The following is a 288,358-nucleotide window of genomic DNA, read 5'->3' as shown; positions in this document are numbered from 1 at the left end:
TTAACCTACAACACTGTAGTAAACACCTTTACCAATCAGTGTTGGGTACAGTTCCTTTCACTTGGATCTTGGACTCCACTCATTTTTTAATTTACCTGTGTCAGCATGGTATTTCTCCAAGTTTTTTGGTGAGGGATTTTGTATATTTATAATACATTAGAAGGATTTTTCTATATTCTGTGTTTAAGAACTTCTATTATAATGATATTTCAAATTTGAATTGGTCATAGCTGGTATAGTATATAGAAAAACAGTTTAACTTTTGTACATTAACTTTTTTTCTGGAAATTTTCAGCCTTGAGTTTGTCAATTGTCTGGCATTTTCTACACAGGCAATTATGGCATCTGCAAATAAAACAGTTTTATTTTCTATTTTCCAGTCTACTAGTTTCATCTCCATTTTTTAAATATTGAGCTAGCTATGGTGTCCAGAATTAGTTCTAATAGGAGCAATGAGAAATGATGTCCTTATCTTTCTTATTCTTGACTTTAAGAGGGAAGTTTTCACTTTGTCACCATTAACTATGATATTACTTACATATTATATATATATATATATATATATATATATATATATATATATATATATATAGTTAGTGGTGGAGCTTTGAACTCTAGGCCTGGGTCCCTTAGATCTTCAGCTTAAGGCTAGCGCACTACCACATGAGCCACGGCACCACTTCCAGTTTTCTGAGTGGTTTATTAGCAATGAGTCTCACAGACTTTCCTGCCTGGGCTGGTTTTGAAGTGTGATCCTCAGATCTTAGCTTCCTGAGTAGCTAGGATTATAGGCATGACCACCAGCACCCAGCACTTACATATTTTTGAAGATGTTCTTTATCAAACTTTAGAACTTTCTAGATTGGTGTTTTGAATTGGTGTTGAATAGTGTTGAATACTTTGTCTGCATCAGGTGATACAGTCATATGATTTCTTTAATTTTTCAGTCTGTTTATGTGAATTATATTGATTGCTTTTCAATTGTTAAACCACCCTTCCTTAATTTTGAGTTCATTATTGGATTTGCCTTATCAATATTCATTGAAGATTTTTATATCTTATTTTCAGGAGAGCAACTGATTTCTACTTTTCTTTTCTTATCTTCTTGCCTTGTTGAGGATAAAACTCAGGGCTGTACATGCTAGGAAAATTTCTACCACTGAGCTATATCCCCAGCTCCTGTAATATAATCCTTAGCTCTTGTAATTTAATTTGGGAATTAGGGTGATGCTGGCCTCATAGAATGCATCTGCCAGTGTTTGTTTATCTGCTTCTAGTTTATGGACTAGTTCGTGGAAAACTGACACTATTTCTTCTTTAAATGTTTGATAAGAATATATATGCTGGTAAAATCTTATAGTGTCTATATTTCAAAGATTTTAATTAGCAAGTTAATGTATTTAACAAATGCAAGGCTATTTAGGTTATTTCTCTTTGTATGAGTTTTGATCATGTGTCTTTCAAGGAACTGACCCATTTCATTTACATTCGTTTATAGCATTCCTTCATTATTTTCTTACCTACATGGGCTCAGTAGAGAGAGGTACCCTCACTTTCACTTCTGATATTGTTAATTTGTGCCCTTTCTTTTCTGGCTGGCAAGAAATGGGTCAATTTGATTTGACTTGTTAAAGAACCGTCTTTTGGTTTCATTGACTTCCTGTATTGTTTTTCTGTTCTCAATTTCATTCATTTATTCTCTAAATTTTTTATTCTTCTGCTTGCTCCAGGCTTAAACAACTCTTCTGTGTCTAGTTTCCAAAAGAAATGCTTAGATTATTGATTTTAGATCTACTTTCCTCATATATGCATTTAAGCTAGGAAAGAGTCTGTCAACACTGTTTTTACTACATCCTGTACAAGTGATATGTTATATCTTCATTTAACATTATTTTATTTTATTTTATTTGTTTGGAGCTTGAACCCTGAGCCTGGGGCTGTCCCTGAGCTTCTTTTGCTCAAGGCTAATGTTCTACCATTAGAGCTACAACACCATTTCCAGCATTTTCTGAGTAGTTTATTGGAGATATGAGTCACACAGATTCTTTTTCTGCCTGGGCTGACTTCAAACTCCAATCCTTAGATCTCAGCCTCCTGAGTAGCTTGGATTACAGGCATGTGCCTCAGGTGCCCAGCTAAAATGTTTTTAATTCAAATATTTTTACATTTCTCTTGAAAATCATTCTTTGATTCATGTGCCATTTAGACTTATGTTTTCCATTATTGACTTTTAGTTTAATTATATTGCTGGCATATTTCTATGATTTCTATTATTCATGTTTTATGGTTTTTGTGGACTAGACCCTGGTGTCCCCTTAGTACATATTCTGAGAGTTTGGGGGGAAAAGTGGTGTTCTTCTATTGGATGGAGTGTTAAAAATCAGAACAAGGGTCAGTTAGAACAAGTTGATTTATCGTGTTCTTTAGCTCAACTATATCCTTATTGATTTTCTGCCTAGTTTTATCTACTACTGATTTGGGGAGGAATTGAATTTGACAATTCTAATAATTACTTTGGGTTTTTTTTCAGTTCTGTCAGTTTTTCCTTCACACTTTTGACACTTTGTTAGAAGTACTGATGGGCCAGGAGCTGGTGGCTCACACCTGTAATTCCAGCTACTCAGCAGGCTGAGATCTGAGTATAGAAGTTCAAAGCCAGTCCAGGCAGGAAAGTCTATGAGACTTATCTCCAATTAACCACCAGAAAACTGGAAGTGATGCTGTGGCTCAAAGTGGTAGAGCCCCAGCCTTGAGCAAAAGCTCAGGAACAGCATCCAAGCCCAGAGTGCAATCTCTAGCACCGGCAAACACAGAGAGGAAAGATAAGAGAGGTTTATTTTCTCTAAAAGTAGTTTGCTTGCTTTTTGCTAATCTTGTGAAAATTGTTTTTCTAAAAAGTTTCCAAAGCTGGCTATTGTTAATTATACTTCAGTTATATCCTTTTCCTGCTGCCCTTTAATTAAAACATCCTATTAGAAGCTCCTTCTATGAATTAAGTCATATCCTTTTGCCGTTTGTGAACCAACTCAGCCAATCTGAGGCAGAGGGGCCGGGCCTGCTAGATTAGGTATAAAAAGGGAGCAGCCTGCATGTTTTGTGTGCTTGCTTCCCAAATTTTTGGCTGATGGCATTCCCTTTTGCAGTAGTAAACTCTACCTATATGACACTCCAACTTCCCAACACACACACACACACACACACACACACACACGAATTACTTTCACTTAATCCTTTAACTCCTTTTCTAATACTCTTCTATTCTTTACATAGATATGGTCACGAACCTGTATTGTTTTCTTTCTACCTAAGACATTTTTAACAGTTTTCAAAGAAGATTTCAGAAGTTTATTAATGCTACAAGCTATCAATTTTTGTTTGTTTGAGAAAATATTTTTCCTCACTATCAAAATATAGCATTGTCAGATAGAAAATTTTAGGCTGGTAATTTCTTTCAACATTTTAAGTATTTCGCTTCACTCCACTCTTCTTTACATGGTTTGGATCAAGCATTCTGCTGCAATTCTTATTCTTGTTTCTCAGAAGATAAACTGTTTTTTCCTGTATTTTCTTTCATGTCCTTTTTATCTTTGATTTTTTTGCAGCTTCAGTATTACATACCTATGTATAGTTTTCAGTATTTATCTGCTTCATTCTGGATGTGTGATTTGGTATCACTTATTTTGAAAAGTTTTCAGCCAGTATTATTTCAAATATCTCTTTTTTCTCTATTCTCTTTTCTTTTTCTGGCTTTCCAATTAAGAATATGTTAATTGTTTTGCAATTGTTTCACAGTACCTAGATATCCTGTTCTGTTTTTAGGGTGGTATTTTTGGTAGTGGAGTTTGAACTCAGTGACTGGGCACTGTCCCTGAGCTTTTTTTGCTCAAGGCAAGCACTCTACCACTTTGAGCCACAGCACCACGTTCAGTTTTCTGGTGCTTAATTGGAGATAACAGTCTCATGGACTTTCCTGCCCAGGCTGGTTTTGAACTGCTGAATAGCTAGAATTACAGGTGTGAGCCATCATGGCCTGGAATTTTTTTTTTTAATTCTTGAATTTCATTTTGAGAAATTTCTTTTTTTTGGGGGGGAGGGGTCCAGTCATGGAGCCTGAACTATGGGCCTGGGCGCTGTCCCTCAGCTCTTCAGCTCAAGGCTAGCACTCTACCTCTTGAGCCACCGCGCCACTTCCGGCTTTTTTTATTTTTGCTTATGTGGTGCTGAGGAATAGAACCCAGGGCTTCAGGCATGCAAGGCAAGCGCTCTACCACTGAGCCACCTTCCCAGCCCATCATTTTAAGAAATTTCAATTGATAGATCCTCTTGATTTCTTTTATACCACCCCCCCCCCAACTTGGTTGTGCTTAGTCTATGGATCATCAAGGCATTCCTCATTTTCACTTCAGCTTTTCTTTTCCTTTCTTTCTTTCTTTTTTTTTTTTTTTTTTTTACTATTTCCTTTTCTTCTCTCAGCTACATAAGCTATTTTTTCATGTTGTCTACTATTTCCATTACTGAAAATTTCCTTTACATATTAAACACAGTTATTTTAAATTCTCCAGTGGTCAAAATTTTTTATCTTATCTCAGAATGGTTCTAATATTTCCTTATCATACCATTTAGTCATCTTTTGGTTTGTCTTGCACCTTTTTTTCTTAGCATAGATGGGCATAGATGGCTCACTCCTGTAATCCTATTCACTCAGCCAGCCCAGGCATGAAAGTCCATAAGATTCTTATCTCCAAGTAACCATCAAAAAGCCAGAAGTAGAACTGCGGCTCAAATGATAGAGTACTATCCTTCTAAGCAAAAAAGCTCAGGGACAGTGTCCAGGCCCTGAGTTCAAGCCCCAGGACCAGCACAAACACACACACACACACACACACACACCTAAAATTTCAAGGCCAGCTTGGAGCAACTTTGCGAGATGATCTTGAAAGAAAGAAAGGGAGAGAGGGAAGAAGGAAGGAAGGAAGGAAGGAAGGAAAGGAGGAAGTGAGGGAAGGAGGAAGGGAAGCAGAGAGCAAAGGAAGGGAGGGAGGAAGGGAGGGAAGGAAAGGAGGAAAGGGAGGGAGGAAGGGAGGGAAGAGAGGGAAGAAGGGAAAGGAAGGGAGGGAGGGCAGCTCAATGGTAGAGCACTTGCTTAGCATGTAAGAAGTCCTGGTTTCAATCTCCTCCTGGACCAAGTAAAAGAATACTTAATAAATACTAATTGTGTTTCAGCTTTTACATGATTTATTTTACTGAGAATTTATATATATGTATATAGTTCATTTTCAACGTATTTACTGAGAACCACTACTGCATTTTCTCACTCTTTGTCCCTCTATTTCTGTATGTTTGTTTTCTATTTCATCAATTCCTGGTCTTATATTTATGTCTCCTTATTCCTAATTTTATTTGGTTTACTTTTTGGTCTTCTTCCATATTCTGAAACTAGCTGCCTCAATCATTACTTTTCAGTACTCCTTTTCTTCTAATATGCATATTTCATGTTATAAATATCCCTCTATATGTAATACAGCCGCACCGTGTTTTACTCCCCTCAATTGATATGCAATGTTCCAATTATCATTAAGTGCAAATATTTTCTCATTTCCATTGAATTGCAAAATTATTACTTAAGATAAAAATATTTTTGTAACTTGAACTCAAGACCTCTTGCTCTCCATTAGATTTTTCACTCAGGCTGAGGCTCTACCACTTGAGCCACAGCTCTACTTCAGACTTTTTGGTGGTTCATTGGAGAAAAGAGTCTCATAGACTTTCATGCCTGATCTTGCTTCAAATCACAATCCTCAGATCTCAGTCTCATGTGTAGCTAGGATTAAAGGCATTAACCACCAGCACTCAGCTATAATTACTGAATTTTTGCCTAATTGCTTTATTTCTAGTCTAAAAAAAATCTTTATCTTCTAATTGCTGCATGTAGACTATACTAACATAACTATTAATAACTTAACCATTGGATAAATTTCCTTCTCTTTGTGCCACTAAACCCAACTTTCTCTTCATTTTTCTCTTTCTTCCCTTATTAATGTGGACATTTTACAGTCTTCTGTTGTTTCTTGTTACCCAGCAATTATCACCTAGTCCTTCCAATAAAAGGCTAATACTAATGTATACTTTTACACATACCTTACATACTGCAAATGCTTGAAATATTTTACTTTGGCCCTCTTAATTTATGTTGTATGTATTAGACAATATTATTGTTTATCAGGTACTGACAATTTTATATACATTTATACAAACATTTGTTCCTTTTAATTGCTGCTTTTCCATTTCCAGTTTTCCATTTCAGATAATTTTCCTTTTATGTGAGAAATACTCTCTACTATTTCCTTTATGTTTCATACTTCCATTCTTAGAAGAAGGCAGCAATACATTTAACTTGTATCTTTTGAAACATAACCTTTCTTCTGGCTACTTTAAAATTTTCTCTTTTCCTTTGAGTTTCCCCCAAGCCCTTCTATGTAGGATATGTTGTGAGATCCACAATGACTGAATGAGTGACTGAAACTTGATAGTACTAAATCCTATAATTTAATGCTTTTCTCTATAATTTAACTAACACCTTACCATGTTCTGTGGCCATAGATTTGTAGTTTGAGGTCAAATAGCAATGTTAGCATGAACTTTTTTCTTTTCTCAAAATTGCATGGATAAAAGATTAATTCTTACTATAGGTATTAGCAAACTAATAGCATGATTGTTTTATTTTTTAAGAACTAATACAATTTTGCTTTTTTTTTTAAAAAAAAAAAAAAGAGGATACTGTAAATGGGGCACTGGTGACTCACACCTGTAATCCTAGCCACTCAGGAGGCTGAGATCTGTAGATCACAGTTCAAAGCCAGCCCAGGCAGGAAAGTCTATGAGACTCTTATCTCCACCAGAAAACTGGAAGTGGCACTGTGGCTCAAAGTGGTAGAGAACAAGCCTTGAGCGAAAAATCTCAGGGTCAGTGCGTAGGCCCTAATTTCAAGTCCCATGACTGAGAAAACAAAGACATACAGTAGTATGTCTTTTCTGTAACATATCTTAATTGCCAGCTTCAGACCTTTGTGATTTGGGGATTACTATTAAATAAAATAATAATTACTTGAACACAAATACTACAATACCACAACAAGCTTATAATTAATCAAAACTAAATGACCAACAGGTAGGTAGCACATATAGTGCAGATATGTTACATAAGAGGATGAATAGGACAACATAAGTTTTCATCATGTTACTCTGAACGGCATGTGATTTCTATTATTATTATTATTATTATTATTATTATTATTATTATTATTATTATTATTATTATTATTATTATTATTATTTGTGCCAGTCCTGGGGCTTGAACTCAGAGATTGGGTGCTGTCCTTGAGCACTTTTTCCTCAGGGCTAGTGCTCTACTACTTAAGCTACAATTCTACTTCTTGCTTTTGGGGTGGTTAATTGGAGATGAGTCTCTTGGACTCTCTTGCCCCAGCTGGCTTCAAACCACCATCCTCAGATCTTAGTCTCTTGAATAACAGGATTACAGATGCAAGTCAAAATTGCCTGGCACAAATATGAATTATTCATGAAATTTTCCCTTTCAATATTTCTGGACTATATTTGTCCACGAGTAACTGAAAATACAAAATATGAAACTATGGATAAAGAAGACTGGTGTATTATAAATATTGGTGTAAGTTTGTTTTTATAGATTCTGTTTGTGGTTTGTTGGAATTCTTGTATCTATGGATCAGTGCCTTTCATCAGTTATAAAATATCTTCAGTCATTACATTTTCAGAGATTGCTTCTGAACAATTGTATTTATCTTCTGAAAGTGCAAATAAACATGGTAGAACTTGTCACTTTTTCTATTGTATCTTACATCCTCCCTTATATATTTTTCATCTTTTTTACACCTTATGGAGACTTACACTTTCATCTGAGCATAAGTTTTAGTCCTTCTTTTAATTCTCTTTCAAGCTTTTTAAAAGCCATCTATTTAGCTAAATTACTATTTACCTAAATTACTTTCTAGTTCACTTAATAAAACAGCTTCCATTTGATTTTTTTCATGTTTCTTGTTTCTATTTCCCTGTTGGAATCTTCAAGATTATTTTATTTACCTGAATACACTAATCATAATGGTTTAACAGTCTGTATCAGTAATTCAAATCATTTAAATCTGGCAAGTCTGTCCACGTTTCCTATTATCTATTACTACTTTGTACTCATGCCATCTTTCTTTCTTGTGCTTCTCCTATCTCCGTGGATACCAAACTTAAGCAATTGTTTATTGGAATAATTTGAGATCTAGGATGATTGAATCTTACTCCAGAGATTCTGTTTGCTTTGGCTGTTTTTATAATGGTATTTCCTGCCTGGAAAGCATAAATTAGGAAGGCTAACAGTTTCAGGTATATGAACTTACTATATCCTCTATAATTCAAACTAGTGTGTGAAGAGTAAACACATCAAGGACAAAGAATGGAAATCCCAGAAAGTTTCCCAAGTACATACAGAAAGTTAGTATGTAATAAAGGTGGAATCTCACATGACTGAGACAAAGATGGGCTTTTTAACAAATAATACTGGAGCAATGCAAAGACAATTGGGGGAGAAAAATCTAGCTTCTTACACTGAGATCCATACTTCACATTATACACAAGTATAAACTTGAAATGTAGACAAGTAAAACCAATGTCTACTAGAAGAAAATATGGGTGAATTATTTGGCCACAAGTATGAAAGGGTGTCTTTATTATTAATCAAAACCCAGAGGCAGCAAAAGTTTGATAAATTTGGCATTTTTAATACATGGCAGAAAATTGTCATAAAGTAAAAAAAATGGCAAAACTGCAAGAAAAGATTTGCAATATATTCTAAGTAGATAAAGGCTTAATAAAGTTCACCTATGAAGAACATTTAAAACCCTCACTAGAAAAATGTGCAAAAGACACAATCAATTCCCAAAATAAAATAAAATCCTACATCTACAGAAAGCAAAACAAAACATCATTTACATATGACCTCCCAACTTATCATGTTAGTGAAAATTTAAAAGTATGTTGTATGTTATGTTGGAAAGAATTAGGGAGCACTCACCTGTTATTACTGGTGGGAAAACAAAAGGGGTCTGAGATTTGGGGAACGAGTAGCCTGGGGATGCAGTGTGAGGAGTCATTCAGGTTAAGAGGCAAAAGAATGCTATTTACAGGGGAGTCAGAACTTATGAACTGAGAAAGTCCATAACATAATCTTGTAGAATACTACCTTTCAGGTAAGCAGCTCCTTTCCCTGATAGGCACTCCCATCAACCTCTGTAGTAAGGCTGAACTTGGTTTGCTGTGTTTCAGGTTTTTTTTTTTTTTTTTTTTTAGATAGGATCTTGCTAAAAGGCCCAAGCTGAACTCGAACTACCCATTCTTCTATCTGACCTCCCAAATTGCTGGGATTACAGGCCTGAGACACATTGCTCAGAGTTGGTTTTAAAAGTTGGTTGTGCGTTTTGGGAAAGTTGGGTACCCGCTCTGATCGGATGTCACACCTGTAATGGGCACCTAAGAGGGTTGCACAGTTTCTGTGAGCCATGCCAGATAAAGCACCTGGGGTCAGAAAGCCCCAATTCTCTGTAACTCTTGGCTTCAACACACACGCGCGTGCACGCGTGCGCACACACACACACACACACACACACACACACACACACACATACACCACATCACACCACACCACACCACATCACACCTACAGCCTGTGTCTTCTTGGTCCTTTGGGGATGGGGTTGAGATGGGTCAGGAGTGGGGGGGGAGGCGATCGAGGGTGACGCGACACTCACGTGACCGGCCAGGCGCCGACGTGGGCACCAGCCCCGCGACCGCCCTACTGTCCAGTCCTGGTGCCCGCGCTCAACCAGCTAGCTCACTGAGCAGCTTGGGCTGCAGGCAAGCGGCGAGCGGGCTTCTGCGAGCCCGCGGAGACGCAGGCCTGTCCTGAGTCCCCTCAGGTTAGTGTGGAGGTGGACGCTGCCAGCTGACCCAGGTCAGGGGTGGAGGTGGATGGCAGATGGATGCAGGAGCAGCAGCTGCTGCAACCGGGTGGGGAAGGAATCAGCCAGACTGGTGAGGAGAGGGGCACTGAGCCGGCAGGGTAGCTGGGGAGGGGTGACAGGCGGGAAGGCGAACCCTGCGGAAGCTCAGCTGCCTTGCCCACCCCCACCCCTCCATCCATTTTAGAGTAGGCAATGGGGTGGGGGTGCGCCCCGCAGTGCGACGGTGAAAACGTAGACGCGTTCTGGAAACAACCCCCCTCCCCTCGCGCTCTGCGCCTGCCCAAGAAGACAAATTGATCCCAACCCAAAGGCAGTGGGGGCGGGGCAAGGCGCCTCTGGGGAGGGAGGGGACACAGATCCAGAGGTAGTTTGGAAAGCATCCTGGTTTGGAGCCCAGGGCCTGAGAAGAAATGGCGGCTGGGGTGCGCGGGTGGGGGCTGAGGATGGATGGAGGGGAGCAGAGGGAAAGCTCGGTGAGCAGGGTCCGGGTTCTGGAGAGGAACCTGGACCAAATGTCCCGTCTATCTGTCCGCAGGTCTGCGCGTCTGCTGTTTCCAGCGCTGTGCAAGGCCTGAAAAGGAGGCACAACCTGTTCTGATCTCTGCAGGTCAGTGGAAGGTGGCAGCATGGACAGGGACTCGGGAGGGCTGAGAGTACGGAGGGCCTGGCCAGGGCAGGATGTGGGTTTCGCTGCTCGTCCCCGACCCCCACCTGTAATGCACACACCTAGCTGTACTGAGGGAGCAAGGAGAGGGCAGCAGGGCCAGACAGCCTGGGAATGGTTGGCTCGTGTGGGGGAAAATGTGGGTTAGGGGCAGGGAGGAGGGCACTTGGAGACCCCCATAGGGACGAGATACACAGATTACCTGAACCCCTTTCCACGCTGGAGGAGCCCACACTCTTCGTGTCTCCTCTTCCCTCACCCCTACCCTCTAGGTCAGGAAAAGGAGGCGCCATCGCGACATGGAGAAACTCTCTAGCGAAAACGAGGGCAAGCTGGACAAGGAGGGAAAGTCAAACGATGAAGTAGAACCTGAGGCTGAAGAGAAGTCGGAGGAAGAAGGGAATCAAGAAGAGGAGGGGAAGGCAGCACGCGAGGGCCAGCTGGAGGGTGAGGGAGGGCCAGAGGAGGAGGGCCACCCCCGGGATGAGGACAAGTCAGGGAAGCAGGGAAAGTCATCAGAAGATGAGGGCCAGCCACCAGGTGAGGGCAAGGCAGAGCCCCAGGCCAAGGCAGCCAGCGAGTCGCGCGCCGCCGCAGAAAAGCGTCCAGCTGAAGATTACGTGCCCCGGAAAGCAAAAAGAAAAACCGACCGCGGGACCACGGATGACTCTCCCAAGAACTCTCGGGAGGACTTACAGGACAGGCATCTGAGTAGTGAGGAGATGATGAGAGAGTGTGCTGATATGTCCAGGGCTCAGGAAGAGCTAAGGAAAAAACAGAAAATGGGAGGATGTCACTGGATGCAAAGAGATGCTCAGGATGCATTCGCCCCAAGGGGCCAACGGGGTGTCAGGGGAGTGAGAGGCGGAGGAAGAGGCCAAAGAGGTTTACACGATATCCCCTACCTTTAACGCCCTTGGCCTTAGATTCTGATTTCTCTGATGAGAACTTTGCACACCCTGCTTTTCCTGGTAGATAAGCTCCAGGTCCTGTGCTTTTAACCTTAAGCTGATACTTTGCATTAGGTGTCGCTGTCCTTACCAGCAGCCTTTTGACTCAAATACAGTGCTCTCTCTTTTAGTACTGGATTTTCACCCATGCATGTACATTGTAAAATAACAATAAAAAAACAGTTCACCAAACTGCATATATTGTATCAGCCTATTTTTATCAAAATGTAACTATGTTTGCACAATGCATTTGTACATAGAGAAAACAAATTGTATGAAACCTCAGCAATGGTCATTCCTACTCCATGACCAAAAATAGATCTCTCCTGTACTGAAAAGTAAGTCTGACAACCTGACAGAATCGTTGTTCTATACCATTCTCCTGTTGTGTGCCCATCCAGAGCTTCCCTGGGTGTGACCTGATCAGTAGGCATTGCTACCATTTCTTTTGAATCTGTTACTGCCCAGTGCCTCATCTGTGTCACATTTTTGGCTTTCCCTCTCTGTCTGTCTGTCAGCGGTGAACCTTGAACTCAGGGGGTCAGGGTGAGGTCCCTGAGCTCTTTTGATCAAGGGTAGTGCTCTACCACTTTGAGCCACAGCACCACTTCTGGTTTTTGAGTGGTTAATTGGAGATAAGAGTCTCATGGGGACTTTTCTGCCCAGATAGCTTCATACTGCAATCCTCAGATCTCAGCCTCTTGAGTAGCTAGGATTACAGGCATGAGTCACCAGCACTGGTTTTTTTTTTCCTTTCTCTCTCCTGTCCCCACTTTTTCCGGAACAATATGGATTATGTTTGCCATAATAAAAATTTTTCAAAACTAAAACCAGAAAATAATACATAATAAGCAATTGCTCAGTTAAATGTTCTTAGGAGAGCTGAAAACATTTCTATTGTCAGAATGTGCCATAAGTAAAATTCACATTACCTTTGGGACCTATAGCTGACAAAGTTAACTTAGTACTTAACCACTGTTTTGAGGGTCAGTCTTATTATCTATAAAATGGGAATAATAATAAACTCATAGGACTGCCTGGTGTGTCAGATAACATGCCAACAATGTGATATGTACTAAGGTGGCTCCCTGGCAGTAGCAAAACCCTGGCTAGTCAGAAACACCTGGTTGGGGGTGGGGGCGGGATTGAAGGTAGTTCTCACATGTGCCCAGATGTAAGTTTACGGAAGCGGTGTCACTCTACTCCAGATGCTACCACATCTGGTGAACATTCCTGTCCTACTGTACCCTCTACTTACACTCCCTGTTAACAACCCCTCTTCTATTGGAGTCCTCTTGGTGATGAGACCCTCTACTTCTATATAGTCCACAAAAGGCCAAAGACCCTATACATAAAGCTTTTCTCCTTGCTGCAGATTGGGTGACATTTTGGATTTCAGAACATATGTATTCAATGGCTAAAAACTATGCAAACCATGCAAAATTCAAAAGAACTCTGAAACATTTCTGATTCTAATTTTCTCACAAATAAAATACAAAGTTCTCTGCCTGTGCTCACCTTACAAAAGAGCTGAGTGAGTTTTTTGTTCTAATTTTTTAAAAGATTATCTCAATTAATTTTCCAAAAGAGACTCACCCTTCCAATGTAAGAGAAGAAAAGTTTAAGAGTGCAGTGTCCAGGAAGGAGAAATCTCTGTTACTCAGTTTTCCCATACTCTCAGAAGCATTGTCTGTCAGCAGGGGCTTACTCTGAAGAGGGAGTATGAGAGCGATCAGTCCCATCCTTCACTGTTCAAACATCAGCTCACAGAATGTATTTGAAGAAACAGGGATGCAGAGCTCCCTCAGGATGGATGCTGTAACCAAGATTCTGTCTGTTTTTATCAATTGGAAAGCTCTTGAGATCTAAAGGCATATCATATCATTTGCTCCCTAAATAGTTCATATCTGTTAATTCATGTAATGAATATACCCATGAAGGGCATCTACTATAGAGGAAACTTTCAATAATTAGGAATTCAAAGTGAACATCTTTGCAGATATCATTCACCCTCTCCCTAATCCCTCTGTATCCCTGTGTTTTCTCAAATACAAAAATGGCTGTGAAATTGATCAACACTTTTGACTTCCTTTACCTCTCTATCAGATGACAATTGAGTTGATAATCTGCCAATAGCCTGGGCCAGAGATGAGTCCCTAATGTGGTACCATGTCCAGAGGGAAGGTAGATTATAATGGTTTTCTTTGAGTAAGGAGAAGTAATACTTTGACCTTAAATGGAAACAGTTCAACTTTCAAAAGTATCAGTCTGATATCTAATTCATCTATTACAAAAATGTACACTCTTAAAGTATATAGCTCATTGTATTCAGTATCTTCAAAGTTAGTCATCCGTAGTGGACATCTAATTTTAAAACATTCATCATCCAATAAAGAAGCACTGTATGTAGCTGCAGATTGTGCACTTACCTCTAATACCCCCAGCCCTCTTAGTTGTTAGCAATCACTAATCTACTTTGTCTCCATGTGCTTGAATATTATTGACATTTCATATAATCATAAATATATGCTTTTGAGAATAGCTTCTTTCAGCATATATTGTTGCAGCACGTAGTAGTACTCCATTTCTTTTCACTGTCTAATATTCTTCCATTAAGTGATAAGCCACATTTTAAAAAATCTATTCATCCACCTGGGCACTGATAGATCCCACCTGTAATCGTAGGAGGCTGAGATCTGGGAATTTGGGTTTTAAGCCAGTTCTGACAGGAAAGTACATGAAACTCTTTATGTTCAATTAAGTACCAAAAAAGCCTTAAGTAGAGCTGTGTCTCAAGGGGTAGTGTGCTAGCCTTGAATGAAACAAACAAAAAGTTGAGGGACAACCTCAAGCCCCAGGACCAGAACAAAAAATCCATTCACCAGCTTGTGTATATTTGGTTTCTTTCCATCTTTGGCTATTCTGAACAGTACTGCTATGAATATTTGTTCAAAAGTATATTTTGAACACTTGTTTCAATCCTTTGGCCCCTAATACAAAAACAGTAAAAGCAAAAACGAGGTAAGGATTAATGGATCTAGTGCCTGCCTTTCAAGTGTAAAGGTCTAAGCTTAGACCCTAGTACCTCCCCTTAAACAGTTGATGGTTAACATGGTAGTGCTGTTTTAACATTTGGAGAAACTGCCAAATTATTTTCTGACGTGAAATTGCCATATCATATTCACACCAATGGTATATGAACGTCCCTATTTTTGCATATCTCACCAGGCTTCTTATTGTTTTTCCTTTCAGTTTTATCTATCTGAATTGGTCTGAAGTGCTATCCTCTTGTAGAATGATGTACATTCCTATAATTGCTAATGATTTGAAAATATTTCACTGGGATAGTCACAAGGGCTATGTCTTCTTTGGCAAATTTTCTATTCAAAATATTTGCCTATATTTAAATTGGTTTCTTGTTATTTTATTGTTCACTAGTAAGAGACTTGTTTGCTCTAGATTCAATTCCCATATCAGCTACATGATTTACAAGTATTTTGAATCCTTCAGTGAATAGTCTTTTTAATATTTTTGATGGTGTCATTTGGGACACAAAAGTTTTCTTTACATTTTTAAGCCCAGTTTATTTTTTATCATTCTGCATATATACTTTTGATGCCATGGCTAAGAAAACATCTAAAATGATTATGAATATATATTACTTTTCTCTAAGGTTTACAGTTTTATGTCTCACATTTAGTAGGTCTATGATTCATTTTGAGTTTTAATACAATGTGGAATAGGGGTCTAAATTCATTCTTATGCATGTAGATAACCAGTTGCCTCAGTACTATTTCTTGGGGGGAAAAAACTATTCTTTTTTTCATTAAATAGCCTGGAACACTTCTTAAACTTATTAATCATGAGTGTTAGGGTTTAATTCTATATTCTTACTTCTGTCTCATTGATCTATATGTCTATGCTTAAAACCAGTGCCATACTGCTTTGATTACTACAGTTTTAAAGGAAGTTTGAAAATCGGGAAATTTGGGTCACTAAATTTCTTCTCTTTTTTTTCAGTATTGTTTTGGCTATTCTGGGTACTTGAATGTCAACATGAACTTTGGGCCAAATCATAATTTTCTGCAAAGATGTCAGTTTAAAATTTGATAGGGATGAAAGTAAATCTGTAGGCTCATTTGCAGAGTGATACCACCCAAACAATATCATTTTCCAGTTCAGAAACCCAGTGTGCCTTTATGTTTAATTTTTCTTTAGTTTCTTAATTTTTCTTTTCATTTTTGACACACAATTCTTATATTCCTTTAGTTAAATTTATTACTTTTTTCTCTTTTTTTCTTTTCTTTTTTTTGTGGTGCTTGGGATCAAGTCCTAGCACTTGCTGTGCAAGTGCTATTCCACTGAACTATTTACCTTACCTTTTCTTCGTGTGTGTGTGTGTGTGTGTGTGTGTGTGTGTGTGTGTGTGTGTGTGTGTGTGTGTGTGTGTGTGTGTGTGTGTGTATTAGTCCTGAGGCTTGAACTAAGGATCTAAGTGCTGTCCCTGAGCTTCTTTTGCTCAAAGCTAACACCCTACCACTTGAGCCACAGTTCCACTTCTGGATTTTTGTGGCTAGAGATAAGAGTCTCAGGAAAGTGGTCCAGGCTGGCTTCTAATTCAGATTCTCATATCTCAGCCTCCTGAGTAGCTAGGATTACAGACATGAGACATCAGTGCCTGGCCATTTGACACTTTTTGATTATATGTAAATGGAATCATTTTCTTTTTTTTTTCTTTTTTTTGGGTGGGGGGTCCGGTTGTGGGGCCTGAACTCTGGGCTTGGGCGCTGTCCCTCAGCTCTTCAGCTCAAGGCTAGTGCTCTACCACTTGAGCCACAGCGCCACTTCCAGCTTTTTTCTTTTTGCTTATGTGGTGCTGAGGAATCGAACCCAGGGCCTCATGCATTGCAAGGCAAGCACTCTACCACTGAGCCACCTTCCCAGCCCCAATGGAATCATTTTCTTAATTTTATTTTTGGATAATTCATTGCTACTTCATAGAAATGCAATTCATTTTGATATTGTATTCTGTAACCTTCCTGAATGTAGTTATTAGTTCTCAAAGCTTTTGAAGTGTGGATACATGAGAAATACTATAGACAAAATCATTTTAACTGTGAATAAAGGTAAATTTTCTTTTGTTGTTGTTGTTCATGGTGGTGGTCATCATAGGGCTTGAACTCAGAGCCTGGGCATTGTCCCTGAGTTTTTTTTTTTTTTTGCTAGCATTCTACCACACTAAGCCATAGTGCCACTTCCAACCTTCTGGTGGTTACTTGGAGATAATAGTCTCATGGACTTTCCTGCCTGGGCTGGCTTCAAACTATGATCCTCAGCTCAACAACCTGAGTAGCTAGGATTACAGGCATCAGCCACTTGGTACCCGACTTAGATTTACTACTTTATTCCAATTTGAACATCTTTTATTTCTTCTTTTTGTTTAATTGTCCTATTTAGAATCTCTAGTACAACATTAAATAAAATTCAAGAAACAAAATATCCTTACTTTGCTAATGATGCTAATGATCTAAGCAAAAAGCATTTAGTTTTTCACTTTAACTGTAATCTATACATTATATCTGTGTATATTCTTAACTTTTCTAGTTAACCAGCAAAAAGCTGCTGGATTGGAGGAATGGCTCAAGTGGTATAGTGCTAGCCATAAGCAAGCAAGCTGAATGAGGGCATAAGGCCTGAATTCAAGCCCTAGTACCAGAAAAAAAAATGTCTATTTCATCTAGGTTATCTAATTTGTTGCTAAATTAAAACAAAAACTACTGTGTGGCCAATCAGCAAAGATGCCAGGATATAAAATGAAATTCAAATTTGCACTTGACCAGGCAGAAGTGTGGGTTGCCATAAGCATTCTATTTACAGCTGACATCTGAAGGGTGGGGAGTCTTGGGAAACTGAACTTTTAACCTTTGTGCTCTGTCCTAACTCTGAGGTGTTGATGTTGAAAACCTGCACTGGCCTACTGCCCAATTTGCACAAAACCAGGACTATGACACTAGGTTTATGCTAAAATAAAAACCTTTGCATGGTCCACCAACAAGAGCTAAAATAAAGTTCCAATTTCTCTTCTTTGGTCACTTGGTACTGGGGGAATTTATAGGAAGGGAGAGGGGAAAATTTGTTAACTAAATGCTGAAAAGAGAGAATTCTAGAGTATATTTGAGCAGGCATAGACAGATTGTCATGCAGTTACCATCTTCTGCCCCAGGGAATTTGGGGCTTCTGACATCAGATGAGATAGTTGCTTTTCCACATATTGATTCTTTCAAAGCCTGTTCCAAACCATCCTTAAATGGATACTGGAGACATTTCCTGAAAGACAACTGAAGATTATTATGTAAGGAATTTACATTCAAATGTACCCAGGCCCTAACCAATTATCAGAATTGAAGAGAATTATAGCAATCTAGAGAATTGATTAGTGTTGCAAAACACTATTAGGTGTCAGAAGTAGTGCCAGAAAATGCCACACATGTTGAAAGGTAATTGAGAAGACATGAGAGACATCAGAGATACAGGCTAAGCAATAGTTCTGTTAGATTTGCCACAGGCCACTTTAGTAAGCTTGGAGAACATCTCCTGGAATCAGAACAGATCTCCAGCTGTGGAACAATTTATGCTCCAAGGCATAGTTAAAAACAATAGAGCCGGGTGCCTGTGGCTCATGCTGGTAATCCTAGCTACTCAGGAGCCTGAGATCTGAGGCTAGCAGTTCAAAGCCACCCCAGGCAGGAAAGTCGGTGAGACTCTTATCTCCAATTAACCACCAGAAAACTGGAAGTAGTGCTGTGGCTCTCCTTGAGCTGAAGAGCTGAGGGACAGTGCCCAAGCCCAGAGTTCAAGCCCCACGACCGACCTACAAAAACACAAAACACAAAACAAACGAATAAAAACAGTGGAGAATCGGCATCGGAGGCTCACTCCTGTAATCCTAGCTATTCAAGTGGCTGAAATCTGAGGATTGTAGTTCAAAGCCAGCATGGGCAGTAAAATCCATGAGACTTTTCCCCCTAGTTAACCACCCCAAAATCCAAAAGTAGAGCTGTGGCTGAAGTGGTAGAGTGTTAGCCATGAGCAAAAATAAAGCTCAGGGACAGCATCAGGACCTAAGTTCAAGCCCCATAACCAGCACATTCTCTCTCTCTCTGTCTCTCTCTCTCTGTCTCTCTCTCTGTGTCTCTGTCTCTGTCTCTGTCTCTGTCTCTGTCTCTCTCTCTCTCTCTCTCTCTCTCTCTCTCTCTCACACACACACACACACACACACACACAATGGAGAAATTAGGAGGCATTAGTGGCGTTAAACATCTGAATATCTTCAAGTAAAGTGAAAAAGACAGCTCTGCCCAAAGGGTTTTCTATCCTTCAGAGACTGAGGGTATAGTCAAGACTGCTTCTTCAGGAATAACCTAAGAGATTTCAAACTGGTGTGGGCATATATTTTACTAAAATAATCCAGCTAATCACCAAATAGATATGAAAATAACAATAACAAGATCTAAATGGGCAAGGAAAACCTGCACCCAGAGCTTCTATTATATATTTTTTCCTTTGTTGGTCCTGGGGCTTGAACTCAGGGACTACATTCTGTCCCTGAGATTCTGTGCTCAAGGCTCGGGCTCTACCACTTGAGCCACAGCACCACTTCCAGCTTTTCCTATTTTTACAGTACTGAAAATCCAACCCAGGGTACTCTACAACTAAGCCACATTCCCAGCCCCTATTATATATTATTTAGAATAGTTTCTTAGCCAGATGGGATATTGCATGCCTATAATCCTTGCACTTGAGAGACTGTGGCTGGAGGGTGCAGAGTTCTAGTACAGCCTAGTCTACATAGCAAGGCCTTATCTCAAAAATGTCCAGTTTCCAACAAAAAAAATCTTAAAGTTTGAGCTGGATGTTCATAGTTCACACCTGTAATCCTAGCTACTCAGAAGCTGAGATATAAGAATCACAATTTGAAGCCACTTGGGGTAGGGGAGTCTGTGAGATTCTTATCTCTGATAAACTACTCAGAAAAAGCTGGAAGTGGCACTGTGACACAGTGGTAGACCGCTAGCCTTGAAAAAAAGAATCTCAGGGACAGCACTCAGGTCTTGAGTTCAAGCCCCAGGACTGGTACAATATAGATAGATAAATAGTTAGACAGGTAGATGATAGATAGATAGATAGATAGATAGATAGATAGATAGATAGATAGATAGATAGATAGATAGACAGACAGATAGTTTTCAAATAAATAGGAAATTCAAATGATCTATATACCAGAAAAAAAGACAAGCAGAAAACAGAAAACAGTCTCCTATGAGAGTTAGATCAGTTGGCTGACTTAATAATTTTAAGCTCCCTATAGTTGCTGGCATGGCAGGGATGCACCACCTTGTTCAGGTTCTCTCAATAGGAATGGAATCTCTGACTTTTTTGTGCCATTCTTGGATCTTGAACTGAGGGCCTGGCTGTTGTCCCTGAGCTTTTGTGCTCAAGGTTAGCACCTTACCACTTGAGCCATAGCTCTACTTCGGATTGTTTTGGTGGTTAATTAATTGGAAATAAGAATTTTACGGACTTTCCTGCCCAGGATGATTCAAATTGAAATCCTCAGATCTCAACATCCTGAGTATTAGGATTAGAGGCCTGAGCCAATAACGCCTGCCTTGGACTTTTCCTTATACTAGAATCATGGTAAAAAATTTTAAAAAGCCTAATATGGGCACAAAAATAGACATTAGACCAATGGAATAGAAGATCAGAAATTAGGCCACATAGATACAGGTATCTGATGTTTAACAAAGAAGCCAAAAACATACATTAAAGAGAAGGCAACCTCTTCAACAAATGGTACTGAAAAAAACTGGTTATCTAAATGTACAAGACTGAAACTGGGCACTTATTTTTTACTCTGTGCAAAATTAATCAACAACCTTAATATAAGATGGGTACTGGTTGCTCACACCTATAATCCTAGCTACTCAGGAAGTTGAAATCTAAGGATCACAGTTTGAAGCCAGCCCTTCAAGGAAAGCCCATGAGACTCTTAGTTCCAACTAACTACCAAAAATCTGGAAGTAGAGCTGCGCCTCAAGTAGTAGAGCACTAGACTTGAAGAAAACAAACAAAAAAAAAAACCCCACAAAAATAAAAAACCAAAATACCCCTCAGAGACACCCAGGCCCTGATTTCAACATGACCCACATACATAAATTATATATATATATATATATATATATATATATATATATACATATATATATAAACTGAAGCTCTGAAACTACCATAGAAAAGCATAGGGAAAACATTTCAAGGTATAGGCAAAGGTAATAACTTTCTAAATAAGTCATCAGTAGTTCAAGAAAGAGAAGCAGGAATTAAAATATGGGCCAGATGCCAGTGGCTCACACTCAGGAGTCTGAGATCTCAGAATCATTGTTCGAAGCCAGCTCAGGCAGGAAAGCCCATGAGACTCTTAACTCCAATAAGCCACTCAGAAAAAGCTGTGAGTGGATCTGTGGCTCAAGTGGTAGAGTGCTAGCCTTGAGCAAAAGAAGCTCAGGGACAGTGCCAGGACCCTGAGTTCAAGCTCCAGGACTGGCAAAAAAAAAAACCCAGAAACAATTAGCTGGACATCAGTGGTTCATGACCATAATCCTAGCTACTCAGAAGGCTAAGATCTGGGGGCTGGGAAGGTTGCTCAGTGGTAGAGTACTTGTCTTGAATGCAGGAGACCCTGGGTTCGATTCCTCAGCACCACATAAGCAGAAAAAGCCCCAAGTGGTGCTTTGGCTCAAGTGGTAGAGCACTAGCCTTGAGCTGAAGAACTGAGGGACAGTGCCCAGGTCCAGAGTTATGGCCCATGACCAACAATAAATAAATATATAAATAAGGCTAAGATCTGGAGGACTGCAGTTTAAAGCCAGTCATAGCAGAGGCCCAGACATGAACAAGAAAGCCAAGTAAGAATGTGAGGCCAAATTCAAGCCTCAATACTGGTATAAATAAATAAATAAGTAAATAAAAATAAATAAAATACATTGATTCCCATGGTGTAAATCATGGCCAATTCCAAGCTATTTCATGCCATCATTGTATATGGATTTCATAATGCACCTTCATTAGCTAATACACTTCAGCACCAACACACAATTATCCATATATTTAAGAGAAAATTATTTTTAAAAATCTTCCAAGAAAACTCCAGGCCCATTTGTCTTCACTAAAGAATTCATTCAAGGATGAAAATACTAGTTTTTTGTTTTCTTTTGTTGTGTGTGTGTGTGTGTGTGTGTGTGTGTGTGAGAGAGAGAGAGAGAGAGAGAGAGAGAGAGAGAGAGAGAGAGAGAAAGAGAGAGAGAGAGAGAGAGAGAGAGAGAGAGAGAGAGAGAGAGAGAGAGTGTGTTTACAGCACTGCTTCCAGCCATTGGTAAAGATGGAATTTCATGAAATTTTTTAGCCATACTGGCCTGAACCTTGATCCTTTAATCTCCAAGTATCTGGTATTAGAGGTTTGAGCCATGGTACCCAGTTCTAAATAATACATGTTTCAAACAAATTCTTTCAAAAGGTCTTAGAGGAAAAGCTTTCCTCCATACATAATGAAGACAGAATTACCTTGATACCAATATAAAGAAAAGTACAGACCTCAAGAATACATATGCAAAAATTCTCAACAAAATGTTGGGAAGTTGAATATAGGAAAATGTAAAATGTATGTATGTTCATGTGAGGTTTATTCCAGGAATGTGAAATTTATTAAATATTTGAAAGTCAGTATAACTTAATATTTTAATATAACAAAAAATACTACGCTAAAAATAAACTATGTAACTTGTGGGTGGGTAGACTGGAGAAAAAAACTGGGAGAGACCAAAGGAAGTGGTGACATTATCCAAAAAGAAATGTACTCTTTACCTGACTTATTTAACTATAACCCCTGTTGTACATCATCTTTATATATAATAACCATTTAATAGTTATATATTATTTATATAATATATACTTTATATATAATAACAATTAAAAATAATATATATAACCATCTCAATAGATGACAGAAAAAGCATTTGATAAAAAGTTCAATTCTCCATTCCCCTCCACAAATTATACCAACATCAAATACAGTGAAAACAGAGGTTATACCTCGGTGGAGGGACATACAAGTCAACAAAGAAATATCTTATAAATATGTTAGAAACAATGACAAGAAAGAAAAAAAAACATTTGAGTCCTTATCTTGGGGTTCATTTCACCTAACATCAACTTATCTGACCATTTCTGCTTGTCTCAGACATATCCTAGTTATTGTATAAAGGGAAACCATGGGACCTATGTTTCTTTGGGCCTAGCTTACTTCACTGTTTAAATAGGGATACAGGTGGACCCATTGCAACAATGAGATGTACAAGACGTTATGTCGAAAAACGAACTTTACAACTTTGGCAGGGGGGGGGGGAGGGGGCGGGGAGGAATGGGAAGGGATGGGAAGGGGAAACATAGGAGGAGGCAACAATGCTTGATAAGAAATCTACTCATAGGGCTGGGAAGTTGGCTCAGTGGTAGAGTGCTTGTCTTGCATGTATAAGGCCCTGGGTTCGATTCCTCAGCATCACATAAGCAGAAAAAGCCGGAAGTGGCACTGTGGCTCAAGTGGTAGAGCGCTATCCTTGAGCTGAAGAGCTGAGGGACAGCCCAGACCCAGATTTCAGGCCTCATGACCGACCAAAAAAAGAAAAGAAAAGAAAGAAATCTAATCATTACCTTGTTCATGTAATTGTAATCCTTCTGTACGGTATTTTCACAATTAAAAAACAAAAAGTTCAATTCTCATTTATGATCAAATGTCTCAGGGAAGGCAAGTATGTCCCACGAACAGAGTGTTTATGTAGCATGTATTTAATCCCCAGAACTGCAAGTAAGAAAAAACGTTTAATATTTTTTATTGTAAAGATATTATACAGAGGGGTTACAGTTACATGAGTAAGGTAATGAGTACATTTCCTATGGAACATTGTTACACCCCCTCCTTCCCCTACTATCCACTCCCTCCCCACCTCCCCAACTCCTCCCCTCCAAAAGTTGTAAAGTTCATTTTCAATATAGTGTCTTGTATGTCTCTTTGTTACAGTGGGCCAATATGTATCCTTGTTTCGGCATTGTGTTATTTCCCTTCCCCTCCCCAAATTAGAAAATTGTATATAAAAGATGCAGGGCACTGGAATCAAATAGAGTGACAACAGGGGTTATACCATGGGGGGAGAACATACACAAGAAACAAAAAAATCACATAGTACATTAAAAACAACAGTGACAAAGAAAAAAACCTTTTGTGTCCATATCTTGGGGTCCATTTCACTTAGCATCATCTTATATGGTCATATGTATGTACATAGCTTTTGACCTTTTCTGCTTGTCTGGTTAAGATTATCCTAGATGTATACTATTTATTGCTAATAAGGGAAACCATGGAACTTATGTTTCTTTAGGTCTGGCTTACTTCACTTAATATATTTTTTCCAAGTCTTTCTGCAAGTAAGCTTTTTTTTTAATTTAGGAAAATATAGATAGAAATAAAACTGCTCAGGTTGAGATATGACATCTATAAGAAAACATCACAAAGTGAATTTAGCACCAGAGGAAAGGGACACAAATTTACTGAAATGAGAAATCTTATACATGAATTCTGTTCAGAAATTTACTAAGCAGTCTAGATTTAGAAAAACAAAAGTCTTAATAGTTCTGCTGGCCACTTATCCTGATAATATAAAATAAAAGAGACATAGTCTGTTCTCTGGAAGAAAGGGTATCTTCATGAGAAAGTAGCATCCAGGCATTTTGAATAAATAAGATATAGGCATGACCTCGGTGCTGGTGGTTCATATCCTTAATCAATCCTAACTATTCAGGAGGCTGAAATCTGAGGATTAAAGCCAGACCAGGCAGAATTGTTCCTCAGACTCTTATCATCAATTAATCACGCCAAATCCAGAAGTGGAGCTGTGGTTCAAGTGGTAGAACCCTGGCCTTGAGCACAAAAACGCAGGGACAGCACCCAGGCCCTGAGTTGAAGTGGCACACATACGCGTGCACATACACACATACGCACACACACACACACACACACACACACACACACACAGAGATGTAGACATCAATTTAAAAAATATAAAACAAAAAACACAGTTAGTTTTAAAAATAGGTATATATGCATATTTTTAATCCTGCTACTCAGTTTGTAGTCAACAGAACTATTGCATAATTTAATAGCAAATATCTTCTCTGCTCTATATCTACCTTTTGGGGTCCAACAGCCCCAGGAGCAAATAATTGATTTAATGTATTTAATGCTTTCTCAATTGAATCAGAAGCATTAAGAGGGCTTGGAGTCCTGTAAAATATTTTTATTCCTGCTATGAATAACTTGATATATATATATTTATTTAGAGAGAGAGAGAGAGAGAAGAGAATGCGGTGCATTAACAGCAAGAATGCTCCTATTTCAGGCAATAAATACATTTTCTGGATTGTACTTAGAAGGAAACGTGTATATTTTGATCTATGAAAATCCAAGTATTTTTAGTTTTACTTTATATTCTTAATAGACGTCTAGAAGTGAATGCTTACCAATTTAGAATATTTGTAAGAGAAATGTGGGACTCAAAAAACCCAAAATAGTGATATGAAGATTGTTAGACAAATGACGAGATGAAAACATCGCTTGTTGAGAAAAGAACTTGTTATAAATTCGTGAAGGTAAAACGGTCCAATTTCAATATTGTATCTGAAGGGCTGGGGGGAAATGTGTGTGTGTGTGTGTGTGTGTGTGTGTGTGGCCTTGGTAACTGAGGGAAGGTGGGGGGAGGGACGTGGTATTCAGCAGACAGGAAGAGGCAGGGAACAGATGCTAATTTTCCCCACCAGAAAAAGGATATAAACCAAAAGAGGTGAGTGACAATGTCCGCTGTGTCTAGGATCAGGATGCTGGCAGGCTTCTAGGGAATGGTCGCTGGACAAAGTGGTAACTAGGGATCGGATCTCGGCAGTGACGTGCAGCCCTCACGTGACTCTGAGCCTATGTCTGCCCAAGTCCTTCTCGTCCTGGTTCTTTTTTGCCTGTCCAGACACCATCTCCCTATTAGCCCTGGGTCGAGAGGGAAAGCAGAAGGAAGTAAGTTCCCTAAATCCTCTGAACTCGTGTGATTGGCAGTGCAGTGCTATCCTGTAACCTCTGGGATCAAATAGGGATGGACTGTCCAGGCTTTTCCGTAGGCTCCAGCCCCGCCCCCTGAGTCAACAACTTCAGTACAGAAAATGGTGGTCTTGAGGGTGGGATGGGATGGGAAGGTGAATGAAGCCCCTCTGGCAGGGGGAGGTACAGAGAATAGGCAATAACTTTAAAAATGACCTTTGCCGGGTGGGGAAGCCCGAGTACAAAGGACAAGGCTTTATTTTGGCTGGGCGGGGGGGGGGGGGGAGAGGAAAGAGGGCGTGTCTGAGAAGCGAGGTAAACTCCAAAGGGGCTTTCATGGGGGTGGCTGGTGGTATCCAGAAAAATGGGTGTACGTCAGCCTGTCTCCGCCTCTCTCCCTGCCCCCATACCCTGTCAGGCGTCTTTCTGCAGATCTGCACTTCTCAACTCGGCACCCGAGGAGGGGACGACTAGGTGCACTCCCGCAGGAGGACCAGGTGGCAAAAAGGCTTGAGCAGTGGTCCAGGACTGGGATTCAGTCCTGGAGACCGCTTAATGGAATGGAGTCCTGGGTCCCACTATCCCCCCCGCTGTCACAGCGGGAGAGGCCTGTGGCAAGGCCTGTTGGGGAAATGGTGGGATTTTTGGGAGGGGGGCGACGGAGCCACTGTTTAAAGAACTGGGCCCCGTAACAGGGAAAGACAGGCATTGGAACCCGTGACGAAGTTATTGGTCCAGCCTGCCAAGGATTGTGACTTTACGCTGCCTTTTCTTGTCTCTTAAGACTAACCGTGCTTGGAGAAGAAAATCCTCACCATGGAAAAATCATGCCAAGAAAAGAAAGAAGAACCCCAGAGCGCTCCAAAGGCAGATGAGGGGCAGCCTCCGATGGAGCAGCCTCCCGAAAAGCAAAGTTCGGACGAGGATCAGAACTCGGAGGACTGCTCCTCCTCTGAGGAGGAGGAGGAAGAGGAAGAAGAAGAGGAGGAGGAAGATGAAGAGGAGGAAGAGGAGGAGGAGGAGTTCTTCCCTGAGGAGCTGCTGCCTGAGCTGCTGCCAGAGCTGCTGATGTCACAGGAGCGCCCCCAGCGGCAGTGCCTCTCGGTCAAGGCCCTGCTGGAGGAGCGACCTCCCATGGAGCAGCCTCCGTGCGGCGTGGGCAAACACAAGCTGGAAGAGGGAAGTTTCAAAGAGAGACTGGCTCGTTCTCGCCCACAATTTAGAGGGGACATACATGGCAGAAATTTAAGCAATGAGGAAATGATACAGGCAGCCGATGACATGGAAGAGATGAAAAGAGTAAGAAACAAATTGATGATAATGCACTGGAAGGCAAAGCGGAGCCGTCCATACCCCATTTAATGGGAGCTACTTTCACATGCTGCTTTGTCTAAGAGAATGGCCACCTGGACTCGCTTTGCATTTTCTTCCATGGCTTTTCCCGTTTTCTTACTTTTAACATCTTGTGAAACTTCATTTTAGATGTTTGACTTGTAAGGGACATAAAATTCTTTTATAATCTTCTAAAATCAGAATAGTGTCCATTTGCATGGAAAGATGTACATTATATATTGTGAAGTGAAAAAAGCAATTTTTAAAAGGTATATATAGTATCTCATTTTTGTAAAAACACATATTTATATGTTAATATGAAAAGAAAAAAACTAAAAGTATATACTTCAAAAGCTTAACACTGGCTATCTGTGTATTAAGAAATTAGATGAATCTTATTTTTACTTTCTGCTTTATCTGAATTCTCATTTTTCCACACAAAATATACTGAAAAATGTGAAACAATGTTGAAAAAAACCTGTTAATTAGCCTATATAGATGTGACCGGTAATAAATATTTCTCAATCCTTAAAAAAAAGAAATGTGAATCCCTGTTCCTTCTGAATGGCATATGTAGAGATAAAAACCACACATTTATTATAATGAAGTCATATTTTCTCATTTAAGTAAGAATACAACTTGCCTCACAACGGTGCTGTGGAACCAAAGGAGATAAAGATAGTGTGAACTGTGTGTTTTAAATTTCTCCATCTGCTCATATAGGACACCATTTCCTACAGATTTCCTTCAAATACACAAGATAGTACATAAAGGGAGTCTAACTATCCATGTCAATAGTTCCTGTGAGATTCTAGATGAGTACCACACTATTCCAGCCTTACTGTACTCTGGGATACTCCAATAGCTGTCAGGCACAGCTCCCTCTTCATCAAAGGCTTCCTCCTTCCACTGGCCCCCAGTGCTGCTGATATCCTCAAGGTAAAAAACCTCACTGATTCCTTTGTAGTCTCTGATGAGCCATAGCTGCACTGTGACTGTTCCAGGTATGTGGAGGATGCCCCTCTTCAAGCTTTAGTATTATGCATATCCAGGTGTATAACATCCCAGTGATGCTTGGACCTTTGATGTCTTCAAAAAATGCTTACCAAAATAGGCCCTTTCTATTGCTCTTCACATAAAGCCTCTCCTTTTTAAATCATCATGAACCCCAAGATTCTGCTTGCCTATGTTAGAGTCAGTATGAACTATGCTTTGAAATTCTAGAAGGAACCCAGTGGGAGAAGGAGTGTTTCCTCGTGTTCAACATTAAAATTATTTAAATAGTTTATGTATCAGTGTTTCTCTTGTAAAAATGTAGAAAACTAGGCTGTACCCCTAAGTCAACTCTTCCTCAAGCGCATTTATGTTGGCTTTAGAGAACACATTTCCTCAGGGCTGGTAAAGTGGCTCAGCGGCAGAGTGCTTGCTTTGCATGCATGAGTCCCTGGGTTTGATTCCTCAGCACCACATAAGCAGAAAAAGCAAGAAGTGGTGCTGTGGCTCAAGAGCTGAGGGACAGTGCCCAGGCTTAGAGTACAGGCGAGAGAAAGAGAGAGAGAGAGAGAGAGAGAGAGAGAGAGAGAGAGAGAGAGAGAGAGAGAGAGAGAGAGAGAGAGAGAGAGAGAGAGAGAGAGAGAGAGAGCACAAGAGTGAGCTTGAACTCAGGGCCTTTTATTCTCTTTTTTATTTGCATATGTGCTATGACATTTGTCTGCATGGGTATTTCATGAGCATACCCTTTGAAGGTGATGCTAATAATAGAAACTATCATTGCCAGAAGGTAGGTGTCTCTGATGTGAAGAGCATCTGGGAGTTTGCTAGTGCCCCACAGGAAAGTCCAACCTATGGAGAGTCTGTGCTTTGGGCTTGTCTGGGTTTCAGAAAAGGTGGCAGCAGCCACAACCTGAAGGATGTCCCTACACAGGCCAAATAGTGTTCCTGTTCAGCATAAAAGGATCAGTCTTCTCACCACAAGTCAGAAGCCATTTAATAAGAAGGCATGTGGGTGACAGAGAAAGAACTTTTATCAGAATAAGCTATCTCACTGGAAAATGGCTTGTCATCCTCAATTCTATGTTAGGAAAAGACTTTTACAGGAAGTTTAAGAGAGTGGATTTTTAGCCACAGATGGAAGAGTGCTAGAATAATCATTAATCCTACCTCCGTATGCAAATATAAAAATTTTCTTTAGAGATTCTTTTTTTAAATTTTTTTTTAAATTTAATTTTATTTTAAAATTTTTAAATTTTATTTTATTTTAAAGATGCTGTACAAAGGGGTTACAGTTACATGAGTAAGGTAATGAGTACATTTCTTGTTGAGCATTGTTACCCCCTCCTTTGTTGTTCTTCCACTATCCCTTTCCTCCCTCACCTCCCTCACTCCTCCCCCGCCAAAGTTGTAAAGTTCATTTCCAATATAATGTGTTGTGGGTATCATTGTTGCAATGATCCTGTGTCATTGTTTCAGCATTTTGTTATTCCTCTTCCTCTCCCCAAATTAGACAAATGTATATACAAGATGCAGGGTAGCGAAATCAAGTACAGTGACAAAAACTATATACCATAGGGGGAAGAACATACAAAAGAAACAAAAAAATTACAAAGTACATTAAAAACAACAATAATAAAGAAAGACCTCTTGTGTCCATAATTTGGGGTTCATTTCACTTAGCATCATGCTGTATGGTCATATGTACATAGCTTTTGAGATTTTCTGCTCATCTGATAAAATTATACTAGACTTATACTAATTATTGCAAATGAGGGAAACCATGGGACCTATGTTTCTTTGGGTCTGGCTTACTTCACTTAATAAGATTTTTTTCCCAAGTCTTTCCATTTCCTAACAAGTGGGGCAGTGTCATTCTTTTTGATAGAAGCATAGAATTCCATTGTATGTGTGTGTGTGTGTGTGTGTGTGTGTGTGTGTGTGTGTGTGTGTCTATATTTATATCTATCTATCTATCTATATATATATATATATATCACATTTTCTTAATCCATTCATCTATTGAGGGACATCTGGATTGGTTCCATATCCAAGCTATGGTGAATAATGCTGTGATAAACATAGTTGTGCTGGTAGCTTTAGTATGGCCTTGTTTGTGATCATTTGGGAAAATGCCCAGAAGTGGGATTGCCAGGTCATAGGGGAGCTCTACGTGGGGTCTTTTGAGGAACCTCCATACTTCTTTCCAGAGTGGTTGAACAAGTTTACACTCCCACTAACAGTGCAGTAAGGTTCCCTTTTGGCCACATCCCTGCCAACATCTGTTATTAGATTTCTTGATTCTAGCCATTCTAACTGGGATGAGGTGGAATCTCAATTTTGTTGTTTGATTTGCATTTCTTTTCTTTCTTTCTCTTTCTTTCTTTCTCTTTCTTTCTTTCTCTTTCTTTCTCTTTCTTTCTTTCTTTCTTTCTTTCTTTCTTTCTTTCTTTCTTTCTTTCTTTCTTTCTTTCTTTCTTTCTTTCTTTCTTTCTTTCTTTCTTTCTTTCTTTCTGCCAGTCATGGGGCTTGAACTCCGTGCCTGGGCACTGTTCCCTCAGCTTTTCAGCTCAAGGCTAGCACTCTACCACTTGAGCCACAGCACCACTTCCGGTTTTCTGGTTCTTTATTGGAGATGAGTTTCAAGGACTTTCCTTCCCTGGCTGGCTTTGAACCGCAATCCTCAGATCTCACCCTCCTGAGTAGCTAGTACTACAGGCATGAGCCACCAGGGTCAGGCTTGATTTGCATTTCTTTTATGGCCAGAGAAGTTGAGCATTTCTTCGTTTATCTGTCATTCTTATTTCTTCTTCAGAGAAGTCTCTAAGTCTTTAGCCCACTTACTAATGGGGTGGTTGTTTCTTTGAGGATTTGTTTTTGGAGGATTTAATTTTTGAGTTCTAAGTATATTTTAGATCTGAGGCCCTTGATTGTTGTATGGCTAGTGAACATCTTCTCAAAATTCATGTATGTACATTTTGGTGTTGTCTGAAGGACCCCAGATATTCTGGTTTCTGAAAATCTAAAGGAAGGTTATGAAGTAGTAGGTCTTATGAGTAATGTTTCTCTTTTTTTTCTTTTTCTTGGAATAGCAGATGCTAGCAGATAATATATTAATTATCTAGGTGCAGCTTTTTATTTTAAAATATTAAGGAATGGTAAAGAAAAAAATTTGCAAAGTCAAGTTAACCCACTGGGCAGGTTCATTCTTAAAAGAAGGTTTCCTCAGCATCGTGGACAGTGTGGAATCAGAGCATCCTACAGCTGGAAGGAATCTCTTTCATCGTCCTACTACAGCCCCATCTACCTTTCAGGTACCTAAGCAAGGACAAGAGGAGGGACAGGAGGCTCCTGGGGCTCCAGAGCTCCCAGCACCTCAGTGACAGCATGGATCCTGCCCAGCCCCCAGCCTGTTGCTGTCTCTCTTCAGCTCAGGTCACATCAGCCTTTCCTATCTTTATGTGTTTCCAAAAGCCTGAGTCATACTCCACCTTTCCTCAGAGTCCCTTCCTTGTTTTTCTGGACACAAGAAGGGTGTATGTGTGTGCGTGTGCGTGCGTGCACGCATGTGTGTGTGTGTGTGTGTGTGTGTGTCTGTGTCTGTGTGTGTATTTATATAGGTTCAGGCTGTGTGTTTGTGTGTGTGTGCGTGTGTGTGTGTGTGTGTGTGTGTGTGTGTGTGTGTGTGTGTATTTATATAGGTTCAGGCTGAGGCCAGAAGCTGAAAAGAGAAGGCTATTGCTCTTGCATTTCCCACATGGAGATTTTCCCTGGGGCAGGGAGAGGGAAGAGAGCAGAAGAGCCATTATCTGGACAGGGTCATTATAGTTAACAGCTGCAAGTACTGCATTAGTGCCATTAGGAAAGAATGCAGAAGAGGCAGCAGAGGGCACCCTCAATTGGGAAGGGCAGATATCTAAGTGGATAGGCCCTGTCCAGGATAACCAAGGGCAGTCAGAGGGAGGAAGGTAAACTGTGTTCTGGCCACTATAACATGAACACATGAACTAGAAACCCACCCTGAGCTTTCTCAGATTCCCCAGAGAAAGCCACAGGCCTGGAGACTGTTGCCATGGCAGCAGCTATCCAGTGCTCACTGCCTTCCCACTTTCTGCTTGGCTGAGTCGTCTACCTTCTGATGCATTCAGCTTCTGTTTTCCACCAAGAAAGGTTGACGTGGCTCAACAGGGCTGGATGGAAATGTGCCTCACTTCCCTAGGAGCAGCTTTCACCAGATGACCCCTGTAGTATAATCTAAAAAAATGTTAGAAAGTGAGACATACGGACCAATGCTTTTCTGAATTATATAGGGTAGTCACAGGGTATAGGAGGAATAGCTGGGAGTCCACAGATACAGGTTCCAGGGCCAAATTTTCTGACTTGTTACATGAATTTGGCAGATTATTTGATCTCTGTTTCTGGTGGTTTTTTTTCATCTGTAATTGAGATTAAAAACTGATTTAAAGAATTGTGTTCTTGGTAGAGGGCATGCTTAGTACACGGGGACAAGGGGAGGAAGGGAGAGAGAAAAAAAGGAGGAAAAGTTATGCACTTATTTTGAGGTTGGTGTGAATTTAAGGATATATAAAATTTGAGTTGAGTCAACATAGTAGTGGTTGATTGGTATTAACGTAGCAAATATGCACTGCAAAAGATATTAAAGAGATGCCAATGCAAATGACTAAATGTAGCAACCTGTGCCTTTGTGTGTCACAATGTTCATTAGATCAGAGGAATGAAAAATTAATTTAACTTTTTTGTGGTTCTAGGGATCAAATCCTCATGCACCTTAGGCAAAAATGAACACTGAGCTATACCCCATTAGTCCCAGATTTCCTGCTTTTTAAACTTGCATTCTTGTAAGGTCATCAAAAGAATTTTGGTCTGTTTTAAAAGGCAATATATCTGCTACTTAATGAATAATTTCATCCAGCCTAATATCTCCTAGCTCTTGGCCTTGGCCTTCTTTTTGTTGCAAGATCTGAAGTATCTCTCCTTCTCTGTATTTTTCCTACAGGAAATAATTTTTTAATGCATGTAAGTTTAGCAATTTTTTTTGTGTTAAAGTTGGCCACAATTCACTTCTGTGTGTAGGAGGGGCGGGGGGATTATCTTCTCCCCTATGCTCAGTGTAGCAGAGGAAATGCCCTAGAGCATTTAGAGTGAGTGGAAAGAAATCAAGACACATATAGCTAAAAGGGATACATAGAAGAAAATGGGAGAAAAGGTCAAAAATATTCCAACTGAAGGAGATCTGTATAACCTATGCCAACAATGAGGCTAGATGCACAAACCAAGCAATGGGTTTGCGGTGTGCTGCCAGAATCTCTTTTCCACTGGTCTGTGGGAACTATCTGGTTCCTCCGGAAGGAAGGTGGTATCACAGAGGTGGTTACTAATGGCCCTCAGTATGTATAGTCTATTTTAATGCTTTTGAAATATTTCAAAGAACAAATACTTTAAGTGATGCTGACCTTTATCTGGCCTAGAAGAGTTGGTTACACTAAGAGAATGGCCTAGCAAGGGCACAGAGAGGAAATGTGATAAAGTATGTTTCAATCATCCTGTTGGGGTTATATCAGCAATAACAAGAAAAAAGGATGTCAAATTTATAATCTGTGTCTCAGCCTAAATTCTGAAAAGCCCTGAATGTCAAGGCCTTTGAGGAAAGAAATGAATCAGGAAATTAAGTTAATCATTTACTTGTTTTTCTTTAAATTTTTTCTACTGATTCTGGTCTACATTGGACAGTATCTTCTCTAAATTCATATTGGCCTGGTAATAATCTATATTTCACAATTGTTGAGGGAGGACATGGAATATCCTGATGGCCTACAAAAACAGCTGTCTCCCTACGTGGTATATGGCAAGCCCTCAGTAATTGTGAGATTCCCAGAAACTTTTAGAGAACAAATATTGTTTCCTTGTGGTTGGACTTTGTGTTTCATTCAATCTGACATATTCTAGTGGATATAAAACAAATCATTATGTCTGCTTTTTTTTGCCAATCCTAGGGTTTGCACTCAGAGCTTTGTGCTTGCTAGGTTTGCTTGCTCATGGGTGGCACTCTATAAGTTGAGGCTTACCTCACCCCCAGGTTTTCTGCCTAGGCTAGCTTCCAGCTGTGATCCTCCAGACCTCAGCCTCCTGTATACCTAGGATTAAGGCATGAACTGCCAGTACCACGATATGGCTGCTTTTTATTGAATACCTAAACTATGAAGATCTATCACCCCAAGCACAAGAAAATATTTTAAAAAATCATAGAAGCAAAAAAAATACTGCTCAGGGCTTGCGATGTAGCTTAGTGTTAGAGCATTTGCCTAGCAAGTGCAAGACCCGAGATTTGATCCTCCACATTACAAACCAAAAAAAAAAAAATTCCAAAAACAAGGCTGGCCAATTAACCATATAACTTCTATTAGATTTGTAGGCAGTAACTAGCCCGGTGACTATGTATGGGTGAGGTATTTTTTGGGGGGGGTGAAAAAAGACAGACTGGAAACATTTGCCTTTCCCCCTGATAGCCATATCTTAGAATGACCCTTGCTACAGACCTAGCTGACTTGTCTCCCACCTCCTTTCTCCTCCCCAAACATAACCTGCTACTCTAAAAGAGATAAGCTGTGATCTGAGGGACATATAGTTTGTTGGCATGCGTGCTAAAAACCCCTTTCCTGTAATTCAAGATAAGATTCCATTTCTGTACAAAGAGCCCTTTCCTCAGTTCCCATCTTACCCCGCTTCCAGTGACAAACTACCCCAGACCCCTGTCCTGCCTGACTTCATTCTTCTTGCCTAATAAAAGAGACCTCAGTTGCAAGGGAATTAAACCATTTCTTCTCCAGCTGGGCTGAAGAAGACACGAACACCCTTCTCAGGTTCTTCAGTCCAATAAAACCTGTTCTGCCTATGAGTTTGTTTTTCTGATCTGTTTTTAAATTCATACTCTTAGTACTTGAAATATTTCCTTACAGAGTTCATTAGCAGAATATAGTTCTATAGGAGAAGTGAAAAAACTTTGAATGATTGGAGGTAATTGAGAGGTGAATTCAGTTTGAATCTAATTAAGTTTAACTTTCAGGCCCATTGATTTGTACAGGCACCACCTAAGGCATCCAGGAAGACTGTGGAAGGCAAAATTCTAAAATGATCTCCATCCGGGCGCTGGTAGCTCACACCTGTAATCCTAGCTACTCAGGAGGCTGAGATCTGAGGATCGGGGTTCAAAGCCAGCCCAGGCAGAAAGTCCATGAAACACTTATCTCCAATAAACCACCAGAAAATCAGAAGTGGCGCTGTAGCTCAAGTGGAAGAGCACTTGCCTTGAGCTGAAGAGCTGAGGGACAGCACTCAGGACCAGAGTTCAAGCCCCAGGACCGGCAAAAAAAAAAAAAAATCTCCAGTGGCATTCATATTGATATGTTTATTCCCTGTGATTGTAGATGGAACTTTTACCTATGATATCATTTCCATGATTATGCTATATTATTTAAAAAGACATTTTGTAGACACAATAAAGATTCTAATAAATGAATTAATCAAAAGGGCAACAACTAGGCAATCTTGACCTAATTAGATTAGCATGGGAGCATGTGTCAAGGTATGTGAGTTATGTTTAGGAGCTGATAATGACCCCTGGTAACAGCCAGGAGTAGAACCTCAGTCCCATAGATTTCAATTCTGCCACAATCAGGAAAAAAACTTCAAGCTCCAGATGCAGCTTAACACATTGTCTTCAACTTTATAACACATTGAGCACAGAGCCTGATCACAGTATCATTGGATTTCTAACTTACTCAACTGTGAGCCAAATAAGAGTGAGAGTTATTTTAAGACTTTATGTTTCTGATATTTTGTTTTATCAGTAGAAAACTGACATATGGGTCATAGCTATGCCTCAAATATTTTTGTAGAGTTAGCAAAAGTGGAATATTGACTCTCAATTTAAGTCTGCTGTCTACTATGACTTCCTGTTCTATTGTTGGTGAGAATGATATGGGCATGTTGTTGGACAAGAGGAAGTTGATTTGGAATTACATTTAGTTTAGGTTTTGTTAGATAATTTATTCATGGGTCTCCTCCATATATGATGAAGTAATTACAAGTAAGAGTAATTACAGGGTAGTAAGAAAAATCCCTAGTATTCAAACCAGGGTTATCTAACTCTAATGCTAATGAACCTACTTGCATTTCATAGGCTTAGTAGGGCTGGGAATGTGGCTTAGTGGTAGAGTGCTTGCCTAGCATTCACGAAGCCCTGGGTTGATTCCTCAGTACTACATAAACAGAAAAGGCCAGAAGTGGTGTTGTGGCTCAAGTGGCAGAGTGCTAACCTTGAGCAAAAAGAAGCTCAGGGACAGTGTCCAGGGCCTGAGTTCAAACTCCAGGGCTGGGAAAAAAATCTCATAGGCTTAGTAAACAATACCACAATTCAAACATGATGATCTATCACTGCCTCTTAAGAGCCAGTATTTGAGGGTACTCAAAGTATTCCCCACTTCCCTGATTCCAATACAATTTTTTAACTTTAGTTTCCCCTACTGCCCGCAAATATCATGTGATTTATCAAAAATAGATTCAGCCATAATTTTTGCCAATTATAAATGTGGATTTGCTCAGTCATATGTATATAGGTTTCTATTTCTAGGTTTCATAGGTTTATATGTTTATTTCTTGGTGGTATGGCATGAAATAATCACATTACACAAGTTATCAAAATAAAAATATGCACCAGGTGCCAGTGGGTCACACCTATAATTCTAGCTACACAAGAAGCTGAGATCTGAGGATCACAGTTTGAAGCCAGCCTGGGCAAAAAAAATCTGTGAGACTCTTATCTCCAATAAACTGATCAGGAAAAGCCAAAAGTGGTGTTGTGGCTCAAGAGGTAGAGCGATAGCCTTGAGCAAAAAGAGGCTGAGAGACAGTGCCCAACCCCTGAGTTCAAGATCCAAGACTGGCAAAAAAGATCAAAGTATACTACCACAATGAGGAAATTGATATCAGACTAATTTATGAGCATTAAGGAGATATATGATTCCTGGCTGGGGATGTAAGTCAATGGTAGAGAACTTGAATACCATACACAAGGCCTTAGGTTCCATCTCTAGCACTACAAACAAAAAATAACATTTAAGATTAGAATCTATACAAGAAATCTCTGAAATGCTCTTAAATTGTAAACTCATATAAGAAAGAAGCTTGAGCAGAGGAGTGGTGGCTCACACCTGTAACCCTAGCTACTCAGGAGGCTGAGATCTGAGGATTGTGGTTCAAAACAAGTTCATGAGACTCTTATCTCCAATTAACCGCCAAAAACCTAGAAATGGAACTGTGGCTCAAGTGGTATAGTTTCAGTCTTGAGTGAAAAAGCTAAATGACAGCTCCCTGGCCCCTGAGTTCAAGTCCAAGTACTGGTACTTGATGGAGATTTGGTAGCTGTTTCTTCAAATATAGCAATACTAAAAATTTGAAAATACTAAATAACCTTAAATATACATATCAATAATGAATTATAAAGCTGAATTATTAAATAAATAATAAAATATTGACTTGCCTTTTAATTTTTCCTTGGGAAAATAATATTAGAAAACTGTTATATAATGATGGGATCAGAGTTTGTAGCCAAAATCTTTAGGAGAGGAAATCATTACAGAAGAGTACCAGGTGGCTTCTTTAGAACATGTCATTTTTCTGAAATATGGGAGGTTTTTATATGTGCTAGCTGTTCAAATTTTTTAATTGTTCTAATTTTTTTATTATAAGTTAAATGCTAACTCAGATATCTAGTCATCTGCATTGCCCATACCTTTCAAATATGGACAGCATTTTAAAGGAGCCTCTGAATCGCAAATTTCAAACCCCTCAACCTAGATCTCTTCCTGAAGTGGTAAGGAGTACAAGCTTTTCAGTTGCAACTGGAAAGGGTTAATAGGGACACGCATGTGACAGAGAAGTGAGAAGCAACAATTCTAGAGGCTGAATGAATACAAACTCTGAAGACTTAAACCATTGCAACAAGATTTTTAAATTTGGAAGTCCACAGTCCCTCAATATTGTGGGAGTATGTGGCTATAATAGCTGACTTCATGGAAAAGCCTCTCACACATAAGAGCCCCTTATAAGGGGAGCCTCCAGCTGCTACGTACAGTTCAAACTTCCAAAATAGTGGCTGCTTTGAGGATTTATATTTGTATTATCACTGAGTAGGGAAAACAGGTGGTTGAGTTATTTGTTTACTTACATGCATCTACATCTTACTTCTCAAAGGAAAATAGTTCTTTTCTGTTTTGTATTGACAAACAGGATATAGGCTAATAATAATAGTAGTAGCAACAATGATGACCATAAAGAACAGGAGAAACACTGAAAAAATTAATGAAAGTCTCACTCTCTCCTAGCCTCATTTTCTGCATTCCATTTCATTGTTTGAACAGGACTGAAAGAGAAGTGGTAGGGGAGGTGGGAAGTCAAGGGAGTAGAAGGGGGGGCGCAGGGTGGGAGAAGATGTGGTCTCTTTACCCCTAACAACAATCCTCACCAATAATCTGAGAAAAGGAATTCCACAAATATGAAATACACTTTTACTGCTAGGGGCAAAGACAGAAAAGATTAACAGAGTCCAGAGGAAGGGAGGGGCCATCTACCTCTTGTAGAGCTGACATGAATTTAAGTCACTACATAATCTGAGTCTCTTTTACCACAGAGCACGGTCTCCCTATTTCCTTGGAGGCAGGCAGGCGCGCCTTTTGGCCACTAGACAGAAACAGAGGAGACTGCAGCCAGCTTCTGATCTAGAGGTTTCAATAAGTAGAGGATATATCCTTAGGGACAGGCAAAGTTGAAGAGGACAAGGACTACAGGGGTCCAGGATAGTATTCCTACATTGCTTTCCTACTCAAATTCTGATCCATATTAGGACAAAAATGGTGGACCTGAGGGAGGGATCTGGGAGGTGGGGGCTGCAGTTAGGTTTGGATGACACACCTCCTCACTGCACAAGCTGGATTTTGGTCCACAAGGAAGGGGGACAGGAAGAAGAGGAGGAGGGGAAGGGGCAGGGGAGGGGGATCCCAGATTCAGAAAATGGTGGGCAAGTGAGAATGTTGGGAGAGGCAAGCCAAATCCTGGGTGGGTGCCAGATTCCTATTGCTCAGGATGTGGGCATTGTGAGCAAAAGATGGAGAAAGAGGTAAGTAACCTGGATCCTCATAGGTGGGTATGAAAAGTGGGTGGTTCCTGTAGCTCCCAGAGGTGGGGGCAGGGAACACTGTAGAGGATCAACTCTCTGAGACTACATTCCCTGCAATCCTATCTTGCCTCTTTAGTCCTTTTGGAGAAAAATCAATGGCTTACACCAGAGGATTATTTCTAGCTTACAAGTGCCCAATACATATTAATGAAGGTCAAGGGTGACTAGGCTCTGCTCTCCATGGGCTTTTAGGGACCCAGGATAACAAAGGTTTCACAACCTGTGTTATAACCGATTAAGTGGCAGCAGAAGACGTCATGAAAATCTCTTACCCACAATACAATAGTCTAGAAACAGCATGTTCTTGTTGCTCACAGCAGAGTAACTCAAACTAAGAAAGTAGCACGTCATTTATCAACAAGGACTGGGGGAAAAAGGGACTAGAAAATATAATTTTCTGTTTAGAAGTGAGTGTAAACTACAAAGTGAGAAAAAAGGGACCAATAAATTATTCAGAGTATCCAACGGTAAATACTTCTGTAAAAACAAAACAAAGCTGGGTGCTGGTGGTTCACGCCTGTAATCATAGCTACTCAGGAGGCTAACATCAGAAAATCACGGTTAGAAGCCAACCTGGAAAGAGTCTGTGAGACTCTTATCTCCAATTCACCACGAGAAAACCAAACAAGGTGCTGTGGCTCCAACTGGTAGAGTGCTAACCTTGAGCAAAAAGCTCAAGGACACTGGCCAGGCCCTGAGTTCAAGGCCCATAACAGACAAAAAAAAAAGAAAGAAAGAAAAAATGATGAATGTGATAGGAGAAAACTCTGTGTGTGTGTGTGTGTGTGTGTGTGTGTGTGTGTGTGTGCGCGCGCGCGCGCGCGCCAGTCCTGGGGCTTGAACTCAAGGCCTAGGCACTGCCCTAAACCTTTTTTTTCCCCCAAGGCTAGGGCTCTACCATTTGAGCCACAGCTCTACTTCCAACTTTTTGTAGTGAATTGGAGATAAATCTCATAGACTTCCCTGCCCAGTTTGGCTTTGATCCCCAATCCTCAGATCATAGACACTTGAGTAAGCTAGGATTACAAGCCAGAGCCATTGGCTCCTCACTATATTTTTTGCTTGTTTATTTGTTTATTGAACTCTTTACTAGGTTCAACCAGCTCACTTGAGGCTAAAACAGAAGGGGTTCCCTCTTCCCTAAGAGCCTAGTAAGTAGCTTCCAGAATAATTGGGACAAAGTAAGGTTAACAATCAGACAGGAACTTACCCATGCTGCTTGTACTCACCTTGCTTAGATTCCCAGAAGGAGCTGGGATATGCCTTGGCCTGTTTGGTGGTTCTGTGATGACTTAGCTTTATGTCATCCAGATGCAGGGCAATCTGTGTCTGAGTAAGCCTAGGTCCAGAAGTAGAGGAGAGCTCAAGTAAAGGGAGCTTGCAAAAGCATGTAGTCCTGTAGCTCATGAGAAAGGATGGGTCACTTTTACTAGCCATAGACATAAAAACTTATGCACTTATGTACTTGTTCATTTATTCATTTATTTTTGTATATGTGCAGGTCCTGAGGACTGAAATCAGGGCCTGGGTGCTGTCCCTGAGATTTTTTTGCTCAAGGCTAGCACTCTACCACTTGAGATCCAGTTCCATTTTTTTTTAGCTTTTGGGTTAATTGGAGATAAGAATTTCAGGACCTTCCTGTCTGGGCTGGCCTTGAACCCCAATCCTCAGATCTCAATGCCTCCTGAGTAGGTAGAATTATAGGCGTGAGCCACCAGTGTCCAGCCTATAGGTGTCACTTCTTGTTTTAGCAACCTTGACTTGGGGACAAGGCAATCAGATCATGAATTGTGTGTGATGTTTTTAAATTAATATTGATGGTTAGAGGGGCAGCAGCAGCCAGAACTTGATTTTCTGGTCTCCTGGCTACCTCCCTGCTCACACAGAAGGCTGGTATCTTATCACATGTCCAAGCAGTGACTTGCCTAGCCAGCTCCCAAGCAGAAAGCATTGAGGGCTCAGGATCTGAAGGAGTGCTATAAGGAAAGACATGCTTACCACACATTCCTCAGGTTTATCCACATCATGACTGAGTGCAGCTAGAGCACTACAGCCAGTCTTTTACTTCTGGATGGGGATTCCTTTAGTCTTTTCTTATGAAGCTTTCATGGGAATGGTTCATGTTCTCAGTGCTCTACAATCTATGGTTCTTCTTGCCTAATTCTTCCTTCCTTCTCCTTTCACATGTGTGAGTTGCCATCACTATGAAGGCTCTCCTCATCTTCCTTTACTCTCTCCTCTGTCATCTATCAGAAGTGTTTCTGCAAGACCTGTGCTAGTGGCTTATACCTGTAATCCTAGACTAAGATCTGAGGATCATGGTTCAAAGCCAGCCAGGGCAGGAAAGTCCAGGAGATTCTTATCTCAAATTAATCAGGAAAAAACTGGAAGTGGTACTGTGACTTAAAGTGGTAGAGTGCTACCCTTGAGCAAAAGAGTTCAGGACAGCACCCAGACCCCAAGTTCAAACCCCACGGCTGACAAAAAAAAGTGTTTTCTCAAAACTCTTTGGGGTATGCTAAAATTTATAATGATATCTGCTTATAGGATGGCCTAAACTGATATATGCTAGAGTGTTTTCACTGATGAGACCTCTAATTTCACAGTTTTCTATAACTGTATGATTTTTCAGAGAGGCAGGATAGTACAGTATATAAAAGTAGTATTTCCTCCCAATTTTATCTATATATCTTGGCTTCTACCCACTTCCTGCTTTTGGTATTGAGTAATGAACCTAGTGTCTTACCCATGCTAAGCACATGATCTACCATTGAATCCCATTCAACACCTCTGTTCCCCATTGTAAAATGGGGTAATCACATTACTTCCCTTAAGGTTGTTGTGAGGTTTATATGAACTATTATATTGGTCTCTTAGTGTGAACACGTAATATACAATAAACATCAACTACCTTTTTTTTTAACCATCTTTGATGGACAAGGGAGAGGAAGGATTTCACCAGGTCTTATAACTACTGAGTTCGGCAATGGAACTCATACCCTAAAGCTGTAAAACTCTTGCTGTAAAACTCTTCCATTCAGTCATCCTCATTCTGGAATATAGAAATAACACTGAAAATTATACCTGTTTTTCTTGTACTTGTATTTGCAAATGCTCCTTATGGCAGTGTATATCAAAGCATGATTTCAAGGAAAAGAAGAGGCAGATGAGGGAGAAAACTAAAATTTGCTTGAGTGTTCATTAGGGATAGATGCAGTGTTTGAGGTTTTAGATTGTTTCTCTCTTTAACTCTTTTTTTTTTGTTGTTGTTGGTTGTAGGGCTTGAACTCTGGGCCTGGGCACTGTCCCTCAGCTCTTCTGCTCAAGGTGAGTGCTCTACCACTTGAGCCACAGTGCCACTTCTGGTTTTTCTGGTGCTTTATTGGAGATGAGTCATATGGTCTTTCCTGCCTGGGTTGGCTTTGAACTGTGATCCTCAGATCTCAGTCTCTGAGTAGCTAAGATTACAGGCATGTGCAACAAGCACCTGGCTCTTTAACTCTTTAAATTCTATGAGGTATGTAGTAGTATTTCCCTTACATGAAGAAGAAACAGTCACTAAATCTAGTAAGTTTCATAGCATGAATTCTATCCATTTATGTTTCACTCTAAAGCTTACATTCTCTATCATTCCATCTTGTACATGTTTATAAATTTTAGATGGTGACTAATTTAAATTTGCACGACAAGATACCAAATTAGAAGCTTCTTAAGTATCAAGTAATGATGGATATGAAATTATTTCCAGTTTTTCAATCAATAACTGAACACCTCTAGAATACACAAGTGGGGTTATAAAGGTCAAAAGAAAAGTCAAGAAATACGAAGTTTTGTAAAGAAGATTTCTTTTCCACCCTCTCTCCCTCCCTCCTTCCTGCTCTCCTTGCTTCCCTTCTTTCCTTCGTTCCCTCCCTTCCCACTCACCCACAAGTTCAACTGGACCACCTGAAACTTGATAAGTGTCTCCTAGAATTTGGAAGCTCAGGAGAATGAGGTCTCACTCCAACATGAGGAATCTTATTGGTTAAGATTGTGGCTGTGGTGATGATGGGAAGAAAGGAGAGGTAACTGCTTCCTTTTACTTAGTATTCGCCTGGTATGTAGTTTTTCATCTTTGTGGTCCTAGGGATTGAATCTAGGTCCCTAAGCATGCTAGACAAGTGCTCTAACATTGAGCTGCACTCCCAGCTCCTTTCTATCCTTTTACTTTAAACCTTTCTAGATACTTTTAAATGTATCTTGAGAAGGACAAAAAGAAGCAAGAAACTGGAATCTGTGCCATGTAAAAACACCAATCTGTAATTTATTCATTTTTCTGTCGGTCATGGGGCCTGAACTCTGGGCCTGGGCTCTGTCCCTCAGCTCAAAGCTAGTGCCCTACCACTTGAACCATAGTGCCACTTCTGGCTTTTTCTGCTTATGTGGTGCTGAGGAATCGAACCCAGGGCCTCACGCATGTGAGGCAAGCACTCTACCACTGAGCCAACTTCCCAGCCCTGTAATTTACTTTTTAAATGTTAGTTTAAAGCCAGGTTCTAGCGGCTCACACCTGTAATCTAGCTACTTAGGAGACTGAGATCTGAGAATCAAGTCTCGAAGCCAGCCCACACAGTAAAGTCCATGAGACTCATCTCCAAAAACTACTCAGAAAAAAAGCTGGAGATGGCACTGTGGCTCAAGTGGTAGAGTGCTAGCCTTGAGCACAAAGAGGCTCAGGGACAGCACCCAGGCCCTGAGTTCAAGCCCCAGGACCAGCAAAACAGTAACAACAACCAAAACAAACAAAAAATGCAAGTTTAACTCACATTTGAGTTTAACTCACTATTGAAATACTGTAGATTTTTGTCTATTTTCATCTTCTTACTTTCTGTTTTTATTTAACATATATATTCTTTGTTATATGTTTTTTTTTTTTTTTTTTGGTCGGTCGTGGGGCCTGAACTCTGGGCCTGGGCGCTGTCCCTCAGCTCTTCAGCACAAGGCTAGCACTCTACCACTTGAGCCAAAGCGCTACTTCCGGCTTTTTTTTTCTGCTTATGTGGTGCTGAGGAATCGAACCCAGGGCCTCAGGCATGCAAGGCAAGCGCTCTACCACTGAGCCATCTTCCCAGCCCTTAACATATATATTCTTTGTACCTCTCCATTCCCTTCTTTTTGGCCTACTGTTGGATCAATGGAATTTTGTTTGGAATTTGGATATTTGTATGTTCTACTTTTAATCTTCAGTACTTATTGCAATATTTTTCTAAAATATATATCTTACTTTATGTTCTTATGCTTCCTTATGTGGATTTTCACATTTTGAAAAAAAACGTGGCTTCTGATAACTGACGTTTCTATACAAAAACAAACTTTTTTATGCTGGTATTAGGGTTTGAACTCAAGGTCATGTACTTTACAACTTTACCCTTGCCTCCCGCCGTTTTTGCTCTCATTTTTTGAATAGGACATTGAATTTTTGCCCAGAGCAATCTGGACTGCAACCCTCTTGTTTATGCTTCCCATGTAAGTAGGATATAACAGACACACATCACCAAATCACTTTTTATTAGTTTAGATGGGGTTTTGCAAACTTTTTGCCCAGGCTGGTCTCAAATTGGATTCCTCCTGAGCTCATCCTCCAAATCCTAGATCTCAGCTAGTAGTACAGGCATGTACTGCTGTGCCAGGCTTAACTATTAATCACTAGCATTATTTATTATTATAAACTATTAAATATCATCATTGTTTTTTTTTTGTATGTTATGGGGCTCAAACTCAGGGCCTGGGTGTTGTCCTTGAGCACTTATGCTAAAGGCTCATGCTCTACCACTTGAGCCACAGCACCACTTCTGGTTTTTGGGTGGTTAATTGGAGATAAGAGTCTCACAGGGGCTTTTATGCCCTGGCTGGCTTTGAACTGTGATCCTCAGATCTCAGCCTCCTGAATAGCTAGGATTACAGGTGTGAGTCACTGGCTCCCAGTTTATTACCATTGTTTTACTTCACAGTTAATTGTGCATCGTTAAGTATGGTATCTCATTTAATTGTAGAAAATACTTAGCTAAGTCTTATATCCATAAATTAATTCAAATGAGAAAAATGAAGATAACTCTTTTTTTGTGTGTATATGCTGGTCCTGGGGCTTGAAGTCAGGGCCTAACCTCTGTCCCTGAGCTTTTTTCTCAAGACAAGTACACTACCACTTGAACCACATCTCTACTTCCAGCTCTTTTGGTGGTTAATTGGAGAAAAGTGTCTCACAGACTTTCCTGCCTGGGCTGGCTTCAAACCATGACCCTTAGATATTTCTTAGCCTTCTCAGCAGCTAGGATTACAAGTGTGAGCCACCACAATCTGGCCCAAACCAATCTTAACACACTACATTGTTCCATTTTCATACATATACATGAAATATTTTGACGATATTCACCCTTTCCTCCTACTAACCTTTCCCTCTCCTACTAGTACACCCGACCCAGGTAAGATTTGTTTTCCATTCCTGTCATTCATTTTTAAAAATGTTTGCTATTTGTTCAAAGGGGTTTCACCATCATGGTTCATACGTGCGTACAGAGTACTTTAACCAGAATGACCACTTCACTTACTCTCATTTTCCTCATCTCCACAACTTGTATTATTCAATAGCTTTCAGTGAGTTTCATTCTGTCCTCTTCATTCACAGATGTGATAGTGTGTGTGTGTGTGTGTGTGTGTGTGTGTGTGTGTGTGTGTGTGTGTGTGTGTGTGTGTGTGTGTGTGTGTGTGTGTGTGTGTGTGTGTGTGTGTGTGTGTGTGTGTGTGTGTGTGCTAGTGGAGTTTGAACTCAGGCTCTTGGGTTTGTTAGGTAGGCATATTTCCACTTAAGCCAAAGCTCCAGCTATTTTTAAAATCGTGGCTGTTTTTTGAGGGGTGGGGAGGGTTGGTGCTGGTCATTGGGCACCATCTTTATACTTTTTTGCTCTAGGCTAGTGCTCAAGAAAAGACTGGTAAGTCAGGAGAACCTGAACTAGATACTCCTAAACAGAGGATTGGATAGAGGCAACAGGGACAAAAGGTCTGAAGATATTATGCCAGGTCAATCAACCAACAATTTACCCCTAACTACTGTGGATGACACCTGTTGACAGCAGGGTTCTCCTCAGGGTTTGGTGCCGGATGTTTGTATGACTAATGGGAATGAGGAATCACTGATAATAATGGAAATAGATTTTCTACTAGCATCTTGGTTAGTACTTAATGTTCTTTTAAAAGTTACTTGACAGCCACGCAGGGGAGAGCCCCAGTGGGAGCAAAGCAGGAATGGAAGATAAAAGCTACATCCAAGGGTTGCTGGAGGCAATGAAAAAGTTACTTGAGGGCAGGGAAGGTGGCTCAGTTGTAGAGTGCTTGCCTTGCATTCATGAGGCCCTGGGTTCCATTCCTTAGCACCACATAAACAGAAAAAGCTGAAGTGGCGCTGTGGCTCAAAGAGTAGAGTGCTAGCCTTGAGCTGCATAGCTGAGTGACAGTGCCTAGGCCCAGAGTTCAGGCCCCACAACTGACAAAAAAAGAAAAAAAGTTACTTGAAAACGTGGTATTTCTTGCATGCTTAAGCATGTCAGCTATGATCCATATTGGTAGGCCTCCCATTCATTTAACAAATCATGCTAGCCTGTTTTATTCTTACATTTCAAATAAAATCTTGTGTTTTTTTTGCCTGAGGCTGGCCTCAAACCATGATACCTCCAGTCTCCACCTCCACCTCTCCCTGAGATTAGAAGTGTGAGTCTGGCTGGAGTCATTAAGAATTCATCTAGTCGGGTGCCAGTAGCTCATGATTATAATCCTAGCTACTCAGGAGGCTGAGATCTGATGATTGCAGTTCAAAACCAGACCGGGCAGGAAAGTACATGAAACTCTTATCTCCAATAAACCAGAAAACTGGAAGTGGCGCTGTGGCTCAAGTGGTAGAGTGCTTACCTTAAGCTAAAGAGCTGAGGGACAGTGCTCAGGCTGAGTTCAAGCTCCACACCTGCCAAAAAATGAAAGGGAAAAAAAGAGTCTAGTTGGTCAGGTCCTAGAGGCCACAGAGAACATCGGGATGAGAGGTCTCCAAGCTTTCCCATATAGTCACCCATCAGCCACCAATACAGATATTGAATCATTTATGCTATTTGACTCTAAGTATTCACCTACGTATAAGTATTTTCTAGGACATGAGACTAAGATGTATTGTCTTCATTGAACAGATATTTGAGCAACAATTTATATTTTTGTTACCTAGGTGTAACTCGGGGCCTTGAACTTGCTAGGCTGGCAAGATACTGCTGAGCCATACCCCCAGTCCTGTTTTTCATTGGTTATTTCTAGGAATCAGGTCTTGCTTTCCACTTGGGCTTCCTGGTGTTGCCAGGATCACATATAGCACCACTGTGTCTAGCGTCCCTCCAGAGACAATTTTGAAGAGCTTTCTGCTTGAATTGGCCTGACATCATAATCAATCTTGCCAGTCTCAGATTTTCACATACTTTGGTTGCAGGTGCATACCACTGTGTTCAGCTATGGATTGAGAAGGGGGTCTTTTTACCTTTCTGCCTGGGCTGGCCTTGAACTGCATCTTTCACTTCTTGACCTCCCAAGTAACTAGGATAGAAGGTGTGAGCTGGCCAGGTATCAGGCTCATATGAGAAACTTCTATAGACCAGAGTTAGAATTGTTAACTCTATACGGTAATCAGGTGCATGGAATTATCAACAAACCTATTCCTTTCTCCCCCTCTTCTTTCTGTAGTAGAGATTAGACCCAGGGCCTCACACATGTAAGCAAGCACTTTAGTTATATCCTCATTCCCAAATCCCTTTCTTTACACTGGTTCCTTTCCCATGGCCTTAGTCCCTAACTGAAACAGAGCAGAATTTGAGGAAGAATAATTATTTGCTGGGACACAATGGTGTGATAGTCACAATGTATTCAGAACTGTTTCATTTTTATTTTTTTGTCAGTTGTGGAGCTTGAACTCTGGGCCTGGGCACTGTCCCACAGCAATTCAGCACAATTCACTTGAGCCACAGCACCATTTTCGGTTTTCTGGTGACTTATTGGAGATTAGTCTCATGGACTTTCCTTCCCCGGGCTGGCTTTGAACCACAATCCTTCAGATATCAGCTTCCTGAATAGCTAGGATTACAGGTGTGAGCCACCAGCACCTGGCCAGATCTGCTGTTTAGGCACCAAAACACATGTTCATTGACTAACCATTCCTATTCTTGAGGGGGTATGTGTGTGAATATGTTTATAATGGTAGAGGAAATATTTAATTGATTTTTATGCATTTATGTGTAGGGTATATAAATCTACGTATACTTGCCCTTCTTTTAAAAATCAGCCTGCTTGTATTTCTAGCCTTATTTCTCTAGTCTTTGTGAAGAGGAAAAACAATTTTATACCCTAGGATATCCTTTTATATTTTATGTTTGTATGACTAATCTATCATGTATCACATATAACTTTTATCATGTTGTTTTGCGATAGCTAAAATATTTACATACTTGGGGCTGGGAAGGTGGCTCAGTGGTAGAGCGCTTGCCTTGCATGCATGAGGCCCTGGGTTTGATTCCTCAGCACCACATAAGCAAAAAGAAAAAAGCCGGAAGTGGCACTGTGGCTCAAGTGGTAGAGTGCTAGCCTTGAACTGAAGAGTTGACGGACAGCGCCCAGGCCCAGAGTTCAGGCCCCACGACCGGAACCCCCCCCCCCAAAAAAAAATTTTTACATACTTGAATGTATTCAGGTATCTTGCCAGTAATATGATATTTAGTAAGGTCATCCTTGAGTCAAGATTACAAAACCTCTATTTTAGAAAAATAACTGGTTTCATTTATGAATCCACTTAGAATGTATTACAACAAAAGTACAATGCAAAAAAAAAAAATCTAACATTTTACTCAGAAGTATTCACAAGTATTTTTTTTTGCTTTGGTCTGGGGCTTGAACTCTGGGCCTGGGCTGTTTTTCCCTTCAAGGCTAGCATTCTAACACTTGAGCCACACTTCCACTTCTGGCTTTTTTGGTGGTTAATTGGAGATAAGGCTCATAAACTCTTCTGCTCAGGGGCTGGTTGTGAACTGTGATTCTCAGATCTCAGCTGCCTGAGTAGCTAGGATTTCAGGTGTGAGCCACCAGTGCCTGGCTCTCAAGTATTTTTTCTTTTTTCATATTGGGGTTTGAACTAAGCACCTCATGCTTGTTCAGCTGGCACACTACCTTGAGCCACACTCTCAGACCTGCTTTTTGCTGTTATTTTGCAGATGGAGTCTCTTGAGTTTTCTGCCTGAGCTGTCTTTCAACCATGGTTCTCTGGATCTCAGCTTGCTGAGTGACTAAAATTAAATGAGGCACTGGTGTCTGGCTCTAAATCATTTCTTGACTATCTTCATTCACTACTGGTTCAAATGTTCTAGCGTATGAAGAAAATACTATGCACATTTGCAGATATTCCCATTCTGTTTCTCCTATATATTTAGGTGCCTAAAAGAAAAAGATTTTAAAATGTACCATTCTAAGGCTGGAGATGTAATTCAACTGGAGGTAGAGCACCAGCAAAGGGCCTGAGTTCAAATTATTGTACCAGCTCTTCCTCCCCCAGAGTACCATTCTGTAACAAAATATGCTGTGTAGCAATTCCTCATTTTTTTTCAGAATTTCCCTATTTTCACTTATGTTTTAATCAAATCACTAATAAGCTGGTTGACTGTCCTTTTTTACATCAATTTTGGGGGAAATACTTTGTGTAATTATAGGGACTTATGGGAAAATAGGAACTGGTTATTTTGGGTGTGATGGTTGTATACAATTTATACTCTCTTATCCATTTCCATCCTGCTGTGTATATCGCAGTCTTGCCAATACAGACCACATCAAATTATTTGTAGCCTTGTGGCAGAGCTTGACCAAAACAAAATACTTTGCAGGAGACAGTAGGGAGCTGACTCCATCCTGAAGCTCACTGCTGCTGTCAGACCTTTTTCCACAGAATTGTATAACATTCCACTAAGGTTCATCCTGTTTTGTTCTTTTCCTGCTCTTCCCATTCTTTTTCCCACTCTGAAGGGAGGAGTCATAACCCTATATGAAGGATTAAATTGGATTCCTCCTGAATTCTTGAAGTGCTGTCCCTTGGTAACTGAGAATGGGACTGCATATAAAAAGTTTTAGAGAGATAGCTGTTAAAATGAGGTCACTGGAGTAGGCCCTAATCCAACAAATGGGTCCTAATCAGTAGACTAGGATACTGCAAATTGTTGAGGGAGACTGAAGAAAAAGGAGGTGCTGGTATACAAGCAAGGCCTTAAAGAAACCAACTCTTCCAATACCTTGATCTGACTAATAGCTTGTAGAACTGTGTGAAAATAAATTCCTACTGTTTAAGTCACCTGGACGGCAGCACTTTTGTTATGATCACTTAAACTGACAAAGAACTTGTCCTCAATTCTACCCCTCTGATAACAACTTGCTTAAAAATATTACAAACTCTTATCAAGAAGGGTGCTGACTGGTGGCTCACATCTGTAATCCTAGCTACCCAGGAAGCTGAGATCTAAGGATCACAGTTCAAATCCAGCCCAGACAGAAAAGTCCACAAAACCTTTTTTTTGGTTGTGGGGCTTGAACCCTGGGCCTAGGAGCTGTCCCTCAGCTCTTCAGCTCAAGGCTAGTGCTCTACCACTTGCGCCATTTCCGGTTTTCTGAGTGGTTCATTGGAGATAAGAGTCTCATGGGCTTTTCTGCCTGGGCTGGCTTTGAGCTATGATCCTTATATCTCAGCCTCCTGGGTAGCTAGGATTACAGGCGTGAGCCACAGGCGCCAGCTCCACAAAACCTCTTTTGAAAAAGATAATAAGAGTGCAATGCTGAGTTCAGGCCTAGTAGCAACACACACACACACACACATACACACACACACACACACACACACACACACACACACATACTTCTCAAATAATCAATGCTGAGCACCAGTCTTACAAAGACCTTGGTTAATCCTATAGGATTATTCATGACTCTTGAGGGAGGGAGGGAGTTCTAGGTTTTGAACTGAGTCACATTTGCTAGGCACTTTACCACTTGAACCACACTCCCCTAGACTTTATTATTTCTATATTTGTTCCAAAGTTTTTGCAATAACCATGGAATACTTTACTTGCTAAAGACATGAAAGAGTCATAAGAAGACCTGACTGGGAAATATCAATGCTAACACAGATATCTAAGCACCCAACACCATCTCCTTCACCTTAGGATTCCCAATACTGCATCCAAGGGATTATAGAGAACATTATATCTGTGCTGTAACCAAGGAAATCTGCTATTCTTGGCCAAGAATCTACATGTATTTCTGATAGATATAATAGCCAAGGTGGCTTCCCATGTTTCCTTGTGTGAGAAAGGGCAAGAAGCCCCATGGTAAGTACACGGAACTGTTAAGAGTAACCATTAAATGTGCCATTATGCCAGCCAGTCATGGGGTAAGGAAAAAAAAACCTGGCTGGTATAAGCATAGCACTAGTAGCAATCCATCACAAGAAAATTACAATGAGAGGGGAAGAGGGCAGTAAATAATAAAAGAGGAAAACAGCTTGACAGATCATAGTGCTGGCTGCTACACCTGCCCAGGCCTAACTCCCCTTTTACTTGGGGGTTAGAATTCCTCAGTGATACCACTTAAGATTTTCATTAGGCTGTTAGGTTTGATGGCATCAGTGACATTAATGGCACACTGCAAAATCTCTTGCTTTGAATTTTAGAAACAAATTTTATTTAAGATCTGAAATACAACTCCTAAAATACCAAGTTTTTCAGAAAACCATAGCTACACAATAATGCATTGTGTCTATCATGTTATAACGTGCATTAGTCGCAAGTACAGTCATTAAACCACCATCCTTCAACAATTTCAGCAAAGATAGAACGCCAAGGGGATAACATAGATGGATTTGCACTGGATGGGTTGTTTTACTTCAAGCACCATAAACAAAGAACACAAATGCAAGGGTTTTCAGGTATATACATGAGTTGAACCTTTGGCACTAAGAATCAGGGCGTTTTATCACATAGCATTAACACATATTAGAAAATTTTGTAGTGTCAAAGGGATAGAACCACCAGCAGTCAAGCAATGTTGTCAACTAGGCAATAAAATGTTCTACTGAATGTTTCTTCATCTAATTACTGTATACACTGGTAGCAACTTTGAAATAAAGGAGCATGTACTCCTTTTATTTTGTTTACATCAGAAAACAAAAACATAAGCCCTGTTATACATTAACAATTTTAAGGAACATCAATTTTACAAGGAAAGACTAAGTATCGTTTACATATACTAAACATCAACCAGTGGTGACAAAGCCTTCACAGGGCTTTGCGGTGATAATCGGCAGATGCAACTTTATAATCACTGGTGGTAAAGAGAGAGGCAAAATTCTTGGCCAGATATTTTAAAAAATCATGCAGATAGCCAAGCAATAATGCAAGGCTCTTTTCATCAAGGGGAGTATAGGCCAACATTGCTCCAATTCTAACAAATAATCGCAACAGGTGTGGTGCCCCATAAACCTGTGACATAGGAGCATCAGGATAAGCCAACAGAATTTCAGCATACTGAGGCCTCTCAAATTTATAGAGCAGCTGAGTGCCCAACATCACGTTAAAATATTCTTTTATACCTCCCACAATTTCGTTAACAGCATATTCCTTATTATCGACATTGCCCTGTGATTTCTTACAATTGGCATACTCTTCTAGAATGGCATCCACATTCTTCTTAGCAGGCAGTTGAAATAGCTGCTTCTGTCGAGTTACCAGATCCCAGTCCTCAACGAGCCACGGCTTTAATTCTTCTGGAATCTTCACCTTAACTTCCATTTTATTCTTGAACGCCTCTTCGGTCTCAACGGTAGCATCAGCTCGGGCCCTTTTCTTTCGTGGGGGCTGGGGAGCTTCGCTGGTACTGCCACCATCACTGCTTCCAGGAGACTTCTGCTTGCTCTTTCTTGTTTTCCGCACTGATCCAGAAGGGGGGTTCTCTGCAGAACGCCCCCCCCATCTTCCTGGGAGAGCAGGCTCAAGATTCTTTGGCTGTGGGCCAGTGGTCTTCTTCCCAGAGGCAGCACCTCTCATCTTACTTCTTTGCATACTGCCTCTAGCCGGCTTTTTAAAATTTTCTTCTTCAGGGGATTGTTCCGCAGGAGGCTGTGGTCCCTGCTTTCTGGAACTCATTCAACCCTGTTTTTATTCCAACCACTGTAATAATATAAAGTATTTTACTTGACTATTTTCTATGGTGACCTTTAGTATGTTTCATAAAGTCCCATCAGAATACATTAGCTTTCAGGTAGTTTGGACTTCAAAGTATATTTCAAGACCATTTTCAAGTGACGTTCTGCTTCTTCCCTCTCTCTGATCCTCACTACCACCTGTTACTCTTACCCACTAAACTACTTAGCAGACATGCCCAGTTTTTTTATGCCACTCAATAGACAGACATTTAATTCTCAGGAAAGAATAAATTAAGTGGGAAAGAAATGAAGAACAATTTGAAAGAAATAATGATTTAATTTAGTTGATCAGAGGCAACCAAGTAACAATGAAAGTATGTTTACAGAGTCTAGGTAGAGACTGAACAAAGGTAATGACCATGAATACAAACTGAAGAACACAGAACTTACTTAGGAACATAGTAACTGAAGGAGAGGAAGGAATCAGTGGGGGCCCTGCACTTCAAGACTGGGTAACTAATGAATAAAAACACCAATTTTTAAGGGTTGTATTGAAATCAGCAGAAAATGGAAGAACAGAAGCAATTCATCCACCCATCCATCTACTCCATCACTCAATCATCTACTACCGCTTATCTGCTTCTGGACAAATGCTATGGTAGGTGCCTGCAATTTAACCTCCAAAGTGGCAAGTACAAGAACTGTTACAGACACAAAACATTTTGGAGCAAAAAAGAAATAAGTAAATTATTCAGGGTGAATGGAGGCAGAAGTTCACCTATGGGATTCTAAAAAAGCCGAAGAAGGAGGGTAACTAAAGAGAAAGAAGACAAATGAAACAAAAATAGTAAAAGCGATAGGACAATAGAAGAATGCTATTTTGAAAGCCTAAGTAGTTGAAGGTTTCAAGGAAAATAGATTAACTGCAATCAGTGAAAAATGTAGCAGGGAGGACTAGTAAGAGGATACAAAACGCCTCATGATTCTCATGGTGTGCCATAGAAAATAATTCCTCTGACTTACATAATCTTGGTTCTTTCTCTTCAATGAACTCCTAATGATTTCTCGAATGGAATTTTACAGATTTTCTCCGATGTTCTGGGAGTAGGGATGAATTGAGGGACAAGACCTAGAAAGGAAAGCATGTATCTGCAATGAATATAAACTCCAAGATATGTATGCTCTCCACCTTTGTTTGGTTTATATATGGCCAACTTATCCCTAGGCATCATAGGCTCTTGTAAGAACATTATAAATGTGATGTGACAGAACTACTAGTACAGTAGTACCTTGTAGGAATGATTGCACATGTGAATGTAAATGCAAAGATGTTCATACATATGCACACTACAAGTACATTCAAATAAGTAGAGGTCCATGTACTGATATGGAAAGATGTTCAGTATGCCATTAAGTAAATTGTCAGGTTACATAATACTATGCTCAAAAGTGCCCCAAGAGACACAGTACAGATAAAATCTTCAGCAAAGTTATAAATAGTATCATTTCATTTGCTTCAAGCAGATAAGCCTAAGTGTATAGAATATGAGCCTATTAAAATTAATCTCTGAGAAAGGGATGGTGACAGATCAGTTTTAAGTCAGGCTCCTTGTGTAACAAAATAACCCAAAGAAGTCAGCTAGCCAATCACTAGCCTCTAATAGTACATGGGCAAGCTGGGTGCCAGTGGCTCAAGCCTAGCTACTCAGGAGGCTGAGATCTGAGCATCACACTTCAAAACCATCCTGGGCAGAAAAATCCATGAGATTCTTTTTTTTTTTTTAAATTCAGTTGTACTAATGTCTTTTTATGTATGTATTTATTTTGGGTCCAGTTGTTGTGGGGCCTGAACTCTGGGCCTGGGTGCTGCCCCTCAGCTCTTCAGCTCAAGGCTAGTGCTCTACTACTTGAGCAACAGAGCCACTTCTGGCTTTTTTCTTTTTGCTTATGTGGTGCTGAGGAATCGAACCCAGGGCCTCAGGCATGCAAGGCAAGCGCTCTACCACTGAGACACCTTCCCAGCCCCTCCATGAGATTCTTAACTCCAGTTAACCACTCAAAACACTGAAGTAGAGCTGCAGTTCAAAGTGGTAGTTTGCTAGCCTTGAGCAAAAGAACTCAGGGCAGTGCCCAGGCTCTGAGTTCAAGTCCTTGACCAATCCCTGCCTCCCGCTCTCAGAGAAGCCCCAAGGGAAGGGAAAAAAGAAGCTGGCACTGGTGGCTCAAGCCTGTAATCCTAGCTATTCAGAAGGCTAAGGTCTTGAGGACTATGGTGTGAAGCCATCCCAGGCAGAAAGTCCACAAGATTGTCTCCAAAATAATTAGCAAAAGGCAAGGTTGGAGAGGTGGGTCAAGTGGTATCAGTGGAGCATGCAAGTCAAGTGAGAATGTGAGGCTCAAACCCCAGTACCTCAAAAAAAGGGGGTGGAATTCACCATGATCATCATCAGGACACAGTATCTGTTAACAAGCAAAACCCAGAAAACTGATCTTAGGTCCCACATAGTGCAGACACACCAAATAGAGGGATGGGAATTAAAATATTGCCTAAAGATGGCTTGATACTTCGCACTGATCTGTGACCTTTCTTCATTAAAAAATGTTACCATTACATCACTTTTTTTGGCAGTCATGGGGCTTGAACTTTGGGACTAGGCACTGTCCCACAGCTCTTCAGCTCAAGGCACCACTTTGAGCCACAGTGCCACTTCTGGTTTTCTGGTGGTTAATTGGATGTAAGAATCTCACAGATTTTCCTGCCTGGCCTGGCTTTGAACCACAATCAATCCTCAGATCTCAGGCTCCTGAGTAGCTAGGATTACAGATGTGAACCACCAGCATCCAGCTTACATCACTTTCTTGATCTAAGTATTTCCTAAATGTTTTATCTGTCTTCCTTTTGCAACAACACTATTCATTTGTATTTGCCTCAGGCCTTATGCTATGCCTATCCTTTGTAGCAGCATTTTGCCCCTAGTGGATGTACAAAAAAAGGGAGTGTGATTTCACACATGAATATTGGGCCATAAACTAGGATGACCAATCACTATTTTTCCATGTAATCTTAGGCTAGCCTGAGCTAGAAAGTATATAAGCCTATGTGCTGCCCTGGAGTGTTTTGCCTTTTTTTTTTTTGGCTGAAAGCTAGTGCTTGAGCCACATTCTACTTGTGATTTTTGTGGTGGTTAATTGGAATTTCATGGCCTTTCCTGCATAGGCGATCCTCAGATCTCAGCCTCCTGAGTAGCTAGGCTTGAGCCACTCTGGAATTATTCTATAGTAATACTTTATGTAAACATGTCTCACCTCATTTCCTGTTATTCCTTTAAGGCTCCCAAAAAGCATTTACTGGGTTGAAGTGTAATACATTTAAAGACCTTAAATGTTTTCAAATTACTTCCTCTCTCAAAAAGTCCTACCAACATGCCTGTATAGTATTTATTTTATTACACCCCATCCTAACCAGCACTGGAAAAATCTCCATTTTATTAAAAAAAATTTTGTGGTAATGGTGCTTAAATCCAGGACTGAGCTTGCCAATAGGTACTCTATCACCTTGAGCCATGCCCCCATCCCCTTTGCGGTCCTTATTTTTAAGTAGGAGCTCATTTGTAATTAGGCTGGACTAGAAAACAATACTATTTTTGCTTCTCATGTATATGAGGTGACAGTCAGCTACCACCATACACAACTTTTCTCAGTGTGGACATGTGAGTCTCCTGAGTCTTTTGCCAAGGCTGACTTGAAACTGCCTTACATAGCTAGAATTAGTCATGATCCACCACGCCTGACTTCCCATTTTCTATTTGCTGAATTAAGGATAAAACCCAGACCTCTACCACTTAGCCACATCTCTAACCACAAATGACTTTAAAATAATCATTAAAAAATGTGCTAATTGGATAAGAAAAATGTGTCTAGTGATTCAGTTAACATTAGTGTCTTAACATTTAAAAAGACATACTTTTATTCATGGTTTTCTTTTGCATTAGTGTTCACAGATTCTTTTGAACCCAGTATTGGTTTAGACTGTTAGGATTATTCAAATTTTTGTTGATCTAAGTTAATTTGAACTTGTGAAATATTGAGCATCTTTTAAATATTCACTGGGCATACACTTTTTACATGAAAAAAAAATATAGGTGTCAGCCCCCAGGCCTGGCTTACATATTTTTATTGCCCCTCCCCTTTTTAACTAAGCTGCTTAGTGTTTCTCATTGATTTCTAACAATCTTAAGATTTTCGGTTAATTGAAAATATTCTAGCCAGGGGCTGGTGGTTCACATCTGTAACCCTGGCTACTCAGGAAGCTGAGTTCCAAGGATCACAATTTGAAGCCAGCCTGGCCAGGAAAGTCCATGAGACTGTATTTTCAATCCCTGTGGCTCTACTGCTAAGAGTGCTAGCCTTGAGCAAAAAAACTCAGGGACAGGGCCCAGGCCCTGAATTCAAGCCCCAAAACTGACATAAAGAAAATCTAGCTGGGCATTGATGGCTCTCATCTCTACTCCTAGCTATTCAGGAGCCTGAAATCTGAGGATCATGGTTTGAAGCCAGCCTGGGCAGGTAAGTCTGTGATACTCCAATCTCCAGTTTACGCACCAAAATAGCCAACATTGGAGCTGTGGCTCAAGTGGTAGAGCACTAGCCTTGGGCACCAAAGCTCAAAAAAAGTCCCCATGCCCTGAGTTCCAAGTCCCAACACACACACACACACACACACACACACACACACACACACACACACACACACACACACACACACACACACACACACACACACACACACACACACTTGCTTAATATCATATTATCACACTTCCTATAGTACATATTTCAACATTACAGGTAAACCTGTCAATCTTTTCCTTTGTGAGCTTTGGCTTTATGTAATGCTTAAGGAAAATGCTTCCAAACTAAACTTGTACAGATGATTTCTTGGCATTTTGTAATTTTCCCTAAACTTGTAATAATCATTCCCTAACATTATTTATATGGAAAATTAAACTTTCCTCCTTTTTTTGTGCCAGTCCTGAGGCTTGAACTCAGGGCCTGGGGACTGTCCCTGAGCTTTTGTGTTCAAGATGAGTACTCTAGCACTTTGAGCCACAGCTGCATTCCCGGCTTTTTGATAGGTACGAGTCTTATGGATTTTTCTGCCCAGGCTGGTTTTGAACTGCAATCCTCAGGAGGATTACAGAAATGAGCCACCAGTGCATAGCCCTAATAATTTTCTGATTACCTAACTTGAAAACATTGTCACTACTTATATGCTAGAAATATCACAATTGGGTCACAATGGCATGTGATTTATCACATTCATTTATCAGGTTAAAACCACAAGCAATGCTATAGAATAACACCTACAAATGAGTACCAAGTATGTTTAATGCAGTATTATTTGAAGTCATGAAAGGCAACCTAAAAGGCTATCAACAGTGCTTTTGCAAAATATGCTAATTAAGAGTGTCACTGTGGGAGAAAGTTAGAATGGCTATAAAGCTATTAAAAACAATTTAAAGGCTGGGCACCGGTGGCTCACACATGTAATCCTAGCTACTCAGGAGGCTGAGATCTGAGGATCATGGTTCAAAGCCAGCCCGGGGAAGGAAAGTCCGTGAGACTCTATCTCCAATAAACCACTAGAAAACCGGAAGTGGCGCTGTGGCTCAAGCAGTAGAGCGCTCGCCTTGAGCTGAAGAGCCCAGGGACAGCTCTCAAGCCCAGAGTTCAAACCCCATGACCAACCAAAATAAATAAATAAATAAATAAATAAATAAAAACAATTGAAGTAAAACCAGCTGATCACTATCCATAACACTGTATTTGTACAAAGAAAAACACCAAACAGTATTTTATATATTTCCATGTAGATTTCTTAGAAAGATATGTGGTTTGGTGATCTAAATGGAAATAGAGAAAACTGCTGAGTAACTCTAACAGGGTAAGACAATTAGGGGTAGTGAGAAAAAGGAAATGGAACCTATTCCATAATAATTTATTTTGTATGTGCTGCTACTGGGAATTGAAGGTCTTCAGGTTCTCACTTGGCTTTTTTCTGCTCCTTGCTGGGGCTCTACTGCTTGAGCTACAACTACACTTACTGTCTTTTTTTTTGCTGGTTAATTGGAGATAAAAGTGTCCTAGATTTTTCTACCTGGACTGGCCTCAAACTTCAATTCTTACATCTTGGCCTCCTCTGTAGCTAGGATTAAAGGCATGAGCCATGAAGCCTGTCTATAATAGCTAAGTTTTAACAAAAAAATTATATTGATATTATGGATTACACCATTACTAGTTCTTTTGGTTATACTGGAGTTTGGAACTCAGGGTCTTGTGCTTGGTAGGCAGGTATCCTAGCACTTGAGTCATGACCACATCCCATGATTACTTTTTGTACAGGTCCTGGGGTTTGAAATCAGGATGTGGGCACTGTTGCCGAGCTTTTTTCCTCAAGGCCAGTGCTCTAACACTTAACCACACCTCTACTTCTGGCTTTTTGGTAGTTAATTGGAATTAAAGAGTCTCATATGAGCTTTCTTGTCCAGGATGGCTCCAAATCTTAGATCCTCAGAACTCAGCCTCCTGAGTAGCTAGGATTTTAGGTGTAAGCCACCAGTGCCAGCTACAGTTTGTTTTGGTACTTTGGAACTCAGGGCTGCACACTGCTGCTTGGCTTTTTTTGCTCAAGGCTGGTGCTCTATCACTTGAACCACACCTCAACTTCTGGCTTTTTGGGGGTTAGAGGTATAGTACTGTGGATTTTTTTCTGCCAAGAATGGCTTAGAACCATAATCGTCACATCTCAGCTTCTTGAGTATCTAGGATTACATGTGTGGCCCACCAGTGCCCAGCAGATTACACAAATTTTAATGAGAATACATATAAACTCACTGACTTTTATTCATGGACACCACATATACCCTTATATGCTAATCATCATTACAAGCTATACGCTTTAGAGGCATACCATGGAATTCAGACTAGTTTCATTCTCTAGTTCTAGGGTTCTGCCCACCTTCAGAGATTTAGGTGAAGGTATTTTTCATCTTTGCCCTTAATAATTTTCTAAACAATCTCATGTAAACAGGGGTTTTGTGCCTACCCATCAAATGTATTTTTTCCTACCAGGGAAGTGCTATCTTTTGAGATCTAGTTTGCAGAAGTATGAGAAATAAAGGAAAATGAAGGAGCCTTCCTTCAGTTCTTCATGGTATAGAACAGGCCATCTGGAAATCAGATTCTAAATGTAAACATCTTTTGTGTGCATGTGCCACAAAGGTGTGATGAACAACTCTTACAGCTTGATGAAATAAAACTTTAAATGTACCAATTACATTTATATCATTTTCTCTTGAATCCTGAAACATTAAAAGTTTTTAGTTTGAATAGAGGAGGGATGACATAAAAACTGTTAGCAGCCTAAATATAATTTTTTAGGTAAAATTAGAACTCCTGGAAGCACCCTCATATGCAAATATAATTCATTTCAAGTAGTAACTGCTGCTTCTGGAAAATGAGAGAAACCAACAATATTAATTTTTTTTGCAAAAATGGGATATCTACTGTAAAGCATTAAATACACATGTGTAAGACAGTATAAGTCAAGAGTAATAAAGACATAATTATTTAAAAAAAAGCAAATACTTCTATGAGGAAATGTAGGGAGAGTATAAGTATTCTGCCCAGGATTCAGATCTATCTAGCATGTTCTTGCAACTACCAAATTATGGATGCATATGTGAAATCAAAAAGAAAAACCATTATTTAAATTTTTAGGACCACTATAAGGCACCAATTTTAGTATCTTTTATTAATAAGATTGTATAGCCTTCATGTTATCTATTTTCTATACTTGTGGCAGCAATTGACTTAGCTCCATCCTTTCCTCCTCAGAATTTAAGTCTTTCCCAAACAATCTATCTCCAAAATATTCCTGGACATTTAGGAATGATATATGATATTATGTTACAGAACTGAGGCAGGCAACGGCACTTACCAAGAATTCTGCAATCAGGGAAAGGATTCTGCAATCAGGATCAGACCTCCTGATTTTTATTGTATAGCAAACTTAAGCTTTGTTGAGGATGGCCTAGAAGATCAAACAAAGGGACAGAAAAGGATATAGAAAGATGAGGCGATCGTTTGCTTTTCCATCATTTAAGGCAATTTCATTACACAAAGACACCAAAGCTGGTAAGTTTTTTTTCCTTTCTTGTTAAATTTTCAAATTTAGTTGAGTTTAAAAAATCTAATTGCTTAAAATATTTTTTTAAACTAAAGACAATTTCAAATGGATGAAAATGCAAAAGGAATTGTACAAACCCACAAGAATCCATCATCCAGTTTCAACAATTACCAACTGAAGGCCATCTTGTTTCATCTGTAGCCCCACCCACCACTCCCCCACGGACTTTTTAAGCTCGCGGAATAAACGATTTCTGTTATGAAAAATTTCAAATACGAAGGAAAACCGATTAATACAAGGGACACTACCTACCTTTTAATTTAAACGATCGTTAATTTAGAAACCCAATTTTGTCTCATTCATGCCCCTCCGATTTTCCCCATCGTTTAAATTATTTTGAAGCAAATCCTAGTCATCTACGTATTTTGAAGCCAATCGCAGACATTGTTCAATACGTACGCATTTTATACATATTCACAAAATAACCACACTACCATTATAATCATCTAAAAAAACAATTCAATTTCTTAAAAAAATAAATATCGAATCTGCGTTTTTTCTGATTAACCCCAATTTTTACAATTGATGCGTCCAACCAGGATCCAAACAAGGCCTACTGATTGCATGTGATTCATTTCCAGCTCGCTTTCATTCTCCATTGCCCCCTTTTAACTTTTTAATATAAGAAAATTCAAATCCCCGCTTTTTTGAAGCAATTAGCAAATTATTTCGTCGGTAACGATTAATGTGCGCTTTTTATCTTTAATTTCTCCTAGAGAAACGGCTGATATGAAGAAAAAGCACTATAATGAGCGAATTTACGTAATTCATAATTTTTCTCATTTGGCTACGTTAATATAATGTGCCTTCAGTAACAATAGTTCACATTCTTAAAAGCCAAACTTCACACTAAATCTTTTCCGCACTATTCTACAGTATACCTCTCTGAGCACACGTCGCTGATGTAGATACTATTATTATCACCATTTTACAAACATGGAAACCGAGACAGAAACAACAGAAGCCTTGCCCAAGCTGGGCGTTGGCGAACGGTAATATAAATCCAACTCGGTAAGATATCTTAAAGCCACTAGCTAATCTTGTCTTTATAAGCGACAAAAGGAGGAAATTATCGACGCTTTCTTCCCACCCCACACCAAAACCTGAACCGAAGATCCAGTTCTTCTCAGCAGCAGACGAGTGGCCACCGCCGTTTCTCCAGCCGCCATACTAAAGCCAGGTTTCTCTGGCAACTAAATATACACACGCAGACACGTCACCGTGAAGGCGGGCTCATGCCTTTTAACCAATCACAATCGTCTTGTCTGAGTTTTAGAATGTTCCATAAGCAAATGATTGGACCATGACCCTCACGTTAATAGTGACGTTTCGCCGCAGTAAAGGTGGGGGTAGTAGCCTGCTTCTTCACGGTGAAGGCCTAAAACAAACCAATCATCTTCCTCCTTTGTGCGGACTCTAGCCAATGACCTTCTCTCTTTTAGGCTGTTAGCCCGCCCTCCAAGATCGTGACAGCATTTAGGTCAGGAAGCTATAGGGCAGCGTGTTCACGTGGCTTAGTTACACGACCCAGAGTTCCTCTGACCATACTTTTTTTTTCTTCCTTTCCCCCCCCCCCCCACCTCTTCTGCACGGAGGCATTGTGGGTTTGTGATTCCCCCTCCCCGCCCACTGGGAAAGGAAGTGTCTACGTGGCCTGCGGAAATAGGATAGACGGAAATGAGCTAAGGTTCCCGCGAGTGGGGAAGAGCGAGGTCAAACCTAGGGCCACGCCCCCAAGCCTGTTGCGCAACTTAGGGACCAGGAAAAAAAAAAGGCGCAATGGAGGTTTTGAAGTGTGTTCGAGTGGGGGTGGTGAGTGCCGCGGCCTCCTGCCGTTAAAAGGGTTTGAGTTACATTCAGGGGCGAGCTCGCATAGCCACGGGGTAGGTTGTAAGTGCGCGCCAGCCCTCGTGGCGCTGGAAGCGGTGGGTGTGCGCAGGCGTGCGCCCCTGGCCCTGAGTGGGGAGAACGGTGGAGTGTGTGTGGGTGAGCCGCTTTATCCATGTTGGTGGTTTTCTACTTTTGTAGACGTTTGCAGAGTGTTTTAAGGAAAAGAAAATTAAGTAAGGTGACAATATCAGAAGAACAATGGACTTTTATTAGATGTAGCTCAGCCATCTCTACCGATTTAAACTCGCGAAATTCATTTTGATAGCGCATTTTTACCTCTGCTCATATCATGTTCTAAAGTACAGCCCTCCTGAGGTTAAAAGCCAAATCCAACATCAAAGGTCCGGTTCTTTCAAGCTCCTCCGTATCCTTCCGCTTCCTAGCCACCTGTCCCCTCCCCCTGTTCCCCGCCCCCCCCCCCCCCCCCCCCCCGCCTGCCCCGGGTTTCTTCCCTTCCTTTCCCCCTCAGATCTAGGTGCCTTCTAATGAGACTATCTACGTATTATAAACAGCCCCTCTGGTAGAGACTCCAAATTTCTGTGTGTGTTTGCAGGTAGAAAGGCGGTAATACCGTTTTTGTCCTGATCTCCAAGCACAGTGCTATTCTTTAGAGAGATACGCAGTTCATTTTCCAGAAAGTTCTCTGTGTGAGAACTTGAATCTGCCACTAGATGCCGCCAAGTCCTAGCAAAGGATTGTTAATTTGATCTCTGGGATGATGGGATTTTTGTCTCCCTCTTCCTATTTTCTAATTTTCCCAGCTTTCCAAGCTATGAGGATCACATATATCTTTCCTTCCTAGAGAGAAATTAAGTCCTATTCGCTAAGTATCCTTGTTAGGCAGGGAACTATGGTCCAAGATCCATTTTTTTTTGCCAGTTTCTTTTCTCCTTGAAATAATTTAGCTCTCCATCTCCCTCTTCTTTCTCTCTTGTATTTTTCAGTTACACTTGATGAATGACCCTGAAACACGTGCTGATGAAACTCCTTGTGGGGCAGAATGGCCAACGTGGTAATCTCACCACTATGGAGGTGAAGGCAAAATGATCCGTGAGTTTGTGGCCAGCTAGGTTGTGTAGGAACAGAATCTTTGCTAAGAAAAGCAACCCCCCCCCAAAAAAATCCTAATCTTTTCATTTACTGTTTTTTTTCAAATGTTCACAGTTCTTCCACATGGAAAATACATGTGACTAGTCAATCAGTTGATCTTTCTTGAAACCTTTTTTTTTTTTTTTTGGTCGGCTGTGGGGCTTGAACTCTGGGCCTGGGCGCTGTCCCTCAGCTGTTCAGCTCAAGGCGAGCGCTCTACCACTTGAGCTACAGCGCCGCTTCCGGCTTTCTGGTGGTTTTATTGGAGATAGGAGTCTCACGGTCTCTCCTGCCCGGGCTGGCTTTGAACCGCGATTCTCAGATTGCAGCCTCCTGAGTAGCTAGGATTACAGGCGTGAGCCACCAGCGCCCAGCTTCTTGAAACTTTTATCACATACGGGTTTGCACTCTTTTCTGTAATGCTGCTGTTAATCTTTGTCTTAGATTCAGGGACTTAACACCACTTATTAGCCCTATGACCAAAATGATGTATGTATGTTCCTCAATGTTTTGTAGCCTCTCTCTATTTTAAATGTTATGTCCTTTGCATATTCTTTGACTCACCACAAAATTCTTATTACATGGGTACTGCTACATCAAAACCAAAGAAAAATAATATCTCATAGTTGTTAATTATATATACTTGTACACATATGAGGAGGAATTCTTTTTAGAGCAGTGTTCAAAGCATATTTCCTAGACACACTAGAAACACCATCACCTGAAAAAGTGTTAGGAATTCAAATTTTCAGGCCTTACCTCAAATATAATCAGAAATTCTGGAAGTAGTGTTTGATAATTGGTTCTAGTTATGACAATGTATGCTGAAGTTAGAGAACTGCTGTTTTGAAGGGCAAAAATGCAATGCTTATTTTATACAAACCACTAGAGGGTGCCACAGAATGCAAGGCAAGGCAGTAATGATTTATTCTGAGACAAGCTGCATATTATTGGTTCACTTTTGCAGATTAAGAACTAATAGGCAGAGCCCAACTTCAGTGACTCATGCCTGTAATCCTAGCTACTCAAGAAGCTGAGACCCAGGATTTCAGCTAGGGCAGAAAACTCCATGAGTCTCCAAAGCAACCAGCAAAAAGCCATCCTGGAAGCATTATTCAAGTGTTAGAGTACCAGCTTAGCAGTCTGACCAAGTGAGTCCCTGAGTTCAAATCCCAGTTCTGGCAGAAAACAAAACAAAAATAAAAATACAAAACTAAGTAATGAGTAGAGGTGGCAGATTAGTTTTCCAGTGCACAAAATGAGTATGCAGTTCAAGATTTTAACTGTACCTGCCTCTTTAAAAGATTTTATTAGCATAAATTACCAGTACATAAGTTATTTCATTCTGAATTTTACCACATGTATATAATGTATTTTAACCATATTCACCCCATTTATATTTATCTTTTTTGATGCCTTCCATATGCCTCCTTTTTTTTTTTGTCAGTTGTGGGGCTTGAATTTGTAGCTTGGGTGCTGTCTCTAAGCTCTATTATTCAAGGCTAGCACTCTACCACTTTGAGCCTCAGTGCCACCTTCAGTTTTTTGGTGGTTAATTGGAGATAAGAGTCTAATGGACTTTCCTGCCCAGGCTGGGTTTAAACCGTGATCCTCAGCTCTCAGCTTACTGGCCACCAATGGCCAGCCCTCTTCCCACCAATGCCCAGATCCTCTCCTTTTTAAAAACAGTTTTGATGGCTTCATTGGCCTCTACCAAGAAACAAAAGTCAGAAGTGGAGCTGTGGCTCAACTGGAAGAGTGCTAGCGTTGAGCACAAAAGCTCATCGACTACACTTAGGCCCTGAGTTCAAGCCCCAAGACTGGTACACATGCACATACACACTTGTACACACACACACACACACACACACACACACACACACACATAAACACACACACGAAGTACAGCAAAGCAAACCAAGTAAACATAAATAGGTTATTTTCATACTTGTTTTCATCTCTATTCTTTAATAGGCTTTTTATACAATCTTAGGACTGTTGTTCTTGCATTTTCCCCCCAATGCTCACTCTGTTCTGCAGTTATGCTTCACTTTATGTCCAAATCTAGTTTAGGTGTGGTGTGGTAATCAGGATGAACTCTGCAGTTATGCTTTAGTTTTTGTCTGAATCGATTTTATGTGTGACGTAGGAATCAGGGTGATAAAGAAACAGACTTGTTGAAAACCTGTTATGGGCCATACGCTGTATTGATTTATACCCACTAATTACCAACTATAAGTTATGTAAAAGCTATTGTTTTATATACGATGAAAGTGAGTTCTAGAGTAGTTATTTTTTGTTGGTCATATGATATGTAAATAGTGGATCCTGGATAATTCCCTATTATAGTACTAAAGTTTCTAATCCTCTGCTTTGAATCTGGTTTAGTTTCCTCCTCCTCCTCTTCCTCTTCCTCTTCCTCCTCCTCCTCCTCCTCCTCTTCCTCCTCCTCCTCCTCCTCCTCCTCCTCCTCCTCTCCCTCCTCCTCCCCCTCCTCCTCCTCTTCTTTCTCTTTCTCCTCTCCTTCCTTCCTCCTCCTCCTTTGACTTTTAACAAATTCTAACTTTCCTAAAGTTCAGCATCATCATAATGGAACAACCATTGCTATGTCATAATCTTGGACCCACACTATCCAATACAGTAGCCACTAACACTTGTGGCTGCTTGTTCAAATTAATTAAAATAAAAAATTCAGTTCTTCAATTGTGTTGGTCAGCTTCAAGAGTTCCATAGCAGTTTGTGGCTAGTGGCTCTTACAGTAGTGTATATACAAAACATTTCCAGAGTTATTGCTGGACAATGCTGATTTTGAGGATCCACAGTTGTTAAAGGGCCCAGTATAGTGCTTGTCTTGTGGTAGATACCCAAGGAAATGAATTTTCCTGCTTTTTTTCCAACATTAGAATTGAGGGTTGCTCTATATTACTGGTGTGGTCAGGAGAGAGGAGTAACTATAACAGGGTTCTAAGTCATTATAACAAGGTTTGGTCTGGCACTGGTATCCACATCTCCAGACTATTCCTGCAGAATTCTGTCTGAGTAAGATTTTAAGGCCAAGGTTGTCAATAATGTGAATTAACTTTGGAATCAGAGTAGTAGTAGAAAAAAGGCAGAACAATGTTTTTTGTGTGCAAGACACTACTGTGTCACCTATATTCATCTGTTACTTTAACATATCCTCACTAAAGCCCAGCAATGTTAAAACTCACCCAAAGTTGCTCAGCAAGTAAAAATTCAACAAGGAGTCAGACTTGTCTGATGCTAAAGCCTAGGCTTTTTCCTACTATACTATGTTACCCCCTCAATGTGAGTGTTCCCTTGCTTGCCTCTGCTTACTGTGGGATAAAGTTTCATAAGCTTACTCACTCATATGGGTCTTGTGAAAAGCATGAGTTATTCTTCTTTAGATTTTACAGTTCAACTATTGGCATCATACTGTTTCAGCTTCAAGGGAAAGATAGATTAGGTTTATTTGGTTCCAAGGCCCAGGGCAAGATAGAAACTATTTATGGTTTTAGCCTTCACAGACACTCAGTGGCTCCAAGAACCCTGTGTTAATTTGCAAGGCCACCATTAGTTCATATAAAGTCTTTGTGCTAATTAGAAACACAGGTTACCTGGGGGCAAACAAATTGCAGAGATGTGTCCACTCCAGTGGAACAATGAGAAAAATGCCTTTTCCCCTCTGGGCTGCTACTAACTCATCCAGGGAAGTTGAAACTAAATTTCAACCTGGACTTAAGATCTCTTAGTACAGTATGCCCTTGTACAAGGTGAAGCCTGTCTATTGTTATCTGCTGGCTTTGTGGCCAAGCCATTTCTTGTGACTAAGAAAACCTTCTATGGTTTGGGAGGTAGTGGTCAGCCTGTCCTGAATCATGAGGAAAGATTCAAGTATCTTCTAATGCCTTTTGGATAGATAAAAATGGAGACTATCCAAAGGTTTAGTTGATTGTTTTTTTCAGTTGTGGGGCTTACATTTGGGGCCTGGGTGCTGTCCCTGAGCTTTTCTGCTCAAGGCTAGCCCTCTACCATTTTGAGCCACAGTGCCACTTCGAACAACTGGCACCTGGTTTTAATTGATTTTTTAAAAAATTGGTCCTAACTTACTTATTGGATATTTGTATTATAATTATTAGCATGCACTAATAAGTCATGGTACCATTTCTACACGTGTAGAAACCATACCCTAAACAACCTCACCCCTTCTGTCACTCTCTCCTATCTCACTTCTCCTTTTTAAGACAATTTCAACAGTGTGAGGAAAATGGAGGAGAATGGAAAAGGAATAGGCCGGACTCGAGGAACAGCGAGGGGCACAGACCTTCCTGTGGGTTTGGAGGTTGTGGTTGTGCCTGAGAGTTGGGACAAGCGCTGGGTTTTTATAGGAGGTCCAAGCAAGGAGGCAGAGGTTAATGAAAAAGCCACTAGGTCAAGGAAGGTGGGGGCTCTTCAGTTGGGCCCAAAATGGGATGTTTACAGCTGGGCTTAGGTGGATTGCCCTGCCTGCACTTCACACATAACCTGGGATTTTGCCTGGAGTCTATATGGGCCTGGGACAATAGGGTGGGGAGTCAATCCTTCATATTCCATCTTTAGATACATAAAATGATAAGGCCAAGAGGGGAGAGGCAAGTTCTTCAAACAGGCTTTACAGTTCTATTTTCATACATGCAAATGAATGATTTCAACCATTTTCATCCTCATTGATTCACTTCATTAGCCTTCTTCCCTACTCCCCCATCAGATCCTGTTTTACTTTCCTGTCATTCATTTATATGTGTATTAGTTGTACCAAGAAGTTTCCCTATGATACTTCAGAGATACATATATTATATATATTATATATATATATATTATATTTTGCTCAGAATAACCTGTTTCTTTCTCTTCCTCTGCCCTATCTATTGACAACAGCTTTCATTTGGTTTTTTATTCTCTTTATATATAGTTCTATATTTTGAAATATTAGATATTTCTTAAAAGAAATGCTTGCTTAGTGTAAAAATTAGAAAAACAAAACATAATATTTCAAAACTAAGTAAAATGATAGTTCTAGATTGAGGATTTTTTTTCTGTGTATGCCCACCTCATTCCATAGGAATTTCATGAAACTGGTTGAAAGATTCATCTACATCAGTTTACTTTGCTAGCTTATGACTGGCAGATTACAAAAATTGGAAATAGCCATGAGAAAGCTTTATCCTTTTTTTGGCCAGTCCTCGGGCTTGAACTCAGAGCCTGGGCACTGTCCCCAAGCCTCTTTGTGCTACAGGCTAGTGCTCTACTACTTGAGCCACAGAGCTATGTCCAACTTTTTCAGAGTAGTTTATTAGAGATAAAAGTCTCATGAACTTTCCTGCCCTGGCTGGCTTTGGACTGTGATCCTGAGATCTCAGCCTCCTGAGTAGTTACGATTACAGGCGTGAGCTACCAGCACCCAGCTAAGATTCATCCTTATAAGGTATCTATTTTCTTCTCCTATAATTAACCCCAACCCTTACTGATCTAATCATTTGACTGAAAGAAGTTTTTTCAAATGACCAAAACCACTGAGAACTGTACCCTCACAGTGAAGTCCTTGGATGACTTTGGAATACCAGACTTGCACATTTTCCCTTCTGAGGTAATAGTTGAACATGCAGTTTACCAAAATTTGTGGCCTTGTGAGCAACACACTTTATTTGCAGTGATCACAAAATATCATCCATGTTATATATCAACTAACAAAGGTTAGGGCTGATTTCGACCAGTGTTCACCGATATCTGTATTCCAAGTTTTGCTTCAGAGTTGCTTTGAGCCATTTTTCCAGAGTTAAATTTGTTTTTGCTTATAATCTCTACTTAGTTTCCATATCACTGGAAATGATAAACATTATAGCCTTTAAATATATCAGTTGTCACATTAATAAAGAGCCATAGCTGGGTGCTGGTGGCACATGCTTGTAATCCTAGCTACTCAGGAGGCTGAGATCTGAGGATTGTGCTTTGAAGCCGGCCCAGGCAGGAAAATCTCTAATAAACTACAGTCGTCCCTCTCCCACTGACTACAGCTTCATTGTATCACAGGGTTAAAAAAATATGTAACCCAGGCCCTGAGTTCAAGCCCCCAACTGACAACAACTTTTAAAAGCCATATATTGTGGCCGGGTGCCATTGGCTCACACCTATAATCCTAGCTACTCAGGAGGCTGAGATCTGAGGATCGTGGTTCAAAGCTAGCCCAGGCAGGGAAGTCTGTAAGACTCTTATCTCCAATAAACCACCAGAAAACCAGAAGTGGCACTGTGGCTTAAGTGGTAGAGTGCTAGCCTTGAGCTGAAGGGGCTGAGGGACAGCGCCTAGGCCCAGAGTTCAAGCCCCACAACCAACAAAAACAACAAAACAAAACCCCGTAAATAGTGATCCCTCACTTGTGGCAGGAGATACATTCCAGAGATTCCCACGATAGGTGAAGTAGCAGTAAGTGAACTGCAATATAATAAGGGATAACTATACAACACTGCTACTTCATGGATTTTCACTGTTGTCAGGGTCTCTAGAACATAACTCCCATTGGTGAGGGATCACTGTACTCAGAAAAAGCCAAAAGTGGAGCTGTGGTTCAGTGGTTGAGCAGTAACCTTGAGCAAAATAAGCTCAGGGACAGTACCCAGGCTCTGAGTTCAAGTCCCAGGAATGGTGTGCACACCCAAAAAATACAAGCCAGTAGTACTGAAAAGTGCTGCATGTAAATTATTGAATGCTGAGTACATAACAGTTCATCATATTATTTTCTTTACTATTGTGTATTTATGAATGTTTCCATAATAAAATATTTAATTACAGTAAATTGGATGTATGAGGGGGTTTCATTATGACACTTCTATAGAAAACCTATTTTAAAAGTGCATTATTAGCCCTGAAGAAGAGAACGTGTAGATTTCTTATCAGAAGAGTACTTATTAACCAACAGTTTGGTTAACCACATTCCCTTTAATAGAGATGGGCCATGTAAAAATCTTGGAAGTGGTGGTTTAGAAAAAAAAAACAAAAAACCTACTCACCAGATGTTCTGATAAGGCCCCCTAGAAGGGAAATCTGCCTACAGTCCCTTCTGCCAGACCCCATCAGAAGCATTGCTGTAATGAACCATTGTTAATGAGAGAAGTATCTTATACTCTCAGGCATTTAGAAGTGGAGTGAGGTTAAAAACCTCAGAAAACTCAGCTAATTGGTGTAGACAGTATTAGCTAGCAGACAAAGAAGCACAGGCAGAAGGAATCTGGGGCAAGAGACAGCTAGGAAAGGGACTCTGCTCCCACTAAGCTGCAGGGGCAAAGCTGTTAAGAAAGGAGGAGACCAGGGAGCAGGATATATGACAGGGATCTTCATTATTCTTAGAAGGTACCATGACCCATCACATTGTCAGCTTCTAAAAGCACAAGAAAGCTATCTGAAAACAAAGATCATGTGTGTGCATGCATGCACACATGTACACATGTAAAGACATGGAACCTGGTCACTCAGCTTGGAAAATCAAGTTCCAGGAACTTCACATTTAAACTGTGCAGTTTTGTTCTGTTTGTTGTAGTTTTTCACCATTTCACTAAGCAAAGCAAATAAGGGTATTTGTAAACTACCAGGAGTGAGCAGACCCATGTTGCCGGGCACTGTTTAGAGAAAGGAGACCTCAGAGGACATGTTCTTTCAAGGCCCTGAGGTTGAGATTAAACGATTTGAAATTGAGAACAGAGAAGAGAGCAAGAGCAGTTCCTAAAAGGTACAAAGCTGAGATTCACCCAACTGTTCCCAGGCTAGAGTTGTGGGTGGGACATCAGTGGGATCTAGGCGAGTACAGCCAGTTTTCAATAGAGGTCTGTGAAACTTGGCTAAGAGGACAGAGGAAGATTGATATTTGGTCCAGAGTGGGGCTGTCAGCTGTGCTCACCGACTCACCAGGCTCCCAGCTGTAAACAAAAGTCCTGGCCCTTCATGGCACTGCAGAGCAGTCCAGGCTGGCGTAAGTCTCTGAGGACAGCTAGACCATTTTCTCATTCTGGCTGACAACCAGGAGACAGAAGAAACAATAGAAGATGGGGTGGGGAGAGAGGAAGAATTGCAGGGGGGTGAGAGCAGTAACTGTTGCAAAGGAGCTGCAATTTTAGATCTTAGTTCTTTGGATAAGAGTAGTACAAATATTTTAGGGAAAGTAGACCCCTTTCCTTATGTCAGCTTCACTGACAATAGTTAATTTCTAAAGATGGCTTATAGACACTCTTGTGCATGGTTCATTCATTTATTCAGTCCTACCGTTAGGATCTTAGGTCCATCACTGTGTTAAATGTTCTGAATGATGCTGAAGTAATGTATATCCTTAGAAGGAGTTCGGGTATGTTTGTGAGGTTATTAATACCAAATAGTAGATTTTTAATGCTAAGTGACAAACATAGGATGGACATCATTAGAAAAGGGATATAGAAAATTAGCCACAATTTGGCTAGGGCAGCTTTGTCTAGAGAAAGAAAGTAAAGTGTCAGAGACCCTTCACTTCACATCCCATCATCTCACCATGTCTAATACAGCTTTGAAGTCCTGTAAGGGTCCCTTCTTCAGGGAGGCTGCCTTGATCTGCAGTACCAGGTTAGGTGTTTTGCTTTTCGTTCCCAGAGCACCTATTGCTTTCTCGTTTTGAATACCTCTATCATTTCCCCCTTCTGTTCATTCTCTCTTTTCTACAGATGTTAGGGAAGTTTTCTAGACCATCCTCTTTTCCAACATCTACCATAGATGTATTAGTCATCCTCTGATGTATTTCCATAATGCCTGCACATTGCCTCCATTTTGTTATTTTCCAAGTCTTCCTCTCCTGCCATAATGTAAGGCCTCTGAGGTCAGGAGGGGTTAATTCATTGTATATCTTCTGTGTTTAATACAGTGCTTGGCATGTTGCAGTAGGTACTCTGTAAACATTTGTGAATGAATCCAAAGGAGATGACACAATATTGGTAGGTGAAGGCTATCCTAAAGAGTTGATCTTAATACCTTTGTGCACAAAGGGTCGGGTCGTGGGGCCTGAACTCTGGGCCTGGGCGCTGTCCCTCAGCTCTTCAGCTCAAGGCTAGCGCTCTACCACTTGAGCCACAGCGCCACTTCCGACTTTTTTTTTCTGCTTATGTGGTGCTGAGGAATCAAACCCAGGGCCTTAAGCATGCAAGGCAAGCGCTCTACCACTGAGCCACCTTCCCAGCCCCACACAGAGAAATTTTTAAAAGCTTTCAGTTGATCTGGGGATGTTTTCAACCTGGCACAGTGGGTGGCTATGTTTGTAATCCTAGCTTGCCACTTGGGAGATAGAGATTGGGAGGATCATGGTTTAAGGCCAGTCCAAGCAAAAAGTTATCAAAATCCCATCTCAATCAGTAAGTTGTAAGCTTGATGTGGTGATACATACCTGTAATCCCAGCTATACAAGAGACTGTAGCTAGGAGAATTGTGGTCTGAAGCTAGCTAGCCTTGGGCAGAAATATAAGCCTCTACCTGAAAAATAGTGCAAAAAAGGACTGGGAGAGTGTCTCAAATTCCACTATTACCTCAATTTTTAAATTATAGAAGGAAGAAATCAGAAGTGGCCTTTTTTTTGCAGTGTTTGGAATGGAACCCAGGCCCTTGTGTAAGTTAGACAAGTGTTCTACCAGTGAACATCCCCACACTTGAGTAAAAAGTGACTTCTAGAAAAAAGTAACAATCAAAACCTAGAGAATACAACTTTAGTTTACCCCAAACCTTTGCTTCCTTATAATCTATTTTTTTTTATGTGCAGTGGTGATGGTACGAGTATTTAAACTCAGGGCTCATTCTTCCACTTAAGCCATTCCCCTACCCCCACCCCTTTTAATTGATTTCTGATAGTTTCATGTTTTTGCTTGGGCCTTCCTCATACCTACACCTCCTGTGTAGCTGGTATTACAGACATGTATCACTATGTTCAGCTTGTTCTTTGAGATAGGATCTTGCTTACTTTTTTTTTTTTTTTATAATCTAGGTTGTACTGCTAAAATATCGATTCTAAGATCCTAGTAGCTTAAAACAGCAAATGTTTTCTTATTTATACTATATATCTGTCATATGTTAGAACCTGGGATGGTGAGTATGTACCTCATACAGGAACTGAAGATTTCATTGTTCCAGGGGGAAGGTGACTTCTGGAAGGTTTTGAGATATCAATGAATGATCTAGCCCAAAGATTTACAAATGATCTTTTTGCTTGAAACTCCACCAAGGTCAAGAAAACCAGAACTTTCCCAGAAAAACATAGAACCAGATAAATTTAGTGAAAAGCATTTTCAATTAATTTCTTTTTAGTATTCTGCATGCAAAAAAATCAGGAATATAAAAAAAGGAGTTAAGTACACACAGGAAAGCATAACCTTATAACTTAGGGCAGAATAAGGTACAGGATAGAGGAATCTTAAGAACATACTTAACACATTATTGTGCCTTGTGCCATGTACACACAATGAACAAGTAGTTATGCTGAGGTGACTGGAACAAAGAGTGCACCATGAACTCTTGCTTACTTTTAACCTAGGTTGATCTTAAGCTACAATGCTCCTGTCTCTACCACCCAAGTAGCCTGCCTCACTCCCAACTACCTTGTGGACTCACGTTCTTTCCCTTAGTGCTCTTCCCACAGCTCATATTTGACAGGATGGCCAGATGCATTTTCTTCTATAAGTACAGTTATTTATTCAGCTAGCATTTACTGCCCCCTCCATTGTTTCAAACAGTTCTTATAGCAACAGATATCGGGGGCCTTCTCTCTGTTTTGATAGAGCTTGCAATTACATGAAACCTTATGCTTACTATTCACTTGATACTTTCAAATTTTTGTCAGTTATGGGGTTTGAAGGACTTGGGTACTGTCCCAGAGCTTTTTCACTTAAGGTTAGCACTCTACCACCTTGAGCCACAGTGCCACCTCAGTTTTCTGGTGATTAAATGGAGATAAGTGTCTCATGGACTTTTCTTCCCAGGCTGTCCTTGAATCATGATCCTCAGATCTCAGCCTCCTGAATAGCAAGGATCATAGGCATAAGCCATCAGTGCCTGGCTCAAATTTCTTTTTTTTTTTAAATATGGATCTTGAGACTTGAGCTCAGAGTCTGGGCACTGTCCCTGAGCTTTTTTGCTCAAGGCTCCTACTCTACCACTTTGAGCTACAGTGCCATGTCCAGCTTTTTAGTATTTAAATGGAAGAGAGAGTCTCATGGACTTCCCTGTCAAGGCTGGCTTTGAACCATGATCCTCAAATATCAGCTTCTTGAGCATGGGATTACAGATGTGAGCCATTTATGTGTGGCAAATAGTTTCAATTTTCTGATGATAGGCTTTGCCACACTGGGGATCAGTGATGGGGACTTTTCCAACTACTGCAGACCACAAAGGACCTCGGTCTCAGGAGTAGACTTTTTTTTGCTGGTACTTGGGTTTGAACTCAGGACCTTGCTTGTTCTGTGGGCACTTTACCATTTGAGTCACACTTCAAGCCCTGCCTTTTGCTGGTTATTTTTGAGATGGAGTCACATGGACTTTTCTGCCTGGACTGGCTTGGAATTGTGATCTTCTGTTTCTCAACCTCCATCACTTAGCTAGAGGTAGACCTTCTTTAAAAACTGAGGACTGCCAGGCATTGGTGGCTCACACCTATAATCCTAGCTGAAATCTGAGGATGGCAGTTTGAAGCCAGCCTGTGTAGGAAAACCAGGAAACGAGAAGTGCCGATGTGGCTTAAGTGGTAGAGTGCCAGCCTTGAGCTGAAGAGCTGAGGGGCAGTGCCCAGGCCCAGAGTTTAAGCCCCACAATGGACAAAAACAAAACATAATAAAACAAAGCTGAAGACTTAGGGAGACTCCGAGTATGGATGCTTATTTATACTTGACTATCCCCCTTCCTTATAGAAGCTAAGTGGCAGAGGAGAGAATGTCTGGAAGGGTGCAGGCAGTAGTTATCCTTTAACCTTATTAGACTGATCTTAACCAAGGCAAACAGGCCACCAAGGTGCAGCTCTTAAGCAACGCGGGTTAGAAAAACTCAAGGAGTGAGAGGGAAAGGAGTTAGATTTCCCAATAAAAGTAGAAGAGCTTTTCTGTACCCTCAGGGAGTTGACATAAGATTATAACTCCAAGAAAGCTTCAAAGGCACTTAGAGAACTCCAAATCTCACATCTTAATAAATGTATTAATTGCAGAGGATTTTTTCATCTTTAATTCAGGTCCTGGGTGGTTAGGAGGATAGCAAATGAAGATGTCAGAGAAGCAGAATACACATACCCCCTTCACTGCAGCCCACACCCCAGGAAAGTTAAGGGAAGATGTGCGTAGTAGTTTGTATTATAGTCCTAACTGGATAGTTCTTGGTTGCAGAATTATATCAGAAATAATATTAATGATACTTTGAAGATGTGTCCATTAGTATTCTTTTCTCTCTCCCTTGCATCCTTTACTCTGAACGTGAGTCTACCACCAGGATATTAGGGAACTGGATTATGCATGTATCAGATAGAAATGAGATTCATTTACATGATTCATTGCTTTTCTCCATTAGCTTGGGGTGAAGAGGGTTTATAGTCCTAGAATTTGAAATCCTAATGAGATGAGACAAAAGGGTTAACTCCAAAGGTGAAAAGAAATATAAATACAAGAAAATTATAAATTCAGAAAGAATCTTTGGTGAAGAAAACCTTGTATTTCTAGAAGTGAGGCTTGGCATGACCTTTTCCCTTTGTAATAATATTACCAAGAGTTCTGCTATCCTCACCCCTTTTTCTGTTCTGTCGTGGGGCTTGAACTCGGGGTCTGGGTAATGTCTCTGAGCTTTTTCACTTAAGGCTATCACTCTACCACTTTAAGCCACACACCACTTCTGGTTTTCTTGTGATTAACTGAAGATAAGAGTCTCTCATGGTTGGATATCTGTGGCTCAAGCCTGTAATCCTAGCTGCTCAGGAGGCTGAGGTCATGATTCAAAGCTAGCTGGGGCAGAAAAGTCCCTGAGACTCTTATCTCCAATTAACTACCAGAAAACCCAAAGTAGTGCTGTGGCTCAAAGTAGTAGAGCACTAGCCTTGAGCAAAAAAGCTCAGGGACCTGCGTTCAAGCCCCATGATTGACAAAAAAAAAAATTGTCTCCTGGACTTTCCTGCTCAGGCTGGCTTTGAACCATGATCCTCAGATCTCAGTCTTCTGAATAGCCAGGATTACAGGTATGAGCCACCGATACCCAGCTTCTGCTATCCTCTTTCTATGGGGGCTGTGGATATCTAATATGATTGAATGACCATCACAGGAACAATTTCCTGTGATGCAAATTAGTTTTGACATGAATATGTTGCAGTCTATGAGTCAGAGCAGTCACAGAATAAGCCTCTGTAGCTAATAAATGATGTCATCCTCTAGGTTTTCACTTGCTCTTCTGTTCTTACTTTTCACATTCTCACCCAAGTTGAAGGGGGAAAGGGCATGGGCTTTGCCCCATCAAACCCTCAATATTCTCATGTTGTTTGACAAGGAGAAAAGATTAAATAATCTGGGAAGGTCCTTCCAGTTCAGTTGTGTCAGTGTCTAGAATCCTAAGACATGATGTTTTGATCCAGTTGTATTATGGGAAGTCTCATGAGGCATTAGTTTGCTTAAAAAGTCAACTGTTTGTTTCTATGTGAGAATAGTGTGATTAGTCATGACAACAAACCCTTGGCCTATTAGGTGACTTACCTCTAGATGCAGTTTTCCTTTTTAAGAATTTTAAAGCAACAGTAAACTATCCCCCTGCCAGAAAACAAACCATTATGCTTATGTGTTTATATAAGCTAAGTGAGACTTGGTGATTGGTTTTATCTGAGGACTTAGGAAGATGGAGTTGTCAAGGATGACTCCTAGGTGTCTGGCTTAGGTGACTGGATAGGTGGAAATGCTTATCTGTTCTTCTCTTTTTTTGGTTTGACCTAGACTTGAACTTGGAATCTGATGCTTTTGATCATTGGCTAATATTCTACCAACTGAGCCATCCCCCCAACCCCTGGAAATGCTTCTTATCAAAATCAGAGGGATTGTGGATAGGGTGGAGGAGAAAGTTGGAAGGAGATCATTAGTTGTTGGTTCTAGACATGTTGAGTTTGGACTACTAGTGAGATGGAGGTAGTAACTTGAGAATCAGTAGCATGCAGTATCTCAGCCATGGAAATGCTTTAGAAAAACCAAGTTGTACACATGCAATAATGAGGAGTGAATTTTGAGACAAAGTCTTAGAGAAAAAGAACCCAATAGGAAATAGAATGATAAGACAAGAAATTTGTGAATGCAAGGGGAAGAAAGGAGTGAATGCAAGAAGGAGGAGAAAGGAATGTTAAAGCTGTTGTGAAGTTACAAATTTTAAGATGAAAAAGTACTGTTTATTATAGCAATTAAGAAGGGATCCTGTTAGCCAGGTGCTGGTGGCACACATCTTTAATCCTAGCTACATAGGAAGCTGAAACCTAGAGGATCAAGGTTGAAAATCAACCCCAGGCAGAGCAAGTGAACACACATACACACAGGCACATAGAGTGTGAAGAATATGGAGGGCATGGGGGGAGAATGGAGATAGATTACAGTGTGTTATGGAGTAAATAGTAGAGATGAGGATGTAGAAATGGCTAATCTTTCCTTTTAAAAACTTGATGGTTATTGGAAGAAGGATACTAGGTCAATAGCTAGGGAGACAAGGTCAAATGGAGGTAGTTTTTATTTTGGATGAGGCTTCTTTGCTCTCTTTGTTACTCCTCTTTTCTCCTTGCCTCCTCACTTTCATGGATAAAACTGAGGCTCAGAGAGATTAAGCAATTGTCCAGGGTTACATAGTTTGTAATCATATTAGCAAAGAGGAATCTAATGCTAGCGAAGAGACTAAAAACAGAAACGATAGGTGATTTTAGCCTGACCATTTTTCATGACTGTAGGCTCAATAAGGTGACTTACAAAATGGAATTTTGAAGTTCTAATCATGCCCACAGGTTAGAAATTTGACAGAGGTAGAAGAGAAACTATGATGATGTAATCATCTCATGTGATAGCTAACTTTTATAGAGTACTTGCTATGAGCCAATTCTGAGTAGAGCACTTTATCTGTACAACTTAATTCCCACAGCAACTTAGGATGTATCACTATTATTTTATTAACACATGTGAAAACTGGAACAGTTCAATAATTTGCTGAAGGCCCCATAGTCATTGTATGCTGGATCCTTCCTGGCCTTTAGATGGTATTTTAGAGAGAGAAACTGAGGCGGAGGAAGGTGGAGTAAATTTTCCAGAAACCTATGTCAACTAAGTCCTGGAATTATAATTCAAACCTGGGTTCTGTCTGGTATCAAAACCAACACACTGGTCTTTATCACTACACCGACAGGAATGGAAGCTGTTAAGAGAGAAAATATGTATATACATTTTTTTCTAGATCCTGTTTTGTAAGGCAAAATGTTCACTAAATGAGGTGATAGTAAGAATTTTCCTTTACTTTAGGGAATTGACAGTGAAAGCATGTACTTCCTTTGTAGTGTACCACATAGTATTTATAGAAGGCTGAATAGGGAAGGCAGCTGATGGAAAAAAGAAAAAAAAATAGCTACTCCAGAAAGGTGGTAATAGTTGAGTTCTCATGTGACTTCTCCAGGTGGCTTCATGACAGCATGCTGTCTTTGTCTTTCCATGGTGAGAATGCTCTGTGAGGGTACATTGGTTCAGATGTCATTCTCTTCACCTAAGATTGGTTAATGAGCTATCACTCTAGATGTGAAGTGTGATGTACCAGAGAATGTGATGCTGTCTCTCCAGAGGTGACCATCTCTCCAGCAGAAACAATGTATGGAACAAGAGGAAGCAGATGGTTTTCATCTAGTGATTGCCTTCAAGTCGTCATATATGAAAGAGTATTGCTAATTAGGACATTATCATTCTTAATTCATTGTGGCAGTTTACAAATTTTTGGTGTGTGGGGCGGTGGGGCGGGGGGGAGATGCCTGTACCAGGGCTTGATCTCAGGATCTGTGTACTGTCTTTTAGCTTTTATGCTCAAGTCTGATGTTCCTCCAATTGAGCCACACTGCCATTTTCTGGCTTTTTGGTGGTTATTTGGAGATGAATCTCATGGACTTTTCTACAAAGGCTGGCTTAGAACCACAATTCTCACATCTTAGTAGCTATGATTAGAGACACAAGTGACCAGTGCCCAGCTGGTATCTTTTTGTTTCTCATAGTTCCAAAGAGTAGCACATCTGTTTGTGTGAACTCTATAACTTTATGAGATTTTATGCCAGGTTTAGTTTTGTGTGATCGATAAAGGAAAGATGCAGTCTTTACCCTCAAGGAGTTTATTTTTATTCGATATTTCTTTCATTGAACCAATCAATAATACAACCTGCCTAGGAAGCTAGATTGTGGCTTCTCTGGGTGGTTACCATGTTTGATTTATTTGTATTCATTAACAGAGCAGCCTTAGCAGATAAAAATTCTAACATAGTGAAATCAAATTTAAGATTTTGGTAGGCAGGAATGATAAGAATAATAACTACCAATTTGATAATAATGAATCAAGAGTGGAGAGAGGCAAGTGAGGACACATCAAAATTCCCAAGAGATGATCTCTTCTGGACAAAGTTGAGATATTGTCACAGTGCAAAGAGAAATAACTAACTCAATTTAACTTTTTTAGATAGAATAATGTCTGTTCTTTGGTGATAGGTGGGGAAAAATGTTTGTGGGAGAAAACTAAAGGAACAAATTTTATTCACTACCCTTCTTCTAGATAGAAAGCTCTTTTTGCTTTGCTTGTGAATTTTGGGATAGCAAGCAGCCATGCTGTGCACTGGGGGAAAGAGGACAACAAACCACTGGTTTTCTAAGTAGCAGAGCAAGCTGAAGGAAAGATGAAGGTGCTGATAGCCTTAACAATAACTGAATAAGGAAAGGCCTTTCTCTGGAAAAAATATATGTATAAAATATTTAACTGACATTAAATATTAATAATGAATTAATGAAAACACTTAGAACACTTCACTTATGTAGGAAGTTCCCCCCTTTAAAAATGCTATTTTAAATTTCAGAATCATTTTGGATGTGAAAAAGTAGTGTGGGTCTCTGGAGAGGTGAGAGCCACAAGAAAGATGATAAATAGACATGACTTCCAAGTGAGCTTCTAATATCCCTGCTTGCCAAGGTCTAAGTTTAAGAATTCAGTGATTAAATGGATTGCTGAGTGTCAGATGCTCTCTGTGAGATGAGACATTCTCTCAGCCCCTGTGTATATGTGGGAAGGATAAGGAAAATGAAAGCCATGTGCATCTGATTCTGCCACTGTACATCTCCATTTTCTGCTTAGCTTAGAGGCTCCATTGGGAGGGATGGTACCTTCCACCTGGCATTGCTTCTGAGTAGCTTTGTAGACTCTCCTTTGGGCTATTATGTTAGTTGGTACTTTGGCTTCTTTGGCTCCCAGCACCAGCTGATGCCCTGACAGGCTCTGTGGCTCAGTACTGCAGCTATCTCCAGGGCATTGTTCTTGAGACTTCCAACAGGGCAGATTTGTGCAGTTGGCCCATCTGGACAAGATCTATAACAAGTAGAGCTCTGTGCAATAAGCTCATCTCCATAGTCCATCCCCCGCTATCCCCGCCTTCGGGCTGCAGCAGCCTGACACCCCAGTCTCACCATGGAGAGTATCAAAGAGGTACTCTCTGCTCCTTTCAAATGGAGTATTGCTTGTGGCTTCCTATTGATTGGCATTACCTGGACAAAAATGGAAAAACAGGGGCTCTTTGCTATTTGTAATTTCTGTACTCGGGAAGCATGAAAAGGAGAATCAAGAATTTGATTCCAGCCCAGTATGAGGTACATATAGAGACCCTGTCTGAAAAAAAATAACAACAAAGCTGGGTGTCAGTGGCTCACACTTGTAATCCTAGCTATTCAGGAGGCTGACATTTGAGGATTGCAGTTTCCCAGGCAGGAAAGTCTATGAGACTCTTATCTCCAACAAACTACCAAAAAAGCCAGAAGTGGAGCTGTGGTTCAAGTGGTAGAGTGTTAGCCTTGAGCAGAAGAAGCTAAGGAATAGCACCTACGCCCTGAGTTTAAGTCCCAGAACCAGTACACAAAAGATTTTTTAGACCACCTATCTTGGTTACCTCTGACCACTCTTTAAAACAAACAGACATGAAGTATATCCCAGTGAACAGGAAAGAGTAGACAAACACAATATGTTTTTGTTTTTTTATTGTTGGTTGTGGGACTTGAAATCTGGCCTGGATGCTGTCCCTCAGCTCTTCAGCTCAAGGCTAGCACTCTACCACTTGAGTCACAGCACCACTTCTGATTTCTGTTGTTGTTGTTGTTTTGGGTCCGGTCGTGGGGTCTGAACTCTGGGCCTGGGCTCTGTCCCTCAGCTCTTAAGCTCAAGGCTAGCGCTCTACCACTTGAGCCACAGCGCCACTTCCGGCTTTTTTTTCTGCTTATGTGGTGCTGAGGAATGGAACCCAGGGCCTCAGGCATGCGAGGTAAGCACTCTACCACTGAGCCAACTTCCCAGCCCCTCCACTTCTGACTTTCTGAGTGGTTTATTGGAGATAAGAGTCTCACGGACATTCCTGCCCAGGCTGGCTTTGAACCTCAGTCCTCAGATCTCAGCCTCCTGAGTAGCTAGGATTACAGACATGAGTCACCAGCGCCCAGCAATAAGCACAATATTATGAATAAGGAAGAAGAAGGCTCAGTTTTTTGTTTGACTATAGGATTTACTTTGACCATTGCTTTATTAACCTTCAATTTGGAATACCATGTGGAAGGAGGGAGGGAGGAAAGGAAAGAGGGAGAGAGGAGAAAGGAAGAAACTGACTCTTTATATATAATGAATTATCACCCTACGTCCAGAGAAAAGGACATGATATCTAAGAGATTATTTGACAACTTATTCTAACTGTTGGCCCCACAGGAATAGAACATCATGTTCTGTTCCTCACAATTTAGTCACTTGAAGGGACTCAGGGAACCAGTTCCATGCTTCTCCATGTCCCAGGGGTATTTTAGATTTAAAATGGTCTCTTCCATACCAGTCCTCTCCATTCTGACCTTTCGAGTAGCTTTATCTGAGTGCTACATCTCCTCCCTGTTCCTGCCTAGAGAAGGAGGCAGGGTGACTAGAAAAGGGGAAAGGACAATTCTGATTATTGCTGTCTGTAACTGCTATTATGAAGTTTGTTGAGTTGATGTTTGTCGAGGATAGGGACCATCTATATGCATGCTTCCTCCTCAGGAATTTAGACGATAACTTCATCTAGAACAAGGTTGCATGGCAGGCACCATTATTTGCTCACTGAAGAAAAGAGCAAGTTGGAAATGAGGGGTCCAGGAATATAAGCCAGAGAAAAATAAGAAGCAAATGGGAATCATAGTTTGGAGCCATCCCAGGGAGACAAATCTGTCTCTTATCTCCAAATAATCAGCAAAAAGCTGGGACTGGAGATCTGGCTCAAATGGTAGAGTGACAGCCTTGAGCAAAAAAGCCAAGTGAGTGAGAGGCCCTGAGTTCACATCTCAGTGTAGGATTTTTTTAAAAAAGGAAAGAAAAGAGACAAAAGAAAACCCACCTAGTCATGGGCTCTGAGAATAGTTTCTATATTGCATTCTTCCTGTTCCTATTCCCTTTGATCTTTTTTTTGGCATCATCAAGTAAGTTCCTTAAGTATATAAACTTTTACACCATCCAGCATCCTAAGAAATGCTATCACTATGTTAATTAGGGAATAGAATGATTATTTTTGATTATCCAGGATTCTTGCCCCAATTCTGACAGTGTGGGGTTTCTCAGGAGAGTTGAACACCTCTCCTTCAGGCCATATAACAAGACCCTAACTTAGTGCAACCTATGACTGTTCCAGGTGGGAAACTTATGCCCTTATTTTCCTCTCACTTTAAAGACACCTGACAGGACAGCGCTTATGGATGAGATAGACTCCTTATTTGAGCGTGTAGTAGGAGAGATAGAGGGCTGAATAAAGGCCAAGATCTGAAGTGGCAAGGTGAAAATGAATTAAGATGGTACAAATGGGAATCTAGTAGTAATGGCCAGGATAACAGGGCAGGGATGGGAAGTTAGAGGCTGGGGGAGGGGGGCGGGAGTCAGCAAAAGCAGAAAGTAATCCTGCCCACAGAGCCATGGCCACACCTTAATCTCATGAGAAATGAGAGCATAGGGTAAAAATCTGAATTAAGGTAGATAAGCCATCTTTGTAAGTATAGCCACCAATGGCAGTTTGCAGTGTAGGCCCAGCTTTGGGATTGGTAATTGAAGTTCTGAGTAGGAGGTCAAAAAAGAACTTTCAAGTTCCTGATGGCATCTAATGGAGGAAAAAAGCCCAATCAGGAGAAAGCAGGAAGCCAGCAGCTGGACTCTAGAGCCCACTAAATTCATAGTGCCTGGTGGATATCTTCTGACCTTAGTACTTTATAGACAACCCAATAAAAGATATTGAAGATGAGAAAAGTAAAAGGGAAAACAGCCCGGGAGATGGTGTCAATTCTCTTAGCTCGGTCCACATAGAGTTTCCGCATGGTTTCTCCCTCCTTTAGAACAGGAGCAGGAGGTTGGGGGCTATAAATGCTAGAACCTTCCATTGGACCTCCATCCCTTGTCTGCAGGCAGTGACCCAGGCCATAGCCACGGAAGTAGAAGCGGCTTTCTCTTATTATGTCTTCCTCCTGGAATTACAAGGAAGAAAAGATAGAATTTGAGGTCAGAGTTCTAAGGCAAGGGGATAAAGACCAGCTATAAATGTCTCATAGTGATGCAGTACAGACAAGGTAGATGAGTACACAGACCCATTGCATGCTTTTTTGTTTTCATTGTTGGTCATGGGGCTTGAATTCAGGGCCTGGGCACTGTCCCTGAGCTCTTATGCTCAAGGCTAGCACTCTAACACTTTGAGCCACAGTCCACTTCTGGTTTTTGAGTGGTTAATTGGAGATAAGAGTCTCACAGACTTTTTAAAAAATAATTTTTTATTGTAAAGATACTGTACAGAGGGGTTACAGTTACATGACTAAGGTAATAAGTACATTTCCTATTGAGCATTGTTACCCCCTCCTTTTGATTCCTCCTGCCTGGGCTGGCTTCAAACTGCATTCCTCAGATCTCAACCTCCTGAGTAGCTAGGATTACAAGCATGAGTCACTGGGCTCCCAGCTCATTGCATGTTTTTTGATGACAACAAAATTACTCATAAGATAGATGTATTCTAAGCAACTATATATACTACATAAGGTATGTAGTATCGTTTCATTTAGAGATAGGCCCTAGTTGTCTTTTAAAAATATATAACCTCGGGCTGGGAAGGTGGCTCAGTGGTAGAGCGCTTGCCTTGTATGCATGAGGCCCTAGGTTCAATTCCTCAGAACCACAAAAGCAAAAAGAAAAAAGCCGGAGGTGGCGCTGTGGCTCAAGTGGTAGAGCACTAGCCTTAAGCTGAAGAGCTGAGGGACAGTGCCCAGGCCCAGAGTTCAAGCCCCACGACTGGACACCCCCCCAAAAAAATATATATATATCATCAAGCTGGGTGCCATTGGCTCATTCCTTTAATCCTAGCTATTCAGGAGCCTGAAATCTATGATCATAGTTCAAAGCCATCCTGGGCAGAAAAGTCCATGAGACTTATCTGCAATTAGCCATTAAAAATCCAGAAGTGGAACTGTGGCTCAAATGGTAGAGCACTAGCCTTGAGCAGAAGAGTTCAGGGATAACACCCCAGCCCCGAGTTCAAGCCACAACACTGGAAAAAATATGCATAACATTATTGAGAGCCACCTAAAACCATGTGAGGTGCCAACTGCTGTGAGAGGGATGATATCTCAATGTTATCTCTGACTGGTAGTAAGCAAACTAACAAAATCGGAACACAATGAAGCTAAGATATCTAGACTGGGTGGAATTAACTTTAATGAACTTCAAAAGCTTCAGAATTAATTGGTTCTCCATATATAGTGTCTTTAAAAATTTATCGTGACTCAAAGCTTGAAAATTCCATAAGTTTTAAATAACCAAATTGTCTATCCATAATGAGTATAAAGCTGAATATTTGATTGCAAGTAGGGTGCTCTCTGCAGATCAGCAGAATTAATATAGGTGTTGGTATACCTAGGGTAACATTTATTACCCAGTGCACGTTCCACTCATATAAATGGATGCCTTATGAACATTAACACTAAGGGGGCGAATTTTGTGTAAGTGCTAAATAATATGTCTGTGATCAAGAGGCTCTCATATCCCCATTCAGAATTTATGTACTCTTATTTTAGGACACAGTTGAGAAATATGTCCCTCAAAGATCGTTATAAATTGAAAAAGCATTGAGTTGAAGATTCTTGAGTAAAAGCTTCAGCTTAGTATATAAGAGATCACCTGAAGCATGTCCTATACTTATCATATAAGAGGTCTTCTGAAGCATGTCCCATGCTACCTTCTAGAGTGATGCTAACTGCGTCTCAGTTTGCCCAGAAATAAGAGAGTTCCTAAGATCATTTAGTGCAAAAAGTAAGAAGTTGGGGGGGAGATGGGAAGGCAGGGATGGTAAGGGGAAACAAAGGAGGAGGCAACAAAGCTTGATAAGAAATGTACTCATTACTTTGCTCATGTAATTGTAACCCCTCTGTATGGTATTTTCACAATAAAAAAACTAATTAATAATAAAAAAACTAAAAAAAGTAAGAAGTTCAAGGCAAACCAGGAAGTTGGTCACCCTAGTTACCTCAGATAATTAATGTAAGTTAAAAATAAGATACATGTGTATAATAAGCCAGGTGCTGCTGGGTCATGATTATAATCACAGCTACTCAGGAGTCTGAGATCTGAAGATCTAGGTTCAAAGCTAGCTAGGCCAGACAAATTCATAAGACTATTATCTCCAGTTAACCAGCAAAAAGATAGATCTGGAGGCATGACTCAAGTGGTAGAGCACCAGTCGTGAGTAGAAAAATCAAACAAGAGCCTGAGGTCCAGAGTTCAAGGCCCAGTACTGACACAAGAAATAAACAACAAAAACCATGTGTAATGGTTATCTCAATAGATGCAGAAAAAGCATTTGACAAGATCCAACACCCCTTTATGATGAAGGTTCTGGAAAAATTAGGAATCCATGGAACATTCCTCAATACAATAAAGGCTGTATATGACAAACCTACAGACAGCACTATACTTAATGGTGAAAAACTAAAGCCATTTCCTCTTAACTCAGGAACGAGACAAGGATGTTCACTCTCTCCACTTCCCTTCAATCTAGTATTAGAATGCCTAGCTACAGCAATAAGACAAGATGCAAACATAAAGGGGATCCAAATAGGGAAAGATGAAGTAATACTCTTCCTCTTTGCAGATGACATGATCTTGTATTTAAAGAATCCCACAGACTCCACTCCCAAATTACTCAAGCTGATTCAAAACTTTGGCAAAGTAGCAGGGTATAAAATTAACCCCCTAAAATCAATGGCTTTTCTGTATGCCAACAATGAGAAAAGTGTGGCTGAAATCAGGGAAGCAACTCCATTCGTAATAACCCCACAAAAAATAAAATACCTAGGAATTAACCAAAGAAGTGAAGGACCTCTATGATGAAACCTTTAAAAACTAGAAAAAGGAAATCAAAACAGAACTTAGAAAGTGGAAAAAACTCCCATGCTCCTGGATTGGAAAAATCAGCATTGTGAAAATGGCAATACTTCCCAAGGCTATCTACAATTCAATGCGATACCTATCAATATTCCAACCTCATTCTTCAAGGAAATAGAAGAGGCAATCCAAAAATTCATATGGAACAATAAAAGACCCCGAATAGCAAAAACGATCCTCAACAGAAAGAACAGTGCTGGAGGAATATCAATACCAAATTTCAAACTCTACTATAAAGAAATAGTAATCAAAACAGTTTGGTACTGGCACAAGAACAGACCTCAGGACCAATGGAATAGAATTGAAAACCCAGAAATGAACCTACAGACCTATAGCCATCTAATCTTTGATAAGGGAGCTAAAAAAATTGAATGGAAGAAAGACAGCCTCTTCAGTAAATGGTGCTGGCAAATTGGTTAACTACTTGTAGAAAACTAAAGCTAGATCCTTATATATCACCCTGCACCAGAATCAACTCCAAATGGATCAAAGACCTCAGAGTCAAAGCAGACACTCTGAAAACATTACAGGGTCTCCTTGGCACAGGCTGAAATTTTCTTAATAGAGACCTAGAAACACAACAAATCAAAGGAAGGTTGGACAAATGGGACTGCATGAAAGACCTAGAAACACAACAAATCAAAGGAAGGTTGGACAAATGGGACTGCATGAAATTGCAGAGCTTCTGCATGGCAAAGGACATAGCTAGCAAGATCAATAGAAAGCCCACAGATTGGGAGAATATCTTCACTAGCTATACAATGGACAAGGGTCTCATATCTAAAATATACCTGGAACTCAAAAAATTAAATCCCTCAACAACAAATCTTCAAAGAAACAACTGCCCAATAAATAAGTGGGCTAAAGACTTAAAGAGAAACTTCTCTGAAGCGGAAAGAAGGATGGCCAATAGACACATGAAGAAATGCCCAACCTCTCTAGCCATAAAAGCAATGCAAATCAAAACAACATTGAGATACCACCTCACCCCAGTTATAGTGGCTATAATCAAGAACTCTAATAACAACAGATGCTGGAGGGGATGTGGACAGAAGGGAACCTCACTGCATTGTTGGAGTGTAAACTTGTTCAACCACTTTGGAAAGCAGTTGGAGGTTCCTCAAAAGACTCCACATAGAGCTCCTCTATGACCCAGCAATCCCACTTTTGGGCATTTACCCAAATGTTCACAAACAAGACCACACTAAAGTTACCAGCACGACTATGTTTATTGCAGCCTCATTTACCATAGCTAAGATATGAAACCAACCCAGATTCCCCTCAGTAAATGAACAGATCAAGAAAATGTGGTATATATACACGATGGAATTCTATGCCTCTATCAAAAAGAATGACATTGCCCCATTTGTTAGGAAATGGAAAGACTTGGAAAATATATATTAAGTGAAGTAAGCCAGGTGCAAAGAAACATAGGTTCCATGGTTTCCCTTATTTGCAATATCTAGTATATGTTTGAGTCAAGCAGAAAAGGTCAGATAAGTTGATGTTAGGGAAATGAACCTAAGATATGTATTCAAATGTTTTTTTTCATGCGATTGTTTCTAACACAATTATAAGATTATTTTTTTGTTGCTTTGTATGTCCCTCCCCCACGGTATAACCCCTGTTTTCACTGTATTTGATGTTGGTATAATTGGTGGAGGGGAGGGGAAAAAACAAATAGTTTAAATAGGGATACAGGTGGACCCATTGCAACAATGAGATGTAAAAGTCGTTATGTCGTAAACGAACTTTACAACTTTGGTGGGGGGGGGGGGAGGAGTGTGTGTGTGGGGGGAAGATGGGAAGGGATAGGAAGGGGAAACAAAGGAGGAGGCTACAATGTTTGATAAGAAATGTACTCATTATCTTGCCCATGTAATTGTTACCCCTCTGTACAGTATTTTCACAATTAAAAAAAAACCCCATGTGTGTTATATGGGTATGACATTGATATAAATAAAATGTGGATAAAATATATTTTAGGCTCTTCATAATGGGACCTCTGTAGCTATGAAAATGTCTTTGTAGGGGACACAAAGGTATGTAGGTCCTAGTAACTCTTGTTTGTACCACTAGACGCTAATCTGTCATAAGGTCAGGCCTGTTACTGGGCATCATGGACAAGGCAAACTTGGGCCAGAAATTCTCTAGCAGACCTTATTCCTTCCTTTGCTGTTTGTAGGTTCATAGTACAAACTGGAGATGGCATTGCTCTTGTTTATTGCTATATCCCCAGTGACTAGCACTTTGCCTGGAATCTAATAGGCACTCAGTACATATCTACTCAATAAATGATTTGACTGATGGACCACATAGTTTAGAATACAAGGAAAGGATTGTCTTTTTCTTTTTCTTATTTTCTTTCTTGTCTTTTTTTGCTTTGTGAATCTAGTCTCCTCTCAGGGTCTCAAACTGCAGTCCATTCAGAAGAAAATCTCACAAAGTACTTGGCAGGAACAGTCTTTGCTGCACCCAGAAAAATGGTTTGATGCCCTTTGGCCTCTAGAAAGGATTAGCACTTGAAATCTTTCCAACAGAGAGCTTTGCTTCCCTATCCCTGATTTGTCAGGGTCTTTAGGGAAATAGTTATATGCTGTAGGCCAGAGGTTATTAGTTATTGTGGTTGTGCTTTGGCCCTGAGCTGTTATAGTGGGGATGCCTCAGATCTCTTCTCAAAGTTATTCCTATAGCCTCTTTTACAGAAGGCTTTGGCTTACCTCATATGTATTTCTAATTCATTTCCACATTCTTCCTGCATGAGAGATTTGCTGGGCCCATTTTAGAGATAAAGAACTAGAGGCAAGCAAAATATCTCCCAAGGGGCTAGGTGCTGGTGGCTTGTACCAGTAATCCTACCTACTCAGGAGGCTGAGATCTGAAGATCACAGTTCAAAGCCAGCCCAGGCAAGAAAGTCTGTGAGATTCTTATCTCTAATTAACCACCAGAAAACAGGAAGAGGGGCCATGGCTGAAAGTGGTAGAGGGCTAACCTTGAGCAAAAGAGCTCAGGGACAGTGCCTTGGCCCTGCGTTCTAACTCCACGACCAAAAACAACAACAACAAAATTATCTCAAGGAATTGGAAACTGAGAAGGGTAAGTAAAGTGATTTTTCCCTCGCTTTCCAGCTCAGGGTCCTTCAGACTAGTCCATTTGTTCTCCGCTACTCTCTAGGTAAAGGAAAATAAGCACACAATATATGTTGGAAAAAACGTTCTGAAAGGAGAAACTTGTTTCTGTAGATCCAATTATTTCTCCTTTTCTCCAAGCACAATTTAAACGGCATTAGTTTGGAAATATTTGCCAGGCCAGAAAAGCCCTTTGGCATGGGAAAGGAAATAATCGCCAATAGAATTAGTTGCTCTTAGCTCTTTGGTTTTAACATGTATCCCTTGTAGTTGGAAGAGCAAAGATGATTCATCAGAAAGCCAAGGGTGAGGAGTCCTGGGTTTGAGTATTACCTCTTTGGGAAAAATTCCTAATGGAGATGTGTTTGTGGGTGTTGAGGAGTGAGTCTTAAATACTATTTTGTGACTGTTGATATAGAACTTTTTTTTCATCTTTGGAAGGAAGGAAGGCTGAGAGGCTAAAGAGAAAAGATACTTTCCCAGCTGGGGAGGAAAGACACAATGTAAGAAGTAGAGAATGAGTAATACATATAGAAGCAAGAGAAACAAGAAGAAAAGAGATCAAAGATGGAGTTGCTAGATGGAGGATGCAGAGAGGTGAGCAGGATTCTGAGACCAAGCCTCTGAGAGGACTTTGTAGTGTCATGAAATTCCCAGTTCTCAAGTTATTCTATTGATAATGGCATGATTTTCTCTGTGTCTAGTTTCACAGAGAGCTCATTCCAACAAGTCTGCCCAAGTTGGTTACACAACTGTGATGTTGAGAGTCTGGTACTAGGGCCCGCTGAAGTGATGAAAGAGAATCTTTCCTGTCAATCTTGTAGACCAGCCTGGAAGACAGAGCAGAGGTTCGTAGGGGAAAAACAAAAGCTCAACCATTTTAGACAGTGACCTGGAAGGAAAACACCATGTAATGGAGGCGGGTGATTGAGGAGAGAACAGGGAAGAAAAGCCTTAAGCTTGAAGTTTGAACAGCTTTTTGACTCCTAGAATACCCCTATTTTGATCTTGGCTAATGGTTCCTTAAAAATCATAAGGTTTCCCTCTGCCCTATCAGACTCCCTTTAGACTAAAGACTTGTACTTCCCTAGTTGGAACAGCAGATCACAGAAAGAGGTTTTAGAATAGATGAACTCTCTATCCGTTTGTTCAGCCTGCTTAGAGCCTCCAGGATTCCTGATACAGTTCCACTGGAACAACAATTGCTTTAGGAGACACAAGAAAGGACATAATTACTGGCACAGGTTTGATTTTCAGGTTTTAGTCACATTAGTAATAAGCCTTAGCCCATTTTCAGACACATCCCAGGGTCCTAAGCAGGCCCCAGACTGCTGGTATAGCTTTGTAATAATTGAGACCTGGTGATGATGACACTCCATTATGAGCTCAGAGCCAACCTTAATATAAGCAGGAGGGGATTGACTGTGGCAGGTGGGGTTGGGTGGGTGCAGGGAACCAGGTGAAGATAGTGTCATCCTGGTGTAGCCCTCAGTAACTGCAACAATCTTTTGTTGCCGGAACATCAACACAGGCATTTTAACTGGACAAGGGACTCTGGACTGATTGGAAGCCTGCTCTTCTTTCTTAAGGTAGGCATTAAGAAGCCATCAGTATCAAAATTCCTATTAAGATAACCTGAAGACAGGTTTGATACAACTGAGGAAATGGTGGGGATCATAAACTTTTCTTCCTTTCTGCCAATTCTGTACATCTTTTTCCAGTCCTCAATATGGGACAAGAAAGGCTTTTAGGTCTCTTGAAGAATGAATCTTACTCAAGATGAAGCTGTGAGTCCATCCACTAGAGGGCGGGCTGCCTAGGAACCAACTAAAGAGCTAGAAAGAGGCAAGAATTAATACTTTGGAAAAACTGCTACTTGACACATAAGGGGTGTGAAACCATGGAGAAAGTGTGAAATACTATTCATGTGGACATATGATAGGGATGTCCTAGGAGCAATTGAGGTAGCAGCTGGGTGTTAGAGAAAAGTTCTTGTTTTGATATGGTTCAAACAGGATTTTTCTTTCTTTTTTGTGGTACTAGGAATTGAACCCAGAAACTACATTCTTTCTAGGTGAGCACACTGCTGCTCAGCTACATCTCCAACCCTTCAAAGCCAGGGTTTGAACAGTAGGTAATTATTTTCTACCCCCTAGAAGCCATTTTATCCTTGCTCTTTTGATTTGGAAACAGATTAGGCAGAAAACATGGAGTCAAAGACAGAACAGAATTTTGTGTCTCTGAAGATTGAGCAATCAGTATGTAGCTCAGCCAAGGTTTGCAGCTTTACTTATAATTGGACCTTTGCTTCTGTGAGAGTAGCCCAGGCACCTCTGTTGTCATGACAACTTACCTAGCACCTATTGTCTGAGCAATTGAGGGTAAACTGCTCTGTTGTCATGACAACAAGCTTTCTGTAATATTTCCCCAGGTGATCAGTCTGCTATAGAAGAAATGGGGTTAACGAACAAGAGTGAGGAAGAACAACACCTCAAGCCCAACAACTCTGATGTAGCCAATGAAGATCAAGAAGAAATTCAACAATTAGAAGAGGCAAGTAGTGTTATTTCAATATTAACAGTTATGGGTGCCTTCTTATAATGCTCCCTTAGAAAAGCTTCAGTGTCTGATTCTTGAATGCTTAGCCATTGATAGTGTAGGACATCTGGGGTGCCTTCTTCTGAGTTTGCAGAGAGACTGGAGCAGTCATTAATACTTCTCAAAGCAATATCATATGAACAAACTGGATAAGGTTCTAATATTAGCAAACATACTTTCAGTGCTTACAACATTCCAGGTATTGTGCCCATACTTTTAACCATTCTACTGCCTTATAGGAGTTAATATCCTTTTGGCGAAACAAGGAAGCAGAATCAAAGAGGTTCTGTGAGCTTACCTATAACCAGCCTTGGACTAGAATCTAGGTTCCTGATTATCCAGTCTTTGAGGTGTAGGTTAAGTCCTAGTTTGGGGGAGGAATACTAGGGAGAAAGGATTCCAAAGGAAATGGGCCCCTCCCTAGTCATACTCACAATGCGTTGGCGTCTCTGCCTTCTTCGGAGTCTCATGAATTCCTTATGCTGACGAGAAACAAAATTGACAGCAGCATACTCCAGCAAGGCAGCGAACACGAAGAGCAGGCAGACAGCCATCCAGATGTCAATCGCCTTCACGTAGGACACCTACAATATCCATCAGCAGAGCAGTCAGCCTCCTTGGACTGTTTCCATTGCCTATCCAGTGGATTTCCAACTCATACCAATTGCCTGTTCTTCAGTTTTATCCTGAATTTCTGGTGATTTTTAAAGAAGCTTACCAGGATATGGCCCATTGTCTGAGGAACCACATGAAAAAGATCTGGCTACCCATGATCCTTCACCTCTCTGCACTCTCCACCTTACACTTCTATCAACCTTTTCTCCCTACACTTCTTTTTCTTTCTTTTTTAATTCTTCTTGCCTTTTTGCTTCTGCTTCTGTTTCTTATTATTCTTTTCATTCTTTTCTGCTTCTGATCTCTTCTTCTGATTCATTTCTTCTTCCAGTTCTTCTCTAAGTTTCCCCCTTCTGATTCTTTCCTTCTTCTGATTCTTGTAATAAATAGCAGTGATCATGAATATGGCATTTGTTTGCCCTCTGTTACTCTACAGGTTCTCACGCCTATAGCGGTAGTTTGGAAGGGTTCATGATTTACATTTGACACAATAAGGGTATCTAAGGGTCAGAGAGAAATGGTCTTAGCAAGAATTACTCAGTGAGAGCATAGCACTAGGACTTGGAAGTTCTAGGTTTTCCATTCAGTGGCCTTATCATTTACTTAGGCTGCAGCCTCACAGACAGACTAGGAGGTCCTTTATTGCCCATTTTTACCTTCTTCTTCTACTGGCATTGTTTTTTCCTGTTGCTTTTTGCAAAAGGAAATGCAGCTCAGCAGTGAGCTGGAGTTTCATCTCTCATTTGGGAGAGGAGAACAGGGTAGGGTCCCAAGGAAGCAGCACCAACTTCCTGCCATTGCATTTCACTAACTGCAAGGCACTATTGATATCCAACTGTCCAGTTCTTAGTTTTCTCTTCTCACAACATGCCTGGACAGCTTTTGTGAATATTTATCTCCCACTTCCCTTGTGAAAGTTGTAACTGACCTCTTTGGGAACTGGGTGGTTCCAGGAGTAGGAAGAGAACTCAGGTTTATGAGATCCTTTCACCTCTTCTATCTAGAGTGACTCCTTACAGCTACATAGCAGGAGTAGATTTTTTGTTTTTGTCGGTTGTGGGCACTGTCCCTCAGCTCTTCAGCTCAAGGCTAGCACTCTACCACTTGAGCCACAGTGCCACTTCCGGCTTTTTCTGCTTATGTGGTGCTGAGGAATCGAACCCAGGGCCTCATGCATGCAAGGCAAACACTCTACCACTGAGCCACCTTCCCAGCCTAACAGGAGTAGATTTTATGATATACAATTTCTTTCATCACCTGCTATGTTGGGCAGTGAGGGTGATACAGATGCAGGTAAGGAGAAAGCTTCTACGTCGATGACTTTTTATTCATGGTGCTGGGAGTTGAAATCAGGACCTCACACATGCTAGACAAGTGCTGTACCACTAAGCTCCATACTCAGGCTCCTAACTTAGTAGGTTTTAACTGAAGAAACCATTGCCCCACCCTCAGATTTGTTTGGAGAAGTTTTTGGTCACATAATTTTAGGATGGTGGTTGATAGTGGCATCTAATGGGTAGAAGACAGGCATGTTGTAAAATATCCTACGATACACAGCCCCCCTCCTATCTGTTATCTTCCCTAAGTGGTATCAGTTGAGAAACTCTGCTGTAATTTTTTTTGCTGGTCTTAGGGCTTGAACACTATCTTAGGGCCTGGACACTATCCCTGAATCTCTTTTACTCAAGGCAGGTGCTCCACTGCTTGAGCCACAGTACTACTTCCAGCTTTTTCTGAGTGGTTTATTGGAAATAAGAGTCTCATGGACTTCCTGCCCAGGTTGGCTTTGAACCCCGATTCTCAGATCTCTGCTGTAATTCTTTTCACTGAAAGGGTGGTGGCAGATTAGTAGGAAGCTATAATTACTAAGATTCCCTTGGTGTCCCACATTGCCACCTACTAAGTAGTCCTATTTTTATTTTCCATTTCTCAGTCCCACTGATGCCTCCAGGGATGTCAAAGCCTGCTAGAAAGATATACTTGGGAAGGAAGAAGGGTCATGAGGGACTTTGGATCATTCAAGGGAAGAATACTTTCAGCACTAGGAACAGAAGCTTAAGAATGAGGATATATCAGTAACACATTTTTTGAAAATGTCCAGTAATTTGTTCACTTATTAGAGCAGCTCATAGGTTGACACATCTACTAACTATCCTGACATGTAATTTTTTGAATGAATAAATTGAGGGATAGCTTAGCAATATGTTTTTCTCTGCTGGTTTCTACTTGATCTATCTGCCCTTCTTGCCACTACCTGTCCTAAGAGCTAAGGGCCATTTAGCTTATAGGACCTAGAGAGAATTGGGATTTTTCTCCCCACAACTTTAGGTTGAATCTTGTATTTTGTCTTTTTTGTTATTCTGAGCACTTGCAGTTGTGGAGATCAAAGACCTAACAAAGAGAGTGTGACTCTTTAAGAAAAATAACCCTGACATCTCATAATTACAAAAATAGTTAACATCTGGAGAAGGATGATCCTCATAAAAGCAAAGAAGAAATTGTTTTCTGGGAACATGAGTTCTTTTACAAAGCAAGTTTCTGCTACTCTCATTTTAGACACTAGAATTGTAGGAGGTGGGATTAATCTGTTTTTCAGAAGCCCCTACCTTGTCCCATCTCTTTCTTTACGGCTCCCGCTAAACCTAATATTGGACAAAGTAAAGAGTGTGCAGAAGCCCCCTGCTTACTCAGTCCTTGCTCTGTGGGGTGACTAATGAGGCTATTTAGTTCAGAGAGCATGCCTGGATATTTTGCTTACTGGGCAATGAGGCTATAAAAAAAGTCATGAAAATCTGAGAAGAAGGCACTGAATGTTGCAAGCAAACAACCTTTCAACAAAGTCCATTTTTTTCCAAATGAGGAAACTAAGTGATTCCTGGGAGCAGATGGGTTGTACTCACTCACAGGAGGGAGGCATAAAAGGAGGTCCTCTTGGCAAGAAGACAGCATAATTTTCTGTATCTTCCTGAGTTAAAGAATCTTCTTGCATGGCAGAGGCAATAAACTAGGTCTGGGTTCCTAGGGATGAGCTTCTTTTCTGCTTATGGTTTCTATACAAGGCCACTACCATAACACAGTAATTATAGCTCAGCTGGGCCCTGTGGTCCTTGTCCTAAGTGTAACTTGCCTCTCAGAGCCCCTGTCCATCTAGGAAATAATTTGCTGGGTATCGGTCCCTGACAGCTTCTCCTTAGGCACTAGATCCTGATCTGAGATTTGTTATTGTTTATTCATACAGAAGGCTTTGGACTACTTCAAAGTTTCCCAGCAAATAAAAAATAATGGATAATATTGACTGATTCAGTCCCAGATCTACCACTTATTTTGCTTTAATTCCAACATCTGATAATTACAATAAAAGTTAGCATTTATTAACGGGTTATTATACACTTAACACTATGTTGTATATTAACATGTTTGCCAATAGCCCATTCCCATGTTATAAATAAGGCAAACCAAAGGTTAAGGTCACACTATAGCCCATCTTTGCTGTCTGTGGCATATGGTTACAAAGAGATCATCATTGAGGAAAACCTGGACTGCTCAGGATGCATAGTTTAAAAACAATTGATAACACATGAATGATAGAGAACTTTTCTGAATCAGCTGAGCTCCGACTGCACACATGGTACTTTTATTTTTAACCACACTGTTCAAAACCAGATATCAGAGCATGGCACCAGTGGCTCATGCCTGTATTCCTAGTTACTAAGGAGTCTGAGATCTGAGGATCACGGTTTGAAGCCAGCCTGGGCAGGAAAGTCTGTGATACTCATTTCTCCAATTAAGTACAAAAAAAGCTGGAAGTAGAGCTGTGGCTCAGGTGGTAGAGCCCTAGCCTTGAGCAAAAAAGCTCAGGGACAGTGCCTAAGCCATGAGTTCAAGCCTTAAGACTGACCAAAGTGAAAAAAAATGTAGTATACCCACAAAGTAAGGTGACAGTCATCATATAAATTATTATAAATGGAGAAGCTGAGATTTAAACCCAAATCTCGTACACTTAACCCCTTAGTCCCCCTATATAGCAGATTCATAAATTCAGCATCTATGTCCCAGATAACTCCCTACTTAAGTTCTGAATAAAATCTCTTATTAGAAACAAGCAGTAAGAGATGAGAGATGACAGAGCCCAGCCCCCAACAAATCAGAATAAGAGGGGATATGTTCATGGCAAGATTCATAAAGAATTCTTTTGCTTTGGGTTTTTCATTATTCCTTCATACTAAGTACAGTGCCTGGAATATACTACATGCTTAATAAATATTTAGTGATTTAAAGTAAGGTCTCACTCCCTGATTTGCTTAGAGCCTTGCTGACTATAAGGACTTTGAAGTGACCTTAAAATTACCTACGTGAAGACAGGAGGCAGGGAGAACTATTCCCAGTTTCATCAGCATAAATCTTTCTGTGTAATCAAAACATCACCAGGCCCCAGATGATCAGCGTTTACTGCTTTTAGCTACCTCAAACTGTTCCCTTCCCTAAAGAATAGATACTGTACCTAGACATTTTGTAAGACAGTCTTATTTCTGATGTAGTAAGAGCACAGATGTTGGTTCAAAATCCTGATGTTTCTTTGGTTATTTTTGGTGGGATATGACCTTGAGAAGGTCACTTGGTTGCTCTGGCCTGTATTCTCATCTGTACCATGTAGGAGTGGGGTTTTCTGTTTGATAAGGATCTTTTGATTTAGGACATGCTGTTATTTCCTGAAGAAAACCAAGATATTTGAAATTTGTCTCTACTCATTGTCTCTAACTAAGCATCCCTAACTTCAGCCTCTACATTCTTTATAAGAGTCTCATGGACTTTCCTGCCTGGGCTGGCTTTGAACCGTGATCCTCAAAATTCAGCCTTCTAAGTGGCTAAGATTGTAGTCATAAGCCAACAGCACCCCACTTCAAGAGTTCTTAACCTCAAGTCCAAAGTGAAGAGTTAACAGAGAAGAGTATGAGATGAATGGAAGCAGAGAGCTTGATAATAATCACGTTTCCTTGTATGAACTCACCTTAGGCAAAGAGGCCCGGGAGCCAGAGCTCTGGGTTGTCATGGTGAGCACAGTGGTGATGCCAAGACCTACACGGGCCGGAGCAGCATCCATATTGATCCAGAAGGAGACCCAGGACAGGATGACGATGAGCAGGCTGGGGATGTACATCTGAATCAGATAGTAGCCCATCTGTCGTTCCAGGTGAAATTTGACCTCAATGCAGGTGAATTTTCCTACAACAGAAGTGATGAACTATATCAACCCTTAATTTCCTAGCCTGAGCTTGAGCATGAGGATGCAGTAGTAGGGCAGCCCTGTCTATTAGCTAGCTTCTGGATGGGCATCTCAGAGAGTCGTCAATAAATGAGACATTCAAAATGGCCACAGGTTTACCCCTTTGCTCTTAGCAACAAAAAGTCCGTCCATCCTTCCTCCCTCCCCTCTCCCTTCTCTCTATCCTTCACCTCATCCTCTTCCTTTGTCTCTCTTTCCTTCCTTTCTTGTACTGTATTTTGTTTGGACTCAGGGGCTTATGCTACCTGGACAGGCACTCTATACCTGGCAATACCCCCAGCCATTTTTGCTTTTTTAATGTTTTTTTTATTGTAAAAATAGTGTACAGAGGGATTATAGTTACATGAGTAAGGTAATGAGTACATTCCCTATCGAGCATTGTTACCTCCTCCTTTGTTTTTCCCCTACCATCCCTTCCCTACCCACCTACTTTGTGCTTTTTGAGATAGAGTCTCACTTTTTTTTTTTGGCCTGGGCCAGCCTAGACCATAGTCTTCCTTTTACTTTCTGCATTTCTGAGATAAGAGGTCTATGCTACCATGCCCAGCTTACTTTTTGAAATAGAGTTAAGTTTGTTTGTTTTCCTGGTATGGCTTCAAATCACAACTCAAGGTGGCATGCACTACCACACCTAGTTATAAGGTGTTTGAAATGATAGCACAGTAAAGAGGGTAAATGGCAAGAGAGTTCCAGAATTAGACTGGCTGGGTTGACATCCTGAACCTTCTACTTAGTTGTATGGCCTTGGAGAAAATACCCAAGCTTTCCTTTTTGTTGTTTGTTTGCTTGTTTGTTTGTTTTGAGACAAGGTTTCACTATATAGGCCAGGCTGGCATGGAACTTATCCTATTTTAGGCTCCTAAATTCTGGAATTACAGGCATATGTCACTGTGCCTCACTCTACTCAAGATTTTTTAAATTTCCTTTTTGGTGGTAATACGAGGTTTGAACTCGGGGCCTATGTTTCTTGACAGTCACTGTAATGCTGACTACCTCCAGCCCTGTATTCAATGATTTTTTTTTTTTTTTGTCGGTTGTGGGGCTTGAACTTTGGGCGTGGGCACTGTTCCTCAGCTCTTCAGCTCAAGGCAAATGTTCTACCACTTGAGCCACAGTGCCATTTCTGGTTTTCTGGTGGTTAATTGGAGATGAATATCACAGACTTTCCTGCCTGAGCTGGCTTTGAACCGTGATCCTCAGATCTCAGCCTCCTGAGTAGCTAGGATTACAGGCGTGAACTATCAGCTCCCAGCTTCACTGATTATTTTTAAGATACGTTCTCACATCCTGCCTGGGCAGGTACTTGGACCATGATGTGCCTATTTTAGGCTTACCCTAGTAACAGTTCAGGGATGGCAAGTAAGCAATACTGTGTCTAGCTTTTGCTGGGATGGAGCCTCTCGGACTTCTGCCTAAGCTGACTTGGAACTGTGATCCTCCCAATCTCATCCTTCCATGTAGCTTAGAATAATAGATAGGTGCCACTGAGCCCAGCTATGGGTTGAGAAGAGGTCTCATGAACTATTCTGCCTGGGCTGACCTTGAATTGTAATTCCTCCCCTATTCTCAGCTTCCTAAGTAGCTAGGATTATAGGCGTTGAGCCACTGATGCCTGACCACCCAAAGTTTTGAACTTCACTTTCATTGCCCATAGAACAGAGTATTTACAATGATGAACTCCATCATTGGGCTATTGGAAAAACTAAAATGAGATAATGCATTTGAGATGTTGAACACATACATAGCTGTTAAAATTATTCTATTATCAATAATGCTTAATAGACTTCACTCAGGTTTCAGTATAGCCTAACTTGAACTTGCTCGTATCCCAGACATTCTCTAGCAACAGTACAGAACTAATCACTGTCTGTGTCTTAAAACAAGTGAGAAGAGCTAGATAGCAGACATCTCGTATAATACTCAACAGAGACTAGCTCTGGACAGTGGGCAGCAGGTTCCTATGGGCATCAGGTAGTAACATTCTATTCTTCTACGGAAGAATACATTGGTCCCAGGGCCATGTACCAATGATCTGCTTCCCCTGCCGGGCATCTTCACTTTATCTTGTTTCTCTTGAATCTTTGCAGTTCTTTCAAAAGCAGAGGTCTAACATATCCCAAGAAAAGAGGAGATGATGATGTATATAATCATCTCAGTATCCACAGGAGATTGGTTCCAGGACCTCCTGAAGATAACAAAATGTGTTGATGCACAAGTCCCTTATATAAAATGGCATAGTATTTGTATCATGTATATATGTGTATATGTATGTATATATACATGCATACATACATATATATCTTCTCATATATTTTAAATCATCTCTGGGTTACTTATAATACCTAACACTGTAAATTTTATGTAAATAATTGTTATATGGTTTAGGGAATAATGACCAGAGGAAAAAAGTCTATACATCTTCAACAAAAATGGAGTTTCTTTTGTCAGTATTGGAGTTTGAGCTCAGCATTTTATACTTGCTAGGCAGGTATTCTACCACTTGAGCCATAGTCCCAGCCCTTTATTACTTTAACTATAGTCCAGGTAGTGTCTTGTGCTTTTTAGCCTGAGGCTAGATTTATATCTTGATCCTCCTACCTACAGCCTCTCACTTAGCTGAGATTACAGGTGCATACCACAATAGCAATCAATTTTTTTTAAAAAACTGAGATGGAGTCTGTTTTCCCAGACTGGCCTCAAACTCTGATCCTCCCAATCTCTGCCTCCTGAGTAGCTGGTATTATAGTCACGATCCACCATGCCTGCCCATAAATGTATATATACATATACACACATACATACACATATATCCACTCACCTCTTTTAAAAATATTTTTGATTAATTGGTTCCTTGGATGTGGAACCTGTAGATATGGAAAGCCAACTGTAATTTTTAATTCTGACTTGGGTTTACTTGATTTCTCAAGGCTAATAATTTTTCCTCTTCCTTCTTTGTTTTTTATTTTTTGAGACAAGGTCATACTGTGGATCACCATCTGGCCTCAAACTTACTGTGTAGCTCAGTCTGGCTTTAATTGCAGATCCTTCTCTCTTCAAGGGCTGGGATTACAGCTACCAAGCCTGGAAAGGCCAGTGATTATAACTTTGACATACTGTCTGACACTTTGACCTCTTGCTGTTCCCAAGTTCACATTGGACTTCCTGCTATGACATGCCCTTACTGTGTACCTGTAGTTTCTTTTCCTTTCATACTTCCTTTTTTTGTAATAGCAGTTTTGTTTCTAATTATAAAATCAAGACTCATTTAATACAGAAAAATAGGAAAAGAATAATAATCACAAGCTCATATTTATCATGCACTTACTAAATGCCCTGACTATACAGTTTATCTTATCTAATTGTATAACAAATCTTTGAGCAGCTGAAATTATGTCACATATTACAGATAGGGGTACTGAGGCATGAAGACATTGTTACATTTTTCTAAGGACACTCAATAAGTTTCCAGAATCGAAACTTAGGTCTGTCTGACTCAAAATTTCTTGCTCTTACCCATTCTGTCACATTGCTGAGAAACATTTGCTACTAGTATTTTCTTCCACGATTTAAAAATTCATGGGTTTTGATTCATTCCTTTTGTCCAAATATAATCATTAGGTGTTTACAGATTTGAGTCTTTCCTTTTTCTATTTGTACTTTCCCATGTAGATATAAGCACCTTGAAAGCATCCTTCTTTAATGCCTATCTATTTATGGCACCAATCAGACACACTATGTGATTCAATTAACCTCTGCCCTACTAGCAGATATTTGAACAAATCAATTTTTTATTTATTTTTATTTTTTTTGTTCGTCGTGGTGCCTGAACTCTGGGCCTGGGCACTGTCCCTCAGCTCTTCAGCTCAAGGCTAGCACTCTACCACTTGAGCTACAGTTCCACTTCTGGCTTTTTCTGCTTATGTGGTGCTGAGGAATGGAACCCAGGACCTCATGCATGTAAGACAAGCACTCTACCACTGAGCCACTTTCCCAGGCCTGAACAAATCCAAATTTTAACACAGTGACTCAGGGTTGCACTTGGGGGTCTAAATTCATTGTGATATTTTAGAATGTTTCCTTGTAATATATTCCAAGGAGTGGCATTCCTGGATAAATAAGTAGGAAAAAAGTTAGCTTTTAGAGTGATGTTTCTCAAAATACTATGCTTTGTGGACCACCTGCATTAGAATCCTTAGGATACTTGTTAGAAATGCAACTTTCTGGGCATCACTCCTTGCATGTATCATCAGAATCTGAGAGGTACAGCCCAGAAGTCAACATTTTAACACACTCTCCAAGGGAATACATTGAATAGAACTGGAAAACAACTGACCTACATACTAATTGCCAATTCTTCCTCCCTGGAGGTTATACCATTTTCTGCTTCTGCCTCCATTTTCCAGAATCAGTAAGTTGCTGCTCTCCCCACTCCCATACCCCTACACTTCCACATACATTTATACACATGTTTATTGGAAGCACACAAAGCATATCAGTACATCACAGGGGCCCCAGTATTTCCTCTTTTCAGTCTCCACTCCTCACAGCCAAATCACAAGGAAAATGAGGAACCAACAACTCTTAGGGAGGCTGTAGAGGGTGGATAATCAGGCTGGAAAAGCAGCCCTTCTCTACTTCCTGGAAAAACAAGCCAGTTTATGAGAGCTAGGAAGTGGTTGTGATAAGAGGTGTGGGCAGTAAGCCAGTAGTAAGCCAGTTGCTGTCCTCAACAACCTGTTCCCTCTTAGTCCACCGTAGATATTGACTACTCCCAGATGTCAGTTTCCTAGTGCTCACAAAATTGCCACCAAGAAAAATGTGATACACTTGCCACTCATCAAGTACATTGTTCATTAACATGTGTGGGAGAACATGGGCTAGATCAGTATTTGGAATGCTAAAGATGCCATTTATTAGCTATGTGACACGTATAATTGATTTAACCTCTCTGAAATCTTTGTATTCTTTTTTGGTATTAATCATAACTAGCATGGTGAAAAAAAGAATATAAAACTCATAGCATCATATCTTGACTAGTAGGACTCCAATAGAAGTTGGCTGTCTATCCCCTTGCCTCCCATCTAGAGACCATCTGATTCCTCACAGCCAGTAAAGAGCCTGGTTCTTACCTGTGTTGTAGTACTTGGTACAATAGCCTAGATCCTTCTCATCCCTCAAAATGAACTGGGGCAGAGTCAGCCCCTCAGCTACTTGGACAGCAGGAGCATCTTCCAGCCACTCAAACATGAGGTCATTCATGGTGTAACCAACTGCAAGTGAGTGAGAGAAATAGCATAGAGCTGCAGAGTGGGTGTTGAGTGAGAGTGGAGATAGGTTTATAGCTGGCAGGCTCTCACAGATGAAGAAGAAGGCCTGGGGTCTAGGAATTGTATACCATCTAAGAAAGGGAAACTTTCCTGATGAGAGTACTTGGTCAGTTGTCTTTAAAGCTCATCCTAAATGGACAAGTCAGGAAGATTCCAAATTTCCTCTCCTACCAAGTTCTCAAACTTGAGAAAACCCCAAAGAGAAATAATTCTGGTAGACCTAGAATGCAATCTAAGAGGATTGGAAAGATGTCAAGGACCCCATCTGGGAACTTCCTGCCATATCTCAAGCCCAGAGGAATAAGCATGTGTACTGACCACATGTCTTGAGTTGAGCCAGCCCCAGAGCCAAGGCTGCTGCCACTTCACCTCAGGGAACAGAGAGCTATTTCTGTGCTGCCAGTCATGCATGGTACAATGTGCATACCACAGACGCCCAGCCATCCAGGGCCTTGAATTGGGACAGCTTGAGAGTGAATATCTGAACATGCCAAGTCCCTCACAGATAACTAAACAGTTCATAAAGGCTCTTACCATGTGCAGGGCCATGTAAACAGCCATATTCCATGTCAGGAGTGACAGGAGCAGAAATACTAAGGCTCAAAGTACAGAGCCTTTACTCAGTTTGGTAAAATCACTTTCCCTTCTGTAAAATAGGAATGGTAGTAGCTCTTCTCTGCTCTTCCACATTGTGAAGTGCTGATGGGAACACTGGATGTGAACACTGCTTATTATGAAGAACAAGGTACAGACCACAGGATGCATTCTATGCATCACTGTTAGGTGCTAGGAACAACCTTAAAAGCCTTGTTCTCTGAGGATCTTGTAGATGTCTCCTGTTTACAGTTTTGACCTCACTAAAGAGGTAGAAAGAGTGGAGATAGGTGATGGTTTAGTTTTACTATCCTCTGACTCCTCACTTTGGGAAGCTCTACATTTTTGGCCCCTGTGCCATAGAAGAACCTTTGGCTTACTTCTGTAGGCACTGTTCTGTGCCTGGCCTTCTTCTGTGCAACTGTTAACATGTTCACAGCGATTAGTTGAAAGAGAGTCCCTACCCTGCCTAACGCTGGCATTTTTTAAGAACATGTTCAGAGTTTTAAGTCAGGAGAAACAGGTACCATAAGAGGGAACATAATTTTGGGTACAGGAGTTGCCATTCAATTGCCTACAGCCAGCACATGTACATTTATTTATATATAGGGCTGGTGCCTTCCCATTGCCTAGCCCGGTGGAACAACCAGTCAAACAAGTAGGGGGGGGGCTGGAAAAACACAATGGGCTAGGTGTCACAGAGCCCTGGTTTATAGTCTCTTCAGCATCATGAATTGACTGTGTGTAAGGCAACTCCCTCCCAACTCTGGTGGTGGGGTGGGACTTCCCCTGTCTGGAATATCATGGGTTAGGGTTAACTAGCTGCTGTTCAGGCCTTTCTCTGTGACTAGAGACACTCACAGCTTTCCAGCTGCATCGTGCAGGTCTGGATATCCATGGGGAAGTTCTTGAGGTCCATTGGGCAGGACAAAATGAGGGTCAATCTGGTGAGAACAGTAAGAAAGAAGTCGTATCATATTACTAAGATTGAGCAGCACAGAAAAGAGACCCCCCTCCCAGCTCTCCACCTCCATCTGGCTTCCACTTGATGTCCACCAGGTGCACCTGATGCTGTAGAGCACATTGCCATTCTTGAAGATGCGCAGTAACTTGTTGTCTGTGGTCACCTCATGGAAGTTAGCCCCCTTCTCATTTGCAAAGAACAGGTCTGGTTTCCAGATAGAGTCCAGCATGGAGGGGTCAAGGTCCAGAGAGTCATCAGGATATTCTCGGTAGGCCAGACGTGGGTCGTTCCACTGCTGCCGTAAGAAAACATTGACCCGGTAGTCCTGGGAAAGTACAGAGATGGGCCCATCAGAAACATTGCTATTCCTAGGCACCCAGCAAATCTCTCTCTCTCTCTCTCTCTCTCTCTCTCTCTCTCTCTCTCTCTCTCTCTCTCTCTCTCTCTCTCTGTCTCTGTCTCTGTCTCTATCTCTGTCTGTCTGGCTGTGTCTGTCTATCTGTCTGGCTGTCTCTCACTCACTCTCTCTTCTCAGAAGGGCCATGACGGGGAAATGCTAAGGGCTCATCTTGGGGTCAGTAGAATTTTCTACTAAAATATTATGCTTTAGGTTGATAAGGCAAAGATGGGAAGGGAAAAAGGCATTTATGTAAGCATTTTCTATGTGCCACATTCTCTGCTAAGTGTTTTCTTCACATGTATCAGCTCATTTAAATCTTGCCACCAACCTTGTGCATTATGATCAGTATTTCAGAAATGAGAAACTGAGACCAGGAAAGATTTATGTAAATGCCAAATTAGCTATTAGGAATGGAATTTGGATTCGAACCCAGGTTTGTCTGACTTCAAAGTTTATACTCTGCATTAATCTACTTATTTGACCATTTGCTGCTTAGGCTAGTCTTTAATAATGGAAATTGAGGCTAAGGAAGATTGTCCTCCCAGTGACTAGTTTCAGACATGACATGGCTTTAGCAATGACTATGAAATTTGAAGAAGACACAGAAAGTACATGCTTGCTGATAACTACTGGGCTTTGTCCTTTCACAGTAGAGTGGAAACAGGGAACAAAAAGACCCCTTACCATAGTGGTCTCGGTGACAGAGCCAAAACTGTTGATGAAGATGTTGCAGGTCACGTTCACAGGAGGGCCTAAGGGTAGCAAAGCACAGCCCATTGGCAGGGCATTCCAGGAAGCTGGAAGCAGTTTTCAAAACTCCCTACTTGAACGTCAGACAGAGAACTTCTGGGAGAAGACTGGCCCAGAGGGAGGTGAGGTTCTTTTTGAGCTAGAACAACTAGCTCTGAAATTCCAAGGTACAAGTAGGGGATCTGGCTTGTATTTCACCAAAGGTGGTGAATGTGGGGAGGGTTTTGTAGGATGAAGGTTTCTTTACCTTTAAAATTGGGTCGAATCCTGGCATCATATCCAGATGTTCGCCCCATAAGCTTGTCCAGAAAATCAGATGGTGACATGGGCTGGGAGCCTTTGGTTCCAGACTTGACATCCTCTTTTGCCAAGGCTACCCTAAACAGGAGAGATAAAGAAGTCTGGGACCAGTTTTATTCTGCATTTTTCATAGACTCCATTTTAATCTCCATCTACCATTGATAGGTCCTCTCATAAGACATGTGAACAATAAGATGGTTCTTTGGATACCAATGTACAAGATGAGGAGGAACAAAAAGGCCAAGACATAAGTCAACATGGCAGCTCAAGTATTAGTTCTAGGAAAGAACTTTCTCATAGGTAAGATCTTTTACCCTGAACTCTTTTTTTCCGTATATATTTTTTATTGTAAAGCTACTGTACAGAGGGGTTACAGTTACATGAATAAGGTAACAAGTACACTTTCTATCGAGCATTGTTACCCCTCCTTTGTTTTTCCCCTATCATCCCTTCTCTCCCCATCTCCCCAACTTCTCTCTCCCTCCCGCCCCTGAAACTGTCAAGTTAGTTTTCAACATAGTGTCTTGTACATCTCATTGTTACAATGGGTCAACCTGTATCCTTATTTCAGCATTTTGTTATTTCCCTTCCCTCCCCAAATTAGAAAAATGTATATATAAGATGCAGGACACTAGAATCAAATACAGTGAAAACAAGGGTTGTATCATGGGGGAAGAACATACAACAGAAACAAAAAAAATCACACAGTACATTATAATTACATTAAAAACAACAGCAACAAAGATAAAACTTCTTGTGTCCCTATCTTAGGGTTCATTTCGCTTAGCACCATCTTATATGGTCATGTGTATATAGTGACCTTCTCTGCTTGTCCTAGACACACACTAGTTATTGCAAATAAGGGAAACCATGGAACCTATGTTTCTTTAAGCCTGGCTTACTTCACTTAATAAGATTTTTTCCAAGTCTTCCCATTTCCTAAAAAATGGGGCGATGTCATTCTTTCTGATGGAGGCATAGATTTCCTGTGTGTATGTGGGTGTGTGCGTGCGCACAAGTGCGTGTGTATCACGTTTTGTTGATTCATTCATCTACTGAGGGGCATCTGGGTTGGTTCCATATCTTAGCTATAGTGAATAATGCTGAGGTAAACATAGTTGTGCTGGTAGCTTTAGTGTGGCCTTGTTTGTGATCCTTTGAGTAAATACCCAAAAGTGGGATTGTTGGGTCATAGGGGAGGTCTGTGTGTATTTTTACCCTGGATTCTTATTGACATGGAGGTAAGGAATGTTTCACAGAGATGAAAACTGAGACTTAAAAAGGAGTCCAGGAGTTTTTAGCTCCCATTTCTTACATGCACAACAGGAAATCTTTCTCTTTTTCTGTTTGACCCAGCTTTCTCTTGTTACACTAAAGTAACTTATTGCTTTTAAAAAAGAGTTACAATAAACATAGTTGTGCTGGTACCTTTAGTATGGTCTTGTTTGTGATCATTTGGGTAAATGCCAGGGTATAAGTCCTGCTTTCACTGTATTTGATGTTGATATAATTTGTGGAGGGGAGGGGAAAAAACAAACTGTTTAAATAGGGTTACAAGTGGACCCATTAAAACAATGAGATGTACAAGACGTTATGTCGAAAAATGAACTTTACAAGTTTGGCGGGGTGGGAAGTAGGGAGGTGGTAGGGGGGTGTGGAGGTGGGGGGGTGGAGAGGGGAAGGGATGGTATGGGGAAACAAAGGAGGAGGCAACAATGCTTGATAAGAAATATACTCACTATCTTGCCCATGTAATTGTAACCCCTCTGTATGATATTTTCACAATTAAAAATAAAGTTACTTGTCATTCCTGTCAGTTCTCAACAGGTCGGGACTTGAACACTGTGCTGAGGTCTCCTCGTGCAGTGTTCTCTTCCTGAAGGTGCTTTGAAAGTTCTCAAAGGAGAGTGACATCTTTCTTATTGCAATGTTTTACTTGTAATTGGACCTCTGCAGTGTTTCCCTGATCTGGCCTAGCCAAAAATGGGTGGGGCTCATGGACAAATTGCATTTTTGAGAGTTGGTGTCTGTAGCTTGGGATTCATGCTAGGGTTCAGGACCTAGTGCCCACCTTCTGAAGAGGGAGCCTTGGCAGGAGGCTGTGTTTTCAGTTCTGCTTTAGTTCAGGGTTGTGGCCACTGCAGGCAGGTGAACTCAACTGTGGTGAGGAAGCAGGTATCTATAGACCCTGGAGAGCTTCCCAATAGGGTGGCCATGCTGATGTTAACTCCCCTAACTGCTTGATTTGGGGGAAAGGGGCCTGTATGCTTTGACTAGACCTTAAACCAATCTTTCACTCGTGATGAGTTTCACTCTTTGAGCAGCAAAGTCCCTTCTACCTGTTTGCTTACTATCCAATAGATAGACTAGGGAATGAGGCTCAGAAAAGCCTGGGAGGCTTTTTGCTCAGGGCAAACCTCAGGCTGGACTCCTGTCTGCATCAGATGCTTTATGTTCCATCTTGCTGTCATCATTGAGCCAAGCATAATCACCAGCCCCACTATTTCTCTAGCTGCTGCTGCATTGTATAACTGGGCAGCAGGTTTGCTGTCCTTCTAGGTCCTAGTCTCCTTTGACCTAGTGGCACCCTCTTTCCCAGGAAGACTATGTACCAGCCAGTGATTAATACAATGATGAAAAGAGCTTAGGAATCATCATAAACCCTTCACATATCTTACTAGTTTAGTTCTTGTGTCAGTCTTCTCTGATGATCCCTATTACAGTCAGCCCTTGGTATCTGTAGAGCATTGGTTCCAGGACCTACTTGTAGATATCAAATTCATAGCTGCTTATGTCTTTAATGTAAAATGGTATTGTTTTGCATATAATGTATATAGTTATCTCATATATTTTAAATCATCTCTGGATTACTTTAATACATAATAAAATATAAAATATTATGTAAATAATATACTGTATTGTTTAGGAAATAACAATAGAAACCAAGTTTGTGCATGTTCAGTCCACATGTAGTTTTCAAACACAGTGGGTTTTTTTTCTATTTTATCTGTAGTTGATTGAATCCGTAGATACTGAACTCATAGATGTGGAAGGCCAGTTGTATAGATGAGGAGAGTGAGAGTCAGTGAGGTGCAGTCACTTCACAATCACACAGCTAGTGCATGGGTCAACCAACATTCAAACCCAGAGGTATTGATTTCAAGACTATCTACCAGGATCCCATGAAGCTAGCACTCTAGAGTAAGCTGCCAAGGAACCAGACTGAGGAAAGGCCAGTCTCATTGTGGCCTCCTAAAGTCATGCTTCCTTAAGTCTCTGAAGCAGGAGGAAGTTCTTACCCTGGAGACAGAATCTACCCTGACCCCCAGCAGAAGTAGCCAGGGAAAGCCAAAGAGGCTGGTATGGTGCAGAAGCAAGCAGAAGTCTGTGGCTTTACCACAGGATGTACGTGCTAGCCAGGTGCTGATGGTGCTGCTACCACTGCTGCATCTGGCCATCCACCACCTGCCTGCTGAGAGGCCACAAGGCCTCTACACATGGAGTAACCAGACCCTCGCCGCTGTACTCATCCCCACTCTCAGGTCACTTCTTACAAGTCCCAGTCATAGGGCCCTGGGCAAGGCTGTGGACTCAGTTGTCTTCAGTCCCAACCTCTACTTTGGTTCCCTCTTCCAGGGTTACCTTTTGTCAGGACCTGAAAATAGAGTCACTATGTGCAACCACTTTTTTCTTCCTGGTAAGTCCCTAAAACTGGCAGAACTTAAGAAGATCCAGAACTTGCAGTCTTTTTCTTGCAATGCTCTAGGATAGGGTAAGAGGGATAGCTGAGTGACCTTGTGCAGGTCACTGGCCCTCTAGGCATCAGTTTCCACATGTACCAAAAACGACTTGGACTTCAGAGTCTTAAAAGGCCCAACTTGCTCTAATTGCCTACAGTTTCCAATCTCAAGTTGTAATTCTTCCACTGGAGTTTGCACTTTGAGGCAGACTTCCTTCCCAAAGGACAGGCAAGGCTTTACTGAGTGCCCTCTTCTGTCCCTATCCTTCTGTCAACTCCACCTGAGCTGCCATTCCACTTTGAACTGCTTTTCAGTTCCGAAGTGTACTGTCCTCTGTACCCATTCCTTTCTGCCAGGTAGTGTGTTGGGAAGCAGCTCTGAGGTGTTTTTAAGAGTAAGGGGACAGAGGATACTGTCATGGCAACCACTTCCTTGAGAGGCACATTCCCTTGAAGACCAGTTCAGTCCAAAACATAGCCATCTTTCCTGCTCAGCCTATCCTGTCAACGTTGAATGGCTCCTGGTATAATAAGAAAGGGGTAATTGGTTTGTGTGGGCGAGCAACATATAGAAGAAGAAGCCCCAAATGTGCCTTGTCTACAAGTACAGCGATGACTTGATGTCCCTCAAGGGACAGTGGGCAGACATGTGCACAGGTAGCAGGATTACAGAAAGCCAAGATTTGGGCACCTCAGATCCATCCTAATGTGGTCTTGGAGCAAACCCTTGCTCCTTGAAGCTTGTTGGTGGCTGACAGATACTGTCATTTTTAGGGATTTGAACAGCAGGGAGAGAGACAGGATTGGGTGGCAGGACAGATGTCTTCGATTTGGGGGCTTTCTACCTAGCCCCTCCCCAGGCCCAGGAAACCTTTATCCAAGCAGAAACTCTCCACCAGTACTGGGTCCTTGACAACTGTAATGGAAAGCTCCTGGGTCCTCCCAGGACATGTCTTCTCCTGGAGCCCTCCAGACTGTTTTTTGTTTTTTTGTTTTTTGTTTTTGTTTTTGTTTTTTTGCAAACTTAGAGGAAACTGCCACCTGCCCCAGTGTCCCTGATCCCCAGCCAGTGTTTGCATGCACCTCCTTCTCATCCCCATTTAGCTCACCTGAGGAGGACCTTCCCTGGCAGGGTCCAGAGGAGAAGAAAGGAGAGAGTTGCAGGAGCAAGAGATGTCATTCCACGGATAACTTGGATCCCTTTCCCAGCCTGGCTGCCAAGGTGAGAGCGGATATCCCTGTGGGAACGCCAAAAGTACAGAGCCTTCTCCAACTTGGGCTGCCCACAAAAGTGCGCGTGGATCTGGGCTAGGAGTTGTATGCTCTTTTTTTTTCTTCTGCCCTCTTTTCTGTCCTGTCTTTACCAGTCAGGGACCAGAACTATTTCCATAGAAATCATCATGACACAGATAACCCTACCGGTCCTGTTTGGGTTCCCCTTGGGCTGTGGAGGGCCTCAGCTTGCCGGTCAGGGAGCTAGCAAAGATGCTCTTTGGGTAGCAATCACTCTCCAAACCCTGGAGAATCTTAGAGGGGAGAGAGGAGGGAGACTGGTAGGAAGATGTTTCCCTCTTCTCCCTCCCACCTCCCCCTAGATGCACCCTCTGAAAGCAGCAATTTAAAGGCACAGTCACTAGCAGCTGGAGTGGGGTTCCAAGTGAGCAGGTCTGTATGCCTGGGAGGAGCTTGGTCTGCCACGGCTGCTGCCTGGGGACAGCCTGAGGTGTTCTGTCCAGCCTCCAACTCTCCAGCTGGAGGAGTGCACGTAGGCAGCCCTGCTGGCTGCCCCCCCCCCCCCCACTCAACAGCTTTCCTTTTAGCCTGGCACTGAGCTACATCCCAACAGAAAAGTCCTAATGATTTTCCTAAGAGAAAATCCACCTACTCTCCGAGAGGTTAGGTGGAGCCTCTGCATATCTTCGATCTGGCAGCTTCAGGTGAGGGGCAGGCTGAGGGCAGGAGCAAAAAAGTATTTCCCCATCCTCTGGATGAAGGTACAAAGTACAGATGATTCAGGAATTTCAGAGCAGCTCCCCTGTGAGTCTGCCTACATGGCAGTCTGTCCTTGTCTCTGCTCCCATATTCCCCTTCATTCTTGTTCTTGTGCATTCTTTTCCCTGCCTTCTTCCCTTTCTTGGGAGCTTGAGAACCTCTGCACCTCTCAGAATTCTTCCTTCTTGTCCCTTGCTTCTTGTTTGTGTGGGGTGGAGGTGAGGACAGGGTAGAGCACCCTTTCAGACACCAATTAGCAGGTTTTGTATGCTTCAGAGGAATCATGAAGGGGACAGTGGGAAGAACAGTGACTTGGTGCCCTGCATCCCTAGATGAAGCAGGTAAAGGGGAACACTGTTCTCTTCCTTTCAGCACATTTGCTGATGCCATCTAGAGGCTTCAGCAACTCTATTTTTAATTGCCTGACCCTTCCCCAGATTTTTCCATGTGTCATCTAAACAACTCTGGGATTCCCATCAGTGCCTCTTCCTTCCTCTTTTACTCTCCTCACTTCCTGTCTTCTTCCCTTTCTTACCAGTTTTCCCTCATATGTTCTCTCTCCGTCTTTATCCCTTCCTGTTCTTTCCTGTCTCAACTGTATCTGTCATCCTTCTATTTGTCTCTGTCTCTGTCTCTCGCTCTCTCTCTCCCTATCTCTCTCAAAAACACATACACATACTTCCTCACCATCTCTGTTTTCTTTCTCTAGCTCCCTAGTATCGTCAATCTCTCATGTTCTCCCAAATTTTAGCAGTGAGAAGCAAAGGTTTTAATTTCTTCTTGGGTGGGAACTTTTCTGTGAGCTCTTCTGAGTTTGTACAGGGCAGTGGGGAGTGTTTCAAACTAATTAAGCTAACTGCAGCCATTCTTGTCATGGAGAGGAGGGTGTAAGGGTTGGAAGCTCTTCCCGATAGGTCCATTGCCTATATACAGGGTTTCATAACAAGGCATCCACTTATAGAACTTGGGCAACATTTCCTTTTTGGTGGTGTTGTTATTAAGGAAGAAGAATTTTCAAGTCACAAATGAAAGATAAAGAGAATTTTTCAAGAATACACACTGAAATATTAATGAGTGAACCAAGCTTGTTGGAATTGGTAGGGATAACATTTACACCTCAAAAAATGTCTATAAAAGCAAAATACTAATTCTCCTAGAAACAACTTCGCCTGCTTATCCTTCCTCCTCCTTAGGCATTACAGTCCTTATTCTATGGACAGGAATAGAGCCTTATAGAACATCAGGGCAGAGTTCCACACTGGGGAGCAAATGGTAACACTTGTCTCCTTTTTTGTGTAACTCTCCCCTCATGTCACTTTCTCTACCACAGTAATTCACCATTGCTCTCAGGTTGCAATCCAAGACCATCTGATTTGGTCATTCTGCTCTTGCATTAATGTTTAGAATTGCCTGTTCTCTTTCCAGTATTTGTGTGTGTGTGTGTGTGTGTGTGTGTGTGTGTGTGTGTGTGTGTGTGTGTGTGTGTGTGTGTGTGTGCATGCGTGTGTGCGTGTGTGCATGCTTGCACGTGCATGTGTTCATGAGAGAGAGAGAGAGAGAGAGAGAGAGAGAGAGAGAGAGAGAGAGAGAGAGAGAGAGGAGAGAGAAAGAGAGAGACTGGGACTGCAACTCAGTACCTAACACTTTGTCTCATTGGCTAGCACTCTACCAACTGAGCCATGCTTCCAGTCCTTTCAAGTATTTTGTTGTTGTTGGTCATGGGGCTTGAATTGTGAGCCTGGGCACTGTCCTTGAGCTCTAGGCTAGTGCTCTACCACTTGAGTCACAGTGCCACTTCTGGTTTTCTGGTAGTTAATTGGAAATAAAGAGTCTCACATCCTGGGCTGGCTTTGACCTGTGATCCTCAGATCTCAGCCTCCTGAGTAGCTAGGATTACAGGTGTGAGCCACCAGCACCCAACTTCCCCCCAGTGTTTTAAGATGGTCTTCTCCATAAAGTACTTTCCCCTCCACTCTTGCCTTTCTAGACTGAGGGGTGTTGTAATTTTTTCAAGGAAGAATTTTTGAACTTCTGCTATTTTCCTTGGGTCTGATTCTAGTGCCTGTGCCTGGAGATGGGGAAGGTTTGAGGGGAACATACTACCATCTAGTACCAGCTTACTTGCCTTCCCCCCTACTCTATCAAGATCTGCCTGAAAGAAGAGACATATTTTCCACCAAATGCTCAGTGTACTGAACACAATTAGGGAGTACTCATTAAAAGATATACCTTGAGTACCCAAAGACACTTCTGCAAGCTCATTACTTGTGCATCTCTCTCTCGTTATAGAATGATGTTTCTCTCCTCTCCCTCTCTCTCTCTCTCTCTCTCTCTCTCTCTCTCTCTCTCTCTCTCTCTCTCTCTCTCTCTCTCTCTCTCTCTCTCTCTCTCTCTCTCTCTCTCTCTCTCTCTCTCTCTCTCTCTCTCTCTCTCACACACACACACACACACACACACAGATAGAAGGCCAGCAAGAAGCAATGGTAATAAGAAGAAATGAAGGAGCAGCTTTTACTTACTTGCCCCTTGGGTCTGTGGCCTCACACTCAGTAGTCTGAAATTTGTGGCTAATGGAAAGCATAGGCCTCTAGGGACTGGTCCATTGTCTCAGGCCCCACCTCCTCTGTTGCCCATGGGATGTCTGAGTGGTGAGAGTATGGCAGAGTCATCTTCCTAGGAGGATAATCTCATCTTGTGAGATATTGCAGCAATCAGCAAATGTCTGGCTGACATGATGAAGAGATCCAGATTTCCTTGGGTCCTGGAGTAGAAGGGAGAAAAGTCGAGAAAGAACTAGGTGAACTGCTGCTTCGATTTGACAAGCACCAAAGAGTTTGCTGTCCAACAAGGAATCCTTAAGAAGTTGTATCCAGTCCTGCCCCTTAACCATTTTCTCATCATTAAACCATGGTGTTTAAGAATCTCCATGTCCTACAATATATTGTACCTTTTTCAGTTTGGCAATTGGTTGCTACTACACTGGCCTGAAAAACTGACTTCATTGCAGTGCTGAGGTGATATAAAAGCTACAATAAGAAACATGGTTTTCAGGGTGAAATACATAATTTTGTTATTTTAAAAAACCTACTGAACTGCTAAAAGTGGATTAAGCACATTTTCATAAATGTTTCATTCCAGGAAAGAGTCCCTCAAGGTCCAGTCTTATGCAGGGAAAATTGCAGCTGCACCCTGCTGACAAGCAAGCTTCCCAAACCCTTCATTGGAGAAACAGTAGGTCTGAGTTGGGATAGGTATTTTTGGCAAATTCAATAATTTCTAGGCTGTATGTTGAGGGGCAGAGTGGAAAAATTATTTGGCATAGCTTCTTGGAATTAATTCCAATTACCCAGATAGTTTAGCCCCCTCCCCCATATTACCTATTTATTTATTGAAGTAGAAAATGGATTGAGAGGTACCTCAGAGGTAGGCTGTGTCCCCAAACTAAGGAAATTCCCATAGCTTTAGTTGCTTTTCAGAAGTGTTGGGGTAGGAAGTTTGAGAAGGGGGTTGAAATAAAAGACACCTTTTAAAAAATTTGCTGATGATGATCAGAGCACTTCAGTTGGATCTCTAAGGAACAAAGCTGCATCTTTTTGCTGTGTGGGAATTTTTCTTTTCAGGGTCATATTCAGCTTCTAGTGATGTGACAGTTTACTTGAAAGTAGTAGCTCAATTTTTATTGCTCAGGATCATTGCAAGCAGAGTAAGGAAGCACTCTAGCCCTGCAGACTTCAGGAGATGGTGCAGAGAGCATGTGGGGTAGTAGTGGTGGTGGGAGTTTCACAGGCCTCAACTCAGCTGGAATTAGAAAAAACAAAACCATAGGTGAATTAGGCATGTTCAATGTTCTCATGACTTTTGGATATTGGCTGGTTTCAAGTCTGATGCTACAAAAATTTCACCTTCTGTGTGTGTGAGAGAGAGACAGAGAGAGAACTGGGGCTTGAACTCAGGGCCTCATATTCTCCCTTGACTTTTTTACTCACAGCTGGCACTCATTAAACCAAGATTCCATTTCTGGCTCTTTGTCAGAAATTAAGAGATATGAGTCTCTTAGATTTGTCTGCCCTGGATGGCTTTGAACCTTGATCCTCAGATCTCATCCTCCTGAGTAGCCAAGATTATAGATGTGAACCACTGGCACACAGCTGACTATTTTATTGAATATTTCAAGTGTGGGCTTTGCAGGCAAAACTTGGGATGTATGAACTTGGGAGAGGCCTGTGGAGAGACCAGATGACCTCTTACCAATCCTCAAAGACAATTAGCCCAGAATAGACTGCTCAGTAGCCTCGCTTTTGTTGCTGGCTTCTCTATTTAGGGCTTCATCTAAGATAAGTGTATTGACTAGCACCCAGGTATGCATTATCTTTTCCCTACTGGAGTCTCAGAATCATCACTTATCCCATTAGTCACATGAGAGCAATTCACTAGCTGCACAGAAGTTTCATTAAGGTTTGCACAGAGTTTGCATTGACTCTCCTGTCTTTGGCTCTCATAACTCTATAACATTCTCATTCAAGGATGATAGGACTGTAACATGCCTCTTCTGAAAGGTAAATTTTTTTTTCTTGATCATGGATATCTTATTTCACTTATTTAGGGATTGTGATATTCAATGCTGTGTAAGGCATGAAGCCATTATATGACAAAAGCAACACAACTTGGAAAAAGGAATATTTATTGTATGGAATGAATCTCATATCTACTAATTCATGCATTCACTCAACAAATATCTATTGAGTGCAAATCACATGCCATATGTTCTAGATGCCAGAAGATATTATAGTGAACCAAGCAGAAGCCTTTGCCCTCATGTAGCTTAAATTCTAGTGGATTAGAAATGGAATGCCTTTCCAAAGAAGTCTGCTGCATGAATCTTCAGCCCTAGAACCTGAGTGCTTCTCATAGTGTTTGATCAGGACATTTATCACATGGCCTAGAAAATAAAATATCTTTTTGTCAGGCAGTAATAAATTTCATTTTGATTCACCCCAGAATGTACCTGCTAGTCACATTACACAAGTCATCACCTCCTAGACACCTTCCCATGGAGCTTATCCTCCATTAATCCAGGCCTACAGAATACACAAATCTAAATCTCATAATTGTCTCTGGTAGTACATACTTAGTCTGCAACTGCTAATAATCATCTTCTTCATGAGAGGATTAACAACACTCTTCACTGTGGGGCTTCTGTAAATGATCTTAAATTATTTAGGATTTTTACTGTCTTTCCTCCTCTCTCTCCTTCCCTTCCCTTCCTTTATTTTAATCTGTTTGTCCACCCTACTATGTTTCCTTCTGTCTTTTTTTATTTTACCATGAACAAATTAAATGTCAGTTGCAGTACAACCCTGGATACTGAAGTAAGGAAAACTTTAGTTGGTAACTCCATAGAATTATACTGAAAGTTTGAGTTTGCATTAACCATATCAACAATATAGCTATAGTTAAGCCTGCAAATTTTATAGGTTAGTGATTATAATAATGTGTTAGTCTAACCTGAGGGGGTTCATCAAGAGAAGCACACACCCACAACTCTCCTTCATAATCCGAAGGTGGTCTCCACCCCTACTGCTAGAAGTTACTGTCCAGGATTGTAACTGGGGCTGAAAAATTTGGTGTGTGATGACTAGTCCTTTTCTTTGTGGCTGTGGCATCTATGTGCTTTATACTATTGTACTATGAAGCCTTAGCCACTATGAAGGAATAAATGGAATCCTTTAGGTAGGTTGACAAATGGAACCACTTCTTTTCGTGAAGTAGGATGATTACTCATTTTTTTGTGAAGTTATGCTGCTATGGCCCAGAATGACAATTTCTAATCAATGACAGGCACTTCTAAAAAGTCAGCAGGGAAGCTAATCAGACAACAGGCTACTGCAAACCTGAGCAGGTCATACACGTCAGCTCTTGCTGCCACCCACTCCTGCACTGTCAGCAACATCGTTGTCAGACACTGAGTGCTGCTTTGAGAACTCTGACTTCTCTTTGCTGTCTATTGTCAATTTCTTTCTGTAACCTTCACATTTCCTTTCTGCCATGCATTACCTTCCACGTGTTCTTTAATCCCCTCTTTCCAAAGCAGTATATCCACTGCTGAGTCAAAGGCAGGTGCTGTTTCACAACTGCAATCCCAGGACTAGTTTCAATTATAGTCCAGTTTAAGGAAACACAAATAGGATGCCAAGGCCTTGACCTTTTCAGACAAGCAGTAGCACAGAGCTAAGAAATCTCAATTGCATCATCTCTAGCAAAAGCACTGAAGAGACCAGGTCTTCTCCATGTATAGAACCAGGTTCATGAAATTGTAGAAGAGCTGCAGAAGAAGATCATATAGCTTTGCAGAGTATGGATGAACATTTCAGCACTTCGGAGAAGTACTCAGGAGGAAACTGAAGTGAGCGAAGATGCTCGGTTTGTGCTGAGCTTCTGGAGAGAAAGAATTTGAAGTGGCTTTTTTTTTTTTGATGGCTCAGATTCCAGCAAAAAATTTACTGATTCAATTCAAGAGCATTCAGCAGCAATCAAAAGAGAATGCTATAGAAATAAGCTTCAGACAGGAATGGTGGTACATGCCTCTAAGCACTAAGGAGGCAGAGGCAGAGACAGGGGGATCACAAATTTGGGGAGGGATTGAGATGTGGAGGGAAGTAACAAGAACTGAACTAACAAACCTCAAACCAGAGACCTAATCTTGGAAAAGCTTTTAAGCTGAAAAGATCAGTGCCTGGGGAGTTTTAGTTCATGTTAATTTCACTGATTGACTCTTAGTATGGAACCAAGTCTACTGTAAACTTAACCCCAAAGGCCCCTCCTTGTCCCTTTGTCCCAAGGGGACTATCTTACTCCTGTAAAGGCAGAGAAGGAGTTTTAATTAACTGTGAGAGAGATTTCTCACAGTTTGAGATTTTTCAAATGTGTCCAAATTCTCAGAGGTTGGGAAGAGTATTGGTTCCAAGTTGGTGGAATACAGTACAATTATTTTGATACATTTCATCATATTTACTCTTAGCTTCAATACACTGCCATTATTTGGCTTTCCTAGATCCATCTTATAGACTGTAAAACAAAGATCTAAGATGTTCTACATCTGTCCTCTCTCTTCTTTCTACTCCTATTTCCAATTTCCCATACATAACTATATCATGTTTATACATTCTTGACAAGAATTCTTGACTAGAGCAGAAATTATGCGAGACTTCTTTTGTAGTTAGTTCTCATGTCCAATTTCATCCTCATTCTCTGCCTTTACATTATTCTGTACCTACTCAGATCTCTACTAACAAACATGTTCGTGGTATCATCTTCCAGAGATAAACAGGTCTCCTGATTCCCAGCAAGGGTCTAAAGTGATCTTTTTATTTAACAAATGGGGCAATGGGAAGGATAGAATGTTCAATTCGATTCTTCATAGGACTTGATTCTGCTATGGAACTCCCTCTTGTCTTAGGAGGTGAATAGAAAGAGAAGAGACCATCATCTTGCTCTGTCTGTCCATCTGTCTGTCTGTCTGTCTCTCTTTCTCTCAGTGTGTGTGTGTGTGTGTGTGTGTGTGTGTGTGTGTGTGTGTGTGTGTGTGTGTGTGTGTGTGTGTGTGTGTGTGTGTGTGTGTGTGTGCCGATAGTGGGACTTGAACACAGAGCTTGAGTAGTTCCCCTAGTTTTTTTTTTCTCTCTCAAGGCTGGTGACCTACCACTTGATCCACAGTACCAATTCTGTAAGATGAGAATCTTACAGAGTTTTCTGCCCAGTGTGGCTTTAAACCTTCATCCTCAGATCTCAACCTCCTGAGAGCTAGGATTACAGGAGTGAGCCAACAGCACCCAGAGCATCTAACTTTTGTAGGAATCCAGAACTACTCTGCAGGCTTTAATAGGAAGAAATTATACTTTTCCAGCCTGTATTCCACAGAGCTTGGCCACAGAATAGGTCTTTTTCCTGAATGTCAAGCAAGATGTCATAAAGTCAGGACACAAAACCAGGTAGGTTCTAACTGGATGTTCTAGTCAAGTGAGAACCAACTAGATTTTTTAAGTTACCTTAAGTAAGATATTAAGGGAAAATGAGTGAAACCACTATCAATGCCTCCTTCTGGATTTGTTGTGGCTAGTGACGAAGATGTCTCCATTCTTTTGAGGTGATCCTTTCAGTCACCAGATGAATGAATCATGGATGAAATAAATGAACATGATTTTTTTCTTTAAAGACCTTTTTTGATTGTTTTTAGGTGATTTAGGTATCTTTTGGGTTTCCACTTGGTGCCTGAAATACGTTTAGTAAAGAATGAGGAGACAGACTACAGTTTGATAGGGGAAGGTTTCATTGGACAGAGGAAGAAGGGCTGGAACTCCTCAATACCCCTTAAAATGTTAAGCAAAACCAGGTTTAAAGTGTTTAAAACAGAAGGCCGTAGAAGGGGGAAATGAAAGGCTTAAGGTAAGCCAGCAGTTTGGTGCAGAACTTGGATTCGATTTCAGTAACTTTGGCTTCTAAGGCCAGCTGGTCCTTGACATGCTGCTGCCTTCTACCAATAGCCTAAAACTGATCCTCTGCTTTGTGCTCTGTGACATTTCTCTTGTTCCCCTCCCCAGAAGACATGCATGTGCACTGCATCTCATAGTCCATGAGCTCTTCCTGGTGGAGCACATGCTCGGGCTGTCAGACCTTCCTGAGTTGTTAGTTTGCAGAAAAGATTCAACAGTAAAGCCAAGGAAATCCCTTTATATTAAATCACAAATAGGCTAAATTATGCACATGTAAGTCACTTCCTTCAATATTTATTCAATAACTTATTTTCAGAAAAAGCTGAAGAGAGAAAGAAGAAGATAAAGGAAGAAAGCAAGGGGGAAGAAAACGGAATTGACTAGATTTGTTGAGAATTTCTTAGCACATTTATTTCCTTACCCAAATAATTTCTTTAAACTCTATTCTTAGAGACTGCATTCCCTTATACTCCTGGGCATACATTGTCCCAATTATCTCTAGAAATAAGCTCAGAGGTGGAAAGTGGAGAGCTTGGCATCATATACAAGGCTTTTGTCAGTCAATAGTCTCCCCAACGACAGAGGGACCTCTGGATGGGCCTGACTTACAGGGAATACTGATTAACTGTGTGTTGGATGATTGAAGATTGAATGTATGTAGGAAGAGATATGACTCAGCTAGGGATCCTCCCTCACATCCTTCCCTGCTCTTTAGGTCCTGTGGACCTTAGCAAAAGAAATAAGGGTCCAGGTACCAGTGACTCACACCTGTAATCCTAACCATTCAGGAGTCTGATATCTGAGAACTGAGATTCAAAGCCAGCCAGGCAGACAAATCTAAGCAAACCTTAACTGCAATTAACTAATAAAAGGCCAGAAGTAGAGGTGTGGCTCACGTGGTAGAGTACTACCCTTGAGCAAAAAGCAAGGGAGAGCACCCTAGTTCTGAGTTCAAGCTCTAGTACAACCCTCCCCCGCAAAAAAGAAAAGACATGAGGGTGTGTGTGTGTGTGTGTGTGTGTGTGTGTGTGTGTGTGTGTGTGTGTGTGTGTGTGTGTGTGTGTGTGTGTGTGTGTGTGTGTGTGTGTGTGTGTGTGTGTGTGTGTGTGTGTGTGTGTGTGTGTGTGTGTGTGTGTCCTTTTAATTGACCAGGAGCACTTCAAATGAAAAGTTTGCCTGGACTCCATTCTTCCTAGTCAAAGAGTAGGACAGGATTTCTTCCTGAAATCTCTTTTGACATTAGATGAATTAGGCAGGCTTTGGTACTAGACTGGGGTCAAATCCTTCCTCTTCTACTTACTGTGTAACATTTTGAGTCAGGTTAGTTGTACAGTATGCTGAAACCAATCATCTTTCCTAGTCATGCCCTAGAAGACATGAGTGAGTTCTCTCTCCTCTCTAGTACCTACCATGGTCACTCTTTAGGGTAAATAGCAATCAGTTTGCTGTTAGGACTGCCAGCCAGTCCTAACTGAAGCACCTGTAGTAGAAGTCTTTGTGTCTTTAGCCTGACCTATCCACAACAAATTCCTACTTAAGGCTTCATGCACAGAGGTTGCAACTCATACATATACTTAAAACTGTGGGATGGCAACCTTGTGGATACTCAAATCTCTTCCAAAAAATCTTCTGAGTCATGATCCCTCACTTTGCTAAGATCAGCCCATTGTTATTATCATGAACTCCCATATTCCTCAATCCTATAAAACTACACTTAAAACACCTGTTTGCTCTTGAGCTACTTAGTTTGGGCCTGCTGGTTCCCTTAGTGGTGGAATTTCTCTCTATTAAACTCTTTAGCCACTTTACTTTGGTGTGTTTACGTATATTCAAATTTTTGTTGAAGATGCTAAGAATCTGGGATCTTTTAGCTCTGAAACCACTCACTGGTAAATATTTTACAACCATTTTGACCATCCAAAATCTCAGTCTCCCCTACTTCTTTTTTTTTTTGAGATATGGTCTTGCTAAGTCGCCTAAGCTGGCCTCACACTCAGGGTCCTTCAGTTTCAACTTCTTGGAGACTGGGATTACAGGTGATTACCACTATGCTTTTCTCCTCATTTGTTAACAATTTAAAATAATAAATGATACCTATGTCATCAAGGTAGTTGTGGAGATAAAATATGGTAATAGATATTAAAGCTCTAGAAAAGGATTGAATACATACTCAGCACTTGATAAATGGTAATTGTTATTCTTGAGCCCTTCTTTCCATTCTCCTGCTTCTATGGGCTGGAATGGCTTTACAGTACCGTATGCCCAAGCTCAGAGATGGGAAGATGCCAGAAGAGAGACTCTGGGTATAGAAGGAATACCATATAGAATCACTCAGAGAAAAAAAGCAGATGCTTAGTGGGCCATTAGAACTACATCCTAGATAAGGACTTAGCTCTGGGAGAAGAGATAATTAGAAATCTTGCTCAGAGTAAAGGGGACAGGAAATTGTGAGGTCAGAGAGAAAAATTTGAAGAAATAGTAGGGAAAGGAAAGCTGGGGAGACTAGGCAGGAAAGGTTTGGAAGAAATAGAGAGGGGCTAAGATAGCTGAGGAAAAGCTAAATTGCTCCTAGAACATTAAGCACAAATGAGGGGAAATAAAATTAACATCTTTATTGAAAAGAAAACAAGGAAGTAAGAAATATCCTTGTTTGGGGAAATCTCATGTAGAAAGCAGCAGGTGCTGGAGGCCTTTGGAGGCTGGTTGCCATGGTGATGCTATATGTCTTTTCTATTACCCTGTGAATCTGTCAGCTGATGGTTTCTCTCTTTCATTTCTAAGACCAGGGCTTAGCCTTTGGTGAAAATTTGCATTTTCATTTCCTACCACTGTTGTCACAGATCCTTTTTGATTCTGTTACAGGAGATTTTAGGCCCTAGGCCTAAACTCTTGAGTTTCATATGTCAGGTCCAGCTTCTCAGGTGAACATGTCAAATAAAAAGATGGTGAATGGCCAAGAGAGGAAGTTTATTATGGGACCGCTGCAAGAAGAAAGCACTTCAGCTCATCTTCCTGAACCAGAATAGTCTTAGAATTGAATAACAGTTAGACTGGAGCAGGAAGGAGTGAGAGGTATGCATAACTAAAGAGTCAGAATCACTGGTGTGTTCAAGTGGCCATAAGTGTAAGGAAGGGCTTGTGGCAGCAGTCACAGTTGATGTGGCAGCTCATGTCCTGACCCACAGGACTTCAACGAGGGCAATGAACCTAAGCGAGAAGGAATGAAGGGACAAGAGACACGAAGAATGACAGCAAGACAGGGATTCTGATCAAGCTGCCAAATTTTATTTTTCACACAGCTGTATTTATAAGGAAGCTTTTTCATTGGCCGTCATTGGCTGAAGCAGCTGTAGGATGTTTGCTTAAGGCAAGGTGGAAAAGGTGGTCGGTCTTTAGCAGCTGCAGGGTGTTTACTTAGGGCCTGGTGAAAAGGTGGGATTCTGTAAACTCAGCCTCAAGTTGTTCCAGTGAGATAGTTAAGCCTATTATGTTGAGAGACTCAACTTTTGGCTCCCAACAAGCTCATAATCAAAGGATTGGTCAGATGGGACCTTGTTACAATAGGAATAACACCTGGTAGGTTGACTGGTCCTTTCTGACTTCCAAGATGGCTGCAAAGTGACTGCAGGAGAGAATGGCTCAGGAACAAGGACATACACACAAAGCAGAGGCTGGGATGCCTAGCTTTTCTCTTACATTCAGTTAATTCATGGACGCAGAAAAGGAGTTACTGTTCCGTAGCAAAAACAGCCCCTTTTATGATACCTGTCTAGGAAGAAAATGGAGAGTGCATGCCAAAGCTTCTACCAGGCAGAAGCTGTCTGTGTACCAATTTCTAGGTGGAAGAGAAGGCAACTCAGAGTTCCCAGCAGACTGGCAACACATTGACCATAGGGAGATGGAAGAGATTTTTTTTGTTAGTCCTGGGGCTTGAACTCTGGGCCTGGGCGCTGTCCCTGAGCTCATTTTGCTCAAGGCTAGCAGTCTACCACTTGAGCCACAGTGCCACTTCTGGCTTTTTCTGAGTAGATTATTGGATATAAGAGTCTCATGGACTTTCCTGCCCAAGCTGGCTTTGAACTATAGTCCTCAGCTTTCAGAGCAACCAGGATTGTAGGTGTGAGCCACCAGCGCCCAGCGGAAGAGATTTTTATGAGTCCTTTTTCAACTTAATTTCAGGCATTCACATCTTTAAGAAACTAGGGTGATCAAATGTTCTGATTTGCCCAGATTGAGGGGTTTCCTGGGACAAAGAAGTTTCAGGACTAACACTGGGCATGTATCAGAAAAACCAGAATGGTTGGTCACCCTAAGGAAAAAAAAATTCCAAATTTCAAGCTGAAGAGAACTGTCACTCTTAAGAGCTTGATACTTAAAAAGTAAAATGAAGAGAATAGAAAAGGCTCTTGAGAGAAATTCACTGTTTAACCCAGGCGTCAAAACATGGGTACTGAATTACTTGTGTAGGTTTTGCTATAAGCCTGTCATCTTATATAGAATATATGAAGAGATTCTTCAAATTCGAACTAAGGAAGAAACAAATGGCAGCCTAGTTAAAATGCAGAATTTGGTACTCTGTGGTGATCTACTTCATTAAAGTCTGTGGAGCCATACATCCCAGACATCTATGACTTTTAAGTTTTCCTGTTGACTCTGCATATAGTCTAAAAGCAAGGAGTTGAAAAAGGAGACAGTTTGGTATACATGTAAAAGACAGCAGCCATCAAGACCTCAGAGAGCTTGACTGCATCAAGACGAAGGGATTGCAAATGTCCTGGCCCAAGGACAGGGGCATACTCTGCCTCTCTACCTGAACTAATCTTGCTGCCACTATTGCCAGGGTGGTGGCTGCTTCTTCTTTTTGATCAGGTAGAGGCTGAATATCTAGCCTACAACTGGATATTATAACTTGTCTTGGCTTTTATTGAGTTTATCATGGTTTATATTTTTACATTTCTGTGAAAGACTCTTTATAACTGCCCCTTCTAATTAGCCTTGAACTCTCTGAGGTTGAAGCCAGGCCTGTTTACGTCAAAGACCTGATTCTCTAGCACAGGGTTGGGCATAGTACATAGCAGCTAAATATTGTTGAATACATGAATGAAAGAATAGGGAGGGAGGTACGGCTGCCCATCCCAGTCTGGATGACAATGCTAACTGGAAGTGCCTTTATGTCACTGACTGGGCAACTAAAACTAACAGAAACCTGTCTCATACTGTGCAGGCTGGAAGTCTGAAGCCAGTGTTCCAGTATTGTTGGGTTCTGCTGACTGTCCCTCTTCCTAGATGCCAGCTCCCTATGCCTTGTGGGAAGGGAGAAAGAGAAAGACAAGGACCAAATACTCCATGACAAATATCTCTTCTTTTTATGACACTAATCTCATTATAGGGCTTTGCCCTGGTGACCTCATCTGGACCTCATTACCTCCCAGAGGCCACACTTCCAAATATGTATTGAGTATTAAAGCTTCAGCAATTTGAATTGCATAAATATTTGATCCATAACAACCATCAATTGTCTGAAAAAGGACAAAACAGTGATGGGGCCCCTTCTTCAGAAGTTTCAGTGTCTAGGAGGAATCATAAGCCACTTCCAAAGATTATGACAAACAGCAAAACCAAAGTATTAGATAAAAGGCCAGGGGAAGCGCTGTGAGTCAAATTGGCTGGCTGGATACCCTAAGTGTGAGGAAGGAGAGGGTGTTGTGCTTTTACCAATCCATCTGTACATATTCTGAAAGACTGACCCAGGAAACCTGCCAAATAATGTCATGTTCCTTCCAGAATGTGCAGGATTCAAGAAGGTCAGACTCTGAAGAATGGGATGTTTGATGAGAGACAAGGGACCATCATTATTATTAAAGTGCATTAGGAGCTGGGTGCTGCTGGCTCAGGCCTGTAATACTTAGCTACTCAGGAGGCTGAGATCTGAGGATTGAGGTTCAAAACTAGTCCAAGCAGGAAAATCCATAAGAATCTTATTTCAAAAAAACTACTCAAAGAACCTGGAAGTAGCTCTGGGGCTTTGGCTCAAGTGGTAGAGTCCTATCCTTGAGCAAAAGGAGCTCAGGGACAGTGCCCATGCCCAGAGTTAAAGCCCCCAGACTGACAAAAATAAAAGATGCATTAGTGTTGAGCACTGGCCATATTATATGCACTTTGGCAATCTTTAGAAGTAGGCGCTGTTGTTACCTCTGTTTTCCCCATGAGAGAACTGAGACTTTGTGAGACTGTTGGCCACTGTCACATACCTTGGAGGCAGAGCTGGGGTATGAACCCCAAAGCCTAGCCCAGGTGTTCTTGCTCTGAATGGCTGCCCCACATGCTGCATGCTAGTCAGGACTCAGGAAGGGAGACTCTGTGTCCCTGGGCTCATGCAGCCTTCAGTTCCTTATTTGGAGCAAGAAATTCCATCTTGTCCCCCTTGACATGGCTGTGACCCTCTAGCTACACTAGGGATGACTTGTTCTATGTTGCTCCTCCAGCAGAGTGCTCTCAGCTCACAGAGGAGGTGAGGTCTTTTGGTCCTGTGAGTGGATTTTCTCCCAGAAGGTTGAGACTGAGAAGCTGTGGTTGGGGCCAGGACTTTGTCACTGGTATAGAGCTTTGGGGAAAAATGACATTCCAGAATAGTAGCATGGTCACCCCTTTGAGCCTCCAGAGGTTCCATTCACCCTCCAGTGCGTGGGTCTCAAGGCCTCCCTCTCCCTCTGCCCCAAGGTAGGGCAGGCCCCAGCGCTCCCACTGCCCATCTTCCCCCACACCCTTGGTTTCTCTCTGGTCAGCCTTGTGGGCTGAGCTGGGCAGGTTCTCCACCCAGGGCTTTCAATGAGAAATTTTGTCATGCTCAGGCAGTGCAGATGAATAATTCAGAAGAGGCCACCCAGGAAATGTTCTTTCAGAGAAGAGATCCTTGACAATGGGAGAGGCAGCCTTTGCATTTTGTTGTGGGAGGGAAGAAGGAAGAGAGGGAGGTGTGAAGACCATACAGGAATCACCAACAGGGCTGGGAAGGTGGCTCAGTGATAGAATGCTTGCCTTGCATGCTTGAGGCCCTGGGTTCCATTCCTCAGTACCACATAAGCAGAAAAAGCTGGAAGTGGCACTGTGGCTCAAGTGCTAGAGCACTAGCCTTGATATGAAGAGCTGAGAGTGCCCAAGCCCAGAGTTCAGGCCCCACGACCAACAACAACAACAAAAAAGAATCACTAACAAAATTCTGATGGAACAGAGCACCAGTGGTTCCTGCCTGTAATCCTAGCTACTCAGGAGGCTGAGATATAAGGATTGTGGTTCAAAACCAGCCTGGACAAGAAAGTCTATGAGACTCTTATCTCCAACTAACTTACCAGGAAACCAGAAGTAGCACTGTGGCACAAAGTGGTAGAGTGCTAGCCTTGAGCAAGAAAGCTCAGAGATAGCACCCAGGCCCTGAGTTCAAGCTCCACAACTGACAAAATTCTGAGGGATCCTTGTTGGAATCCTTTAGGATCTTTGCTACTTAGGCATTCAGCGTACTTTTTATAGGCTAGTACAGCCCAGTAACCTAGCGACTTTTGCTCTATGAAGCCATGATCTCTTTATGACCAATGTTTGTCTTCACCAAGCAGTATTGTCATCTGGTGACCTATTTGTTTATCTGTTGGGCTTTCGGGATGATTAAGAGTGCTTGGAGTGAAAAGATTATAGACTTGCGGGAAGAAATGATGTGTGATGCATTCCTAGGCCTCATTGAAGTGCAGGGGGCCCGGAGGGAAGTAGCGGCAAGCTCACCGAAGCAACTGTGCAGCTTGTACTCACCTGAGCACATGTCTTTCCTAAGTGTGGTGGGGTAATTCTTAACACTTGAGGGTAAGACATGTGCAAGGTGATATGATTCTGACAGTGTGGAAGGCTTCTTTCCAACGGACAATTTGTAACCCAGAATTTAGACCTTAGCTTATCCTTATCTTAATAGAAGGCACCAGTCTTAGAGAGAATTAGCCTATGACACAAAGCAATTTCCAATGCTTTATTTCTTTGCTAAGGGGTCCCAGTGGCTTAGATTCTGGTGTTCTAGCTTCTGTGTCCTTTTCTGTAAAACAAGTAACAGGTAACAAAGTTCCCTCATATGATTATAATAAGAACTATAGGTTATAAAAATGTGGCTTGTAAGCTATGAAATTTTGTGCTTGTGTCAGGGATATTTACAAGTAGAAAGATGTACTCACCTACCCACAAGCTTGTACTTGGGCCCATTTGGACAAGCAGAAATGTGCTAGTGTTGGGAGCAAAGAATGTGGTGGGGGAACTGTGTCTGTGCCAAGCTAATTGGCATGTCTTGGAAGCACATGGTGATGGTGACCGTAGTCTTAATGGTAATTCTGTATCACAGGTATGTAGAGGAAGCAGGCTATGAAGTCCAAGGATTTGAGCTGCCATTTCTAAACCAGAACATTCTTGAGCCTTGTTCTCATCCGTGGAATGGAATTAACTGTTTCTATCCCTTAGGGTTAAATTAGAGTGTGCATGTAAGGTACTGAAGACAGGTTCTGGGGAAGAAGAGTGGGCAGGGTTGGTCTTCACCAAGCCTGTTAAAAGCTAATACAAGTTAGCATTGGAGTCCCTCAGCACCTTCACAACAGTTTCCATGAGGTGCTGCCTAATAGAAACTTGCCATTCCTCACTTCAGTCTTGCCGCTACCTCCCTCCGGGCCCCCTGCACTTCAGTCTTTGCCCAGTATTGAAATTATCCTAAGAAAAGCAGCCAGCCTTCTCTCTTCACTAACAACTGGATTGAGGAATGAGGAAGGCTGGAGGGTTTACTGGTTGCCATGGTAAGGAGTGGACCCTGAGAGCATTAAGGAACTTGGAACTTGAGCACTTTTGTTTATTGGTTTTGATGAGTTCTTCTTGCTTTTCCTCCGCCACCTCTTCTTCCCCTCTTCTCTCCACCTCTCTGCCACTCCAAAATATCAAACTACTAAAGTAGAAGGAGATTACTAGGAGCAAAATCAGCTCTGCATCATCAACTCCACTAGAATCTCCACTGAACTCCTGATGTGGGCTGCATGAGTACAGGCTGCCCTGCTGAGAATAATTTGTGTGTACTTGGCAATGCAGACTCCTGGGAGGACAAGTTTGGAACACAAGATGTTTCACCTTTATGGTATCTTGCAGCATCCTGAGTCAGGGAAGGACTCCTTGTGGGGAGGCTGTGTTGAAGCTCTCAGAGCCCTACAGACATTTTTTGCTTTCTGGCCACAGAATAGAAAAGGCATAAACCAACTATGACTCACAAGTTTTGGCTGAAGGGAGACCTCTAGAAAAAGAGGAAGTAGGGGCTGGGAAGGTGGCTCAGTGGTAGAGCGCTTGCCTTGCATTCATGAGGCCCTGGGTTCGATTCCTCAGCACCGCATAAGCAAAAAGAAAAAAGCCAGAAGTGGCGCTGTGGCTCAAGTGGTAGAGCGCTAGCCTTGAGCTGAAGAGCTGGGGGACAGCACCCAAGCCCAGAGTTCAGGGCCCACGACGGACCCCCCCCAAAAAAAAAAGAAAAAGAAGAAGTAACTCAGTCTTGGAACTTTCCTGTCTTCTATCTCCCACACCCCAAATTCCTTTTTGACAGGTAAGGGCATCCATTCCACAAGATCTACCTCAATCAGCTGATGATTTGTAGATAGATGTAGGCTACAAAAGTTCTTTGAGCTTATTATAACAGTTATTGTTGTTGCTATTACTATTATTTTGTTAAAATTTCCCTTTAATTTAATACATGTCTCTGAGAGAGGAGACAGCTGAATCAGGATAATTTTTGTGGACTGAGTACCTGGACTGCAGTCAAAACTGATCTTGCTTCATTCTTAATTGGTACCCTGGGGCTGAGTAGCAATAAGAAGGGAAGGAAACCCTAAATGTACCAGCCAGGCCAGATTGTGACATATGCTGAGGTCCCAGTGTCTCTTATCCTCTGCCTTCATTCTGTGCAAACTACATAAAATTAGCCTGATTGGATGCGCATCTCAGAGTTAATCTTTATCAAATGGTATCCCTGTAACCTTAGTACATCCTTTTTATTCATGCTAGCCTAGGAATAGATACCCTACTCCCTTATAACTCTCCAAATTTGTATTCTCAGCTTCCAGGGACTTTGTGTGTGTGTGTGTGTGTGTGTGTGTGTGTGTGTGTGTGTCTCTGTGTGTGTGTGTGTGTGTGTGTGTGTGTGTGTGTGTGCATTCACTAATTCTGGGGCCTGAATTCAGGGTCTGGGCACTGTCCCTGAGTTTATTTTGCTCAAGGCTACCACTCTATCACTTGATCCACAGCTCTTGTTTCCAGCTTTTTTTGGTGATTAAATAGGAGACAAGCGTCTCAGGGACTTTACTGTCCAGGTTAGCTTCAAACCTTGATCCTTAGATCTCAACCTTCTGAGTAGCTATGATTACAGGTGTGAGCCACCGGCACCCAACTCCAGGGGCTTTAAAAAAATCCTCACCTATTTGTGACTTTGTATATACTCAAAAATATTTTTCTTGTATCCATGTTTTATTTTCCCAGGTAGATAGCATGTTTCTTGAAGCACACTCTGCATCATCAATTCCACTAGAATCTCTTCAGAGCTCTGAACATAGTAGGAGCTCAATGAATGAGTGTTAACTTATTGCTTATGAACTGAATACTACAGGAAAGGCCTGTGTTAGGTACAACTAACAGACATAATCTTGGAAGGACTGCCTTATGGTAGTGATAAAGCAAGAAAAAATGTTTATCTCATGCCAGCTAGAAACAAAGGTTTAAATATTAAAGAGTCAAACATAAAAAGCAAAACTGAACAATTAGTAGTAGAAAATGAAGGATGATATCTTTGCAGCAATTTAAAGGATGGATCTCCACCCAATCAAGAGAATAATTGGGATATTGAATAGAGAAGTAAATTGGGGAAAATATTGGTGACATATATTAGCATATTCAAAATGAGTATCCAGAGTAATTAGGGCAAGAAAGGGTTAAAAGATATGCTAGAGAAATACTGTTCAAATAGTCAACTTACAGAAGGGGAAGCCCAGATAAATAGGTAATAGTAACCAAAAGGACTCATTATAAACCAGGAAAGATATAGTTTTGGGGTTTTGTTTTTAAGGTGTTTTTTTTTTACCAGTCTTGTGGCTTAAACTCAGGGCCTGGGCGTTGTCCTTGAGCCTCTTTGTGATCAAGGCCACAGCACCATTTCTGGATTTTTCTGAGTAGTTTATTGGAGATAAGGGTCTCACAAACTTTTTATGCCTAAGCTGGCTTCAAACTGCAATCCTCAGATTTCAGCCTCATGAGTAGCTAGGATTACAGGTGTGGGCCACCAGTGCCTGGCCAGATGTAGTTTTGTACACATCAGAGTGGCAAAACATTTCAAAAGAATTAACAATGTAGTGAGACTGACCCTACATATGGCATTATGTAAATAGATATAGCCGGTTTTGGAGCAGTTTTGATTTAAGGAATTCGAATTTTTATGTGCCCTTTGACAGAGAAATTCTACTTCTAAGTATATATCCACCAAGAACTACACTCACAGATACAAAAAGTGGCTTGCATGAAGGCATTTGTTGTAATATTGTAGTAGGGAATAATTGGAAATAACCTAACTCTCCATCAATAAGAAAATGAATAAACAAATAGCCACACATGCAATTTATGGTAAAATTAACCACTAGATTCATAGATCTCAATTGAATTCTTTCTCAATAATGATCATATTATATGAATTTTTTTTGGGGGGGTCCGGTCATGGGGCCTGAATTCTGTCTGGGCCTGGGCGCTGTCCCTCAGCTCTTCAGCTCAAGGCTAGTGCTCTACCACTTGAGCCACAGCGCCACTTCTGGCTTTTTTCTTTTTGCTTATGCGGTGCTGAGGAATCGAACCCAGGGCCTCATGAATGCAAGGCAAGTGCTCTACCACTGAGCCACCTTCCCAGCCCCAAATACGAAATTTTTTAAAAAGATGTAAGTCAAATATACAAGAGTGTTCATCAAGCTGGGTCCCAGTAGCTCATACCTGTAATCCTAGCTACTTAGGAGTATGAGACCTAGAAGACTATGTTTCAAAGCCATCCCAAACACAAAAGTCCACAAAACTCTATTAACCATCAAAATGTCAGATGGGAGGTATGACTCAGGTGGTAGAGGCCCAGCCAAGCAAACAATTGAGTGCAAAGTCTTCAATTCAAACACTGGTACTGGCATACACACAAAAAATGTTCATCAGAAAAGGAAATGAGAATTGGAGCCAGTGTCAGGAATTGGCACTGACTTTAGTTTTAATGGTACTAAGCAAAATGGAGGCCTAGTAGAACTAGGCCATAAAGCCACTAAGCTGTCTGTCTGAGGGGAAAGGGACATGATCTTGTAGTGACAATTTGTATGTATTTGTGCACAAATGTCCTTGCCTTCATTTTTGTCTTCACTTCCTCCCAACTCCCAAGCTGCAGGGCCTTCAGTCCTCATGGCTCATTCCTCTACATCTGTTATCTGTCTGTCTGTTTATCTCCATAGCAGACAATTGGCATTTATTGATATTTTTAATTGTATAGAGATTTTACAAGACTGCCTGCCCAGAAACACAAATGGCATTGAGAGTGCCAGCCCACTCCAGATACTCTTTTGTCCAATGTCCTTGGCTGAATGAAGGAGGGAAAGGAGGAGACTAGTGCCAGGTGATAAGGGAGTGCTTGCTGTCGGTTATATGTCCCATAGTTCACTTTCTCAGCTTCTGTTATCAACTCCCCTTCTCCTCCTCACACTGGACTTCTTCCTAAATAGGCACTAAGGATGGGAGGGGAGAAAGGAAGCAAAAAAGATATTATTAAGTTATGTGCTTTCAGCCATGCCAAGAACTCTCCAGCCTGGAGAAGTAACTAGTATAACAATTCCCTAATTTATAGTTGAGAAAACTGATCCTCAATGAGCATAGGAAACTCCCTGAAGGTCTCCTGGACAGTAGCTGAGATTTGGATTTGTCGAGCTCCAGATACATTGCCCTAAGCCATAGAGCATAACCTGCTTATGTTCTTGGTCCTGCTATCAGCCTGTGTGACTATTAATGCAGAAATCTTCCTGGGCCTCATTTTCCTCTGTCATCCTTCTGCAATGACGCTCTTTGCCCTGCCAAACTGCTGGGATTGCAGTGATGACCAAATTTGCTAGGAGTTATGAAATAATAAAGAGCCAGCCTCTGGGTAGGAATAAGGAAAGTAAAACCTTGGTCTCTAAAGTTGGTTGCCTAGGCTGCAGTCATAGCAGTATCCTTCCCTAGTTCTGTGACCTTGGAGGAGTTTTTTCAGGTGTCAACTCCTTAAGATAGTGGCCTCAAATTTATCATCCAGTTCTATAGGTATTTGCTCATTCTCCCTACCCCCTGTCCTCACTGAGCTCTCAGATCCCTAGGATCTTCCTCTTTTGAGACAGAGTATCTTTATGTAGCCAAGGCTGGTTTTGAACTCAACTTTCCAAGTGCTGGGATTATGGGTTTGAGTCACCATACCTGGCTATTTCCCTTCTTGTGTCAGGCCATTTGCTGTTAGAATCCCATTTAATCTTTGGTTAATGTTCACATTAGCTGAATCTGAACTGGTTTGGAATGAACAAGGAGAGTTCTGACAAGTTCCATGGTTCCTACTGTCCCCTTACTGTCCTGTACCATCACAGTGTTCGTCTTGGGTATTACCCTCCCCTTTACCTCCTTAATTGTGGTGGTGATGGGGAAGAAGCCATGCCTAGACCCAATCTCTTTGAAGCCCAGTATAGTCCCACTCTCACTGCCCTGTATGAAAAAAAAATGAGTGTCATTGTTTTCATTCACTGTCGCCTGAGGATATAGGGGATATGGAAAAACTCTGAATTAAGGCTTGGGCTATAAAGCAGCTTATGATAACAAAGACCTGCTAGACATTTTCAGTCCAACTATTATGCTCCCAAACAAATCTTGAATCATGAAATATCATTTCATTAGCTATTATTCATAAAATACTATGTTGGCATTAAGAAGGGAACTATTAGGCAGAAGAGAAGTTTACAGGATAGTGGGTAAGACAGATGTATCCTTTAGTAATACAACATTTTGTGTGTTTGACCAATGCCTTCAGAAATTTATCTCACTATATTCTCAAAATTTTCCATGAGACATGCAGGGCAATATCATCTTCATTTTACAGATGAGTAAACTAAGACACTTAAGTACACATGAGACCACGTACCTATAAAAGTAAGAGAATAAGAAGTGGAGCATGGTGGTTCATGCTTGTAATTGTAGCTACTTGGATAGAGACTGGAGGACCATGGTTTGAGTCCAGTCTAGGCATTAAAAAATTCTTGAGACTCCATCTTGACCAATTACTGGGCACAGTAGCATGTGTTTGTCATCGCAAGCTATGGGAGAAGCATAAAGAGGAAGACTGCAGTCCAGCTGGCCTGGGCATAAAGTGACACCCTGTCTGGAAAGTAACCAATTCAAAAAGGAACTGGTGGAGTGGCTCAAATGGCAGCATGCCTGCCTAGCAAGTATGAGGCCTAAGTTTTAATCCCCAGTACTATTTTTTAAAATAGTTTTTAAAACAGTTGCCAAGATGTCTAACATGGGGTGTACAGGTTCAAAACAAGTTTCAAAACACACACAGTGGCAAGCCACTTAGAGAGAAGCACTGTGGGAAGATTTTGCTTTCCTGTTTAGCTAACATTCTTGGGGGAACTGAAGGTCACCAAGACTGTAATTTCATGCAAATGAGTCAAAGCTTAAGGAACTGATGGAGACTAAGGTCAATCTACAGGTAGCCCACTGGCTGAAAAAATGGAGAGGTTCCTGCAAGCTAAGGAGAATCTAGAGGAAATGAGACTTCTTCTGGGTGACCCTACTGAGCCTGCCTTAGGAAGATCCACAATGCAAGCCTAAGAGGCTGCCCACAAAGCTATGCTCACAGCATCTTGAATGAGCAGAGCTGCAGAGCAGCTGAGTGTCTTCTTAGCATCTGTCTTCACTGTAGGTGTTCTCAGAGCCCCAGGAAATTTGCAGGTCACCCAACCCCCAATATTCTGGGGTTCTTTTAAAAGCAGAGCTGGAGGGCACATCTGCCAAGCTCCTTCACTAACAAGCAATCACTTATCTGGAAGCCCTGCTCTTCCCTTCTGCTGTAATAATTGAGCACAGAACTATGTGCCTGTGAGAACACACATATATGTCTATGCAGGGGAAGCTGGGGCAGCAGCTGAATTGCCTGGGGAGAAGAGAGAATTCTGCTGCTTTCTTCTCCAAATACTTACTTTTGCTATACTCCTTTCCTTTCCTCGTCGCTTTAAGATTCCAGATAGGGACTTACTACTCTTTGTCTTAAAGTCATACTGTCCCATATCTCTCTTTTAGGGTAAATTACTGGGATTTTCTATATGGTGGATGAAGCCTCCAGGCAATGAAAACATCTGAATGAAGAACTAAGGAGGTGGAAGGCACAATATGCACTTTTTTTTTTTACATGTAAGTATGCTATGCAAGAAATGTGAATGGAATGGTAGTTAGATGTGTAGGACCTAGAGGCATATTATTTAGGTTTAAAACTTTGTCCTATATCCTACAACCTTTCAGTGATTCAGCTACCTTGTCTATAAAACAGGGATTACAGATTCAAAACATAATTATCAAGTGATTAGAACAGGTTTGAGCATTTATCAAGCACCTGATAACTATTACTTATAGTTATACTCTGCCTTTTAGGAGATAAGATCAAGAGGATTTGTTTGCAACTTCCAAGCTGCCAGGGGCTCCTGTTAGATGCCTGCCTCTGCTGAGGGGCCATGGCACTTCCTAAAGGTTTCTGTTGTGATCACGTATCAGCATCAGCCATAAAGACCTCTAAGAAGTACCTCCTATGCCGGCTTCAATGCTGTGATTCTTTGAGGCTCAGTGGTCTTCTACACACAGAGGACAGAATGGTCTAGACTGAGGGAAGAGTTAAATAACATCAACCTCAGAGTCAAGAATAGCAGGAAATACCAGAGGGTTCTGGGAAAACAGTCATGGTTTGCAGGAGCTGAGAGAAGGAGCTCCATGCCCCCAACAAGAACAGGCTCTTCACCAGTGCAGCTTACCAAAGACATTCCCTTAGGAAGTTCACCAGCCTGAGGCCAAGTAAGTATAGGCGAGTGTAAAATCAATGAAAACACCAGATCAGAGGAAAGAGGAAATAGTTGAGTGATTCAGGCTAACTTTGAAGAAACATTAAAAATAACTGAGCTTTTAATACATATCTTACTTTCTCTGTGATAGTGATGGGGATTGAGGAGAGCTACAACTGGACAAGTTACAAGAAATCTTTATTTTGCCTGCTTCAGTAAGAGGTATATGTGTGTGAATTACTGTCTAGCATGGTCACTTATTACCATAGATCAAGGATCCCTTTTATCACTAGAATTTTCTTTGTAGTGATCCCCCTTTACCCCCACATAGAAGACCTCTGCCTGCAGTGGTTGTACCTTCTGCTCTTTGCAGAAGGAAATTTGCAACACTTTGGTTCCCTGTACATTGAAACTATGAGTAAATTAGATCCTGAAAATGGAGGAAGCAACATATTCCTGGACCATTCCAACCACAGGACTCAGCCCAGAGGAATCCAGGAGGAGGAACTGAGAAAATGTGTTTAAAAAGAGACACCTAAGTCACCTTGCAGAAGATACTAGCCATCAGGAAGCAAGGAGGGTAGTAATCAAGACAAGGTGCCTGACAAGTCAAGCCTGCTCTCTTGTATCAGAATATGGGGGCGGGGAGAAAGGGAAGTACAGAAAAAGAAATAGTACTTATTAGTCCCTTATTATTATATGTCATCCCGTGGCTTCCCTGTACTAATGATAATGGCTGCTTTTTGAGTGAACAAAGACATTGTATGTGTGGTCTCATTTAACTTTTATAACTACGTTTTGAGTTTCATATTACTATATCAACTTTTCATTAGACACAAAGACTCAGAAAAGCTAAGTAACTTACCCAGAATTGTGTAACTGGTGCAGATTTGAGATTTGAGTCTAGTTCTGACTTGGAAGCTTGTACTCACTGCACTACACTGTAATTTCTCAGCATATGCCTCAGAATGTTTTTCAAGAGAAGCTAAAAGAAAGAAAATGTCCTGAGTTTCATGCAATCCCATTTGTTCAACCTTTCTTTGATTTGTTGTGTTTCTGGGTTTTTATTAAGAAAATTTCTGCCTGTGCCAAGGAGCCCCCTAGAGTTTCTCCTATTCCTTCCTATAATGTTTTCAGAGTATGTGCTTTTACTTCAAGGTCTTTGATCCATTAGGAGTTGATTATGGTGCAGGGTGATATAATGATCTATCTTAGTTTTCTACAGGTGTTTAACCAATTTTGTTAGCACCATTTACTAAAGAGGCTGTCTTTCTTCAATTCAAGCTACCAGCACAACTATAGCTAAGATATGGAACCAACCCAGATGCCCCTCAGTAGATGAATGGATCAAGATACACACACACACACACACACACACACACACACACATAATGGAATTCTATGCTTCCAACAGAAAGAATGACACTGCCCCATTTGTTAGGAAATGGAAAGACTTGGAAAAAATTATATTAAGTGAAGTAAGCCAGGCCCAAAGAAACTTAGGTTCCATGGTTTCCCTTATCTGTAATAACGAGTATATGTCTAGGACAAGTGGAAAAGTCTAAAGATATGTACATATGACCATATAAGATGATGCTAAATGAAATTAACACCAAGGTAGGAACACAAGAGGTTTTATCTTTGTTGTTGTTTTTTTTAATGTACTATGTGATTTTTTTTGTTTCTTTTGCATGTTCTTCCTCCATGGTATAATCTGTTTTCACTGTATTTGATTCCAGTGCCCTGCATCTTGTATATACACTTTTGGGAAGGAGAAGGAAAACAACAAAATGCTTAATTAAGGATACAGATTGACCCCATTGTAACAATGAGATATACAAGACACTACCTTGAAAACAAACTTTACAACTTGGGGTGGAGGGTGGAGTTGGGGAAGTGAGGAGGGAAGGTATGATAGGGGAAAAACAAAGGAGGGGGTAACAATGCTCAATAGGAAATATACTCATTGCCTTGTTCATGGGACTGTAAGCCCTTTGTACAGTATCTTTACAACAATAAAAATATATATTAAAATGTCAATTCTATTGGTCATAGTTGGATAGGATAAATAAAGCAAATGACACCCAAATCTCAGTATTTTAATAAATCAACAATGATTTTGGGTCCAGAATACAGTCCAGTGCTGCTTGGGAAGGATGGGAGAACTAGTGAGCTCTAATCTACTCAGTCATTCAGGAACTCACACCCATTTCACAATGTGGTTAGGTTATCTTTTCTGCCATCTTTTATGGCCCTTTAGTGGGTCCTCGGCATTCTTGGCAAGAGGTAGAGGAAGAGAAGATAGAGGAGGCATACCAACTCTTAACTTCTTCAGTCTGGAGAGGACTGAAACACCACCATTCACATTCTGATGGTAAGGTCCAATCATCTTATTGTGGTAGAATCTGGAAAATGTACTTTAGTGGTAAGTCCTGTACAAAGACAATGTGAATTTCCATGAGCATTTTTTTAATTTTTTTTTCCTTCTTTTTTTTATTTTATTTTAATTTAATTTTATTTGTGAACATACTGTACAGAGGAGTTACAATTACATGGGCAGGATAATGCGTACATTTCTTACCAAGCATTGCAGCCTCCTCCTTTGTTTACCCTTCACATCCCTTCCCAGCCTCCCCCCTCCCCCCCAATCCCAATCTTTCTCCTTCCCCCCCCACCCCCCCCCCCGCACCGACGTTGTAAAGCTAGTTTTGGACATGACAACTTGTACTTCTCATTGTTGCAACAGGTCTACCTGTATCCTTAAACAACTGGTTTTTCCCCATCTCCTCCACAAGTTATACTGACATCAAATATAGTGAAAGCAGGGGTTATACTGTGGGGGAGGGACATACAAAGCAACAAAGAGATAATCTTATAAATGCGTTAGAAACACATGCATGAAAGAAAAAAACATTAAAATACACATCTAAGGGTTCATTTTCCTGACATCACATTATCTGACCTTTTCCGCTTGACTCATACATATACTAGATATTACAAATAAGGGAAACCATGGGACCTATGTTTCTTTGGGCCTGGCTTACTTCACTTAATATAATTTTTTCCAAGTTTTTCCATTTCCTAACAAATGGTCCATGAGCATTTTTATAGACTCTGCTTCACTGACCTCAGATCATCAGCTCTTCTGAGCATGAATGAGTCCTCTTGCCTCTCTGAGCCTCCATTTCTTCATCTATAGAATGAAGATTACAGTAGCATCTACATGTGAAATACTTAATGTAGAGTGTGGCATACAGTTAGTACTTGATAAATGGCATCAAACTGCAAATTCTATTTTCATTATCTTTTAAAGACGATAATGCACACTGGCACAGTAGACACTTTTCAAAAATTCTGATTAACCCAGCTATCTTAATCTGTTTTATGTTGACATAACAGCATCCTAAATTTGAGTAATTTTTGTTGGCACACAGTTCTGGAGGCTTGGAAGTCCAGGAACATGACACGGGTGAGGTTTAAATGCAGCTCCAATTAATTATGGAAAGTGGAAGGGCAAATGGGCATGCCTGAAACAGACAAGGCACAACTTGTGCCTATAAAAATGGCATTAATCCCTCTTAACTAATCACTTTTTAGAGGTTCCCCTCACTTTTCAACAGCATTACACTGAGACCTAAATTTCAGTAGAATTTGGAGGAAACAAACCATATTCAAACTGAGACACAAACCTTTCCCAAAGGTATTTGCCTGTAGAACTCCTGCCTTTGAAAGATCTGAAAAGGCTTTTTTTTTTTGGTGCTGATATTGGGGCTTGAACTCATGATCTGTGTGCTGTCCCTGAGCTTTTCTTCTTCTTCTTTTTTTTTCTGCTCAAAGCTAGTGTGATACCACTTGAGCCATAGCTCCACTTTTGACTGTTTGGTAGTTAATTGGAGATAAGGGTCTCATGGACTTTCCTACCCAGGCTGGCTTTGAACCATGATTTTCAGATCTCCTGAGTAGCTAGGATTATAGGTATGAGCCACCAGCACCTGGTTGAAAACTGCTATTTTTAATATCTCACAACCATTGGTGTTGGTGGGAAGCATAACTATCCAAAAGTGATGATCTGGATTGTACACTCCTTTTTACTTGACACCTTTCCCCAGTGGAACTGACATTCTCTGAAACATGCTTTGGGAAGCTCTACTCTCTTTCCAGTGAGGAACTCTAATAACATATGTCAGTGATTTGGAAATGTTTTCATTGAATTTTAATGGCCCTTTTCTATTCATTATCTTCTGTTTATAGGGAAAAGTGGATAGATTTTTTTAATGCAGACTATCAGCTAGGTGCTAGCCAAGAGACATTGTGTCCTTGGAGTTAGGGCTTTTTAGGAGAAGGAGCAGAAACTCACTCAGTAGCTATGGTGGCTGGGGGCTAAACAGCAGAATGGAAGCCCAGACAGACCAAGTCATGCCCTGAACTCTAACCTCTCACATTAAATCTCAAGAAACCTAAGCATAATTCCATGGAACCTATGCCTCTCCTATGTGGAGGATGTACTCTGATTATTTAATAAAGACAAGCCATGCCAAGGTGCTGTGCTGGCCTTGGGTCTTATGCAGAGGATGCCTAAATTTTTTACATCCTCTATATTTGGGGTATCTCTAGTACAACTATTCATCCTACTGCCACAGATTCCAATGGAGGAAGGTTGTGAATCTGATATTAAACAACCTATAATAGACACTGCCCTAGCTGATTCTTAAGTACCCACTGTATTTCAGATCATTTGTTCCCTGCTAGCCCCTTCTCAAGACTCCAGATCTTCCTTGATGTCATTCTGTTTCCCCTTTTTTCTGGCCGGCTCAGAAGGAACCCCTCTCCTGACACCTGAAAGCACCAATGTCTGGGAGTAGCATTAATTCTAGTCTTACTGATGTAAGCTGTCACCTGCTCATCAAGCCATTCTAAATGAAAGTGGAATCCTAATTAAGTAACTTGAAACAAATGTAGTCTCTAGGCAAACTATCCTGTTCTCCCAACACTCATTTCAAATAGTTGTTCCTAAGATCCTGCCACTTAAACTTTGTTCCTCTTCTACCCAGCCCATGTCCCCTCTTCTCTACCCTTGTAATTATCTTAGAGAAGACAGTCCTGCATCAATGAATGCACACATTTAAGACCTAAGGGACCTCATGGTTGGGCTTCATGCCCACTTCAGCCAGCATATCTTCCCCCTCTCTCCCTGAGTCTTCCTTTGGCATCTCAATATTTGCTCCCAGGTGGGAGGGAGAGAAGAGAAGGCCTCACACATTGGGAGAGGCTAAAATAAACTCCTTAGAACAAAAGCTGTATCTTACACATCTCCTTTTTTTTCTTTTGTTAGCTGAGATAGTCTAAGTATGTTGCCTAGGCTGACCTGGAATTTGCAATCCTCCTGCCTATGCTACCTGAGTGCAGAGATTACAGACATGCATTAGCATGCCCAGCTTCAATACCTGCTCTTAGCCCCCTTCAGTACTTATATCCAGCACAAGGTGGGTAGAAGGCTGACAGCAGTAAGAATCCATTCCATCTTTGCTGGGAGGCTGACAGGTGATTCTCCTCCATCAGCACTAAATAGAAGTTCTGCAGTGGTAGCTCTGGTCCCTCACTTCATGCTCCTAGAATTGCCTGTGCTGAGCTAGCAACAACCATGACTGGCAGAGATACTTAGCGCTCTTCCTGCAAATGGTCTGAAGAAAGAGCTTTGGCTATTTTTTGTTCTGTGCAAATAAGGTTATGGTGATTCTAGTAATCAGGTGCAGCCCTAGAACACACCATATGACACATCAAGGTACATTACAACTCACTCATAATACACAGAATTTAATGTTCAACTACGATGTGCAAGGTTAGTGAGAGCATTGAAATTTGCCAAAGATAATCATGGAAGGAACGGTATGCCAATATGACAACCAGGGCCAAGAAATAGTTTGTTGAAAAATGGAACTCTCTTTAAATTACAAGGAACCCAATCAATTGCAGTTGTGTAGTCTTTTTCAAGGCAGTGTGTCATGACAAAGTCCTGGATTTTTGTGTAGTTTTCTCAGTTTACTGGCTGTAGTTTGGGGAGATATTTTAAAACTCTTAAGTCTCACTTTATAAAATGGGAAATGATCTTTTCTCCCTTGCAGGATAAAAGTAAGGTAATATATGTATTATTCATTGCTGCAAGAGAGAATGGACATTATAGGGTACCAGGTGGTGCCCCTGTTAAGTGTTAGGTTGACATAGGATTTGGGCTTGTCTTAAGAAATTTGGGGAGGGCCTAAGAAAGCAAAGCTTTGTTCTAGATTGGATGCTGTAAGGAAGTTCGGTAATTGGGTATCTTAATAAATCTTATCTATAAATAGAGAATGTTAAGGCAAAAATAAAGATGTAATTGAAGACCGCTTTCACTCAGAATGAGGGAAGTTTGGTAAGGTTTATGGTTAGACACTGTTCATGTTTTGTCTGTGTTCAGATCTGATTACACACTGGTCCTGACCCATCATGGCCCTGTCTGATGTTCACATTTTGTGAATTTGTTTTAATAAGACAACATGGAACAACTAGTAGGAAACACCAGGGTCTAGCTGTTAGAAGCTGATTAGTTGTTTCTTGGTACTTCTGTTGTAGCCTAAGACAGAAAGTAAAGCTGAAGGACATGAACCAATGATTTCCAGATTTTCACCATTGCCAAGATTGTGTTTAGAGGATGTAGTCAGTAGCAGGACTAGCATTAGTGTGTTCTGCTCATTATATTGCAGTATGAGCTGTTGAATCCTATAACCTATGACATTTGAAACTGGACAGTGCACATGAGCCTACTGTAATGTTCTAACAATTTGCAGAAATGAAGTGATTTTAGTCCAGGAAACAAATAACTGTTTAAAAGTTTTAGCTGTTTTATCTTGTAGCATATAGTTACAGCAAGAAGCGTTTATTATAGAGTGAAATTCCCCTTGACTAGTTAAGAGAAATTTAAGGATAATGTGATTATTCATAAGGGCCCAGAATTCTGAATTTACATGGTTTGGGGTTTGTGTGCATGCATGAACGTGCATACTGGTAATGAAGCTTGAATTTAGAGACTTGGGCTCTTGCCAGCTTTCTTACTCACAGCTGGACTTCTACCATTTGAGCTATGCTTCTGGTTCTAGTATTTTGTTGGCTAACTGAAGATAGAATCTCTAGGACATTTCTGCCCAGGCTGGCTTCAAATCTCAGTACTCTAGATCACAGCTTTGTAAGTAGCTTGGACTGCAGTTGTGATACACAGGCACCTGCCAGTTTGTTGGATGTTTAGAATTAATATTGTTACTTATGACCTTTGCTATGGGTCCAAAGCAAGTTTTGAATCATTTTTGCCAGTTATATTGTTCCTTACATGGGAATCACAGCTTGTGTAGTATGCATAAAGGAACAATCATTCCCCCCCCCCCACCCACCCCAGGACTTTCCTAAACTACACTGTGTGTGTCTCACACTGGAGAAAACTGGGTTTGGGGACAATTTTAAAATACATTTTTGGGGGGCTGGGAAGGTGGCTCAGTGGTAGAGTGCTTGTCTCGCATGCATGAGGCCGTGGGTTTGATTCCTCCGCACCACATAAACAGAAAAAGCCAGACGTGGTGCTGTGGCTCAAGTGGTAGAGTGTTCGCCTTAAGCTGAAGAGCTGAGGGACAGCGCCCAAGCCCAGAGTTCAAGCCCCATGACCGACAAAAAATAATAAAATAAAATACATTTTTGGAGAAATATGGTACTTTGGAGCAGTGGTCATTTTAATTTTAAATATCTAAAAATCTCTAAGTATTACCCAAAATGCACAAAATAAATTAAGATGTAACATTAATATTTGATGCCCATATATGAAAAAGCACTCAAGTAGGACACAAGATTATATTGGGAGCTAAAGTATTATTTGTAACAAAAGAAGTGTGACCATTTTGTGTCCCTCTATGCTAACCCATTGTGTGTGTGTGTGTGTGTGTGTGTGTGTGTGTGTGTGTGTGTGTGTGTGTGTGTGTGTGTGTGTGTGTGTGTGTGTGTGTTATGCTCAGGATGGAATCCAGGGCCTTCTGCTTGTTGGGCAACTGCTGTACCACTGAGCTACATTCCCAGCCCAGTTAACCTAATTTTTCAGTATAGTTAAGCAGTTCTAACTCTTGCAAAGCAGAATTGAGTGTCTCTAGAGGTCATGTGCAATTTATAGAGTTTCCTAACAGAAGTGAACAATTAATTGTAGGTTTTTCCTTCAAGTAAATGGAGAAGCATGATGGACTTAGAGCACCCCAGCAACAGTGTAAAAGGGACAGCAGTACATTTCCAAAGGAGGCTAGACAACTAGCTGAAAAGTGGTGAGCCATTCTCTCAATGGGAGAGTTTGCACAGCCCAGGGAATCATTCAGAGATCTAGAAGTATGCTAAGTGGAATCCTTACATGCTTATGTAAGGATAGCTATATGCTACTATGGCTTTTGGACCAAATGATTATGTTTAGCTACTTTGTCTAATGGAAGGTTGAAGTAAACAGTATGCTTTTTCTACTTTTTAAATTAGCATCACTTAGTTGTGCAGTGGGGTTTCCTTTTGACCTGTCCATAGACCATACAATATACCTCGATCAGACTCACCCCTCCATCATTCTCCTTCATTTTCTCTCTTCTCTTTCCAAACCAATGTCAGCAAGCTTCACTGTTTCATTTTCACACATGTACATAGGTATTTGACCACCTTCATGGTCCTTCACCTTCTCTGTTCACATTATACTTCTGACCCATTACCATTAAATGAAGTACCCTTAGCACCATAACCAGAAACTTTATGAACAAAGGCAAAAAAGTAGTTTATGAATCTAAAATTATGAAAAAGCCACTTTTTCTGGCAGACAGCTATACTATCAGCCTTTGTGCTTAAATATATTTCTTTTCATTTGAAGTAAATAATTAAAAGATATATTTACATATTTTACTTATATCTGGATGATAAAATAAATTTTAATTTGCTAGGATATTTTAATATTAATTTTGGTACATAAAATTTTCACAACAGTTTGACTTAATTAAAAGTTGGACAGACTTAGATCAAACTTTTTTCTGATACTTGGGTTTGTACTAAGGGCCTTAGGCTCACTCAGCTTGCTTGTTTAGATGATGCTCTACATTTGAGACATGACTCCAGTTCTGCTTTTTACTGATTATTTTGGAGATGGAGTCTCATGGAATTTTCTGCCCAGGCTCTCATCAAACTACTATCCTCTGGATCTCAGCCTCCTGAATACACAAGTTATAGGAGTGAGCCACCAGTGCCTGGCCTAAATTATTTTTTTAAATATTTACTAAGCACTTTCTTTTATTTTTATTTTTATTGGTCGTGGGGGTCTGAACTCTGGGCCTGGGCGCTGTCCCTCAGCTCTGCAGCTCAAAGCTAGCACTCTACCACTTGAGCTACAGTGCCACTTCTGGCTTGTTCTGCTTTATGTGGTGCTGAAGAATTGAACCAAGGGCCTCAGGCATGCAAGGCAGGCATGCTACCACTGAGCCACCTTCCCAGCCCCCTAAATGATTATTTAAATTAGAAACTTAAAAGTTTCACAGAGAGGGAAAAATAGAAAATGGAGCAGAAAATAAACATGCAAAACAGAAGTCAGCTGCAGTTAACTATGCATTCATCACTGTAAAAAGCTAGTTATGTTTCTCCTGCAAAGAGAAAGAAGGTTGTTAACATGTAGAAATACAGATTTTTCAGATATAGATGCAGAAGAATGTGGTATATAATTGCTTTTTAACATCACATGGGCCCATGGCAATTTTATCATGGCAATTGTACTAATTAAAAAGCCAGCCAGTATCTATCTATCTTTAAAGTATGAAAATGGAGTAGTTGCTATCTCCTACAATAAGCAGAGATTTCTATTAGATAAACAAGACAGTCACTTCATGAGGGTTGCTTTTTGCTTTTTACTTTAAAGTATCTCTTTTGTTCATGTACGAAGCAACCTGAATTGCTTACTGCAATTTTAAATTGTCCCTGAAGAGATCATGCCAGTCACAAGGCTAAGTGAACAAGTTAGTAGTGTAGTGAGAAAACATGAAGGAAGCAGGTATTTAGCCAGGAAGAGATGCCATTTTTAGACAGAAAGCCTCATGAGAAAAGTTTCTAGGATGGTGGTAGTGAACTTTATATATCTAGAGCTTGTTCAAAGGCCAGTCATCATTAATCAAGGGTCAAACAAAGCCCCTGCTTCTGGGTAGAGGCAATTAAGGCAGGCAGGTCTCGGGGACCCAATGATAATGCTGAGAAATCTTTGTAAGATTTTGACATAATAACCTGAGGTTATTATAGTAATTATATAATAATTATAACCAAAGGTCATCCAAAGGACATGGTTTGAGGAAATTTTTTGAGCTCTTCATTCCCTAGGGGAAGCTCAAGGACAAACTTATGGAATCTATGCCTGTCCTTTGCTTATACTTTTCCCCTTATAAACAATCTTATAAACAGTCGACATCAAAAAAGTTAGAAAAGCCTGGCACTGGTGGTTTACGCCTGTAATCCTAGCTACTCAGGAGGCTGAGATCTGAAGATCACAGATTGAAACGAACCCAGGCAGGAAAGTCCATGAGACTCTTATCTCCAATTAATTACAGAGAAAGCCAGAAATGGTACTGTGACTCAAGTGGTAGAGTGCTGGCCTTTAGCAAAAGAAGCTCAGGGACAGTGCTCAGGCCGAGTTCAAACCCAAGGACCAGGAAAAAAAAGACAGACCATAAGAATACATCTTAGAAAGCCTAGAAATTTATTTAGTCAAGAAGTCATAAAAATCTGCTTAGGTAACCAAAATATTCCAAGAAACATCATTCCTAGAATCTGGGCTAAAGGGATTTAATGAAACATTACAGCTCAATTCAATGTGAACTTACTTCCAGACATGGTATCTTAAAGCAGTAAGTACAAAGAATTCAAATGTAATTACTGTCTTTAAGTGGAAGATCTGGGGCCAAGGCAGTGAGGTCTCAGCTGATTCTAGATGAAGCTCCATATCTGCCAGTGCTTTCTGACCAAAGCCTATCAGCAGCACATAGTGTTCTACAGTGTTGGGTTATTGCTTGTGGAGAGAAAATGTACACAGTGAGAAACAGTGGGTATCACTCCTTGTTGCAATGAGCAACAAACCCAACTTACCCAACCCCAGGTATATTCCTGGTGGGTCTCTGCTTGACAGGCTTTGACAGCACATGAAATGAAAGAGCCGGCACTATGGCTGCTGCTACTGACTAGTTGTATGACCTTGAGTAAGTCACTTAAGTCCTCTGATAGTTTGCACCTCCATCAGTTGGACATAGGAACACTTTCCAATTCTGTAAGACCTCAAAGTAAAATGTGTTCACAAACAAATTATAGGGTTGGACTTCAAGTGACTCCTAGTCTACATAACTCAGGAATCTATAGGCCTGGTGTCTCTGGAGGACTGTTAAAATTCTGTGGCTTGCATAAATCCCTCATATGAGGTGTTTTTTTTTTTAATACAAATCAGGCAAGAAGAACAGTGGTGCTGATATAATGTGTAACCAAAAAAAAGAAGAATGGCTATGGACTAAGAACTATAACCAGAAGTTTGTTAATAGCCAAATTTAAAAACACATGGGATCCAGAGACCCTTAGAATTCTCAGAAATTTTAAGGAAGATATTGGGTTTTCTCAGTCAGGGATGGAATGAGGACCTGAGACACATTTCTTTTGGCCAGTACTGGGATTCAAACTGAAGACCTGTTGCTAGCTCAGCTAGTGATCTGTCCTTGAGCCACTCCTCAAGCCCAGCTTTTTGATGGTTATTTTGGAGAGAGTGTTTCACAGACTTTCCTGCTCAGGCTAACTTTGAATTTCAGACTTCTGGATCTCAGTCTTCTGAGTAGCTGGGGTTACAAACAAGAGCTAATGACATCCAGCAGACTTGAACCAATTTTATTTAAATTTGAAAGGAATGGCTGAAACTGCTTACAGTGGGCACTTAGGGCAGTGCCAGACATGGTGTAGCTACTCAGTGTTAGTTGTGTTTGGGTCCTCTCAATTTGGTTAATGTTTCTGACATGCTTTCCAGAAGAAGCTCTACCTCCTTGAGAGCAAGGGCTGTGTCCATAGACTGTTCCCTGTCTTCCCCTCTATATCATGGGTATAGGATAAGAAGAAAAAAAGAGAAATGGGAGAAAGATCAGTTGCTACTTACTGTGCTGTATTAAGTGGAAGTGTGCTGCTGTGAACCCAATTTGTCTGGCTACAAAGCCACACCATCTAAACATTGTACTATTTCACCCTACCTCAGGACCCATCTTAATTTCCCTTGCTCCAGATGACTGTACCAAAGTCAGAGTATGATTGAGGGGCTTAGTGTAGGTCCATAAGATGAAGGAAATGGGGGATGAAATGTGCAGCATGGAAAGTGAGTCCATTTAGAACATAACTTCTTTTTTTAATATATATTTGATTGTAAATATACTGTACAGAGGGGTTACAGTTACATGAGTAATGTAATAAGTACATTTCCTATCGAGCATTGTTACCCCCACCTTTGTTTTCCCCCTACCATCCCTTCCCTCTCCACCTCCCCAACTCTTCCCTCCCCCCGAAAGTTGAAAAGTTCATTTTCAATATAGTGGCTTGTACATCTCATTGTTACAATGGGTCAACCTGTATCCTTGTTTCAACTTTTTGTTATTTCCCTTCTCCTCCCCAAAATAGAAAAATGTATATACAAGATGCAGGACACCAGAATCAAATACAGAGAAAAGAGGGTTTATAGCATGGGGGAAGAACATACAAGAGAAACAAAACAATCACAGAGTACATTATAAGTACATTAAAACCAACAGCAACAAAGATAAAACCTCTTGTGTCCCTATCTTGGGTTTCATTTCACTTAGCATCATCTTATATGCTCATATGTACATAGCTTTTGACCTTCTCTGTTTGTCCTAGACATATACTAGTTATTGCAGATAAGGGAAACCATGGGACCTATTTTTCTTTGGGTCTGGCTTACTTTACTTAATATAATTTTTTCCGAGTCTTTCCATTTCCTAACAAATGGGGCATCTTTCTGATGGAAGCATAGAATTCCATTATATATATATATATATATATATATATATATATATATATATGTATATATCACATTTTCTTGATCCATTCATCTACTGAGGGCATCAGGGTTGGTTCCATATCTTAGCTATGGCAAATAATGCTGTGATAAATGTAGTTGTGCTGGTAGCTTTAGTATGGCCTTGTTTGTGATTATTTGGGTAAATGCCTAAAAGTGGGATTGCTGGGTCATAGGGGAGTTCTATGTGTAGTCTTATTTTTTGTCGGTTGTGGGGCCTAAACTTCTGGGCCTGGGTGCTGTCCCTCAGCTCTTCAGCTCAAGGCTATTGCTCTGCCACTTGAGGCACAGTGCCACTTCCACTTTTTCTGCTTATATGGTGCTGAGAATCGAACCCAGGGCCTCATGCATACAAGGGATGCTCTACCACTAAGTCACCTTCCCAGTCCCCTATATATACTCTTTTGAAGAAACTCCATACTGCTTTCCAAAGTGGTTGTAGAAGTTTATACTCCCACCAACAACTCCCTTTTTGCCACATCCCCTCCAGCATTTGTTGTTATTAGATTTCTTGAGAATAGCCATTCTAACTGGGGTGAGGTGGAATCTCAATGCTGTTCTGATTTCCATTTCTTTTATGGCTAGAGAGGTTGAGCATTTCTTCATGTGTCTATTGGCCATCCTTCTTTCCTCTTCAGAGAAGTCTCTCTTTAAGTCTTTAGCCCACTTATTAGTAGAATGGTTGTTTCTTTGAGGATTTGTTGTTGGGGGATTTAATTTTTTGAGTTCTAAGTATATTTTAGATATGAGACCCTTGTCTGTTGTATGGCTAGTGAAGATCTTGTCCAAATCCATGGGCTTTCTTTTGATCTTGCTAAGAACATAACTTCTTATTAGAGGTTTCCCTAGCAACTCTCCTGGCTCCCTCCTAGTAGCCAGCTTGGTTTGCTATGGCCAGCTGACTGCTTTCACCTGTAGGACTGCCAGATTAACAAATCACAATACAGCTAAAGTTGACTTTCATACAAACAATGACAATATACCATCCAACACACATACTTAAAAATGGTTCTTGCCCATTGTATAGTTTATCTACCTAGACATGATGTTGCAGAGAGTGAAGGAATGGGACTCTTGAAATGTCCCACACAGTGGCTTTGGCATGGGGAACCTAGCACCTGCTGTGTTTAGCAGTTCTTGAGGCAACTGCTTCAAGCTGAGGATTTGGGCAGTGCTCTTGTGCTGGTGTAGGTTGACCAGATTAAGCCCATGTTTCCTGAGACTTACTCAATTGTGGCACTGGAAGCCCCACAGTTTGGGAAACCTCTTTGATCCTGACATAGATGCCACACAGTTTGTTTCTCTAGTGATGGTTATACCTAGAGGAGCTGAGGACATTAGAAAACAACAGATGTGTGGGGAAACTGCTAAATGAGTCTCAATATTCCTGCCAAGCCCATTTCCTAGGCTCTACTGGAAGACAGGCAGGTTCCAGATTCTAGAGACCTCTGCAACTCATCCTCTGATTGTCAAGCATTTCCAGAGATTCTCTTTTACTTCACCTAGTTATTATTATTGTTATTATCACTGTACCTTACTGTAGGCACTATACTAAGAATTTGAATTTATTTTATGTAATTTTCCCTATAACCCTGTGAGTTCACCATCTTTATTGTATCTTTTAAGGATGGGAAAATAAAGAGAATCAAAGAAGTTAAAACGTTGCCCAAAGTTACAGAGAGCTGGTATTTGGTAGAATTGATACTCTTGAGCCCCTGTGGCCCAAGAATTTATGTTCTTTAGCCAGGCGCCAATGGCTCACACATATAATCCTAGCTACTCAGGAGACAGATTTGAGGATCATGATTCAAAGCCAGCTTGGGAAGGACAGTCAGTGAGACTCTTATCTCTAATTAACTACTAACAAATAGTCAGACATGAAGCTGTAGGTCAAGTGGTAAAGCACTTGCATTGAGCAAAATACGCTGAGGCACAGCACATAGGCACTGAGTTCAAGTTCCAGGGATGATGCACACACAAAAGGAATTTGTTTTCATCTGGACTCACCAGTGAATCCTAATTATCTTGAAGGCCTACTGAAGTCTAGCTAAAATCCTGCATGCTTTAGTGGAGAGAAGATGGCTACTTTTAGGAATCCAAGGAATAACCAGACTCCCCAATAAGGCTTTTCTAGAGAGATCCTGCTCATCTGCAGCCTCTGCCAATCTTCTTCAGGTCGCTGCTTTACAGAAGAAACAAAAATGTTTTCTATGGCTTGAATTCAGGACCTCATTCTTTTGCTTGGCTTTTTCACTCATTGCTGATATTCTATCACTTGAGCCATGCCTCAAGTGTAGCCTTTTTCCTGGTTAATTGGAAACAAGAATCTTTTGAATTTTTTTTCTGCCTAGGCTGGCTTTGAACCTCAATCATCAGTTCTCAGCCTCCTGAGTAGCTAAGATTACAAGCATGGGCCACCAGTGCCTGCCTAAAGAATACAAATATTAGACACTTTCTTAAGTAGCTAGGGTGCCTGACTTGCCTTTTGAGGAAATTTCAGGACACTTAAATAACTACTGCTGAAGGATAGAGTCCTTTTGGCTTATAAATTAGGGTCAGTGACTCACCCTAAAGCCAACCTCTCGGAAGTCTCTTGGGTTAAAGAATTAGAACCGACCCTCTTGCAGGTGGGCTGCAGTGCTAGAGCCATGGTAGAGAGAACATCCTGATGAGGGTTTTGTTTCTCTTTCTAAAAGTTTCTGCTGTGGGCAGGCAGGAGAGGCTGCAGGAAGCTGCTTCCACTGTAACTTTGAAATCCTTCCAAGAACTGCTGGATACAGCTTGTGGAAATAATTGCAGTGCTTTAGAAATTTTGAAGGATTTTAAAGGATAACCCAAGGAGCAGGTAAAACCCTCTTTGGAGGATCCTCCTGGGGAATCACTTCTTAAACTTTCTGGGTTTGGACTAATTGTGCTTTAAAAAATGAATAAATTCTCTTTTCCTCTGAGGCTGTGGTGCCCACAGCCTCGAAGAGCAAAACCAGGATGCAGGATGCATCAGCCCCTCAGGGTCAACAGCGCAGCAGCAGATCTTAGAGACTGGCTTCAGCCCTGCAGCCCAGAGCACAAAACAATGCCGGGTTTCAAAAAGAAAATATCACAATGGAGTTCTAATTTAGGCTGGATTAGCTGGAGGGTGGGGCCTCCTCGCCACAACCCAGAGTTGCAGGGAAGGTCCTACTCAGCGATGGGAAGATGTCTGTTCTCTCCCTGAACCAGGATGTAGGTTGTCACATGGGTCAAGGTTGGTGGGAAAATAAGCTGCCCAGGCTTTATCTAGGGCTTAGTTGAGGTGAGGAAAGAAGAAGGGAAAAAAGGTCTCTCTCAGTGAGGTATTTGCTCCATGTTCCAGCAACATGACTTTTGTTTAGCTGTAGTGAATAGCTCTCAGCAGGGAGAACTGAGGTTTCCCGTTCTTCTTCATTTTGGCTGCTGGCCCACTTTCCCAAGGAAGGTACCTTAGCCTCAAGGTTAGACCTCTGCTCCATAGCATCCCAGCTTCCAATTGAGTTGTTGCAGCCCCAAATGACACCTGAAAACAACCAGATAGTACCTTGGCCTGGTTTCTTTGAGAGGTGCAACAAACATTATTATTGGTATTATTAGTGGTATTTATTGAAGGGCTGCAATTATATCTCTGAAAAGACTACCAAGACTATGGCTTTGAAAGGAAGAGGATGGCTTTGAAAGGAAGAGGTGTGAGCAACCTCCAAAGCCAGTCCCTTCATAGGCAGCTATAGCCCTCAGTATTTGTAGCGGGGGTAGTGAGGCTTTGTGTGCATGGAAGCTTGTATTCTGGGTTAAAGGGCTTTCTGAGTTTCTTCTTTTCCCAATAGGGAGCAAGGTTATACCTCTTCCGCATTCATCTGTGCCTCAAGAAGGGTTTCTGGGAGCCCCCCCCACCCCCTGCCGAGGCTCAGTGTAGTCTGTATCAGAATAGACCAACATTTCAGAGACACAGGCAGAAGAGGTGTACAGGAATCATGAATGGTAAATGAAGCCATAGAAGCTTGTGAACCTGTGTTCAGGACTTTAGTGTCACCGGCCACCTGAAATCAATGGGGCCAATCTGAGTGGCTTCTGGACTCAACTTCTCTCCCTCTCCATCTTGAAGGACTTTTCAAAAAAGACTTTGAGTAGAGTAGATAAGGAATTCATGGTTACAAAGTACAGCCACACTAAAGGGCATAGCAGGACTAGGCTTTCCTCCCACTGCAGTCCCCAGCCCTTTCCCTAGAAGCAGTTACTCTTACCAAGCTACGGGCACCCTTCCAGAAATAGCAGAGATTTCTCTTGGGCACATTGTTCTTTTTTTCCTTCTGGATTATGCTGAATCTTAACACTAATGACTCCTTTTATCTGATCTCATGTTAAAGCATGCATAAAATAGAGAAAATAGTTCTTAAAGCATACATAAAATAGAGAAAATAGTACAACAAACCCCCATAGTCACATCACCATGTTTCAATATATCAAAATTTGTTGAATTTTGTTATGCTAACTAACCTTGTTGCTAAATTTTTCTGGAAATAGAATACAGGAAAATTTGTTTTGAACCTCACCTGTAAATATTTCTGTATGGCTTTCTGATAAATACCCTTTAAAAATAACTATGATGTTATGATCATACCTAATATACCAACTTCTTCCTTCCTTTTTTTCTTTCCTTCCTTCCTTCTTTTTTTCTTTCTTCATCTCTTTTTCTTTTTCATTCTTCTGTTCTTTTAGAGGATTTATATTGTGCCAGTACTGGGGCTTGATCTCAGGGTCTCATGCTCTCAGTTCGCTTTTTCCACTCAAGGCTGGCACTCTACCACTTGAGCCACACCTCTATTTTCCCCCACAATTTCTTAGTATCATATGATCTCTACTGATTCCTACTTGTTTGGAATCCCACTGATCCTAAAAACTACATGAAACTTACCTCTGCCCTTGATTTTGAACTTGGAGTATATAGCCTGAAACATATAGAATGTTGGAAACTCAGGCAACAGCAGCCTGAAGACTTGTCTACTCCCATCCCCCAAGCTGTTCTTGCTTAGGAAAGAGGCTCTGTATTCATTCTTTCATAACAGAACAATAGTCCAAGCAAGTTCCAAGCAATAAGTCTGGAAAGCAGTATTCTCTAGAGAGGGTTCTGTTCTGTTCCTGCTAGGTAGCATCAAGAAAGCTGTATCCCATTAGTCACAGGAGAGAGAAAAACAAAATTGGTCCCCTGGAGTAGCAATCTATTATTTGACAACCAAAAACAGTAGTTCATTTCTGCTGGATTCAGAGACCATATCAAACATGTGACCTATCAGCCATAGCAAACACCTATGCAGGGGTTACTGTGTAAAAATTTGGCAAGTTTTCATGGTAGAGGTTATGTGATCAACTGCCTGGTCTACACTGCTCCTAGCTAGTTGGTGCTCCTCAGCACTCTTTTCCTGAGCTTATTCATTTGATTATATTGGTTTCCAGGCTACTCTTTATCTTCAAGCTTTGAGCATCTATCCCTAATCAGTGAAGATCCAGTTCACCAGTTGTCTCTGTCCATTCTTGCCCTGCTCCCTGAATCTCCAGGAGAAGCCACAGGGAACCCTCTACTCCCCTCATTCCCTGCCAGCTCAAAGTATGTGACATGTCTGGCTCTCAGCCCTTCGTTCTCTTGGCCAGAAAGGCATTGCCAAGCCAATTGGCATCATGTTGGGTGTGGAAAGTTCTAGCTACAAGTACACAGAGCTTAATACACTGCTTGCCTGCCTATCAGCCAGCCTCCTGTTACCAGCACTAGAAAAGCCGTGAGAGGCAGCCACTGTTTTCACAAATTTGGTTTCTGAGTCTGTGATGACATTGTCTTGGGGAGGAGAAGCAAGCCTCAACTTTACAAGACCAAATGTTAGCCGGTGGCCCATGATTCTTACTGGCATATGCCTTCTTCTCTATCATCTTCTACATGAGCACAGAAGAGAAGACCACCAGATCGGGCACTCAAGCAGTTCTCTAGTTTGGGGGAAGAAATTCTTGGGCTTCTGGAATTTCAGAATGCAGCTTCTACAGTGATAGAACGAGAATCTGCTTTCTATGTGGCTTTCAAGACTCAGGTAATATAGGATCATAGAGGACAAAGTGGAGGTAAAATCCAAGTATTTTCCAGTTATTTTCAAGAAAGTTGCACAAGCAAATCTGTGATTAAGGAGGCCCAGATTCTCTGAGGTACTATCAGAACTGCATGAAGCAAACTGTTTACCAGTTTCAGACAATCCTGCTTTGTTCCTACAGGCACCCAAGGCCAGAAGCAGGGGGCAACCATGAAGGTTGGCAGTGCCCTCTTGAGGAATCTCTGAGTACTGCAGGAGCCAGGCTGGACAGGAGAATATTTTGCTCTGGTCACCCAGCAGAACCAATTACAGCAGAAACAGATACATAAGTGGAGGTGGGTAGACATGAAAAAAGAGGCCTCCTGAGGGCCTAGTAAGAAACTTTATGAAGGATGTTAGAGAGGATTCAAGAGAAGGGTTTGAGGCAGAGTGTCAGAATGTACAGAGCCACTGGAAACACTAGATCCTAGGGAGCTGGGAAGCTTAAGATATTGGGATCTGGTAGAGCCTCTTTCAAAGCCCTGGGCATAAAAGCAATGTTAAGACAAGAAGATTTACTTCATTAAGGGGTCAGGAGAAAGAAAGAGGAAAAGAAGCAGAGGGAGAGACAGAGTCAGAGACAACGAAAAGGAGTTAGATAAAGGAAGAGAAACAGGTTGAGACTTGGAGAGAAGATAAAATGAGTGGTAAGACAATGGAAATGAAGGAAAGGATAGGGGAACATAGTTGATAAACTGACATTTGTAAGTTTATTGGGAAAACACTTTTTTCTGAGTATTGATTAGCCATTCCCAGAGGTGCTGCTGAGCCTCCAAGGGGAAGACTTGTGAGAAGGCTAAGGCTGAGTGACATTCCCTGTACACCAAACTACCTCACTATTCCAGGTGTGAGGGATCATCTATTGTCATATCCCAAAGTTTGGGTTTGTTTCCTTCTGCCATCTGATGAACTGATGGCACAACATTTGGAAATCTGCTGCTCTTGGTCTTTCCCCTCCTCCCGGGCCATTCTGACAATATTCTTCCAGAAGTTTATTGCTGATCCAATCCTACAACTACTATGGCCTCAAGTCTGGTCTGCTCTGGACAGCTACTACTACTACTGCTGTACAAGGGGCAGCATTACAAGGATCCTTTTACTTTGAGACTGGTTTAAGAGCAAGGGATCCAGAGCTCTAGGACTGAGCAAGCTTCAAATACGACAACACTCTGAAATCTAGTGAGCTCCCCCATTTCCTATCAGCAGAGCCCAAGCCAGAAATATGTCCAAATTCACAACTTAAAGAGAAAATTTTAACACACAAACTTTGCTCTCTTCTCCCATAGGAAGATTGTAGGCTGGGCTCAGTATCTCCCCTTCTCCACTGTTACCCCAAGGCAAGCCATAAGAAAAGTTTCTCTTTATTTTACTGGAGTATCAGAGACATCAGGTACCTACTCTGCTATACGCCAGCTAGTTTCCTTATAGGCCATCCGTGAGCAGTTTCTGGCCTTTAAGAGAACTATGCCTATCTGAGGGTCTGAAAGGAAAACCTTCCCTGGCTAGGCCAATCTGGTATTGGGCACTCAAATATCTTCACAATTTTTAGAAATCACTATTACCTATAGAGTGGGTTCATATATTACTCCCCTGGTTTTTTTTTTCTGCTTGGCTATTTTTCTTAGTATTTCTTTCTCTGAGGCCAGGACTACACCCCCTCACCTTGCTTCTTCCTAGCTGGCCTCAGCTTTGTGATGAGGACACCACACCCTCCAGATGGCATTTTCAGTACCGAGTTTTCAGACTGTGTTCTTGTCTTAAAGTTGATTTTGCTCTTGGAAATAGCCTACCTTCTTGACCGGGCTTTTCATTAGCAACACACAGGTGTTGCCCTCTTCTAGCTTCCGTTAACCTATCCATAAAATTATCGTAATTCTAACTTCTTTCAGTTTGCTCCCAATCTATTCATGGAAGCAACAGCTTGCATTTAGTTCTCATTCAGCTGGAAGCAAGACAGATTTGGAAGAAATTTTGTAAAGACAAATTTTTTTCTGCTCTATTGTGTTTCTAGAGCTGGGAGGGGGAGGAGTGCTTATTTGCTAAGGAAGAGGGGGAGGGGAAAGGTGGACACTGCCAAAGGCATCTGGTAGTGAGGGGTGGGCTTGGAGAAGATTTGGAAGAACTCTTGGAGCTAACATGTAGGGTTTTGACTTTAGCCTCCTTACCAGGGATACCACCCCAATAGCTTCCCATCCTTGGTCTGTCACACCCCACACCAAATACACCCAAGGATCAGTTGGAGGCTTCCAGGAGCTCTCCATTTTATCTCTACCCACCACCCCCCCATCCACATTTCTGGATGACTTTGTAACAAAGCAAAATTCCAGAGAAGCCTTGGGGGAAAAAAGAAAAGGAAAAGTAAACGAAATATTTGCCACTGAAAGGCAGAAAAAGAAGATGGAACCCTTAAAGAAGGGAGTATCCCCAGGAGGTGGGGACAAGGGGAGGAGAAGGGGAGGAGGATAGGAGGAGGAAAGACAGCCTGTCCCTTTAAGGGGGTTGGCTGTCAATCAGAAAGCCCTTTTCATTGCAGGAGAAGAGGACAAAGATACTCAGAGAGAAAAAGTAAAGGACCGAAGAAGGAGACTGGAGAGACCAGAATCCTTCCAGCTGAACAAAGTCAGCCACAAAGCAGACTAGCCAGCCGACTACAACTGGACTCAGACCCAAAGACATGGGTAAGTTTCACAAACTTTAGCATCCGAGACTCAGGCAGGCACAGGAATTCACAAGAGAATTTCTAACTTGGTGATTTGGGGTTTCTAATTATTTAAGTAAGTTGTGTTTGGGCACTTGTTTTCTTTTCTTCTAATTCCTTAGCATTCAATTAGATTATCTTTCTGCTGTTGTGAGCATGGTGTAGCAGCACGTGGAGTCGTACAGATCCTTGAGAGAGTGGCCAGCAGGATGGATGTAATCATGTGTCCTTCTACCTCCTTGCTTCCCTTCTCTCTCCTCTTTTTCCCCTTATTCTAAGGCCCTTGTCATGGCCAGGTCAATTGGCACACCTGATTTTACTGAAGGGAACTAAATAGTGGCTAACCCTCAAATGTACCAAATAACTGCTTGCTTGAAATAAAGTTTGCATCAGTAGGAACTTGGGGAATAGGACAAGGTGGACTTAGGTTTGACCATGTCTATATAGGCCATTCTCAGGTTCAGGAAATGAAGGACTGCAATGGCTTTACAAATATGGGTAAGGGTGTGTGTGTGTGTGTGTGTGTGTGTGTGTGTGTGTGTGTGTGTGTGTGTGTGTGTGTGTGTGTGTGTGTGTGTGTGTGTGTGTGTGTGTGTGTGTGTGTGTGTGTGTGTGTGTGTGTGTGTGTGTGTGTGTGTGTGTGTGTGTGTGTGTGTGTACATGTGTAAACACCTATACAGGTGACCATTTCAAGTCAATATGACCTAGGGTGTGTGTGTGTGTGTGTGTGTGTGTGTGTGTGTGTGTGTGTGTGTGTGTGTGTGTGTGTGTGTGTGTGTGTGTATACATGTGTAAACACCTATACAGGTGACCATTTCAAGTCAATATGACCTGAATCTCTGTCATGACAAAGGAGGCTGCTGGGACAAGGACTCTTGCTGAGTTGAGAAGTGAGAGTTTCTCTATGTTCTATGAACAAAAGGAGAAACTATGAGGTTTTAGTGTCTGATAGTGTGTATGAAGAACAAAGTGCATAGAGCAAAAGGCTCTTCGTTCATACAGGACACAGCAGGGACATATACACATTGAATTACTTGATAAACAAGGGTAGCAACTGGAAGGAATCCCGAGTGAAATGAGCCTCAATTGCCCACTGTGTTCACCATCAAATGTACTGTCCAGTAGACTCCAATAAGATTCACAGAGGTAAGATTTATTATTATTATTATTATTATTATTATTATTATTATATGGCGCTAGTATCACCTTTCACGTTGTTTCATCCTCAATTACAGAGAAAGCTGTTTGAAGCACTTATTCAGGTATGACAGTTAAAGGGACAGAACAATGGACTAGGAATCAGAACAACCTGGTTCAAATCCCAGATCTGCCTCCAGTGAACTCTGCAATCTTTGTCAGGTCACCATGAATGACCACTTAATCGTCTGGAAAACAGGAGTAGCAATGACTGTTTTGTCTGCTTTCAGGGTTGAGGATCAAATAATGATATGGAAGCCCTTTGAAAATGATCAATCTCCATAACAATTTGTAGCCCCTGATAATAGCAATTGCCATACAATAACACCTGCACAAGATGGCTCTTACTTTTTCTGAGGCAGTTAGATTTTCTTTAGGCATACTTTGTGTGTTTGTGTAAGAGTCATTTGCCCAATTAAGGGTGGCTTGGTGAGAGGTGAATGTAGGACGGACTCAATCTCTGCCCTAGGTAACATCAGGATTCTATCTATGTCAGCAAGACTGACATAGGTTGCACAGGGAGTAAAGAAAGAAGGTGTTGACTTTTCCTTCCTCAGGGGATGAAAGCTCTAAGAAAAGGTAAGAAGAACAAATAAAGTGATCATACAGACAGGTTCTTTTTTTTTTTTTTTTTTGGTCCGGTGTAAGACTTGAACTCTGGGCCTGGGCACTGTCCTTGAGCTCTTCAGCTCAAGGCGAGTGCTCTACCACTTGAGCCACAGGCCACTTCCGGTTTTCTAGTGGTTTATTGGCATAAGAGTCTTTCCTGCCTAGGCTGGCTTTGAACCTAGATTCTCACATCTCAGCCTCCTAAGTAGCTAGGATTACAGGTGTGAGCCACCAATGCCCGGAGGTTGGTTGATTTCCTCCAAAAATGATTGGCACAGATTAAGTCAATGTTAAGAACAGGTATTGGGATAGGCTTATACTTGAACTGGGTGCATCTGATGGAGTAATTGAGTTTTCATTCAATTATAGCTATCTCAAATACTTAATAACTTATAAACAAGCCCTAATAAGATACTAAACTGTCAATACTTCTGAAGGAGTATGTGTTGCAGCTTATTTCAGTAGTAGAATAACGTAGTAGAATATGGTATTGGAAGAGAAATTTAGAAAATATCTGAGTTAGAGTCAGGCATAGTCATGCATGCTTGTAATCCAGCACTTGGGAGGCTGAGGCAGGAGGATCATGATTTTGAAGCCAGCCTGGGCTACATAAAAAGTTATGTGAACTTGGGCTGGGAAGGTGGCTCAGTGGTAGAGCGCTTGCCTTGCATACCTGAGGCCCTGGGTTCGATTCCTCAGCACCACATAAGCAAAAAGAAAAAAGCCGGAAGTGGCGCTGTGGCTCAAGTGGTAGAGCACTAGCCTTGAGCTGAAGAGCTGAGGGACAGCGCTCAGGCCCAGAGTTCAGGCCCCACGACCGGACCCCCCCCCAAAAAAAAGTTATGTGAACTAAATCTCATTGTAGAATTCATTTCTATGTCAACAACTTAAACATTCCTAAGTGTCTGCTTAATCACATTCAGGAACAGGAGAGCTCACTACCTGAACCATACAGAATTCTTTAGGACTGAAGGTGGAGAACAGCATAGGATGTAGTGGCACCTATACAAAAGGTTTGAGCATGAAGTAATAGCTTATTAAACTTTGTCCAGGCTTGGAAGGGAGATATTCTAAATGTGTTTTGGGGATTACAGTGGAACCAGAAGGAAGTCAAAGAGCCCTCGTTGATTATTCTCTGCTCAATAACACAATGTCATCCTGAACAGCAGAACATTAGCTTTCAAGAGCATGTTTTTTTCTGAGAACAGTGGCTGTTACCATAGTAACCAGACTGGGATGCTTCCCTTCAGAAATGGCTGCTGAGCAGTGTGGTTTTGGCTAGCTTGGAATAAGTAAATATAGCTCAGGCAAAAGACTGTGATGGCAGAGCAGAGGTACAATTTTACCAAATACCTAAAGACAAGATGAAGCCCATCCTGGGGGCAAGAATGCCATCTAAATACCAGAAGTTAAAAAGAAACCAGATCTGGACTTACTCTAGAATGCTGACCTACTCTTCCTAGGGACATTGATTAAAATGATCAAGGACAGCCTTCACTTCACATCTCACTTTGGCTCTGCAGTCAGGGGAGCTCATGGAAGTCAGAAAGATTGAGTGGTTTGCCCTACTTTATGGGACTTTCACTTTGGTTCTAAGCTTGAAAAGCCACAAGTCTACTCAACACCTTGACAATAGAAATGCTTTCTCAGAGCTATCTGAGTAGAACTACTTCCAAGCCTGGGAGGTCGATGAGAGTGGATATAGTCTCAAAACCCCATAAGGTTGGATCCCAACCAGTGGCATCTTTTCCCCTGTTGCCATTTTGTATGTCATTTTGAAGCCCTGAGAACCATCCTTTGGAAAAAATTGTTTGTTTTGAAAGAAAACAACATGGAAATTCCCTCACTGACCACAGAATTCCAGGTTTAGAAGATCAAATTGGAACAATAACATGATCAGTTGTGATCACATCAGCCATACTAGGTGAATAAGTTTATTCCCCTACCTTCCTTTCCCACTCAAAGGCCTTTACCCAGTGCCAAACTTAAAAGTCCAGCTAGTACTGATTGAAGAGTCCTTCCTTGGCTATCTCTAATTCTGCATTGGTCTCTGAACTCTCAGCCCTGCAGAGCTCCAGAAAAGGATCAGTGGGTGGTGGTGGTTCACAGCTGTAATCCGCTACTCAGAAGGCTGAGATCTGAGGATCACAGTTCAAAGCCAGCCTGGGCAGCAAAGTCCAAACATGAAACTATTATCTCCAATTAACCACCGAAGAGCTGGGAATGGAGTTGTAGCTCAAGTGGTAGAGTGCTAACCTTAAGCAAAAAGCTCAGGGACAGTGCCCAGGCCCTGAGTTCAAGCCCTAGGACATGCACCAAATTTTTTTTAAAAATCCAAGATATCCCAAGGAAGAGAATAAGTTTCTCTAGACCAGTAACAAGAGAGAAGCAAATGGTGACAGTCTAGCCTAGGGAATAAGGTATACTGTTGTCTCTAGTGCCAGGCACTTCTTGGTCTTCCCGTAATTAGGTAAAGAGGAAGCAATGGGTCAGGGATAGATTTTAACAATGAATCTTGTATCTTACCTGCTAATGTTAGTCGTAAAATTGTTTTGTGTGTGTGTGTGTGTGTGTGTGTGTGTGTGTGTGTGTGTGTGTGTGTGTGTGTGTGTGTGTGTGTGTGTGTACATAAGAACAGAGAATAAGGTGATCCAGATATTGTTTTATGTTACTAATACCTATCTAAAGGAGACTGGAGTTCCTTTTTATTTAACCTAGTCCACTTGATTTGACTACCCAGCACAAATTTCTTGGCCCCCGTGCCTGTAGGGTCCTTTTTAGCACTTCAATGTGGTACTAGTACTAATAAAAATATAGTTAGAGATTTATCTGCCTGGTTAAGTCCAGAAGCAAGTCTTCGTCACCTCCTGATTGTTTTACTTCTAGAACCCACCCACTGCTCACTATCCATCCTTAGTACCAGTCACGACTGCTGTAGTATCTTGGCCCTGTCAACTGCTATAGGCCCTGATCAAGGAAGCCTCTGTTCATGGGGTGAGGTTAAGGGGTGGGTTCTGGGAGGAGGGTAAGACTGTAGTACAGATTAGAGACTTAGGGAGATCGAGCCAGTTTTTCACTCAATGAGCCTGCCTGTTGTTTAGCTCTATTGTATAGGGTTCTTCTATCTCTCCCTTTGTCAGCTGGACTCAAGGGACAAGCTGGGAATTGTGCAGGGTACAATTGGTCTCTATCTACCATTCCATTTGATGAAAGCCCTTCCTCTCCTCCCTTTGATGAGTTCCCAGATTCACACTGAATTTCCATCTCATGGAGCTGGTCCTTAAGGCATGGCCAGGGCATGGGAAAGGAGGGAGGGCCTTTGAGTTCTTAGATCCTGCCTAAAGAGACAGCATTAGGATCACTACAGGTTACTAGGATGGGCCTGGATGTAAGAGTCACAGTACTCAATTTATCAATCAGAACATTGGTAGAAAGGTCTTGAAACTCTATTAGAAACTGTATAAGATTTGTTTTGGAAGTTTGCAGATGAATGTAGCCAACTCTGGACTTTCTTCCCTTTTCTTGTATTTTGTCCATAGACTTAGTTATGTCCATTTTAACATTTGATAATAGGTAGTTTGGGGTTTTGATTCACAGTCATAAATTGGTTCTTCCAAACAAGATAGCAAGTTCATTGAAAAAGAGATTCGACTTTCTAATTCCCTTTGCCTCTCAGTGTCTGAGTTACTGCTAATACACCTAATGTTTGTTCTGAATCCATGTAAACAAATGGAAAGCCAACACTGGGGAGGAGAAGACCATTGTTTTTCTCTATGATCACTCACCAAAATGAGGAAATTTAATCCAATTGAAATACATTGGGTAATATTTTACTATAGAATTCTTTTCAAAGTTTTTTTTTTTTTTGGTCCAGTCGTGGGGCCTGAACTCTGGACCTGGGCGCTGTCCCTGAGCTCTTCAGCTCAAGGCTAGCGCTCTACCACTTGAGCCACAGCGCCACTTCTTTTTCTTTTCTTTTTTCTTATGTGGTGCTGAGGAATCGAACCCAGGGCCTCATGCATGCAAGGCAAGCGCTCTACCACTGAGCCACCTTCCCAGCTACTATAGAATTCTTTTATGTCAACTTTACATTGTCACAATTTGTACTTGGCTTTACTTAGCCTTTGCCTTACTCCAGCACGCACCTTGTCAGTCATGAGGGGCTCTAAACTAGAGTGTATGTGTTTTTTGGTTATTGCTCACACATCCCTAAGTTCATACTTTGGTGGTGCAAATTCAAAGACAGTACAGATGGACTTTTCAGAATGCTTCGATAGTCAGCTACTTTGATGAAAAGACAATTTCTTATGTGTTCTGAGTTTTCTTTCTCAGTTGGAGTTCAAAATTTCATTTTTACTTGGGAAGAATGACTGAGATTCTTCATTGTGCTTAATTGCGATGCCCTCAGAAGACATATTCGATCCCAGTTATGAATAGATGAACATCTGATCTGTTGATATTGTTGAACTGTTTATAGTTTGGCAGTACGGGATTGAGCTATTGAGCCTATTCTTTCAGATTCTAATATTAGAGATTCATTAAAACTTATGTCCTTCTTTCTTTGAGTAGTGGTAGAACAGAAAAGGGGGTGCTAAGTTATCTGAATGCTTAGGAAAATGGATGGAAAAGAAAATGTCAGAAATTTATGTAATCAATCTCAATTAAAAATTATTTTTAAAAAGAAAAGAAAAGAAAATGTCAGGGCTGGGAATGTGGCTTAGTGGTAGAGTGCTTGCCTAGTATTCATGGAAAGCCAACACATAAACAAAAAATTCTGGAAGTGGCCTGTGGCTCAAGTAATAGAGTGCTAGCCTTGAGCAAAAGAAGCTCAAGGGCAGTGCCTAGGCCTTGAGTTCAATCCCCAGGACTGGCAAAAAAAAATTAAAAGAAAAAGAAAATTTCAGTGATTCGGAGTTGCTCCAAAGGTGTCACTCTTTTTTTCACTCATACTACATATGACTTTTTGTGATTATTTGGATGATCATCAAGTAATCACATACCAAGTCTAGGATGATAAAATCATTCAATCACTTGATGATGAGAGAAAAAAAAAACTGTCAGTGTGTGATATATAGGGGACATCAGCTAAAACTTCAAATGGAATTCTCCATTTGGCTAGCAAGAGTTCAATTTTCTCCATTCCTGATCACACCTGCATCACCATTTAGCCCTTCCAAGGGTGAAAAGGCTGGGGTGACTGAGTGGGCCCAGAAGGGCCACTTGCTAGGGTAGATGACTCTCCTCACCCTAGGCTAAACAAACAATCCTGTTATTGTTCCCTAGTCTGACCCCCTCCCTACCCCCCAGACCTCAAGCCCCTGCAGAATACTAATGAGGCTCCTGAGATCTCAGGGGAAAACAAGGCTTCTTTGTTTGGGGGAGCTAGGGAGGACTCTGTCCAAGCCCTGACCTTGTGCTGGGGAGAGAGGGAACAGTGAGGTCAATGACCTCCCCCTCTCCCACCTCCAGGCTTCAGAAACCTCTTTACTACAAGAGTATCAGAGTCTGAGGGAGTAGAGACGAATGGGAAGGGCAATGAAAGAAAACAGCAGTGCTGTTTACTTCCCTTCTTTTAACTTACAGGATGCTTCTAGTATCTTCACCTGTTGGGAGAGATCAGTTTTTAAAATGTTTCCCACAAACTGCAGCTCATTTCAGCTGTCATACTTTTCTCTCTGGTGTACACGTGTGGATATGTATATTTGCGTGTGCATGCATACCAAAGGCCAGCCACAGTAAAGTACTCTCATTAAGCACGCTTACAAAGTCCTGCTGAGTGAACTCAACCTCCACTCACAGCAGCACAGCTACTAACGGTTTGCTTCTAATGGAGGCCAAGTTTTCTGTCAGCAATGCTTTATACTTGGCTAAGCTTCATCTCTGGTATAATGTACAATATCTTTGAAGGAGAGCCTCTTTGAAGCCTAGAAAAGGGCTGTCATTTCAAGGGATGGGGAATAATGAATCACCCTCATTTTGTGGTTCTGATAAGAGGAACAAATGCCTCTACCTCAACTTTCCCATGGTAGAGATAATTTAGTTCTTCAAATCTGTTCACATGGATGCAATTTGGTACCATGTAAATCATAAAATGTTCAAGCATTCGGGACTAAAATAAAACTCTGCTGATATTAAGAAGAAAAGGCAATGACTATTTCCTCTGTGCCTTGTTGTAGACAAATGAGTGTGGCTGGAAGAAATGCCTGAATATAGAAAAATCAAAACCCAATGAGTATAATTTATTTTCATCCTATAAGAAGTCATAATATGCTTATTCAAAGCTAGCTCTTTCCCAGTATATCTGCTGATTGTTTGCATGTATTCATGAATGCTACATGAATAAATATAAAATAGTTTATATATAATTTATATACACATAATTTATATACCCATGTGCATAAATATACATTGTATACTTAACATACTAGCTAATATGTACATAGATACACACATGCATATATAAATTCAGAATGTGTAAAGAGCTTGATTTTGTTGTTGTTGTTGTTGGTCATGGGGCCTGAACTCTGGGCCTGGGCACTGTCCCTCAGCTCTTCAGCTCAAGGCTAGCACTCTACCACTTGAGCCACAGCACCACTTCAGGTTTTTATATGTGGTGCTGAGGAATCGAACCTCAGTAAACTGAAGAAACTCATATGGCAGTCTTTACCTGTTCTAAAAAACCCAGCACAATGCTGGGCACATTCATTCCCATAACTAGTTGATAAATAACTGAAATAAGTAAACAAACACTGAAACAGTAAGACAGGATGTGATTCCATCATCTCTCTGGCTTGCTACATGAATTATTTAAAAACTACATACATGCTGGGAATTGAAGGTAAGGATTTATTTTCAAAAAGGGAACAGAGTAAGAATTCTTGAGTAGCCTCACATTCTAAATGCCAAAACCTATAATTCTCCTGATTTTGGACTCCAGGGTGACCACTCTCCCCATGCTTGGGAACATAGATGAAGTACCTATTGTGCATTCCTGATTGTTTCCCTTCTTTCTTCCACAGGCTTGTTAGAATGCTGTGCAAGATGTCTGGTAGGGGCCCCCTTTGCTTCCCTGGTGGCCACTGGATTGTGTTTCTTTGGTGTGGCACTGTTCTGTGGTTGTGGACATGAAGCACTCACTGGCACAGAAAAGCTAATTGAGACCTATTTCTCCAAAAACTACCAAGACTATGAGTATCTCATTAATGTGTAAGTACCTGCTCTCCCACACAAACATACCTCTTTTTTCCCCTCTTTCCATTCTGGAGGAACTCATCAGTACCTTCATGAGCCAGCCTGAGCCTTCCCACTGTGTAGAAACTTCACCTGTGCCACATCAAAAGCCCCAAACAAGGGGATATGTCAGATTCAGATGGAGAGGTCTGCCTTCCTACCAGCCCTCTTCTACCCTTCCTTGTATTCTCACAGTCTTATTTCTGTTAGGTGTAGTTAAAGTTGCTTGTGTTGCCTCCACAAAATGGCAGGTATTGGGAACCCAGAGGAGGCACAATGACAGGACAGAATGGAGTCACTACTCTTGGTTTGACATACTGCTTGTATACATATGCTCAGGGTTAGTGGGTTAGTACTGAGTCTCTCCAGCTTCTACAGCAAATCAGGTTACTGTTCCATCTCTGGTCTAGCTCTTCTCTCCTGTGACGGAGTATCTCTGATGGGTCAGGCAAGGAAGCTCTCTAGGTTGCACAGTAAGCAAGGGATAGAGGAGGAGCCTGTCCTTAGTTGCTCCCTGTCTTCATTTATATTAGTAAAAACAAGGTGAAAGCAACAAGAAGAAATGTAGTGATTCATCTAAAGAACCTCCAGCCTTGGATGTTATGAAAGAAGAGCTGGGTCCTCAGTAAATAAGACTGTTCTCTTTTGACTGTCTGTTACTGTAGGATCCATGCCTTCCAGTATGTCATCTATGGAACTGCCTCTTTCTTCTTCCTTTATGGGGCCCTCCTGTTGGCTGAGGGCTTCTACACCACCGGCGCAGTCAGGCAGATCTTTGGCGACTACAAGACCACCATCTGCGGCAAGGGCCTGAGTGCAACGGTAACAGGGGGCCAGAAGGGGAGGGGTTCCAGAGGCCAACATCAAGCTCATTCTTTGGAGCGGGTGTGTCATTGTTTGGGAAAATGGCTAGGACATCCCGACAAGGTGATCATCCTCAGGATTTTGTGACAATAACAAGGGGCGGGGGATAATTGGGCGTGAGTCTGTGGCCTCGTCCCCACTCAAGGCTAGGTCCTCTCTAGGTCTTAGCTTTTGAGTGAGGAACTGATGGTTACAGCCGAACGAGATGGTCAGGAAGAACGTGGTGCCTGGTTGCTTAACCTCATCTTTCAAAAGTTCTCAGGAGTCTGAGTGTGGTAGGTTAAACCTGTGATCACAACTTCTCTGGAGACAGAGGTTGGGAAAATCACTGTAGGAGCCCAGCCCTGGGCAAAAAGTTATGGAAACCCCATCTACTCAAATAAGCCATCTATGGTGGTTTATGCCCGTCTTCCCAGCAATGTGTGAAGTATAAGGATGATGGTCACAGTCCAGGTCCACTGAGGCAAAAAATGTGAGAGCTATATAAAAAATAACCAGAAAACAAAAGGGGCTGAAGGCATGGCTCAAGTGGTAGAGAGTCTGCCTAAAATGTATGTGGCCCTGACTAAAACTGCCAGTACCACCCCAAAAAAGTAATGTTCCCTAGAAAATTTCATCTCAAACTGGATAGCATGAGTTTTGCAGATGCTTTGTACAATCAGACCATTTCTAAGCCAGCTGTTGGTATCTTTTTATCCCTTTCTAGCAGAGGCCACAGAGTGGATCTAACTGTACAAGAGCCTAAAACAGTGCTCAAGGGAAGGAGATTGGAACACTTGATCTGAGACGGGGGAGGAGAGATCATAGATACTAGATGATTGGCTCCAAGGTGGAATGCCCAATATTCTGGGATCCTACATCGTTGAGGCTCCCAGAGGGAATTAGAGTAGATCTGCATATATAATGTTTTATCTTTTTCTGGGGCCTAGCCATATTTCTAAGTGAGAAATGCATTGGTTTTTAGGCACTGGTTTTTAGGCACTATAGTTAAAGACTTTGTGGGAGCTGAACACCTGTGGGTTGTAGTGATGTCCTTTTATGGCCAGCAGTTAGCTTAGAAAGGTTTTTGTATCTAAAATTTGAATCTCCTATTGGCTTTATTAAATGACTAGGGAACAAATATCATATGACCAGGAACATCTTGTGAGCTCAGCCTAAGGCACAGAATGGCACCACTTTCTTTCAAGATCTATTTTGATTTCTTTACATCTTATCTGCCAAAAACAAATCCCTTGAAGCCTTTCTAACCCAGGGATCCTCCTCACTCAAACCCCCACCCATTCCTCTTACCCTCCATCACACTTAGGGCCAGTTCTCAAGGAGATACTGTCAATGATACTTGGCAGAAGTGCCCTACTCACTAATTTCATTTGAGGGAGATACCTGGAATCTGGCTTCATTGGCACATGCCACTCCAGGATCTCCCAGTTTGTGTTTTAACAACTGCAAGCTGATGCTGACTTCTAACCATGCCATGTGGATTGTTTTAGTTTGTGGGCATCACCTATGCCCTGACCGTTGTATGGCTCCTGGTTTTTGCCTGCTCTGCTGTGCCTGTGTACATTTACTTCAATACCTGGACCACCTGCCAGTCTATTGCCTTTCCCAGCAAGACCTCTGCTGGTATAGGCACTCTCTGTGCTGATGCTAGAATGTATGGTGAGTTGGACATGGGTATCTTTGTTCCCCTACCAACTGTGGAAACATGTATTTTTTTTCTTTTTTTAGATTAAGGAGGGTGGTGATCATGGGAAAAAATGTAAGATAGTGTATGCTTGGGTTCATTAACTTCCCACTGAAACTGGAGAGATTTCTTCCCAGAAAGGGAATTTAGAAGTGGTGAGAGTTTCCTTGGCTGTAGATACTGCTCTACTCTGGTCTATTTACATTCCAAAGCTCAAAGGAACGCATTTCTATGACACAATAGTTCATACCTGTTCAACACCTTTGTTTTTTTTTCTGTAAATTGTTAGAAAAAAGGGATCCTGATTGTTGGCAGGTCCTGACCTAATAGCCTGGATGATTGCAGAGGGGGGAAGGACACTGAAGGAGAGCCTCTATGTGGCCCTGTAACTCCACAAGGTATACCATGGCCATCTTGCATCTTTCTTAGGTGTTCTCCCATGGAATGCTTTCCCTGGCAAGGTTTGTGGCTCCAACCTTCTGTCCATCTGCAAAACAGCTGAGGTGAGTAGGCCATATGTGCTATTTTGCAATGGAATACTTAATACCATAGGAATTTCCACCCATGGTCTTCAGTTTTAAGGATTATGGTTCCTTCTTGCTGGATTTAGAATGAACAGATTTCCCTTCTAAAAAACATTGGCTGAGTGCCTAGGTCAATAAGCATAGATGGTTAAAATCATGCATTTTCCTTAGAGCTGAGTAGAAAGACATATTCCAAAATTCCCCTTAAAAGAGAAATGTGTAGCTTTAGATAAAGATAGAGTTTCATGGCAAAATTCCCCAAATGAAAATGTTCACTTTTTTAGTTAAAAACTTTATCAAGAGAATGGGCTGTGCAGAGACACACATAAGGTTTATAAAACACTTGAATTTTGGAGTTTCTTACTCTCCAAAGAGAGGTAAAACAAGTGTGTTTGAAAAAGGGAAACACTTTATTGTGAACAGTCATTATACACAAATGAGGCAGGGGAATAAAATTAAATCCTGCAGAGGAAGGAAATAAACTTTCTTAGAAAGCAAAGTGTTGGCTTTAAGTTTTGGGACTCCGAGCACCACAGAAAGGAATGAGTTAAATATTGGGGAACATGATCTAATTTTATGAATTTTCTGTTCTGGGTGTTGTGGGCTAGATGTTATAGTGTACATTGCAGAATGGGAAGTGAAATTTTAGAGCAAACACATGAATGGCATACATCCATTCAGAAAGCTACATTCACTATTTACAGTGAAGAATTTTTTTCTGTCTCAAGAAATAATTCTTTCTTTTTTTTTCTGTAGTTCCAAATGACCTTCCACCTGTTTATTGCTGCATTTGTCGGGGCTGCAGCCACGCTGGTTTCCCTGGTGAGTTATCATTGAATGATCTTAGCAAATAAATGGTTCTGGGTAGTTCAGCTACAGTTAAGATGGCAAGGCAAGAAGACAAACATCTTCCAGCCTTGAATTGCCAAAGAGAAGCTAGGAAAGAGACATCAAGGTATAGATTCTATTCTCTGCTTTGAGTTAACAAAGCAGAATACCTTCATAAATTACAAAAAAAAAAGTTTTTTAAAAAAAGGAAGTAAGACTTGCCATCCTCAGTACCACACACAAAAAAAGATAAAACGTAAACCAGATGCTGGTGGCTCACACTGTAATTCTATCTACTTCAGAAGCTGAGATCTGGAGGATCGCGGTTCTAGGTAGCTGTGGAAGAGAAGATTGCTAGACTACAAAATAACCAGCAAAAAGCTGGGCTGGAGACATAGCTCAAGTGGTACAGCACCAGTCCAGCAATCATGAGGCCCTGAGCCCAAACCCCAGGACTGCCAAAAAAAGAGGGAAAAAAGAAAAGGAAGTAAGAGATTGGAAGTCATGAATAATCATGTTCAATATTTGCAGAGCATATAATATTACCAAGTGCTTTGCAGTCATACTATTGTTAATTCTCAACAAAGTGTGACCAGGACAGTGACAAGAACATTACTAAACATGATTTGCTGTAGCCTAAGATTCTATGTACTATATATACGAATCCATCTTGGATACTGTCTAATTGAATGGGTGTATTTGCCATCATGGAAATATTGAAAGAACCACCTGACATTATTAGAATTATGACTTGAATATAATTATATGTCCAAGGTCATTCGGATAATGTAACATTTAGTGTTAAGGCAGTATGCAGCTGACAAACCTAGGACACTAAAGGGCATGACAATTTACATGAAATCATTGAATAACCAACCAGGGAGTGGACAAGGGTGAGCTTGTAGAAGCCTCCCCACACTGCTGAGTCATTTATACAATGTCAACTTACTAAATACATACATTAAAGCAGGGGAAATATACTGCATAGGTGGCTGCATGAACTACAACACACACTGTGACTCCAAGCCACTCAGGCATGTGGCTAGGACAGAACTCAGGTGTAGTTCACTTTGTTGAGGAAAGCTCAAGGCTGTGATTTAGGGGCATGGCTTTAGTAGTAGCAAGCCTGAGTTCAAACCCCAGTCCCACTGAAAAAATTCAGTACTCGGCTATTAGAAAGCTGTGTCTCAGTCAGGATTGCTAGTCAGATGTATAAGGAAAGCCTGTGTTGTGCTAGTTGTATTTTGTTGTTGTTGTTTGGCAGAATGGGATTTTTTCCCTTTATTGACTTATGATTTTATTTTCATTCTTCTTCATTCCCAAAAGGATTGGAAGAGCAGGAGTTTCCTGTTCTACTCACACTCATCTTCTTTCTTCTGTTCCCTACAGCTCACCTTCATGATTGCTGCCACTTACAACTTTGCCGTCCTTAAACTCATGGGCCGAGGCACCAAGTTCTGATCTCCCATAGAATTTCCCCTTTCTCTAATAGCGAGGCTCTAACCACATAGCCTACAATGCTGCATCTCCCATCTTAATGCTGCCTTTGCCACTGACTGGCCCTCTTATTACTTGATGAGTATAACAAGAAAGAGTCTTGCAGTGATTAATGTCTCTCTGTGGACTCTCCCTCCTATGTACCTCTTTTAGTCATTTTGCTTCATAGCTGGTTCCTGCTAGAAATGGGAAATACCTGAGAAGGTCCATCCCCAGCTGCAAGTCACAAAGTAATGGAGGCTCTAATTCAGTTTCCAAGCATCTCCTGAGGACCAGGAAGTGCTTTCTTCTCAAAGGACACTTCCTCTAATGGAAACAAAGTAGGAAGAAAGATGCTAAGGTAGAGAGAAGGAATGTCCTTGCTCCACTTGCCATCAATAGGGGCCAAATATATTCTCCTTGGTATACAAACCAGAGAAGTCACTTCTTTCTCTGTTACCACTGAAGATTAAAGGAAATAAAATGAATGCTAGCAAAACAGTAAGAATGTTTGCCCAAGTTTGCCTATTGCAACTGGGAGAAGGGGGTCGAAGCAAGGATCTTTCACCCTTAGAAAGAGAGCACTGACCCCCTGTGGCAATGAACTATTTAGGCCCTAACTCAGCCAACCTTACTTATAGCATAAGGGAAGGTAGTATCTATGTAGACTAAGGGGGTTATCTGACCTTTCACCTCATTAGGAAGAGAAACAGGGTAGTGTCAACATCTTATTCCCTGCTCCTGGATAACAGCTACCATGACAATATTATGGTTTCTAAGGAGCTGAGAATAGAAAGAAACTAGCTCATAAGAAAGAAGAGTGGCCTAAGGAGCAGCAGTGTTGGTGGCTAACTGTAACTTGAGCTGGCCATTTGGTAGAGTCTGGATAGATAACACTTTGAATAGCATGTCTTTTTTTCTGATAATTACTTGTGTACTCTGGTCTCTGTCATATCTTCACAATGGTGCTCTTTTCCTGGGGTTTTATCCATTCAGTCACAGTAGGTGATTTGAAGATCTTGATTTGTTTCAATTAATGCACATCTCACATTTTCCAACTTGTTTCTCACTTGTTTAGGATTGTATCAGAAAGGTCTGCAGAATGATTCTTTGATTATAATTATTTTTTAAAAAGAAAGAAATTGGACAATAAGCATCACAAATGATGTTTAAAAGCCACTAGTTCCAAGAATCTGAGACTTTTTTTTGCAAGTATTCTGTCCTTTGCAGAAACAGATTTGATGAATTTGAACCTCAATTTGAATAACCCATTTGGTCATTTTTTTCTGCCTAATGAAAGATGATTTTGCTTAGTGATGTTCTCTTGGCATGTTAAAAGTTAGGCTTAACATAAAGGTTACTTTCTCCTGGTATAGATCACATAACAATGCCCCCAGCGGTCAGCTATAAAGGATCAAAAGAATTTGTAACCTGGATAGTTCCTGGATTTCAGTCTTTTTCTGTTTTTAACTTTGGGTTTAAAAAAAAATCCAATTTGTTTTTATTGAAGGCAAGATTTTTACTATAGCTCTTTTGTTGCAAAGAATTGTTTTGTTATTTCCTCCCAAAGTGGTTTCAGCAATGTTTAAGGAGATATAAGATCTTCAAGATAAGACACTTGATACTTGTTTTCAGACCAGTATACAAGATAAGCTTCCTGGCTGCCCAGAGCAAAGAGAGGAAAAAGTTCTGTAAGAAACCAATCAAGATCAAGGAAGTGAAGTAATCCATACCTTGTGTTTTGTTTTTATTCAATAACAACGAATAACCAACCCTTCCCTGAAAACCTTACATGCATCCATACACACATGTACACACACAAAGAAAGTTAATCAACTGAAAGTGTTTCCTTCATTTCTGATATAGAATTTTGATTTTAACACACATAAAGAATAAACTTTTAGAAACTTATCTTACAAAATGTATTTTATAAAATTAAGGAAAATAAAATTAAGAATGTTCTCAATCAAACGTTGTGTCCTTTGAATGAATTGTTCTATTTGACCTCTCAACAAGAATTTAAGGATTATACCTAAGGATTATATGAGAGATTATTTTTCAGGTCATTTCAAGTCATTCTAACACTACTTCTATGAAACAGAGTAGATAAATAAATCACTTCCATTTCTGTAGCTGGAGACACTAAGAAGTAGAAGTAAAGTAAGCTACCCCTAAAACTCAATAAGTACATTCTGAATGTGTACTAGAACTGAGGTCTTGATGCCAAAGCATTGCCTAATTAAAGTTTCATTTTGTCTTTGAAGTTGGATTTCAAAGTATTCTGCTCATTCAGAATCAAATATGGTTACTTTGTCAGGGTAGTGGCACCATTGCCCCTAGTATGTTTAAGACAAAATTATTCTTTCCTTTAAATTGTTTGGATATTATCATAACAATATATTGATACTTCATGCATGACTAATAATTATGCTTACCTGAAAAGTACCAGAAGAAAGGTTTGAAGTTCACTGTTTATGGGGCAGAGCACACGTGGCAAGAACAATGTAAATTACTGCTATGGTAGGGCAGTATTGAATTTAAGGACACCTACTTTTCTGTGGATGGCTTAGCTCACCAGCCCACATGATAGAGCATTAAAGGCGTATCACAATCCCAGGTTAGAATTTGGTATTCTTGGACAACACTCTGATGAGTATTTTAAAGCTAACCATCAGTGACTCATACTTTAATCCTAGCTAATCAAGAGCCTGAGATCTGAGAATCAAGGTTCAAAGCTGGCCCAGGCAGAAAAGTCTGAGAATTTTACTTCTAATTAACCAGCAAAATGCTGGAAGTGGAGTGGTGATTCAAGTGGTAAAGTGCAGACTATGAGCAGAAAAGCCGTATGAAGTCTTAAGGCCCTAAGTTCAAGCCCCAGTACTGGCATTAAAAAAAAACTAACTTAATTAGCTATAGATTTATGGTCCCACAACTGTATCTTGCAAGTAACATGATAAGAGGAATAAGGAGAAAGCTGGAGGTGACAAGGCAGTCAAGTCAGTTGAAAAGACCCATTCAGAAACTAGTTTTAGTTGTGAGCGTCGATTTCTGCATCACCACAATTAATATTCTGCAAGTTAGTCTGGTTGAATGACTTTAAGACAAAAATTTAAAAATTGACAAAGCCTTATTTTTAGACCCTGGCAAACAAGGACACAGCACCATATTTTGGAAAATTAATTCAGGGTGGTACAGAGTGAATGTATTTTTGCCTCAGAGAAGTGAACGCCAGTTCCCAAGAAAGCTGTGTTGTCCATCTGCCCTTATTTGGTTCTGCCCTCTGGGAAGATCTATAGATGGAGTTTCTAGGCTCTCAGAAGCTGAGAGCGTCTCATCCATCAATTGAGCCCATTGTTCTTAGCTCTCCCACACACCATAAACCTCCTTTCTCTTAAGTGAAAGAGCTCTCTTTGTGTTTAGAGCAGCCAAAGATCAAGATGCAGCAGTACAAACAAGAAATATTTTCTTACAGCATCAGTTGCATGGCTTTTCCTATCTTCAGGGTCAGAACTGAGTGCAGCTATGCAGTGTAGGGAAGCTGCCTGTACCTTTGTCCAAAGAAACATTCATTCATTCCTTCTATCTATTGAACCCTTCTCAGCTTTGTGCTAAGTCCTTGGAGTTGAGGGCATGTGATTGATGAAAATATGATCTTATGCTCAAGGATTTCTCTCACCTTTCCACCACAGCAGAGAAGTCTTCCAGGGTGGACTGAAGAGGAGGTAGAAAGCATACAAAGCACAGTTAGACTGGCTGACTGTCATGGGTGTCTGATTTCTCCCCTCAGAGTGTAGGAGATACAGTGGTAAAGGGTCATGACTTCACATGTCCCTTGTTTTCTACAGCCCTGATAAAAACAAAACTTCAATTTAGAGTCCTAAAAATTTGTGACTTGTTCTCTATGTCTCACCCTGCCTCTATCTTACATGTGACAGTATTTATGCACACAGTGGTACAATGCATGTGCTTGCTTACACCCACACAGTCATTTGAGAAGTCAGAAGGCACAAGGATCAGGATTTATGTAAACAAGCTATTCAGCCTGCACTTTTCTCTTAATCAAGGCTAAATCTGAGAAGCCAAAGGAAGAAGTCCCAAAAGGAAAAATAGTCACACAAAATAAGATGTAAAAATACAAGTGTGTATCTAGACAAAGAATCCTGATGTGCTATGATATTAAGGGATGGAAAAGTTTAATAGCCCTGAATTGTTTCATTTACTAATATGGAAAGTAATTCAACTCGTTCTGGAGTAACTGGTCTCATTAATATATTTATTTTGCAGAACTCTTTCAGATGTCACACAGGTTAACTACAAATGCTGAACTCCAAGGGTTGCAATATTGAACGCAAACATTTGAAACTTTATAGTAAGCTAGACCCAAAGAAACATAGATCCCATGGCTTCCCTTATTAGTAATGAATAGTATATCTCTAGTATATGTCTAGCAAATGAACAGAATAGCTCAATAGCTATGTACATACAACCCTATAAGATGATGCTAAGTGAAATGAACACCAAGACATGGAAATGAGATTTTTCTTTGTTGTTGTTTTTCATGTACCATGTGATTTCTTTTTTCTTTGTGTTTTTTCCCTGTTTTAGTCCTTGTTGTCACTGTATTTGATTTTGATACCCTGGGTATTGTGTACATGTTTATCTGAATTAGGGAATGGGAGGGGAACAACAAAATGGTGAGACAAAGGACAAAAGGGGGAACCAATGGAGCAACGAGACACAGACAATATGTTGAAAATGAACTGTACAACTTGGGGCAGGAGGATTGGGGAGAGGAAAAGTTGGAGAAAGATGAGGGAAGGGGTAACAAGTTCGACAAGAAATGTACTCACGGGCTGGGAATGTGGCTTAGTGGTAGAGTGCTTTGCCTAGCATGCATGAAGCCCTGGATTGGATTCTTCAGTACCACATTAACAGAAAAAGCCAGAAGTGGCACTCGGGCTCAAGTGGTAGAGTGTTAGCCTTGAGCAAAAAGAAGCTCAGGGACAGTGCCCAGGCCCTGAGTTCAAACTCCAGGACTGGCAAAAAAAAGAAAAAGAAAAAGAAATGTACTCATTACCTTACATATGTAACTGTTGCCCCTCTGTACATCACCTTGACAATTAAATTTTAAAAAAGAAATTTTATAGATGCTTCAGTTCTAATAGATGATAAATTCACCTGCAGAGGAACATTATTTTAAAAAAGAAAATGTAAGTTTTGCTTACAATAACAGAAATGTGAGGATAAGCATAAGAATTTTTCTATATGTCCATGACATCATTACAAGCTAGAAGTCATCTTAGTAAAAAATTGGCTCAACTAATTATTTTAGAAAGCCAATTTTTTAAAAGTGCATTCATTGTGAGTAGATGTTCCCACCTTATTTTCTGGGGAATGTATAAATCTGTAGAGCAAATACTTCAGTATATTCTGTAGCCAGTTTATCTGGGAGGATACAAGTAAATTACATTTCTCAATGGTAGGTGGTTTATGGGTATTGAATGAATTTGCATATGTTGTTTGCTTTTATAGATAAAATTCAGCCACTCAGTATTTTTAGGCTAATTTTTTGTTGTTTATGGGGTATGAATTCAAGGCTTAGGTGCTGTCCCTAAGCAATTTTGGTCAAGCTAGTGATCTACCACTTCGAGCCACAGCTCCACTTCTGGTTTTTTGGTGGTTAACTAGAAATAAGAGTCTCACAGATTTTCTCTTATTGGCAGGCACCAGTGGCTCATGCCTGTATATAGTCCTAGCTATTCAGGAGGCTGAGAATCCTGGTTCAAAGCCAACCTGGGAAGTAAAGTCCATGAGACTTTTAACCTCCAATTAACCACCACAAAGCCAGAAGTAGAGCAAAGTAGCTCAGGGTCAGTGACCACACCCTGAGTTCAAGCCTCCCCCCACCACACTCTGCAAGAAAAGTGTCCTGTTGCTTTTGAATCTTGACATTTGAATAAATTGATGTCGCAGAGTTTTCAGCAACGTAAGATTACCAAAGCCTCAAAATATCTGTTTTCAAAGGCCCTCTATGACATACTTCTTTTAAAAGATACTTTCTTGTTTTTTGTTTAAAAGACATCTTTTGGAGTCTTTATCTCCCATTGCCTGTTGTGGGGAGGAAAAAATGTTTCTCTTTTCCAGTTCTCCCTATCTTATTTGTTATACTAAAACAAATTCTTGATATAACTTGTAGGGAAAAAGAGATGTCTTTCTTTGACCAAAGTGAGGTCACCAGAGTCCATCTTTATATTTGATATTAATAAAACATTTTTCTTACATTAAAATTAAAAATAATGTAAATACTAATTCTAATGGATCATGTTACAAACCCCACCCCACCTTGGCATACTTTGCAGCAGCTTTTCCAAACCATTTAGAGTATGGAAATCTCTTTCTAACATAGTAACTTTCCTCAGGCCTCTACCACAACAGTGGGTATACTTACAGTATCCATTGGTTGAGAAAACTTTTTTTGGGGGGGTCCGGTCGTGGGGCCTGAACTCTGGGCCTGGGCGCTGTCCCTCAGCTCTTCAGCTCAAGGCTAGCGCTCTACCACTTGAGCCACAGCGCCACTTCCGGCATTTTTCTTTTTGCTTATGTGGTGCTGAGGAATCGAACCCAGGGCCTCAGGCATGCAAGGCAAGCGCTCTACCACTGAGCCACCTTCCCAGCCCCTGAGAAAACATTTTTACTCTACCATGCATTCAATAAAATTCTGTGGAACTTGTTCTTATGGAATAGTTCAAACATGGACAAAATAACAAGAATCCTATAATGGACCACATAGAACCAATTACTAAGCTTCAGTGATGATCAATATTCAAAAACACTTTAACATGCGTTTATATTTTATTGATGTCTGTACACATGAAGATGCATCATTCTACCGAGAATCATTGGTATTCAGTTGTATCTGCAAACCCCGTGCAGAAATGCCTTAATTTCATACTCTAGCCACAAGAGGACTAAAGACCAAATTTGAGGATCCAGTCTCTTTTAGAGTCTAAAATATCTTTCTGATATAAGCCAGACCTACAGATATCAACATACCTGAGTGGCTTCATGGGGCTCCCATGGAATTATTTTTACTGACTTGCCCTGTTTTGTGGTACCAGTGACATAGTAAAAGATGTTTTTCTTAAAAAAAAAAGGTCCTACCCAACAGTATCTAGGTTTACTATAACCTAATCCAGAAGGCTACAGAGGGAACATATATCTTTATTTTCAATATCAAAAGAGTTGTGTTTTATTTGAGTGGTGAAATAAAGCAGACCATCATTATGATTACTGTTGTAAATGTGTTTTGGATTTTTTTTGAGGGGAAACACATTCATTGTTTTAGTAAACTAATATATTTGAGTTGGTAAAAATCATTGCAAGACAACCTCATGCTTTTTCAAGTTCTTTCACTTTCTCCTTCTCCTCTAATTTCTGTGGAAGTGTTCAGGATAGTGAGACTTAAAAGAAGCAGGAAAGCAGTACTTCTCTACCTCTCACTTCAAGATAGAATTCAAAACCCTTCAAATGCCATTGGGCTTAGGTATGGTTTTCTCTAAATTAATAGATTCAAGTAAGGTATGATCATTTACCCAGATCTGGGCATATTTGATATTCCAACATTTTAATTATACTTTCATTAGTGAGGAAGGGTTTTTGATACTGTTCATTACCTCCTTTCTGCAGTAAAACCTACAATAAAAAATACAGTAGCAAATTTCCAGAGCTGTTTTCAACACCATGGGGCACCTCCAGTTGTTTCAAGGACTACTAGAAAAATGATATAAATAAAAATTTAATTCAATTCAATTTAAAAGTCATATGCCATATATATATATATATATATATATATATATATATGGTATTTTTTTGCAAACTAAAATAAGTGATTGTTTCCATTCTAAAATATTCAGGGATTATTGCTTTGAAGCAAGATTACATGGAATGGACTCACTATATGCTCCTCCTCTGAATTCCTGGGCTTAGGGTATGGTGGTGTCTCCAGGACTGAGTTTTACTGTTACTTGAACTCAAGGCCTGGGTGCTGTCCCTGAGCTCTTTGCTCAGGATACCATCCTACTATTTTGAGCCATAGCTCCACTTACAGTTTTCTGGTGGTTAATTGGAGATAAGGGTCTCACTAACTTTTCCACCTAGGCTCCATTTGAACCACAATCCTCGGATATCACCTTCCTAAGTAGCTAGAACCTCAGATGTGAGCCACTAGCACCCTGCCCTTAGGGTTACTTTTTGATACTTGCAACCATCCACCATAATGTTCCAGTATCCCATTCTTCTTGTCTGAATATGAACTCAGGATTGTCTTCATTTCAAGTACCTACCATACTTACTGCATAGTATGGCTCAGACTTGTCCCTACTAGTTGGTTCTACTACCTACCCAAGTATCTTGGTCCTGTGAAGCAGTGAGAGGCCTCCTGATGACCATGGCTGTCCTGCCTTAAATTCTCTGTAAATTTGTTTACTATTGAACCTTGTTTCTGTACTCTGACCTGGGTGTAACTAAATTACTGTTTCACCACAAGATCCTGATATATGGCAACCTGAATACTGTGTACCAGCATTGTTCCTTATACTTAATGTATTTAAACTCATGAAACCCTCATCATAAGCCAGAGATTAGTACTATTATTATCATTCTTTACACTTAGCCACTGTGCAGTAGTTTTCTCAGCATAAGGAAACATCATTGCATGGGGAGTAGAAAATAAAACATTTTGATGTAACAAATCTGCCTCCACTTGTTCTAGAAGGAAACATGTAAGGACAAAATGAATTTAATAAGACCAGAAAGCTGAGTCCAGGACAGGCTAGGCAAAACATGGAACACATAGGCCTCACCATGAAGAAGAATCCTATAGCACAAATGACACTGTGCCAATTATATCATCAATAAATGCAGAATGAGTTTCTATTAAAAATCATTAAAAATACAGAAACATTAGCAGACAATAGGGAAAACAGCATGGTTGAAGACTGTGCTAAATATATTGTAGTAGGTTCTTGAGGTTGGAGGAGGAGATAGCAATAATGATCAAATAAGAGGAAGATGAAAACATAAAAGAGGAGGTGGAGGAGACAGACAGACAAACAGACAAGTCAGGAATATGATCAACTCAATTCTCAGCTATTTGACCTTCAAATTAAGCAAAGAAACATTTGCCTTGGAATGGGATCCTTTGTTCTTGAAGGTGTCTATGTTTTTTCTAGTTGGGAATATAAACTTTGATATATCTCACAAGTAAGGAATTATAAAATGTAGGAAGTAGCCTTATAGGAATGAATATATTATAGCTTTTGCTTTTACTATGAAACAATTTAGTTGTTCATCGCCTCTGTTTTTCTTTATGGTTGGATGTGGAAATAAGCTCATACCACAGGCAATCAGTGTGTAACAGATTACTTCTTGAGAATTTATGGAGATATAATTCACACACAAACAACTGACCCATTTAAAAAATACAGTTCAGTAGGCTTAAGTATGCCCACAGAGTTGTACAACCATGAACACAATTAACTTTAGAACATTTTTATCACCCCCAAAAGAAACTGCATACCCATTAAAAGTCCCTTCCCACTCTTTCACTCCACTTTCATGGCCCCAGGCAACCACTAATCTCCTTTCTGTCTTTGTGGATTTCTCCATTCTGAGCACATCACATAAATAGCATTAAACCTTTTGTGATAATCTGTTTTCCCTTAGAATAATATTTTTGAGCCAGGTGCCAGGGGTTCACGCCTGTAATCCTAGCTCAGAAGGCTGAGATCTGAACATCGCAGTTCAAAGCCAGCCTGGGCAGGAAAGTTTGTGAGCCTCTTATCTCCAATAAACCACCAGAAAACCACAAGTGGTGCTGTGGCTCAAGTGGTAAAGTGCTCACCTTGAGCTGAAGAGCTGAGGGACAGCACCCAGGCCGACGCCAAGCCCCAGGACCGACCAACAAATATGTTTTTGAGACTTAATCATGTCATCAAATATATCAGTATGTTAGGTTTTTTTCAAATATTCATATTATCTTGAAGTAGTTGTACAAAGGAGTTGCCATTTGAGGCAGGATAGACTAGGGAAAATGAGGCATGGTAAATGGCTACCAGGAATTCAAAAACTCAAGCTTAAAGCTTGAGTCCATCTACTTCCCTTAAGATTAAGGGAACCAAGTCACTTAGAGCTAAAAGAGATAGGATAACAACATAGAATGCCATTTTTGCTTCAAAGACAGACAACAGAATGCATTTCTTTCTGAGGGGAGACATTTCTCACTTAACATTTACCGGGGCTGGGAAGGTGGCTCAGTGGTAGAGCGCTTGCCTTGCATGCATGAGGCCCTGGGTTCGATTCCTCAGCACCACATAAGCAAAAGAAAAAGAAAAAAGCTGGAAGTGGTGCTATGGCTCAAGTGGTAGAGTGCTAGCCTTGAGCTGAAGAGCTGAAGGACAGCGCCCAGGCCCAGAGTTCAGGCCCCATGACCGAACCCCCCCCCCAAAAAAAAGAATTAACATTTACCTAACAGGATGTATGTCTTCCTGAGAAAAATGCTTTCCCAAATAAAAGCAACCTCCTACCCAAAATGCAGATAACAGGACTCCTTCATCATTTCAAGGATAAGGATCTGTTTTTTGGTAGGATGCATTCTTACCTGGAAAGAAATACCCGAACATCCTGAAACTCAGAAAGTAACACCAGAAGTGATAGAGTATAACTTTGAAGCCAGATCCCCTGCCTTTACCATATAAATACCCCCTGACAGCCAAGGAGCTATGTCTCTCCTTAGAACACCTTTGATAGAGTGTATCTTTGCCTTTCCATTTGCCTCCTTGTCTGAAAGTTTGTCTGCTTGCCTGCTTGCTTACTTACTCAATAAAGCTCCACCACATTTTCTTACCATTGTGACTTGTCCACAAATTCTATTCTGTGATCGAAGTCAAGGGCCCTAAATAAAGAGTTCCTACTTTTAGAGGGAAACTTCACAAGCCTTCACCTGTATCCAGTGACACCAAAGCAGCTTATTGCTAAATAATACATATTCCAATTTCTGAATAATACATATTCCATTGTATAGATATGTCACATTTTGTTTATTTATTATTAGTTAATATACTTTTGGGGGTTTCCCACTTCTTTCTTATTGTGAATGATGCTGAAGTAAACATTCCTGCAGAATTTCTTGTGAGAATGTATGTTTTCCATTCTCTTGGATGTATACCTCTGAGTACAGTCATTGAGACATATGGTAATCTTATGTTTATATTTAGGAAAACTGTTAAATTTATTTACAGTGGCTGCAACACTCCATATTCCCAACAACAATGCATGAAGCGTCAAATAGCTCCACATTCTCCTCAGCACTTGCTATTCTTACCTTTTTAGTATACTCATCTTAATGGGAATGAGATCTTGTTGTGTTTTTATTTTTAGGCATTTGTTCATAGGCCGTTTAGCCACTTGTGTATCCTAAAAAATGGGCAATTTTGCCCATTTTTAAATTTTGTTGTTTATAATGATTAGTAAGAATACTTTACATATTTTACCTATCAGTCCCTTATCAGAAAACATGGTTTTCAAATATTTTCTGATGGTATCTTTCCACTCATTTAGGGATTATTTCATTTTTTTTCAATAAAGTATTGTATTATTTTTTGGTCAGTTGTGGAGTTTGAACGCTGGGCCTGGGCGCTGTCCCTCAGTTCTTCAGCTCAAGGCTAGCGCTCTACCACTTGAGCCACAGCACCCACTTCTGGCCTTTTCTGTGTATGTGGTGCTGAGGAATCAAACCCAGGGCCTCATGCATGCAAGGCAAGCACTCTACCACTGAGCCACCTTCCCAGCCCAAGTATTGTATTTTTTAGTATACAAATTTTCAACATTCTTATTAAAATTATTTATAAATATTTTATTCTTTTTGATGCTTTTAGGAATGATTCACATCATAATGTTTTTAGATTATTCATTGTCAGCATATAAGAATACATCCAATTTTACATGCTAATCTTATATCCTGCAACTTTGCTGAACTCACTCATTAGCTCTAATAGATATTTATGGTTTCATTTAAAAAAATTAATGTCATCCAGCAATAGAAAACACTCGTACATCTTCTTTTCCAATTTGAACATTGTTGTCTAATTGACCTGGTTAGAATTTCCACTACAATATGGAATATAAATGTGTTAGGGAAAAGTACAGACTTGGCAAGAGACCAAGAGAAAACACTCAGAGAAATAGAAGTAATGTCTGGAGTTGGAACTCCTGCCTCCTCCCTTTAGCTGGTTCCCTTCTTCTGAATCTTCTAGCACTGTTGTATGGTAATAAGATAATCTCATTACCGGCTTTATCAACTCAAGTCTAGAGGCCATCAAACTAGATGGTCTAGGCTCAGTATAGGCTAATAAATTATACAAAATGGATGCCCATTCTTGTTGAAAAGGCATCAAAAGGGGAGAAAGTCAAGGTGGGCAGGAGGCTAAATCACAACATATGGGAAGTTCTCAGACCAGTGTTGTGAATTAAAAAAAAAAAAAAAAAAAGGCTATGGCTGGTACCGTGTCTCACAGCTCCCAAGAATTATGGGAAACTGCTAAGATTGTAACTCACTTGACGGCTGGTAAGCGCTGAACCCCAGTCGTATTAGTTGTAAATCTCTACTTGAACCCCAGGTGGCTGTAAATTCCTATTGTTATCTTTTGACCCCAGAGTGTGACCTCCATTTTCTCATAAAGTGAAAATTGTTAATCCAACTTTAGCTTGGTCTGCACCCCCTCCCCAACCTAAATTTGTCTATTATATTCCTATAAGTTTTAATAGCACTTGCTAAGATTTTTGGAATGGGAAACTCTTCTGGGCCCGCCAGCATCAAATAAACTTGAGTTCCTCCTACTTCTCCAAGTTCTTCCTTTAGTCTCTCTCCAGTTTGGTTTTTTTTTCTGTAATAAATGAAGATATGAGGCATCTTGTCTTTTCTGGTCATAAGTGAAAAGTTTCAGTCTTTCCTATTAAGTATAATGTTAACTGCAGGTTTTTGTTAGATGCCTCTTTTCAAGTTAAAGAAGCTCCCACATATCTAGTTTGTTCAGTGGTTTTTATTGTGAAAGGATGGTTGATTTTTTCATCTGTTAAAACGATGCAAGGTTTTCCCTTTTATTTTGTTAATATGATGCATTACATCAACGGAACTGGAATTACACTGCTAGAATATATTCTAATTGGCCACAGTACATGATCCTTTTTACATTTTGACTGATTCAGTTTACTACTATTGTGTTAAATGCATATGAAGCATCTTCAATAAAAGAATACCCTTTTTTTGTCCTAATACTGGTGCTTGAACTAAGGGCTTGGGTGCTGAGATTTTTGCTCAAGGCTAGCACTCTACTAGTTGTGTTGTAAAGTAAATCATCCCAGAAGCCACATTTTAAAACATAGAATATTGGAATCTTTAATTATACACTTAACAGGCTGCAGGCTGTCAGTTGTTACAAAGGCCTGTAGCACACAAATACACATAACACAGCTAGGAAATATGCTAAAATGGAAAGAAATAACAAAAACAATACCAACAAGCTAATTCAGCTCCAATGGAGAGCTGAATTGGGACTCCATGATGACTGGAGCTGAGACAGGATACAGGACATGATCAAGGAAACACACGTGGCATGGAGTCCTGGAGGCTAGGCTGGTCTGGGCCTAAATAGGTCAGCACAGGGGGCAGATCCTCAGGAAATTCCCAGTCCCAGGCACTAGACTGACAGATTCAGTAACCTATCAGCCAAGTGCCTGCCCCTGCCTCCAGGGGTCTGGCACACCCATTACCTGGGAGGCAGGTGATGGGGTGGGAGTGGGGAGGGTCCTTCCCCCAGCATGAAGACTAGATGCCAGACCCTACTATCCACCATGTGGCCAATATGGCACCAGCCAGACCTGGCTCCTTCAGTTGAACCCCACTTCCAACTTTTGTTGGTTAATTGGAAATAAGCAACACATGGACTTACCTGCCCAGGCTGAATTCAAATTGTTATCCTAAGAGCTCATCTTCCTGAGGATTGCAGACATGAGCCACCAGCACCCTGCTCAAAATACATACTTATTTTCTTGTCTTTTATTTTTTGGTACTGGGGATGGAACCTAGGATATTGCACTTTCTAGGCAAGTGCTTTACCACTGAGCTACCTGCCAGTCCCCCAGCCGGGGGGGGGGGGGGGGGGGGGAGACATAGTTTCTCATATACAGTGTATGTAAACATTTATAAGAGCTATTTGGGGGGCTGGGAAGATGGCTCAGTGGTAGAGTGCTTGCCTTGCATGCTTGAGGCCCTGGGTTTGATTCCTCAACACCACATAAGCAGAAACAAAAAAGCCGGAAGTGATGCTATGGCTCAAGTGGTAGAGTGCTAGTCTTGAGCTGAAGAGCAGAGGGACAGCACCCAGGCCCAGAGTTCAGGCCCCACGACTGGACCCCCCCAAAAAAAGAGCTATTGGTTTATTTATTTATTTATTTAGTCAGTTGTGGAGCTTGAATTCTGGGACAGTGCACCGTCCCTCAGCTCTTCAGCTCAAGGCTGGCACTCTACCACTTGAGCCACAGCACCACTTCTGGACTTCTGGTGGTTTATTGGAGATAAGAGTCTCACGGTCTCTCTTGCCCAGGCTGGCTTTGAACCATGATCCTCAGATCTCAGCCTCCTGAGTAGCTAGGATTATAGGCGGGAGCTACAGGCGCCCAGCTATTGGTTTATTTTTTAATTTTTTTCTCATGTTGTCTTTATTTGGCTTTGGCCTCATGGGAGGAATTGGGAAGTTGTCCCCTCTATTTTGGGTGATATTCATGAGGCATTGGTGTTAATCCTTCTTGGAAAGTTGATAGACTGGGTACCAGTGGCTCACAACTATAATCCTAGCTACTCAGGAGGATGAGATCTGATGGTCACAGTTAAAAGTCATCCTGTGAAGACAAATCTATGAGACATTTATCTCCAATTAACCAGCAAAAAGCCAGCTCAAGTAGACTGCCCATATGGGTGAAAAAGCCAATATTGTCACACAAACCTACACAAAGACACACAAAATAAATATACAAACAAATAAGCACACTAAAATTTGATACGAAAGAAACTAATGTAATTTTAGGTTGAGTGAATATAAATTGGTTATCCTGAGGTGAAAAAAAATGGTCCCACAACAATGAAGTTCCTAGGGAAGAAAAGTTAGAAGAGGGTGATAGGAGCTGCCCCAGCTTCTCTGTGCCAGAGTAGAGGCAGTCAACAGACCCAGTGATAGTTGGAAGAACATCTAATGGTTGACTTTTACTCTGGTGCAGTCAATACACCTAAAATGAAATCTTTTTTTTTCCTTTTTGGTATTGGGGATTGAACCTAGGACATTGCACTTGCTAGACAAGTGCTTTGCTACTGAGCTGCATCCCAGCCCATAATTTTAAGAGAAAATACTAATGTTAGAGCTTTCTCAAAGGTCAGTGTGCACAAACCAAAGAATCATCCTAGATTCCTCCCTCCTGAGACATAACATGTCCTGACAATTCTGCCATTTCCCCTCTCACTGTAACTGAAAATTCAATTATTAAAATAGTCTATTGTTTGTTCTTCCAGCCTTCCTTTTAGCATCAGATTTTGAACCCACTGCAGTCCAAGTATTCTTGACAAAGGTAACCCTGGGATCCAATCACTTTTTTGCCAGTCCTGGAGCTTGAAACTAGGGCCTGGGCACTGTCCCTGAGCCTCTTTGTGCTCAATGCTAGCAGTCTACCACTTGAGCCACAGCACCACTTCTGGCCTTTTCTGTTTACGTGGTACTGAGGAATCAAACCCAGGGTTTCATGCATGCTAGGCAAGCACTCTACCACTAAGCCACATTCCCAGCCCTCCAATCACTTTATATTAAAAATTCTGTACTGAAAGAAATCACTGTCAGTGATTCCTGTATGGTGTTCATCCTGCTCCTGGCCTGTGCTGTTGTCACCCCGCCCCTGCATCTCTCTCTCCTTCCCTCCCACAACAACAAGCAGAGGCTCTCTGCCTCTACCATTGTCAAGGGACTCTTCTCTGAAAGAAGAACATTTCCTGGGCGGCCTCTTCTGAATTATTCATCTGCACTGCCTGAGCATGACAAAACTTCTCATTGAAAGCCCTGGGTGGAGAACCTGCCCAGCTCAGCCCACAAGGCTGACCAGAGAGAAACCAAGGGTGTGGGGGAAGATGAGCTGGGGCCTGCCCTGCCTTGGGGAAGAAGGAGAGGAAGGCCCTGAGACCAAGGAACTGGGTATAGAGGCTCAAAGGGGTGACCAAGCTACTATTCTGGGATGTCATTTTTCTTCAAAGCTCTACACCAGTGACAAAGTCCTGGCCCCAACCATAGCTTCTCAGTCGCACAAGCTTCTGGGAGAAAATCCATTCACAGGACCAAAAGACCTCACCTCTTCTGTGAGCTGAGGGCACTCTGCTGGAGGAGTAACATGGAACAAGTCATCCCTAGTGTAGCTAGAGGGTCACAGCCATGTCAAGGGGGACAAGATGGAATTTCTTGCTCCAAATAAGGAACTGAAGGCTGCATGAGCCCAGGGACACAGAGTCTCCCTTCCTGAGTCCTGACTAGCATGCAGCATGTGGGGCAGCCATTCAGAGCAAGAACACCTGGGCTAGGCTGTGGGGTTCATACCCCAGCTCTGCCTCCAAGGTATGTGACAGTGGCCAACAGTCTCACAAAGTCTCAGTTCTCTCATGGGGAAAACAGAGGCAACAATAGTGCCTACTTCTAAAGATTGCCAAAGTGCATATAATATGGCCAGTGCTCAACACTAATGCATCCTTACTAACGATAGCTCCTTGTCTCTCATCAAGCACCCTCATTCTGAAGAGCCCAACTTCCTTGAACCCTGTACTTTCCGCTCTGGCTTTCTGGAAGGAACATGACATTGTGGCCTTGTTACTGGGTCCGGGTAAGTGTTTATGAAGTTTCCTTCTAAAAGTAGGGACTCTTCACTTAAGGTCCTTGTCTTCAGCCACAGAATAAGAATTCTGGACAAGTCATAATGGTAAGAAAACTTGGCATAGCTTTGTTGAGTATGTAAGCAAGCAGAAAAGCAGACAAGAAGCAGACAAGCAGAAAGGCAGAGACACCCTTCTAACAGAGTGTGGGTGCTCTCAAGGGTTAATTACTGAGCTCATTGATATCAGGGTTATTTATATGATAAAGGCAGGTTCTGACAAAGTTATGCAAAGATACATGGTTATCTTTGATCTTAATCCCATTTGGTATTACAATTTTACTACTTGGGCTCAGGGTCTCCAAGACTGACTGTACTTTAAATATATGACTATTATGTTGGGGCATCCCTTTTAAGAAAGAATGCATTCTGCCATATATTTTATAACTGGTGTTTATCCTTAGGATAAAGAATGCATCCTGAACAAATGTTTATCCTTTGATATAAGCACTTTATTCCAGGAGGAGCCATTTTCCCCAGTATTGCTTCTCGAGGATACATGTCTTTTTTTATGATATCCTTTCTCATTTTTTAGAGCACACTAATTATTTGAGCCAACAGGAAGATGGAGAAAGCTTCTATTGCTCTTTTTTTTCCTCTTGTGCTAATACTGAACCTTATGAAGGAGTGCAAGGGTTAAAACAGAGAAGGTAGTGCCTCTGTAATTCTAAATACACTTTTTCTAAATTCTTAGCTGCTTTTCACCTTGCCTTATTTTCTCTATTCTATCCTGCCTAATTTTCCCCTAAAGCAACTTTGGTCTCTTACTCTTAAGGGAAGTTGATGTGTGAAGATCAGTGTTTGCCTTGAACTGGGTTTTTAATTTTTGGCTGATGTTTACCATGCCTCATTTTCCCTCAATCTGAGCCAATCCTTCTGAGTATGTGCAGAAGGACTGGTAAAAGCACAACAGCCTCTCCATCCTTCACTCTTAGGGTATCCAGCCAGCCAGCTGCACTCACAGTGCTTCCCCTGGCCTTTTATCTAATACTTCAGCTTTGCTGTCTGTCTTACTCTTGGGAAGTGACTTATGATTCCTCCTAGACACTGGAACTTCTGAAGCAGGGGCCACGTTGCTGCTTTTCCTCTTTCAGACCATTGGTGGTTGTTATGGATCAAATATTTATGCAATTCAAATTGCTGAAGCTTTAATCCTCAGTATGTATTTGGAAATGGTCACCAGGGCAAAGCCCCATAATGAGATTAGTGTCATAGAAAGAAGAGCATTTTTTTTGTCCTGGAGCACTTAGTCCTTGTCTTTCTCCTTCTCCTTCCCCCCACAACATAGGGAGCTGGTATTTAGGAAGAGGGACGGTCAGCAGAACCCAACAATACTGGCACCCTGGCCTCAGACTTCCAGCCTCCACAGTGTGAGACAGGTTTCTATTAGGTTTAGTCACCCAGTCTGTAGCAAGGAGTAAATATTGTCATCCAGACTGGGTTGGACAACTGTATCCCCTCCATTCTTTCATTCATTCAACAATATTTAGCTATCACCCTTTTTTGTGCACGGTGCTGGGGATTACTTGGAGAACCTTGTGTATTCTAGGCATTTTAGCTACCACAGAGCCAATAACCCACTATTCCCTTTCTTTGGCCGGGGGGGGGGGGGGGGGGGGGAGGGTCCGGAAATGGGGCCTGAACTCTGGGCCTGGGCACTGTCCCTCAGCTCTTCAGCTCAAGGCTAGTGCTCTACCACTTGAGCCACAGCACCACTTCTGGCTTTTTCTGCTTATGTGGTGCTGAGGAATCGAACCCAGGGCTTCATGCATGCAAGTCAAGCACTCTACCACTGAGCCACCTTCCCAGTCCTAACCCACCATTCTTGAAGTCAAAAGAGTATATGGGGGAAATTAAAGCTGAAGAGAATTCAGGAAAATGAAAGCTCCATTTTCCTGCCCATCTTGATCTCTATGCATCTTTCCAATCAAAATTTCAATATCCTGGCCCTAGCTAGGGACAAGTGCTAAAAACAGTCCTGAACTGGGACCAATATTTGAAGGCTTAGTGGGTCTTGGCTTGTTGTTGAGCCTTTGGGAATTTGCTGCATTTCTCAATTTGCTCAATATCAATATTTATTTTAAAGCCTTTTCCATCTCTTTATTTATTACAATTTTGGAAACTATGACACAGGAACCTATCTATGAAGTTCTTTTTAATAATTTTTAGTGTCTGAGTATACTTAAAATCTAATATCAATAATTTAGTAGTAATCATAAGGAGGCTTGCTCTGGCATTTATTTTTATTCTCTTTTTTTTTGGTTCATTGTGGGGCTTGAACTCTGGGCTTGGGCACTGTCTCTCAGCTCTTCAACTCAAGGCTAGTACTCTACCACTTGAGCCACAGTGCCACTTCCGGCTTTTTTCTGTTTAAGTGGTGCTGAGGAATCGAACCCAGGACCTCATCATGCGAGGCATGCACTCTATCATTGAGCCACCTTCCCAGCCCCCTTTTTTTAATCTTAATGCCACATAGGAAGCAGCTGATTAGTGTACTTTTTTGAGACAAGGTCTCAATTTGTAGTCCAATCTGACTTTGAACTTGCTGTCCTTCTATGTTAGCCTCCTAACTGCTAGGATTCTAGGCATGTACCAACATACCTGGCTCAGATTAACATCTGGAAGGACAGGAATAATTTATTTCCCATTTATTTTGTCAAGCATGCTGCTAGTCACTGGTGTTTATATTTGTGGTAATCTTCATAATAGCTGGGATAAGATGACATCAATTTTGTCTCTTGCTCAGGCTGAAAAAATCCTGAATATAGCAGGGTTACATAACTAGCCTAAGGTAACACATCCATTTCATGGCAGCACTGGAATTTGAATTCAGGAGGTTAAAAATATAAATATATGAAATATACCTAAGTTGAACATTCCAAAACTTTTTATTTTGCGTGTGAATCTTGACTCAATAAAAGAAGGTAAAACAACTTTACTATTAGGGAAAATGTGTTTAGAATTGATGCTATTTAATAAAACACTCTGATGTAAACAAGTGATTTAAATGCTCTAGATTTCATGGGGGTTTGTGTATAAGTAAGGGAAAGGAAGACCAGAGGAGTGATTTTTAGTTGCTTCTTCAGCACTAACAGTTTGCAGTGCAATATATTTGGTTTGTGGCTGAACACTAACAGGTCTTTATTGTCCCCTTGTGGGTGAAAACTGAACTGTTTCAATGACTCTGTGTGCCTTAAGAAGCTGTTCAAAATAAAATAAACAACTTCAAAACAGCCATTTGATGCTGTGCACATTAGCATGAATGAATATTCTGCTTTCTATTGGTTCTCTTATCATAACAACACAAGCTTAGCCCCAAAACCTTTCTTTAAAAAGTAATGTATATAGTCTCAATAGTGAGCAGAAACAAATGACAAATCAAAGTGGTATTTCACTCTTCTTTACCTATCATATTATTCAATTTTATCAGAACATAACACTTGTAATAATTTGTTAATATTTTCTTTTGTGTGTGCCAGTACCAGAGTTGGAACTCAGGGCCTCAAGCTCTTTCTCAGCTTGCTTGTTCATGGCTGGATCTGTACCACTGTAGCCATACTCCCAGTACAGTCTGGTAGACTTTTTTGCTCAGGATAGCTTCAAACTGTGATCTCGATCTCAGCCTCTCAGTTAGCTAGAGTTACAGGCATGAGCCAATAAACTCTGGCTTGTTTGTTTATTTTTAAAACACTGTGAAGGAAATTAAGAAGCAAGACATATGGGTAAGGGTTGCAGAAAGTCAGTATTATTCATAAGATCAAAAGTTAATACCCTTAATATGAATATGTGTTCCTAGAAATAAAAAAGAAGCAAAAAATGAATATCTCCCATCCAGAATGGGTTAAAAAGCATTTACTTAAGAGAAAAGAAAAGTGCTTAATACATATATGCACAACTATTACTTGCAAAGAATTAAGTATATGCAAATAAAAACACGAGGCTTTTTATCATTCATCACATTGCACCAATGTGGCTAAATAGGAACATATTTAATATGTGTGGATGTTTGAGAAAATAGGTTTCTTCTTACTCTGTTGGTGAGGATGTAATTTGGGACAACTTTCTAGGGATATATACATGTCTCTTGCTTCATCGTGAATGCATCACAGGAAGGCATAATTTTTATTTTTACTCTAATCAATACAGCTAATGTTAAATTAAGAAGTATTTCTTTCACCAAGGCAGCAGTTTCCAATTGCTTTTATCCATTAATTCAGTAGAAGAAGCATAACTGGGCAGGTCAGTTAAAATACATGAGTGCTAGAGCCTCATTACCTGTTTACCCGTAGTTCATAGAACATGAAAACAATTGATAAATTACCTTAAAATTACATGCCTTAAAACACACACACACACACACACGCACACACGCACCACAAAGGACATTTATGGCTGACTTAAAATTGTATGTCTAAGTTAAAATTCTCTCTGTCTTCCTTGGAGAAGACAGATTGCTACGGAAACTCCTGAAGTGACACCTCCACATTTAAATCTGGAGAGATGCTTATTACCACTGAAAAATATTCCATAATCCCTCACCTTGTTAGAAAAAAAGAACCTGGTGCAAATAGTACCACAATCTGCAGCAGCAGCAGCAGAAAAAAAGAGGCAGATCATTGATCATCGGGTTCTGCAAGCATATCCCTAAGAGGATATAGAATAATCTTTCTAACCTGGAGCAAGAGGCTCAAACCTGTAATCCTAGCTACTCAGGAAGCTGAGATCTGAGGATTGCAATTTGAAGCCACCCTAAGCAGGAAAGTCTGTGAGACTCTTATCTCCAGTTAATCACAGAAAAATCCCAAAGTGGTGCTATGGCTCAAGTGGTAGAATGCTAGCCTTGAGCAAAAGGAGCTTAGAGACAGTGCCCAGGGCCAGAGTTCAAGTCCCAGAACCAGCAAAATCATCATCATCATCATTATCATCATCATCATCATCATCATCATCATCATCATCATCATCATCATCATCATCATCATCATCTTTTTTTATTTTGTGATTATAATTTTGCCTTTCTTTTCTTAAAGAGAAATACTAGATTAGGAGAATCTACTGGTGTGGAGATATGAGGAAATTGAAGAGACTGGCTGGGAAGGGGGGAGCACGGGTGACTATCCCACAACATGCATATATATTAACATTATATCAAAACATGTATGATATGATCTGAATGTTTGTGCCCGCTCCCCCACCAGTTGCTGTTGTAATCTTAATTCCCAAGGTTAAGATCCTGTCTGGGTGGCCCTTTGAGACAGTGGTGATTTGCCATGAGAGGGATTAGTGTTTTCATAAAAGAGGCCCCAGAGAGACCTTTCTCTTTTGCACAGCAAGACGGTTCCAAACATTGAATCTCTTGCCAAACATTGAATCTGCCAGCACCTTGACTGTGAACTTGCTCATGAACCAGCCTTCTGAACTATGAAAAAATAAGATTCTGTTGTTTGTAAACCACTACTTTGTTATTTTGTTATAGCATTGGGACTAAATGTATCACAATTTAGCTATTCTAAAATTAAGTGTCCACCTTAACAACCCTCTTGCTCAACAGCCAGAAGAAAACATAGCAATGATTATGTGGATCACTGAGGCTAAAAGCAATTTCTGCAGGAACTATTTGGGGTAATTAAAATTAAAATGAAAGCAAAGAATGCTGACTAACTCCAATCCTGAAATTATACAAACTGAGAAACTGATGCCTCAATTATCCAGTGTGCTTTAAAAATACAATTATAGGATTGACTAGAAACTATGTATTATACATCCTTCATTTTCTGGAAAGACTATCTTTTAAAATTAGACACTATGAGACATCAGGAGATTTCCCATAGACAGAATAACCTCAAAGACAGAAAGTTAGATTTTCCCTCCCTCTCTCCTTCCCTCCCTCCCTCCCTTTCTCCCTCCCTTCCTTCCTTCCTTCTTTCCTTCCTTCCCTCCCTCCTTTCTTTTTCTTTCTTTCTTTTTTTCTTTCTTTCTCTCTTTCTATTTCTTCTTTCCTTCCTTCCTTCCCTCCCTCCCTCCCTCCCTCCCTCCCTCCTTCCCTTCCTCCCTCCCTTCCTTCCTTCCCCTCTTCTTTCTTTCCTTCCTTCCTACTTTCCTTCCCTCCTTTCCTTCCTTCCTTCCCTCCATTCTTTCCCTTTTCCCCTTCCTTCCTTCCTTCTTCCTTTCTTTTCTTTCTTGCCCTTCCTTCCTTTCTTTCATTCTTTTTCTATTTTCTTTCTCTCTCTTTCTTTCTTTCCTTTCTTTCCCTTCCTTCCTTGCTTCCTTCTTTACTTACCGTCCTACTCTTCTTTCTCTTTCTTTTTTGCTTTCTTTTCTCTTTCTTTCTTTCTTTTCTTTCATTCTTCTTTCCCTTCCTTCTCTTTCTTTCCTTCCTTCCTTTCTTTTTCTTTCTTTCTCTCTCTTTCTTTTTCTTTCTTTTCTCTTTTCCCTCTCTCTTCCTCTCCCAATACCTCTCCCTCTCTCACTCTCTCTCCTTGTGTTTCTCTTTTTTCAGCAGTATTGTGGTATTAATTCAGAGCCTCCAGTTCCTGATTTTTTTTATTTAGTTACTTTTTGGATCAGATCTCGCAGCATTTTTTTGGGGGGGGGGTCCAGTCATGGGGCCTGAACTCTGGGCCTGGGCGCTGTCCCTCAGCTCTTCAGCTCAAGGCTAGTGCTCTACCACTTGAGCCATAGCTCCACTTATGGCTTTTTCCTTTTTACTTATGTGGTGCTGGGGAATCGAACCCAGGGCCTCAGGCATGCAAGGCAAGCGCTCTACCACTGAGCCACCTTCCCAGCCCCTCTCGCAGGTTTTTTTTTTTTTTTTTGCCTAGGCCCTCCTACCTGTTCCTCCCTGTAGCTGAGATGACATACACCATCAAGCCAAGTTTGTTGTTTTAGATGGCTGTCTTGCTAACTTTTTGCCAAGTTGTATCATGATCCTCCTTATCTCTGACACTCAAGTAGGTGAGGTCACAGATGTGATCTTCAGTGCCTAGCCAGAAACCTAGTTTTCTGACTTAAAAATTTCAGCTCTAGGTGAGTAAATTCTATATTTCATCTCATTTTTTAAAAAATTATCTTTAAGTAATCATACAAATGGGTTTCAATTCAGCATGTCAGTTTGTGAAAAAATTATTTTTAAACTTTTATAGCAGTCCGGGGGATTGAACCCAGGGCCTCACGAAAATTGTGCAACACTGAGCTACAACTCTAGCCTGAGCAAAGCCTTTTTAAGAAGCCTGTGAACTTATGACCTTCATAGTCTAAAAGTTTCTTCATTGTAGCCTAATCTAAAAGATTTAGAGTGCTGGGGCTGGGAAGGTGGCTCAGTGGTAGAGCGCTTGCCTTGCATGCCTGAGGCCCTGGGTTCGATTCCTCAGCACCACATAAGCAAAAAGAAAAAAAAGCCGGAAGTGGCGCTGTGGCTCAAGTGGTAGAGCACTAGCCTTGAGCTGAAGAGGTGAGGGACAGCGCCCAGGCCCAGAGTTCAGGCCCCACGACCAGACCCCCCCCCCCAAAAAAAAAGATTTAGAGTGCTATAATGGAAGGATGGTGTGACAATTTGGTGGAAAAACATCTTTCTCTAATTTCCTCCATTTCAGCTGCCCAACATTGTAACAGGGAAAAGTAGAAGGACCAGAAGGCTTAATCTATAGCAGGTGAAATAATGGTGATGAAATGTGGAGAGACTTGCATTCATAACTGAAGATTCCTATTATACATATTCAAATCATTTCATATCTTTCAATAGCCAGTATGTCAGAGGCAGAGGAATAGAAATTTTTAGCATATCTATCCTTTGATTTCTGATTAGTGCCACCTATATTTTCATATTTTTCTAAATTCTGGGCAATTCTGTTTATGTTTCATGATAGTTTAATATTTATCTTAAAAAACATACTAAAAAAAGAAAGTGAGTTTAGGAGGAAGAAGTAGGAGGATCACCTTCCAAGGCCAGCCTGAGAAAAAGTGCAAGACCTTATCTGAAAAATAAACTACAAAATGTAAAAAGGGCTGGAGTGTGTGGCTTAAGTAGTAGATCACTTTCTTAGCAAGCACGAGGCCCTGAGTTTACCTCTAAGTATCACAAAACAGTGGAAAGTCAAGATCCAATTTCTAATCATAAATACTCTTTATGCATTAGAAGGTAATATAAGATAAAAGGGATCAGTATCCTGATCCTTAGGCAGGGCTCTGGGCATAGCAAGTGAAGAAAAGATCTAGAAGTCACATTGAGAACAACCTGAAAAAGTGGCTTTACTCACAAGTATTTTGTGTCATACCTACCAATTACCCAAAATGAGAAAGGAACAGGAAAAAAACCCACAAGCAGTGTATGCTGATTATTCAAAATGGACTTTTTATTCACTTCAACACAGATGGTTTTTTTACTATTGAAAAAGGAAATACCCAATACACAATTTCGAGATTTTTATTAGCAGCACCTGCAACAAGAGGATTGTGGAATAGCTCAGGATAAAGTAGAGATTGCTGAGGCAGGCACAAATAAACCTGAAATTCATCAATCCACTGAAGACATACGGAATCTGAGCCCCCGGGAAGGTTAAACCAAATAAATATTTTGTACCTTGAAATGGGCCGTTGAAAAACAGAATACTTCTAATTAGAAATATACTATTCCAAAAACCTAGTGCTCATTTAAAAAACAAATATTGAAACTATTACACTTCACATTCTAGGGTATACTGTCAATTTCTAAACTGATATGCACAGTCCTTGGTACTCAGAGATTTCAACCTTGGGTGCGTTTAATCTTACCCAAACTCTCAAGTCAGCATCCACTGAGTGTTACTCACCAAAATGTTACTGTCTTGTCAATTAATGCTAAGTGCTTTCATCAAAATATTGTGTAGTAACTTGGCAGAAAAAATTGATATGGCTAAGAAGAAAGGGGCTTCAGTTGAGCTGCTGTTAGAATAAGTGCTTATCTTAGATGGATAGGATGTTATGGATTGAATACCCATGGAGAGTTTTTTGCTCAAATGATCACATGCCATTCAAAAGAGACAACTAATTTTGTGAGTTGATGGGGGTCTTTATGAAGGCCTGAGAACTACAAATAGAAACTATTATAAGCAGAGTGCAAGTAGAAAGAGAAGGCCCCAGTTCTCGTGCACGTAAAAATAATTAGCATCTAATAGTTTGGACATACAGATTTTCACCTTAACATTATAGCAAAAAATGATTGTAGAACTTGGAAACCAGTGTGGCTGGCTATAGGCATAGGCAGGATAGGAACCAATATTTAAGAGCTGTGGGGGGCCCAATTCTGGCTTTGACTTCTGGCAGAGAAGTTAATTGGACAATGGGATCAGGACTGTGTCTTAACTGCAAATGTTGAGTATGACTGGGTGGAAATACTGTCCTCCTCTTGTCTTTGTGACCCCAAATCCCAGAGCTCTTAAAGCACATAAGGTCCCATATGTAAGGCTGATTCCATATGTGGCTACAATGGAGAGTTCTAGGCTGTATTTCTGTGAAAGCTCCCACCCCTCCCTGGCCTACGTATCTTTAGGGGACATTTCCAACTGTCCCTCACTATGATGGGTCACAATTTTTATTGCAGATATTTGAAAGGGCTATGCAGGACAAACATCCACCAACAATAACCAGACTGTATACCCATCATCCAGCATGTAATTGGCAGTCATGGTAAGCAAAAATTGTCGAGCCATTTTTGTTTGGAAGATGGTATCTTTACGATATTTCTACCAGAGCTTAAACCACAGTGCAAAAGCAAAAGGAAGAGCTATCGAGTGGCAGTAAAGGGTGATCACACAATGGTTTGAGAATACTCAAAGTCCCTCTCCATAATCTTAGCTGTTACTATTTAGACAAATCTAACCATAATATGGCACTGACATTATTTCAAAATAATTTCATAGAACTTAGAGCTGGAAGGGACCTTACATTAAATGTGTAGCCCATATGGAAATTCTTTATAGTGTTTTAACAGGTGGTCAGCCAGTGAATATTTTTACTGGAAGGAGCTCACTATTAAGGCAGTCTATTTCACTCTTGGACAAATCTAATTATGAGAAATTCACTGTAACACGAATTTAAATTCTGCTCGTTTATCATCTTCACTATCCTAGTTTGGCCGGTTGAACATACAGTACAACATACAAGAAATGAGTTCCTTCTTATACAATAAATATTTAAGCCAAGGAAGCTTAAGAGAAACCCACTATACTCACTCTTTGGAAGCCTTCCTCATGAGCCAGCATAATGAGTCAAAGAATCATCTAAATTATGAGCAGAGAGCACTGCACCCAAAGCCATATACTAAGCAACATTGCTAAATTGATAAGAGGTTGTCAGAGAAGCAACATCTCCTTTACGCAGCAAGAGGAGACTCATAAAGGAAAAGCAGGCCAACCATTTATTTGCAAGGGTGGTTGGCATATTTAAGCAGAATCCATTCACTAGTGTTGTGTGACTTCAGCTTCAAGAATTACAGCCAATTTCCAGTGTCATTAGAGTGACTCTTATAGAGATGGTATTTTTTTCAAAAGCTTAGATGGGAGTTATTCATAAAATAGTAACTGTGTATTGTTTTACTTTTATGTTCCTAATCATCACAGTCTCTTTACAATTCAAGCTTAGGAATCATTGTTGTTTTTATTGTAAAGCTCAGAGTTCTTTTCCTTTTGGCAGACACTGCTTGGCAAGAGTCTGATCATGGCATTTGCTAGTTGAGAAATAGAACACTTTAAGGGACAGCTGTAGCTCTTTAACTCCTTCATGCAGCTAGGTTCTAGGTTTAAACTGTGATTTAAAAAAACATTTAAATCTCTCAGGATTAAAACTTTCTGAAATGTCCTGAGACACACAAGAAGGGAAAAATAGCAGAAATCACACAAAATACACTTGGCTCAATAAAGCTTTTAGTTTTAAATCACTCTACAATTTCAATTTGAAAGGCTCCATTTCACAATAGAACCTTATTCTTACCCTCTGTGTGTGTGTATGTGTGTGTGTGTATGTGCGCGCACAAGTGCGCGCACGAACACATACACACACTCAGAGGGGCACAGCAATTCTTACACTACTGACAGACCAATTAGAGACTTTTTTAAAGGTTCCCTAACTTTTAACAGCATGAAGAACCTGCTTTGGAACCACTGTTTAAGTCAACGGTGTGACCTAACATGCAATGCTCCAGCTGTTCTTCTACAGCCAACACCTGCCTGACAGCTTCTTCAAAGGCCACGGTCACATTAGTATCATCTTTGGCACTTGTTTCTAGATAAGGATAATCCCCATTTTCCATGCACCAGGCTTGTGCCTCCTCAGTAGTCACTTGCCTATCCTCTTTGTCTACCTTGTTACCCAAAACTACAAAGGGGAAGTGTTCAGGGTCCTTCACATCTGCATAGTAGATGAATTCTTTTTGCCAGTTACCAAGGTTCTCAAAGCTCTGGCGGTCATCCACACTGAAGGTCAAGAGGCAGCAGTCTGCCCCCCTATAGAAGGGTGTCCTGAGGCTCTTGAAACGCTCCTGTCCTGCAGTGTCCCAGATCTGGAGAGTTACAAAGCGTCCATCTACCTCCAGATCTCGATTCAAGAACTCTACCCCTATGGTGTGAAAAGCCTGGGAATCGAACTTATTAGTTACATAACGGTTCATAAGTGAACTTTTCCCAACTCCACCATCACCCAAGAGAATGACCTTTAAGAGAAGGGATTTCCCACTCATTGTTGCAGCACCAGACAGGGAGAAGTTTGTAACCAAAAGAACCTGAAAATAAATGAAAAAGTAGAAGGAAGATCATTAAACTAGAAACTAAAATCAACTTCATAACAAATTTCTCTCAATCATGAGACCCTCCAATTTAGTGTTTCTTTTTTTTGGGGGGGGGTCCGGTCGTGGGGCCTGAACTCTGAGCCTGGGCGCTGTTCCTCAGCTCTTCAGCTCAAGGCTAGCGCTCTACCACTTGAGCACAGCGCCACTTCCGGCTTTTTTCTTTTTGCTTATGTGGTGCTGAGGAATCGAACCCAGAGTCTCAGGCATGCAAAGCAAGCGCTCTGCCACTGAACCACCTTCCTAGCCCCAGTGTTTCTTGATTTATGCTCATTAATTAATATACAGCAACAGAAAAAAATAAAATTCTTTTTTGTGTGAATGGGGAAAACTGGTCTCATCTCTCTGAGGTCTCTGCCAAGAAAAAGGCTGCATGCCATGCATAAAAGCAACTGGTAGATGGTCCTGTCATTTGGTTCAATTTACTCTTTTCTGGGGAAGAGAGCCTGAGTTCCATTCAAATGTGTGACCATATTAGCTTATGGCTTGGATAGTTGTAAACAAAATCAAACAGTATATGGGGTTTGAAGTTTGCTTCCTCGGGACCCATATTCTTTTTTATTATTATTATTGTGAAAATACCATACAGAAGGGTTACAATTACATGGGCAAGATAGTGAGTACATTTCTTATCAAGCATTGTTGCCTCCTCCTTTGTTTCCCCATACCATCCTTTCCCCTCTCCACCCCCCACCCCCCACTCCCAGGGACCCATATTCTTTTTTTCCCCCATATTCTTAAAGTCTAAACTGGATACTTTATTCCATGCATAGAGCGTCTAGGTCATAATTCACTTAAACCCCACAATATTCCAGAGGAAAATGTCAATATTCTTCAGGTAGGTTCTCCATCTTACTTGCATTGATATGGATGCCCTCATAAGTAATGGATCTTTTCAAATCTTTTCTTCATTATGTAATGGAACCTAAGTTGGCACCCGTTGATTGATACTAATATAACAAGTATTATCAAGGAAGAAAATCTTCAATAGCTTATTTTTAATTTAGGTTCTAATTCCACAGTAACAACATAGAAAAAATCATGCTTAAATCTAAATTGCTAATAATTATACAGTGCCTTTCTTCTACAACATAATCTATCTAGAATATATCTTAAAATGAAAAAAATGAATTATTGACTGCACAAGTACCTTTCTCTATGTTCTGTGTGGTAATTCTACACTAGGTTCACTGTAGGGACTCAACAATGATCATGTTAATTGAGTAACAGTTATTTAAGAGAGACTCAAATGGATGAAAACTAAACACTAATCTAAGGAGTGCATGCAAAAGAGCTTCTGGAGGCAAAAACGTTTAAACTGCAGTAACAAAAATTTAATAGCCTTAAAATTATTTTGGAATATATATGGACTATTTTTTATATATTCACTTTTTTGTCAGTTGTGGGGCTTGAACTCTGGGCCTGAGCACTGTCCCTGAGCTCTTCAGCCTAAGGCTAGCGCTCTACCACTTGAGCCAGAGCACCACTTCTGGTTTATTGGTGGTTTATTGGAGATAAGAGTTTCATGGACTTTCCTGCCCCGGCTGGCTTTGAACCGCAATCCTCAGATCTCAGCTTCCTGAGTAGCTAGGATTACAGGCGTAAGCCACTGGAGCCTGGCTACATATTCACTTTTAAGAGATCAAAATCTGGGCTGGAGGTATGGCTCAAGTGGTACAGCACCAACTTATCAAGTATGAGGTCCTCAGTTCAAGCCCCAGTACTTCTGAGACAGAGAGACAGACAGAGAGAGACAGAGGTTAAACAATCTATCAAAATTCATAGTAAATCTCAGGATATATACCTTCTCAGTTAGGATTTCGTCACAATTTAAATCTTGTCCTTTTTTTCTGTTGCTGATTTACTCTTTCTTTTTAGAGATCTATAAAACAGAATGGAAAAAATTTTTTTAAGAAATCTATAACAGATAAGGCTATATATAAAAACTCATTCAAGTCATAGACAATATCCCAGAGCAACTCCAAGTCATCTACAATGGTTTTCACAAACATAATTTAGAATCCAAAATACTAGAGATGTTTAGTATGAGAAAAATTATTTTATTGCCTACATTTTAATTTGTATAATTTGAGTGTACTTGATTTTTTTGTCAGTCGTGGGGCTTGAACTCTGGGCTTAGGCGCTTGAGCCACAGTGCCACTTCCTGTACTTGATTTTTCAAAAGTTTTATGTTGCTTTTTCATTGAATGCTCCATTCAGAGCAAAAGTAAATCAAAGATACTAGATGATAGTCATAACAAATGATATTCAGGATTAAACAAAGCAGAAGGCAATCAAAGATATGTTTAATTCTTAAGTCAGAGATAAAAACCTCTTCTCTTTATACTTACCAACTTTGCCTTCCCAGGAAAATTACTCATGCCTTCATCAATTTGCTTTGAGGTTATCTCTGCAATTGACTGCACATGATCAGAGAAGCAGGAATTGTGTTTGTGGGCTTTCTGTTTACAATATATTCCTTTGGCTTATTATTTCATTAATTTAGGACTTCAGACTTTAACGTAGGTTTTAATATTTAGTTGACTTTACCAAATTCCAGCACACCTCCACTTAATATAGTAGTTAATTGCTGCAAAAGTCTTATTAATGCAACATCCAATGACCCAATGCTGGCCTGGTCATTCATGCCTGCAATCCTAGCTACTCAGGAAGTGGATATTGGGAGAATAATAGTTTGAGGGCAGCCCAGGCAAAAGCTAGTTGCTCTTAATTGCAACAAAAGTAGCCAGTTATGTTAGTTCATTTCTGTAACCCCAGCTATGTAGACATGTAGACAGAAGGTCAGCCCTGGGAAAAAGCAAGACTTTACCTGAAAAATAATTGAAATACAAAAGGGCTGGAAGCAAGGCTCCAGTTGTAGTGCATCTATAAACATGAGACCCTGAGTTCAAAACCCAATATCTCCAAAAAGTGGTAAAGAAAATAAAGAGTTCAAAAAAAGAAATGAAAAGTTTTTAGGATCTGTTAGTGTTCTTTCTTATGTAAGAATAAAGAAGCTCTAAAAAATTGCTGCATAATAATCTCAGACTTCTGAGGAGCTAGGATTATAAATGTGAGCCAATGTGCCCAGCCTGTTTTTGTAGACAAGGTCTTACAATATAACCCAGATTGACTTCACAGTTGGGGTGTTCCTGCCTTAATGCTGGAATTACAGGGGTTGGTCACAGGTTCTGGCTGTTCAGACCCCTCAAAATCTCATGTTAGAAAAGTAATGCAAGGAAGTATAAACTTGCGTGCCATACTGATGTTTAGTATTAATGATGCATGCCAAATGAATTTGTGTTAAGTGACTTATCAACCCTACATTTTCTAGCTGAGGATACTGAACAGACGGGTCAAGGACATAGTAGATATGGAAACTAAATGCATAGCTCCAAGAAAAATTATGAAGTGTTAATAACTAGCTGAGATAATGTTCAAGTTGCTCATGCATTCCTTATTTGTTTATGTGCATGCCTAACTTCTAGGTACATGAGCTCTGTACTAGGGAAAAGGAATAAAATCAGTGCAAGAGCAAGAGCACTGGGCTGGAAGCAATCGAACATCAGGTTTGTCCTCACTGCATTATTCATTTGCATTATGAATGTGGGCAGGTCACTTAGTGTTTCTGTTTCAGCACTGTCTTGTACAAAAATATAACTGATAATACCTTCCCCACTTAACATGCAGAAGTTGGAGGAGATTAACTTAGAAAGTTTGGAATGATTTGTAAGCGTTTTTCATAATTTTGATTTGGGTTTGTTTTGTTGCTCTTCTATCTCCTTTCAGTGAGCGATGGGACACTGGGTCTCAGTATTAACCCTTTTCACAAAGTGTCTGCTATTGAGAGGATAACAGTCCTCCTTTTCTCTTTGTTTTATATCTAACAATACTTGCAGATCCCTCAAAATGTTGAGTATCTGCATATGGCAGAGAATCTCAGTGTTGGAGGGACTAAGGATCTTCTGCTCCTATCCTAATACCAATGTTTGAGAGAAAACATTTAAGTGCCTATTGTGTGATGTGTCCTCACCAAAGTTTTCCTCTTCCTTCCCTTCTAGCTCTCGGGGCTTTTTTTTTTCTTATCTTCTTGTTTTTAGTTACTAAATCCTGCTTGTTTTTCCTCCAGTATGTTTTTCTATTCTTCTTTTTCCATTTTGCTATGCTGCCCAGGCTCATTTCAAGCTCCTTGCTTTGCTCAAGCAATTGATTCTCCTAACTCAACTTCCAAGTATATGAAACTATAGACATAAACTACTGCTTTCAACTCAATCATTATTTTGACCCACATCTTTCTCATGTATAAGTTTTATCACGAGAGCTTCCTGGTGCTTTTCTCCCTGCCTCTGCTTTCTCACCAGCCAATCTATCATGCAAAGCTTCATCACTTGAATATGCACTGGTTGTAGATGAGGACGGAAATGTGTAATTGTTTAAGACAAAGATTTGTCCTCAAGGAATTTGCAAATTAACATATAAGGTAAAGATCTCACAGTAGGGGCTAGGTATGTTACCCAATGTTGGAGTGCTTACCTAGCAAGTGTGAGGCCCTGGGTTCTATACTACAGTAGGGTTCAGTCTCTCAGTAGAGAGATACAGTAGCATAACTTCTGTACAACTATGAATGATACATTTTGAAATAATTAGATGATGAAAATTCCCAATACAAGGAAATTATTAATATTTGAAGAGATGGAATGGCTTACTACCCTGATTTGATTTGTTACACATTGTACACATTTATCAGATTCTATACTTTACCCCCAAAATATGTCCAAATAGTATGTCTCAATAAAAAATTCTTTCTTTAGATTTGATCTTGTATCATCCTACTGCTTGATTAGGGAGACAAACTTTTCCTGAGTGTGTCTTTCCTACACAACCAATTATAAATGCCTGAATAATAAGAGCTCAGTTTGCACATGTCTTTGAAGCTCCTTCAGCATGTAGTTCCAGAATCCTTTATAGAGATAATAAATATTTATGAACTAACTGATTAGGCTGAACTAACTGATTAGGTAGGTACCAGAATTTGTGCCTTTGAACTAAAGCCAAGCTAAAACAGACCCACAATTCTATAAGGTGTTCAAGTATTATTACCTATAAGGTGACTAAAATGCCTAAGTTATGAATTTATGTGGATCACTTTTCAGACAAGACTTAGTAGGAATTCCACCTGTTGAAAGTCAGGGTAAATGCTTGTTTCCCTAATCCTAGTTTCACATTTTAAAAATAAATATTTATTTCTAACAGTGTATCCATTCTTCTTCAAACAAAAGCAGAACAACCCTATCCAATTTATGTTTTCATTGGGTGCTTTCATCCCTACTATGCCACAGTTTGAAAATTAATGTGATGTCCCCTATTATTAGTGTGTGAAGTTATCGTTCAGCATTTTTGGTCAAGGCTAGTGCTCTACAACTTGAACCACTCCTCCACTTCCTCGCTGGCTGATTGGAGAAAAGAGTTTTTCAGATTTGTCTACCTGAATTAGATTTAAACTGTGATCTTCAGATTTTACCCGCTTGAGTAGCTATGATTACAGGAATGTGCAACCAGTGCCTGGATGTTAGTGCATATTTAAACTGTCACAGCATAAAAGTAAATGAATCAAATTTCTCCCCTAGAATATATGAATCTTAATCTAAATCTAAACAGAAGATAGCATTAGATAGGGAAAAGACTTCGTTGGTGATCATAATACATTTAATTAGAACATAAAATTCTGTATGTATACCTATGGGTCTCCTATCAAGGTAGGATTTGAAAAAAAATATTTTTATTTCGCTTCTTTTCCTTTAATGTTGGGGATCAAACTCAGATCCTCAAATTCATAAGTGCTCTACCACTGAGTTATACTCCTCTACCATTAAGTTGTATTCTCAGCCCTTGAGCCAAAATACTTATTGTGATTTCAGTCCTATTTCAAGAACTATTTGTTTTTTTACCAAAACAACCAAGATACAATTCCCTTTTCTTACCTCACCAACCAGATTAACAAATACATGTTATTCACTTTTTTCCCATTAGAGTCTGAGTCTTGCACAGTAAGGTGAACTGGCAATTCATATAATTCTTTGTTCTTCAACACACTTGAAACCTTTTGAATTTGCTGTGCCTGCACCCACACCAGCTCATTAAAATTACTCTATTTAGTTGGAAATGCTTGGGAGTGGGGGTGGAGATGAGGGAGGAGGCAATACAATGAAGGGAGAGATTGAATCTTTGAAAATCATGCATGTTAGTATGATGATGGAGAGAAGAGAGGCAGGCCAGCAAATTGACAACGTTGGTTCCATTGCTATGAGGTAGAAAAATGTTCTGAGTCAGTAGTGCAATTGTATGGCAGTGAGTCTTGACAGAATTCTGCATGGCAGGACTGGATGGAGGAAGGCCAATAGAGGGTGAGAGTAGCTTTGATGGAAGTCTGCACAGAGGGAGCCATGCTAGGAGTTGTGGGGAAAGCCTATCTTGTGGCAACACAGTGAGTACAGGCATTCAACTGCTCCAAGTATTATGAAATGGTGCACTGGAGAATTGAGTGCAGCATTCTTTAATGTATGTAATGATGAACACACAAATAAATGACTGGATCTTTAAGACACTAATTTAAATGGTGTGAGCCGCATACAATACAACCTGATGCTTGGTGGTCTTGAGGTGGTTGGCCCCAGTAGGAAAGCCCTGTGATGTAGTAGATTCATTTTGCACAGAGGTAGGTAACAAGTTATCAGCTTCAGCCACACTGAGTCCAGAGCCCACAGAAGTCATAGCAAGGAATTGTTATTCCTGCCGTTCTCACCTTCATGCCCAAGTTTGTCTTCTCTGCAATTTGGAGGGTCCCCTCTGGTATTTCCCATATAACCTTCCACCGCTCCACAAGTATAACTCTGGAGCTATAAGCCCATAGACACACTACATAACAATTATCACTGTCCCTAGGTCACTTGTTTCCAAGTACATGGCCTGGAGACAAAGTAGGTAGGTAAGGGTTTGAAGACATAAAAGCAGCTTCATTAGAAGAGCAGGAATATGAACTATCTCTATGACTGGTGCACTGCTAGCACTGAGGATTTAGAAAGGGAGATATTATACATAATCCCAACTATCTCGGACCCAGGTCCTCTCACCTCATCCGCAGCTATGAGAGCAGAGTTGGCTGTGGCGCATGCGCACTGAGCCACACCCGCTCCCCACGGAGCCCTGCGCTTGTCTCCCAGGCTTTGGCAGCCACTCCAGATTACTCAGCTACGCCCCCTCCACCGTCACCTAACACCCAGCATGGACCCCAGCAGCTCCTAGCCACCCCGCCCCCACCTTTACCAAGGTGCGAGTGGCCCCGGAGCTCACTAGCAGCCAGCGCCCTTTCTCCCTGTCTCCACTGGCCACCACCTCCTGGCCTCGCGGGTCACGAGCCCCAGCCCCTCTTCCTACCCACGCCAGGCACCTTACCCAGCACAATGGGGAGGACAGCGACGATGGCCGCGGGGCCTGGGCAACTCAGCTCTGCGCGTCTTTCCTCAGCCTCCTCTGCGACACCGTTAAGGCTCCTGCTGCCACCTCGTCCTGGATGGGGCAGCAAGTGTAGCCCGGACCTTCAGTGGCCTGACAGCTGCCGCTCGCTCCCGCCGCTGCCGCCGCGTAGCAGCGTCTCGCGCCCGCGCTCGCCAAGGGAGGGGGTGGAGCCCGCGCCGCCTCCTCTTGGCCCCGGCTCGGCGCTGGGGACCCGCAGTGGCCGCTGCCGTCCTCCCAAGTGGACAGCGCTCCCTGCTCCCTGACTGGCTGGTTCTTCTTTCATGCGCAGTGGCCAACCCTGGTCTCTCCCTTTTTCTTCCCTCCCCTAGCTGATTACAAGGCCCAGTGGCAAAACACTGTCCATGGTCGCTGTCCCCTGATCTTCTATAGCCCTAGGCCTAAGGCCTCTGTTACCCACAGGCTGGTTTTCCTCCTTTGCCAGAGGGTTCGATTCTTTCATTCTTGCCAAGAGGATAGCACTGCACCCACTTGCTTCCAATAATCCTGGCAAACACGTGATTGCAACATAATAGTAGACTCAGTCGATGGCTACGTGCTGAAATTCTCATGACAATTCCAGAGGAAAGATCCATAGCCACAGCTCGATTAGTCTGTTCATTATCCCCCCCCCCCACTGGAATCAAACCGAGTCAAATCTCCTGAGGTAATTTAACCTGCACCCAACCTATGTGTCAATCACAGTCATCTCTTGAGCTTTCTGGTGTGTGGAAAATGTGTGCCTGTGTGGCATCATATGTGTCCCTTGTATAGCTGTGTACACACCCACCATTCAGAACATTCTCCCTCTTCACACACCTAATCCATCCTGTTAAGTGTCAGCTTAAGACACTTCTCAGAAAAATCTTTTTTTCAAAACCCCAGAATATAGACAGTGCCTCAATTAATTCTTTCACAGCCTCCTGTAGATTTTTATACTTTCACTGCATAACATTTATCACTTTAGGATAATAGATCTGACCATTTGATTATTTGTTTGACAGTCATCTTCCCCACTAAATGGTAGTTCACTATGAGGTTAAATACTGTGACTGCTTAGACTCATCATTATATCTCAGAGCATACATGCTTTGGTTGTACTCACAAAATATTTATTAAACATAAATGAATGATGTGTCATCAATAAATATTGCTATTTTAAGACAAAATAAATGAACCTAATCCTCTGTGCCCCCCTTTAAACCAGGCTTGCTTTTCACATAAGCATGCTATCAGACTCTTCTAATGGAGAAAAGATACATACAGTTCTCTAAATTAATTTTTTCCTCACGCATTCAATCTGCAACTCAAGAAAATGATTAAGCATATGAAGCATGGCCCCTCCTTCCGTTTGGATATGGTTTGTCCTCCAGATTCATCTATTAGAAGCCTGGTCCCCACTGTGGTGGTGTTGAGGTGGTGGAACCCTAAAGAGATGAAGCCAAGTGGAAGGTAACTAGGACATAGCCCAGAGACTCTGAAATGCCAACTCTGTGTTAAAAGAATCTACACACCAAACATAGGTCCCATGGTTTCCCTTATTTGCAATATCTAGTATATGTCTGAGTCAAGCAGAAAAGTTCAGATAACGTGATGTTAGGGAAATGAACCCTAAGATACGTATTCAAATGTTTTTCTTTCATGCGATTTTTAAAACGTATTTATAAGATTATTTCTTTGTTGCTTTGTATGTCCCTCCCCCACGGTATAACCCCTGCTTTCACTGTATTTGATGTTGGTATAATTTGTGGAGGGGAAGGGAAAAAACAAATCGTTTAAATAGGGATACAGGTGGACCCATTGCAACAATGAGAAGTACAAGTCGTTATGTCGAAAATGAACTTTACAACTTTGGTGGGGGGGCGTGGGGAGGATTGGGTGGGGGGGTGGGGGGGAGGATGGGAAGAGATGGGAAGGGGAAACAAAGGAGGAGGCTACAATGCTTGGGGATCTTAATTTTAGGCCACCCTATACCCAACCAATGGTTGGGAACAGTGGCACTGACCTGTAACTTTATCCAAATTACAATGGAAGCATAATGTCTGGGAGCAGTGGTGAATGCCTATCACTCTCAGCAATATTGGGAAGCACAAGTAGGAGGGTTACAGCACAGCCCTGTATAGTCAGAAAGTGAAACCCTACCTTACAAAATCCAGTGCAGGGCTGGGAGTGTGGCTCAGTGATAGAATGCTTGCCTAGCATGCATGAAGCCCTAGGTTCGATTCCTCAGTACCACATAAACAGAAAAAGCCAGAAATTGCTCTACAGCTCAAGTGGTAAAGTGCTAGCCTTGAGCAAAAGAAGCTCAGGGACAGTGCCCCGTTCCAAGCCCCAGTACTGGCAAAAAAAAAAAAAAAATCCAATGCAGTACTGGTGCTAGTTGCTCATGCCTGTAATCCTAGCTACTCAAGGAGCCTGAGACCTGGGGATTGCAGTTCAAAGGCAGTCTGGGCAGGAAGGTCCATGAGATTTTTATCTCTAGTTAAACACAAGAAGCTAGACGCAGAGCTGTGACTCAAGTGGTAGATAACTAGTTTCCAGCAAAAAGATCAGAGACAGCACCCAGGCCCTGAGTTCAAGCCCAGAACAGGCAAAAAAAAAAAGCTAATACACATAGAGAATAAAAGAGGCATGAGGAAGTGGAAATGATACAGAGTAGTCAATATGTAGAGCTAACAAATCTGAGGATGGAATGTGCAATGTAATGGCTATAGTTGATGAAATTGTATTAGAGATTTGTTAAATAATTAGACTTGATGTGGTCCTGCCACACACACAAGTAACTATATAAGATGAAGAATATGTCAATTTGCTTATCTATAGTAACCATTGGATTATCACTATGTATTCTATAACTTCATCATATTGTAAATCTCAAATACACACATTGGTTTTGTTTTGTTTTGTTTTGGTGATACTAAAGTTTGACTTCATCCTCACACTCGCTAGGCAGATGCCTACTATTTGAGCCATTCTACCAGCCCTATTTTTGTTTAGTTTTTTTAACTATATTTTGTCTTGTCTTTTTTTGGTACTGGTGATCAAACCAAGGATGTTGCACTTTCTAGGCAAGTGTTTTGACACTGAATTATACCCCAGCCCCCTACAACTTATTTTCAAACAAAACTATTGAAGCTAATTAATGATCTTTCCTTCCTTCCTTCCTTCCTTCCTTCCTTCCTTCCTTCCTTCCTTCCTTCCTTCCTTCCCTTCCCTTCCCTTCCCTTCCCTTCCCTTCCCTTCCCTTCTCCCTTTCTTTTCTTCTCTCATTCCTTCTCTTTCTTTCCTTCTCATTCTCTCTCTTCCTTCCTTCCTTCCTTCCTTCCTTCCTTCCTTTCTTCCTTCCTTCCTTCCTTCCTTCCTTCCTTCCTTCCTTCCTTCCTTCCTTCCTTCCTTTCTTTCTTTCTTTCTTTCTTTCTTTCTTTCTTTCTTTCTTTCTTTCTTTCTTTCTTTCTTTCTTTCTTTCTTCCAGTCTGTCTGTCTGTCTGTCTGTTTGCTTGCTTGCTTGCTTTCATCAGTTGTCTTGAACTCAGGGTCTGGGCCCTATCCTGGAGCTCTTTCACTCAAGGCTAGTGCTTTTCCACTTTGAGCCACAGGGTCACTTCTGGTTTTGTAGTGGTTAATTGGAGATGTCTCATGGATTTTCCTGCCCGAGCTGGCTTCGAACCAGAGCTCTCAGAGCTCAGCCTCTAAGTAGGTAGGATTACAGGCATGAGCCACAACTGCCCAGCTGAGGATCATTTTAACTTGCTCTTTTTAAACTACTTTTATTAGCATTTATTATTTGTACAGAAGGGTTTCTTTGTGACATTCTATGCATGAATCCAATGTACTCTAATCAGACTCACCTCCCCTATCAGCCTTCTTCGCTTCTTAAACCAATTTCAGTAGGTTTCATTGCCTTATTTCTTACATGCAAATAGAGTACTTGAACCATATTCACCTTCATTCACCTTCTCTGTTCACCATCCTACTGGTAGAGCCTTGTCTATCATGTTTCTCCCCTTTCTCTTTGACACTTATATTGTCACTTCTTCCCATCAAATTCTCCAGGTACATTCTTCTTTTTTCACTTTATAAAGCAAAGAAACCTCTTCATATTCTAAGGCTTTAGTTTATACTGTCCCATCCAGAATGCTAATTGCTTCTTTGCAACCCTTTCCTTAGCTCCTCTTCAGATGGTCTTTTCTCACCATTGTATGAGATATAATTTCTTCTATCCCTGCCTTATACAATGCTGTCTCAGTGCTTTATCTCTTTCATTAACATTTACAATAGGAATCATTCTATTACTGTGCTCTACTATGTTTAATGTCAACATCCCTCACTAGAGCACAAGTTCCACATTTATCTCTCCTGTTTACTGCACAATCCTTACCTACAGAAAGCTCTCCATAAATAATACTGGTTAAACAAAAAATTAAAAGTGTCAGACATAAGTGATTCCTTTGACATAGTTGGGCAGTCTAGCTCAACATAATCTATCAAAAGAGAAAACAAGGAGAACACGGGACTCTATGGTGCTAAATTCAGCCTCACTACCCATAGGAAGAGATGCTTAGGCTGTGGAGGGTGTATAAGATCCAGTGGTTCATGAAATCTCTGAAACAATAGTAAATAATTTGTGATTACGTTTAAATTTATCAAATTGATGTGTTTAATTCTACCAAAACCTCCAAATAATATAGCCACGTATTTTCAAAACAAGATATTTCAAATGTAATCAGTTATGTTCCTTACAGACCATGGTTTAGTAATAAGATACAAGTTTAAAGTTGTATAACAAATTTAATATCTGTGAATTTATCTCTAGAACGCAAACTGGACTTCCTGGATATTCAATGTTATGTTAAAAATGTTAGAAGTCTAAATGACTCCTTTAAGAATGTGAGACCTGGGGCTGGGAAGGTGGCTCAGTGGTAGAGTGCTTGCCTTGCATGCACGAGGCCCTGGGTTCGATTCCTCAGCACCACATAAGCAAAAAGAAAAAAGCCGGAAGTGGCGCTGTGGTTCAAGTGGTAGAGTGCTAGCCTTGAGCTGAAGAGCTGAGGGACAGCGCCCAGGCCCAGAGTTCAGGCTCCAAGACCAGACCCCCCCCAAAAAAGAATGTGAGACCTAGTGGAAATAGCTCTTCCTTTTCTGAAATGTAGAGCTTCTCACACATTAGGAACAAAAGGAATGAGATGAGTATGCAGTAAGTCTTTTTCAGATATATATTTTTGTGAAACTACTAGATAGATTTTTATGATCTTAAGAATTCTTTAGCTTAAGAGGAAATGTACTCATTACTTGACTCATGTAACTCTAACTCCTCTGTACAGTATCTTTACAATAAAAATATAGTAAAAAAAAGAAAAAAAGAAGGAAAATCAAAGAATTCTTTTAAACCTGGTAATCGTTACTTGGGTGATAGAAATCTGGAGAATGATGGTTTGTAAAACGTTCATGAGACCCCATCTCAATCAATAGTTGGACCTGGTGGCTTGTGCCTGTCATCCTAGCTACTTTGGAGACTGAGATCAAGAAGATTAATGCTCCAGGTCAGCTGGAGCCAAACAGACCTGAAATCACAGGAAAAAACAAACTGGACATAGTGGCACATGCTTGTCATCCTAACTGGCAGGATATGTAAAGAGAAGAAATGAGGTCTAGCTTGGCCTGGGCAAAAAGTGAGATCCTATCTAAAAATAATCAGAGCATAAATGGCTGGAGATATGGCTTAAGCAGGAGAGAGCCTGCCTGGCGAATATGAGGCCCTGAGTTAAAAATTCTAGTACCACAAAAAAAAAACAAACCTGATAACCAAAACTAAATCTGATGACTCAATATTCTATAAGCAAGAAAATTCAAGCCAGGCATCAGTGGCTCAAGCCTGTAATCCTAGCTACTCAGAAGGCTGAGATCTGAGGATTGTAGTTCAAAGCCTGCCCTGACAAGAAAGACCGAGAGACTCTTCTCTCCAACTAACTACCAAAAAGCTAGAAGTGAAGTTGTGGCTCAAATGGTAGAGTTCTAGCCTTGAGCAAAAAAGCTCAGAGACAGTGCCCAGGCCTTGACTTCAAGTTGCAGGACTGACACCAATTTTTATAAAAACAATACCCTCAGAGTTTATGACTACCAAATTTCTACTACTAGGAGTTGTCCAGACTCAAGATCAGAAATAAACTCCCCTTCAGAGTTTTCCAAATTTAGTTAATTGCATCATCGCCTGGAGGTGATTCTAAAATACAGTTAGATTCTTTTTTTCTTTTTGGTCAGTCATGGGGCTTGAACTCTGGGCCTGGGTGCTGTCCCTCAACTCTTCAGCTCAAGGCTAGTGCTCTACGACTTGAGCCACAGTGCCACTTCCGGTTTTTTTGGTTTTTTTTTTTAAAATTGGAGATAAGAGTCTCACAGACTTTCCTGCCCCGGCTGGTTTTGAACCAAGATCCTCAGATCTCAGCCTCCTGAGAGCTAGGATTACAGGTGTAAGCCACAGGCACCTGGCTAATACAGGTAAATTCAATTTTCACCTATCTAATAAATCACAGTCTTGAATGGAGCCTGGGAACCTGTGTTTTAATAAGGCCCCACAGCAAGAAGAGGGCCAGGATCAGATGATTTTGGGAAACATTTTATCTTGGCTTGTAATACTGATATTTTCCTCTTGACACTTGGCCCTCACAATCAGCATAATTTATGACATTTTAAGGAATGGAAATTTTCTTACTTTATCAAATTAATTGGGCAGAGAGTTTTGAATAATGAAAGAAGGTAAAGTTTTGGGGTTAGCCTTAATCGTCCAATTTAGTCTAATTGATGTGCAAGCTGAAACTCTTCATCTTCTCAGTCTGTGTTACATTGTTCTGAAGGTGATTTTCATCAAGGTTCTTCATAGAATTACATTATATTTCCTGAATACTTGGGGCTGCAGATCATACAGCATATGCTTAGGAATCTGTTCTTGAAAATTGAAATGTTCCTATATTCAGCTTGTGATTTACCTGTGAATAAAGATCACTTTCACCTAGATAGAGCCTTATAAATCACATTTTATATATAAGGAAAGCGACATTTAGAGAACCTAATTGATTCACCCAAAATCAGCAACAAAGCCAAAGCACAAACCTATCCATCTATCTTGTGCTGAGTATCTACTGTATCCAGGGAATTCCTCACTGATGAGGACAAATAGATAAAAAATACATTTAGTTCCTGTCCTTGAGATAGCCAAGATTTTCAGATTGCAAAATAATTCAGTCATCATGAAGATGCTGGACCATCACTAATGTCATTTGAACTGCATCAGAGCAAATTGCTTTGAATTTTGATTCTTGCATTTATTAAAATGACCCTTGGGACTATTTTAGGAGGTAGAGAGATTGCAAACTGCTACACTAGAGAATTGTTTGGGGCTACATGGCATTTACATGTATCTATTTTGATTTATTATTATTATTTTTATTATTTTTTGTGGGTCTGGTCTTGGGGCCTGAACTCTGGGCCTGGGCGCTGTCCCTCAACTCTTCAGCTCAAGGCTAGCGCTCTACCAGTTGAGCCACAGCGCCACTGCTGGCTTTTTTTCTTTTTGCTTATGTGGTGCTGAGGAATCGAACCCAGGGCCTCGTGCATGCAAGGCAAGCGCTCTACCACTGAGCCACCTTCCCAGCCCCTCTATTTTTACTTTTAACATAGGCTGTCATAATATTGTCCAGACTGCTCAAGACCTTCTGTACTAAATAATTTCTCCTATCTCAGCCTGTCAAGTAGCTGGGACTACAGGAATTCACTACCTTGCTCACCTGGCACATCTAAATTTTTTATACTTTGTTTTTAAAAAATGAGAGAATTCACTCTTTAAAATCTAGATTTTTGAGTTATCTTGAAAAAAGAAACTATAGATCTGGTCTTAAGAGATCAGTGTTCCCTTGTGGCAATAATTCTCTGGGGGTAATGCACTACTACTTGCTTTATATGGACTGGTGTTAGCTAATTCCAACATAGTCACTAGCTAGCACCTTTCATTCATTACTGCCTATTTAACTCTGAAGTATTTAAGTTTGCTAATCCTAGCATCTAACTTTTGAGGTTGTCGTCTGAACCAGGTCTAACAGCAGGTGGCAGTAGCAATCTGCCATTAACATTTGTCCTCCAGTACTCCGGCACTAAATGACTTCAAGAATCTTCCTTCTTTTCCTCTGAAGTATCCCCCTCCCCCCCAAAAAGCCCAAGGCGACTGTATTTTAGTTTATCCATATTCTGACAAAATCAGTTATGAAAAACAGATTTAGTTCTAATAGAGAGCAGCCTATTGTGCACAATAAGAATGTATAAGTTATATATAGAAAAATTGGCTATCAATGGGTGAAGGCATGAGGATCACCAAAGCTCAAAGAAGCTTCTTGCGGGGTCTTATTATCACTATATATTGCAAAAAATCACCCAAAGGAAGCTGGGTGGCAGTGGCTGACTCTCTGTAATCTTAGCTGCTCAGGAGGCTGAGATTTGAGGATTATGGTTTAAAGCCAGCCCAGGAAGGAAAGTCCAAGACTCTTATCTCCAATTAACCACCACAGAGCCAGAAGTGGAGCTGTGGCTCTACTCGCAGAGCGCTAGCCTCGAGGAAAAAAAAATACACACAGAACTCGGGACAGCCGAGGCTTTGAGTTCAAGTCTCAGGACTAGCGCGCTTGCGCGTGCACGTGTGCGCGCACACGCGCGCGCGCGCGCGCGCGCGCACACACACACACACACACACATGCACGCACGCACACACATCCCAATAACAACACAAAAAACTAACTAAGCAGATCATAGATTGCTTGGCTGTATGTATGTTTCTGTGGGATCAGAAACCAATATGATAATAACCTGCTTCGAATTGAAGCAGAGCATGAAACAAAGTATGAGTTTCAACTAGGCAAGGGACAGACAGGTCTTGTTGAATGGTCTTGCCTGGGCACGACTTCCTCAGAGTGAATGCAAAGTGGGAACAGACAAAGAAGAGGAAGAACTCAGTGTTTCATGGAGGCCAAATAAATCATTTGCTGGAGAAAATGATGGCATGGTTTTAGCAGGCTTCAGCAAAGCTAACCATAAAGCATCAACAGCAGACCCTGTTGTTGGCTAGACCTCTACCCTTCTCTGGCCTCTCTCCATATCTAGTCATCATGTTTTGTTGCCTTACTTTTCTCACCTAATATACCACACACCTGTCTCTTTATTTTCAATCCTATTATGGCTCTATTTGACCAGGTGCTCATCAATTCATGCCTGAAAAACAGCATGAACTAACTAATAGGGAGAAAAATAAGAGTGTCAGTTTAAGAGCTAAATAAGTACATATATCCTCTTAGAGGAAAAAAAATCTGTGTTTGTTTTAGCTGAAAACCTCGATAGGTTGTTTTGATTGCTCAAACATTACCTTTGTGGCAGGATTAGAATAAACCTAGAGCTTAAGTGCTTGGGTAGAGAAATTAATGGTAATGGCTTAGTTGGGAGATTTGTAATCTCAGAGGAAGAAGAGAAAAGATCAAAGGAGAAAGAAGTAAAATTGAGCAATACTGAGAGAACTGTTAAAGCAAGAGAACCTAATATTTAATTTTAAAGTGTTTGCTGTTTGCTCCATGTCCTTCAGTTAAATCTGTGGGTATGTAGTTATTGTCAGTGCATGTGGGAGTGGATGAAATAAGGGCCATGATAACAATTTAAACCAGAAGGCTTAGAGCAATACTGGCCTAAAATTTAAATCCTACCACCACTGATTATTGTGCACTTCCTTACTATCCTTCCTTGCTCTTAATCTTTCCCATGATTTAGGTGATGGGAAACTAATATTTCATCATTAAATTATAACATTACATGGGCTTTCCTATAACTTCCAGTTTGTTTACATCACTAAGATTTGAGTAAAGATTTGAGTAAAGTCAGGTGTTTGCTCACTAGGGGCCCAATCTACTTGCCATTGGATGGCCAAATTCACAGCACCTGACAGATTACCCTCTCATTATCTCCATCTCTCATCAACTAATTCTTTACACTTCTTCCTCTCCTATCTATACAGGATACATAGTAATAATAACCCCACTGTTACAAATCGTGGGGTTTTATATTCACCCTCTAAATTCCTTACACCCTGCCCATATTCATAACAATAGCTTCCTTATTAAATTATCTTAAATAGTCTAAAATAATGAGTGATTTTTTCCTGCCAGAACCCTGACCAATGCATTCATTAGCTCTTCACATTTATCTCCGTTCACTGTTGCCACAATCCTATTAGCAGTTATTACTATTTGTGCTATATTGCAGATGTGCACATGTGAGGTAAAGTGCCTAGATAACTCACCCAAGGACTTTCTGAAACTTTGGCTTCTAGATACCATGCTTTTCCCACTCTAATGATATCTTTGCATTCAGATTCCAATCTTTGTTTCCCTATAATCAGATTACTCAATATTATTATTGTTGTTATTATCATCATCATCATCATCATCATTCTCAGTTGTGGGGCTTGAACTCAGAGACTGAGCACTGTCCATGAACTCTTTGGCTCAAGGCTAGTGCTCTACCACTTTGAGCCACAGATCACTTCCAGTTTTGTGGTGTTTAATTGGAGATAAGGGTTTCACAGACTTTCCTCCCCTGGTTAGTTTTCAAACATAATCCTCAGATCTCAGCCTGCTGAGTAGCTAGGACTACAGGCATGAGCCACCGGTTCCCAGATCAGATTATTCTTACTAAAACATTTATCCAAGGTTCTCTAGGATTTACCTTCTGCCTATCTTTTATTATCTCCATACTTCTTATACACAGTCTTCCAGTCAAGCCAGTTTTCCCTGAACATACTTTATTAGTCTTATCCCAGCCTTCTTCTTATAAGGGTCCCCAGACCAGAATTTCTCTCCTCCTCATTCCATTTTTTTCTTTGCTAATTCCAATGTTCCTTTTTCATCGAGGTTCAGCTGAACCTCTCCTCTCACAGAAAATGTGACTAATGTCAGTTTTGCCACTTTTTAATAAGTGACTTTTTGTGAGCCATGTTAACTTCTCATGAGTCTCAACTATAAAATTTGTATCAATTGCTAGCTCATTCATCTCAAAATAATTGATATTATTTATGTCAAAATGTCTTACCATTGAAGCTACTTAATCCATGGATTCTTCTCCAACAATTTGATGATGATTTTACAAGTGATGTAAAATATATGCCAATCTTTGTTTTGTGGCCACATAGCACTTAAACTATCCTTTTATTTGGAATAGTATATTGCATGGATCTTATGGACAAAAAGGTCCTATCTCTCACCGTACATAGGCCCCAAGGAGCCAAAAATTTTTTACTCCCTGTTCCCAACAATAGTACAAGCACATGGCCAAGGTGCTCAGTTCCTTCATAGGCTTTTGAATGTGGAAGAAGTGGAAGCAGGGGCAATTGGAACATTTTCACTAGCCATAGTTTCACCATTCTGCAAGAATACAGTATGGCTTAGAAGTTCTCAAACTTCAGTGTCCATGGTATGTACACTGGTATGTACACTGGCATGGTATGTACATATGTGTGTGTAAGAGAGAGACAGAGAGAGGAAAATGGCTTTGAAGTTCACATAGACCTGCTAAATCTGCTAAAAAAAAAAAAAAAAAAAAAAAAAGGTCCCCAAGAGAGGCGCATGGGAATCATTTTCACAAATACCTAAAGGCTTTGATGATTCTGATATAACCCAAAGTTTGAAGATCATGGCTCTAGGAGATTTGTAGATCATATATGTTTCCTTCCTTCTTTTCTTCTTTTCCTGTGGTTTTGTTTGCTTCGATAGAAGACAAAATTAATTTTCTTTTGAGAGTTTGGGTTTACTCTTGCTTTGAGAATGAGCTTTTGTTTTTTACATTAGTCACCCCCTACATTCATATTAAATAACACACACACACACACACACACACACACACACACACACACAAACACACACACCTCACACATACACACACAGATACACTTTCTGTTCTGACATCTTGAAAGATGAATCCATTTTTATGCCATCAGTCATATGTCATATATTTCTAATTTCTCTAAAAGCTGGAATTTGCTTAGCCTCTATAAACCTCTTCCAACTTTCCAATCTTTTAAGAAATTAATTTAAAACTGGGTGCTGGTGGCTCACACCTATAATCCTAGCTATTTAGGAGGCTGAGATCTGAAGATTGAGGTTCAAAGCCAGCCCAAGCAGGAAAGTCTGTGAGTCTCTTATCTCCAATTAAGTCACAGAAAAAGCTAGAAGTGGTGCTGTTACTCAAATGGTAGAGTTTATCAGTTCTTCTAAGTTGTTGTCATACTTGTGTTGATCATTTCACTTCATAGGTCATTTTGATTATTTCTCTTTCCTAAGATAGTTAATACTTTTCTAAGTCCTAAATTTTAAAAACATTTTAGAAGGTACTTTTTCTGACGTATTTTTTCAGGGGCATGTACATTTTTCATAACTTGGATCTTTTATCCTTTTGAATACATAACTATTATTTTCTTGCTATATCTCATATGATCTTGACATTCTTATCACAACCTTGAGTAAGGTAAAGTCAACTTGGGTCTCAGTTCCTCCTTTATAAACTAATACTGAAATTAAGTCTCTTTAAATGATTTTCATAATAGTCCATGCTTCTAGGACTGGGGAGTGAGATATCAGGGCCAGCTACTAGGAAACAAATAAGAATGTTCACTAAATCAAAAAAAAATATTTTGTCTGTTATAGGCCTGAACTCTGGGCCTGGGCACTGTCCCTCAGCTCTTCAGCTTATAGCTAGAACTCTACCACTTAAGCCACAGAGCCACTTCTGCTTATGTGGTGCTGAGGAATCTAATCCAGGGCCTCATGCATGCAAGGCAAACACTCTACCACTGATCCACCTTCCCAGCCCCAATCAAAATATTCTTAAATTAAACTTGTTATATCCTTAGAGATTTATGATTGTTCTCAGCACTCTCCAATTCAGTAGGTCTGGGGTTCTGACAATACGTTTATATTTTAAACAAGTGCCCCATGCAATGCCCATGATCAGATAAGTTTAGGAGACATTACTAAAATAATGGAAGGTACTGTAGTGTTTTTGTTTTTGTATCCTTAATTATATTTAAATATTACATGCAGATAGAAAAGTAGACAAATTGCATTGTCACAAAGTGAATACACCTGTATTAATAGCAGCCAATCAAGAAACAGAGCAGTACCAGCAACCAGAAGCTTTCTAGTGCACTACCTCTCAGTATCTACTTAAGCTGAGAGGGATCACAATCCTCATTTCTAACAACATCCTCTATTTTAGTCTAGTTTTACATTTTTGTATAAATAATACTAAAACTACTCATTGTGCCTGGTAATGTACTTGAGCCTAATCTCAACAAAGATTCTGTCTCCAAATAAGACCCCTGTCTGAGAAAGAAGAGTTATACATGGGTGTATTTTTTGCCTCTCTTCTGTTTACAGAACCTGGTGACCAATTAAATAAGATATCACACACCATCTTTTTTTTCAAGACTATGGGGCTGGGAAGGTGGCTCAGTGGTAGAGTGCTTGCCTTGCATGCCTGAGGTCCTGGGTTTGATTCCTCAGCCCCACATAAGCAAAAAGGAAAAAGCCAGAAGTGGCGCTGTGGCTCAAGTGGTAGAGCTCTAGCCTTGAGCTGAAGAGCTGAGGGACAGTGCCCAGGCCCAGAGTTCAGGCCCCACGACTGGACCCAAAAAAAAAAAGACTGTGATTATTGATGAGTTCATTTTCATTTAATATTCCTATTTCTTTGTGGAAATAAGGTAATCTAATATCAATCCTCAGATATTTATGAATATTTCCTTTAAAGCCTAAGACTTTTGTTGAATATTTAATTTACACTTTTTTACTAAGTTTTAAATTACCCAACTGACTTGTAAGGGCCATCACTCTCAGCTAAACAATATTGGGTAATCTACCAAAAAAGAAAACACTTTCCTCAAAAATAAGTTAGGCCCTCCAGGAGAGATAAAATGCAAACACTAACTGAAACACACTTCCTGATCTCAAAGACTAAGTGAGGGTATAGAAGAATACTAGAAAGAACATTCCAGAGTAGGACATGCATGATGGGAACAATGTTTGATGGAGACAGATCCATCATAGTCTGAGGGGGTTCAATTCAGAAGAAATCTGATGGAACATGATATCTCAAGGGCTACACATGGAATTATTAGGTTGAGGATTTAAGATAAACAAATGATCTAAAATGGCTACTATTGTTATTGAAAATTAGACAAATATTATGAAAATAAAATAGAAAATAAAAGTGTTTCCCATACAAGGAAAAAACATGAGTCAATTGCAAGTAAATCCCTCTGGGTGGCGCCATAACATTGTCTTATAATTCAAGAACAAAACATTTGAAGCCAATGGGATCTTTAAAGAGACCTATATTGTAATTTGTTTAAATCCCAGTATATTTCTTGTGAATCGCTTAATGATTATTATGCTCATTGTTGTTGCTTCAAAATACCAATGTTGTGTCATAAGACATTAAAATTTTTCCAACGTTATTTTGACATACTAGTATTGATAGTATCATATGATAAGTGCTTTATAGAAAATTGAAGTGGGCTGGGAATGTGGCTTAGTGGTAGAGTGCTTACCTAGCATGCATGAAGCCCTGGTTCGATTCCTCAGTACTATATAAACAGAAAAAGCCGGAAGTGGTTTTGTGGCTCAAGTGGTAGACTGCTGGCCTTGAGCAAAAGAAGCACAAGGACAGTGCCCAGGCCCTGAGTTCAAGCCCCAGGACTGGCAAAAAAAAAAAAATGAAGCCATTAGAATGTTTTAGAAATATTAAGTGTTTTCATTTGCACAGTCAGAAATCTACAAGCAATAAATAATTCTTTAGAAAGTTGAATTCACAGTCCCTCAAAATGATCACCAGGAATTGGGTACTCAAAAGGGGAGGGTGGGTCCAAGGGGAGACATATGAAGAGAGGAAGGAGGATGAATGCAGTCATAAAATTAAAAGCATTTCCTATGAGACTAAGAAAACTGAGGGAAGGGATGGGATTGGGAGGGATGGGGAGAATGTTGAAAGGGGTGATACTGACCAAGATGCATTGTATTTATAAAGTGCTTTATCAAATGGTAACTTCTTTGTACAACTACTTAAAGATAATAAAAAATATATTTTAAAGAAGAAGAAAAAAGCCAGACACTAGTGGCTCACACCTGTAATCCTAGCTACTCAGGAGGCTGAGAACTGAGGATTACAGTTCAAAGCCAGACTGGGCAGGAAAATCCATGAGACTGTCATATCCAATTAACCACCAAAGAAGTTAGGAGTGTTTCCCAAAGTGGAGGTATGGCTCACTTCATACAGTGCTAGCCTTGAGGACCAAAAGAGCTCTAGGATAGCACCCAGACTCTGAGTTTAAGCCCCAAGACAACATACAAAAAATGTTTGCCATTTAAATGAATTTTTTTAACATATACTCAAACCCTCTTCAAAAGCAAATGCTAATGTACCCATATTTAAGATCCAGAGTCAGATAGCATACTACTTATGCTCTTTGATAGATTTTTTTTGGGGGGGGGGTCCGGTCGTGGGGCCTGAACTCTGGGCCTGGGCGCTGTCCCTCAGCTCTTCAGCTCAAGGCTAGCACTCTACCACTTGAGCCACAGCGCCACTTCCGGCTTTTTTCTTATGTGGTGCTGAGGAATCAAACCCAGGGCCTCGAGCATGCAAGGCAAGTGCTCTACCACTGAGCCACCTTCCCAGCCCTTGATAGATTTTTTTTATGACAAGCATAATATGAATGTTGGATGTTCGTGAATGATGGATGCTCATCAAAATAAATTCACATAGCAATAAAAAAGCTCTTAGGGCCAGGCACAGGTGGCTCACACTTGTAATCATAGCTTCTCAGGGGGCTGAGAGGATCACCATTCAAAGCCAACACTGGGCAGGAAAGTTTGTGAGGCTCTCATCTACAATTAACCACGAGAAAACCAGAAGTGGAGCTGTGGCTCAAAATAGTAGAGCTCTAGCCTTGAGCAAAAAAGCTCAGGGACAGCACGTAGACCCAGAGTTCAAGCCCCATGACCCAAAAAAGGAGCATATCTCAATACAGTAAAGACTATACACCATATGTCACACAAAAAAATCAACAAAGCCAGGCACCAGTGGCTCACATCTGTGATCAGATGTGAGCTGTGATCATGGTTCGAAGCCAGCCCAGGCAGGAAAGTCCAAGAGACTCTTATCTCCAATAAACTACTCAGGAAAAGCTGGAAGTGACACTGTGGCTCAAGTGGTGTAGTTCTAGCCTTGATTACAAAGAGGCCCAGGGACAGTGCCTAGGCCCTAAGTTAAAGCCCCAGGACTGGCAAAAATAAATCAATGAGCAAAATGAAAAATGTACTAGACTTGCGTGTCAGAGTGGAAGAGCTCAAGGGTGACTGACACTAATGAAATCTGTAAAGGAGAGAGAAAAAATGGAGCTTGATATGAAAGACCTGAGAGTGATTATTCATTTTAGCAAGTGCATAAGGAAAAGGGCATCTAGTAAACACCTGCATCTAATGGTGCCTCAAGTACTTAATAACAAATTAGGAACATCAATCAGAGGAAAATCATATTAATAAATTATGGGTCCTTAGATTTGTGAGATTGTGAAATTCAGGCACAATCTAGCTTTCCATTGGCCTATGTGACCAAGGGCCTGCCTTCATCAACACTACCTCCAATGACAGGCATCATAATGTGGTATAAGAACCCACTTACAGGATGTATGACAAGGTAGTAAGCACAAGACTTTGCCTTGGAACTTAGTGCTAGACTGGTGAAACCTAACACTGGGTGGGTCCTAACAAACCCCACTCCCAGGCCTGCCTGTGGTTGGAGCTTCTGAAAGAGCTCCAATGCCAAGAAAAGACATGTGGCTACAGTTTCTCAAACTTTGGTTCTAGCTGTCACGACTTATGATTGGTTGCAACAGCCTCACAAGTCTTTCTCAGCAATAAGCATCCTATAGCAATTTCAGTTGTGAACTTACATCAGCGACCAATAGATCATTTTACCTTCAAAGTTTCCTTTGAAATTAAGGTCTTGATTGACCTATGCTAAGAATGCACTTTTTCCTCTGTTGACTCCTTTTTCGGTGAAAACTAATCATAATGTACTCACTAGAAGCACTTGACACATGGTATCAGAACATGACATTTATTGTAAGGTAAGAAAGGATGAGATGCAGCTTTGATCTTCTGTGATGTACAGTTGAATGAAGAATTAACAAGGGAACAATTTTTTTGTCAGTAGTGGGGCCTGAACTCTGGGCTTGGGCTCTGTCCCTCAGCTCTTCAGCTCAAGGCTAGCACTCTACCACTTGAGCCACAGTGCCACTTCCGGCTTTTTATGCTTATGTGGTGCTGAGGAATTGAACTCAGGGCCTCATGTATGCAAGGCAAGCACTCTACCACTGAGACACCCTCCCGGCCCCCAACAAGGGAACACTTTTGAATGACTTTCACGAATGCATAAATTCCAAAGTAGGAATAGTATAGACACTACATGTGGCATGCTACCTCTATGCAATTACAAATTACTAATTACAAATAATGCATAGTGTGCTTATTTTTTTCATGTAGGCTCTGAAACACAAAAAGGGAACAATCATTATGAACTGGAATGGTCAGAACATCTTCACAAAGGAGATATGATTTGAGCCAAGGCTTGATATATGGGTACTTTTTTAATAGAAAGACCATAGTGCTGGGGCACGTGAAGATTTATGGGAGTGAAGAACAACAGCTTATGATAAAACCCTGAGTCAGCAATATTCAAAGCCAGTAAGACAACAAAGCACTCTCTAATTGTTCCCTAGCAACTTTCCATCACTACTCTTAGCAGGCTTATCTGTCCAACTTCATTAACATAAAGTGAGGCTCAGGAGGGAAAAGTCATCCTCCCTTATCACACTGTCAGTGTTGAGCAAACAGACGGACCCCAGTCCACTGAGAGAGTGTGTATCTGCACAGCTGTCTGGCAATTGCTTAAGGTGAAAATCTCATGACTAAGAATCAGTATGGCCACAATTTGTTAATTGCTGAAAATGCACTCTGCAGCCTGTTTGCATTACTCCTCTAAATCTTCACAGCAGCCTTGTAGGCCCTTGTTACCTGAGGAGGACACGGAGCAGTTAAGCATCTCACTCAAAGTAGTATATCCAGGAGGTGGAGCATCATAGATTTCAACCCAAACCTCATCTGATTCTGAACCTATGCCTTTAATTGCTCTTATCATGTCTAGTCTCACTAGCTCACATGGAACACTGGATCCAAACAAATGGTTTTTCATATATTGCATCTCTTCTGTAGTTTGGCAGCCCCAGTTGTTTTCATAAAACAAAGTGAATAAACCATGAATGAGGTACTGAAAGCAAAGCAGTCTCATTTTTCCATCAAACTTTGTGCTCTGAAAATCCAAAAGCCTGAAGAAATGTCCATGTTCGGTCCCCAGAGCTTTTCCTTAGGACTCTGATCAGACATTCTAATTTTAATTGTTGTCTCAACTTATTATTTTTAGTGCCCTTTTCATTCTATGACGTCTCCTCATTTGTTGGACAAGAAATTATATGGTCCCCTTCCTATACAGAAGCAGAAGTCACATAGATCAGATCTTCTAGCCAAGCTGGCACACATAAGAGGAAGTGACCTGCAGCTCTCCCAAGTGAGGAGGAGCTTCATCACTCAAGCGACAGTAGTGCATGGGAGGAAAAAGTAGCCAGCTTCTCCTTAAGGAGGGAATGAAGAATGGTCAAGCTGGGAACTGTGGGCTATACTTGTAATCCTAGCACTTCGGAGACTAAGGCAGAAGGATAATGAGCTTGAGGTCAGCCTAGGCTACATAGACTGTCTATAAAGGTGGAGAGGGAATGGTGATCAAACTCAGAATGTAATTTTCAAGAGTTTTCATTTTTTTAAGTAAAATCTAGCTTGTTGGAACTGGAGTCTTCTAGGACCACAGATGAATGAAGAGAAGGATAGGGGAGGGGAAGAATGCAATCAATATTCCATGTGTTGGGGGCTGAGAAGGTTGCTCAGTGCCTTGCATGCACGAGGCCCTGGGTTCGATTCCTCAGCACCACATAAGCAGAAAAGGCCGGAAGTGGTGCTGTGGCACAAGTGGTAGAACACTATCTTTGAGCTGAAGAGCTGAGGGACAGAACCCAGGCCCAGAGTTCAAGCTCCATGACTGACAAAAAATTCTTTATGTATCATATAAAATTAAGAAAAGTAAGGGAAGAAGTGGGTTGGGAGGAATGGGTGAGAATGTTCAGGACACATTGTTCTCATAAATTGCCGTGTTGAGCGGTAACTACTGTGTACAACGACTTAAAGATAAGTTATTTTTAAAAAGTAACACCTAGAATGGAGTTCTTATCATGTAGTTGGGGGTAGGCAGCATTAAGCACAGCCGGTACCCTCAGCATAGCTCTGCCTCAACTATGAGGAGTGAGGACAGTTAGAAACACAAAAAAACTAACAGGTGGGTAAAAACCTAATCAAGGGATCTAGAACCATGTTTTTTTTTCTTTTGTAATATTTAGTTTTTTAATTGTTATTATAAAAGTGATGTAGAGAGGGGTTACATTTGCGTAAGTCAGGTAATGAGTACATTTCTTTTTAAACAATATCACTCTTTCCCTCACTCTCTCCCAGTTTTTCCCCTCCTAACCCCACTTACAAGTTGAATAGTTCATTTTCAACAGTATTTAGTGAGTACCAATGCTGCATTTGTTCGCTCATTGTCCATTCATTTCTGTGTCCTCCCCTCCCTTCCCAAAGACAGATAAACTTACAAACAAGTCAGAAAGAAAGAAAACAAAACACAGCAACAAAGAAAAAAACCTTTAGTGGGACTGGGAATGTAGCTTAGTGCTAGAGTGCTTGCCTATCATGCATGAAGCCCTGGATTCAATTCCTTAGTACCACATAAACAGAAAAAGCCTAAGTGATGCTATGGCTGAAGTGGTAGAGTGCTAGCCTTGAGCAAAAGAAGCTCAGGAACAGAAGCTCAGGAACAGTGCCCTGTGCCTGAGTCCAAACCCCAGAACTGGCAAAAAAAAAAAAAAAAATCCGGCACACATGTTGGTTGCTCATGCCTGTAATCCTAGCTACTCAAGGAGCCTGAGACCTGAGGATTGCAGTTCAAAGGCAGGCTGGGCAGAAAGATCCATGAGATTTTTATCTCCAATTAACCTCAAGAAGCTGGAAGCAGAGCTGTGACTACAGTGGTAGACGGCTATCCTTGAGCAAAAGAACTCAGAGACAGTGCCCAGGCCATGAGTTCAAGTTCCACGACTGGGAAAAAAAAACACACTTTTGTTTCCATTTCTTGGAGTACATCTCAATAAATACTATTTAATATGATCAGATGCTAGAACAATGTCTTAAGCATTGGTTTGTCCTGTACCACTGTCCAAGATGTTTCTGTCCAGGTTCTTACTCAATAGGGAGTTCAGCTAAGCCGTTAGTCCTGGCTGCTTCTGGGAAGTGGAAGACCCCATGGTGGCAAAGGATGTACATGGCTAAAGGAGCAGAGAAGTCAGGAAAATCCAAAGCTCTAGCCTGTTGGTGACCACATACTGTCAGGAATTTCAATGTAAGGACAACTAAGCAAGAACTTTAATAATTCTCAGGAGGGGCACCCAGGAGGAAGGGATTTCAAGAATGTTACCATGACCAAAAGTTGGAAATCTATAAATATGATTTATAGAAATAAAACCAGAAGGTAAAAATCGCATTTAACTCAAAGGGCTGGAGTGTGGCTTAGGAGTAGAGTACCAGCCTAACAAGTGTGAGGCCCTGAATTCAAGTTCTGAGTTTAAACTCCAGTACTGGTCCCTAAATCACTAGAATATGAAAGCTACATTAATCTCAAAAAAGTACTTAAACATTGTGAATGTTTAGTATCTGCTTTTGTTACATAAATAAATCTGAAAAAAAACTTTACTGTGAGTGCCTGGACTTCAAAGAAAAGTCCATTGTGTTTGATGATGATAAGTTACTATCTTTCCAATGGAAAACACCAAAAAGAAAAGCCTTGTGTTGGATATATGACTGAAAAGTCTTGATAAACATTAAGAAAGCCTTTTTTTTTTGGGGGGGGTCCAGTCATGGGGCCTGAACTCTGGGCCTGGGCGCTGTCCCTCAGCTCTTCAGCTCAAGACTAGCACTCTACCACTTTGAGCCACAGCACCACTTCCGGCTTTTTGCTTTTTGCTTATGTGGTGCTGAGGAATCGAACCCAGGGCCTCAGGCATGCAAGGCAAGCGCTCTACCACTGAGCCACCTTCTCAGCCCTAAGAAAGACTTTTGTATAAAGAATAAACATTCAAAATGGGGCTAAGTATTCTTGCAGGATTCTATTGCACTGAAAATGAGTGAATATAGAGAATACTCAATCTCAACAGTTTTACAACTTCTAAATAAATAAGAACCTACTGAATTTTTTTATTGTGAAAATACCGTACAGAGGGGTTACAATTACATGGGCAAGGTAATGAGTGCATTTCTTATCAAGCATTGTTGCCTCCTCCTTTGTTTCCCCTTCCCATCCCTTCCCATCTCCCTCCCTCACCCCTCCCCACACCAAAGTTGTAAAGTTCATTTTCGACATAACATCTTGTACATCTCATTGGTGCAATGGGTCCACCTGTATCCCTATTTAAACGATTTGTTTTTTCCCTTCCCCTCCACAAATTATACCAACATCAAATACAGTGAAAACATGGGTTATACCGTGGGGGAGGGACATACAAAGCAACAAAGAAATATCTTATAAATATGTTAGACACAATAGCAAGAAAGAAAAAACATTTGAGTCCGTAACTTGGGGTTCATTTCGCTTAACATCAACTGACCATTAACATCTCTGACTATTTCTGTTTGTCTCAGACATATACCAGTTATTGCAAATAAGGGATAATTTTATGAGATATATGAGACAATGTTTACCATACAAATTCTTAGAACACAAATCTTAATAAATTACTTCAATAACGATATCTGTTGTATCATGTTACCATAATTTTAAATTCATATGAAATATGTATTTTTGTAAATCATAAAAAGGTGATGAATATGTTAATATGTTTCAGATAATTGAAACCCTCTGAATTACTTGGCCTAAGATGAAGTCCTTTGGATTCTTAGATCTTCTTGAGTTCATGCATGAGTATATTATTAGGCGATTTAAAAAAATGACTGGGAATGGGCTGGGAAGGTGGCTCAGTGGTAGAGTGCTTGCCTTGCATGCCTGAGGCCCTCGGTTCGATTCCTCAGCACCACATAAGCAGAAAAAGCCGGAAGTGGGGCTGAGGCTCAAGAAGCAGAGCGCTAGTCTACAGCTGAAGAGCTGAGGGACAATGCCCAGGCCCAGAGTTCAAGCCCCAGGACCAGCGAAGAAGGGGGAAGAGGAGGAGGAGGGTGGGGGGCGGGGAGAAAGAAAATGCTTCTAATAATTATAGCATAAAAATAACAATTAGTAAAATTAAGATTAATAGTCTTTGCCAGAGAACCACACAGACATCCAGGTATACAGAAAGCAAAGAAAGGTTTATTGCCTGGAAAGGGGGGCCGGCAAGACTCCTTCCTGCAAGGGAAGAATGAGAAGAAGTACCAGCTATTGTCTGGGGTGACCTATATAACCTAGAGGGTTTAGGAGGAGCTAGAAGGTGCTAGGAAGCAGAGACCCTGGTGTGGACATGCAGGCCAGGGGCTTCATCAGGTCTGACTAGGATTTACAGCTGCTATCCAAATGGTAGATAAGAATCCTGCAACTGCCCAAACCTGAAGGTCACTCTAAGGGGCTCTTGTTGCCTTATATGGTGATAGCTGACCCAGAGAAGTGCTATCCCAAGGTAAAGGGGGTTGGAAGTTGATTATTTACTGCCTTTACTACTTGGGCCTGGTGTTGCCTAGGAAGGGAGCATGCTAAGCTGTGGAGAAGGGAAGGAGTGGACTAAGCTATGGGAAGGGACTCATTTCACTAACATTACCTAAATAACCATGAGAGGGAAAGGTGAGGGCTAATGAAGAGGGTGAATATGGTCAGGATAATTTATAAACATGTATGTAACTAAAACAATAAAACATGTAGAAATTGTTTCAAGAAGGGTGGGGGGTACAGGGAGTGAGTGACAGAGGGATTGAGTATGATTTGAGCATTTTATGCTTTTGTGAAAGTGTTACAATGAACATCCCTCCTTGTACAACTGAAAGTTTCTAATAATATTTTTTTTGGGTCGGTCATGGGGCTTGAACTCTGGGCCTGGGCGCTGTCCCTCAGTTCTTCAGCGCAAGGCCAGTGCTCTACCACTTTAGCTACAGTGCCACTTCCGGTTTTCTGGTGGTTTATTGGAGATAGGAGTCTCACGGTCTCTCCTGCCCTGGCTGGCTTTGAACTATGATCCTCAGATCTCAGCCTCTTGAGTAGCTAGGATTACAGGCGTGAGCCACCAGCACCCAGCTCTAATAATATTTTTAAAAATGTGAGTCAGACACAGTGGCTGAAGCCTGTAATTCTTGTTACTTGGGAGGCAGAGATCAAGGGATCATGGTTTGAGGCTAGCCAACATGTAAAATTTTTTGAGAGTTCATGTCCCTCAATGGGTGGGCACAGTAGTGTGTGCCTGTATATCCAAGCTATTGGGGAAATATAACATCTGGGTGCACTGGGGCATGCCTGTCATTTCAAGTAGAAGGATACTTGGGCATAAGGTGAAACCTAACCTTGAAATTAGGTATGACTTAAGTGGTAGTTTAGCAAGCATGAGGCCCTGAGTTCAATTCCCAGTATTGCTAAAATATGTGATAAAATGCAATACGATTAAGAAAAAACCAAGTCACTAAGATTAACACATGATCCACTAGCACCCAGGACAGAGTTAGGGTATTTTTTTCTTTTTGGTCAGTCATGGTGCCTGTACTCTGGGCCTGGGCTCTTCATCTCAAGGCTAGTGTTCTACCACTTGAGCAACAGCGCCACTTTGGCTTTTTTTCTGCTTATGTGGTGCTGAGTAATGGAACCCAGGGCCTCATGTATTCAAAGCAAGCAATCTACCACTGAGTCAACTTTCCAGCCCAAGTTAGGATATTTTTTGATAAGGCATCAATGGACTTAAACACTCATAGGCTAATGCTATGTCTGATGGGTCAATAGTGTAGTGATATTCAGGATATCAACATAGGTTTTGATGGTATCTTTTTTTAAAAAAAGCTGGGTGCTGGTAGCTCATATGTGTAATCCTAACTACTCAGGAGGCTGAGATCTGAGGATCGTGGTTCAAAGCCAGCCTGGGCAGGAAAGCCCATGAAACTCTTATCTCCAATAAACCATAAGAAAACTGGAAGTGGAATTGTGGCTCAAGTGGTAGAGTGCTAGCCTTGAGTTGAAGAGCTGAGAGACAGTGCCCAGGCCCAGAGTTCAAGCACAATGACCAACAACAACAAGAACAAAAAGCTAGATGTTACTAGGGCAAAAGATGCCCATGAGTGATGGATATGATGCCAGGAAGACTGTCCAATCACACTGAGTACTCACGTAACTGGTGGCTGTATGCCAAGTAACAAATGTGACTTACTTACTGACAGGTTCCATGTAAAGCATGTCATCCAATCAAACATCAAGTTGGCCCATAACATAAGGTTATGCTACCAAGGTGAATGGGGCCAGCCCCTCAGCAGTCACCATTGTCTGTTCTATATAGCAACTGGAAGCTGCCTGTGTAATTACTCAACAAAACTTTAAAACATCTTCCCCAGGAGCCCAAAAAGGCTGACTTGATCACCCAGATGCAGTAGACATCAATATGCTACCACACCAAGTGTGAGGCCACTTTTGCCACTTACTCCCCACCCAAGATGCTGGAGAAGGTTAATCAGGGCCTCAGACTCTTGGTCACATCACCAGCAAGGCCGGCTTCCTGGTCTTCCAGAATAACTGTTTCACTATCATCTCTGCAGAGATTCATAGGGCTGAGTATCTCCTGCTACCTGGGGAGGCTAAAAGTATTCCTTTCTTAAAGCATTGTCACTTCTTTGGTTCTATTTATTCCCAAGAAAATGAAAGGTTTATTGATGCTACATTTAATGGTTTTATTAAATGAGTATTGCTTCCACTTATGTTTCTAGGCTTCTCAATTAGTCTTATAATGATATCATTTATCTTTTTCATTCTCGAACTATTCCATGTGTCTATGAAATTTATCCAGTGTGTCTTTTCTTTTTTTTTTTTTTTGGGTCCGGTCGTGGGGCCTGAACTCTGGGCCTGGCGCTGTCCCTCAGCTCTTCAGCTCAAGGCTAGTGCTCTACCACTTGAGCCACAGTGCCACTTCCGGCTTTTTTCTTTTTGCTTATGTGGTGCTGAGGAATTGAACCCAAGGCCTCAGGCATGTAAGGCAAGCGCTCTACCACTGAGCCACCTTCCCAGCCCCAGTGTGTCTTTTCAATAGATGGATACAGATAAAATCAAAGGCAGATGTGAGAATCATTCATACTCAAGTCAAACTTCCCCAACACATCTCATATAAAGAACTTATTTAAATCATTGAATGAGGACACAATCATATAATAGAAAAAAAACTATTTACCAGGAAGCAATTCATATTTCAAGCTTCCTAGAGTTTAAAATTATTTTATTTCTTTCTGATTAGTCTGGTTCTTGTCTTTTCAAGGACATAATTGTTTGTTGGTTTTTTCACATTTGTTTATTTTTATTGTAAACATGCTATACAGAGGAGTTACAGTTACATGAGTACATTCCTTGTCGAACATTGTTACCCATTTTTTTGTTTTTCTCCCACTATCCCTTCCTTCCCCCATTCCTCCTTCACCCCCAAAGTTGAAAAGTTCATATCCATAGTGTCTTGTGATTATCATTGTTGCAATGGGTCATCCTTTGTCCTTTTTTCAGCACTTATTCCTCTTCCCTTCCCCTAATCAGATATATACAAGACACAGGGTACCAGAATCAAAGACAGAGATTGCCAGGGATAAACCAATGGAAAAAGAAAATTGAAATACAATAAGAAGAAAGAACTAGATACAGTACATCAGCAACAGCAAGGCCAACAACCAAAAAAAAAAAAAAGACCTGTTGTTTCCATGTCTTGGAGTTCATTTTATTTAGCATCATTTTGTATGGTCATATGTACATAGCTATTAAACTACTGTGATCCTCTGCTAGGACTACCTTAGGCATATACTAATTATTACAAATGAGAGAAACCATGGAGCCTATGTTTCTTTGGGTCTAGCTTACTTCACTTAATATGATTTTTCCCAAGTCTTCCCATTTCCTTATGAAAGAGGTGATGCCATTCTTTATGATAGAAGCATAAAAATCCACTGTGTGTGTGTGTGTGTGTGTGTGTGTGTGTGTGTGTGTGTGTGTGTGTGTGTGTATAATACCAAATTTTCTTGATCCATTCATCTATTGAGTGGCGTCTGGGTTGGTTCCATATCTTAGCTATGTTACCATAATGCTGCAATGAACATAGTTGTGCTGGTAGCTTTAGTGTGGCCTTTCTTGTGATCATTTAGATAAATGCCCAAGAGTGGGATTACTGGATCATAGGGGAGTTCTATGTTCAGTTTAATGAGGAACCTCCATACTGCTTTCCAAAGTGGTTGAAACAGCTTACATTCCCACCAACAGTGTAGTAGCATTCCCTTTTGGCCACACCCTGCATCATCTGTTATTATTTGCTTTCTTATAATGGCCATTTTAACTGGGGAGAGGTGGACTCTCAATGTGGTTCTGATTTGCGTTTCTTTTTTGGGGGGAGGGGGTCCGGTCATAGAGCCTGAACTCTGGGCCTAGGGGCTGTCCCTCAGCTCTTCAGCTTAAGGCTAGCGCTCTACCACTTGAGCCACAATGCCACTTCTGGCTTTTTTCTTTTTGCTTATGTGGTGCTGAGGAATTGAACTCAGGGCCTCATGCATGCAAGGCAAGCACTCTACCACTGACCCACCTTCCCAGCCCTTGCATTTCTTTTATAGCCAGCGAGGTTGAACATTTCTTCATGTGTCTATTGGCCATTCTTATATCTTCTGCAAGGCAAAGGCTTATAGCTAGCAAGATACATAGAAAGCCCACAGTTTGGGAGATCTTTGCTAGCTATATAACAGACAAGGGTCTCATATCAAAAATATACCTAGAGCTCAAAAAATTTAACCCCCCCCAATAACAAATCCTCAATGAAAAAAACCACCCCATTAAATAACTGTTCTAAAGAATTAAAGAGAGACATCTCTGGGTTGTTGTTGTTATTTTAACAAAAGACTTTCATAGTGTGCAATTATTCACAGACAGTGGGAACATCTTATGAGAATAGCCAAGACTCCAGTCTTAGTTTTCTTAACCGATCTGAGTTCTGCGCTCTTTGAGCCACAGCTATTGGCCTACAGTGGGGGCAGGTTACTGGGCAAAAGCAGTAAGAGATTCTTTGGATAGTGACAAGTCACAGGTGTGATTCTTTGTAGATGTTAGATTATTTATTTTTAAATATGATTTGAAGCTACAAATGCAGAACTGTCTCTTGCCCCACACATCAAATTAATAGGAAGATGGTCAGGACTTAACTAGAATAGTAAAATTTCTCTTTATTTCCTTTATGGCCCTAATTATTTTTCCTTCCTCTTTTTATTTTTATTTTATTTTATTTTTTTGTCGGCCGTGGAGCTTGAACTCCGAGCCTGGGAGCTGTCCCTGAGCTCTTCAGCTCAAGGCGAGTGTTCTACCACTTGAGCCACAATGCCACTTCTGGTTTTCTGGTGGTTAATTGGAGGACCATGTCTCACGGATGTTCCTGCGTGGACTGGCTTTGAACCACGATTCTCAGATCTCAGCCTCCTGAATAGCTAGGATTACAGGTGTGAGCCACCAGCGCCTGGCTATTTTTCCTTTATATATATATATATATATATATATATATATATATATATATATATATATATATATATATATTTCCTTCATATATATGCATATATATTTCTTAATTTTAAAATAGTTGGGGACTATCAGTCTTTTAAAAACAATGTCGAGGGGCTGGGAAGGTTGCTCAGTGGTAGAGTGCTTGCCTTGCATGCATGAGATCCTGGGTTCAATTCCTCAGCACCACATATGCAGAAAAAGCCGGAAGTGGCACTGTGGCTCAAGTGGTAGAGCACTAGCCTTGAGCTGAAGAGCTGAGGGACAGCACCCAGGCCCAGAGTTCAGACTCCATGACCGGCAAAAAAAAAAAAAAAAAAAAAAAGTCGAATCTTTTCAGAATCATGGGCCTTTTTCAAGAACCAAGAACCCGATTTAAGAAACAAAAATCCTTTCACTACACTAAGTCACATACTTTGTACCATGTTTGATGCTTGTGCTTCCAATTGGTAGTGTTTGTTACTATGATATTCAAATGTTGTTGTAAAGTTATAGTTGCATACTAGACTTATTCCTGTTGTGTTATGGGAAAAGTCATTGTGTGTATACTAAAAATTTAAATTAAGCAAAACGTACCTCAGCCTATTTGAAAGTACATGCAAGGATTAGAGCCTCAAAGAAAGCAGTAGATATTAGGAAACATGAATATGTATATTAACATTCAAATCACTTGAACAAAACAGAATTTTTGTTTGCCTAACTGCTGACTTTCTTCCTCTTAAGTTTAATGCATGCAACAAGGGACATCTCCCGTGCTCAATTGTATTTCTTATTTTTAAATTACCATGGTTAAAATCAAGCACGCTGACAGGCACAGGCAGACTCACCCTGTGTCTCTAGTGAATTTCAGGCAGGATCTTAACGGCTTTAGCCCAGTAATCTGTCCAGTAACAGTCTTGTGCTTAGAAGATACAGAACTCTGATTACAATCAGACGCTTCCATCTTCCATACATATTTGGACCACGTGAAAGCTTTTTGGTTTAAAAATAAGAAGAAAAATCTGAAAGAATTAGAATAGTAATTTCAGACCCAGGGAGCTTGAAATACAAATTATTTCTTGCAAATTTGATATAGATATTTCTATATTATGCTTTTCATACATATATTTCATGAAATCTGCATGAGTATGTTTTATGAAAAAGTATACTGGGATATGTTATTTTCATATCAGCATCTGTGCTTTATTTCCAAACATTTCACATATAACAAATCTCTGCATAATTCTACCAACATTACTGGGAGAATCAGAGGTAAGAAAAGGTAAATGCCATTATGACAGAAAAAAACTGTGCCTTGATTCCTAAGACAGCAGGACCAAAGAGTTAAGTGTCAGAATGATCATGTTAGGAAAAAATGATTAAATGCAATCTTCTAATAAAATTCATTACTTTCCTTGGAAGAAACTTCACCACAGGAATATAATGATTCTTCCTCTAGAAGCATCATTCTACCATCATGTCAGCAGAGATGCACAGGGCCATGTGCCTTCTGCTGCCAGGGCACATGGGCAAACTCAACATGTCCAAGGCGACTAGGGCCCTGGCCATGTTCATCCAGAATAGAAGACACTCCCTGAACATCAAAACCCAGAGGCTCTTTTCAGAGCCACCACTTGGTCTAAAAGACACTGGCATTGAATGGTCACCTTGAGTTTGGGGTTAGGGGAGAGCATCCATCATGTTAATAGATTACTTATGAAAAATTAATCACATACCTAGTACGTTTGTAGTTCAAGTTACTCCAACAATAACAATAAATTTGTAGTTTATGGTTCCACATTTACTTAATTAAAATTAAATTCGGTTTCAAAAATTTTTCAGGTATACTTCATAAGGATCAATAAGATCATAAATATTTTAGCAGTAACATCATTTACATTTTTCATTCATATTCTCAAAGGAGTATTATTGGCATTATACAAAGGTACTGTTTCTGCAGCTGGTAGTGCATAAAATGCCAATGCTGATATACAAACCAAACTTACTTATTCAAACCCTTTTTTTAGTGTGTGTGCCAGATCTAGGGCTTGTACACAGGACCTCACACTCTACCACTTGAGCCATGCTTCTAGTCCATCACTTTGCTGGTTATTGTGTAGAATGGAGTCTCAAGGACTTTTCTTCTGAAGCTGATTTTGGACATCCTCCAACTCTCAGCTTTCAGAGTAGCTAGTATTACAGGTGTGAGCCACCAGCTCCAGGTGAATCAAATATTTTTGCCAGTCCTGGGGCTTGAACTCAAGGCCTGAGCACTGTCCCTTAGCTTCTTATGCTCAAGGATAGCACCTACCACTTGAGCCACAGCATCACTTCTGGCTTTTTCTGTTTATGTGGTACTGAGGGATCAAACCCAGGGTTTCAGGCATGCTAGGCAAGCACTCTACCACTAAGCCACATTCCCAGCCCTCAAACTTTTTAATAAAACATATCCCAAATTTGGATTCAATTCAATATGGAACTGGGAGTCCAATGGAGTCCTCTCAGAGGGTAATTATTATAGTATGGGGGCTCCTTCCATATTTCTTCCCTGGGCTTTGCAATAAGTATTAGATGGCTTGTGTGTATATGCCTACTCCCCACCCCTCTTTTTATTGATTGAGCATGAACCTAGAGCATTGTGGGAGGAAAAAGAGCTGTGATGGGCTACAGGTCATCTATTTGTCATGTGTTATGACTACCACTACCAAGCCCTATCTACCTGAGGTAAGCCATTATTAACAGCAATCCTTTAAGGCTAAAGTTATACATATTTCCACACAGATAAAAGACCAAGGACAAAGAGTCTTATTAAATTTAGGTATGTATTGGTTTAGTTCTGGGGTATTTATAAAACTCACTTGCTCTTTTCTGATTTCAGCAACAGATCATACCTGCCTATGTACATTGACAGGACAAAAGTGTGAAAACACTGACCTGTGATTTTTCAAAGGAATTGGATGTGCATAAAATACAACCATTTCATTTCAGCTGTTTTTCTTGCCCCATAACTATAACTATTACAATAAGCCTTAGTACTGTTGATTTTGCAAATAGATACAGTACAAGGTCCTAAAACTGGATCCCTGCTTATTGAAGAAAAATCTCCCCCTTACTGGTAAGGCAAGTGAATCTAATGACTAGAACAGTAACCCCAAAAATACACCAGGATGGCTATTACATACAACAAAACACTAGTTATTGTACAACACCAGCTTACTTGGCAATGCTCAAGTTTTCCTTTGAGCTGGATGCAGAAGTGATGAATCTCTCATGGATGTATAACACCACATCAATTTTTCAATTAGCACTATTTAAATGGGAGCAAATGTGGTAAATGACAGAATCAACATACAGAGATATGATATGAGCAAATGTGAATTTATCTGGATTCAGGATGGTTCCCCATCTGCATAACTTGTGGGGCAGACCCACCATGATAGACTTCAAATTAATTGTATTGTGGTGAGTCTTCAGTGCAGTCCTAGAAAACATTTTGGGTACTGAGCAAGCAGCATGTCATTGAAAGTGGCTGATTCTATTGGACAATTGTTCCAGACTAGGTGTAAAGGTATTGGTGATCAACAAGGTGTCTTCCACGGTATAAATCCTCATGCAAAGGGCCATGTATGGTGTCTCACACCTGGAATTCCAGTTACTCAGGAGGCAGAGACCAAAAGGACCATGGTTCAGGGACAGCTCAAGCAAAATTTTAGGAAGACCTCATGTCAGCAAACAAGTTAGGTATGGTAGTTCACACCTGTAGTCCCAAGTAAATGGGAGGGGTAGATAGAAAGATCTTTGTCTAAGGCATAAGACCCTTTTAAAAAATAACTAAAAGCAAAAATAGTGTGAAGAAATGGTTCAAGTAGTAGCTATCAGATGCCTAGAAAGCACACTGATCCACCTGATTTCTTGGTAGAACTTTATGCCAGAGCAAACAACATAGCTTCCACTTCCTGTAAACAGTGATGTCAGGATGTGAGCACTTAGGAGAGGGAAGATAGTATGAGGCTGCAAATATGATTGGACAATAATACCCCTTTTGTAGGAAGATAGGTAAACAGATCACAGTATGAATATACTTTGTGGACAACAGTTTTGTTTTTTTTTTTTGTCTGGGACAGGGCACTGTCCCTGAACTCTTCAGCTCAAGGCTAGCATTATATCACTTGAGCCACAGGGCCACTTGTGGTTTTCTGGTGGTTAATTGGAGATCAGAGTCTCAGGGATTTTCCTGCCTGGGCTGGCTTTGAACTGCAGTCCTCAGATCTCAGCCTCCTGAGTAGCTAGGATTACAGGTGTGAGCCACCAGTGCCCGCCAGGCCAACAGTTTTAACTGGTAGAATTGTAGGTGACTGGGTTTTGAGATCTGTGTATATGCATTTTTATTGTATTAGTCCGTGCGAGCTGCCATAACAGAATACCATAGACTGGGTAGTGTAGACAATAGGATTTGCTCACAGTTCTATAAATCCTAGGTCCACATCCATCAGGACCAGGCTCTGGGGATTGCATTTTTTCTGATATGTGGATGGGTCACCTTCACTGTGGCCTCACAAGGGAGTGCTATATCTCTTCCTCTTCTCACAATGTCAAAGGCCTATAAAATTAGAACCCAATCTTTATGGCCAAAAGAGCCTATCACCAGGTATAGTCACGGTGGAGGTTACAAATTCAATTGATGAGAAGAGGAGCTGTGGTTCAACATAGTAGAGCACTAGCCTTGAGCCAAAGAGCTCAGGGACAGCACCAGGCTCCGAGTTCAAGCCCCACAACCAACAAAAGATAAAATGTTTTTTAAAAAGCTGGGTGCTGGTGGTTCATGCTTATAATCCTAGCTACTCAGGAGGCTGAGATCTGAGGGTCACAGCTCAGGCAGGAAAGTCCATGAGACTCTTATCTCCAATAAACTACCAGAAAACTGAAGTGGCCCTGTGGCTCAAGTAGTAGAGGGTTAGCCTTGAGCCAGAGCTAAGGGACAATGCCCAGGCCCAGAGTACAAGCCCCATGACCGAGAAAAAATTCAGTTGATGAATGGGGAAGAAACAGTTCAGTCACTAGCACTTATGTTCATCGTGAAAACAAAGAGTGCTTGGCTTAAAAGTGTTCATCGTGAAAAGAAAGAGTGCTTGGCTTAAAAGATAGTACATTCTGTTCAGTGCAAGAACCAGACCAGAGGTTCATTGCTATCAGTCATTAGCCAATGTCAAATAACACAGTGTACACATTGTAAAAGACCATGTTGTGCTTAGTATGGTGTGGTAGGTTTTTAAGAAGTGATTCTTTCTTCCTCCCTTCCTTGTCCAATAGCTTCCCATTAAGGTGAAAAATACTGCAGAAGGCAATGAAACCATCTTGAATTCCAGTCCTTTTCATCTTGTGCAGCTCACTTGAGATTCCATGTTTCCACATATTCATTCTGAGTTAAGAGGGCCTACATAGCTGGGCACCAGTGGATCGTACTTGTAACCTTAGCAACTCAGGAGGTTGAGATCTGAGGATCAAGGCTGGAAGCCAGCCCAGACAGAAAAGTCCCACTGAGACTCTTATCTCTAATAAACTGCTCAAAAAGCCACAATTGGTACTGTGGCTCAAATGGTAGAGTGCTAGCCTTGAGTACAGAGGTTCAGGGACAACACCCACAACCTGAGTTCAAGCCCCAGGACTGGCAAAAAATGGGGGGCACTACATGACCTCCTCTTCTCAGATTCTCTAACACTATAGGGGAATAGCACTTAGCATTTGCCAGTCAGAACTCTCTGAACCTGGACAAAGAAAGCATTTCCCGGATGCATAATCTACTAAAGAAGTTTTTCTTCAGCCAATTTTAGTGGCAAAGAGAACTGTGTGCTTAATTTCATTCCTTCATCAAGAATGAACCACTGGAAGACCATGACTATATTTATTATTTTAATGTTATAATTGAAATGAAAATCAACAAGCTGCAAAAGCATTCAACTTTTTAATGATTATGAAGCAATGAAGGCACCTACTAGATTAAAGCTGTCTTGCTCTGTTACACACAAGGGTCATCAATGGTGAGATTACTGTGATGTGCATCTGCTGTCTGGAATTTCAGTTTAAAAACAAATTTAAGGGAACTTGGCTATTGCTGACCTCTTAGTCAGGAAACAATAGTAGGGAAACCATCTGCAGGTGCCTTAAATTGCTACATATAGGTTTATAGAAACAAGCCTCCCAGGTGGTGTTGCCGCTTGCTCTTGTAGGGACATCCTCATTTTAGGATGTTTGGATACACTCCTTCTCCTGCTGGATAGCTAGGGATAAAAACAAACAAGAAGTCAGTAAGAGAACGTTTTCCTAGGATTAGTTTCAGATTCTTGCAAAAGAACTCTTCACTACCAGACTGGAGGGTATAGCTTTGTAGTAGAATCTTCACTTGGCAAGCACAGGGCCGTGGGTTTCATCCCCAGCATCGTAAAAAGTATTTTGTCAGTAACTGAAGGTTGCCATACATGCCACATGAATATTCATGAGGCTCCACATCAACTTGATTTTTATCATTTGAGGCAGATTTATGCTATTTCCACTTTTTCCATGGACTACATGGGTTTGAAAATAAATGAAACACTTTCTTCAAATTGATCGTTAAATAATATGCAATTATACTTTCATACTTTCAGATAATTTTGACTGATTTTGGAACGCTCGGAAAATACTGACCTAACAAAAACTATTGTGCAGCATCTGTGACTATTCTTAAAGAGTTTGTTCAAAAATGTATAACTTGAGAGCAAAACTGACCCCATGAGTCTGGAAGCCTTAAGTGTACTCCAGATCTAAACTTTGCCATCCATCTTATGTGTGATTGAGTGAAGGGTATCATGTTTTTTTACAAAAGGGATGAGATCACAGACTCAAATTTGGAGATGCAGAAAAATACCAGATGACCAAAAGTGGACAAAACTAAGGTTTTGAGTTTTTCCAAGGTTAATTTTAATGAGATTCAGTAATTTTACAAGAAATTCATTTTCTTCTTCGTCCTTACTACTAGGGCCTCTCAGGTAATGGTCAATTTGATATTTTAACTGCTGCATTAAACAAAATGGTATTCTAATGCTCACTTTGTGACAATATTTATTAGAAAAAGGTTTATTTACAGAGCCTATCAACTTTCCCCATTGTTTCTCTCAACCAGAAATCCCCCATAACTTACTTTCCTTTGAGGGAAGGGTATTTTTTTCCTCAGTATTAGTTTTCTTCAATTTTGATCGGTCAAACTTCTCCACTTCGGACATGTCTGGTTTATCACTCATCTTGAGTAAGAGGCTGAAAAAAACCACAATTTATAAAGTCATCTAAGAAGAACTTCCATTAGACCAAGAGGTAACAGTAAAATGTCTTAATAGCAATGTATATTTTTCCTGATGATTTTTAAGAGGAAAATAGTCAACAAACTTTACAAAGATATGGTCATTATTAAAATATTTTAAATTCCCACGTCATTAGACTATTACTGGTAGGCAGTAAGTGATAGTAGATGAAGATGCATTAGAAATCAAGATGCCCAATCAGCCCGGAGCCAATATGTCTGACTTTAAAAAATCACAGCAATGGTAAAATGGAGGGGAGAGAAGCACATGAGCAGACAGGGATATGCAAACAAGAAAGAAGGTTAGGAGGAGGAGGAGAAAGGGGAGAAAGAGGGGGGAGGGGATTACCAGAAGGAATGGATTGTATTTTAACAGGGTGCATAACTATTTGAGTATGTTCACTTTCTATTCAATTACGTTTTATTTTGCGCTTTCCGATAGAAAAAGAGCAACACAATTGGGCTTATTTCTACTTTAAGTGTCCAAAGACAGTAGATTAAGATGCTACAGTAAAAGGAGGTATTTAATTCAGCATAACCAATTACACGTCAAGCAATCTTGGTGTCATTGGTTTGTAAATGCTATTAGAAAGAACAGCTAATTAGGATCTGACGTGAGACTTTAGCAGAATGAGTTGTCTCATTTCACCCTTCTTGGTACCGGTAAGAGGCAAGAAGGTAAGCTGCCTGGCTGTAGGCGCGAGACGTTTGGTGACCACCAATCATTCCGGGTTTGCTCAGAAGAGACAATAGGAGCCCACACACACCAGAGGGGAAAGCTCTGTCCTCTGCGTGCCTCGCCCCACCCTGGTGGGAGAAGGCAGGGCCAGTGCCCAGGGTAGAGTGGAGAGGACCCCAAGCAGCCACAAGTTCCAAACTCGCCCCGTCCAGTCAAGGCTGCCCCAAGAGACTTGTTTCTGCGATCAGACGCCAAAGGCAACGCTGGCTAACCTGGGATTAACAGAATCATGGCAGGGCGGGCGGTCAGGAGCAGTTTGCGTACATTTCAAAGTACCTGTTATCGCTGTCGTGTGCCTTAGCACAATGGGGGTGAAGAAGCCAAGGGCCAAGACCCCGAAAGCCTTCCAGAGTAGCCCCAACCCTCCTCCGGGTCCTCCCCGTCTGGGAACTGCAGAGACGCGGCTGGACGGCTCCGGCCGTCCGGGGACCCCCGGGAGGCTCAGTATCCTTAACTGAAAACCTGGAGGCTGCGCCCCGAGGAAACAAAGGCGCGGCCTCTCACACGACCCACCCGCCGCGCAGCCGCGAAACATCGGCCCGGACCGCCGCCTCCTCCTCCCCAAACCCCGCACATGCCCCGCGCGCGCCCTCCCGTCCTCACGGTCCCCGACTCCGACCGGACCACGCGTTCTCACCTGGAGGCCTGGTGGCTCCCGCGAGGACGCTGGCAGAAGTAGAACGCTGGCTGGCTCGGAGCCGGTTGGGAGCTGAGCGGTTCCGCGCGGGTCTTTTTAAGTCCTGTAGCAGGCCACACCCTCAGGCCTCGCCCCAGACCTCTCCGATTGGACGGCGGATCCCGGGCCCTTCGGTTCCTCCTCCCACGGCGGCAGCTCGGAATCTCCGCACCCCCTGCTACACCCTCACCCCTGCCACTCGCTACCCGGCTTTAAGACGCCATTGAAGACCCCGCCTCGGACTCGCCCGGGGAGAACCCAAGGGAGAGCCGACTTCCTCTCACCGATTCTGCCTAGGGGGTCGGTATTTCCCTGGAATCAAATGCTTTCAAGCACTCTCCGCTTTTTTTTTTTTTTTAATAGAATGTTGAGATGACCGTGGTACGGACGCGAAACTCAGTGATCTCGGTCCCAATCCTTAGCCTGGCAGAAAAGCAGCGATGCTGCTCATGGTGAAGGTGGGGGGTACGAGTTCATCCACGCCCGCAGCTGGACATCTCTGTGAAATGATGCAGTCCTATGTAGAAGACACATTTCTCACTTTCGCTTCCACTAAAATTTGATATCAGACAAATTACAATAATCATGGGAGAATCTGCCGAGACTATCTTTATCCCTAATCGTTAGCATGTTTCTTGGTTGACAGAAAGCACTGAAGATTGAGTCTCTACGTTGAAGTTTAAAAAAATCATGGTAGTGCACAATTTTAGACAGCAGAAACTCCTACTGCCCGTTAAAGGAGGAAAGTTAAAAATCTGGTATTTTGGTTACTTACTGAAGGTTTAGTGTCATTTTCTGGGCACTCGTCTAGACTATACCCCGTTTAAGGCAAAATGGAAGTAAAGTTAAGTCTCAGTTGCATCCCTCATTTTCCATATGGCTCGTGTATGGTGGTTTTAGACCTACAACAATGAACAGGGATGTCATCTTTTCCCCACCTCACTCCACCCTGTTGTATACTCTTGTGACACTGGTTTCAGAGTTTTTTATGCTGGTTGGAAAGACTCAAAACAGAAACATACACACATGGTCAGTCCAATCTCTGCTTCCCACATACCAAGGATCACAGACATGAACCACTATGGCCCAGTGAAAAATTTTAATGGAACAGTTTTGGAGGACACAGTCCATTCATTCTACAAATATTTATTGAGCACTTACATGTGGTGCAATTATTTAGGCACTGGAAATAGAGTGGTGACTGAAAGGGATTCCCTTATACATTAGGTGATGGAATCTGTTTTGTTTTTTAACTCAATATTGTTCCCAGGGGGCTGGGAAGGTGGCTCAGTGGTAGAGCGCTTGCCTTGCATGCCTGAGGCCCTGGATTCGATTCCTCAGCACCACATAAGCAAAAAGAAAAAAGCCAGAAGTGGCGCTGTGGCTCAAGTGGTAGAGCGCTAGCCTTGAGCTGAAGAGCTGAGGAACAGCGCCCAGGCCCAGAGTTCAGGCCCCACGACCGGAACCCCCCCCCCAAAAAAAAAACTGTTCCCAGTGCTACGTCCACAGACTAGCCTTCCCCCGGGGGGATCTTCCAGAACTTCTCCAGCCCCACATCTTAATCTAAATATGAAAGCCCACTCCCCCACCACCCTCTCAGGTGATAGGCTCTGAGAGACTGGGCAGGAGATGCTCCAACAATAGGTTCCCCCCCCCAAGACTTGCACTGTAAACTTGTGAAACTCTGAACCCTCAAGCTACCTACGACCCTGGCCTCGACCCTTTTTAACCCTCCAGTTCCTCAAGACCCTGCCCCCCAGCCCTTACCCTATTTAAGTCCGTCCACCCCGACCCTGTCTTGCCTCCTTGTCTCCTGACTCTCCTAAGGTCACCACAGCATCTCCCTTGAACTTTCCATTAAAGTTGATCTGGTCTGTTGAGTTCATATTCTGCTCTTTCTTTATGATTTAGTTTCTTAATGATTCCTTTTGACTTCATTTCTTAACGTTAGGGTTGTTTGTATTGAAAGTCCCAGGAAATGAAGTGGAAAAACTAGGGACAGGTGGAGAGGAAAACCTCAATCTTTGGCATATTAAGCTTGGAATGCCTGGATCTCAGTGAAAATGCTAAGTAGGCAGGTGAATAGATTCCCTGTGCTATTTTTGCATTGCATTCACAATTTCTCTCCAATCTCATCACCATCGACTTAAGGACTGCTATTTACTTTGTATGGGGGGAAGGTGTCTGTGCCTGTACTGAGGCTTGAACTTTAGGCCTTGTGTTCTCACTACGCTTTATTGCTCACAGCTGGTCACAGTTTCCTTCTAGTGTTTTGCTGGTTAATTTGAAATGAAGTCTTGCAGATTCTTCTTCCTTGGCTGGCTTCAAACCATAACCCTCCAGTTCTCAGGTTCTGAATAGTTAAGGAAGCAGGAATGATTCACTGGTACCTGACCACTGTTCACTTTTTGAAAACCTAATGAACTATTGGTAACTTTATATTAATGATGAATATATCATCAAAAGATAGCCACACAAGCTGATTTCTTTTTTCTGATTTCTTAACATACATATTTTTCTCTTGAACAAAATAAGAAAGCATTACCTGTAAGAAGCCCATGAAAGTCCTATTTGTGAGAATCCTTTTGCTGTCAGTAATTTATTTAAAAAATTAGGCAACTAATAAAAATACAGCAAAGATATGTTAATCACTGTGAAGAATTATGGTACATTAGGAAGCATTAAAATTAGAATATCAAAAATTTTTATTTTAAAATTTAATAGTTTATTCTTTGTGGTGCTGAGAATTTAATAAAGGACCTTGCACATGCTAGGAAAACAATCTACCACTGAGCTATAGTTACCTTTGCAGAATTTAAAATATGCAGAATGATTTGCAGAAAATGGACACTGTATCTGGTTTCTTTGTACATAGTGATAATAGTTAAGAAGCTCTTAAAGGGCTGGGAAGGTGGCTCAGTGGTATAGAGCGCTTGCCTTGCATGCATGAGGCTCTGGGTTCCAATCCTCAGCACTACATAAGCAGAAAAAAAAAGCCGGAAGTGGTGCTGTGGCTCACGTGGTAGAGTGCTAGCCTTGAGCTGAAGAGCTGAGGGACATTGCCCAGGCCCAGAGTTCAGGCCCCATGACCGGACCCCACCCCCCAAAAAAAGAAGCTCTTAAAGAACAAGACTGGGGTGAGAAGACTTTCCTATCAGATACCAAAATTTATTTCAAAGTTACCATAATAAGCTAGGCATGAGTGGCTCATGCCTGTAATCCTAGCTACTCAGGAAGCTGAGATCTGAGGATAGAGGTTTTGAATCATCCTAAACAGAAAATAATCTGCAAGATTCTTATCATCAAGTAACTAGCAAAAAGCCAGAAGTGGAGGCATGGCTCAAGTAATAGAGCTCCAGCCATGAGTGAAAAAGCTGAGTGCTCAGAGACTTGAGTTCAGGTCCCCATGCTAAAAGAAAAAAATTGCAGCAATAAAACAGTGATGTGTTGGCATGAGGTTAGACAAATAGACCAGTGAAATAGAGCAGACAAAAATAGTCCCAAGAACAGTTCATATTTGACAGAGGCAGTATTATAAAGGAGTGGGAAAGGAAAAGCTTTTCAACAAATTATATTAGGACACTTGAATATATATATATATATATACATATACATATATATCATTATATAACAAAAATGAAAATAGACATCTATCCTTACATTTTACACAAAAGTCAATTCAAAGTTTATTAAAGACCTAAATATGAAAGGTCAAACTATAAAAATTTTAGATGTTAATCTGTATGACATTGGGGTCAGAGAAGGATTTCCTTGGTGAGGACACAAACAGCATTTATTATAAAAGAAAAGATTAGTAACTTTGACTATATTATACCTAAGAGGTCTACTTATGAAAACAAACTGTCGGGAATATGAAAAACAAGCAAACAAATGAGAACACACACATACAACACATACAGAACAAACGACTAAAGTTAAAACAAATAACTACCACAAATTAATTTGAAAAATTTACACAACCCAATAGAGAAAAACAGTGACTATTTTGGATAAAAGCTTCAGGAGGAAAGAAATCCTAATGTCCAACGGACATATATAAAGATGCTGAACATTATTAGTAATTAGGAAAATGGAATTTTGAAATGCTTCTGCATAGGCAAAAGTTAAGCCTGATAATAGCAAGTACTTTCCAGCAGGTGGCACAATGGGAAAGGTTAAGTATGAATTAAGTATGAAGTTAGGTACTATCTCATTAAGGTAAAGGTGCCCGTACTACAAAGACCAGTAGTTGTATTTTTAAGTAAATACCCTAGAGACACCTTCATTTGTGTGAAGTATCAGGAACATTTAGAGTGGTGATGTTTTGTAGCAGTTAAATTTGGACATTTCAATCAGGATATTCCTCAAAGCTATCATGGAGAATTGGTTGTTGACCACTTGGTTGTTACCCACTGGCCAGACACTGGTAGCTCATGCCTATAAACCTTGCTATTCAGGAGTCTAAGATCTGAGGGTTGCATTTTGAAGCTAGCCTGAGCAGGAAAGTCTGATAGACTCAGCTTCAATTAACCAGAAACACTTTAAATCATATTAGATTACTGTATGATTTAGGAATCATACCCAGCAAAAGGTCTGTATATTTTCAATACAAATGTAAGTGTAATTTCCTCCCATATACTTTTTTGTCGGTCCTCATGGCCTGGCTACTGTCTCTGAGCTTTTTCACTCAAGACCTGTGTTCTAACATTTTGAGCCACAGTGCCACTTCTGGTTTTCTGGTGGTTAATTGGAGACAAGAGTCTCAAGGACTTTCCTGCCTAGGCTAACTTCAAACTGTGATCTGCAGATCTCAGCCTCCTGAGATTATAGGCGTGAGCCACCAGCTCCCAGCCCTCTCCCAAGGTATTTTCTATCTACAACTGGTTGAATGTGAGGACATAGAACTTGTAGATAGGGAAGACTAATGGCAGCCTCCTAAGCCACCTGGATCTGCACATATGGATGGTCACCAACAGCTCTTTTGGATTGACTTTGTTATCAAATACTCTGGTATCATATTGCCAACTATGGCATTCAATGATGAATTTCTATTGCTACATACAATAAGACACATTTGGTTTTGTGAGGGGACACAAGTGGAAGGCATTATCATCTATAAGGACAGAACACGTGTCAGCTTGGAAATTCTCAAATTTCCATAGTTGAAACAAATGGTATAACTATGCTATGTGATTCCAATGTGAAATTTCAGTTTCCACAGTGGTTAGAACAACAACCATGGAGTTGGGCACCAATGGCTCATGCCTGTGTTCCTAGCTATTCAGAAGGATGATATTTCATGATCACAGTTTGAAACCAGCCTGAGCATGAAAGTCTGTGAGACTCATATCTCCAATTAACAATCCAAAAGTTGGAGGTAGAGCTGTAGCTAAAGTGGCAAGAGTGTCAGCATTGAGCAAAAACAAATAAACAAAAAAGCAACTAAGGGACAGCCACCAGGCCCTAAGTTCAAGCCCCAGATCTTGAACCTGTGTATGCGTGCGTGAGTGCAGACATGCACATGTGTGTGCACACACACACAGAGATGCAACCATGGCATAAAGAATACAAACCCACCAAATGATTTTAAGTTGTAAGTAATTTTATTATTGTTATTATTATTATTATCATTGGCATCAATTTTATTAGCACAAAACTAAATCCACTATTAAAAGAAAACAAAACACAACCCAAAGGCCTGTGTATTGTTGACAATGAATCAGTAACATTATTTTCAGGTACAAGGGACAGCACCCTGAGGATATAGACCATATCACAGCTTTGTAAATCAATTCAGTAATTCACCCACATTATTGAGCACCTAGGCATAATGGAGGATTTAAAAATTCATACAAGATCCCTGCATCAGTGGCTCACACCTGTAATCCTAACTACTCAGGAGACTGAGATCTGAGGATTATGGTTTGAAACCAGCCTTGGCAGAAAAATCCCTGTGAGACTCATCTCCAATTAACCACTCAAAAACTGGAAGTGGAGCTGTGGCTCAAAATGGTAGAGCATTAGCCTTGAGCAACAGAGGTCAGGGACAGAGTCCCCTGAGTTCAAGCCCCACGACTGACAAAAATAAATCATACAAGAATCCTGGCTTTGAAGAAGTTTGCAGTCAAGTTGGTGGTATTGTAGAATGGAAAGAATGTCAGGCCACATGGGATCAGTGAAATCAGTTCTGTGTTGGTGGGCTCTTAGAAAATGGACATCACAAGCCGGGCACCAGTGGCTCACTCCTGTAATCCTAGCAACTCAGGAGGCTGAGATCTGAGGATTGCAGTTCAAAGCCAGCCCGGGCAGGAAAGTCCGTGAGACTCTTATCTCAAATTAACCACCAGAAAACTTGAAGTGGTGCTGTGGCTCAAGTGGTAGAGCATTCAATCGCCTTGAGCTGAGGAGCTGAGGGACAGCACCCAGGTCTAGAGTTCAAGCCCCACGACCGACAAAAAAAAACAAACCAACCAACAAAAAAGGGACATCACAGCAACTAACAACATCACATTCGTTTGGGGTAAATAAAAGAAAAGGGTCTATGGAAAACATGAGTTGGGTTTTGAGAACGGGAAGGCTTTAGTAGACTGTCCAAAAGCTGCAAGGTAGAAATGACAGTGAGGTTCAGTGTGGCCACAGATATGTTCATGGTGTGTTTGGGGACAGGAGAATAGTTCATTTTGGCTGGAGTATGGGGTCCACATAAGCAGGAGTGGTGTGCTGAGTTGAAAGGTGTATAGGGGTCATCTTTTGAATGCTCTAATTGACAGGTTATGATCTGTATGACCTGTAATCCTAGCTACTCAGGAGGCTAAGATCTGAGGATCAGGGCTGAAGCCAACTCAAGTAGACAATCTGAAAGATTCTTATCTCCAATTCACCAGCAAAAAGCCAGAAGTAGAACTGTGGTTCAATTGGCAGACTGCCAGCCTTGAGTGAAAATGCTAAGAGCATGAGGCCCTGAGTTCAAGGCCCACGAAAAGAAATTTATATCATAGTCACTATATTCATCAAAACATGTGAACAATTGTGAAGAGATATGGTCATCTTACTTCCAGACGTCTTCAAGAAATGCAAGGGGGCATCTAAACAATGTAATCACCTTGCTATTAAAAAATGTTCCAGCAGATAACCCCAAACAACCTAGAGTAAAAATTCCTTATTTTGCACGTAATTATATTTCATCCTATCCAGGGACCCTATCTCTTTTCACTGCCATCTCCAGACTCACCAATTCTTGCACTTGATGAGTTGAAGCCAGGTAAAATTAGGATTTCCAGCCATAGCTGCCACCCCAAAATTAGGACCCATAGCATAAGAGAGCGGGGTTGTGATAGAGGCAGTGAACCACAGCATGAAAATGTAGCCATCTGAGTTTTCCAGAATCTCCATCCTCAGAGTCTAGCATAGTTTATTGCAGTTGGAGTTCTACTCACTTTGGTCTGGAGGCCATCTGGAGGAGTCTCAGCCACACAATGACTGTATGAGATCATCTTTTTAAGTTTGCTTGTAATAAGGAATTTCTGGCAGGAATTACATTTACAGACCTCTTGCCTGTAAAGCTACTGAAGTTGTGGATAGATTGGGGTGCCCAGGGGATCTTGTTGGGCTTTATCTGTGCTTAACAGGCTAGTAATTGGGAACTTCTCCCAGGCGATGACACTTTACAGATACTAAAATCGATTGCATTAGATCATCAAGCCAAAGAAGTAAGCTATATAGAAACAACCAGGCAGGATCTAGAGCAAAGATGTCATGGTCACATTTCCTGTAGTTAGTCAGTCTTTCACCTCTTTCTTAGAGTGAGACTTCCTTTGTAGGAAGTCATGGATAGCAGTAGTGAGGCCCCAGGTCACACTTGACCTGAGAATAACCAGGGAACCCCCTCGGTAGATCAAGAGCACCTTTCGGCCCCGAGTGTCCCACAAATCCCGGGCAGAGGCCCACAGGCTTGGCATTCTCTGCCAGCCAATATGGGACTGCATGTTGGCAACCAGAACAATGAGAGGATACAGAATGAGGCAGGTGATTGTCCCATTGACACTACCCGATACCAAGGCAGGAACCCAATGGGGTAGGCCTTGCTGTGCCAAGCCCTCCTGGATGGGATCCTTGAAAGAGAAATACAGAGCACTTCCCAGGCTGTTTCTGACGAGAACAGGCCAGAAACCACGATAATAGCCCAGTGAAAGCCGCCCCCACAGCCCATAGGAGTTGAATTCCTTGAGAATGCTGACTGTGCTGGGGAAGCGAGCTTGCTTCCGGCCATCCTGAAGCACATTTTGCACTCTTTCAAAGGGACTCAGTGCCACAGCTTCCACCACACCAGACATGAGGCCTGCAGCCCAGCGGTGTCCCAAGGGATGTGGCCCAACAGGGGAGAAAAAGCACAGCAGGCTGTCATATGTCCCAAACAAGAGAGTCCCTTGCAAAGTCTTGGAGAGAAGAGGTGGGTAGATCCCCCGGTAGAAGTACTGAGGACCTTCATGCCAAAGTTGCTTCATAGCCTCTGACACAGCCATAGCATGGATCTGCTGCCGGAAAACCACCTTATAGATAGGGAAGGTCAGAAAAGTAGACATAAAGTTGGAAATGGCTCCAAGTGTGTAGGCCTGGGAGGGCCAGCTTTTCTTTCCTGGAACCTCTGCTCGTGTCCAGTGCTGAAGCTCCTTCCCAGCAGAGTGGTTCTGCTCCCCCATGCTGAAGAAAGCGAGATGCAGATGGGAGAAACTGGTAAGAGGAAGGGAAAAAGTAAGTTAGACTGTCCATGTAAACCTGTTGGCAAGTATTTTCATTGCTTGGTTAGAAACAGAGCCCTATGAAACTCAGGTCTAAGAACATAATTCTTTGGACTAGTTTCTGAGAAACAGACATACACTTAAGAGATTAAGGATTTATGAAACTAACTGGGCAAGCCTGTAGTCCTAGCTACTTGGGACATGGAAATCTAGAAGATCATGGTTTGAGGCCAGCCTGGGAAAAAAAATCATGAAATTCCATCTTTACCAATGGCTGGGCCTGGTTGTGTGTACCTGTCATCCCAGCTATATGGGAAAATACAAATAGCAGGTGATTCCAACTGACTAGGCATAAAACAAGACCTTACTGGGGCTGGGAAAGTGGCTCAGTGGTAGAGTGCTTGCCTTGCATGCATGAGGCCCTGGGTTCGAATCCTTAACACCACATACGCAAAAAAAGAAAAAAGCCAGAAGTGCTGCTGTGGCTCAAGTGGTAGAGCACTAGCCTTCAGCTGAAGAGCTGAGGGACAGCGCCCAGGCCCAGAGTTCAGGCCCCAAGACCAGACCCAAAACAACAACAAAAAAACCCCAAGACCTTATCTAAAAAATGACCAGTGTAAAAAAAAAGGTAACGAGTGGCTAAAATGATTGACCACTTCCAAATGTGAGGATCAAAGTTCAAACTCCAATAATGTAAAAAAAAAAAAAAAAAGAAGAAAGAAAGAAAAAGAAAAACTCATCAATCTTTTTCTTTCTTTTTTTCTTTCTTTTTTTTGGGGGGGGAGCGTTCCGCTCATGGGGCCTGAACTCTGGGCCTGGGTGCTGTCCCTCAGCTCTTCAGCTCAAGGCTAGCGCTCTACCACTTGAGCCACAGTGCCACTTCCGGCTTTTTTCTTTTTGCTTATGTGGTGCTGAGGAATCGAACCCAGGGCCTCAGGCATGCAAGGCAAGCGCTCTACCACTGAGCCACCTTCCCAGCCCCCAAACTCATCAATCTTAAATAAAAAGAAAAGCAGTTTTTCTTGAAAGCTACTTCTACAGTATTTTGCTAATATAACAAATTTCAATACACACATGAGACTGTGGAAGGAAGGCTCCAAAACCTATTGTGTTCAACTTCCACTACATACAACTTGGCATTTTAGGAACTTCTAGAGTTGTAGGTTGTTTTGATCTTCAACTTTTGTTTTGCTTCAATTATTTGTAAGTAGTTTCAAAGGGGTTTCAATTGAACATGTCAGTTTGTGAGTACAATGCACATTGATCAATGTCACCTTGTTGATGATCCAAAACAATTTTTGTGGTACAAAAATCTGAACTTAGGGGCTGGGAATGTGGCTTAGTGGTAGAGTGCTTGCCTAACATGCATGAAGACCTGGGTTTGATTCCTCACTACCACATAAACAGAAAAGGCCAGAATTGGTGCTGTGGCTCAAGTGGTAGAGTGCTAGCCTTGAGTGAAAAGAAGCTCGAGGCAGAGCCCAGGCCCTGAGTTCAAGCCCCAGGACTGGCAAAAAAAAAAGAGTATATAGTGTCAAACAGGAGTTCACTCCCAGGACTGGCAAAAAAAAAGAAAAGAAAAGAAAAACTGAACTCAGACCTCACCCATGATAGGCAAGAGTTCAGTTACTGAGCCATATCCCAAAACCTACCAGAAAGTATTTTTAAAGGTATTCAATAATTGTAGTGCAATATTTTAAAGGTTGATAGTAACTTTGGGGTGAGAAGAATCTCCTCACTTTTCTCAGTAGATTTATGCTTCAATTATATGTGTCTCATGGCAAGACCCCATCTATTCCCCCAATTAGAAGGAAAGAGCAGCTGCTTCTGGAAGTTTGATGCCCAGTATTTAAGCACCTGGCAAGTGTATTTACAACAGAGCACAGTTTCTTCACATCCACCATTGACATTTGAGATAATGTATTTTTTTTGCTAGTCCTGGGATTTGAACTCAGGGCCTGGGTGCTATCTCTGAGCTTCTATAGCTCAAAGCTAGCACCCTACCATTTGAGTCACAGCACCTCTTCCAGCTTTTTCTGAGTAGTTTATTGGAGATAAGAGTCTCACAGACTTTCCTGCCCAGGCTTTGAATTGTGATCCTAAAATCTTAGCCTACTGAGATTACAGGTGTGAGCCACCAGCACCTGGAAATTCTTCTCTCTCTCTTTTTTCTGATAGTGGTGCTCTTACCACTAAGCCATGCCTCCAGCCCTGATCTATGCTTATTTTGAGTACACACCTATCCAATTATGCTAGGCTTCTTGGAAGCTAGGATCACAGGCAAGGGCCACCTCATCCAGATATCTATTAAGATGTCTCAAAAACTGTGTTTATGTTTTAACCCAGATTGGCCATTAACCAGGATACTCATAAACTCAACCAAGCTAGGAATACAGTTGTGCACCACTAGGGTCCTGCTGAGCAGAATGTGCTTTATTATTAGGACCTGTCCTTTTTGTTGTCCTTTTTGTTGTTTAGCTCCAAGCCTTATTCTCCTTACTGCTTACTCATAGCACCAGTACAGATCTACCCAATATGACAGACAAAAATGTCTCTAAGCTGGGCACCAGCCTTAGCTCAGGCCTATACTCCTAGCTATTCAGGAGACTGAGATATCAGGATTGCCATTCGAAGCCACCCTGGACAGGAAAATCTGTCAAACTCTTCTCTTCAATCAAACACCCAACCAAAAAATCCAGAAGTAGATATGTGGCTCAAGTGGTAGAGCACTAGACTTGAGAAAAATAAAACCTCAGGGACAACTCCCAAGCCCTGAGTTTAAGCCCCAAGACAGGAACCAAAATAATAAATAAATAAATAAATAAATAAACAAATAGATCCTCCAAAGACGACAAGATAACTTGTCTCATGGAAGGAAATATTACTCTATGTTCTGAATCACAGTATTATAGGGAAAAGGCAGTGCTAGAACTGCAAGCTATTGTTTCCCATCCCACAAAGGTAGGGAGCAAATGGGAGGAAATGGGAGCAAAATCAACTTGGGAGCCAGGACACATGAAGGAACTTTGAGATCAAACAGAAATGAGAGCTAGATTCAGTGGCACAACCATTAAGTCTCAGCTAGACAGGAGGTTAAAGAAGGAGATTCAGTTGAGTGCAGGAGCTCCAGAACAGCCTGGGCAGGAAAGCACAAAAGAAGAAGGGAGGGATGAAGGAAGGGAAAAGGAATGGAGGAAGAAAAGAAAGGGGACTCAGTGGAGACCCCAGGCAGTTTTTCCTGAAGGCATTGTCTTTCCCTGGGCTGAGGAGACAAAGCGTGCAGCAGAGGGAGCTGCTGTGTGTGAGTGAGAGGAAGCACCCAGTTGTCTGGATAGGGGAGGGGAGGAAGGGGAGAGGACATGATGAGCAACTGATAGAAAACCTGGTGGGAATTGTACAGCACAAGTTTCATATACAATCTTGAGCTATGAGGTCTGGGGTGGGGTTGGTGTTGGGAATCTGCATTAACAGACTGTGGCTCACACAGTGGGGGAGAAGAGGGTGCTGGCTGAGGCCCCACTGCAGCCTCTCTGGGTTGCCACACTCACAGCCTGCCTTGGAGTGAGTGCTTCTCCTTCCACAATTGTCCTCCTCAGCAAGGCTTTCCCTCTGGCTTCTTGTCATGTCCCATTCTTATCCCCCGATGACACTTACAACTGTCCCTTCCCCTGGAGCCACATTCATCTCTTAGTGGAGAGGACAAGTTCAGACTCCTGTGTTCTGCTCATCATCCCCCTTACACACACACACACACACACACACACACACACACACACACACACACCAAGTTCAGACTCCTGTGTTCTGCTCATCATCCCCCTTACACACACACACACACACACACACACACACACACACACACACACACACACACACACACACACACACACACACACACACACACCATATTCCATGAAGGCCTTAAGCCTCAGCCTCCTTTACTGTCATGGCTAAAAGGAGATTGGGGGGGGGGGGAGCAGGGTGTGCATGACTTGGCCTAGACCCTTTAGCTGAGAACTGACCAGAAGCAAAGGCTTCAGAGTCTCACTGCCTGCATCCCTCTGGGGCAACCCTGGCAGCCACTTCCATTCCTCCCGGGCCAAGGGGTCTTCTTCCTCACATCAGGCCTGGCTCCACACAGGTCTGCCAATCCACAGGAAACTGGAGTCTTCCTCAGCTCTCCTATCCAGGGTCCTTCCAAGTTTCATCTGTGCCTAAATAAGGGTGTGTGGTGAGATAAATGTTTGCACCCTCTTGTACCTCAGAGTTCAGTAATGTCCCACTTCCTCCCTACCTTTTGTAAACGTGCTCACAAACTCCAGGAGACAGAATAACTTAGCAAAAAGAAAAAGCCTACGATTATGGCAGATCAGCATTGCAAGCAACAGTTCTGTTATCAAATTTCTATATGATCTTTAGAAATGCATTTACATTTTGGAGTCTCATCTACTTTACTGATAAAGCGAACAGACAGGACAAAATACTCAGCGGGCTTCCCCATAGCTTTTTGCAGGGTTACAGGAGTTAGGGAATGAATTCACACCAATACTTGATCAAGAGGAATTTTACTTTAGTACCTCTGATTCTTTCCGCTCATTTAGAAGGGTTAAAAGTGAACAATAATTTAGAAACATCTTACCTCAAATATCTCATCCATCATATATTCATTATAAATAACTAATTATAAAGAATTCATAACCTGGTATGGTGGCTCACACCTGTAATCCTAGCTACTTAGGAGGCTGAGCTCTGAGTATCACAATTATAAGGAAGCCCAGGAATGTCTGGACTTATCTCCAATTAACCACCAGAAAACCAGAAGTGGAGCTGTGGCTCAAAGTGGTAGGGCACTAACCTTGACTGAAAGAGCTCAGGGACAGGACCCACGCTCTGAGTGCAAGCCCCCAGACTGACAAAAAAAAAAAAAAGAAAGAATTCATTACAAATTGAATTCTTCAAGGACACATGCACCTCCATGTTTATTGCAGCACTGTTCGCAATAGCAAGGATATGGAAACAACCTAGAAGCCCCACCACAGATGAATGGATCCAAAAATTGTGGTATCTATACACAATGGAATATTATGCAACCATTAGAAATGACAAAATAATGGCATTTGCAGGGAAATGGATGGAGCTAGAAGGAATCATGTTGAGCGAGGTAAGCCAAGAACGAAGAGACAAACAGTACATGGTCTCCCTGATAAGTGGATGCTAAATACAAAATGTTAGGTGATATAACAAAACTAACAGGACTTAAGAAACAAAGAACAAATTGAATTCTTTTCCTTTTATGGAAGGAAAGAAATTTACTTTTTCATGTATCTTTCTGCTAAGATGCTTTGATGGCATATAGAAAATTTGAGACTTTACCATGTGCTTAGTTGTGTGACCTTGGGCAGGGGTTTAGTCTGGGGTTTTTCTGCTATAAAATGAGAACAATAAGACCTACCACAAAAGGTTGCTGTAAAGATTAATAACATAAAATGATATAAAGTGGTTGAGAAGCCATTACTTGATGATATTTGTACAAAGTATCAAAAAAAAGATTCTTCCCAACTCCATCATTCCTCTCCACACATCACATGCTCCTGCACCAGATAAGAGCAGCTTCCATAACCAGCCCTGTGTCCCTATGTGTGGGAAGCAAAGACCTTTTTTTTTGTAAATGCAAAGGCACAGCATAAACATCTGGGAGGACCTGGCTCCTTAGCATGAGTTCCAACATAGAGAAAGGGCCTACAGTTTGCCTTGAGAACTTTTCACTTAAACACCCTCTGATCAGCCTCATACGCCTATACCCAGTCAACTGAGCCTAGGGCACTCTAGACTGTCCTGGCCAGGCTAGAACAGGTAGGTATTCCATACCAAGATCCAGCCCTACATTTGTATGTACATTTGGTCAGCTCACAAATACACATTGTTCAGCTACTACATCCTATGGGTAAATCCCAGTGGAGCAAGAGATGTAAAGGAATTCACACCTGTACTTGGTCAAATGCTTGGGAACATAGTGGAGGAGACAGCTCAGCAATAAAGACAAAAATAAAGGGTGTTGGGCTGGGAAGGTGGCTCAGTGGTAGAGCGCTTGCCTTGCATGCATGAGGCCCTGGGTTCGATTCCCCAGCACCACATAAGCAGAAAGAAAAAAAGCCGGAAGTGGCGCTGTGGCTCAAGTGGTAGAGCACTAGCCTTGAGCTGAAGAGCTGAGGGACAGCACCCAGGCCCAGAGTTCAGGCCCCACGACCGGACCCAAAAAAAAAATAAATAAATAAAGGGTGCAATAACCAAGATTAAAGCAGAAAGACAAGTTCAATGTGTATTACCTGGGACAGAAAAAAAAAAACAGTGTTATCAAGGATTTGGTAGAAAAGGAACCCCACTACTTGTTGGTGGTGATGTAAATTAGTACATTTGCTATGGAAATTAGTATGAATGAACCCAAATAATAGCTGGATATCAAAATTTCACACCGGTAATCCTAGCTATTGGGGAAGTTAAGAATTGGAGGATCATGTTTCAAAGCCAGCCAGGCAGAAAAGTCACAGACCCATCATCTCCATGAAGATGTGGTGGTGTGTACCTGTAATCCTAATAATAATGAGAAACAAAGTATATAGACTGCAGTCTAGGTATGTACCCAGGTAGGAAGCGAGATTCTACTGAAAAATATTCTATCCAGCAAAACATAGGGTAGGAGTTATGGTTCAGTGATAGAGCCCGAGACTAATAAGATAGAGACTCTTAGTTCAAACCCACATACCACCCAATAAAATCCTATTACATGATCCAGCTAGCCCACACCTGGGTATATATCCAGAGGAAATTAAAAGCATACCAGAGAGATACCTATAAGCCCAAGTTTATTGCAGGTAGCACTATTACAATGAGGAAGCTATGGAATCAGCCTAGGTGCTTATCAACTGATGAATGGATAAAGAAAATGTGATACATACATTAATATAATAGAGTAGTATTCAGCCATAAAGAAGAGTGAAATCTTGAAGCAAAATATGTGAAACTGGAAAACACTATGTCACGTGAAGTTAGCCAGGCTTAGAATGGTAAATACAGGACATCCTTCATTATATGTGGAAGAATTTTTTTAAGTCCACCTGATAGTAGAATAGCAGTGAAGAGGGAGGGTAGGAAGAATGTAGCAGAAAGGTAGCTGAATGTGATACATGGTGTATGTATATATGAAAACATACTGAATCCAATTAATATGTACACTTAATGTGTACCAATTAATGAATAAACTTTCTGAGGAAGGATATCTTACACAATCCTTAAACAATGAAAAGACTTGTTAGGTGAAAGAGTGGGAGTAGACATTCTAGGTGGAAGAGGCCTGAGATGGAGGCTAGAAAGTGCTGTGGGAGGGGACTGGCAACGCACTGTGAAAGGAGGTAGGCATACTATATGGAAAGACAGCCACATTTGTAAGTTGCAGGGGACAGGAATTTTGGAGTCAGACAGCTCTAAGTTTGAATTTTGTTGCACTACATCCTAGCTTTATGATCGTGTAAAATGATAGTCGTGATAGTGTAAAATGATGAGGTAAATCACATAATATCTGGGACATATATAAATTGTTCCCTAGATTATATTCGTAGTTTCACTTTCCAAAAATGAAACAGCATTTAGGATACGATTACAACTAAACAAATCCAAAGGCTTCCATTGATCTAAAGCAGGGGTCATCTGCAGAATGATTTTTCCCCTCCCCTTCTTTCCCTTCCCTTCTCTTCCTTTCCTTTCCTTTTGTAATGTTGAGGATCAAACCCAAGGCATCATCTATGCTATACAATTGCTCTACAACTGAGTTATATTCCAAGCCTTCCAGAATACGCTTTAAGTTGTTTGGAAAACAGTAAAGAAGAGTTTTCATAGCCTCTGCACTTTGACAGTCCCTGGGCTGGAGTCCTAGGAGCTCCACCTGCAAGTTTTTATGGCCATACACAAATTACTTAACCTTCCTAAAACTCAATTTTTCTCTATGCAAAATGGGATAATGATGCCTGTCTGGGAAGGATTGCTGGGAAACTGAAATGAGATAGCAGATGGAAAATTCCTGGCACAGCAGAGGCAAGCAGCCAAAAGTGGCTAATACTGTTTCATCTGAAGTCTTCGTCTCCTAACCTTCAGGCTTTAAAGGCTTATTTGTTGAAAGTAGAAAATGTGTTCACTTTGGAAGCATCATTTAGAGCATACTCCCACATTGAAGGCCAGAGATAAGGGATGCCCTGTATCCATTTGGAGCCACCCGATAAATCTGCACATGTTTCTCCCACCTCTGCTCTAAGAGACTCTTGCTTTGTTCTACTGGCCCAACTCCTGCACTTGTTTTTACAAATCTATTTTCTTTTATTATTTTTATGAGGTCTATTTTTGGTCCCATCCCCAAGTGCAGATATCTCATTAGGTGAGGGAGCCAATAAAAACATGGAACAAGGGTGTGTGAAAAGGAGAAGTCAGGGTCTGATGGCATGGTGCTGAGAAACAGAAGGAAGACTGTGAAGTAACCCAGCAATTAGTGGCAACCTCACCCCTGACTGCAGGGTGAGCATCTTGCCTTCTTAGTGCCTCCAACATTGCACCTTCCAGTACCAAGGCCCAAGGGTTCCATCTCCAAGAGGAAAGACCCAACACTGAGATGAAAGGTGCATCCTCTTCAAAACTGCATTGTTGACTCTAAGGAATCTTCCATACTGGGCTTGTAAATAAGAAAGTAGAAAAGAAAGGCAACATACTCCAGCAGGCAGAAGATGAAGCCAAGAGTAGTTCAAGAGCATCAGGCTGCTCACTTGTGTCCAAGCATCAGGAAACAAGAACAAACCCCACAGGACCCTGCTAGCCACAGTGTACATTAGGGAAGTAATATCTGCTCTCTAAGAACCAGATGTCAGGGAAAATGGAGCAGGTTTCTTAGCCCCTGCTTCATGGCCCATTCATTCTGGACAACCCTGCATGCTGTTTCCATGGAGTTGCTCCTTCTCTGAGGCCTGTGATGCCAAATCCAGCAAAGTAGAAGTCCCCTGAAGAGCTCACAGAAGGGCAACCTAGCAACCTATCCTTCAGCCAGGAAATGAAAGAACTCTATCAGTGGCGGAGCTGTGATGTGGGCGTTCAGTCAAATAGTGTTCTATTTCTCCCATTTCCTCCTCAAGCAGGAGTTGCAAGGAGGAAGGTGTTAGGAAGAAGGGTGATAAAGCAGCGGTTCTTAACTATTTGAGGGCCATAGAGACATCTGAAAAATCGTCAGAAAAATGCACAAAGTTCAATTTGTCTGAATAGTTTGAGGAAGAACCCTAGGCAGGCACCTCTGCTGTGGAATTAAGTTTCATGACAGATACATTATGGACAGATTCAAGCCTTTCAGCTTGACAGTGGTCTAAAATCCTCCTTACACTTGAGAATCAACTAAAGCAACAGTTAAGATTTGAATCACACTTCTGACCCCTACTCCTTGTCAATCAAGTCCCCAGAGGTGGAGCCCAGGAATCCGCATTTCAAGCAAGATTTTCCAAACAGCTGTGCTGGAACCAACACTTTGGATAACAGCATAAGTTTTGTATGCAGTGTCTCATTCCAAAGTGTGCCTTCACATTCTAACTCTAGGTGAGTCATTTTCTTCTGATTCTTAGCTCCTTTAGGATCATAAGGGATATAGAAATATTTTTGTTTTGTTTGGTGGGGTTTTGTTTGCTTACTTGTTTTTCGTGGTACTGGAGATGGAATGCAGGGTCTCTAGCCCCTTAAGGCAGGCACTGTACCACTTGAGCCACACCTCCACTCCCCTCCCCCAAGAAGTAACATTATTTTGTTCATCAACAGGAAGTTTGTTGCCGTGTGAAACTTGTGTTAACAAAAAGTGAAAGCAAATTGCCTCAGGTTTTTTTCCTGTACAATGAATGTACTCAAAGAGTACCATCCTCTTCTGTCACTCTGTGCCCAGTGTCTCTTCACAACCCCACAACCCCTAGCACTACCATCGCAAAAAGACTGCTGTTCAAATGGTCTGAGACTTCTTATATAAAAATGCTCTCCTGGCCATGTATTAGGCTGGGGTGCAAAAGTGGTTGCTGTTTCCAATTTGCTATAAGATACAGTGCATGATGCCCTAAACTTTCTGTGGCTCCATTTCTTCAACTGTAAAATGGAGATCGTAGTAACTAACCCCTGCTCGCTAGTTCAATATAGCTCCAAGTTGGTCCTCTCATCCCCATCACTGGGTTTTCTCCACTAACCCTTAATCCGATGGTGGAGAGTAGTGTTTAAAAGGAGCAGCCTTTGAAGTTAGACATGATGACCTGCGTGTGCGCGTTTAGCTCTGCACTTCCTAATCATACTGCCTAGGTGCCTACACCTCCCTCTCTGTTAAATGGGCACATCGCTTCTTCACAAGGATGATAAGAATAAATGTGAGGTCCGTGCGAGTGCACTTGCACCCTTGAAAGAGACATTCAATGTCTCCCCCCCCCCTTCCCTCCATACAAAGGTGAAGAACTCTCATTGTTCACTTGCTTTCTGCCCCACCTCGTGTTTAAGGCATCCGATCTCAAAGCGTGGTGGAGAGCCGAGGCGGAAGGCTATAGAAGGGAAGCGAAGGGAGCAGCAAACTCACGGGTGAAATGTATATGGGCCTCGGTCCGTGCGTCTGAGCTGCACTTGACGACGCCGCGCCACCGGCTCCCGCGCCGCTCTGTCGCAGCCCCCACCAGTAGGCTCCCCCTTCTCGCAGGCATTAGCATCAGGGACAAGGCTGTGCGGGGAGGCCGGCCCTGCGCCCCGCTGATTGGCCACGCCACCCCTCTCGTCAAGCTCTTTTGTCTCAATGGGAAGAGGCTGGAAAGAGCAGCAGCCGCTGGGCAGGCGGAACTAGAGGGCGGGGGCAGCCGCGGCTGCCTTGGAAACCGCTGCCTGGATTCTGCTACCCCTTGCTGGGCGGGCTAGCGTAGCAGCTCGCTTGGTTGGGCTGCCCCTGGTTTTTAGCGGCTGAGGAGGCGCCATCCATTTCCCCTGCAGGGCCCCAGAGACCGGAAGGCAAAACAGAGTTGTCAGCGAGGCCTGAGCATCTGCTGGCAACCCGCAGAGCCCAGGTAAAGAAATGGCTTGTTAAACTGAGGGAGGAGGTTGGGTTCATCTGCATGCTACTACCCATTGGTATTATTTGCTTGCACTTGGGGAGAGGGCGTTTTCAGGAAGATAGCAAAAAGCAAGGGTGAGAATTGGGAAGATGTCTGTCTTGAACCCCCTTTGCATCTCATTTCCTGTGAAGAAATGAAATGGAAGGCATACATCCAACTTTCCTTCCTTTTCTCTATGGCAGGCAGCCGATCAAAGATTCCGAATTTGAATTTTGTGAGGCAAATTGACAAGCTGGTAAGCTGATCATTGCCCTGGGTGAAGGTATGGGATAGATGGCAGAGGTTGGAGGGGCACAGAGGAAGGAGATTTGGGCTTCTGTTTCAAGGATGGGGAAAGGAATTTTTTCCTCCTGGAAACAGTGAAGAGGGTTAGCAGGATGACATGAAAGTCTGCTTCTGACATTTCTTCCTCTCCATTCCCTGGGCTGTGACGCAGTCCCAAATGCGTTGAGTATCTGGATCTGCTACCGGCTGTGGACTTGAGATCATCCATACCCATGACGTGAGCTCTCACCTAGGTACCTGTTTCAGAGGCTGGACCACAAACGAAGACGACTTTCCTAACTCCCATAAGAATCTGAAAAATAGCAGGAAACTTCTGAGAAGGTACATGGAAGAGGGGTGTTGCCACCTAAAACCTTGAGGTTCATAGACATGTTATTAATATTATAGATATAATACTAATAAACATTAATATGTGGGCTGGGAAGGTGGCTCAGTGGTAGAGTGCTTGCCCTGCATGCATGAGGCCCTAGGTTCGATTCCTCGACACCACATAAGCAGAAGAAGCCGAAAGTGACTCTGTGGCTCAAGTGGTAGGGAGCTAGCCTTGAGCTGAAGAGCTGAGAAACAGCGCTCAGGCCCAGAGTTCAGGCCCCCCAGCAGGCAAAAAATAAAATAAAAATAAAAGTAGACATTAATATGTGAAATGTAGACTATCATGGTCTATTTTGAGGGCTTAATATCTGCTCCAAACACTATTTCATCTAGAATTCTAAGCAACAGTTGTTACCCCTTCTGGAGAACAGGTGGAGGTGAGGGAGAAGGTTGAGGGTGGTGTAGATAAGGCTCTGAAAAATGCCCTGCCTTGTTGCTGGAATTTCTCAGAATTTTTAGGAGACAGTGCAAATGTAGACTATTTTGCAGTGTACTCAAGAAAGTGGAAAATGCAGATTGGTTCCTCTCAGCTCCATTCTGTTACTTGATTGATCTTTTTCTCTCCATTTACAGGCCCTACTGAAATACGAGGAAGAGATAGCCCAGGAACCTTGCTTTGGAGATTCCTGCAGGTTAGGCTTTTTCCCCCCTTAAAAGTCAGCAGATACTCTATCATCTTCAATCATGGCAAGTATCCTTGCACGAGTACGTAACAGCCAGCAGCAGAATGCACCCTTGCCACCCTGGGCCTGTTCCCTATTGAGGTCCCTAGGTGTGAGTCTTGCTCCTTTAATGACCAACATAGTAGAAAGAAATGTGAAATTGTTCTCTGGAAGGGTGGCGCCAGCTCAGGGGGAAGAAACATTTGAAAACTGGTTAACTCAAGTGAATGGGGTCCTGCCAGATTGGAATATACCTGAAGAACAAAAGTTGACTCTCCTGATGAAAACCCTCAGGGGTCCTGCCCGCGAGGTCATGCGTTTGCTCCAGGCTGCCAACCCCAGTCTAAGTGTGGCAGATTTTTTGCGGGCAATGAAACTGGTGTTTGGGGAGTCTGAGAGCAGCATGACTGCTCATGGTACATTTTTTAACACACTGCAGGCACAAGGGGAGAAAGCCTCCCTTTATGTGATCCGTTTAGAGGTGCAGCTCCAGAATGCTATGCAGGCAGGTGTCCTAGCAGAGAGAGATGCAAACCAGACTCGCCTGCACCAGCTCCTTGTAGGGGCTGAGTTGAGTAGGAACCTGCAAAACAGGTTTAAGCGTCTCCTCAGAATGTATGCGAATGAGCCAGAGAGCCTTCCCAGTTTTCTGGAAGTAATCAGGATGATAAGAGAAGAAGAGGATTGGGATGACAGTTTTATTAGACGGAAGCGGCCCAAGAGATCTGAGCCAATAATGGAGCGAGCAACCAGTCCTGTGGTATTTCAGGAGTTCCAGCCAATGACAATCAGCAGTGCTGACTCCAATGTGATAGAGATAGATGATACCCTGGGTGACTTAGATGAGGATGTGATTCTAGTGGAATCTGGGGACCCTCCACTCTCCTCAAATGCCCCACCCCTCAGAAGGAGGGTTACATCTCAGGACCAATTGCTGGTCATTGATTCCCCTAACCATTCCAGAGCTCGGTCTCCTTCTACTAGCTATGGTTCGACAAATAAAAATAATAGCCCTGAGGATATGCACAGAGGCAGGAAGCGCAAACACACAATCCCCTATTCCCTTTGTGGCCAGGAGGACCACTCTAAAGAACCCTGTGACAATGAGAACAAGGCACAGGTTTTTGCAACAGTGATGATCACACTACAGGAGCTGTCACATACGGAGGAGACATCAAAAGAAGTCCCTAGAGAACACAATGGCCTCTCAGGGTCACAATAAGATGCTACCTCCAAGCCCTAAATGAACCCTTAACTGTATTCAGAGTCTGAGGCTGTGGAAAACAAGGATGGGGGTGGGGTTCTTACTGAATGAATTCATCATAAAGCACTTTTCCATGGGGGGAAAAACAGTGTTATATACCAGCACAATGAAGGGTGATGGTTTGACCACTTTCCTTGTTTCCTTCTCTGCTTGCTTAATGGTCTTTTCTCTGTGTCTTTCTTCAAAGTTTTTATTCTATATTCTGTTCACCTGTGTTGCTGTGTTAAACACATCAAGAAAAATACAATAACTGAACTATAAATTCCCTGAAAATGACCCTCATATAAGCATTGTCAGTCCTTTGGTGAATGCCCTTCTAGATATTTCCCTGTATCTGTGTACCCAGTGGATATATGTGCAGATAAAAGTGATCAAATATAAGTGTTGTTCTATATACTCTTGTTTGATCAAATAATATATCTTGTAGACTTCGAAGTCAATGAATATATATTAGCATCTCATTTAACGACTGTGTGTTGTTCTTTTTAGAAAGATAAAGGAAAAATTAATTGTAAAAACTGTAATGGGGATATTATACAGTGGGGTAGGGTTTGGGGATTTGAAACAGCTCTTATATAGATGAGCACTGAAAGGGGCTGAATCTTTCCAAGAGCCTCTTGTCACACTGACCTGTCTCCTAGATTATAGAGCCACTATTTGCACCTACTGATTAATAATGCTCTAGTGCTCTCAAATGACAAGTGGGGAGGGCAACAAAAATAGAATAGTGAGTCAGACTCCAGTGGCCCATAATCCCAGGTATTCAGAAGGCTGAGGTTTAGATGATTGTGTTCAAAGCCAGCCTAGGCAGAAAAGTCTTGGCTACTCCATCTCCAATTAACCAGCAAAAAGACAGTCTAGAAGCATGTCTCCAGTTGCAGAGTGCCAGCTGAGAAAGCAAGTCAAGCAAGAAGGAGGCCTTGAGCTCAATCCATAGTATGGACAGGGACACACACACACACACACACACACACACACATACACACACACACACACAAATCTTCTAAAGAGTTCATTCTGATTCACACTAGGAAAGGCACACACACACACACACACACACACACACACACACACACACACACACACACACACACACACACGAATCTTCTAAAGAGTTCATTCTGATTCACACTAGGAAAGGCACCTCATCTGTTGTCCAGAGATTGGAGAGTGATGACATCTGAGTTTTGTTCCTGAGCTATACTAGTTCCTTATAGGTTCATTAGTTCCTGTGATGAACAGAAAAGACTGACAAAGGGGTGGGGATGCTTTCATTTAAGGTTTGGAACAGAGTGAAATGAACGCTGAAGATTGGAGGGTTTTTCCTGAAACATTGGTGCTTCCTTCCCTGGACTGAGGAGACAAAGTGTGCAGCAGTGGGAGCTGCTGTGTGTGGGAGAGGAAGCATCCAGCTGTCGGTAGGGGAGAGGAGGAAAGGGAAAGGACATGATCAGGACAGGTCTACACTGACAGCGACAGAAAGGCTGGTAGGAATTGTACAGCACAGGTTTTACACACAATCTTGAGCTATGTGGTCTGGGGTGGGGTTGGTGTTGGGAATCCACATTAGCAGACTATGGCTCACACAGTGGGGGAGAAGAGGGTGCAGGCTAAGGCCCCACTGCAGCCTCTCTGGGTTGCCATACCCACAGCCTGCCTTGGAGTGAGTGCTTCTTCCAGAATTGCCCTCCTCAGCAATGCTTCCCCACTGGTCTCTTGTCCTGTTCCATCCCTATCACATGATGTCACCTACAACTGTCCTTTCCCCTGGAGCCACATTCATTTCTTAATGGAGATGAAGAGGCTCAGTTTCATGTGTCCTGCCCAGTACCACCTATCCTCCCAGTTGCCCCTACTGAGCATTGCATGGAAGCCTTAACCTCAGCTTCCTTAACCCTCAAGACTGAAGAAGACTGGGATGGCCTGCCTGCAGGCCTCAGACCCAGGACTTTTAGTTGAGAACTGACAGAGGCAAAGGCTTAATAGTCTCACTGCCAGCATCTCTCTGGAGCAACTCTGGCAGCCACTTCCATTCCTCCAGAGTTAAAGCGTCCCTCCCCCATGCCAGTCAGGAGGCACATCCAGGGCCAGCAAATCCACAGGATTGTGTGTACTACTTTATTTCTACTCACTCCACCCCATCTGCCCTTAGAAATACCATTACATGCCAGGCACTGGTGGCTCACACCTGTAATTGTAGATACTCAGGAAGCTGAGATCTGAAGATCATGGTTTGAAGCCAGCCTGGACAGGAAAGCCTGTGAGACTCTTACCTCCAATAAGCCACCAGAAAATTGGAAGTGTGCTGTGGCTCAAGTGGTAGAGTGCTAGCCTTGAGCTGAAGAGCTAAGGGTCAGTACCCAGCCCCAGAGTTCAAGCCCCATGACTGACCAAAAGAAAAAAAAGAAAGAAAAGAAAAAGAAAAATACTATTAGATCATCTATGCAAGATTAGAGTATTATTCCACTTCCTGCTTTTCCTGGTCACCTTTTCTTACATTTACCCTTCAAATGTTAAGCTATTTACCCAGATTTACAGTTTATGCTGTCATGATTTCTTTCAAAATGAGATAAAGTAAAAAAGAAACAAGTTCCATACTTACCACTACCCTCGTTTTCCTTGGAGTTAACTCTGAGGTTCAGTATAAATCACAGCATTGCTACTCTATTTCATCCCCTTTTATTCCTTGCCCTGTTGTACAGCCTTGAAACTCTGTATTTATTTCACCAAAAATGATGCAAAGCTTATCCTTCCTTTTCCCCTCTTTTATTGTACCAGTCCTGGGGCTTGAAATCAGGGCTTGGCTGCTGTCCCTAAGCCTTTGTGCTCAAGGCTAGTATTCTCACACTTGAGCCACAGGTCCACTTCTGGGTTTTTGGTAATTAATTGGAGATCAGAGTGTCTCAGGCTTTCCTGCCTGAGCTGGCTTTGAACCATGATCCTCAGATCTCAGCCTCCTGAGTAGCTAGGATTACAGCTGTGAGCCACTGACCCAGACAAAGTTGATACACTGTACTTTCTATTTCACTTTGTGTGACACTAGATTTTCCTTTATTCAAGATACATACCAGCCAGGTGGCACTATGGTCCATGCAACATGCTGAGACAGGACCACAAATTCAAAGCCTGGCCTGTATAGCAAGACCCTGTCTCAAAAGTGAACAACCAAACATATGTCCCTCCTTTCAAAGGAAGACACAGAAGTCTTAGGCTCACAAATGTGATTAAGTGAAAGGCTTTTTAGGAGATGTTGGGTCTGATAGCCTTCATTCAAAATTACTTTTTTTTTTCTTTTTCACTTCAGTCCCTAAGAGGTACAAATTAATCTTTTGCCTTGTCAGGAGAAGCTAGCCTTTGAGTGACCTTCTTTTGCATTATCTTCCTCCTTGATGATATATTCTCTTCTTTCCATGACATCAGTCTTATGCATTTCTCCATCCCAGTTTTTTTCCCAGTCTCCTCTGCTGAATCTTCTTTCTTAATCCTAACATAAGAGAGATAAAATTTTAAATCATGACAATTGTGATTTGCTTAAAGGTCATTAAGTACCATGCTGGACTTTTAAATGAATTAGCTCTTTAATCCCCATAGAAACTCATTTAGATAGGGATTTGTTATGGTTTAGATTTTAAATATCCTATAGAGGCCCTTATGCTAAAGTCTTGGCCACCAGCTATTGGGAGGTAGTAGAATTTTTAGGATGTGGGGGCTAATAGATTGAAGTTAGGTCATTGGGTACACACCCTTGATAGGAATATTGGGACCAAACAATGAGCCAAATAAACCTTTCCTCCTATAAATGTGTTCTTTCAACTATTTTGTTATGGCAATGGAAAGCTAGCACAATTTCAAACCTATAGCTAATTACTATTAATCTATACACATTTCAGAGGAGGTAAAAATGCTAGAAAGTTAGGAAATTCACATACGACTATGTAGGTATTTAGCTGTGGAACCAAGGATGAAACATGGGACTAAAGGAGCCTCAAAGTCTATGTCCTTTATCTGTGTTAGTTTTTATATGCACAGCACTCCTTGAAGTGGTTTTATATGGAGATGATGTGTGAAGAAAATATAATCTACAGACATCATGAGACAAATGTCATAGCAGTAAGTGGTCATGTGTCATACACAAGGATGAAATTTTTTTTGTTGGGCGTGGGGCTTGAACTTTGGGCCTGGGCACTGTCCTTGTGCTCTTCAGCTCAAGGCCAGTACTCTACCACTTGAGCCACAGCGCCACTTCCGGTTTTCTGGTGGTTAATTGGAAATAAGAGTCTCACAGACTTTCCTACCCTGGCTGGTTTTGAACCACAATCTTCAGATCTCAGCCTCCTGAGTAGCTAGGATTACAGGAGTGAGCCACCAGCACCCGGCTCCAAGGATGGAATTTTTAAGGACATTTGTTTGACAGAGGTTTATTTCTACCTAGCCTTTCTTTCCTTGTGACTAAGATCCTACCTACTTCCTGGCAACCATAACCTCCTCACTTCTGAGTTACATTATTGTGTTAAGCTCAAGTACCCTGTTTCAGGTCTGTGCTTTATAGTGCAAATGCTTCTGAATTTTGCATATGCCAAGGGAGATGGTGGCAGAAGAAGAAATGAATTGCTCCTTTAGAGGTGCTGGGGAGATCTTTATTGCCTGATTGGAAAAAAGTTAAATTTAATTTTCTGATGACACTAAGTATGAATTCCAGATAAATCTGAGAAGTAAATGTAGATTTTATATAATTGTATGCTTATTATTCCTTAATCATGTATTTTGTTACTACAGTTAGACAAAAACAGTAAGTTCTATTTTTCCAGAGTATAGTGGAGGTGACTATAGTTCCCAATATGCTGTTACAAATATTTTAAGAATTACTAGAAGAGAGGAGCCCCAAGGATCCAAATGCAAAGTAATGACAAGGAGATGGAAGCATTATTTATACTGATTTATCATTACATATTATATACATGTATTGACATATAGGTTTATCTAAAAAATACGTACAAGTACTATGTTAAAGCATTTTTTCAGTTATCAAAGATGATGTAAATGCTAATCATCTTGATTTGATCAGCATATATTATATGCATGTAGTAGATTATTCCAACATACCCCATAAATACGTGCAGGTAAAATGGTAAATTTGGCTAGGTATCAATGGCTCCCACATATAATCCTAGCTACTCAGGAGGCTGAGTTCTGAGGATTGCAGTTCAAAGCCAGCCTGGATAGGAAAGTCCATGAGACTCTAATCTCCAATTAACCACCAGAAAACTGAAAGTGTCACTGTGGCTCAAAGTAGTAGAGTGATATAGCCTTAAGTGAAAAAGCTCAGGCATAGCACGCTTGCCCTAAGTTCAAGCCCTATAACTGACAAAAAAAATGCAAATTCAATAAATAATTTTTTTTGTTGTTGGTCGTGAGGCCTGAACTCTGGGCCTAGGTGCTGTCCCTCAGCTCTTCAGCTCAAGGCCAGTGCCCTACCACTTGAACCCAGCTCCACTTCTGGCTTTTTCTACTCATGTGATATTGAGTTGAACCCAAGGCCTCATGAATGCAAGGCAAGCACTCTACCACTGAGCCACCTTCCCAGCCCTCAACAAATAATTTTTTTGTAGGTCATGGGTCTTGAACTCTGGGCCTGAGCACTGTCCCTTAGCTATTCAGCTCAAGGTGAGGGCTCTACCACTTTAGCTACAGCGCCACTTCAGTTTTCTGGTGGTTTATTGAAGATAGGAGTTTCACGGTCTTTCCTGCCAGGGCTGGCTTTGAACCACAATCCTCAGATCTCAGCCTCCTGAGTAGTTAGGATTACAGGCATGAGCCACCAGCGCCCAGCCACCCCAGGTTTTTGACCTTACACCGTGGTTGCTGTCTAAGAAATCCAGGCCCATTTGGAACTTAACTAAGCATAAACTGTACATGCTTTTATGACTGAGATTAGGATATCAGAAAAAGAAGATTTTAGCCACCAGCACCCAGCTAATAAATAATTTTTGATGAAACAAATAATCACATGTTTAAAAGCAACTCCTATTTATTGATTTATTTATTTTTGTCAGTCATGGAGTGTGAATTTAGGGCCTGGGTGCTGTCCCTGAGTTCTTTTTGCTCAAGAATAGCGCTCTACACTTTGAGCCACAGTGCTACTTCCAATTTTCTAGTAGTTTATTGGAAATAAGACTTTCCTGCCTGGGCTGGCTTTGAAACACCATGCTCAAATCTCAGCTTCTTGTTTTGCTAGGATTGCAGACATGAGCCACCAGTGCCTGGCAGCAACTCCTCTCAAAACTATAACAAAATATATTTTTACTCAATCTCTAGTAGAATAGCATGTTCTATGATTAGAGCAATGATATAAAGTCTAAAGGAACTATCTAACTCAGAATACAGTATTATCAGAAATAAAAACAAACAGCAAACTGAGAAATATGAGCAAGAAACAATGAAAAGGAAGTAAGGTTGACAACAAATAAGAAAGATAGCAAGTTTCTATTGTACTTAGATAACTAACATTTAACAAAGTCTTATATAATGCCAGGAACATACTGAGAGCTCTACATTATTTTATATTTTCATTTTCACAAATGAACCTTGAGATTGATGCTCATGTCCTAAAAGCTTCTAAGATAAAAAAAAATTCAGTAAAGGGCTGAGAAGTTGGCTCAGTGGTAGAGTGCTTGTCTCGTATGCATGAGGCCCTGGGTACCATTCCTCAGCACCACATAAGCAGAATAAAGCCAGAAGTGGTGCTGTGGTTCAGTGGTAGGGCTCTAACCTTGAGCTGGAGAGCTGAGGGACAAGCACTCAGGCCCAGAGTTCAGGACCTACGACCAACAAAAAAAATAAAATTCAGTAGAGTACATAAAATGTAAACACATAGCTCAATAAATTCTTACAATGCAACCCACATAAAGATCAAGAAATAGAACACTTTCAGAAATCCTGTGGGTCTCTGCCTAAGCAGTGCTCCCAAAGGAAGCTATGCTCAATGACAGTTTGGCCCATATATGTCTTATTTTAATTTCTGACTTTGCTCGGTAAATATGGATCCCCAAATACTGTAGTTTTGGTTTTCAACTTCATATAAATAGAACAATGATGTATGCATCCTCCCTTTTCTGGCTCATTTCCCTTAGAATTGTGCATCTGAGATACAACATTACATATAGCATTGCTTTATCAATGTTGTATTACAACATTCCATTTTATGAACTTAAAAGAAATCAACCATGCCACTGTTTTAGACTATTTGTGTCCAGTTTGGGATAATTATGGAAAATGTTGCCACAACCTGGCTTTATGTCTCCAGGTCTGCATGTATACACACTATACATCTAGGAATGGAATTACTAGATCATAGAACAGACACTATCAGACTATATACTAAAGTTCTCACTTCTACAAATCAGTGTTCAAGATTTTCTGTTGGCTTACAAAGTTTACATTGTAAATAAAGCTTTATAACTGTCACTTGAACTTTGGTACATCTTTTATTATTTAGTTCAAGGTCCCTGATTTTGTATACTATTGCAAATGTAGGCTTTGTTAAACATTTTCAAAGTGCTTTTTGATGGCACACAGATATATAGTCAATATTTTGATACTGTTGTTACATATTGATTTTGTTCTCTTAATTCCAATACCAGATTTTATTTGATAATGTACATTACTGTTCTTTATACTTCTTTTTCAAATTTTTCTTATTGTGGCTCAGTATATTTCTAAATTAACCAGGGAAATATTTGATTAGGAAAAAGCTTCCATAGGTCTACCCCACTTGTGTGTGTATGTGTGTGTGTGTGTGTGTGTGTGAGTGTGTGTGTGTGTACGTGCACGCACACATGCACACGCATGCGCGCACTAAGCCTGGGTCTTGAACTCAGGGTCTGGGTGCTGTCTCTGAACTTCTGCTCAAGGCTAGTTTCTGCCACTTGAGACACAGTGCCACTTCTGGCCTTTTCTGAGTAGTTAATTGGAGATAATTGTCACATGGACTTTCTTGTCTGGCTGGTTTTGAACCCCAATCCTCAGATCTCAGTTTCCTGATTAGCTTGGATTATCAGTGTGAGCCCCTAGAGCCTTGCTTCCACCCCAGTTTTCACAGCATCTAATCAATGTGAAATATTTAAAATATCCTATTAATAAGTGATTTTTTTCAGTGTTTTCACTCTGAAAATAAGAAACATCAAAATTATACAAATGAAAAAACCAAGACATAGAGAAGTGAGGCAACCCACTTAACATCACCCAGCTACAAGTCAGAGCTGTGAGGACAGACTTGCGAAAATTTCATCATCCTTCCTGGAGAACAGGCTGCTGTGGATACATATCTACAAATGGTAAATTTTATTTCTTGTTTTGCAAGCCATATATACTTACTTTTACTTGTCTATTGCCTCACTGTGCTATTCAGAACTAAAAATGCAAGCAGTAGTAGGGGGACATCTTTGTTGTTGTTGTTTTTTTTTTTGGTCAGTCTTGGGGTTTGAAATCAAGGCTAGTTCTCTACTGTTTTGAGCCCAGCACAACTTATGGTTTTTGAGTGGTAATTAGAGATAATGGACTTTCTTGCGCAAGCTAGTTCTGAACCCCGATTTTCACATCTCAGCCTCCTGAGTATCTAGGATTATAGTCATGAGCCACCAGCACCCAGCAAAGGCGTCTTTGTCTTATTCCTGAAATCAAGGGACTTTGTTTTCGTAGTGCTGGAGATCAGACCCAGGGTCATATAAGCACTGAGCAAGTACTGCTCTACCACTGATCTGCATCCTTAGTCCAAGGAGTCTACATTCAGCAAAGTAGAGAAAGACATTTGCTGCAGGATTTTAGTACATACCATTTGGAATCATCCCAGATGCCCCTCAGTGGACAAATGGATTGAGAAAATATGGTATATCTACAAAATGGAATTTTATTCATCATTTAGAAAAAATGATATTTTACCATTTGTAAAGAATTTGAAAGACCTGGAAAAATGACATTAAGTCAGTGAGAGGTACAAGACACTATGTTGAAAATGAACTTTACAACTTGTGGGAGGGAGGGAGGGAGGAGTTGGGAAGGTAGGGAGGGAAGGGATGGTAGGAGAAAAACAAAGGAGGAGGTAACAATGCTTGATAAGAAATGTACTCATTATCTTACTCATGTAACTGTAACCCCTCTGTACATTATTTTTACAATAGAAAACGTATTTTTTTAAAGATGCATGTTTTCCCTTATATAGAAGCTAAATTTAGCTTATACATTTATAAGTAACTATGTTGGGTGGTCTGCAAGTGTACACAAATATATTAACTGAAATACGGTAGATTCAAGGAAGAACTCAAATAGAAAGTCAAAGTCAAATTTCAACAAAATAAACACCAGGAAGCTGGCACTTGAAAGTGGGAGAGTGGCATCAAGGGGGTAGAGGAATGAAAAGAAGGGAGAGGAAAATGCAGTTTAGAGCCCAATGTATATCCTAGAAAATTAAGAATAATGAGGAAATGAGTGGATAGGGAAAGGAAGGGTAAGAATGTTGAAAGGGATGACATTGATCGAGACGCATTTTAATCATAAACTCCTTTGTTAAATGGTACCCCCTTTGTACAATGACTTAAAGATAATAAAAACAATTTTTCTACTGGATGCAGGTGGCTCATGCCTGTAATTCTAGCTACTCAGGAGGCTGAGATCTGAGGATTGATGTTTAAAGCCAGGCCAGGCAGGAAAGTCTGTGAGACTGTTATCTCCAAGTAACCACCAGAAAACTGGAAGTGGTGCTATGACTCAAAGTGGTAGAGTACTAGCCTTGCACAAAAGAGCTCAGGGAAAGTGCCCAGACCCTGAGTTCAAACCCCATGGCCAACAAAAATAATTATATTACCTAGAGATGTGGATCAAGTGGTAGAATGCCTGCAATAAGCAATCAACCAAGCCAGTGCAAGGCTCTTAGTTCAAAGCCTAGTATCAATAATAAAACAGAAACAAAAAACAAAACAGATGTTTTCTCACATTTACTGTAAGTTCTTTAAGTCACCAATAATTGTTGAATTTTATCAAATGTTTTTCTGTATCTATTAACACAGTCATATAATTTTCCTTTTTCCATTCATGTGTTAAATGATGTTTGCTTTTAAATCATAAGCCAATAAACCCATTCAGTTCTGATTTATTATAATTGTTGTATATTGCTGAATTCAACTTGCTAATATTTTGTTCAGGATTCTTGCATCTATGTCTGTATTAGCCTGAAATTTTCATAATGATGCCATCTAGAGGAATGAATTCATATTCTCCATCCACTAAAGAATTAAATGCCAAGAAAGTGTTTAAGGTAAACAGACTATAAATAAATAAAGTAGTGAGACTCTATTTAGGAGAGGAGCCTCAAAGAGGAGCTCAATGGAGTTCTCTCATAAAGTGTTATTTTTTTTCTTTTTTGTCAGCTATGGGGCTTGAACTTGGGGCCTGGGGGCTGTCCCTCAGCTCTTTTGCTCAAGGCTAGTGCTCTACCATTTAGAGCCACAGCACCACTTCTTATTTTCTGAGTGGTTAATTGGAGATAAGAATCTCATGGGTACTTTTCTGTCTGGGCTGGCTTTGAATCATAATCTTCAGATTTCAGCTTCCTGAGTAGCTAGGCTTACAGGTGTGAGCCACCAGCATATGACTTCATAGAGTGCTTTTTATAATATAGGTCTCTCATACCTCCTCCTCTGGGTTATGCACTGTCCAAGTTCTTTTCATTGGTTGAGCAGCCACACAGAGCATTATAGGAAGAAATGTTTGAGCATGAACTCACAGCATTATGGGAAGGAGAAGAATGGAGAAAGATCCTGAGGCACTATGGGAAGTGTCATGATAGACCACATGTTATCTGCTACATGTGATGTCTGCCACTTTTGTTCCAATCTACCTAATACTTCTCCTTTCTGTCAGATGGGAGCTAGTAAGCCAAGAAGGTGAGGAAGCCCAAGGACCAGGTAGAGGGGTAAATGGAAAAATGGTTTACTGACTCATGGTTTTTTTTATTGATGAGCCTGTTTACACCTGTAATTCTAGCAGTTGGAAGGCTGAGGCAGGAGGATTTCAAGTCTGACACCTGTCTGGTATACATACATAGAACTTGTCTCAAAAAAAGCAAATCAAAACAACATTTAAATTGCTTGGTATACCACGCTGACTTAGAAATAAAAAGCTTCCAAGTACAGAGGAGAAAAAATGTAAGTGTGAATATTCTACAGCTCTTAGTAGAAAAGTAGGGTTCCTGTAAGCCTCTGATCTCATTTCCTTAAAACGGTCAATACATAACCATGTGTATGTTAAAGATGTCTTGTTTAGCATATATTTCTTAAAATGAGAAATTATATGCAATATGCATAACAGAAGACCAGGCAAGAAGGGTTTGACATTTTCCTTATCATGAGTAACACAGGTTTTACTGAAAATCTTGATTTTCAGTCTGGTAACAATGCTGTCTACTCAGTGTTTTCCAATAAATCATCATCTCATAAAGCCACAAATTTAGCAGCTATATCACTCAATAAAGATATTATTTTAGCACTTTTCAGAGCATCCTCACATAGAGACTGGCAAATTTACTCTTCTTTTTTCTGGATATACCACAGTATTGACTCATTAACACTGAACTCATAGCCAACAACATTATAACTCATGCTGGAATGCATATAATTCTTCCAAAGAAAGCACATCATAGCCTTCTGGTATTTAGAGCACTAGAAAACACTTTAGGACTATAATTAGAGATCACTGAAACAGTAGAATCACCAACAAAAGGTACAAAATGTGGTATTAAATAGACCATGAAAAGGACATTTAGCTATAAATGTCTATAAAGAGCTATAACAACAAAGGCAGTGTGTCCCCTATCCAACCTCAGCACTGGGAACATTGAGTGCCTGGGAACTAATTTTTTGTCATTCTGCAGATCCATGAATGACCATGAAAGTACTTCAAGTACAGATGGTGAGGTAACACATAAGTTTTTTCAAGCACGCAAATTTGCAGATCTGAAATCTGTCAATAATGAAGATCAACTATATCTCTATCTCTCTATATAACAACACACACATACATACATGTGCATATGTGCGTTTTAAAATTTTATTTTTTGTTGTAAAGGTGATGTGCAGAGGGGTTACAGTTACATAAGTTAATAAATATATTTCTTGTCCAACATTGTTACCCACTCCTTCGTTTTTCTCCCACTATTCCTCCCTTTCCCCATGTGCTTTTTAAAATAATGAGCACTGTGCTAGGAAGGTGGCTCAGTGGTAGAGTGCTTGCCTTGCATGCCTGAGGCCCTGGGTTCGATTCCTCAGCACCACATAAGAAAAAAGAAAAAAGCTGGAAGTGGCGCTGTGGCTCAAGTGGTAGAGCGCTAGCCTTGAGCTGAAGAGCTGAGGGACAGTGCCCAGGCCCAGAGTACAGGCCCCACGACCGGACCCCCCAAAAAAATAAAAAATAAAATAAAGGGGAGGGGGGGAAGGGGGGGAAGGAGAAGGATTGGGATTGGGGGGGAGGGGGAAGGCTGGGAAGGGATGTGAAGGGTAAACAAAGGAGGAGGCTGCAATGCTTGGTAAGAAATGTACGCATTATCCTGCCCATGTAATTGTAACTCCTCTGTACAGTATGTTCACAAATAAAATTAAATTAAATTTAAAAAAAAAGAAAAGAAAATAATGAGCAGAAATTGCTAATTATTGAAGCTGGGCAATATGAAGGTGCCTAATAATAGTCTTTCTCATTTTTGTGTATTTCTAATTTTTCATAATAGAAAGCTTTAAAAACGATCTATTCTTGCTATTCCACTTTTCTGAGATGCAGCCTTTCCTTACCAGTATATGAAAGGGTAGCTGTCAAAAGTGAAGGCAAAGGGACTTTATGGTGCAAACAGCCATCCACTGCCAATCCAACCCAGTACTTAAACCCTGGTTAGGGGAACAGCAAGAGGTAGGGTTATAATATCAACAGCACTTTCCCTAGGAAAGAACTCAGTAATTGTCCCAGAAGCAGTAGAAATAAACCCTATCTTATTTTTCAATTTCAATATATATATATTTTCAATATATCTATCTATCTATCTATCTATCTATCTATCTATCTATCTATCTATCTATCTATCTATGTATTTTTTTTTTGGTTGGTTGCGGGGCTTGAACTCTGGGCTTGGGCGCTGTCCCTGTGCTCTTCAGCCCAAGGCAAGCACTCTACCACTTGAGCCACACCGCCACTTCCGGTTTTCTACTGGTTTATTGGAGATCAGAGTCTCACAGACTTTTCTGCCTGAGCAGGCTCTGAACCAAGTGATCTTCAGATTTCAGCTTCCTGAGTAGCTAGGAGTACAGGCATGAACCACTGGCTTAAGGCTGAAAGCTTGATATTTTTAAAGACCCAGAGGAGGAAAGATAATCTAGTTGCTGGTTGGTCAAGTCTGTAATCCTAGCTTCTCAGGAGTCTGAGATCTGAGGATCATGGTTCAAAGCCAGCTCGAGGAAGGAAAGTCCATGAGACTGTGATCTCTAATAAACCACTCAGAAAACTGGAAGTGGCACTGTGGTTCAAGTGGTAGAGTGCTAACCTTGACCTGAAGAGCTGAGGGACAGTGCCCAGGCCCAGAGTTCAAGCCCCAGACTGACAAAAGAGAAAACAAAACAAAAACAGAGGAGGAAAGACCCTCTATTGCAGAAGCTGCAGTGTCTTACTACCCTTGTTCCATAGATCAGTGTTTCTGTTTGAAGTTCATTATTTCCCTTCTCAGAAATCACATGCATTAGTTATCTCCTCCTTTTTCTGCATCTTTTTCTTTTTCCTAGAACTTCCCCATCAGTATATACACATTCCCAAGTCTCTACTATCTTCACAAAATTTCTCCCCTCAGTGCATGTGTGCCTCCAGCTGTCATCACATCCTTCCCTTTCCAAGATTATTTTAAGTATAACATACACTGGTAGTCTCACTGCTTCAACTCTGTATGCTAGTTATACATTCTTGTGGAATAAATCATCCCCCAAATTGGGACTGAAAGCAGTCATTTGATTATCTTATGATTGTGTGTGTAAGGAATCTAGGCAAGTCTGACCATACCATTTTTCTGATTCATGTGGTATTTACTAGGGCTACTCTATGGTATCCAGCTGACTGGTTAGGTTGATCTAGAGGGTCCAAAATGGCTTCATTTATAAGCCTGTCAACTTGGAAGGGATATCCGGATATCTGGGCCTAGCTGGGCTGCACCTTTCCATGTCTTGTTGAGACTCATCCACTTGGTCTCATTAGCAAGGTGGTCAGATTTCTTTTTAGCTCTGAGACTGGGACTCAAACCCAGTACCTGCCACTTTTGCTCATTGACTAGCATTCTACCAACTGAGCTATGCCTCCAACACCATGGTCAGATTCTTTATGTGATTGTTGAGGGCTACAAAAGACCATGGTAAAAGTTGCACAGCTTTTAAAAAAGAAATAATCCACCCTTGGAAGTCAAACAGCATCACTTTTTTTGCATTCATTTAAGGTCCACCAGATTCAAGAGTAGAAGAGTACACAGGGGCATGGTTATTGGATGGTTAATAGAAGCCATGTGTTACAGCCCACCACTTCCATGCACTCCTTAAACTGTAAACTGCAATCTGGTCACACTTCTTGGCACTCCATTGAAACTACAAACTGTGAGGTAAAGCTAGCACTGTCTTTTGTTAGATACAATGAATACTTTCAGTGTTTCCTGCACTGGATTTTTCAGAACTGGACCCAATTGATTACTAACTCTTCCTGACAGATGCATACCACCTTCACCTAGCTTTTCTTTTACCTGCCCGGCTGTGTCTCAGTCTACTAAAGTGACCCATTTCTTATACTCTCTTTTTACTTTTACTTTTACTACTGGAATTTGTTATCCATACTCTTCTTATACAGCAATTGCTATGCAATTGAATGATCCACACTTATGACTTGTATCACTTATCTATTAGGCATTTGTCAGTGTGCAACACCACCTAGAGTTGCTTCCAGTCCTCCAGATTCCTATGCACTCTGCCTAAATGATTACAGATACTTCAAATATAGCTATTTCATCTCCTTCCTTAAACATGACCTTTTTCTTGTGTTTTCTATACTGTACTTAATGTCCATCTAGATGTCTAAAGCAGAAATTTGAGAGCCTCCTTTAGCCCTACTCTCCCATGAATACAATGTGTCACTAACCCCTGATGGTTCAAACTGTTAAAGAGCTTGTCAATTTATACCCTACTTTCCATTCTCTATACTAAGTCTGACAGAACTGTGGAGAGGGAGGTTATCTGTCATTATGATATATAAACTATGTTGAAATTACGGTTTATGGAACTGGAAGTGTGGCTCAAGTGGTAGAATGTCAGACTTGAATGAAAAAAGGAAATTACAAATGAAATATTATATTGGAATTATCTGAAAATTCTGTGGTAGTGTTGGGTGTATACCAGAAATAATTACCAATGATATTAATAACTACTGAGCCAGGATGTTGGGTAAAACAAGTGGTAATATTCACCTCTCAAAGTTTATATAGCAATTAAAGTGATTATAGAAAATGTATAATTATAAGCTGGGTGCTGGTGGCTCACACCTGTAATCCTAGCTACTCAGGAGGCTGAGATCTTTGGATCACAGTTCAAAGCCAGCCCAGGCAGGAAAGTCTGTGAGACTCTTATTGCCAATTAACCACTAGAAAACAGGAAGTGGCACTGTGGCTTATGTTGTAGAGTGCAAGCCTTGAGCTGAAGAGCTCAGGGGCAGTGCTCAGGCCCAGAGTTCAAGCCCCATGACCGACAAGAAAGAAAGAAAGAAAGAAAGAAAGAAAGAAAGAAAGAAAGAAAGAAAGAAAGAAAGAAAGAAAGAAAGAAAGAAAGAAAGAAAGAAAGAAAGAGAGACAGAAAATCTGTGATTATAGTACTGGGTGTCCCAAAAATGTTGTGTTTCTTTCTTTACCCCTTACAGTCCACTCCATTGAGGCAGAGCATAAGAAACAACCAACAGTGAGAGTTAGAATCCCAGCATCTGAAGAACTGGGAACATTGTGAATTATCATTACCTCTTCTGTGTGTAATAGCAAAGCAGGTCCAGTACTGACTGTTCTCCAAACAGCCTTGAGCAGGAATGGGCATGCCTGAATACCAGTAGAACAAAGGAAAAAGAAATAAATACGAAAAGATACAACTTTCAGTCACAGGACAGAAAAATTGATTTAGACACTTGGCCTCTGCTGCTTGACTCCCTTTGCAATGTCGCCACCTAGTGTTCATTTGCATCACTTAGTTCGTAGTTGTATTCTGAAGTTGCTTAGAAACTTCTGAAAGGTATTCCCTTTGTTGTGCAGAAATAGCTTTTAATTTGATGCTATTTTAATTTGTCAACTTTTGTTCTATTTCCTGAGCTGTTGTAGTATACTCAGAAAGTTGTTGCTTATGCTTATACCTTCTAGAGTTTCTCCTATGTTTCTTTCCAGTAGTGTGTTTCAGGTCTTACATTTAGATCTTTCATCCATGTTGAATTACTTTTTTTTTAATTGTGGAAAATACCATACAGAGGGGTTACAATAACATGGGCAAGATAACGAGTACATTTCTAAATTACTTTTTATACAGGGTGAGATATAGGGATGTAGTTTCCATCTTATACATGCTGATATTCATATAAGGGGTTAGTATCTACACTAAAAAGCTAAAAAATTAAAATAATCCTATTACTAAAAAATGAATTGGACACTTCTCAAAAGAAAAGTACCAATGGCTAATAGATACATTTAGAAATATTTGAGATACTTAAAGAAAATAAAAAATACTCAAAACAAAGAAATATTTGGCATTCTCAGCTATAAAGGAAATGCAAATCAAAATGACATTGGGATTCCATATCATCCTAGACAGAATGGCCATCATTAAGTAAACAAATGCTGGTTAAGATATGGGGGGAAGCCGGGCGCTGGTGGCTCACGCCTGTAATTCTAGCTACTCAGGAGGCTGAGATCTGAGGATCACAGTTCAAAGCCAGCCCGGGCAGGAAAGTCCGTGAGACTCTAATCTCCAATTAACCACTAGAAAACCGGAAGTGGCGCTGTGGCTCAAGCGGTAGAGTGCTTCCCTTGAGCTGAAGAGTACAGGGACAGCGCCCAAGCCCAGAGTTCAAGGCCCACGACCGACCAAAAAAAAAGATATAGGGGGAAAAAAGAACTTGTTGTTGAGAATGTAAATAAGTATAGCCACTATGACTATGGAAATCAGTGTGGAGGCTCCTAAAAAAACTAATAGCTGGTGCCAGTGGCTCAGGCCTATAATCCTAACTGATCAGGATGCTGAGATCTAAGAATTGTGGTTGGAAGCTAGCCCAGTCAGGAAAGTCATTGAGACACTTACCTCCAATTATCTACCAAAAAGCTGGGAGTGGAGCCATGGCTCAAGCAATTGAGCAATAGCCTTTAGAAAACAACAACAATTGAGCATTAGCCTTTAGAAAACAACAACAACAAAACAACTCAGGGACAGTGCCCAGGACCTGACGTCAAGCCCCAGGACCAGAAAAAAAAAAAAAGAACTAAAATAGAACTAT

At 41.1% G+C, this 288,358-nt stretch overlaps 9 protein-coding genes across 17 annotated transcripts; 4 read left to right on the top strand and 5 right to left on the bottom strand.

Moving 5' to 3' along the window:
* The first annotated feature begins 10,389 nt into the window (after window positions 1–10,389).
* On the top strand, window positions 10,390–11,854 carry Tceal3 (transcription elongation factor A like 3). The gene is given in 4 exon segments (XM_070039007.1): window positions 10,390–10,465; window positions 10,579–10,650; window positions 10,980–11,537; window positions 11,539–11,854. Coding segments are annotated over 2 exon segments (561 nt in total). The 5' UTR covers window positions 10,390–10,465; window positions 10,579–10,650; window positions 10,980–11,006; the 3' UTR covers window positions 11,569–11,854.
* A 13,691-nt stretch (window positions 11,855–25,545) lies between these two features.
* On the top strand, window positions 25,546–28,416 carry Tceal1 (transcription elongation factor A like 1). 3 transcript variants are annotated; one of them, XM_070039005.1, is made up of 2 exons: window positions 25,546–25,606; window positions 26,636–28,416. In XM_070039005.1, exon 2 carries the CDS (start codon window positions 26,668–26,670, stop codon window positions 27,211–27,213), a length of 546 nt encoding a protein of 181 aa, XP_069895106.1. In that variant the 5' UTR covers window positions 25,546–25,606; window positions 26,636–26,667; the 3' UTR covers window positions 27,214–28,416. The 3 variants fall into 3 exon arrangements, with proteins under 3 accessions (XP_069895106.1, XP_069895104.1, XP_069895105.1); XM_070039003.1 differs by lacking the exon at window positions 25,546–25,606 and adding an exon at window positions 25,741–25,830 and having other exon boundaries at window positions 26,636–28,415; XM_070039004.1 differs by lacking the exon at window positions 25,546–25,606 and adding an exon at window positions 26,197–26,348.
* Window positions 28,417–52,178: 23,762 nt separating this feature from the next.
* Window positions 52,179–63,102, bottom strand: Morf4l2 (mortality factor 4 like 2). Of its 2 annotated transcripts, none has more exons than XM_070040005.1 (4): window positions 63,012–63,102; window positions 61,660–61,752; window positions 54,684–54,789; window positions 52,179–53,685 (listed from the first exon to the last, which is right to left on the bottom strand). In XM_070040005.1, the coding sequence occupies exon 4, from the start codon at window positions 53,659–53,661 to the stop codon at window positions 52,795–52,797; it is 867 nt and encodes a 288-aa protein (XP_069896106.1). In that variant the 5' UTR covers window positions 53,662–53,685; window positions 54,684–54,789; window positions 61,660–61,752; window positions 63,012–63,102; the 3' UTR covers window positions 52,179–52,794. The 2 variants fall into 2 exon arrangements, with proteins under 2 accessions (XP_069896106.1, XP_069896107.1); XM_070040006.1 differs by having other exon boundaries at window positions 62,999–63,084.
* A 554-nt stretch (window positions 63,103–63,656) lies between these two features.
* On the top strand, window positions 63,657–177,242 carry Plp1 (proteolipid protein 1). Of its 4 annotated transcripts, XM_070040000.1 has the most exons (15): window positions 63,657–63,894; window positions 64,743–64,830; window positions 94,172–94,293; window positions 108,738–108,872; window positions 113,416–113,533; window positions 138,174–138,284; window positions 139,074–139,144; window positions 158,313–158,466; window positions 160,704–160,848; window positions 169,694–169,880; window positions 170,570–170,831; window positions 172,259–172,427; window positions 172,882–172,955; window positions 173,733–173,798; window positions 175,194–177,242. In XM_070040000.1, exons 9-15 carry the CDS (start codon window positions 160,845–160,847, stop codon window positions 175,263–175,265), a joined length of 834 nt encoding a protein of 277 aa, XP_069896101.1. In that variant the 5' UTR covers window positions 63,657–63,894; window positions 64,743–64,830; window positions 94,172–94,293; window positions 108,738–108,872; window positions 113,416–113,533; window positions 138,174–138,284; window positions 139,074–139,144; window positions 158,313–158,466; window positions 160,704–160,844; the 3' UTR covers window positions 175,266–177,242. The 4 variants fall into 4 exon arrangements, with proteins under 4 accessions (XP_069896101.1, XP_069896102.1, XP_069896105.1 ...); XM_070040001.1 differs by lacking the exons at window positions 108,738–108,872; window positions 113,416–113,533; XM_070040004.1 differs by lacking the exons at window positions 63,657–63,894; window positions 64,743–64,830; window positions 94,172–94,293 and having other exon boundaries at window positions 108,774–108,872; window positions 170,570–170,726.
* LOC138840158 (glycine receptor subunit alpha-4) lies at window positions 83,382–113,969 on the bottom strand. 2 transcript variants are annotated; one of them, XM_070039998.1, is made up of 9 exons: window positions 113,421–113,969; window positions 108,520–108,650; window positions 108,207–108,274; window positions 107,224–107,447; window positions 107,020–107,102; window positions 105,367–105,507; window positions 99,962–100,176; window positions 94,773–94,922; window positions 83,382–85,652 (listed from the first exon to the last, which is right to left on the bottom strand). In XM_070039998.1, exons 1-9 carry the CDS (start codon window positions 113,489–113,491, stop codon window positions 85,362–85,364), a joined length of 1,374 nt encoding a protein of 457 aa, XP_069896099.1. In that variant the 5' UTR covers window positions 113,492–113,969; the 3' UTR covers window positions 83,382–85,361. The 2 variants fall into 2 exon arrangements, with proteins under 2 accessions (XP_069896099.1, XP_069896100.1); XM_070039999.1 differs by having other exon boundaries at window positions 107,224–107,417; window positions 113,421–113,646.
* Window positions 177,243–200,640: 23,398 nt separating the features above from the next.
* Rab9b (RAB9B, member RAS oncogene family) lies at window positions 200,641–211,666 on the bottom strand. The gene is made up of 3 exons (XM_070039002.1): window positions 211,558–211,666; window positions 205,910–205,987; window positions 200,641–204,042 (listed from the first exon to the last, which is right to left on the bottom strand). Exon 3 carries the CDS (start codon window positions 203,998–204,000, stop codon window positions 203,395–203,397), a length of 606 nt encoding a protein of 201 aa, XP_069895103.1. The 5' UTR covers window positions 204,001–204,042; window positions 205,910–205,987; window positions 211,558–211,666; the 3' UTR covers window positions 200,641–203,394.
* A 33,793-nt stretch (window positions 211,667–245,459) lies between these two features.
* LOC138839436 (thymosin beta-15A) lies at window positions 245,460–248,365 on the bottom strand. The gene is made up of 3 exons (XM_070039001.1): window positions 248,272–248,365; window positions 246,740–246,852; window positions 245,460–245,840 (listed from the first exon to the last, which is right to left on the bottom strand). Exons 2-3 carry the CDS (start codon window positions 246,837–246,839, stop codon window positions 245,803–245,805), a joined length of 138 nt encoding a protein of 45 aa, XP_069895102.1. The 5' UTR covers window positions 246,840–246,852; window positions 248,272–248,365; the 3' UTR covers window positions 245,460–245,802.
* Window positions 248,366–253,894: 5,529 nt separating this feature from the next.
* On the bottom strand, window positions 253,895–267,863 carry Slc25a53 (solute carrier family 25 member 53). The gene is made up of 2 exons (XM_070039996.1): window positions 267,676–267,863; window positions 253,895–257,040 (listed from the first exon to the last, which is right to left on the bottom strand). The coding sequence occupies exon 2, from the start codon at window positions 257,007–257,009 to the stop codon at window positions 256,089–256,091; it is 921 nt and encodes a 306-aa protein (XP_069896097.1). The 5' UTR covers window positions 257,010–257,040; window positions 267,676–267,863; the 3' UTR covers window positions 253,895–256,088.
* A 66-nt stretch (window positions 267,864–267,929) lies between these two features.
* On the top strand, window positions 267,930–271,242 carry Zcchc18 (zinc finger CCHC-type containing 18). Of its 2 annotated transcripts, XM_070039994.1 has the most exons (4): window positions 267,930–268,150; window positions 268,381–268,433; window positions 268,635–268,804; window positions 269,429–271,242. In XM_070039994.1, exon 4 carries the CDS (start codon window positions 269,540–269,542, stop codon window positions 270,737–270,739), a length of 1,200 nt encoding a protein of 399 aa, XP_069896095.1. In that variant the 5' UTR covers window positions 267,930–268,150; window positions 268,381–268,433; window positions 268,635–268,804; window positions 269,429–269,539; the 3' UTR covers window positions 270,740–271,242. The 2 variants fall into 2 exon arrangements, with proteins under 2 accessions (XP_069896095.1, XP_069896096.1); XM_070039995.1 differs by lacking the exon at window positions 268,381–268,433.
* The last annotated feature ends 17,116 nt before the right edge of the window (window positions 271,243–288,358 follow it).

This window comes from Dipodomys merriami, unplaced genomic scaffold (assembly GCF_024711535.1).
Source record: "Dipodomys merriami isolate MVZ:Mamm:240054 unplaced genomic scaffold, mDipMer1.0.p SCAF_3, whole genome shotgun sequence".
In the NCBI taxonomy this organism is placed as follows: Eukaryota; Metazoa; Chordata; class Mammalia; order Rodentia; family Heteromyidae; genus Dipodomys; species Dipodomys merriami.
The sequence above is the reverse complement of the archived record's forward strand: the minus strand, read 5'-3'. Positions and strand labels throughout refer to the sequence as shown.

Bases quoted from the DNA above. Each gene is read 5' to 3' on its own strand.
- LOC138839436 (XM_070039001.1), bottom strand. From the start codon at position 246,839: ATGAGTGATAAACCAGACATGTCCGAAGTGGAGAAGTTTGACCGATCA. The intron at 245,841-246,739 runs GTAAGTTATGGG...TTTTATCCCTAG, and splicing joins TACCCTTCCCTCAAAGGAAA to CTATCCAGCAGGAGAAGGAG.
- Zcchc18 (XM_070039995.1), top strand. From the start codon at position 269,540: ATGGCAAGTATCCTTGCACGAGTACGTAACAGCCAGCAGCAGAATGCA.
- Slc25a53 (XM_070039996.1), bottom strand. From the start codon at position 257,009: ATGGGGGAGCAGAACCACTCTGCTGGGAAGGAGCTTCAGCACTGGACA.
- Rab9b (XM_070039002.1), bottom strand. From the start codon at position 204,000: ATGAGTGGGAAATCCCTTCTCTTAAAGGTCATTCTCTTGGGTGATGGT.
- Tceal1 (XM_070039005.1), top strand. From the start codon at position 26,668: ATGGAAAAATCATGCCAAGAAAAGAAAGAAGAACCCCAGAGCGCTCCA.
- Morf4l2 (XM_070040005.1), bottom strand. From the start codon at position 53,661: ATGAGTTCCAGAAAGCAGGGACCACAGCCTCCTGCGGAACAATCCCCT.
- LOC138840158 (XM_070039998.1), bottom strand. From the start codon at position 113,491: ATGACATCTCTTGCTCCTGCAACTCTCTCCTTTCTTCTCCTCTGGACC. The intron at 108,275-108,519 runs GTAAAGAAACCT...TGCTACCCTTAG, and splicing joins GATTCGACCCAATTTTAAAG to GCCCTCCTGTGAACGTGACC. The intron at 105,508-107,019 runs GTGAGTGTCTCT...ACTCACTTGCAG, and splicing joins CACGATGCAGCTGGAAAGCT to TTGGTTACACCATGAATGAC.
- Plp1 (XM_070040001.1), top strand. The intron at 172,956-173,732 runs GTGAGTAGGCCA...TTTTTTCTGTAG, and splicing joins CCATCTGCAAAACAGCTGAG to TTCCAAATGACCTTCCACCT. The intron at 173,799-175,193 runs GTGAGTTATCAT...TGTTCCCTACAG, and splicing joins CAGCCACGCTGGTTTCCCTG to CTCACCTTCATGATTGCTGC.